Here is a 288,358-nt window from a genome sequence, read left to right on the forward strand (position 1 = left end):
ATAAACAGCTTCTTGAACTAGAATTTCTACTTTGTTGAACTTGCATTCAGTCTCACTACCTCTGTCTCTGATCTTGGCTCAGGATGACGGCTGATTCAGATCTGTGCAAAAAGAGATAGTGCCTTAATTGCTAATACAAAGAAAACCTTATCTGTTTCAAGCAAAAGTCTGGTGGAAGAGGAAACTTACAGTTACAGATGGCAAAATCTATCTTGTCCTTATTTGGGCTGGTTTAAGCTTTGGGGAATGAAACAGAGGGGAACTGTTTGTTTGTCTGTTTGTTTTGCTCTGGGAATACAGCTCTTAAAACAATTAGTCATTTCAGAGAAATTAAACAGAAGCAGCAAATATAACTGTGAAAAAGCTACTATTCATGCCCACATTAAACTACAACAATCTTTTTATTCTTAGAGAAAGAAATTAGATGTTATTTGATTTGAAAACTTATTTGGTCTACTAAATGCAAACAATTCAGAGATTTTCATTGCTTGTGTGCCCTTCCCGAGCAGGGAAGGACAGCGCACATTCCCAGTTATGACAAACTTCCCACTCCATATTGAAGTAATACAGTCAGAAAATTGAATATTCCCAGTAGAAATTGGAAGTATTTCAGTGCCATGGCACTGAAATGGTGCTGTTCTTCAGCATATTTATAATGAATTACAAGCAGCACACTTGCACAGCTGACAATATTAATATTCTGACCTTAACACTCATTAATATTCCAAAGTGACCGAGCTCATACCTTACATTAACCTTCCCAATAAAGCTCCCAGCCCTCCTACAACACAAGAATCACAAAGCTGTCGACACAGGCCAATGTAGGAATCCAGGCAGGGTACAACAACCAGGCAGCGTGGAAGAAGGAAAGCACACTCCTTGCCTTCTTTGGGATGGAGCCACATGGGCACAGGTTGGCTCTGCAGCAGGACCAGGAGAAGCATGAGCACGTGAAATATGGCTGGCTCAGACAGTGCATCCTGAAATGTAACCGTGCCTTGGATGGTTTGGTATGGATTAGTACCAGCTTGGCCTGCTCGGAGCTTGCGTGAGCTACTGGGTCACTGAGGTTACAAAATCCACCTCCAGAATCACACTTGCCCAAGCATAAGGCTGGGGTGATTCTCCATTCACTTCACAAGTCTGTTCTTCAGATGATGAAGCAGAAAAACACAGCTAGAAGTGAGAGAGAGGGAGATGTGTTTGCTTTTTCCAACATGGCAGGAGCATGAGGAAAGCACAGGAGCAGAGGGTGACCCAGTGTCCCCTCCCCTCCCTGTATACATACAAGGCCAGTGACAGACCCAGGGCCTGGTGAAGTCTCCAGGGGAGGACATGTTCTTCTCTGTGTCAAATGCAGGCCCTTCAGTACCTGCACAACATGGCAAGGACAAACTTTGGGGCTGACTGAGTGGCCTCCCTTTGCCTCTTGTGAAGCTATCAGGAGAACTCCCATCAAATTCTACTCACAGAGCATGCCAGGTACTGCTGAAAGTCCCCGCACAGGTGGAAATCACAAGAAAGGTCACTTTTTATCAAGTGTTTCCATTTTCCATTGTTATTTAGGGATAGTATTGAAGAAATATCAGTCATGAAGAAGTGTAACAGATAGTAACAAGATCCCATTGTGTTAGTGGCTGTACAAATCCAAAGACGAGACAGCCACTCTGCTAAGAGCAGGGATTAGAAGATACTAATGGAATTTGGGTTACTTATCAGTGACCTTTTGGTCCATGGTAGCCTCTGAATCATCATTAAATACTTTGTCTGACATGCAGATTTCATATTCAAAACTGAGTTACTAAATCACACACAGGCATTAGCTATTGCTGCAGGAACCACCAGCTGTTTCCCCTTCACATTGTCTGATGCTCCACACATGCTTGGAGAAGCCCTGGACACCCTTTTATAAGTTTGATACTATCCTTTTATAAGTAAGTTTAATAATACAGATCTTCCCCTTGGAATAAATGCCCAGCTAGTTTTGGTAATTCTCAACTTCACCAATTCAGTCCTGTTTTTCTTAAATTCATGTTAAAACCTTTGCAATTCTTCCTTTGGATGGCAAAGAAAAATAATGTCTGTCTTTGAGAAAGGTAACAAGCTCAACCTTTTCCTGCTGCATCTGAAACTTCTGTGTGAAGAAAGAAGAACACTCGTCTCGTGGCAAGGGACTTCTCAAATGGCAGCTTACCTCATCTGATCCTGGCAATTCTCTGGCAATACTGTCTATGTTTGAGCTGCACCAGTACAGAAATATTGAAGATCCTCAGCTGAGGACAGACAATGAATGCAACTCATTTTTATAACAACCCTCTTCCTGTTCCCTGATAATGAATGGAAATAAATATTGTAAGGTGTGATTCAAATAACTGATCCTGTGGCTTCAGAAAAGGGATGATGACTTCAAATAGTCAAAAATTGATACACTGTATGGGACTGGATGCAGATGGGCACGAGAGCCAAGGGAACTGCAGTGACAGGCAACAGCGCAAGAGGATGGAGGAGCTATGGATGTAAAATAGTTAATTTCTCCAGCAACTAAATATTTGGTATGTCCTGTACTACCTGCTGTTGTTAATGAGCACATGTCAAGTGGAAAAGAAGAAGACTAAGAGCCCAGAAAGCATGAGGTGTGTCTAGAATGCTGCTGACTGTCAGGACCCATCAGGACATCTTAGCCCAGGGACAAGCTTGGGAACTTGGTCCTGCAAAAGAAACAAACCTACCTGAACATCTGCTGCATGAAAAGCTCAACCTAGCAGCTCCCAGGCATCATGTCTGTCCCTGATGGCAGTCCAGGCTTCATGAACAGACAGCACAACTGTGGCTGGTCCTAGAGGGAAGAGGTTTTCTTGACCTCCCTGAGGTGATGATTTTATAAGCAAACCCCAGATACTTTAATGCTTTACTTTATCAGATGAGACAAGGACTATGTGATGGCCAGCTCCAAGGGTCCTGTCTGATTTGGTGTCATTTCTGTGGTTTGACATCAATGTGTGCCTCTGTTGCCTTGAGGAGAGCTGACGTTTTCATTACTGAGAGTCACGTCTTAGGCAGTCACTGGAAAACATCAGACCGGAGCGATAATTCTTACCTTTAATCAAGCTCCGTAGTAGCAGGGAAGGGGTTATAAGACAGTCTCATCCAGGGTCTAAAGGCACTTGAATTGCAAATGGTGTTTGTTCTGGCCCTTTTATGCACTAGCACATCTGCACCTGGGAGCAGAAAAAGGAACCACATGCTTTATCAAGGATAAGTGAATTCAGTATTCATTTTAAAACATTAAAACTTCTAATGGCTTCCCAGGAGTGGTCTTTATGTGACACAATTACACCGTTACTGAATCTTCCTTTTTTATTCTTGCATGACTTTCACTGGGGAAAATCACACTGAAAGCCACAGCTAGTTTATAAATATTATAGTCCTGGCTCTAACTCTTTGCCAAGATTTTCCATTAGGTGCAGGCTATGTTGAGTAAAACACTGTGTTGAGGCCAATATACAGCAAGCAAATTTTCATTTAATATCTCAGCTTTTATTGCCCTGTTTGCCCAAAACCAAATAACATTACCGCTTGTTATCAGAAGATTTAACTTGCATGCAAGCCTGCTTTGATTTTATTGATAGTCCTTTTAGGTATCTCAGAGTAAATTTTCAAGCTATTTGTAGGCACAAACACCAGCTGCAGGACCAGTGAGGTGTGCAGGCTGCTCACATGTTGCTAGCCTGACAGGAGAAGCAGGAAAGACAAAGCAGCTCAGGCGCAGTTGAACCCAGGACATCCACATGCACGGACAGATACATTAAGATTTTGGGGCAGATACAGTGGGGTTTTTTTGTTTGGTTTGGGTTTTTTTATTTGTTTGTTTGGGTTTTGTTTTGTTTCCTATCTTTCCCCCTAGTTCTCTTTTTTTAGTTATTATTATAACCACTGGTTTTTGGTGAAACCCTTCAACAGTGATTTCACCTTGTGCACATCATATGCTACAGGAATGGAAGCACCACAACTCTATGTTTTATTGATAACGCATGGGGTTCAATTTCAGGTCTGACAGTAAGGAAAGGGTGTCTTACCAGCATTACCAGGGCATTTTTCATGGTCATATTTGGATATGACAGCCCTGGAGAGCTCTGCCAAACCGTTTTTCCCATTGTCATGCAGCTGAAAAATAGCCACAAGGCAACTGTGACAGTGAGGGAGGAGGAGGGAAGGAAGAATTGGCTTGAGACAGCCTTGTGCCTGGTCTCCTGCAACGGCACCCTGTCCCTTTCAGAAATGTCACAGTTTCCTGGCTGGTGCTCCACCTTACCTTACACAGCGGTTCGCAGGGAACCAATACTGTGTTTTTAGGTTATAAAGTTATGCCAGCTTGAATGGGCAGGTACCACATGTGCAATTTTGAGTGACAGTTGTGGTCTCTTTAGGGTAGCCACAAGAGGGCAATACGACCAAATCTAACTTCCTCTTTATGAGATGTCCCTTTCAACGGAAAGTAGGTATGTGCAAAGCTCATCCCTGCAAGATGTTGGGTGCTCTGTGAGGGACACATGTTTAGGTAGAGCTGCCTGGTGTCAGGGAGATGCCTGGACCAGGAACACCAATTTTGTCCTGCAGCCTCAAGCCAAGTCAGCCTCACTCTGGAGCCATAGGCAGGTCACAGGCAGAGCCCTTGTGCTATTCTGCTCCCATGGTCCTGTACAGAGCCCAGCAAGGGAGGGGACACTGCTAGTTCTGGTGCAGGAAACTTGGTGGGAACTGCTCACCCACCCTGGGAAGCAATCAGAGTTGCACCACTGCTTTCAGGAGACATCTTCCAGCTCTGCAAGCAGTTGTATGAAATGATAAATGCTGTCAACGTATTCAAATAATCATGTCCTTTGCCCATACTAAAAGCTGAAGTGTTGTATACTCACCATAACAAATCCCAGTGGGAACAGGAAGAATGTACCCGTTGTGAAAGTACACATTGTAGCAGGGTTCAGCAATTAGCTGTATCAGAATAATGAAGAAAGCTGCTATTTGCATAGAACATCACTGCATTTTACTTTTGTGTTTTCCGTTTAGCAACCTTCAAACAATCACTAAAGAGACAAGTAGAGACAAGAACAAGAGGGAAAGCTGTATGTTTACTTGCTAAACACAATGTGCCTTGAAAGTAACAAAAAAAATCATATGACTGTTGAATCCAGGTCAGCCCTGTGTGAACAGTCCTGCTAATAGGCCTCATTATCAGAGGGAAAATTAGTTCTTGCTGTTGGGATTGTTATAAATGAGGACTGTTAAAAGCTGAGTTTATTACTGTGAGGCTGGGCTGCATTTAAAAACGTTATTGAAGATTTTCCTGTCCTAACAATTTTATTAGAAAACACTTAAAAGATCATCTGAAAATGTGGTAATTTCTGAATAATAGAAACAAGACATATTCTACAGCATGCAAAGGTATTGTGGGTTTTTATCTAAGATTTATGTAAAGGAGGTTAGAGATGATGGTGACCTCCATGTGAGAACTGGCTTACTAAGAGTTTAGCCCCAACAATGCACCAAGTTTTGCAAAATGGCTCCCAGAAAAAAGGCCTTTGGGTTGAAAACTAACATGCAACAAGTTAGAGAAGACTACCTGACACTGGGGAATGGCAATTTAGCTCCAAGAAACTGGCTCAAATCCAGACGTACTCACCATAAGTAAAAGTAGCCAAGTCCAAATGGTCTACCCACCAGGGTGCAATGGTTTGGATTTCTCATGGATAGAAGTCTCAAGAGAAGATAGATGTCATATGTGTATCTCTGCTGACCTGGGTTGACTTCACTGTGAAGCAGACACTGCTAATGGCCCCAGATGTTTCACTGACAGAGGAGAGTGCCCAATTTCCCAGTTCAGAAGTCAATGCCTGCTGGGCATATTTAATTCAAGTTTTAAAGTCAAATCACAGGGCAAAAGAAATATCATCCCTGCAAGACTAACTGGGCTTGTCCCAGCAAGGAACCACTCAAGCTCAAAGATTTATCTTCTTGCAAAACCCTTTCCTCTGAGGTTGTCTGTGAAGCAGCACAGACCAGAGCTCACACTACCAAAGTATTTGGACTGTGGTGGCCTGGGCGAGGGAATGCATACGATCATCACATCATTGCTGTTCATTTCTCCAGAAAACCCCTTTAGAGCCAGGAGGGAGGGATACAGCACAAGTTCTCCCACTCTTTATGATGCAGGAACTCAGGACAACCTTCTCATTACAAAACCTGGGAGCCACAGAATGTGCCTCTCGCCATCAACAGCCACGTTGGTATGGGCACAGCAGCACCTGGATCCCTGCATAGGGTGGACGCCAGTCCCATGGACACCAGCCCAGCAGGCAGGGAGACATTCAGCAACAGCAGCTCGGGTAACTCTGCAAAGCATCGTGCCCTGCTGTAAGGGATATGGCAGGGACAGCTGAGGAGGATTTTGTTCCATCAGCTAGCTGAAGGAAGGTCAAGACAGGCCGCCAACCTTGTCAGCTGGTCCTATGGGGGAGAGCCCCTGCAGCGCAGTGCAGCAGACACCATACCTCCCCCTTCCATATACCTCCATGGTTTCCTGGAGCTCAGAGTTATGCGAAAGGTTTTGCTCCATTTCCTTCCATGGCTATCATGTCAGCTCATGGGTAAATTGCCATGACAATTAGGGAGAATAATAGGAAGACGTGACATATGTCCCTTTTACTTCAGCACTGTCTGCCGAAAACTGGAACTAAAAAGTACCAGGCAGCTCCTTCCCTGTCTCTGGAATTTCGTAGAGAGTGATTCTAAAGCATTAAAGAGGCATAAACTAAATTAAAAATAATGAAAGAGAGTGCATGATTTTCTTTGTAGCAGCCCTTGCTTGCAGCAGTTCTGTATGTTTCAAATAAATAGAGTAGATGCTGTGAAACCTTTTGGAGGTTAATGAAAACCACTAACACAACAATAAAATCTTCTCACAGCTGGAGCCAGAGTGCAGCATTAATATTTACTAGCCAATGAGCATATTTACATGACAGAGAGGATTCTAAGAGTATCTTCAATACACAATTAAGACACACACATGCTCTGGCAGGAAAACAAAATAAATTATTTTGTCTATGCTACCATCTCTGGTAATGCACTAATAATTACAAATGTATATGCAAGGTTATTGCAATAGAGAAGGTTTTGCTGCAAACTTTATTCACATTTAAGCACATCTTGAAGTCAGTTGTGGCTTCTAAATCATTGGACACAGAGGAATAAAACCCAAAGGTTTAATTTGGGATCAACTACTTCACCACATAGCCTGTCGACTAAGATTTAGTGTGAGAACTATGGATATATTTCAAAATTGTCCAGGTAACAATGGCACTCGGTGTCTGAGCCTAGAGAAAAACAGTTTGGTGAGCAAAATACATCTCTTTTAACTAGATAATATAAGATTACATTCCTTTAGGTCTACTCTTGTCTTTGGTGCCAGAGTCCGGGTGGGATCTGCAGTGATGATGGCCAAGAGATCTGAGTACGCACAAGTCACAGACCATGAGAAAAATGGGACATGTAAGATGCACCTGGGTTTGCAACATCTGCGCCATGGTGTTTTCCCAAGGAATACTACAAATCAACATCACTACATAGGTCGCCTGGCAAATTTGTATTGCAGTTTTATTATCTGGTCTAACATATGTCAATGGGCTTGTTTGTACACACAGACCTGACTTATTTACCTGAAGGTCCAAGGATGCATCAAAGTAGGGATATTTTGCACAAGGACAGTTCTCCATAAATGCGAAAACCTAGCTTACAAATCCTGTTATTTGACCAATCAAGCTGTAAATAAGTTTTCATAACAAAGTGGTTTACTTATCATAGCACATTAGTTCATGTAGCTTAGGTACAGCACCAACAGTGAAATGCTCTGCACATTCATTTCTATTTGTACCAAGAAGCATCTAATTCTAGTGCTGCTGAAAGCTGAGTAAGGTGTGCTGCATTAGAACATCAGTTTAATCACGTCATTCTGGTTTTCTGGTTAAGTATTTGCTATTCATTTGAATTTCTGCTACAGGAATACCAAGAGAATGTGTTGTAAATCCTAGACCAAAACAGCTGAGAGATGGCAAAAGAAAATCTTGTCAGTGTTCAAAGAATGAATGATTGCCTATATCATCTTGCCTTGAAAATCTGAAGTACAGAAAAAATGAGCATCATTCTTAACAAAAAATTATTTGGTTTGGTTTATCAGCTATTAGTGGTTCCTTCTGCATCTTTCAAGACTCTGTTGTCAAAATGTTATCAAAAACATGTTGTTAGTGAAGGTCTTGGAATTATTGTAAAGAAATTATTAAAAGGGAAAAGGAAAACAAATTTGGTCATTCAATTTATTTACCTTTTTTGACTGTTTCTCTCAGCTTAGCTAATAGAAAGTCACAAACACTGGTCTTGTTTCATGTTACCAGAATGAGTTCCACTATCAGGTTGTCAGAGCTGCCATATTACGGCTGCCAACACTGCAGGAGGATATTTATTGCTTGAGAAACAACAGTTCCCACTGGATTTAGAAAACAATAAAATTGCAGTATTTTATAGGGGATAAGTTTCATAATGCCAGAGGTGATTGTCCTCTTCCCCCCTGACCCTCCACACCCCATTTCCTTTCCCTGCTCTGCTCCCCCCAGGCTAGGTCTGGGACCACTCCAAGACAGCAATGCTCTCTGCATGACAAGCATGCTGATGCACTGAAAGGAGAACAACTCTAATTGCCAGCTTAAGCCTAAGACCGCACAAGGGAATTGCTAAGCAAGGCTCGAGGTCACGTACAACCAGCCTCGCCCCACTGAAACAGAGAATGACACCAAATGTCATTAGAGTATCCCCACACAGAGGACCCTGCAGCAGACCCCAGACTGACCTGAACACATCAGGAAGCAGGGGCATGCTGGTTTTAGTCTCTTCTAACCATAGATGCTAATTCTCATTTCAGAGCATGAAACAAAGGTAAGGCCTTGGAATAGATTCACAGGTCTGGCTGAAGGGCAAATAACTAACACTCCTGGAACATAAAGAGTAAAGGAAGCAAGACAGAGTCCGGTTTTTATTTAGTTCTATCTTCCTTTCCAGCATCAGTAAACTTTCACTGCAAGCCATATCTTCTAGAAAGAAATCACAAAGGAAAAAAAAAAAAAGGAAAGAGATGGAAAAGCATAACACTATGGAGATGGTTAGAGACAAGGAAAGTGGCTGTCTGATTTTAGGCAGAGAGACAGACAAAAAAGTTATGAAAATTGATACATTTCTTGTATGAAAAGAAGGGATGCATAAAGAGGGAGTTAAAAAAAGTGTTTAAGAGTGAACAGAAGCCAAGAATGAAATTCTGATAAGCACAACACAGTGCTTGGCAAAATATTTCCCACAGGATTTAGGAAGAAATGTCCTTAATTTTTCCATTAAAAAGATTCCTCATACAAAGAATTTCCAAACCAAAAAAACCAAGAGAAATACAGACAAGTGCTTTAGCTCAGGGCCTGGAGTAGGGAAGCCATGGTTTAAAGTCATGCAGAGAGTCCACAGGAAGTTGCACTCCCACCACAACTTACAAGCGTGGTTGTTCCACCATGGTGCCAGACAAGCATCTCCTTCCCATCCCTGCACACAATTTCTCACTCATGGGAGGCACAAAATGCAGGTGCTGGGGTGGTCCAGCACCAACGTGTGCTGCAGATGGACACCTCAGCAACAGCAGCATGCTAATTAGCAATGCAGCCTGTCCCAAAGTGATATAGAAGATACAAGCAGATACTCAAAACTAGGAAGTATTTTTTAAAACTATCACTTACGACAGACATTTAGAAAAGTTCCTGGGAGAAAGTGTGCAAGCCATTCCATTAAGAGGTCATGGGATCTAATTGTAGACACAAACATTTGCAGAAAATGGGTTCTCAGACACAGAATAAAAATCATCATGACCTTATTGTTTTAAAAAGAGAGAGATCCTTGTCCCTACATGGAAGCTGCACATAGCACTCTTAAATGAATGCTATTAAAGCTACTGATGTACCTATCAATGAAGTAGATGCTGAGTGCCTAAAGAGCTTCTATCCAGAGGTCTCTTCTAGAGAAAGTTCAAGGTGCTGGTTTTGCCCCTGCTTGTGGCCAATCTTTACAGCCAAAGAGAGCATTGCTTAAGCAGATAATCAGCTTTTGCTTCTGACACAGTTTTAAAAGCTGTCTGGGCAGGTAAGAGTGTACAAGAGGTTTGAATGCGCCAAGGGCTGGATTTATACTGACACTGCACTGGGCTGTCAAACATAGAGCAAAGACATGAGCTATGCAGCTGCTGCCAGGGTGTGCTGGGAGCTGTTTACTTTGTCCAGGGGCTGTTTTTAACCTGAGCACCAGCTAAGAGCTTCTCTGGGGAAGCAAGCTTGCCCAAAGCCACACTTCACAAAGGGTTATTAGTAATTTGCACAGGAGACCAAAGCAGGTATTAGTGGAGGGTCAGAGGAGATGTCACACCTGTTCTGACCACTGCTCAGGCAGGTCAATAACCAACCCTTTGTGGTGGTCTGGATGCCTGGCAGTGTGGGACACTCCAATCCTGCTTCTGTCCTCACTTCTCAGTTTGTACCTCTGTGATCTCTGAGACGTTACAGAGAAGCTGTTTACATCCAAGCCCCTGAAGTGATGGATCTTTGAAGTCATAGTTGTTGTCATAATTGCAACAAAAACTGGGATGGAGGTACCACATTCTCCAAACTGACTCATCAACTCCCCAACACCTTAATGTTCCCAAGACAGAAGAAAAAGGATGTTATTACCTGCTGCCTGCATTTGTAGATCAGTTGCCCAAGATGTAGTTGGTCTCAAGATCAGTGGCTTCACAGGAAATATAAAAACTTCCATAGCAATAGAATGACCTGGTGAGATTTTCCAGCTGCGACTCTCGTAGCTTCTCTGAGTCCAAAACTCTAAGATGCCTGTGGACCTGGAAAAACATCTGGCTTGTAGAGTCTCTCACAGCATGTGGTGGGGTACAACTAATTCCTTTCATAGCCACTGCATTTTGATGAATGTAGCACAAGGACAATAAAGCAGTTTCAGTCTAAAACCCTAGCTCACACGTCGGTACAATGGACTAAATTTATTAAATCTGGGCCACATCACCCCAAGGAGCAATTCATAATGTCAACAGGACATTAAATGGAAGGACTTGTCCTCTTAGCAGTCAAATCACACATCACCCACAGCCCAGTGGAGGACCCTTTTGCAAAGGTCCATGGCAGTTCATATGACCTAATAGCATGCCTTTGAGTCATCAGAAGGGCACATCTCACTGAACATTAGGCAACAGCATGCGCCTGCAGCTGGTCAGTTCATAAAGAAAGGTGGGGAGATAACCCACTGTGGACACAGTAACGACAATACTAGTATTTCATAAAATCCCCTTCCATTTGCCTGGGAAGGGCTGATTTTCATCAGGGGCTGATATAGCTTGCCAGACCTTGACAGAACCAGCTTTACTTCACTTGTGCTCTGGGCCGTTTGAGGGTGGTTCCTAGAGAGGTCACTTCCTTCCTGCTGCTGCTATCTGGGCTGGCAAGCCTGGGACTCACAGCACAGTCCCAGTCCCCACCTGGGGCTTGCCTCCTGTTAAACCACTTACACCATACCATACCATATATCTCCATACCTGACCTCACCATCAGAGTGGGGCACGTCCGAGCTGTGGAAGACCAAGGGACAAATGAAAACCCACGGCTCAAGACTCTCTCCCAGATTTTACTTCTCCAACCTGTTTGCAATCACATGTCAAGGGCATTTAAACCACATGGTCTAAGAAGCCCAGCCACTCAGCACTAATCCAGAAAGAGGCAGCTTCCAATATTAATGGGTATAAGCCTGATAGTTTGCAGATCCCCTCCTCTCTAGCTCTGGCACAATTGCACACATGTTGCCTACTGGTATCCCAAGGCCTCCTTTTGACATTCTACTCACACAGCCTGCCAAATGTCAAGACGAACAATTACCTCTGGTGACTGACATGAAGGAAAAGAGCTTCAGCAGTCATTAACAGAGGCCTTCACTACAACAAAACACACTCATTTATTCTCTCTTCTTAAACCACAGCTTGTGAAGAGAAAGAGAAAAAGACAGATAAAAAGAGCAAGCAAGCAAGCTTATTTTCCCTTCTGTAAACTTAGAGCTGTTTTCAATTTTATGGGTTTTAGCCTGAAGAACTGTGCAATTCTTTTTTAAAGGAATATATAAATTTCCATTTGATAAAAAGAAGAAGTTTGCTCTCTAGTGGCTGAATCTAAATAGCTCAAAAAAACCCACAAGCTGGTGAAGAAAGGGAGAGTTTAATCAAAACTGTGCTCAGTTCCTAATCTTTGTGCCATAAAATATTTGATCTTTACCAATACTCACTGTCCAACAATTATGACAGATCTGATTCTAATAAGCAAAACCAAAGTGCAGGGTATTAAGACCTAACCCTGTGGAGTTTATAGTTGCAAAAGGAAAAGGTTCTGTCTCTAGATACTTGCTGATGTGGGAAAGGGCCAGGATAGAATTTGAAGGGTCAACTGACATAGGAGAATACGCTACACAACCCAGATTCACTGGCCATAGAAAGTTTGTGAGAAGACCACTACAACAGTGGCTGACTACTGCTTGTGGCAGGTTGCCTTTGACCATATCAGGTCAACCCTGCACTTTGACACTTCCATTCATCATGGTATTTTTGAGCTGGCTTGTGCCAGCAGCCAGGATGTCATGGGATAGAGCAGTGCAGGTCCAGGGGCAGAGGAGGTCAAGAGGGTGCAGGGGCTTTCCCCAGGCCAGGAGGAGGACCACAAACAGTGACCAAGCTCCTGCACCCTTCCCCAGCCCCAGAGTACCTTGCAAATCTGCACAGTTGAGTCACGATACAGAAAAGAATTCCAGTTTCTTCACATTTGCATTTCTATCCCTGGACTACAGCTCAGGGATTTCAGAGCAAAAAGGCCCAGTCTGCTCCCCACACCCAGCCCTGCTCCCTGGTTTCCCTTTGCACAGACCCCCATGGTGACCCCTCAGACCTCACACAGATTCTGGCATCTAGGTTTGGGATGGTACTTCTGAGAAGGGTTTTTCCTAGGGCAGTCCCACAGCCTTTAGCAGAAGTGGTCAGTAGCAGGCTCCCTGTGTGCCATGGCTACCCCATTTCTCTCCTTTAGAGCACGCTCGGGAGGAGGAGCCAGGTGCCCCGGTGTGATTGGGTCAGCAATCACACCGGGACTGTTCAATGAGTATCAGACGTTTCCTATTCACTAGGGAGGGAGAAAAAACAAAGAAACAAAGATACTGCCGCAGTGAAGGCCAATCCAGTCCACTTCTTAATTAGTGCTCTTATTTCACAGAAAAGTCTGCTTTTCTGAGACCTCATGCTTCTTCAGCAGCCAGATGGAGAAGGGGCAAGGCAGATGAGTGACAGCCAGGTCTCAAAAGCCCACCCACTTGTGAGGCCCATTCCCGGGCAGAGTAATTGCCAATCAGAAGCAAACTACTTTATAATTAAAGCCTTGTATGAGCAAAAGGATGTCTGGGGCTTTTGTTTAATTGATAGACATGGCAGAGAAGCACCGACACATAGACAGAGGGGCTTAGGCAACAATTGCTGAAATCACTGAGGGTTTTGCACAGAGTTAATCATAGGCAGGAGCAGAGCTAAGGCAGGTGTACAGGCACTAGCAATCCTCCAGCCAAACCCCGCTGTATCTTAGCCCAGGCGAGTGTATATACCTCCTCCTTCCACACACCCAGGGCAGGCAGGGGCACAGCCAGGCCCTTAGGGATCTCATTCCCAACAGAGGAGCTCCAGATGTTTTGCCATCATGGATCATGCAAGTTTGGGCCATGCCCCATGGCTTCTGCTGCTCTGGCTCCTGGCCCACTGCCTGGCTTGCATGCTGCATTGAGAAGCCCTTTACAGAGCATGAGCCTTGTAAAGTTCCCCACAGAGGTGTCCTCCTCTTTTCTTCCTGTTGCTCTTTCTCAGAAGATGTGTCTCAGTGTTTAGCCACAATGCTAGACCATGTCTCTTAACTGTCCTGTTTCTCATGCTCAGGAAATCCTCTTTTGCAGCTTAAACCAGAAGGAGAATGCTGTGGTTATCCAGTCTGGTCTCCATAACCTGGTTCATTTGGCCTCCCAGCACTGAGCCCTCTATGAACAAAGATTTTATCTTTGAGAAGTATCTTGTTTAAGAAGTGCAGCGGGACAAGGAAACTCCATCCCTGACCCCAAGCACCACAGATGGTACAATCTCGCCCCACAGAGCACAAATTCTACATTTTGATCTTGAAACTCATTTACGGAACAAAACCACCCACACCTCAGTCATATTTCATCATTACTGTATTGCAGCATTTCAGATTTTTTAAAATTTAAAGTTAGTAATAGTCTACATGGAAAATGCAGAAACAGGTTTAGAAGTAATTTCTGAGTTTAACCCAGACCCTTGGAGATAAGGAAATGACTACATTAGTTTCTAGGGCTGTCTTTGGCTACAGCATCATTTCCTATTATGAGCTAATCCAGAATGGCACAACATCAGTGGGAAACAGACTCAGGTTTTGGGGCTCTTTGCAAAACCCTAACCTCCCCAGTAACCATATTTTACAACCCAGCCCTGGAGGCAAGGGTAACTAAGGTTCTTGTTAATAGATCCCTTGGGGCTGATTAGAGTTAAATGACACTGAATTACCAGTGTTCATATATATGTATATTTGGCAGGTTTGCTTTAGAACATTTTGGTTTAAATGGAAAGAAGGTATGTAGCTATTTTTGTTATTACCTGTAAAAATGCTACAATAGTGAAGTATAAAGATATCACTAGAGAACATTTTTAAGGAAAAGAAAGGACAAGAATAAAAGGACAAGAACTGATAGTAGACAGGAAAGATCAGTGGATCAAGCAACAGGACTCAGTTGTTGCAATTTCGATGTCCATTGGTCCAAGTGATGGTCGCAGTCTTGATCCGTCGGGACATGGGGGAAGCCCACAGAACATAAAGTTCATGGGGTTAATGAAAGCTCAGCTTCGGGTGGGAATCCTCCCCTGGAGGAGGGAGTTTTACACTGTGTTGCAACACTGTGGATCGTGACCACTCCTCTCCCAAGAGCCCCCTAAAAGTGAGTTTGGGGGCGCCTCGGGGGTCTTTGATGGTTCAGGACTCCCCCTAAAGACCTGACAGCCGTTTCTCAAGCCAGCCTAGTTCAGCCAGTTATGCCCCGCCAGAAGGGATGAAAACCTTCAGGCCCATGTGAATGTGAATGTCTCTATACCTCCCGGCAGGGGAGATTTACACCTGAACCAGTTGTGTAAAAGAGGACATTGTCATGATAAAAAGCATTATCCCACCTCTGCAGCATGTGTTTCTTATCGGCCTTCTCCCCTATCTGGCTCAAAACCCAGCTTGTTGCCAAACGAAGGCTGGTTTGTCTTGGTCATCCTCTGGCGGTGGGAGGTGGGAACGCACCCCCTCTGCACCTGGGCTGTTCTTATGCAGATCAGAGGTTTTGCCACCACACACATGAAAACTCTCTTCTTCCCTTCGGCTGGGGTGTGCAAATCTGCCCTCAGCAAAGCACCCTGCTGCTTTTGCAACTGGCCGATTGTTAAGTCATGGTAACATTTCAGGCCTCACACCATCAACCTCTTAAAAGCTCCTCCAACATCGCCTGCCACATGTGCTGTCTGCGCACCATCAGCTAGGACACTGAGCTACTTCAGAGGAAGACTATTAACCCGTCTCAGAAGAGACTATCAAACCCTCCCACTAATACAAGGCAGCAACGGAGATAAATTCATGACAAGACCAAATAAACTGAGACTGGTAAAACAAGACACTTTCCCTCTTGGGGGATGTCCAAAGAGGCCCGAGGAACAGGAAGATGTGTATCAGCAATCTTCTGCAAATATGAGAACCCTTAAAGGATGTGGATGTACCATATATTCCCCTTTCTTCCCATGAGTCCTTCCAAGACTGAGTTTACCAGACTGGCCATGATACTGGACTACCTTCTCCACTGCTCTGCTTTTCATGCAATAGGCTCTAGCACCAGAAAGGCACCACTGTGGTTATCTTTTCTGATCTCCCTCATAACCTGGTTCAGTGGACCTCAACTATCTTTAAGAAAACCACCATGAATGTAAGTTTCTTAAAAGGGAAAAACCACTTCAACCTTGTTTGAAGTCATTGAAGTCCAATTACTATTATACTCACAATAAAAAATGCATCTTATTTTTGTCTGAGTTTCCTTACTTTCAGCTTCCTCCCAGTTTTTCCATTCATCTAGAACAAAAAGCATTCAGCCATCAAGTATCTGTCCTCATCCAGGCAATGGTAAGCAGTGACCGGTCTTGTTCTCAGGGGTGTAATGAGACCAGATTCTTTCCAATGAACCAGACAGGCCCTGGAGACCTTCTCATGTTCTGCCACTTCTGTTCCTAGATCTGTGACTTCATGTTAGACACAGGATGAAGCACATGTGGTTTGTTTATACCCAGCTAAGCCACTGATTCTCCTATGACCACAAACATTCACTGTCATCATCTCCACATGTCATCAGCAATGGGTCCTGCTTCCATAGCATCAATAATATGTTCAGTAAAATTCCAGCTTGTGGAAAATGATGTGTAACCATACTTATGGATTAATCCCCAGCATTATTGAAGAAAAATCTGACACTGCTTAGGCAGATGAGAACCAAGAAAACAATTCTTACATACAGCATGGGTTTGTTATTTGGAGAGCAGTGATCCCAGAAAAGACATGAGACAAGGAAGCATGTTGAACATCAGGTCCTTGGGATGCTGTGACCTTTCCTGGACCATCTGATTTTTCTTTAATGATGAGAAAGGGAAGATCTTGCTTCCTCTGGAGGTAGAAATCTGTCGAGGCTAAGCCTGAAACCTGCTTGCCAAACAGCTTCCCCTCAGGACCCTTCCAACAGACTGTAGACCAACCTGGGTGAGGAGACTGTGCCTAGTGAGTTCTCCCCTGGCTTCTGAGGCTGGACATGCCATTCCAGATGGAAGGTAAAGTCATCTGAGTTGCTGAAATGTCTCTCCTGCACCTTACAGCTTTCAGGGAGGCTAGCAGAAATGGCAAGCAGATCGTGAGGGAGGGGGAAATGTAGTGGTGCAACGTGACAGGAGTAGAAATTACATGGGACCAAGCTTTGATGTCTCCACTAATAAGCTCTCAAAAAGAGTTTTATGGATTTCCTTCCCAGTACTGTCACACAACTAGATTACATTTTGCTTACAGTTAATCTGACCAAGACTTCACCAAAACCTAAGATGGATGTGCTGGAAGTTTGTTAGTGTGAGTTGCACTTCAGCAAAGCTGAATGTTGCATAAAGCAGCTTTTTTTTTGACCAGTGCTGAATCTGAATGAACTCCTCTTTTGACTGAGCTTTCATTCCCTGGAAACTAAGACCTTTCATCCCTGGTTTTTAAAGGAACATATTTCCCATCTCACTGAAAGTGAAATCAGGGCTGATTATTTGTGCTGACTTGGGTGCTGTGCTGTGAACAGGAGATGTCTTTTAATGTAGCTCAAACTTCTTTTAAAAGTGTATCTGAGGAATAAAAGTGAATGATGAGGTTGTTCTTATGTCGTCTTAGTGTCACCATGGAAACCATTTCCTGCCTGTATTTATCCCAATTCATCTCTGTTTTTCAACAAGGGGAGGTAAAACTTCCAAAATAAATAGACAATTCTCTGAAATGAAGGTACTTTTGTATTAATGAGACAGGGTATCCCCAAGACACACAGCATGGGATTTGGTACTTTTCCAGTCAAAGTCCCTAGTTGAAATACATACCAAATCAAGAGTTTTGGAGGGGAAAAAATTATATAATGAAGGGATAGTCTGTATGACTGGTGGTCTGTGTTTAATCCATCTTGGGCAGGGCTGTATCTGAGGGGAAAAAGACACATTAGTCAGTGTCGTGTGCAGCTGGGCCTTGAAGTGTATTCCCACCTCACAACCCTCTGGAATCTGCTGTTCAGCCAGGTCTCAATTCAGCTCACCATCTACTCACCTTATCTTCACTTCCCAAGTTTACTATGAGGACATCATGCCATTGTCTTGGTGATGTTGGTTGCACTTCAGAAAGGGTGCACATCTTCTTCTCTTTTACCAAGGAGGAGTCCAATACTGAAGGGGGATGGTTAGACCCTAGAGCTCAGCTTCTCATTTTTCTCATCCTCTGTGACTTCAGCCTAAGAGAAGTGGGTAATAGTACTCAGAGAATTAAAAGACAGAGCATAAAAGACAGAGACAAGGAAATACTATCTCCTTGAAGACCACTTTTAGTGGCATATTTCCCTATGCTATCAAAAATGACAGCGCTGTAATTATTCTCTTGCCTTCTGTCCCTAACAGACAACACATCACTCCCCTTGCATCTTGTACATCCCTGGCAGCAAGCAACTCTCTCGAATGGGCTCCCCCTTTATGGAGGTCTGGAGATCCACCCTGTCCTGGATTTAAAAAACACCTCAGTGATTTGAATGCAACCTCCATGCACACGTGATGGGCTGATGTCTGACATGCAGCACATCACAACATACAATGAGAAAGAAGCATGAGGACCAGAATGCTGCTGCCCACACTTGTCACGCATGCTCCTTAGGACCACCATGGGACAATTCTGGAAGCCAAAACCCATGGTGATGGGGCCAGCAGGAGAGAAGAGGTTGCCTTCTTTGTTCAGGTATTCCTGTCTCTCTACTGTGTTTTCCATTTTGCTGTTTTAAACATTCCTCATCATGTCAGAGCAAGAGCTTAGTGGAAAAACTCTCATTGATAAGATTATATGCAAATACTTTGAAATTGGAGCATAATGCTAGAGATGTATGCTGAGGATTCTGTGGGTGTGTTTGGCCTGTAGCTGTTCAACTGGAGAGTGCTGGTTAGACTGAAACCCTAACCCTATGAAATCCAGAGGCTTTCATTCTTCCAGTGACTCCAGTGGGGTGGAGATGAAGGTCCTCAAGTTCAGTGCCTGAGCATTTCCACTGACATGAGAAGGAGGTGACTGGCATGGCAGGCACTGTGCTTGCCTGACAGATTTTCCTGGGGTCAGGAAGTGACAAGGGGAGTGTATGTGATGAAAGTTAGGGTAGGAACTGGGCCTCCATATGAGCACCCAAAATATCCTTCTTCCTGGGAAGACAACTGAAGGGGTGTTCTGAAAGACTGGCTCTCTTTGGCAGGAGCCTTCTCTGTTTCTGAGAGGGTTTATTTCCCTTGCCTCAATTACCAGCTAACTTAAGACTATGTCTCCTTATGCGAAAAGACGAGTGGCAATAAGGGAATTAAATGGACATCTATTAAACCAACCTAAATGAAGGAGGTAAAGGAGCCTTCTGGAGACAGGCTATCCATCTGTGGGAGGTCACAGGCTGGGTTAAATTATGCAGCCTCACCACACCCCTGCATCTGAGATAGTTCTGAGAGATAGGTAAGCACATATTTAAACCCAAAACAAAAGCAAACACCTGAAGCTGCTCTAAATTCTGGGCAGAGAAGATGGGCCAAGGGTGGAGTTGCCTATGCATTTTCTGGGAGGATGAGAGTCCCTTCCCTTGCCCTTGGCTGGTGATGGTTGCCCCCGTGGCATTAGCCTGGGGCTTTGCAGGAATGAGCTGCCAGAGGCAAAGGAATTTCTGGTACAGACTTCCTCTGAAAGGAAACATGCAGGATGCCAAACCTTGCACCTCACCTTGACTACAGGCAGAAGAAGGGGAAAGAACAGGGAGGCAACACATGGAAGCAGACCTGTTGGTTTCAGATCAGAAAACGTAACAGCCTGTACAGCTGCAATGGCTCAGGGTGACAAAAAAATCAAGTTTCTCAGTCCATGAAGCCTCCTGGGTCAAAACAGGGTGAGGACTCAGGAACTTATTATTTTTAAGGAAATCATGGTTGGCAGCTACACCACAGCCACCACTTTTGGAGCCCTCAGCTGCACTGCCACCATATCATCTCTGCTTAATGCCCAGTACCTGAGAGCAGACCAGAAGTACTTGTCTTCTGGAATGCGGGTTAGGTTTCAGACTTATATCCTAAAATGTAAGCAGGGAATGGGGCATGGAGGTAAGCCAGCCTGGGCTGCCTCAGCACTACTTGCTGGATCCCAGGGAAGTGCCTCCACAGATGTCTGTGGGCTTAAGGCCAGGCTGGAATCCTGAACCTGGCCTAGCATCAAGCCAGCATCAGGAGATACACAGGCAGAGAGCAGCAGACCTCCTGGGGCTGAGTGAGAGGCAGCAAAACAGAGGCAGCAGGAGGGCTGGGAACTGGAGCTGGACCCAGGCATGTACCAAACATTACCAGACAGAAAAAAAGCTGAGAATCATCATGCAGGCAATCCTTGGAGAGGAAGCCCGACATATTCTGAACCCTCACTGTGTCTTAGGTAAAGCCAAGTATTTTCTCATAAATAAACACAACTGACCAAACTTTATGATACTTTGCACTTCCTCCCTAAAACCACCTGCACAACATTCAAGGCTCTTAGCTATTTGAATCCAAAACACTGTAAAGCTAAATTTGACCCAGCTATAACACTGGTTTTGGTCCCAGCTGTTTATACTAAGAAACTCATTACAGCATAAGCATTTTGAGTATATAATATTGAACTATTAAAAGGGATTTTGTTTTGTAGTATTTAAAGTAGTTCTTAAATCAAGACCTAATCTGTCTCTTGACAGTATTATCACTGCAACTTTCTGATGTTCAGTCAATGGAAGGATGGAACAATCATTACAGCTCCTTGCCAACATGAAGTATGATGCAGGTAATTAAAGAAACATAAAGTTGACGTGCAATGCTAAAAATCACCTCTGTGCCTCTGAATGCACACTGGCAATATATCTGTTTGGTAATGATGGGATAATTTTGTTCACCATTTTAAGTTGGAGGTTTATACAGTCCATCATAGGATGGAAATGTCATCTTATGATGAAGCTGATGGTGGTGTCAGACTATATGGTCTATAATTTAGGTCAGATTTCCAATAATATTTTGATTTGATGACTCTGAAGTATGAACTTGAATGGTCAGACTTCTGAGCCTTCTTAAGCTAAGGGTGTTTAAAAAGCCAGAGATGCCAGAGGAGAGGCTCACAGCCTTGCTGCTCTCCTTTGGTGCTCTGTGCACATCCTCTAGCTGGCAAAACATCTCTCTGGGGGGACATCTGCACAGGTCCTCATGATAGCCTCACCCAGGCAAGAACTGAGGAACATAAGACAAGAAGCCTGAGAATTGGTGTATCTCCTGCTCACTTCCATGCTGCTGAGGGAAAATCCATCAGGAAAACTGTGGCATTTAAATAAGCAAAGATATTGTGTTACTTAGCCCTGATAAACACACATCTACAGAGAGATGGGTGACTATATCCAGAGAATCGGTGGTTAAATATGAAATGTTGTAAGAAACAACAACAACAAAAAAGTTCACTTTTCTTCAGTACAGCAAATTTGAAGTTCTCTTTGAATAGTAAGACAACAAAACCCTTAGATTTCAGGTTGTGTATAATAATAGCAGGAAAGATCAAAATGTGGACAAGCCAGGCCATGACTGGCTGCCGGATGCTGCGTCAAAGCAAGAATCATTGAAAATGGGAGTGTTTCCAAAAGGGGAATGGGCTGCATCATTCATTCCTGACAGAGTTATGCAGCTGTTACTTAAGCCAGTCCTTGTCATGCTACAGTTGCCTGATAGTATCAGGAACTACATGGACATTTATCAAAACAGGATGACATCTAAAGATAGCATTGAACTTAAGGGAAAGGAATTTAAAAGAAAACAAATCACCATGGTTACCATGTAGGGTGAGAAAAGTTCCCTGTGAGTGGAAACATGACTTGAGTGACCTTTGCTGAGACAGACTCCTGAGACAGCACTAAGTTGTGCCTAGCCAGTGAGAGGAAAACAAGGGAGTCTGAGCAACAAGTGAAGATATTTTAATGTGCAGAGTGGTACAGTGCAGCTGCTGCAGGTCACACCCCCCCGCAGAGCCCAAGGGCTTGGCCCAGGGGGCTCAGTGATTTGTCGCTGAAGCAGTTGGAGCCTACATGCTGCTGCAGCAAAGGTGAACATGTAAAAACCTCCACAGCATAGCCAAGCACCCTACCTACCCACCCAAACACCCTGGCTAAGCCACAGGCCAGACCTGTGATCCAGCAACACACTGGAATCAGCACTAGGGTACCTCTTGCAAAGCCAAATGCCACATGTTGCAAAGCTTTGATGGATCAGCTCTGGCTACTCATGCTTGCTTCACATCATTGGTGGGTTAACCTTGTACAAGCTGCTGGGTGCTGGATGAGGCGCTGATTGCTCGTGTTTCACTGCCTCTGCGCTGCATCACATCCTCCCAGGAGCTGTGAAAAGACAGCATAAAGTCACTGGCTAATCTGATAGCAGTTGTGTGACTGCTCTTGCCCAGCACCTGTGGAATTGCAGCATGGGTTTATAAAAGAGCTTAAGGCTTCCTGTGGCTTGATCTGAGAAGCTGGCAAAGGCCAGAGCCTGCTTACCTGTGCACCTGAACAGTGACAAAGAAACCAGGGTAAACTGAAATCCCTCTACAGCCCTCAAAGCAGCAGCTGGGGTAACAACCTCAACTCTTGTCAAATCCCATGCACTGGCCAGTCTCTATGGAAGACTGCTGAGTCTTTAGTTACAGCTGCACAGCAGCTTATCACTCAGCCTCTGACTGGCAGAGCACATTATGGCAGGATCATATCATGCCTTTCACAGTTGCTCTGCTTCCTCCTGCTGCCCCCAGTACTGCAGAGGTGCTCTGGTTTGTGCCTTCTGTGGTGTTTTGGTGACCCCAGGTTTAACCTGGAGGAGAGTTCCTGCTCCACTGCTCAGCCTGAGGTGTAACATCTCACTACAACCCTTTGAGCATCTCAGCTACCACTAGGCAAACAGCCAATGCATAAAGGTTTCTGGCACAGGTGGAAGCTGGCTATGCTATCAGAGTAGAAAAAACATAAAATCCCGATTTGTCTACCCAGGCAAACTGAAATAAGTTCTTGGTCTTCTCTTTCCTGTCTCTTGCATGCCTCTATTTCAAAACTCACAAGCACTCAGGTACCCAGGTATTCACCTTCCACCACCATGTGAAATGCTGAGACCCAAACCAGGATATTGATGTGGAAAATACTGGTAATGCATATTCCTGATATTATTCTGAGCAGCAAGACCAAGCAAGTCCTGCTTCGGTGACTTCAAAGAGAAAGTCTGCACAAATCCCCTAGCTCCTACATTTTTTATTTTATACTTTTGGGTGGAGTGGCCTTCTGTCTCCTAGGCACTTTGTGACAAGCTATGGTAATACAGAATGGAGTTTCTGACAGTGTTTGCAATACTCAGGAAGGGACAAATTTCCCTGAAAGCATCACTTCCCTGCTGAGCTCAAAATAGTGTGACATAAGCAAACCATGATGAACTGATGAAAGTTTGTTCTGATGATGTAATCCCAACAGCATTAGGTAACACTAAAGGTTGGCAATGCCATGAACACACAGATTTTGCAATTCTCCCTTTTCTAGATTACTCATGTGCTTTAAGGTAAATGCAGCTAAACCGGTCCTTTAATTTTAATTAAAATCTCATCCTTGCCCTCTTACTACGAAGCAACAGTATGTCCTGAAAGTTTTAGTTTTACTATACTCAGATAACAGATGCAAAAATAGGATGAATATACAGCAGAGTGGTAAAATTACTATATAGCCTAGCAAAGTTTACAATTGTCCCTCATTCCAGCCAGCAGTGGGTTTTCCTGTGATGTGAAGGAAAATAGTAGAGGTGCTTTACCCCTCTAAAAAGTACCTCTGTTAACACCAGTCAGTGCTGTGTGACTTCTCCCATGTCCCACATAATTTCTCCCAAATACAAAATCAGCATTTCAGCTATGTAGTCATTAACTTTATTTTTCTAAATCAACAGTGCAAAGCATCTGACTCAAATTCCCTTCAGCTTTCACCTCCCATTCTTCTGACATCATCCTTTCAGTATCTCTCCAGCCATCACAGAGTCCAGCCAGAGAAGAAGACTGAACAAATGCAGAAAAAGGCACTTAATTTTCCCAGAGTCTCTTATTCTGTTCCAAATAATTTAGACAGTAAAATGCAATGGGAAAGGACATTTTAAATTCATTACACACCTTCAAGACATGCATTAAAACTGCAAATGCTTGTACTGTGTAGCAGAACCAAATGCATGATTGAGATTACAAACAGATTGTATTGTTTACATTGGCCACTGTGTAACCTAAAGCAGCTGAGTGTTTATTTCCCCAAACCAGTTACATCAATACATCATAAAGCACTGGGTAGTTTGCAGTTGACTTTCCTTTTTTTTTTTTTTTTTTTTTTTTTTTTTTTTTTAAGAACTGTGTTGCAACACAGTTTTTAGCATGGAAATTTATCAAAAGTATTTACAGTTGGTTGAGAGTTCAAAGGGGCAAGATAGGAATTCAGATTAACTGGAAATCTAAACAAATGTAAAGGAAAATGAGGATCAGATTCCAAAAACCTTCTATTCTACACAGCAAGCCTAACAAATGGTCTTGATTTGTGCTGGTTGTTAAAGAAGTGTAAATTCCATGATAAATTGATGTAGCTCCTGGGATGAATAAAATCAATAATGTAATAACACTGAGTTAATACCAAGCTAACGTTGATTGAGAATGAGTACACAGAATTTGAGGTCTCCTTCCATGCACAAGGAGATATTAGTAAATCAGAACCAGATTGCCAATTAAACCTTGTTATTTTAGGGTAGATGAATAAAATAATGTGTGATGAATACAGCAGGCTGAGGGTAAAGTCAGCTCAAAACTGAGTGTTCAGAAGTCTATGATTCCTGAATGGGAGCATGTGAAGAAGTTAATAGTGCCCTCAGAAGGCTTGCAGAAGCTGATGGTTTGTGCTGCATTTTTCCATAGTTGTTTCTATATGGGCAAAGGCAGGGGAGGGAAAAGATCTTTACTCCAAGGAATGGGGCCCCAGTTCACCAATTAGTTTTTGCAATTTGTCTCAAATTTAGACATGTATTATTGTGTTCCCTTAGCATATGGTAAAAATGGTCAATGAGTGGGCCTTCTCAAGCTACTAGCAAACTTGTTCCTTTTGCATGTCCAGTGTCCCTTCTACCTAAATTCCACTCCTGTCATGGGTGGAGAGTCAACACCAGGTGAGCATTAGGCCTTTCCAGATACAATGCAGAGAGCAACTAAGGGCTCATGGGAGGAATATTTGATTGCTAATATACTAATTTACACTTCAAATCACAAGTAAGGTTTAGAAAATGATGAGTCATGAGAAAACAAACAGAAAACCCAAAATAAATGATTGTGGGCAAAAGAATGAGAAAATGAAGCCTTGTTTCTTATGTCTTTTCCTCTCTGACATCTGGTAAGAATTCTCTCTCAGGAGAAGTGACATTTTAATTATTAATTCTTCCAATTTCATGGAAATTTAATGTAACTTTGATACCACTGAGGGCTCTATACTTATCTGGAACTGGGTATTAGGGTAGAAGTCATCTGGATGGATGAAGAGGCATATGCACATATGAAGGGCACAAAATGTCATCTAGGTTAAAAAAAAATCCTTATATTATGATAAATGGAGTGCATTTTTTTTTGAAGATGGGAAGGAGTAATGACTGCAGAAGCTCAGAGTGCTTCTGGGTCTCAGCAATTATCTCTTGAAGTAGATGCGGAGAGACTACAGGAGCAGCATGACAGTGGGAGTGACTTGCCCACAGATATGCAGAAGGACATCACAGAGCCACACCTCAGGTTTTTCATTTCCACCCTCCACCCCAAAAAAATGAAAATAGAAGTGTCTTATCCTCTCATTGTGAGACTTATGTATCAGTGGGGAAAATCCTCTGATAAAGTATTTAGACATCTGTTCAGACAGATCACAATCTCACCTTCTAAAGAAAATCTCTTCTCCACAAAGACTGTGTGGCTGCTGCAATGTGCAGTTCCTTTGTTCCTGGGGTTTGCAGCAGCCTTAGACTCTCCATAATGGCTATGCTGGGATCGGTGCTGAATGCATCACTAGTGGTAAATAATTACTTGACCAGTTAGCAGACTCCTCAGACTGTCTCCTGTGTTTATAGCCTCCCCAGCTGTATTGGACCAGAGGATTTAATGGGATTACCACCTGATCCACTGCAAGTTTCATCACCAGCTTCAGCAGAAACAGGAGATGAATCCTACATGCTCCCCAGGGTTTCTGTCAGGTACCATTGTCTTCTAAACCTCTGTATATAACTGAAGAGGCTGATAAGTAATAAGGGAGGGAAGATAAGTAATAAGACAGGAATGTCCTTGAAATAAGCTATTCTAACAATATTATGTCGGGATGGAGATAAGCACATCATCCTCAACTCTGTGTGAATGAACTGGGGCTACTTAGCAGCTTCATAACTCATTCAGATTTTTTCCTCTGAGTAAAGCACCAAACCCATTCATTGTAGTTGGCTTCAGGGCTCTTGGGAACCAACCTCAAAGCTCTCCATCTTCAGCATGGACAGCTAATCTGGACAAATAATTTCAAACAGTTTAAGAAACAGTTTGACCCCCAATGCAATATAACTAAAGGTTAAAGGGACATCTTGGTGTGTATCTATAGAGAATATAAATTGAGCTGTTTATTCCTTGTCTCTGGAGCCTGTGCAAGGTTCAAATTCAGTTTATAAGCTTATCACCAAAATTTATTTTATAGAGTACCTTAAACTCCCACTCAGTCTGATCAAAGCTTTTCTGACATAAAGTGAATGAGCTACAATGGGTTCCATTGTTTAGTCAGCCAAGTCAATGTTCTTAATCAGTATAAAAACATCAGGAGTCATATGGTGGTTTTTATTAAAATGTGTTTGATCAGCTTCCAAGGAGGTGACAGAGGTCTATTAAAAGAAGCATTCCTGCCTGCTCCTAGAAAATGCATGTGAGCCCTGTAAAAGCACTGGGCTCTGAGAGGACCCTGTGGCTTGATCATGACTGACCTCCTTATCCTGGGAGCAGGGCGCACCCTCTCACCCTTCACTCTAATCCTCCTCCAGCCTGACCTCTTTTGAGTTGCCTACTCCTGAAAACTCATTTATCTCAGCTCCTTCCACTGGATAATAATCAAGCCCCTGGGCTTTGCCAGGGATCAAAGAATGATTGCTCCAGTTGTCTCAAAATCTATTGCTTCTTTAGATGCTGTTGCTGCTTATTCAGACAAAGCAACATTATGCTGAAAGTCCACAGCAGCTGTGGATTAGAGACAGGACAATGTTTAGTGATGTGCGGGGCACAGCATCCATGTGACTTTCTGGGCCCTCACTCAGTTGCTCAAAAGAGAGTGGATGTACCCTCAAGAGCTCCTTGTTGGGAGCACTCCTACAAGTCTTTTCCAAGTGCAGGCCCATTAGTGACAGCCTCTGCTCAGTTGTCATGCCACATACACCCAGACATTCCCCACATATCAGAACATCTGTCTAGAAGCCAAGGTCTTCTTTTGAACTTACTGAATATGAAGTTGATTCTTCTGGCAGTAGGGAAGGAGCTCCCTGAAGTCCATACCCCTGCAAAGCATAGACAGGGAGAAATGCCACATCCTGGGCTGTCTGGTCCAGAGCACTGATCACCATAAGCACACTGGGAAACCAGTTATGTTGCCCAAGGGAACAAGTTATGTTTGCTGTGACTTGGGGTTGTCAAACAGCTGGATCTTCCCACATTACAAAAAGGAAGAATCAGGACAATACTGTCTTGCTACCAGGTCTCTGATGGGCTCACAGCTTTCCTAATGTTTCTCTGCAACAAATGATCTTATTTCGAAAATCTCCATGCACTGATTGCCAGAAACCATTTCCTACCAAGAATAGGTCAGACATGGATCTTTGAATGGCTGAAATAAAGATGATCAAGACACATTCATGACAGCAAGGTTGTTTTGAAATAGAATTATTCTCTGGAATAGTTCTGGACTTCAGAAATTAAGGGCTGGAAAATTAATGCTAACTAAATCTAATGCATGCAATTAAGCAACTGCAACAAGGCAGCAGGACCATTTCAGATCCATGTGCTGGGAAAAAGAACTCGACCTAACTAATGGAGATGCTCTTCTGCATTCATGACATCCTCTTCTCCGTCTAAAAGCCTGTCAACAGAAGTTGGCAATAAGACAAATACAACTGAGATGTTCAAGGAGATAGCTCATCAGCAAGACCTATTCACACATGCAAGTCATCAACAAACATTTCAACTGGGAAAACTAACCAAATTTGGCAGGTGAAGCCTTCTTTGCCCTTGGGACTTTGCTTGAAACAAATCATTTGCAGTCATAAGCCCAGGTGGACACATCAGTACCTCAAGAAGTTTAATCAGTGAAGACATAATCTCTGTTTAGGATTATTTGGACAGGTTTTTCTCTCCCCAAGGAGCCATTGGGAGGCAGGAAGGATGTGTCCACACACTGATTGTTGCAGAGATCTGACTGATAGGAAGGAATCTCCAACCAGGAGGTAGGAGTAGAGAGTGAAAAGGCATTTAACAGAAAATTTTCATTTATTTACATTTTGATAGCTTATGCATATGCAGAGATTTAATCATTTTAAAGAACTTCAAATAAAGGACAAGAAAAGTAGCTGATTCATCTTATGGTCTCTTATGGATATTCTTCTCTGTGGTGACCAGTGACAGGACCCAAGGGAATGGCCTGTGGAAGTTGTGTCAGGGGAGGTTTAGGTTGCATATTAGGGAAAGGTTCTTTACCCAAAGGGTGTTTGGGCACTGGAACAGGCTCCCTGGGGAAGTGATCACACCACCAAGTATAATGGAGTTCGGGAAGCATTTTGACTACACTCTCAGGCACATGGTGTGATTTTGGGGTGATCCTGTGCTGGGCCAGGAATTGGATTTTAATGATCCTTGTAGGTCCCTCCCTAATCAGGATATTCCACTCAATGCTCCTTGTGGGTCTCTTTCCCATTCAGGATAGTCTATGATTCTATCATTACCAATTCAGGCAAATAGAAAAACTTGCGCAAACCCTGAATAACTGAGCTCTATTCCATTCACAGAATAAAAGCATGAAGAAGGAGCAACTGAAGTTGCCCATGATTCCACAGTTTTGGAAATACAAGTAGTCCAAGGGTTCCTAAACACAGACTTGTGACAAAAATTTTAGACCCATTTGTTAAAATTTTTATCTGATGCGCTAGAAACATCCTGTGAGTAATTCCTACCTTCAGGAACTATATGGATCTTATATTTTTGTCCTGATTTAATGATTTTTTTCGTAAATGGAGCACAGTCATAGGATTTTTTTTTTTTCCAAAGGAGTCTGGGTTGGATTTGAGGAGATGAACATGGGAGCACACAAATCTTAAGAAACTCTCCCCAGGCTTTTGGCTACCTATTGATAGTCTGTCCTCTCTCCAATCATGTCACACAATGTCCGTAATAGTACACTAACATAGTGTAAACACACTATATTTCAATGCTACAGGCAGTGCTTTCTCTTACACAAAGGAGTCAGTCTAAAGGCAAAGGTAAGCAAATTACTACTTAAAGAAATAGAAATGAAGCATTGTTTTCTCTCCTTTTTGCCTTGTTAGGTGCCCCCCAAGCTTACCATCCTCCTTTCTTATCACAACACAGTGACAGGTAATTCAGATTTTCCCTCTGCAACCCTTACCCCCTTACCCATATCACAAATCTCACAGCCCTGACCAGGTGTGACCACCCACCTTGGTACTCACAGAGCCCAAAGCCATCTTGGTGCTGCTGCCCAGCTTTTTCCTGTTTACTAACAGAGGTATGTTTGTGCTCAATTATAACTGCCATGTTACTGAATCACTGAAACGTACAGGACAGCAGTTGAGTGTGAAGATTTCTAGGAATAAGACATATTTCTTGTGCTGTTGAACTTTCTTTCTGAAATGCTTGTGGATTAGTGATTTGAAAAAAACCCATTTTTTATTGTATTCCCCAAGCTAGATGCATGCTGATTCTGGGTAATGAGATCTCCTCACTGAACGCCCTAAAAGTGTAAAATAAACTACATGTTCTTTGTAATATAATTAGTTACACATCTGTGTGTGTAAAACATTGTTTGCCTGCATTTTTTGCCTGTAGTATGCAGTGATGGAAGATGGTTATTCAGAGTGGTTGCTGCATTCTCGTTGAAGAAGGCAGCTGACAACCTGGTTTAGTTCACATCAAGCATGCCAATACGACTTACAGATGATCATTGTTGACACACTGTTAACTCTTAGTCATGATATTTACTGTGCTCTGTGTGAGATAATGACAGGTTTGAACCTACACCTTTGATAATAATACAGGGTTTGTCATGTATTTCAGAAGGATGAGGAGGGTATCATTCTTTGTTCATTATTGTTTCAGCTAAGTGAGAGGAATCATGTAGGGCATTGACTAGAACAGTTCAGCGTAAAGCCTTCACCCTTCCCAACTCATGCTGGTGACTAGTTGTTGATGTGATTAACTAGTGACCTAGATATTGTAGGATGATAAGAAATGTCCATGCTGCATGGAAAAAAATCTTTGTTTTACTACAGCATTTCTTGCATCTCCTCTGGCAGCCAGTGTTCATTGTTGTCTGAATCAGGATACCAGACTTAATCAGCTTGGCCTTGCACAGCAACCTCCACATTCCCATAAACATGGAAAGTGCGTTTCGACTTTTCCCTACCAGACTGGATGCAGTGTCTGTGTGAATACTCACCAGACTGCTCCCTCCTTGCAGCCTCCACAAAACTAATTCCACACTTCCCATACTTGCAGCACAGTGCTACAGTCTGTCTCTTCTCCATGATCCCAGGCTTTTAGCAGAGTTGACCAGGCAGTCTTCAACCGGCAAAGTGGGTGGTCTAGAAAAGCAGAGTGGTGGAAATGTGAAAAGAAGTCAAGGAGGTGTAGGGGTTGTCTTATCCCTGAAAATATAGGAACAGCTGCAGGATGGCTGTTTATGCATGCTCCATCATCCACAAGGCTCAATGTGGTGTCCCTCCCATGCTGCATGAAGAATGAGTTCTATAATGTATCCAAAAAAACTTTGTGTGCCTGTATTGAACATGAACAAAGAGTGACAGTGTCACTATGATTGCAGACTGAAACACAGCTGTTTTCACTAAAGCCCAAATAGTTATGTAAAGGAGTGAGAGTCACAGGACCTCTGAGGAAAAAGGAAAATGGCGGCATAGTCTGAGAATATGAGGCTCAGATCCTAAGAACAGGATGGGGTTGTGTTTATGCAAGTAGGTAGGTAGTGAGAAATGTGATTCAGATGTTTTTATGAGGCAGATCCATATAACTACAAACTAGGTAAAGCTGCCAGATTTCTGTGCGGTTCCATTGTGCTTTAGGGAATTGTCACACCCCTGATGCTGTACTGGAGAGGAAGAAGGTGACTTCCCCCCTTGGGGAAGTCCAGCTTGTCATGCAACAGCACCCATATTTTCCCAACCAAAAGCTGCACCAGCCACTTTGTCAGGAATGGGAGAGCCACACCCCATCTGCAGAAAATAGAGGGTATTGCAACAAACATCCCTTAAAAAATGCACAGCTCATAATGGCTGCAGGCCGCAGCAGGTCAGTTTCTATCCTTCAATTAGTGATCTTCCAAATGACTCACCAGTGAGCATTGCATCAAAGACCTTGCAATCTGCAAGGGCCATATCTAAGTATTCATTGACAGGACTGGTAGCACCACTTTTTTGAAGGTTGCCCAACTTCTCTTTATAAGGTCCCATTTTCTGTTTCCTTACATCTCTGCCAAACCTTTATCAGTTCCAGCTCACATGTTTCAAGCTTAGTGCCTGCCAACAGCTCATTGTCTGCTAGTTGGGTTTGATGATTTGGTTTGGTTGAGTTTGGGGCAGATAATCTTATTTTCTGTTTAATCAGTTTAGCTGTTTCCAAGACAATTTGTTGGAAACAAAGAAAGACAGAAAGAAACAAAAACAACAGAAAAAAAATGTTGTGGATTTCTTCCTATAATTGCTCCTTGTGGCAGAGAACTGAAATTTGCCAGGCAGACAGTCCTCAGGTCATGAATCTGCCAGGAAAGCCCATGCTAATGATGTTTCAGCTAATCAGATTGCAAGCGTGGTGTTGCAGACCACGCAGTAGGTGAAGCTTAGTCTTTCCAGACAGCGACTGACTGTTTGTGCCACACTGTGATAACATCATCAGGAACAGCATTTGACCATCTCAGGAAGGGAGAACTAAACTGAACAGGGCACAAGTATAAGGCATGGGGAAGCAGGCTTGCAGGCAAGCACCTACCACCAGAGTGCAATTGCCGTCATTGTATGATCCACTCATTCTCTGAAAAAGTAAAAGCTACTTGGACCAAATCAAGAGAAGGACCTGTGAGTGAGCCTGTTGCTGCTATCTGCTTCTGCCATCAGTTTTCTTTAAGTACAGCAAAATGAACCCTGCCAATTTGTACAAACTAATTTAGAAAAGGCTCTAAGTAATTTCTAGAGGTTCATACATTATAGATGCTCCAGGTAAATCTGTGGGAATGATAGGCATATGGCTGTTGCTTTGGCTTGGGAGACTGTCAAACCAGAGAGCCACCATCAATCAACCAATCAGTTAGCATTGATTAATTAAAGGGAAGAAGAATGATAGCAAAGATACTGTAATCCTGTTTTCTGAACAATAAAACTGAGCATGTGCAAGCTCCAATCATTACTGAGCCATGGGCACTGCAGTGTGTCTGGGGTGGGATCAGTGCGTGGTAGAAATAGCCAGGGGGAAGAGAAGCTGTGCCTTGGAAGAGGAAGATACATGGAATTATGGATGATAGAAGTTAGAGGCCAAAGCAAGGGAAAAGGAGTAAAGCAAGGGAGATGTGCTTGGAGGAGGACCAGTCCAAGTGTACAGGGGAATCCTGTACGCTTCCCACTCTCCTTCTTCAAGGACAGACACAGGGCTAGAGAAGCTTTTTCCTGCTTCCCAGGCCTATCCCACTTGCTCCAAGGCATAATAGAGTGCTCTTGCCACTTCTCGACTGCAGTGGGGTACAGGCTGACTCCAATAGCTGCCCAAGGGTGCAAAGGGATGTAGCCTGGACAGGTATTCGCAGCACCAGAGGGCACCAGACAGCAAGGAGCAGGTCTTAACTGGGTCCTTGGGGCTACAGAGTTAAAGGAGTAGGGTTACAGGGGGCTGAGTTGGAAAAGTAGTTCGAAAAGAGGGGCCATACATCATGAGTGTATAATGTCAGAGTGACGATCCTAAAAAGCTTATTTACTTCTTTTTATTCGCTCTCTGTAACTGACTTGGAGTAAATCTCAAAATATGTGACTTCTGGGATTTCTCTCTTTGCTCTGTCAAATCAAGAAAATAAGACTACAGTATAAATTCAACCTACTCTCTCTGCTAACTCTACCTCACTGAACTGGACATGTCCATACCATTCATACCCCAAACATAGCTTTGCAAAACACTTTAGAGAAGAGGGAACCACTAGAGTTTTTTAACTTCGCAAGTGTGGTGAAACTTATGCTGTTGGTCTGTATGATCAGCACTCATTTACACCCCTAGAAGCAACGAGACAGAGGGTAAACCTTTCAGCCATTGCACCACCGATTGCAGCCCCCTCAGCCAAAGATACCATCTCCACTCCCCTGGTATCTGTCACTGAAGTCATCGGTCTCAGTTGATTTCCTGCCCTCTGTTAACAACCCTGGTGGCAAGAAGGCCCAGAGGCACTCCCTGTGACACAAATCTCTGCACTAATATGATCATTTGAACCCTGGAAAAATCAGGCTTCCTTTTTTCCTCTGTGTCCTTGTACTCTGAAATTAGATTTCCATAGATGTAGGGTAATTAAAATGAGTCCTCTCCTCAAAAAAAGCACATCAGGCTACACACTCTACTCTTCAGCTGCAAACAGAGAGGCATTACAGCCTTCCTACACAGCTTGCTCAAAACCCAGTCTTCAGGGCTCTAATGGACTGTTGAAGAGAAGCAGCTGTGGCCAAGGCAGACTCCCAGCCTGGGAAATACTTGAAGGAAAATACCCTACCTGGCATGATGATTTATGGATGTGTTCAGAGTAAGACTTTCAATTGTTCCCCAGCTACACAGATATCTTCCTCTTTCTACCCTACAAATTAGATCCTTTAGATCCTCCATTTAAGTTCTTTCCCACTAAACATTTTAGGCTAAATGGGGTTTTTCCTTGGGTTTTGTCACAGTAACTGCTCAGAGCAGTAGTGGCCTCCTTTGCAAAGGTCATTGCAGGGCCTTTCAGCTAAATTAGCTGCTTTAGGTCTGACAGCCCCATATGTAAACTCACTTTCCTACTGCTCAGCTTGAGTTTCACAGCAAGCTGGGCCACCAAGAGTCAAACGATGTGATCTACCAATCACACCAGAGATTAGAAACACCTTGTTCTGGATAGAAAACTAAGAAAAATATGAGGATGTGTATGAATAGAAAAAAGTATTCAGAAAACCTTGATGTGTCATCTTAATCGTCTTCCTATTCATGAATGTACTTGAAACCTCTTTCAAGGTTATGATAAGGAGTTGTTCACCAGTGTTACAAGAAGACAAAGCATTCTGTTTTTTTCCAAGCAGCAAGTTACAACATGAAAGCGAACATGGTGTGCAGAACACTTTTCACCTCCATGTTCCTATCCAGAACTGCATTTTTCCTTGATAAATGATGAACTACGTCCTACAGCTGTGCCACATATTTCAGACTAACAAGGGCAGAAGTAAGGTCACATCAATTCTAGAGCACTGCCTATTGAGTCAAAGGAACTCAGGCTTTTGTCATGTGCTCTGGGTTTCATGCAGCATAGATTTAGACTGTTTCCCAAATCCCTTGTTTTCCTGGGGACATGGCAACAGTTTATGTATGAAGTTAGAGACATGGCCAGCTTATGCATTTTTCTCTTCCTCTACCAAACATTATCTTGTTCCTTTAAACCCAGCTTAACCTTACTTTGGTTCCTGTTTCTTCAAGGCACATACAACAACAAGAGAAGTGAAAGCAGCAATTTCTGTTTCTTTCAACTGTTCTGAGCAGTTCCTGAATGCTTGAAAGTGAATAAGAGCCAGAGACACCTCGAAAAGGATGAGTGAATCTCTAGATCCAGTTCAAAAAGGGACCCTTGGACTAAACCTCGGGGGTAAAATTTCTTGTCCTCATCTGGTAACAGGAGTTTGATCTGCTGCCATGTATGAGCAACGTATGATCAGACTTGCAGGAGCTGAACAGTAAACTTGGGATTCATGCCACTGAACACCTGCTGTCTAAAAAAGTCAGATGGTCATCTAGGCCTCTTCAGCACACAGTGCAGACAGACAGACAAAAAGGGTTCATCACAACCCTTTTATACCTATTTTGGGCTGGTACAGATTGTTCCTGGAAGGCATCTCTTGTCTCCATAGGGTGTGAAGACTGGTATGAGCTAGATGCTGAGCTATCAGGCTGGGGTTAGGTGAGAGGCACTGAAATCATCTTAATAGCCATGTTTATCCGAGTCTTTTGTCCATCTGGGCATTTATATCTAGGATCTCCTGATGCTGTCAATTTCAAGGCATTCAGAGGACTGATAGTGATGTCTCTAGCGATTTCATGTCTCTGTTGCTTTCTGGTTGTTTTTGTTTTCAGGAAGTTATTTCCCTTCAACCATGAACATGATTCTAGAATTACAAAGATGATGGAGGAAAAAAAGGGGAGGTTACCTCTCCCCCACTCTTAATGACATCTGAAAAATGTCCAAAAGCTGTTCTTAAATGAGTAGCTCTGTGAGCAATGTAACTGGTGACTCCTGATTTCTTATGGATTCCTGTTTACAGTTAAATTCTCTGGTGCTTAATAATGTACAAATGCCAATTACAGCTTCTCTGGCACTTGGAGAGGCCATAATGATCCACTCCCACGTAAAGTGCCTGGTGTCAGATCAGAGTTCTGCCTGGGCCTTCCCTCCAGTGAAGGTATATACATGATACGTCTCTTTTAGAGACACATCTATTTTCCTGACTGGAACTGAGTATGAGTTCAAAGACCTGAGTGGAATGACAGCAAAACATAGCCAGTTTTCCAGCAAGCCTCTTGAAAACTCAAAGAGAATCCATTTATACTATAAGGAAATAAATTGAGAATGGAAATACTTATCCCTCTGTACAGCTTTCAATGAAAACTTTTCTTCACCTCTGCCTCTTTTTCCTGTTACATCACACCTCTGAAGGCACAGACCTGGCAGATGGCAAAAAAGAGTAGTTGCTTTTGCTATTATTTAGATATAGGGCACCTTAATGTATGCTAGTAACTGCTGAGCTGGGTGGAGAAGCTTCCTGATGGAAAATTGTACCTCCCTTAGAAAAAAACAAACAAACAAACAAAACAAAACAAAACAAAACAAAAAAAAAAAAAAAAAAAAAGAAAGAAAAAAAGAAAGAAAGAAAAGAGGAGGTACTTGGAAAGATAAAGGGCAATTCAGTCCTTTGAATGCTCATATCATAAAACTGAATATGCAATAATTACCATAAATGAGGCAACTAGTTCCTACACCCTCTGCAACCTGGATGACATCCTTCTGCGTCATCAGAATAAAACTTACTTGCAGAAAACACATCACTTACGACCTTATCTCAGCTACTCAAGCTCAGACACACAAAAGAAGAAGACCAAAATTTTCTAAATAGTTTTCTCTACAAAGAAACTTAGCTCTGCAAGGATTTTAAGTCTATTTCTTTCTCCAAAACTACTTGCACTAGGATAGGCGTGACTTTATCCCTAAACAGGGTGTTCCTTAGGCTCTTTGCCAACTTAATTGGTTTATTCATATCCTTCCCTTCCAGATTACCTCAGGGTGATTTACATGTTGGAGGCCTATAAACACTGATGAATCAGTACATGAAAACCAAAAACATTGTTCAGCATCTGACAGGGTCCTTGCTGGTTTTTGCCCCCAAATTAATTTTTCTCACTGGAACAACCTAATATATCATCAACCTCTGACATCATTCTAATGCTATACAGAAAAAAGAGTTGCTAAAATACAATGGGACTACCGTAATTTCTTTTTTACTAGTGTTTCCAGGTCCTCTGTAGGAGCAAGCAACAGGTGAGGTTTTCAAATGGGAAGATACAAATGTTCCCAATCTGGCTTCTTCAGTTGACTGGCCATTTTGAAGACTGTCTCCTTCTGATTTTCCATCAATAAATCACTGTGACTGAACTCTAAAGAAATGCAAATACAAAGACAATTTAATTCCCTCTCTCTGAGAAACATAACTTTTGTAGCAGTTCAACATCTACACTAATATGGTTTTATTTAGAAATAGCTGGTGGACTTCCAGTGAATTCAAAACAATTTCCTTCACATATTAAACCTGAACAACACCTCTAAGAAATATTTTACAGGCCAATTAAGGACAATTTTACCTCCATCACATACAGAAACAAGCAAAGATTTGTAATCATGAATAAAGAAAGAGCTGAAAGAGGTTAATTTTGCCTTTTTGTTGATTAAAGCCTTAGACTTGCATGTATCTCCTCTTTGTGACATGAACACTTTCACAGAATCATAAAATGGTTTGGGTCAGAAATCACCTTAAAGGTCATCTTGTTCCAACTCCACTAGACCCCATCCAACTTGGCCTTGATAAAATGGGTTTGATAAAATGCACTAGAAAGCTTGACAGAACACACTTCTCTACAACATTGGTAACAATTCAGTGTATTTTGCCTCAGTATTCTCACAAAAAGCAGTCACTCCATCATCCTCTAGGGAATTATTTTACCCCATATTCAAACACATTACATTTCCCCCTTACATTATATGTCCCTGCAGTGCCTTTCCTAAGCAAGCTCCCTGCTTCTAGACCAGAACTATTACTGGCTATATAGCCACTCATGGAAATACAGCTCCCTTGCAATAAGTTCCTATTTTGCTTTCCAAAAAAATCTCCACGTTTAACACCATTCTCCCTAAGATCATCAACCAGCACTTTTTAATCCATTTCACAGTAAGATTTCCATAATGTCTTTAAAAGCTTCAGATTGCTTCATAAGGCAGCCTTCACCACTGAGGTACTTGTTTTCACAAGGGCTTTGGCATATCAGCTGCTAAAAAACTCAGAACTCTTAATAAGAGTCCATACACTTAAAAACCTACCAGAGAATGAACATTTCTCTGCCATTACAGCTGAAATATTTCCCAAGTCCAGCACTTTTAGAACAGTGCAAATGCCTTAAAACCAGTTTCCCTGTTTGCACTGGCAGTTGCAGTTACAGGTGGCATGCACTTACTAGCTCTGCTTAGATATTAAAACTTGCACACAAATTCTCTCATATTTGCATTCACTGACTCTGTTTATCTACAAAAAAATCTGCAATACATTTGTCATGCCCACATTGACTCTATACAACATGTTCATACAGAAGTTCCAAGCAACATCACAGAATTATTGCAGTCCATATATGTAAATGCAAGTGAGCCACTGCATGAAGTTTTTAATATATAATACAGGAAAGCAAATGTGTAATGAAGTGGTCGGAAGAATGAGGGGTGAACTCCCTAGAATTAAAGCATAGATGTATACATAATTTTTATGAACAGCTGGAAAGTTTAATTCCTACTGAATACTTTAAAAACACAAAGCAGTAATTAGAATTCAGATCTCACAAGAAGTCCATTTGAGGACTTGATCATTTAGAGTAATAGAGAAGCATTGCCTAACCGAGGGAAATAAACGGAGCTCACACTCCAGACTCACTGCAGGAAAGTGGAGAGCTGGCAGCCCTTTGAATTCCTCCTCTTTGATCCAAAATGAAAAAGGATAATAAGGGTGCGTACTTGCCCTTGTCTAGTTTTCACTTTCTTCAAGAAAGGGAGCTATGCTGATTCAGGGCTCTAGCTGTGGCCCGAGAGAATTTTCTCCTTATACTCCCCACACATTAAAACGACTTTTAAAAAGTTCTCAAGATTTTCTCTCCCTTTCCTTAATTCAATCAATTCTAGTAACAGACACTTCTTCGTTGCTTGCCACCAAAGTCTTTTAAGCACTTTAAATCCTGTCTCGTTTTAGACTTGTTTCTAAAGAAGTCAGAGCTGGCCTTCAGCTCTTTGTTTTTCTTTCAAAACCTTATTGAACGAGTTGTGCTCCTCTGCGTTCACTTCAAGGACGCCACGTTTTCTTTTGTCATGATAACTCTCACACTGGAATGCCTAAAACAATCAAATGCAAAAATAAAGCTATCTTTTCCATTTATTATCTTTAATAGCATCCCTATGGCTGTGAGTTTCGGATAACCGCTCAAAAGGACATGCTGGGGGTCACAATGCAGAAAATGGGGCTACACCCTTGCAAATTGTAGCTCAGGCAAGAAAAGCAGTGCCTTTTATTCAGTTTATGACTCCCTATTTACACCTTATGTTGCAACAGGGATTGACAGCTGCAGTAGGTCTAGCCCGCGCATCCAGAGCGGGCTCTCTTTCCTAGAGCATTAAATGTAAGCATGTGTTTTGTGAGCTTGGGTTTTGTACAGAAAACCTGCTCCTGCTTCCGCGCAAGTCAACAGGGAAACAAAACAGACTAGGAGTCAGAGCTTTCCTTTCCTTACTTTTATTTAAATGTCAGTGTTTTATGTGGTTGTTTATTAAATAATAATAATACAATAATGCCCAGAGGCTCCAATTAAGACTGGGAAGTCGCTGCAGTGGGATTGTGCAAAGGCGGAGGAAGGGAATTGGACGGCTCCCCAGCGGCGGGGAGCAGGGGCTGGGAGCTGGCTCCTCTGGGCAGGCGGGAAGGGGCTGCTCCCAGCGCTCCCCGCCACCGGCAGCAGCAAAGCCTTTTGTTTGCGTGGGAGCTGGATGTTATTTTGGTTTTGGGGTTTTATTCCTTTGGTTGTTTTTTTTTTTTTTTTTTTTTTTTTATGTCAAGACATAGAGCAACCAGGAAGACATACAAAGAGATTTTCTTCAAAGTAGCTGAGGGAAAAAGAAGAGTGTATGTAGCTGTATATGCTAATTCGTATTAATTAAAACCAGAGTGCTGTGCTGGAGCCGTGCACAGGCTTTATTAGCTAATATTAAAACAAAGGGTTGATCGCCTTCCACAGAAATTTCGCCTTGGCAGAGCTCTGTTTGCTGCAGTGGAGCTACTCCTCGCTTCACACCAGTGTGAGCATAGGATCAGGCCAGGAGCCCTAAGGAAGGAATCAAAAGCCGATAACGGAACAAAAGGACAAACAGGAGGCACACGGGGAGGAGAATCCCGAGGAGGGGGATAAGAACAAGCATATTGCTCTTGGCAGAAAGCAACTGGCAAAAATTAATTGTATAGTCAGTCTCACTCAGTTCTTTTTGTTTTGTTATGAAACAGGATTTGTTTTTATTATAGAGGAAGAGGATATATTTCAGGAGAAGAATTTGAGCTGGATAGGTGTTATGGCAAAAGCACATTTTATGGGGAGATTTGAATGAAGGCAGTGTGGATTTGGTTCACAAGATGGGTGCAGTTGTTCCAGGCTTAAAGAAAAAAAGGGCAGAATGAGTGAAAGTCCTCTGAGGAAAGCCAGAGGAGGGAATGAAGAAAGATGGAAGTCATTAGAGGAAAGCTAGACTGAACCAGAACATGTGGGACTGGCACAAACCCCAAATTAATGCATCAACAGAAGAATGCAAGGCCCCAAAGGTGAGGCCTGAAACCAAAGGGATGAACAATCTAAGAAGGGGCACAAAGGTGATGAGATGCTCCTGGTTAGCAAGCAAAAAGGGTGAGGAGGGCAATGAAAACTTTGTCTCCTGAAATGGTGAACACAGAGACCCTGAACTGTGGGTGGAGAGGAGAAACTAAAGATTCCCTGGGAGAGAGTTCTAGAAAGCTGGCAATTTATGAGCATCGTCAGGCTAGAGGTGACCTAAGCCTGGGGAAGAACTTTGGAAACAAGGACTGAGGTGGGGAAACAGGTTGTTGGAAATACTTCACAGAAGAACAACCATGACCTAAAACCAGCTTTTATATGAGAGAGAGAGAAAGGAGCAGATCAGCTTGAAGGATGACAGAATTAGCAGTGGTGGTGGAGAAAGGACAAGGAGTGGGTTTGCTAGCAGGAGATGGGCGCTGTCTTTTGTTTTATGAATGGAAAAGGTATGCTAAATGAGAAGTACTCAGGATTGGCAGAGGGGAACAGAGGGGGAGAAGTAGGTTAAGCCATAGGTGTGTGTATAGATGGTAGAGTACACATACATAGCACCTTGCCTGGGAGACCACAGAGCATCCCGGAGGTCAGCTCAGTGGAAGATGTTTTTGAGAATAAAATGTAGCCAGGTACTATCTGAAAAGAACAGATGGATGGATAAGACAGGTGAGATAGTGACAGAGGAGTTGAACGCTTAGTAAACGATCTGGAAAAATAGGAGTTTTAACTCAAGTCCCCCAGTTCTTCATTGTTCTAGGCAGAAAATTGAGCCTAATAAAAACAAAATTTCCAAAGAGGCAACAGGGGAAAGTACCTGCTCATTTCCTATGTCTTGTGAGCAAACAGAATGAACAGCATCTCAAACCTCCTCTTAGTCCTGAGGAAGTCAATAGGAGATAGTTAATAGATAGCTCAGTTGTCACTCTGTCCTATGCTGCCTTGTTCACTAACATTCTGGCACAGAAGAAAAACTGACCTTTACCATATCTCAGCCCCACAGAGCTGTGTAAGCTCACAGAAGACCCAGACTCCAGTCCACTGAAAAAGTGGAGAGATGTTCACAGCTCAGTGTATTTGACTTCAATGGCTCTTAATTTACATGTTCAGTACTACTCACATTATTAATACTAGGCCTGTAATTTTTTTCACCATTCCAGCTCAATATATTTTTAGTTGACTTAATTCTATTCTCCAAATAGTATGCAATACCATGCTGCTCCTTTACTCTTAGAATCAATTATGAAAAGTTCTTTTACAAAGATGTAAGAGAACATTTGGGGAAAAAAAGTCTTTTCATAAGAAGTTCCATTTTCCTTTCTGCTAAAGCACCGTGCCAGGTTTTTTTTTTTTTTTTTTTTTTTTTTTTTTTTTTTTTTTTTTTTTTTAAGATCAATAGCAAAGCAGAATTTAACATGGTGCAGTGTTTGTCCAAAATCCAGGCAGGGAAAATTATATGTGAAGTTTAAAAATGTGAATTCTTAACAATAGTAAAAGGGAGGAAGAAAACTGATAGGCACAATGCAAACGTTTGCATATAAAAATGTTTGACATTGGGGGGTAAGGGTATTCAGGACACGGTAACAGAAGACAATCTTTCTTTAGGCTGCAGTAGGATTTTCAGTACCTCATGACATTGCCCTCCTTATACACCATTACTTTTTTTGGTGATCCTATACAAGGTTGTGACTAACAACAGATAGAAAAGAGTACTGATCTATGCTTTGCTAGTTGATACTTTCCTGGAATCATTGAGGTAATTGCAGTAGTCAGAGCTGCAAAATTTTACTCAGTGCGTCCTAATTATTCTATATCCAGGTCTGTTAGCACAATTCATGCATATACACCAGTGATTTTAGTAATTTTCCTTTTATAGCTTCAATATATTATTCTGAATATAGGTGAACTGACTCAAATGGGTTATTCCTGCTTCACATCCTTTCAAGTTGTCACATTTTAACTCCAGCCAGCAACTAAGCACCACACAGCCCCTCCCCTTGTGGGAGAAAATTGGAAAGGTAAAACTGAGAAAACTCATAAGTGTTTTCTGATATAAAGACGCTTTAATAGGGAAAGCAAAAGCTGCGCACGCAAGCAATGCAAAACAAGGAAGTCATTCACCGCTTTCCGTGGGCAGGCAGGTGTTCAGACGTCCCCAGGAAAGCAGGGCCCCATCACACCCAACAGTGACTTGGGAAGGCAAATAGCACAACTATGAATTTCTGCCCCCGTCCACTTCTTCTTCCCCGGCTTTATATGCTGAGCATGATGCCATATGATGTGGAATTCCCCTTTCATCAGCTGGGTCAGCTGTTCTGGCTGTGTCCTCTCCCAGCTCCCTAAACACCTCCAGTCTCCTCACTGGTGGGATAAGAAGCAGAAAAGACCTTGATGCTATGCAAGCACTGCCCAGCAAAAATGAAAGTATCCCTGTATTATCAACACTGTTTTGGTCACAAATCCAAAACCTATCCCACATCAGCTACTGAAAAGAAAATCAACTCCATCCCAGCCAAAAACAGCACGCCAGTAAAATACTTAATTCCACTGTGACTTCATTGTTGTCATTTTGTATTACAAAACTTCCTGGGTTATTCTTAATAGTCTCATGTCACTGAAAACATCAATACCATAGGATCCCTTTTTGTAATACTAAGCCTTACCTAAAGCCCACCTAACCCGCAACTAAAGATTGGGGTTTCTTTTCACCCATACTGATGCTACTTGAAGAGTGTTCTGGAAACTCATTCCTGTTGCACTTATAAATCTTCCTCTTATTTCCAGTTTGGGTGAGGTAACTGACAGTTCCCATATCAACAGTGTCTTCATCACTAAAATAGATCTCCTGAACTTATTTTTTCCTTGTGCTTTTAGGGAAAAATCATAGAATTCAACAATTAGTAGGGGTAATAACATTTAAATAACAACAGTTTAATTTCCTGGGGCTAATTTTTCCCTTTTAGATTATTCCAATCAGCTCAGTTACCTTTTCTTATACAGATTCTGTTTTTAATTAATCTTTTCTGAATACACATATACAGTATTTTAGAGGAAATGCATGTTTTGAATGACTTTTATATTGCAAAATATACTTCTGTACTTCTGCTGGCAATACCTTAGTAGCTCGGACCTAAGAAACAGACTTGTCTTACTGAAAGTCAGTGCATTTTTCAGGTCCAGGTGATAATTTTTGGTACAGTTTATCAGCATTAGTCAGCATCTAAAGAAGCAGAGCTGACCTTCACTGACCTCGGCCATTCATTTCTGTTCCAGCGTATCCTTTCCCTTTGGCCAGCACCGTCAACATTCCTATATAGCAAACCAGACTGAGAAATTTATTCCAGCTTTCTTTCAGCTGGTTTTTCCACCTTACAATTCCTGTACTAACCTCCATTTCTTTAGACTTAACTAATCCCTTCTCACTTGGCACCATACAAACTCTTCACTGACATCATGGCAGATCACCACCACTGCATTTTGTCCACAAAATCTGCAACCACAGTGTGTACCTAACACATAAGTAAAACCTTTGGTACCCATGTCCAAATTCAAGTGGCACGACATCACTTAAAGTGAATTTTATTCACTTGTGATGAAATGAACAAGCCCTAGAAACTGTTCAGCTAATCCGTGGTCTCTGTTGGCAAGCACTGCTGGTTAATGAGAAATGAGCCACAGGTGAAGTGGGAAGAATACAGTTAGATGGCATAGAAGCAAAGATAGCGACTGTGATGTGAATCCTGCACCAAATGAATAGAATGTCTCAAGGAAAAGGAAGAGGAAGCAAAATCAAGAGAGTATATGAAGAGAATGAGAGGCAGACACCAAAAAAAACCCCAAAGCCAAAACAAAAAACCCCACCAACAACCAACCAAAAAACCAACAACAACAAAAAAAACCAACAAAACAAAAACCCAAAAAAAACAACTCCAAAACAAACAAAAAACAAACCCAATGGGGAAATGGAGCAATGGCAGAAGGAAAGGGAAGAAAAGAGAATGCACAAAGTCTAACATTTGGTCCCCTATGATATTTCCATCACCATCCCAAAACAATACACTGAAAGGGTTATTTTTGTAACCCACTTAGGTGGGTTACTTTCCCACTGCAATCAGGGCTGTACAGAGGTCAAAATATTGTCTTGAATCAAGACTTGCCCTTTTTAACAGGTATCATGCTTGAAGTACATATTCAATAAAATCTAGCACAATGTTAGTTATGAATAAGCTCTCCCACTCCCAGTATTAATAAAATTTGTGGGTACTATTTATTTTAAGAAGATGCTTACAATATATAATTTTAAAGGCACCCCTTGTAGCACATAATGGAGCACTGCAAATTGGTTGTATAATAAGTAAGTAGAAGAAAGAACAATATAAACAGTGGTTTGCAGCCTTGACCCTATGGTGTTTCCTGCCACAACGAAAGTAAAAACACATGTTCCCTGACAACCATCAAGCACTTTGTCACTGCTGTTGGACATTTCGCTGCCTTAGGGCTTGTCTACATGCAAAGCTACATGGGTTTGGCTGGGTTTAATTTGCTGCAAAGGCCTGTGTGAATTCTTATTTTGACCTAAATCAGACTTGCTTCAGTTTAGTTCAACAAATTAAAGGTCAGATAAAAGCCAAGTAACTCTGTTGATTAGGACAATCACAGTTCTAATCAATTGCTTACAATTATAGTGCTGCCTGTGATGGCAAAAGCTGACTTTCTAGTAGCTTATCTTGATGAAGTTTCACCTGATTCCTCAGACTGTCTTAATTGACTTAAATTGTGCCTGAACGGTCTTAGGATCTCGTGCTTCAGCTGCTGAATGCAGAATATATATCTAAAATAATAATAATCATTTCAGTGGGGAAGTGCTGGTTACTCTGAAATTTATCTTTTTTTCCCCACTACCGCACCCAAACACAGGCACTTGGCAGCACACAAATGATGGCAGAAGCAGGGCACAGAGCACTCCAAACTAAACAGATGCATCATACACACACTGAGAGACACTTAGGGTTTCCTTAATTCGAAGCCTACAAGAGCAATTTTGCCTTTGTCTTGCTGGTTCAAGTGCTTGGTAAGAATCTATAACACCAGTGCCCAAACACAGGGAAAGCTATATGCTTAGGGAAATGTAATGGAAATGAAAAATTAAACAAATGGAAAACCAGCCAGCATTATTCCAACGAAGAGAGTCCACAGAAGCAGTTATACCAGTACAGTAATAGTAGGATAATTCTAACACTATTATAACATCAATACATTTCCTGAGTCTTGCTGCAGAGAAGCAGAACTTGTCTTAGTTTCAGAAAGGCTTGTCAGCATCCTTATTTCCAAGGAAATGCTCCAAGTGTTCCTCTTCAGAGGAATAGCTCACAGCAGAGGATTCATTTTGCAATTTTCCAGTATTAATTTTAGGCCAAGGCAACTCATGCAAGCATAAGGTAAACTTTGCCTAATTGCTCCAACATTGTAACAAGCTGTGTCAGAAAACAAATTGTTTGTTGAGAAGGAAGGCTCTGCTAGGTCATCCCACCACCAGAAACCTCAGCTACCCCAAGAGGCACACAACCACAGTGCCAGCACAATCAGACTGGTGCTTACACGGACATAGGTGCCGCTATGGCTTAATTAACAATATATGCCACACACCAAACATGTACAGCAAATCCTGCTTCCAAAGAATGGTAAGGTTTGTGGGGCTTTTCTTATGCCATTAGAGAAAGCCTAGCTTACACTTCAGAACACAATCAAAAAACACTTAAGTGTTAAAACTTTATGAGGGCATATCCATCATTTTGTCCTTCAAAGACAACCTGTCTTTGTGCTTATGGTTAAATTAACAGTATTCGATGCCAGAAACCTAAAAGTTACATATATTTTGGGGGTTATCAACCTCTGTTAGCTTTCCCGCTGTGGTGACCTGTAACCCAGTTTGTTTCAATCAGGAAGCTGCACAGGAAAGAGCTGTGCTCTTCCCAGCAGCAGCTTCACAGTTCCTTGAACCTCTCCCCTCACCACACTCCTTAAGCAAGAATGTGCTTTATCCAACTTCAAGGAAACCATTCGGTGAGCCCTGACACAGATCCCGACATCGTGAGGGTTTTCCATGCGTGTCCTTAGCTGTCACCTCGGACTCCCGCACGCTCCTTGCTCTGCCCTCACCTCATAGAGGCCACTAAACTAAACGCACTTTGCCCCCGATTTCACATGCAGACAAGCGCCACGCGGACGTACATCCGCCGTCCGGCCCGCTCGACACCAGCGCTAACAGGAGGCGGCACAGGACCATCGCCGCCTTTGTGTCCTCGCGTCCCAACGGGACCGACCGGCCGGCCCTTCCCTAGGGACCCACCGCATCCTCTATCCACACCCCAGCCCGCACCCTCCCAGGGGGGATTTAAACCAGAACCCGGAAGCCTACCCTGCCGACGCGGTGCACACCGGGAGCTGTAGTCCCAGCTCCCCAGAGGTCTTCCTGCCTTTGAGCGCCGGGGGCCGGGGCGGGGAAACCACAAGTCCCGTGAGCCTCTGCGGCGGGGGGGGCTGGCGTTTGAACCGGCGGCGTTGTTGTTGACGCCATATTGCTGGTGCGGGGGTTACGGCCGGGAGCGCCATCGCCGCCGCCATCGCCGCCGCCCGGGCCCTGCTATCGGCATCGCTCCGCATCGGCCGTCCCTCACCGCGCACCCCGGACGGGCACCGCGCCCTTCGGCACTGCTCGTGCCCCGCTACCGGCCGTGGGCGGAATTTGTCCCGGCCGGGCAGGGCGGAGCGGGCGGGGAGAGCGGAGATCCAGCCGAACTGAACCGGGGCTGCTGCTGCCGCTGCCGAGGCCGCTCCCTAGAGAGAGGCCGGCGGGGAGGCGGTGGAGGCGGCCCTGACGCAGCCGCCCCCTCCTTTCCCTTCCCTCCCCCCCAGCCCACTCCAGACAGCGGGGAAGACGCCTCTGGGCAGGGCCGGCTGCTGCTGCCTTCACCGCTGCCCCTCATTCCGAGCCCCCTCGGCCGCTCCGCGCCATGGCTTGCGGCGCCACTTTGAAAAGGACTCTGGATTTCGACCCGCTGCTGAGCCCGGCGTCCCCGAAGCGAAGGCGATGTGCGCCATTGTCAGCCCCGGCCTCAGCCGCCTCCTCCTCCTTCGCCGCCGCTGCCTCCTCCCCGCAGAAATACCTGCGCATGGAGCCCTCGCCCTTCGGAGAGGTGTCGTCCCGGCTCACCACAGGTGAGGGACGCGGCGCTCCGTGCGCCCGGCAGCCCCCCCGGCCCCCGGGGGCAGTTCGGTGGGGAGGGGGCCGGGTAGGCGGCCGGGAAGCGGGGAAGGGGAAGGACGGGGGGCGGTTGGGTGGGTCTGGCGTCCCCCTCCAGCCATTTTCTGCCGGGCTGTGCGGCTGGCAGCGGCCGGGGCGATCCCTGCTCGGCTTGGCACCGAGAGACACAATAGAAATGGCCGTTTGCAGCAGGAGAGGAGGGGGAGGAGGAGGAGGAGGAGGAGGGACGGGGAGGAAGAAGGGGGGGCGGGTTGAGCCGGCGCGGGCGGGTGGCCATAGGAAAGGGGTCGGTGAAGGCGGGGGGGTGAGACTAGAGAAAGGGACCCGAGCGGCGGGCGGGATGGGGGTGCTCTTGGGGGAAAGCTTGATCCACGGAAAGGAGGAGGCCGGCTTTTTTTTATTTTTTTATTTTTTTTCCCCTCCTGTTTCACGGGTGCATGGATGTGGCAAGGAGAGCCGCAGGGGCGAGTCGAGCTGCGGAAACGCTGGGGGCGGCAGGGGACGGGGGTGTGACAGAGGTGGGGCGGGGGTCGGGAGGCGGCGGGGCCCCAGGCGGTCCCTTCCTCGCAGCCATTATCGGTGGGTCGAGGCGGCGGCACCTCCTCCCGGGGCTCAGACATCGGGGGAGGGCCAGGGGGGCAGGGCGGGGAGGCCGGCCTGTCATCCATCACCCGCAAAACGCCAGTGGGAAAAGGCAAAAGCGGATAAAACAAAGGGGTAGTCGCACTTCTCAGCCCTTTAATACGGGCCGTCGTCCCGGATAACCCATTCTGTGGTATCCTTAAAAGTTCCTAGGAAAACCGAGCGTTAAAAGCAGTTGTATGCAAGGGTGAGAGTTGCCTTTAGGGCAGATACAATGGAATCGGGCGGTCTTCTCTCGTCTGGGAGGCGCGGGGCAAGAACGAAACCCTTTTACATTCTTAAGGTGCGAGAGATGAGTCAACCGGCAGCCCTAAAAGCCCTGAAGTCTGCTCGTATAATGGTTGTCAATTAAAAATCAACCGAGTTCTTTTTAGCGGCGAGTAGGGAGGGAAGGAAGGAGCGAATCTTGGCCGGGCACGCAGGATTGATTGCTCCGTGCCGTGCTTAGCCCGGTGGGCAGCTCCCAGCCGCGCACTCAGGGACGGTGCAGCTCGCGGCCATGAGCGGCTGTAGCGCCGAGGTATGGATGTATCCGTGTCCTTTGTGTGCAGGGGAAAAAAAAGCCCTCTGCAGTTGTTGCAGCAGAATTCCTTCGGCTGTTGTGTTTGGTACTCCCATTTATAACAAAAGTTGGCTCCAGGTTACCGAGCACTAAGTTTGAATGTTCAAATTGCCATCTACACGTAGGACAGTGCCTTGTTTCGATATTCTTCGGAAAACGGCACCGTACAATACCTTTTTTTTTTTTTTTTTTGAGATTTTAATCAAATAATAATAAAAAAATGCTATGGAGGAAATACAGAGGACATACAGTGTAAAACTTGGCATCAGTGCCTTGATATTTTTTTGAACCTCTAGGAAAGGATCTTGAATGAGTCAGCGGTCTGTGATGAGAGTTGTGATGGATGGCACTCCCTGGTACAGCGAAGCATTACATGTACTTTGAAATAGATATTTAAAATCAGACCTAATTTGATCCTTTTAGAGGATAAGTGTTGCTTCTTTGCAATGATTTCTTTTGATTTCTTTGGGGTTTGGAGAGCTTTGATTATGAATATTTAATATAAATATTGTCTGGCCAATAAGTATGTATTGCTGAAAGGAGGCAAATCAATAACATCTTCGGAAGAGACAACCTACAGCAGTATTTGAGGTAATACCTAAGCTTCTACCCTAACAATTCTGAAGGGCTTAAAAACTGATATGCTACTGAAATTGAGCAAATACAGGCCTCTTTCTCTCCTGAGAAAATCAGAGGTGCAGGTGGTAATCCGTGTGAGAAGGTGATTTCTGTACAGACAAGGATGCATTTTATGTATAGAAGATGTGTTTAATATAATGAAGAGTGAATTACAGTAAATCAAAATGTCTCGTCCAGCACTTGAATACTCCTAAGCAAAACTTAAAGCATTTATAAGTTGTGTGCCTTTACATGGATTTTGCTTAAAAGCTCCCTCTGTTTTCTGTGACAGAAAAAAATCCTTTTAGTGTGCTGGTGTAAATGTATCTGTTGATCAGCTTGCTTACCTTTAATTTCAGTTGAATTTGGGGGGCATTATCCCATTGTGTATATTTCATTTCGACCCTCACTGAGCAAAATAGAGCTCGTAATTTTAAAGGGGCCTGTTCTAAGACTGGGTGTGAGTCATCTAATTTAGTAAGTGTACCTGTGAACTGATAGTTTGCATTTTTCCTGGTAGTCACTTGGAAGTATCAGATGGTTTGTTCTAGAGCTCTGATTTAGGTTGAGGCCTAGTGTGCTGCAGAAATATGTATTGCTTTCCATTGACTCTAAAATGAGTTGACATGACCATTTCTGATGTAGATGTCTGCATTAGGATCAGATAAATTTGTGAAAAGAATTCCAGTCCGATTTAAAGTGTTCCTGAGTCACCATTTTGTGTTAGTTTTTGTGTTGGGAAATTTATTGGCAGTGGCCAGAATTCAGTTGACTTGGGCTTTTCTCAGCCTGTTACTGTGATCCTTAGATTTCCAGCGCTTAAAAAGCGTCTGTCTGAGTTTTGTGTAATGAAAATAAATGTTCATATGAAATCAGAGCTCTAGATATAAAGGACGTGATGCTTAGACTTTACATTAAGTTCATGCTTGAACGTTTTTTTTCTGTCTGATACTCTGACCTGGTAGTGTTTAGCTTCACACGGTGGAGACCATATCAGCACCAGGACTTCTTAACCACAGCGTTCATCATTTCAAAAATGAATTATCTGGGAGCAGAATACAGATTGTTGGAGGGGTGTGCTGAGAGCTGAGAATACAGTGTGGTAGTCAGATGAGAAAACAGCTGTCTGTACAGAGTGGTCATAGACAAATAACCAATGTCTGTTGGAGAGAGGGTAGGCTTATTCAAGATGAAATTTATCTCTCACAAGAGTGTTTTAATATTTTGTGGTTATTTGAACAGCTGTTAGGTCACTTCCAGTTTCTCGGTGAATTTGGCAGCCAAACTGTAATTGTGGCCTTACTGTCTGTACTTTCTGTGGAATTGTGCTTACTGGCTTGGGCATTCTTATGAGTACATTTGCTAATTTTTAGCATTACCATTATTTGCATGTAGAATGATGTTTTTTAAACTCTGTTCACTAAAAGCAGTGCAGAACATGCCTGCCTAGCGTAAAACTGGTTTAGTTTTGAAAGAGTGGCTCCTCTTTAAATATTTTTCTACTGCTTGAATACTACAGATGAGTTTTAGTTTCAAGTAAGTTCCAGCTATAAATGAGACTGTTTTGTGTAATTAGAATAACTGCACCTGGGTCTGGATGCTGCCTGTGTGTTCTGCATACACTTGCTGGGTTTCCTCTGAGGTCCAAAGGGTGCTTTTCTGTTTCAAAGCTATTAAATGAATTCAAGGGTGAAAGGAGAAAATATTGGCTATATTATTTCTCGGTTCTCTGCTGCATGTTTTGGAACTATTGTTTGCAGTTTTACCCAGATGACAAATTGTTTGAGAGTGGAGAGAAAAAAAAACAAACCTGCACTTAATTTTTTTAAATTCAGAGGCAGGTTAAGAAGGCCTGCATGTGTGGACATTTCTGAGATCAAAGCTACAGTGGGAAATACAGTTGAAAGAAACTGGGGGGACAGAAGGGAGAACTAATGTTGATGTTAGGGATTTAAATCTCCTCATTCCTGGTACATAGAAACTCTGAAGACGAACTGAAATCACAAGTTTTTTTCTTCCACACTTCATCCAAAACCAGAGGTTAACTTGAAAGACTTCTATGCAGTCAAAAAGGATGAAATAATTTAAAAATCCACCGATTTTAGCACATGCAGTTTTTTCTCTATCTGAAACGTTAATCTGCCTCAGTACTTCCCCAGCAACTAACTAATGTTGCAAACTAAAAACTGCAGAGGGTGTTGAGAACAGGCCTCTCATGAGGGACTCTTTACAAAACAGAAGGTAGATAAATTTGCCTTTAGTATACCTTTTTTCTTTTACAGAATAGTCTGGAAAAATATTGATGCAACTGACACAGTTTTTCAAAGTTAATGCAAGAAAATGTCTTTGACCTTTTTGAATAGGAAGAACTGTTCGTCTTCCCTGTGGGCTGTCCTCCTGTGACCTTTGAGTTGCCCTCTTGAGCGAACTGAGCTACTTCTGTCTAAAACTTGGTCAGGCAATGGCCAAGCATTTTAAGTGAACAGATCCAGTGGCTTTGGAATGTGACATATTAGTAGTGCTGCATCTCTTTCTGCCTAATTTCTGTTTTGTTAACTTATCCACATGTGTATTTATTGCTAAATTATCTTGGTGAGATGCCAGATTTCTCATTGTGCTCCAGGATTGCAGAAATCATTAGGATTTTAAAAGACAAAACATTCCCACCCCTTAAAAAAAGTCGCGTAATGGCTGCATCTGGACTTCATAATTTAATTTATATGAGAGATTTTTGTATAGATGCCTGTGGTGGCTATAAATGTTAAATACCCTTGGTTGCAGATGTCATAAAATGTTGAAGCTGGCTTTTTTGTTTCAGTGGCAAGTCTGATAAATTCAATGTGACATTTTTTTATGTGAAGGAAAGATGTAGTTGCTGTGTCTAATACATTTTGCATAGCTGGATTTATTTTTCATTCCTCGATCCCTTGATCAGGAGGACTGAGACTTCCTGAAATAATACATTTGCAGAATGAGCTAATGCATATGTGAGCATCCAGCCTGTGGGAGAACCAGAACTTTTGTCAGCCTGAGACCTGAAGTAACTGGATCTGATGAGGTGGCCTGCTCTGTATCCCAGTCCACTGCAAGCTGCTTCTGTCCCTTCTGTGGCTGTAGCCAGGGAGGTGTCAGCATGTACCCATTATCCAGTTTCCTCTGAGGGGGAGCATGGTTTCCAGAAGTCTACATTCTGTTACTCGCCTCTTAACATGCCTCATTGAGAAATGCAAGTGGAGTGGTTGATACCTGAGGCCAAAGCAAGAGAATAAGAGGAATATTTGGGTTGTTGTAATTTCTGTCTCTGCCAGGGTTCCCTGGTTAAGTAGAAAAAAACCTCTGAGGAATAATACCTTTTTCCATTGCTCTGCTGCAGTGCAGCCTTTAGAGGAAACTGGCATCTTAAAACTTATGTTGTGTGTCAGTAATCTTGTGGGGAGACCAAAAGTAGGAATGTGGTAACATCACCTAGGTGTTGGATAAGGTTGAAGGCCTAATGGAAATGTTCTATGTTAACTTGGACTAGGACAGTGGAGCAGTTTTGCTTTAACAGAAGCTGAAATTCCTGAAGGTGTATGCCGCTGACATCAGGATAGCATTTGATTGATTACTTAGAAGAAATCTCAGACATGCTTCAAGTTTGAATGCATACGTTGAATGGTGACTTTGCAAACTGAAACCTGAGCTAAACGTTCCATTTCAGGCCAGGAAGACTGCTGCTCTGATTTCAGTGCATTGAGTCACCTTCCTGTGTGTTTTGCTGAATTTTCCTTTAGCTAAATGCGAGAAGGCAGGAGCTGTGATGAGAGATTGATAATTTAAAAATCAAGCCCAAAGCAGAAAGTCCTTCAGGTGAAACAATCAGCACCTTCATAGTTGATAAGCAGTTATTAAAATGAAGAAAATAATTGTTTGCCTCGTTAACTTTTTAAGTTGAACTGCTGTTTCCTTTGTTCATAATTTCTAGGTAATTACAGGTCAGGATGAAGTAATTAGATGGCAGAATTTTGAAAAATATTAAGTTGACTTCTTATCATGAATTAAAAGTCTACATCACTCCTTGGAAATTAATATTTGGCTTTGTAATCCATTAGTGTGACAAACATATTTCACATGTCAAACTTGAACTCCAATTTGCCCTGTTGATATTTCATCCTCTCTTCGTTCAGATATCTTCATTCTCCAGAGGGGATCTCAAGTTCTGAAAGATCTTAATGCAAAATTTAAAGAACCTATGTACTCAACTTTATGCTGTCACTATGCAGCTCTGGATAAAAAAAAAAAAAGAGTATCCATGCATTTCATTATATTCAGTTGTATTTGACTGAATCCCCCATGCCCTCGGTAGTTATGGTGAGACAATAGCAGTTTTCATTTGTCATTCTTAATCTTAGCCTTGAACCTGAAGGAGAAGGGGGCATACAACAGATTCTTGTGTAACTGGTAGAGATTCACAGTCATGTTGAGTTTGAAATGCTATTTATGAAGTACTAAATCATTTCGGTGTGTTGGCAGTGTGGCTTCTTCTTGCTGCTTCACCAGATTCAGCAAGTCTGATTTTCCCTTTGAGCACCTCAGCCTGATGTTTCCTGTTGAATAGCTGTGCACCTTCAGAGGCATGTCTGACCAGGAGGAAACACTGAGCACAGGAGGTAGAGTGAAATTACAAAGAAACTGAGGATAGGCCACAGTGATGTGTTTCATTGTATTAAATATATTCCTTTTGTCATCTCAGATCAAATCATTGTCTGATGTACAATATCTGATTTGAACTTCAGTGTATGTTCAAGGCGGATGAAAGCTTTTATTTAAAATATCTAATAAGTTGTAATATATGTGATGCAAGTTCTCCCTTAAATTTTATAGTCTTAGAGAAGGTTATAGAGTAGATTTTCTTTAATGAGTGTACTTTCAGATTCTAAGTTTTTATATATAAAATAATTTGTTAATTAAAATGCATGTCATTGTTTTAAAGGACAGTTTGGCTCTCCACACTGAGGCACATAAAAGAACTGTGCTGTGTTTGACACCAGTTCAGTGCACATTTTAATTCACTTGTGCACTGCAGAGAGAGTAGTCAGAACTAATTGGAACCTGAAGAAGTTAAAAAACTGAACTTGAAAAAGCAGGAAGGTTTTCTGGAAGCAAAAGTAGGTTGGATCTGCTAATTCTAAGCTTTGTTTAACTGGGTCAGAGTTTTAAAAGTCTTTACAGTTAGATGTCTGCTGTATAGATGGTGTTCAGAAGTTTTCTGGTTTGTACTTCCTTAATGTTTCATGGCTTCCTGCAAATGCTGAGATGCTGCAGAAATGTTAATATATTTGTGTGGAATTACAAAACAGAACTGTAAATGAGAGAAGTAACTTGGTGCATTTAAACAATTTTTCTTACTATATTGGATTATTTTAATTTTGGCATCCAGATTTTCATTTAAAACGAGTCATAAATATTTTCAGGCTTACATTGCACTTCACAATGAAGCAGCTTTGTTTTAAGTCTAAGATTTTGTGATACTGTAAGTTAATAAGAATGTCTGCTTGGTCTTTGCTGAAATAAAATGTGCCTGCTTTATTTGAAGCATTCCTGGTCTCATCGTTCATGTGAGAAGTCATTGAAAGTTTGGTGCAGTGTTAGACTTGGTTTCTTGTCTGTTAATCTCCATTTTAGAAGTGGTGGAAATCGGGAAGTAGGAGATGAGTCAGTCTCCTTGCCTGCTCTCTGCAGGGCACTGAGGGCACCTTACAGTCCAGTTCTCTCTGCTGAGCAGCTGTGCCTTAAATCTTCTCAGTTAGTCTGAGTGGAGGAATACGATTTACCAAACCAGGTTATGGACGTGCTTAACAAGTGTTCAGTCAGTGCTCAACATTTCAGGCTTTTTTTTCTCTGGGTTGCTGTTTGCAGTGTAGGCAGTGTCATGTTTAAATAGTCCTTTCTCTTAAACTTTGCTCAGTTTTTTTACCTTTAGTGAATTCATAGTAATGCTAACTATTAAAATGGTTTTGTCAGGATGGGGGTCTCCTAGTATCTGTCAGTAGTGTTTCTTGAGATTTTTGATTTTCACAGCAAGATTTGAAGGTGACAGTTTAAAAAGTGTTGCCAAATTATAAGTAGATGAAATTGTTGTAATATCATTGAGACTTCTTGTCCATAATTCAGTATAATTTGGAATAGGATCATGTATCTTTAGTGCACAAGTATTTTCTATCCTAGTTGTTACTGTTTTCCTGAAGTCTACACCTGATTTCTCTGTCCCCTCTTCCTGTTTCCCCCACACACCCCCTCTTGCTTTTGCTCCTTCTATTCCAGCTGATATTTTAACATTTCCTCTAAATTATTCCTTGTTTAATTTCCAGGGCTTGTTAGGACTGAAGGAGACGTGGCATATGATTGTTGATCTAACTCTTGCAGTTTTATCAGTTGACCAGAGTCTGTTAACATTTTTGTCCTTAATGATTTTGGTGGTTAATGTGGTTTGAGAATGTTTCTGCAAAGAAACGTTCTGAAAGATAAAAAGAAAGGAGAACTGTAGAAAAGATTTTAATCCAAGTTTTTACACCTGGAATTTGGATGATTTTTTTTTGAAGTTCACATGGAGTTTGGGAAGTATGGCAAAGACAAAGTACTCCTAGTGAAGGATGGTCACAGTCTGTTATGTTCTTCAGTAAATACAAATGCAGTGTGAATATGTGCAGTCATGTTTCTCATAATGCAAAAGTGCTCTAGGACAGATGATCCTATCAGCTAATTCAGTTCCCATTCAGAATTATGCAGTATCACTGCAGCCAGAACAGCACTTGATTTTGAGAAATATTGTTGTACCACCATAATGCCATTGAGTATAAATATTGTTATTCCATCCTCTGAGTGATGTGTGTATGCGCGTGACCAGCTCGCAGGGGATTGTGTTTCATTTTGGAAGCTTGACTACATCTTGATTTAACATGATTTATGTATTGTAGTACCCTACAGGAGTGTGTGTATCTTGTCCTATAGAAAATATGAATCCTCCATCCCCCTGCACCACTTTCTCATGGCTCCTTCTCTTAATTTACCCGCTGTGCTGTTTTATTACTGTTTTATTATTGTCTTCTGCATTTGCTGCTTCTTTGAACCATATTACTGACCTTCCATTAGAGAGCTGAAAATTGTACAGCTGCAGGCATGGGACTGAAAAGGTATGAAGTCCTTAAGCAATGGGCAAAATCCAGGGAGCTCCTTTGCTGACACTCCTGGTGACTCAAAACAGTTTTCTCTCTTTCTATAAATTGGGAATCTCTAGACTGACTCATGGAATTGAACCATGACAGTATTTAAACATCTGAACTGAGAATTGGTTAAGTGTTTGCTTCCGCTTGGTCTAGCGGAGGCTTCAGCCACTGACTGAAGAATGTGGTAGCTGAAGTTGCCTGCATCACATGGTTCCTTATTTGAAATGTTCAGGTATGGAACCTCAGTAGCATATGGATTACAAACAGGAAATTTGGTTTAAGTTTCTGTGGTATTTTATTGGCAAAACACGACAGAAATAGGAAGGTTCTGAGTGGAGTCCTTTGTGACTCTGGCGTGATCACATGGATTTATAAATACCTGAGCTTTGGAAAGTTGTCTTTGCTAAAATGTCTAGAAATGTCAGTGGAAGCCAGTCATGCAGGTAATCTTTTTCTAAATGCATTTGAGCATCTAAAGTAAGAGTTCTCACAAAGGATGAGAGTCTTTTGAAATTTCTTTATGGGAAGGTTTTATATAAAAAAAATAGAAAATTCCTTTTTATTCTTGAGCATTTTAGAATGCCAGAGGATGTGCAGTTAGGCCACTGATGCAGCTGAGAGCCATTTGTTGTGTGGAATTTCAGAGAGAAGACACACAGGATTGGTAGTTCCTGTTGCAAGGATTAGTTTTCCCCTTATGATTCTAGAGTGGAGATGAGATTATTAAAATTATTTGCTGTACTTATTCACTGCAATCAAAAGCTGCACTGCATGTTGCCATACTCCTTTAAAAGAATATGTTGATCCATCCACTGTATTTCATTTGGATAAATTTGAGGCTGTCAGAAATGTTGTGGAAAGCTTTTGTATTTTTCCTGTCTGCTTAATGCATATTGTCTAAATTGTGTTTTCCTCCTCACAGTGCTGCCTGTAGGCCACTCAGCCTACAGACAGAAATAGCAATTCATGTGGATGTTTTATTCTAGAGTCTCTTATTACTGTTAACTCTGTGAGTGATAAATGCTGTGTGGGGGTGAAAGATTAAAGATTAAATATATGAAGCAAAAATAATTAATACCAGTATAAGTTTTTATTGCCAAATTTTTATCCATGCACATTGTATTGATCCTGAAGTTTAGGTTGCTGCGTTTTTTGTTAGCAGTACTCTGGTACCAATATTTGACCTTAACTAAAAATATTTTTGCTAGTGTTCTCCTGGTTGAAACAGTCTGGGTTACCTTTCTTTTGATTAGTTAAATGATTTTATGTCTTAGGTAGAACATTGTGGGTTTTGCAGGTCATGTTTTAAGAGTTGTCTATCTTTTCATCTCTTATTTATCTACAGCATTTGATGTTTGGGTGGTAATCAAGCAAAATGGTGAAATGTAAAGGTTTGGTTTTTGGTTTTGTTTTTTTTTTCTTTTTAGAACAAATTCTGTACAACATAAAACAGGAGTACAAACGCATGCAGAAGAGAAGACATTTAGAAAATAGCTTCCAGCAGACAGATCCTTGTTGTTCTACTGATGCACAGCCACATGCATTTCTCCTTACTGGACCAGCTTTGCCAGGTACCCAGATAATTCTGTGTAATTTTCCTGTGTTTTGTTAGACTCTGCTTTTGTAAACATTTTTTTCTAGTTACTTGGTGGTTTATGGCACCTTCTCCCCAGTTACTGTTGTTTTTTTGGCCATTAATTGTGTGTAATTCTGCTATATTCTGTTATCCTGTCAGACTACGTTTCAGTAAATCGTTTTCCCCGTTACCTGTTGTGTTACGACACATTCCCACTAGTTACTGATGCTTTTTTTTGGCAGTGACAGCATTGGTCTGGAACATGGTAGATTTTCATTTTAAGAAATGGTTGGACAAAAACCTCGCATTGTTTTCAGGAGACCATCCTGCCTCCTCTGTCACTGATATCGTAAAAGGCTTTTGCAATGCAGTTGTCTTGGCACCAATATACTGTACTATAATTTTAAAATAAAATAGTAGCTTAAATTTGTATGTGCCAACTGCCATGTAAATGGTGTTCACAGTGTTTGTGTGACACTCTGGGATAGTTGTGCCTGTTGTCCATTGCAGATGTCTTCCTTTTGTGCATCCAGTTCTGCTTCAGTAGTAATTAGGAGGATCAAGTAGCAGAGAAAATCTTCTTCAAATGTTTTATAAAGTTCCTTTAATGTAAAAAAACCTGATTATAAAAAACTGGTTCTGATCTACTTGTAATTGTAAATTGGTATGCCCAAATATTTGCTCTTAGGTACTTCATCTGCAGCATCATCACCATTGAAAAAAGAACAGCCCTTGTTTACTCTCAGACAAGTTGGAATGATCTGTGAACGTTTGCTGAAAGAACGTGAAGAGAAAATCCGTGAAGAGTATGAAGAAATTTTGACCACAAAACTTGCAGGTATCTTACAGTTCAGAATAATCTATGTCAGAGTGAGTTTGAAAGCTTAAAACTTCTCTTAATTTTGTTACAGTGTATGCTTTTTTTCTGACCTAGTCTAATGAAGGAATGGGGTTGCATACAGAAAAAATGATGTTTACTCCCTTTGATAGGTTTTTTCCTTCTGTGCTGCTTTGGATAGAAATTATGACTCTTAGTTATTACTACTCAGTGCAGACAGTGGTTTTAGTTAGAACTTTCTCTTGCCATTGTGTCTGAATTGACAGTTTCTCCTTCTTTTTCTTTTTTATTTTTTTCCTCCAGAAAGACTGCCTTTAGGGCTCTTTTTGAAGGACTGTTTTTTTGTTTTGTTTTTTTCCTGCTTGGGAACTGACTTCCTTTTTCTGGAATTTGGCAAGATGACAGTACTTAAGATTTCCCTTTCTCTTTGCAGTACTTACCATTACACTGCTGCCAGCAGTGTTTGGTATCTGCTTGAGAGTCAGTTCAGCTGTTTTTTCTGATGCTCCATGTTGAATTCTTGTATTTCACAATTCAGCTGAAATTCTTGGCACCTGATTCCAGCTTATCTTTCCATAAAGATCGTGCTAATGTCAGCATTATAAATGCAACCTTTCTTCAGTTTTTGAGGTCCTTTACTTCTAAGCCTCTTGCTAGCATTTGAGCACCTAAATTATTGTGCATTCAGAGGTAGGTGCTTTCACAGTATGATTTGGAGTCTAATTTAACATTTAGTGTGATGATAATGAAAATCTGAGCACTGTTCTGCAGACTTGCTTTTGAATACCTGCAGCTGTTCTGCTTCCCACCTGAAAAAACATCAGAATTAAAGTTGGCAGGTCTCTTCAGGTGGGAATAAACCTTTTGCAGGCATGCACATGCAGAAAGTCACCAGGCTTGTGGGTTGCTTGTGACAGTGTTGTCTCTGCACCCGAGGTTCTGTTCATGTTCTGCACTTGCTGATCTGCCATTTCAGTGTAAGAAATTGCAATAGTTCCATGCCCCTCTTAAATCTACATCTGTTTAAAACCATAAGTAGAGCCATGAATACTGCTGCTGCTTTGGGCTTGGTGTTCAGTGTTTTTCTTTTTACCCTGCTTCAGCCTGATGAATTAGGACTCTATCGAACTTTTTCTCCTAATTTATGTATGTGTAGGAATTGGGTCATTTCTTGTATTTTCTCAAATGCATTTCATCTAGCTGGGATCATAACCATTTGAAGACCAGATAGATTTACATTTGTTCAGACACTTTTGGAGCACAAGCTTGTAGTTCTTTACAAGCCGGAAGCCCTTCTATCCAGTTCCTTACATGTGCTCTGTCTCTCAGTCCCAAAGGGAGCATTGTTGGGTTTGTTTTTTGGGAAAGGAAGGGGATTGAATTCTATCTGGGAGTTGTGGTTTAGTGAGGTGATTTAGGTTTACTTGTTCTTACCATGGTGGTCACCAAAAGAGCAATTTAGGAAGATCATGTTACTGAATCACATAAATTAAGGTGGTAATACATTTTCAACATTATACAGGAATTTAAAGACTGACAGAAGAATTCAGAAATTCCTTACATAGCAGGCCAGTTATGGTTGTCTGCTGACAGAATGGTTATATCCTTTTCTAAACTTTGTGCAGTAAAGTGATACTCTTTGTTACGAAAGTGAAGTCAAAGCAAATGTAACTGGAAATTCCATAATAAATCTCAGTTGAATAGCTTATTTCAAGTGACTTAACTGAATGTTTGCATCTTGCATCTGATTCATTTTCTGAATCAGATTTGTCATGTAGGTAGTTAGTCAGATACTGCCTGTTCTTTCCTTCTTTCATGTTCTTTGCGAGCAGATCATTGCCTTGATTTTGCTTCCTTCCTCTGTTACCTGAAACTGCTGTGTTAGTGCAGACTTGGTTTTGCAAGAGCCTTAGGGAAACCCTGGCTTGAAAGGTTTTAAAGAATCTGCTAAAGACGGCCTTTTATGGTATTGTGATTGTATTTGTGTCATTTAGCCACCTGATTTAAAATAGTTAGGATGTATATGATACAGTGATGTAAGTATTTGTGCGGTGTCCACTTAAATTTTCAAGTAGCTCACTGTAGGCTGCTCCTGCCTTTGGATTGCTTAACTTCTGAATCTGAATGTCACAAGAAAGGGGCTTTTTAGTAACTGGATTTTTAAAAAAATTTGCAAAGCCGTAGTTCTAACAAAGATGATGTTACAAAGCAGCTGTATATGTTGACTTCCACCTTTAAAGAGGAGCATTTGCAAATTCGATTTTGGCCTTTAATAAATTCTTTCAAGAAAAGTTGTAGTTGCTGTTATTTCTTGAAATGGTTTCAGGCCACTGGATCCTTCAGTCTGCTCTTTTTGTTGTTTGGCTGCTGAAAAGCTGCTGGTCAGAGCTGCAGTGAAGCAGGCCCTGCCTGTGGGCACAGGGGAGCTGACCCCAGGCCCCCTTGGTCTGGGGTGAATGTCATTAGAGCTTTGGGTCCCTCCGTACTTGGGGCTGCTGCTGCACTACTTGCTGATTACTGATACCCTGTTTACTTCAAAGGTCAAGCTCATCCCTGCAAGAGGATGGGGACTTTATTGGGGCAAACCTGTGGGACTAGGAACCACTACAAATCTAACTGCATTTTTGGTTGAAGATTGCCTTCTTTGACCTTGCCCTTTTCTCAGAACACCCCACATTGCTGCACATGTATTTTTCCACAAGGGAGGAAGGGGAATGGAGAGGAGCGGCATCTGGTAGATATTACTCTCCTTGTTCAATTTCCTAATTCTGAAAGGTGATATCCTGCTTATGAGTGCAGTATTAAAACTGATAAAATATTGCAAATGTATTTGTATGTATGTGTGTATAGAAAGAGTAACCTTTCTGGGAAATAATGGTGCTTAGTTCAAAGCCAAGTATGTTCCATAACAAAATTTCATTTCAGATGACACAGTAACCATTTTCATGCAGTCCACAGTCAACTATATGTCTCTCATAGTAGCTACTTTTGTGATTGGAATTCCTCAAAAGCTAGTCACTTAACATTTCATCCTTTCAGTTTCTTGTTTGCTTTTGATTTTCTGGCAGTCAGCAAATAGAATTTGTAACTCTGTAGCAAATCCCCTTCCCGGTACTTTTGTGTTTCCATTTCATCAAATTAATTTTCTTACATCTGGTAGTGGCAGGAGCAAATTATGTTTCCAACCCTAGCACTGACCTTTTAACTACTCTGTGCCATTAAGGATCTATAAAATGGGGACACTTGATTTCTTCAAAATACAGTGTGTGATACTTAGCAGGTGTGAGGTATATTGAGGTCTCTGTTGTGTGCAGCATAATTCTCTTTGAGTTTACTGCCATCTTTCTCATTTACAGAAGTTTGTATGGGAGAGTCTTTAATTAAGGGGACATTGGCTGAATTGTTCTGGAAGATAAAAAAAAGAAATGGCAGCTATGAACTGTATTAAGTTATTTAAAACTACTAGTAGTTTTGGGGGTGTGTTTAACTTGTATGATTTCTGTGTATAAAAATTAGCCCTGAGTATTTTTCTGCTTGATTTAAACTGAATACTCACATTTGTAATGCTCCATCCTTGCAGAACAATACGACGCATTTGTGAAGTTCACGCATGATCAGATCATGCGACGATATGGAGAACAGCCTGCCAGTTGTGAGTATCTTTCTTCTGCTCCCTGTAGCAGCATTGAATTACCAGAGGTTCAATAATGTAAATGGCCATTGTTTTTGCTGTTCAGCTGCTAGGCCCCAAGGTAAAATACTTGAAATTGAGGATATGGAATATTGAGGTGTGAGAGAAAATGCAGCTTGTGTTTAAAACATCTAGAACTGGTTTCCCATAGCACACTGGGGTTTTAGTTTTGAAACCAGTTTTGATACTACCATAGAATGTTTGCACAGAGCTGATACTTGTTACTGCTGTCATTAACTATTTTTTTTTCCTCTTTTCAGATGTTTCATGAATCACACTTTCTGCATATGTGGGCTGCCCTATACACCCTATTTTATTGTTGCAAGCTATCCCAGTAAAGACTTGCAGCAATGCCATATTTTTTCCCCCCTGTGAACACAGGTTATTTCAAGCTTTTGTCAGTGGCAACCACTCTTATGCAGCAACTGGTTTTGGAGTGCTCCCTGATGTCAGTACCACCTGGATGTGGACCTTTGCTACCTGTAATAATACCAGTGGCCTCATTTGCTGTATCATTACGATTTGGCTTCTTATGTTAATAAGTTTGAAAAAGTTAAGGATTAAAGCTGGTGTTCTAGAAGTTGCCCTTCACTGTTTGTGTAAATAAAAATGTAGAATGACACTTCTGACTGAAGTTAGTGTGGTTTTCATAACTGTGCACTACAACAGAGCTGTAATCACAGTTAAGTTAGAATGTAATCCCAGGACAATTTTAAGCAAATAGCCCACAGTATTGCCTGTGAAATAGTGAAGGAGGGCATTTCTGTATTCCATGACTTTTTTGGGGGTTAAGAATGGGTTTATATGATTTCTCATTTTTGTAGTTTTTATTTATTCTATCAGTCTTTAACAAATGTTTATTGCTGCAATTTTTCAGTGTATCATTGTTTTACTGCCCTTGTAGTACTGGAATTTAGTTGGAAGAATAAAACATTTACTTCTAATCTGTTTGTTTTTAATATGCAGGTGGAACTTTTGCTGTGTATGAATAAACTTAAATCTGAGTGTTTAAATGAAAACTTTATTTACTAGCAGTAGTGGGTGGGTCAGTTTTAGATGAGAAGCAGGTGGATAAAAATCTCAGGTCATTTTTCAGCGGCAGAGAAATTTTCCGTAGATCAGCTGGGTTGTTTGGTGTTGAGGAAGTGTGTTTGGTGCAGAATGAACATAAAACTGGTGATGTAGCTGCTGTAGCTGACTCAAACAGCAGCTGCACTTGCCTTCCTTCAGGTTTCAGTGACACACTAAAGAAAGTCTGTTCATGAGATAGAGCAGGTACACGTACTGCAAGCTGGAACAGTGTAGGTATTGCAAGAGCTGAAGGTGTGTAATGCCTGTTAAAGGTTGAGAGCCTTGTTGACAGACTGCTGTGTCGGTGCTGGCTGCTGCTGTCTGGGCGGTGCTGGGGCTCTGAATCACTGTGAAGTTCCTACATGGCAAGTCCAGAGCTGTGTGTTGTGGGGTGGAAGTATTGCTGCCAAAGGCCTTCAGTTACCTGCTTTGGGGACAAGAAAGCAGCTTCAGAGTAATCATTTGATTGTAAACTGCTGTCTTCTCTAACGTACTGTGAGTTTCTGGTTAAACGGAAGTCTGCTCTGTGGTAGATCTCTGTCCCATCTCAGATTGACAGAGGACAGAGTTGAAGATGGTAGACGAACTTGGTAATTGGCTCATGCTTGCTTAGGGTATCAGAGAAGCCTTGTCCTGAGCTCTGCTTCTCGGTGAACTCTTTCACTTAGGAATGAGATGGAAGGTTCAGAATTAGATACGTTGTCACAGTATCAGACTTTCTGCTCACTTTCCTGAAACTTATCTTGCCTAATTAAATATTTGGATTATTTCTACTTTGTTTTCAGAATCCCAGAAATGAGAAATCTCTGCTAGACTCCCCTCTCAGGTCTTCTGTCACTGAAAATAAAACTGTTAAGGGCTCTGTAGTTTCTCCTGTCTGCCTTGAAGTCCTCAGTCTCTCTCCTTACTGCTCCTCACTTTTTACCTTATTAAGTTGCTCAGGCTAGGAAAAGCAGTGCTTCTAGGTGGACCACCATGCAAAATCTGACATCCTCATACATCTCTTGTATTTCCTGTGTTCTTATCTTTTTCTTTGGGATATTAAGATTTATAAATAAAAAGTGATGTCATGCTAACACCCAGCCACTCCTGCACTGCTCCAAATTGATGCATAATAAGCAGTCTTGTGGCAGATGAAAAGCATGGCACCATGGGTGCTGATGTATCACAGCTGTGGTATGCTTAATTTGTGCCCGTTTTGGAAACGAGGTTGCATTCTTTGAAGTTTTTCATTTTTTAACCTGCTGCTTGTTCTGTCTTGGACTTCAAACTGGCTCCTTTTCCTAATCTCAGTGCCAGTATCTGGTGTTATGAATCACACATGAAAGGCTTGTTCCAACAGGAGACGTAACTCTCCAGTATGGAGAAAATGGCTGGCAGCTTGATGGCTGTTGAAAATATTAGGGAAATTGGGGTAGTGAGGAGCCAGCTGGTGCTTGAAAACAAACCTGCTTTGCAGAGCCTTTTCAAAGGCTTTTGAGTCAAGGAGAAACAGGTACAGTTCAATAACTACACAGTTCTTGGCACTACACTTTGTGGTGGCCACGTGTAGAATATTTTTGCTATTTCTACGTAACTGCAGTCCTACCCAAAAGCCAAGCAAGCTGAGAACAGTTAATTGGAACTTAACAGAGTGAAACCAAAGATCTTGGTTAACCTGTTTTTTAAGTAGTGATGTGTTAATTTCTTTCCTAGCAGATCTCAGTTACTGTTTACTTGAAAAGCAGCGCGTACATTCTGTGTGTTGATTTTTGTGTCTAGTCGTGAGAGCCTATAACCATAAGATGATTCAGCATTTTTCAAGGTTGCAAAGGAAGGAGATTCAAGCAGTCTTGTGTGCTGATGTTTGAGATTTGCCTGTGTATTCTTGAACAGCATGACCAGTCACAGATTCTGCGTAAGAACTGTGTGTGAAAGCTTTCTGCATTCCCGAGTTGGGAACTGGGAAGGATTTAAGCTCCTTGATTCCACAGTGGGGAGAAAAAATGGAGGCTGATAAAGTATTAAGAGTTTATGGTCTTGTTAACCAGTGCTTGTGACTTTAGTATTAGAAGTCATTCTCTGATGAAATGACTTTTACAGGCACCCGGGCTGTTCTTATAGATTATTCCTGTTGTAGGCTTCAAGATAAAAGAAAAATTACAAAGTATGTGTTTGAAACCAGTAGTGCAGTAGTATAAAGAGGTGTCAAAGAACCGCATCTGTAACAGTAGAGAAAAAGGGTTGGAAAATTATTTTAATGAGCATTTACTTGCATTCAGGTCTGATTTTTGGCAGTAGTTCTGTTGAAAGATGTGGCTACCTAAGAATATGATAGTTCAGAGGTGAGGCTTTACACTGGAGTTTCATGACTACTACAGACATTAGGACTTTGGGTTTTTTTCCTGTTTTAAGTGAACATTGCAGACAATGAAGATTTTCTGGAATATCTGCAAAACATGTTACTACTATGCAGACAGTTGTAGAAACTAATTTTTTGTTTTTCAGTTGAAATCTGTTTGAGCTAAGGCATGTGAGGGTGTCTCAGCTGTTACTGATGTTGGTTCCAGGTTCAGTGATGTTAAGCTGTTTCCAGGAAGGTAGGACTGATTGCTAAGTCCAGCTTCTGAAGAAAGAGAGGTGAACTAAATTAAATTTATGACCAGTTTAGTTTGTATTTTTAACTGTTCAACCTTCTTACCCTCCTTGCTGAAGAAAAGGAAGCGCCAAGGACAGAACCAAAATTTGATCTGAGAACCCATATGTAGCACAGCAAATGTGACTTTAACCATACAAATTTGTTAGTTAAAGGGAAGAAACAGCCATTAATGATTAATTTTACTGTTTTAATGTCATGTTGCCTGCACATTTGGGGATTAAAGGCCACACACTGTTGAGGCTGGTTTCTCTTTATTTCTGAATGTTTTACTCTCCGGAGGTGTGGAAGTCACCTGGGGTGAGGTTAGTGGAGGGGGGTGGCAGGGAACAGCTACAGAGCAAAGCACTTGACTCCCTGTCCTCCTGCACATCACAGAGACATTTGGTGCTGCTCCCTTCCATTTGTCAAGTGTGCTTACGAGATAAATGGGGCGAGGTTCAGGATGGGGGGGGGGGGGGGATGTTCAGCTTTCCCCTCTGCCAAAATGCCTTGCTTTCCTCTCTGCTGCTGGAAAGCTGTCTGTATACGCTACTGAACAGGTCCCTGAGCCTGCTCGCCAGGGAAGAACGGGAGTCTTTATCTTGGAACTTTGCAAGTGTTTCTGCGATCCTAAAAATTCATGCTCTTGAGGTTTTTGTCAGTTTCCCAAGTTTTATGTTCTGGCAGTAGAGTCTGATAAGCTCCTCCTCCTCCCCCTCCTGAACTGGCTGGCAGCCTTTGGAACAAGAGCCTCACTTAGAGCAGGATGCATTGCTGTGACTCTGCAATTCTCACAACTGGAAAGTACACAACTCCTACCCTCTCTGAGGGTACTTAAAACGAGCCTGACATCTCTTACATCCATTCCTGGGGAAAGACCTGGGTAAGGTACTGGTTCTTGTAATAGGACTTCCCCTCCCCAGTTTGGTTTATGGAAGGGATTCTGTCCTCAGAGCTCCAGGCAAAAGTGCCAGTGCAGTCAAGTAGGAGCATCTAAACAAGGGAGCACTTCAGTGCCTCAGAAGGAAAATGAAGCCTCTAATCTCTTGTCAGTTAACTGAAGATGTCTGGAAGTTCATTGGAGGTAGTCTTTTACAATAAAGTAATTGCTGCTCATTGCCGTTGTCTGGGAGAGACAAAGTCTGAACACCTCTGTTAATGCAGCCCTTTCTGGGTGGTCAGGCTGCCCTGAAGTCCCTGCCCTTACAAAGCTGCAACACACCTGCCAGAGCCCCCTGAAGGGCTTATTAAAGCACGGCAGCTGCGCTCCTCTGGAGGGCAATGCAGCTTTCCCCCTTTGTTCCTAAGGCTTTTCCCATGGTTGAAGAACAGGGCACAGACACCGGCATAAACACATTTGCTCCTTAAACAGAGTCAAGGGACAAGGTTGGTCTGAGAAGGCTTTTTGAAGACTGATCATCACTGCTGGTACACGCTCAGCCTACACTGCCCTTCATACAGCTCTTGCCTTTGCCTGCATGCAGCACAAACCCTCGGCAAAGAGTGGGTGGGGAGTTTCCTGCCTTCCACCTGAGTGCAGAAGTGCCATGGTCTCAGTCTGTGCTGACACAAGTTGCTCGAACAGCAGGTGTCAGCTAGCACCCATCAACTTCACTAGAAAAAGGAAATTATTAACAGTTCACTTTTGCTCTTACCAAAAAGCAAAACTTTGTATTTTCACAATTATTCTCATCCCTTCTTTCTCAAGGAGTTTTTATGGCATTAGGACCAGTTTGGAAGAACACACAGCAGAGGGTGAACGTAGAAGTTCATCATCTCCTTTAGCATACTTATTTATTTATTTTGAAATCTAGTTCAAGGATCTAGGAGGCATTTTATAATAATAACTCAAATCCTATCAGCTTATAAGGACGTTAATAATACTGCTTCATCACTTCTGTGGCTTACACAGCCAGAGTTGTCCTTTTGGCTTGCTAGCTTGAGTTGTATCAGTGGGCTGTTTAAATATCACACATCAAAGAAGATTGAAACTAGCACAACAATGAAGTATTTGGAACATGCGCATTAACAGAGCAGAACATTATACAGGGAAAGATGAGCATTAAAAAATCTCCATTCAAGCCTGCCCAGGCACTCAGAATGTATCTCACAACATTCAGGCACCACTGACTTTAACTCAGGATGCAAAGTTAGTGAGGAGTGGTGTAGTGGGAACACATCCCTTGCTCTGTTGGGAAGGTTTATTGGCACCTTGGGGGCAGGTTAACAGCCTCCCCAGGTCAGCCTGGCCACGTGGTCAGTCTTCTGCCTGCTGGGCTTTATGAAGCCCAGGAGCTCCAGTTCAGAAACGGCGCGAATAAAACGAGCGCTGGACACGTCAGTGAAGGAGAGAAACCGAGTACACTTCTGATGACACAGTGACAAAGACACTGTTCTCTTCTAGGAGGACAAGATTTCTAAGCCATGGTGAGCACAGATTATACAATGTGTTGCACAACAAAATTGCTGGAAATAAGGGCAGAGCACGAGCTGCCTACAGAAGCACGAATAGCACAAATCTTCAATCTGATCAGTACTTCTGCCACATGCCTATGATGTGACAGCAAAAAAAGAGTTCCTTTTCCCACTGCTAAGAGAAGCTTAAAGCCTACAAACACACCAATTTTGTAGTGTCTCGGAAGAATTTATACTTTCACGTTCCTTGGCAAAAAAATGGATAATTATAGAAATTTTTCTGAGGTTTCATGGCACCACCTTCTCCATACTTTTTATTCACTCTGCCTTTGTTGCTGCCTGCCTGATAATACAGGTTTATACTCCTGAGCAAACAAATTTAGTTTATTGTGAGTGACAATTAACAGTGGAGTTTGTACAAAAGGAAAGGCCAGGAAAGCCAGGTATAGTATTAGAGCATATAATTATCCTTCCTTTAGTTCTGCCTATTTTTGTACAACTATTCATTTCTTCTCTGTGGCAGCACTGCTGCTGTAGCCATGAGTTTTGGTTCTAATGCTCATCTATTAAATTAGACCTCAGTTCAGGATCAGGACAAAGTAAGAAGCAGAATGGGTGTCCTGTGCAAAGTAAGTTCTCAACTCTAAGGCAATGAACTACTGCTTCTATTTCTCCATCTACTCTCTAGGTCACATCTGTTCCCCAGTAATGCTCTGCCCCTATCCAGCAGCTATACCAACTGATGATTTAACCAAACAGTTTCAACTTGTTTTATGGACTTCTGGTTCTGTTTCAGACCCAAACAACTCCTACAGACAAAAGCTGCTGTCTTACCTCACCACTCCCAGCCCAACTATTTCAACTGATCTATTTCTCGGACATATTCAGTATATTAAGGCTGTTTAAATTAATTTTTCTGAAATTAAGTTAATCAGTGAACATGAAACTGTATTTTAAAACCCCTGGTTCATAAATCCTGCAAGCTTTTCCATGTCAAGCTTGAGAAAAATGAGAAAGGATACTGGATAATATCATCCACCTGGTCTGAGGAAGCTGCATCTGCATTTTGTTCCTCACCTGCCATCACCACAGTTGAGAAAGCCTAGAAAGGGAAAAGCAGCACAGATTTATTCCAGTTCATAGACAGACAGATCTGCATATAAAATAGTGAGCTCTGGGCTGAAGGCTATCACTCAGGGGGAATAAGATCTTGGAAGGAGAACTCTAGGAGTGTGTCAGTTCAGCAGCAATCAAAGAGCAAGCAACGTTACATATTACCATGGCAGCAATACAGAATGCAAGACATCACTCTGTGAACTCCTGTGCCTGCATTTTAAATGTCAAATGGTTCTGGGTCCTGACCCATTCTCAGCAAAACGACCGAACTGAAAAAATATTCTCCAAGTGAGACTGCTTAAATATTCAGGGGATGTGATAGGGGTACGTTAGCTGCGAAGAAATCTATAAAACTGAGGGACAGCAAGAGTCTGGGTAGGAATATATACAAGCAAGGCAGCACCAAACAAAACCCTTGGAAAAAGTAAAAGGATTATCCTCTAAACTGCAGGCAGTTAAGCTACAGAGTTTCTTGCAGAGGATGCTGTGGTTGCTAAAATGTATTGGTAATGACATCCAGGTAGGTTTATGAAATACGGAAGAACCACTCAAGTTTAGGAAACCTTAGAACTAAAATGTGATTGTTCGGAAGACTTTATCATGTTCTCTTCATATACTCTCTCTGCTTTTGGCTACAATATGAGACAAGTCATCAAGCTAAAAGGACCTGGGCTTTTCCCTGGCACAAGCATTCTCTCCAAGAGCCCCACTCGACTGTTTCCATGAAAGTGTCACAGAACACTTAAAGACAAAAAAAGAAAGGCAATTTTGTTAAGCACAAAGTCTGATCTGTGCTGAGCACAAAACAGAAGCAGAAGCAAAGGAGTTTCATCACAGAGTAAGAGAGCTGAAAATAAATGATTCACAATAGAGAGTTATTTGAGTTACTGTGGGTTCTTGTGGACCAAGGTATGTAATGATTTAAGCTGTCAAAAGGGGCACAAAAGAAAAGCAGACATGCAGCAAGAATAAAAATTAGAATACTGAAAGCAAGTAAAGGTACTGTTTGCATCATCACATACCTCTAACCAATCAACGAGATTAATCAATCTGCCACATTCCAAATGAAGTTTATACACTATGCATATGTCAGGGGCTTTATTAGAAATGCCTCCTCCATCACATTTCAAAGCTTGATTCTGATGAAAAAAAATTGAAGGCAGTAACTTTCATCAGTGTCTAATCTTGAGCAATTCTAAGGGCTAGATAAAGCATTATTTCAGGTAATTCAGATATTCAGTAGCTATTTTAAGCAAAAGTTTATTGTTTGCGTGTTTAATGGCAAGTTGATAGTACAAAGAAAAAAAAGCCAAAAACAAGTAGGAAAATAAGAAACATACTATTAAAAAAACCCAACAACCCCCCCCCCCCAGCTACTTCACTCCTGGTGTTCCTTCTCTAACACTTATGCAGTATCTACTGTAATGAGTTATTATCTGGTTATGCTTTTATGCAATTTTTTTGCTAGTTCCATTTACATATTAGAGAGAAACAGTTTTATGGAGTCAGGAGAAGAAACTAGTCATGATTTGCCATGTAGAAAATAGGAAAGTATCCTTTTCCCCCAGCCCTCCTGAAAGCAAGAGGAAGACTTAGTATGGCATATGTACTAAAAATAATTGCTTCTCTCATCTCAGAATTTTATCTTTAAAATGTAATAGTCATTTATCTCTGACTTGAAACTCAGCATCTGTAAAGGCAAAAGCCTAATTTCTCACAAAGTATTCTATATTTCAGGAAATCCATAGACTCATTAAGGTTGGAAAAGCCCTTAAAGATCACGGGAGTCCAATGATTACCCAGCACTGCCAAGGCCACCATTAAAATGTGTTCTTTACTGCCACATCTATAGGTCTTTTAAATCTCTCCAGGGATGGTGAGTCCACAGCTTCCCTGGGCAGCCTGTTCCAGTGCTGCTTCTTTCCAGGAAGAAATTTTTCCAAATATCCAACCTAAACCTCCTTTGCTGCAACCTGAGGCCATTTTCTCTTGTCCTGTTGTGGATTCCCTGGGAGGAGAAGCCAACCCTCACCTGGCTACAACCTCCTTTCAGGCACCTGCAGAGAGTGATAAGGTCCCTCCTGAGCCTCCTTTTCTCCAGGCTGAACAAATTCTGCTCTCTCAGTTGCTCCTCTTAGGACCCTTCACCAGCTTTGTTGTCCTTTTCTGGACACGCTCCAGCCCCTCAATGTCCTTTTTAAAGTGAGGGGCCCAGAACTGGACACAGAACTCAAGACGCAGCCTCACCAGTGCCCAGTACAGGGGGACAATCCCTGCCCTGCTCCTGCTGGCCACACGATTGCTGATCCAAGCCAGGATGCCACTGGCCCTCCTGGCCACCTGGGCACAGCTGGCTCATGTTCAGTCCTCCTGACCAGCACCCCCAGGCCCTTTTCTGCTGGGCAGCCTTCCAGCCTCTTGGATTAAGGTCATCAGCACTGAACCATTTACTTGGGAAGTTGAAAAGCCACTTGAGCCAGAGGCAAAAGTCTCTGTACAGCTGCAGAAATTTACAGCACTTCATTTCAGTTTCATGCTCTCTAAGTAGTCAGCTGTCTTAACATGAAAACAACCACTGATCATTCCTTTCAGCTTATAGAAGTTTGTTCTAAAATGCTTTCATGTGCTGGTAAAATATACAAGCAACTTTTGGGAAGTTATAAAGCTGTAGCAATGAGAGACGCTATCAAAAGACAAATTTCAAGACAGGAAAGAAGGCTAGGCAAAGAATAGAACTTTGCTCAAGAATCTGTAGTTTACCCACAGATCTCAATTCCTGCAATTTTTGAGACTCAGCTCCAGTTTGGACTCTGGCACTTAGGAGACATTTCACAATTTCCTAGCAATTTTCAAGTTTATTTACTCTCCTCTACAAGGAACATAAAAGCTGTAGACCTGAGGTCATTACCTCTCAGTTCATTACAAGTCGGTTTCCAGAAAAATTCAGAGAAATGTGGCTAAACCCTCACAAATTTCAATGCTGACATTAGTTTATCAAGAACTCAGGAGTATTACGGTACACTCCTGTAACTCAGGAGTGTACCGTAATAGTTTCAAATACCCCTGTGCTAGTGCCTGGCACATATGAGGTTACACTTCTGGCTGATCTAGATCTAGTGGATCAGAAGGACAACACTATTCTCTTTTCCCCTCTCCTACAGCACCCAGCTCTGTGGTTTTCTACTACTCACCCATGTGCCAACCTGGCAATGCTGGACCCTTTGTATTGATTTTCTAATTTTAAGGTCAGGACAGTTATCACAACCGAGAGAGGATGCAACTTCCAGAGCAACTGCACACTCCTGGAACAGATTGATCTGCAGCAGCACCTGAGAGATGCCAGCCTCCCTGGCGATAACTAGGCCAAGCCTCTGCAGTGCAGCTGGAGGGAGCTGCAGCTGCCAGCAGGGAAATCTCGGCTTTGAGGCTGCAGCACACGTGTGGTCCCTAGCGGAAATCACAAGGCTGACAAGCAGGAAGCTGCACTACAACGAGCAGCCACTTGTGAAACCATCTGTACAGCACAGAGGTGCTGCTCCCAAAAGAAGAGAACAGGAATGGGAGCAACCCAGAACACAGCTGATGAGGAATTGCTCTTGCCTGACCCTGCCCCAAGGCCAGACAGAGGACACACCATACCTTGCTCTGGAATCAATGCTGTTATCCCAAGGACCAAATCCTCTTTCCCTGATATGGGAGCTGGTACCCCAAGTTTCAGCTTGTTAAATTTTTGAGGGATCAGTGAAACCAGAATTATGCTGGGTTTGGGGTAGTTTTTTTGGGTTCTCTTCACCCACCCCACCCAATAAATATGACCCTTGGTTCACGTTTTGCTAAATAAATAACTGAACTGGACTCCTGTAAGCAGTGCACCACATATTAATCCTTCACTGGGATTCTACTGAAGCACTTTGCTGTCCTGGCCTTCTGGAAGGAACAGTTCTGGAGAACTTTGCTCTGGTCATGGTGCAGAAAAACACAAACCATGCAGAAGTCATAGAAAATATTTGACTCACACGGATTAAAATGCTAAGCAGGGTACTCAGCCAACAATGCTACTGTTAGAAGCTATGCCAAAACTTCATAATCTTCTCAGAAAACATTGGAAATATGTTAAAGCATGTCCAAGTACAAAGTACAGGATGACAGAGGGCTTTAAATCTTGTCAACTCATCAAAGAGAACAGAATACTTATTAAAGACATCAGTAGCTAGATTTTCTTGGCTGTCCTAGTCTATATATTTACAGGTTTTCTAAAAATATAAATTACTGAGGTTTGTACTAGGTTTCTTTAATGTTAACTTGCTAACTACTGTTCTCAAAAATAAGTTCTGTAAATGATTTTTATACTAACTCCAGCAAAACTGATAACCCTCATTCAGATTGAGGACAGTGCCAACAAACCCAATACAAATCAGGTTGTAGATTTCAAAGGCTGATCTTTATCAGCCTTAACGATTCCTGGTAAGTCTTGGCTTTGACTCAAGTAGTGCATTACTCAGATACAGCTACAACCAATACTTTTCTCAAAATTATGATCAGTTTTTTAAGAAAAATGTTAGGGCATAAGAACTACTTCAAGTACCTTCTATAATCAAGGACAACAAGAAATGTATGTTCACTCCTTTTCCAAATCCCAGTCTATTTCTTTCTTTTGGTGATCCTTTCAGTTTGACTTATGAAAGAAGTGGAGAAGAGTCTGCTTTTCTCTTCTAGAAAAGGGCAGGGTTAGGCTGATAGCATCAAGGACTATTCCTTTCCTTGGACTCAGAAAACATCAGATATCAATGCACAACATGTATTAAAATAGAATCGCAGAGGAAAACAAAGGACTTGTTTAAATACGCTGTTAAATTGATGCCATTTTAATGTTATGACTCCACCTGAACAGCCTTTACCTTACAGCTAATCTACAAAGTGAGGACTGAGCACCAGCCCTATTAAGAAAGTCTCTGGAAAGAGTAACAGACACTTTATTTTTCCCTGTGGACAGTCATCCTACTAGTAGTGGAGGACAAAATTACTTCTCTGCTACATCTACAGAAGAAAGAAAATACCATGGTTAGAACACGCTCTGAAAAATGGATTCCTCCTACAGAACTCCTTTCCAGAATTACCTGTGCCAGACAGATTTCCCAGCTCTTTGAACAAAGTCCCCAGTTGCTTATCAGCACTTGCTAGCTGTCTGCAAAACAGCTGAATATGTGCCAAGCTTCATGAAACAGCACAATTCAGCCTGGCACACCATCCTCACACAGCCTTCCAGAGCTACTGCAGCACCCAAAGAGCCACTCGTTTCTTACCTTCAGGTACCAGTGTGGGTTATTTAAGGCCGTGTGCAGGGCAGTCCTGGGGGCAGCATTCAAGTGCCCTCGGAGAACAGTGGCTGCATTGAAGTACACAATCTCATGCAGGGTCCTGTTGTCTGCAGGAACAAGGTATTTTCTGGAAAAGCATGAAGTATGGGGGGAGTGGGGGAGACACAAGCTTCAGCTTAAGGGTAACAGCCCAAGTCTGCTGCAGTCAGACTACAAAAATGCATGTTTCCCATCCAGTACTGAAAAAAATCTCTGAAAAACACGATGAACAGCACTGAAATGAACTTCTAAGCAGAGAAGTCTGTTATTATCAACGCTACATCTAATGGATTTAGCAGAGAACTCCAGCTGGGACACTGACAAATTCAAAAATAAGGGCAGCAGCTACAGTGCTAACCCAGTAAAGTACCCCACAGGTCTTGCTTATCCATCTCAAGGCCTCATCATGAGTCTCCCCTCATCTTTGTGAAGCTTTTTGCTTGGCAGTCATACCTCTATTAGCTTCTCTGCCTCCCCCCACCCTCTGCAATTAACAAATGCCTTCATCTCTTCCCCCACCACAACAAGCCCTTCACATTTTCCACTGCAGAGCTGCCTTCAAAACTGCGTCTGCTACGCCGTGCTCACCAAAACAGTTCCCAAAATGGACAGGACATCACACTTGACATCTGTACAGTTTCATAAGTAGAACAGATCAGCAAAGATTAGGGTGAAGACTGGACTTTATTTTGCCACTTATACCCACTCGTCCCTCAACACTGTCTCAGTAGCCAGAGTAGGTTGGTCATTTTGTATCTTAATTATTTCAACGGACCTACTGGAAAAGAGGTGTGGTTTGTTTGGTTTTGGTTTTTTTAGTTATTATTTTTAGAGCCCTCAAAGAAAGAATAGGAAGGGGGGAAAAAAAAAAAGTGTGCCACAGGGACCAAGACACAATTTTGACATGTTAGTAAAATTTCATTTTGCAACTTATGGTGCAAACTAATGCAGGAATATAAAACAGGAAGGCTCACCTTACAAGTCTGTCTATATAGTCAACAACTTCAAAACGAAGCATTTCAAACTTTGTCAGTTTCTTAGACTTCCTTGATTCCTTCAACTCCAACAAAGTCTTTAAAACAAAAGTGGTGCATAAGACTACATGGGAGGCAGTTACTCTCTGGAGAACACAATCTATATGTTAACATGTATAATTAATTTTTCCTGGCATGTTCTTACTGATGATGTTTGAAATGTTTTCATGCAGTTATTTTTATTTAGGCCAATGTATTCAGTTCTCAAACCCGTAGGAGTTCGAGAAATTCAAAGAAATATGTGTTAGGCAGAATGTCTAAATTACAAGTCAAATAAAAAGGAAGTATCTAATTTGCATTTTTAAATCCTGGTTTATGATAGATATTTTCTATAATTTTCCATGTGTCAGGAAGGCCTGAAATACATGGTTGGTACTTATTCATTCATTTTTAAGATGAGACACTCACACACAACCCTTTACTCAGCGCTCCAGCAAGCTGGGAAGAACTAACCATGAGCATTTAAAAACATTAATTTAAGGAACCAGTCAGGCCTAACCTTCTGAAGGTGATAAAGGTCTGTCTTCTTCTGGAGCTCCTTTTGTGACGATACGCCATCTTGTTCTTGGGAAGCTTCTGCTACTAGAACAAAACTAGTGTTTGGTATGTGGGGTAGACTTTTCCTACATAAACCTCCTAACGCAAGCAAGCTTCCAAGTACTCAGGAATTCCTTGTTCACACAGACCCAATCACAGGCAGCTTTGGGGTCTTGCATCTTGTAAAAGATTGTTATAAAAGGAGTCTGCAGTACAGCTTAGCCAGCAGTGATTAAGTAACAATTCAGCCCTGAGCAAAGGCCCAGCACAAGCCTTGCACATCACTTTAATTCTGTTTAGGCCATCCTAGGTCATACTCTCAACATTTGTTAATTGGACAGATTAGGACTAGGTACTACTGATGCTTTTAGAATATTCAAAAAGCCACATGCTGCATTTTTTTTCCTTCTCATGTGCAGAAAAATAATGAGTAAGAAATGAGTTGTCCCTACCTAACCCAGAAAGTGCAACCAGAGCAGCAAACAGAAGCGTGCTAAGGTACTTCATTGTCCAGTTTTATTCTCACCTTAATTTATCAGAAAATTTCACCTTCATGGAAATTCGGTGATTGGAAATTTCACCTCCATGTAGTTTGGTGATCAATTGCACCAATTATTAGTAATTTTTAGGTAAAAACAATGAAGCAAAACCTCCCAAAGCACAATCAGTGCTAGGATGAGTGATAATCAGAACAAAAGAAACCTAGATTTCTTGCCTAAGAAGATGGCAGATGGAGATTCCACCTACACATCACAGGTAAAGCTCTATCAGCAGTAACAATCATGATATTTAAAAGCTTTTTGGTGACCTGCAGAGAATTATTTGGTATCTTCCAGGTTCCTGTGGACATTTGTCTGAGTATTGAAGACTTCAAATCAGACAACTTCCTCTCCACTAGCACACCACTTTATTTTTTATTTTCCAAATCCTTCAGCTCAAAATAGACTGAACGTGAAGATAAAATTTGTTTGCTGAAGCTTCATGATTTTATGTTTTTCAGTTAATCAGGCAGTCAGGACAACGGACTTTGCTGTTGTTATAAAAAAATAGTATTTTGGACTATCACTTTAAGAGCTCTGTGGGCAATTTGGGTACATCACATTTTTGGCAGACGTCTGAGAACCCTCACTAAAGATCAATACCATCACATAAATATAAAGTAAGAAGTTATCTAACTCAGCAATCTATTCATGCACAGTATATCTTAACTTGCCCTTTTCACTTTTCCTGTGGAGCTGAAATCCACTTTGAAAACAAACTAAGATCATTCATGGATTCAGGAGACCTTCTCTATTTTAAAACCATCTTCAAATCCTAAGAGAAAATAAATACTACCTTTTTTGCTTTATAGTTCTGTAAGTTCTGAATCCCCAGAGTTGTTGTTCTTTATTTATTTCCTTAAGGTAAGAATCCAACTACTTAAAAGCCTTTTGCTTTAATTCTTTCTTTCCAGACTAGACAAACCTTTAGCTTTCCATTATAGTTCAGATCCCTCAGTGCTGGTACCAGCAATGACATACACAGCTTTTTCAAAGTGATGACCTATTTTCTCTACCACAGCTCTGCTTTTACTGCAACTATTAAAAAAATATATGGTACAGACAAGAGCTGATTCTTTTGGACAACCCTCAGTTAACCCTACAGTGTAATGTGACTACTTTAATTAATATTGACCGCATTTGAGGATTGTTGCCTACTTGTCCAAAAGCTGTATAGCAACCACACTGATGATGAGCTTAATTAATACGCACAAACCAGACCAGATGATAACCAATTAATCTTCAAAAGCCAGCCTTTGGGGAGTACTTCTCCATAATTCAGAGCAAGCAATGACATTCCTATTCCAGAAGAACGCTGGAATACATCATACTCCTATTTCAGAGAGAATGCAGCAGATTCAGTTAATCTGCCTCCAAAAGACAGAATGCTGCTACTCATTTGCCTTGCTAAACTTTGAAGTATGTCCTCTCCCATGAACAATCAAATCTAGGGGCTTGACCAGTCACAGCCTGTCAGCAGAACTGACAGCTGGCACTTGGGGTCTTGGCTCTGGAACGTGCAGTGGGAAGGAACCTGACATACATTTAGGTTAAATACCACCTCACAAGGAAGTCTGCTGCTATTATATCTTTAAAAACAGTTCGTTTTTAACAACTCCAACATCTGCTAAAATGCTCAAAATACATGTATGAGAGATCTAAGGGATAATGTTTGCTGATCTGTCCAATTTCTTATCCTAAATCACTCTTCTGTATTATAAAAACCACGAACCACATACCAGTAGAGAATATAAACATTTCCTAAATTTGTGCATGTATTAAAAAAAATTCCTGCAAATATGATGGTTTAGTACGATGTCAGGCCATCTCAGGAAAATGTCAGATTACTCATTGGTCAGATTACAAAACAGCATTAATATAATTTGTAATGGAATACATGATGGTACGCACCCACCTTCTAGATTCTGAAACTGGGTCAAAAACTCCTTCAACTTTTCTACTGTCTTTTCAAACTCCTTTCCAGAGGATGACATCAAAATTTCCACACATTGCTGGAGCATGCTTACCAAATCAGTCTTATTCAACATCCTACAAGACACAATTGTTGGCTGAAGTTGAAATGCAGAATGATGAAACAGTTTTCAATGTTCTTAGGTGAAAAAGTTAAAAAAAAAAGACTTGAAAAACTCCTTTTCAAAGAAAAGATCTCCGGGATTTCAAGCATTCAAGCTTGTAGCAAAGACAAATATTTTCCCTGTTGTCATTAACAGAAAGAAACAAACCAGTTAGGTTTGGTGATGATGTCCTTCACGTTTTCCTACAGAACAGCAGTTTTCCTGATTATCTAAAAACACTTGGTGAACACAGGAGTTGCAATTTTTGAAACTGTGAGTCAGACACCAAAACAAAATTAAAAAAACCCCAACACCCAAACCCCAATCAAGGTAGGGGTTCAGAATTCATTCCCAAAAACAGTAAATGAAATGGTAAAAAAAAAAAACCCTATGTAAACACATCCACAAAATAATCTTTGTGACTCAGAATGACTATCAAATAAAATGTCTATGCTTTTTCCTGTATTTAATTGCTGTAAATCTAACCATCACTAGAATCCCAGAACTATTCAAGTTGGAAGGGATCTCTTTAGATCATCTCCTCCATCAACCTCCAGCTCAGCATTTACTTACTATTTAGTTATTAGGGCCTTTCCCAAATGTCACCGAGTTCTGCCCAATCTCAAAATCTTAATTTAAAAGACATCAAAGCAGTGATGGTGGTCAGTGTGTCAAGCAGCGGGTTTCCATATCAGCTACCTAAGAACTGACTAAGAAATTTAAGGAAGAATTCTGAAGAGGCTGGGGAAGCTCTGTGGGTATCCAGGTGATAATTGCAATTTGAGCTCTAGTTTCTAAATGGCAATTGATACCAAATGCTTATAAAGGATAAAATTTAAAACTTCAGTTTATCTGCTTCAGGGTTACAGATTTTTGCAAGTCAGGTATTGCCTTCAGATGCACTTGTTTTGTACAGAAAAGCATCAGGAGTTAACAACAGAAAGGGTGACCTCGACCACACAAAACATTTTGAAACTGTCTTGTATAATACAATGGGTAAACAAGATAGCCTTGTTCCAGGCCAGACAAAACACTGCAGTTAAACACCCAATATGGAGAGAAGATAAGCAGATCTGGAGATCTGTGAAAGGGAAAGAACAGATTTATTTCCATAGTATTATTCAAAAGGAAACTTCAAGTTCTAGAAAAACTTATTTACAACAAAAATGGGATTACAGGTCCCAAAGAAAAGGCAAGAAGACAGTTATCACATATGAGAAAACAGTAAAGGAGCCTTTGCAACCTTTTAGGTTTGAGACTACTGCAAGGTATGCCAGGTATCAGTGGGGTTTAAGATTTTAATTTGGTGAGTAGTCAGGATTAAAGCAGGAAGGAAGATCGCAGATTACCAAAAGGCAGTAAATAAATCTCTGATTATTCAGACAAATTATGAAAGAGAAGAAAGGAAGCTACAAAGAAGTCCACAGAAACTCCTTCTGAGTGCTGAAGTGGAGAACCACCTGAAGAGTGATACCAGCTTGGTCAGCACCAAAATGACTGGTCACAGAAGGGCAGGACTGTGATAAGCAGCATGTGATGAAAAGCCATCCATAAGTAGCAGACAAAAACCAGAGTACAATATCTAGACAGAAGACAATAGGGCAGACAGTCCTTGAAGTTTTGCCACCCAAAAGTTTTTGATGAGATGTTCCAGCCAATTACCTCCACATAACCAATCAAGTGAGACATTCCCCAATCTTCCTGATGTCTCTCTTCTGATGAATCAATGCAAAATGAACTAAAGCTCCCACATTCTCTCTGTTGCCCCATGGTATATTTTAGACTCTGGAAAACTCAAGTAGAGCAACTCCTGTCTAGACTGCTCAAGTTTGATTACCTGAAACACCATCTTTGAGAAGAGCACTTCTAGCAGAAGGGATAAAAGCCTGTCCAGGGAAAGGCTGAAGTAGAGAAGCCAATCACAAAAGAAACACACTTCAGCAACTTAAAACTTTACATTCAGACATAATTCATGAAAGGCAAGAGAGATACTTTGTTAGAAAAATGAGAGATAAGCTGATCTAAAGCTTCTCTATTTTTAACTTTCTAAAAGAAAAAAAAAGAAAGATGGATTCCAGAAAAACACTGAAAAGGGATAAGGCATGGGGAAGGGTGAACATAAGGATATCAACAGGTGATGTGACTCCTAGGAAGGCAGAGATATTCAGGAACAGTGAGTAACTTTTAAAACTGAGCAAAAGGAGGAAAAAAAAGATTGTGAGTAGAAGGGGAAAGACCACATTTTATCATTTTTGTCTAAAAGATAACAGCAAGATTCTATACAGAAAAAGCAGAGACAGGGAATTATTTGTAAAAAGGCAAACAGAAGTTAAAAGCTTAAGAAATGATAATCACAGCTAGAATTCCAAGTACTTGAAGAAATTGTGTCAGACAAGTTTTGTTAGGAAAATGACAAAATTTCTGGATTAAAAAAAACCTCATAGAATCATTGTCTATGAAAGCAGCGACCATGATCACTGTATTTCTTTCAGAGGCTCCCACAGTGGGAGCCAGGACCAGAAGAACAACAGGAGGGAGATGAACAGATAAGAATAAAAGGGGAGCAAGCCAGAATCTGATGGCAGCATCAACTTTGAGACAGGAGAAGAGACAGATGAATTCAGAGAGGATGAAAGCAAATTAAACACAGGAGAAGAAAAAGGAGAGGGGAAAATGGCCAACAGTTATTAAGAGATTATAGACAGACAGTAGAGGAAAGCAGAATGATACATTTGTGGGCAAGAGCGGAGAGGTGATTGAGTGCTGTCGAGATTCAGGAGAGTCAGAGAAGGAACACAAAGGAAAGACTGCAGAAATGACAACTCAAGCATGTAATCCTTTCAAAGGGATTTTAAAAGGGATTTTGAGAGGGTAAAAAAGACAGAAAAGTGGCTATGTGCAAGAACCACTCAGTATGGCACAGGTACAGTTTGAAGAGTGTGTTTTCTTATGTGTGTATCAGTCCAGAAAGCCACCCTCCTTCCACCACTGATAGGGTTTTTCTGCGCAGTTTTACTGCCAGACACATCAAACCTGAGCAGCTCAGGGGGTCTGGAAGAGGCAGTTATGGTTATGGGGTCGCACTGGCTCCTTGTGCAACAAAGCCGAGGGATGGTTTCAATGAGTGCAACTATCAGGAGACAGACACTGCCATATGTCTGTTTAAAACACATTTAGAAGTCTGTAGCTGCAACGCTGCAATTGAAAGGTTTTCTATCAAGAAAAATGGCTTTGATGACTTTAGCATTTTAAACACTGACAGACAACACAAGTACAGGTTCTCCTGAAAGTCCTACGCTCACAGTATCACAAAAAAAAAAAAAAACTCAGTCCCTGTAAAAACTGTGAAGGCAAATTAGGAAGAGAAGGAAAGAAGTAAAATAAAAAAGAAAAGCCTCAGCTACTATTAATTTGGAATAGACTCTAATTTTCACAAGAGATTGAAATCTAAGACAACTAAGACTAATAATTTGATTGATAATATCTACCACAATCATATTTAAAGTTCAAAACCCAACTCATTCTCATTCACACAAAGTAATCTCAGTGGTTTCAGCAAAATTACTCAGGGCATTTGAGATATTAGAACCTGGCTGAATCTCACAGAATCAATAGAAAACCAAAGTAGAAAACAGCAACCAATTACCCTTGCAAACAACCCTAAAACTAGCTGTGAACAGGTAATATCCTCAGCTTTAAGCTCCAGAATAACCGATGACGGATATTTTCCATGTGTACAGCGGTATTAAAACAAAATGGGGAAAAAAAAAAAATCACCTTGCTAGTTGAAGAGATGACTCATACTCCTCTGTCTCCCACACTTGGTTTTCCAAACAAGCACAGTGCAACTCCCTGATCTGTTATGCAGAAGGTGAAGAAAGGATAAAGTGTTTTACAAAGTAATGTGGAAATCTTACAACAAGCTGTTCAAAGCAATATGCAAGTCCTTTAGAGCCTGTTTTCCAAAGACGCAGAATTGATTGCAAAAGGAATGAGAGAACTTAACATCTTCCAGAACTAAGCTTCTGCTGGAGACTGTTGCTCTGCACCAGGTTCCAAACAACTAACACTCAGGTGAAGATAACTGCAGTGAACAGAAAGAACTCCAAATAAATGCCCCAGCATCCTTTTATTCTCAAACAGTGGGACAGTTCATGCTGCTTTTGTTGTCAGTGACAGATTCTAGTAACAGTATGGAGTACATTGAGAACTGAGAGACAAGCGCACATGCACAGAATATAAAATTTGCTCTTCTACTGCAAGAAATTGCTTAGCATGAGAAGATGGATTAAATTACATCAGAGCAATAGGACTATTAAGAGCAAAATTATCACTGTTCCTCCTACTATTGCTTTTTTCTGTACAGAAGTTTGCTAAAAACTCAGTCTCTTCATCTGAATTTGACTAGTGAACTAATAGGTGGTAGAAGAGTGTACATTGTCTGCAATGCATACAGATAATCTCAGATGCAGTAAACTCAATGTGTGGATTCTTTTGCTTATCTGTGCACCTGTCTCCTCCTGGAAACTCTTTCCTGTTGGCTGACAAGGATGACTTTACATCCATCCTAGTAAAGAAACCACATACTCTCACCCTCTGCCCACAGCAAGAAAGCATCTCTCTCCATTTTAAGAAGCAGGGGGCAAACCAGCAGCACATCAGTTAATAAAGAGTAAATGTTTATTTAGATGCCGTATTTTGAGGCAAAAAAACCCCAAAACCAAAACCACCACCATCACAACAAAAACCCAACAAGACTCACATAAAACAGTACATCACCTGCTTGCCCAGAGGATACTTTGGAAGAGAAGATGTGAAAACATGAAGACATCTCAGAATTGAAACGTAATTTTCATGGTAAACGTGCAAGTCCTCCAGCAACTTCCCTGTTTCTTCCTACAATGACAGAATAATTTAAAAAGTAATTCTGACATCCATTTAAAACTTCCATAAAGCACTTAAAATGATTCTGAAGTTTTAATATTGTAGTGTGCTATGGTTTTAAATCACCAATCTTAAATTGAGACCACTAAGCAAATGAGCTGTATTTCAACAGTTCACTGTATTCCCACTGCATATTGTTACCTTTACTTTCTTCCTCCAGCTCAGCAGAGATTTGCTATTGACTAGCATTATTATTCAACCATTTTCAGCTATATTTAGGCCTTTAGACTTGAAATGTCTTCTCACAGCAATAAGAGTATACACTGTTTCTTTAGCAGGCAGTGAGAAGTTACGTAGCTACTTTTACTCAAAAACTTGCATTTTTACACTACAAATGCATTTAAAATTTTATCTCTTATATTGCGGGTGGCTGTTGTTTTTATTAGTTATAGGTACATAAAAAGACCAGTTCACAGAAAAAAAAAAAGAAAGATTCAGTTGCTGCTCCTATGTGTTTTTAATTTGACTTTTGCTTATTGATCTGTTGACAACTGCAGAAATAAAAAAAAAAAAAAAATCACATTTAAGAAAAAGAAATTATTGACTAGTGTTACTGAATTTTCTGGATGGCTCCACATTATCACTGGCCTGCCACAGAAGCATATATTAACACTTCTGGAAAGCCATACTCAAAAACTTTGTTAACTGTACTGAAGTCATTTAGTCTTTGTGGTCATTACATTTAAGTCTGTGAATCAAAAGATCTTCTCTGTCTTCAGTCAAAAATAAAGAGGAAAAACCACAGGATGCTCTACATATTTTATTACCCTTTTGCCTAACTCTGAGCAAACTATTCCAAATGGAAAGAGAAAAAAAAATAAGTCACTGAAGTTTTCTAGAGTTAAACTGAAACAAAGGGTATCAAAGAGAAAAGCAAAACCTTGTCTACAGGCAATATAAGGAAGTATAGATGTATGGAAAGAAAAGGTATGAAGACTGCAAAGACTGAAAGTAACAAAGTGCTACAGAAAGCTTTCTGATGTTAAAAGAAGTTTTAAATTATTAAAAACATTAACAATCTTTCACCCCATAGACTTTTTATATGTGGAAATTTAGGAGCCACTGCCATAACTGTTAAGGCAACTTCTAAAACCTTAGGGTAGACATTCACAAGTCAGTATTTTAATTTTAAGTAGGATCATTCAGAAAAAAATTATCTCTTCCACAAAATAAGCTAAGAAAAGAAAACAAGTTCTCTCTAATGCTGCTTCATTAACCTTATTTCCCCAAATCCCAAGCATTAGCATATCTATATTTCCCTCATCTTGGTCCTAGCTCAAGCCACACATAGTTAATGCAAGTAAATAGCAATGTATTTTGCCAAATAACGAAGTGCAAAGGCATAATCCACTTTGGAAGAGTTTAAAAATATCATTAGAAGACTATGCAATATTATTTCCAGAACAGAGAATGCCACATTTACATAGTTTCAAATTAAATTTGCCATGAAACCTTTTTGACAGATTTGTTAATAATTACGATGTAAAATTGCTTTTAGACCTGATTACTTTAAATAGGTGAAACTCTTCCCACAGTCATTAAAAAAGTGGTAACAACACAGAATATAAATGAAGCTGATAAAGTGCATTGCAGGCTTAGGGGCTAATCTGGAAGACTAAAGTGACCTGGTGCTGAAACACCAAGCTCATGTGAAAGATTACTATAGTGACTTTGAAAGTGTTTCCAAAGCTGGGCATGACACTGTAGATTAGCAGGACATCAGAATAAACAGCACCTCATTAATGCAGCAGTAGGACCTTTCTTTCCCAGGCAGAATACTCTGCCAGCTTGGCAGGGCAGTAATGGTCCCACTTCTACTGTGGAGATTAGAACAAGTGTCTTCCATTAATATCTGTGAGATGCATCACATGCACCTAAGCATGAGAATTCCAGCTTCATTCCCAAAGCTAAAAGGTGAGGCTTGTGAAATAAGGGATGTATTATTAAACATGTAAGCATATAAATACATTTCATGTATTAAACATTAAAAACATAGAAAGTTTAAGCTGACGAGTATTCAACTTTCAAAGCAGGTGTGAATAAAGAGCAAGGGAACAGTAGCAGCTTAAGTTATTTTTGCCAGTGAAGATAATGGATCATAAAATGATGTAAAATCATATCTCATCTTGAATGCTGTAACTGTACTTGCAATGTTGCCTGCTCCTAACCTCCCCTCCAGGCATTACCATTGTTCTTCACACCTGAAAAAGCCTTAACACACCAGGCAAGTACCATCTGGTGAGCAGGTTAGAAATACTTGAAATGAAAAGTCAGGAGAAACCCTTTACCTTCAGCAATGCTTCTACTGGGAATGGTTCAGATGGTGAAAATAACCAACAGATTTTTGCTGAATTCCTAAAGGGCTCACAACAATAGTAGTCTGACTTCAATCAGTTGGCAAAGCTTCAGATAAACATGTAACAAATTAGTTTTAATCCTGTATGAGGTCCAGTGTGAATGTGTGCCTTGGGACACAGACTCTGCCCTACTGAGTTCAATCAGAAGGATTAAGAGCTTATGAAACAACCCCCAAGATTACTTACACGTTCTTCAAACACCTAACTGACCTTCTAAGAAAGTCAGTCTGAGTAAGCATGAAAAGACCTAGCCATAAACAAACCTTGTGTCCTTCTTTTTAAGCAATTATATTTCTAGACATAGCTAAAAAATGATGTAAGACAGTTGTGCAGCTTCATATAAAGGCTGACCTGGAAACCCTAGAGATTTGGAATTTTGACCTGCCAATCCTAATTCCTCATTACTGGTCACGAAGCACAGTATATTCTGTATGAAAGATGTCACACAGAACTATACATCTTGGTTTTGTATTTTATTATGTTCCACAAAGTGATATATTGAGCAAGTTATTTCTGTTCTCCAAAGACATGCTTTAAATTTTACCTTTAAGAAGCTGTCATTTGTCAGTAGTTCAATCTGTTTCCCCGACTCTTGCTTTTCCACATACCTTATGGCAAGAAAAAAACACCAACATAAAATTATAATGCAAAGGAAGATTCTAGGGTTAAAAACATTTAAAATGCTTATGCTGCTATAAGAAATATGTATCTTTCTTTGGAAAGATTCAAAAAACACAGTCAAATCCAACAAGTTGAAAGGCCACTCCAAAAACCTAGAGATTATGCTTCGAATCAGCTTAACAAGTTCAAAAGTGATTTATGGTTATTTGTCAGAATAACTTGTTTCTATATTAAGACTGAGAAGAAAAAAAGTGAATTCAAGTGATTACACATCACAGAAGCTGTACTATCTAGACTAGAACATTAAGGCTTCCTGAAGTTATTTAGAAATGTCCTCTGTTTGATCAATTTACCTTTGCTATAGAAACGTGCACAGATGAGTCACCGTGTTCACAAACTACATTTACAAATACTTTTAATCTTTTTTAAAGCCGACTCAATCCACAATTTTCCAAAAAATGTATTTCCACCTTTACCTTCTAAAAGAGGGCAGTCTCCGAATGTTTTCACACTGAGCATGTGATAAAGAATGAGCTCTATCCTTAAGATCTACCAGGTGGCAACACAGTACACTGAGAGGCTGGGAATAGAAGTGCTCCACAATACAGAGCTGAAAAACAAACCAAGAACTAGGGATGTTAATAAAATTCAATCTTCCTGTTATATCTACCTTTTAATCCTTTCTTACTACTACACTGCATATACTCCAATGGTAGTAATGGTACTCCTTTTAAAAAAATTAATTACAGTTCATAAATATTTTGTAAGTCACCACAGGACATTGATTATACAGTTGTACACAGTCACAGAATTACCTTCTTTGCTATATGTGCTATTCATTTCCAGTACCTCAGCTTTTCCCCCTACTTATGTAACATCACACCTAGATATAATGACATCATCATATGATATATATGATGTAATGACATCATCACCAATGATGGTGATCTCTTGTATTTATCACTTTGAAAATCTGATCTGAAATTGCCTCATCCTTGAATACTTTTAACACACAAGGACACAGTCATACACTGTCAGGTCTAAGACTTGTATTTGCATGTCAGGCCAATGGAGAAGTACTAAATTTTGATCACTCTTTCAAATAAGAGGAGCTGAAACCTATGAAAGCCCACAAAGATCTGTCTTCAGGAAGAGGTACTATGGCCAGGATTCTTCTCCTGGCTATGGACAATCACTGAGTCTTATATATTAAAAAATTAGAGAAGCTTTAAATGTATATGACACTAAAAGGGCATATTTTACTAGCAGGTTCACACGTGGAACTAGGCACAAAAGAAACCATTTCACAACCTGGCATTAAAACAGATGACGGGCGCTACAAATTCTTCAGAGAACCCGTCTGCAATCCACAAAAGCTACAAGGAGACCCAGACAAAAATACATCTAGATATGAAGAACTATAAAAGACAATAAAAACGTAACTATCATCCTCTGTAGAGACTCTTTTTTTGGAAAACCCCTGAGCTCTTCCAGTTTGTCTCCTGAGAGAGGGTAAATTTACCTCCCACACTGCTACACAACTGCTTGGAGCACAAGTATTACCTCCTCTGAGGCACCAAGTAAATGACCCTGCAGCTCCTACTTCCCTGAAAAGGCAAGAAGTGTGCATCCAGAAATTGTGCCAGAGGAGTTCAAGTGGGGAAGAGACACTGCTGTAGCCTACTCACACCAAGACAAACCAGAGCCCAAGGAGCCAGTACAGATGATCAGAACTGGGGAGTTCTGCCAGGGGTGTTAGGAAGCTACAAATACATCTATAGTAAAATGCAGCTCTTTCTGCCCACTAAGCTAGGTCACCTTTTTAAATGTAACCTTAAAATATCGTGGGGTTTGTGGCAGAGTAAGCTTTTATTTGCTTCTTCATACAGGTCCTACAAGTTTGCTTTTAAACCCTTACCAGTAAACATTTTAAAATACCCATCTGTCCACAGACCAAATTGTTTCCAAAGGATATTTTTTCATGCAATTTATTAATACTAGGACCTAAGAAATCTTTCAGTGCCTAGTAACTATCCTTTGTTTTCACAACCATAATTTGAATTCTTGTTACCACTGCCTACCTGAAATCCTTTGATAAAATTCTGGACAGAAAAATCATGGTACAGGAATATGTTGATAAGAACCTGCAGAACTTTTTCTCCCAGTTTAAAGGGAAACCGGGATGTCAGAAGCAGCTAAAAGGGAGACAAAAAGAAAAGGTAGCCACAGCAGAAATTTTCTGCTGAATTCAAATCAGTAAAACTTACATATACAACTTGATACAACTCTTAGTATGTGTTAGCATTCAACTAAACGAGATACTAAATACACTCTGCCAGCTTCTGAAAACAGTATTTCTACTAAAACATCCATGCAAAGACTGATTTTCAGTTTATTATTTTACCACATTTTCATAAGTATCCTTCACTAATACATTTTAAGTTAATTTTGCTTAATGCTATTTTTGTAAAATTGCAAATAGAACAGAAACTGCTGCAATAAACAATGATACCAACTACTTTCAGCATGTGTAACAGGGATTTTTGGAAATCCTGTGGTCTACCAAGAATCCACAGGCACAACATTTATATGGCTTGAACATATGGATAACTCAGGTGGCAAAACTCAGGCTGAACATTATTTTTCAGAATTTTAGCTAAGTTTCAAAGCTTATCTTTTTCTGGAACAAAGTAAAACTGAAATCACAGCTCAACTTTAACGAAGAAGAGTGAATGTCAAAGTGTGAATTGCACAAGGCAATGCAAATGAAAGATGGAAGCAGGTGTGTGTGTGTGTCAGTATGAGAAGGACACTCTCAGTACTGCACTACTCTGCAGCTGCAAGCAGAAACACCTAAAATCCACTGCTCTCAGGAACAGAGTTCCATCCAAAACCTTCAAACAAACCTCCCTTTAAAGGCCACACATGTAAACTGTGCTTCAACACACATACACACATTCATTTCTATTGAGAAAGGGAATTACCTTGTCGATTATAGTAGACAGGTGCTCCTTACAGGAAAGGGACTGGAAAAGCTCTATGCAGAGCAGAGAGGAAACTGAGTGAGGAAGTAGTCTGTGGATAATCATTGGTGATGTAGCAATTCCAAAAATCAGCACGAGAGGTAATTCATGTATATGGTGACTGGATAATGGGGGAAGGGGAAAAAAAGTAATAGTTACATTATAGAAGCTTGTGTAACAAATGCATTACATTCCTACTACTGCACTGAGTTTAAATGCAGAAAGGGGTAAATTAAAAGATTTGCTGCCAGTAAACCAAAGGAGGAATTGGTGTGGAATAAAATTAAAAAGTAAGGATGCTATTTAAAGCCCTGAAATAGATGAGAAAACGAAATTCCATCCTGGGATTCAGATTTCAGAAAGTCGCACAAAAAGCATGTCAGTTAGTCTTGTGCTGATCCTACCTTCCCAAAAAGTTATATTCAGAGAACTGAGTCTTATAATAGGATATTTTAAAGACACAGAGAAAAAATAAGAATATATATTAAATAGGTAACAGCCAAGAAAATTTAGAAGATTTACACCGTTTAATAAATTCAAAATAAATATGAAACATCTTTAAGTGTGTTCCAATCACAATTAAAAAATTCCAACTTCTCCAGAATAATCTTCTTCTTCAGATAATTTTTTAGTATTTGTTTTAGAACTGAAAATCAGGACTGAATGTGTATTCCTTGAGGACAGCATAAAATTTATACAAAATACAGTGCTTTCAGTATCATGTCACCATTATTTTCCATTTTTACTAGTTTCATGGAGGTACAAAATATGCTATCTTAAATACCTTGTAGGCTAAAATTTATTCCTTTCCTTTGTTTTTGCCACAGCAACTTTCTGACTTTGGATTTTAATCATTACCCCACAAGTACCTAATTTCTCTAACTCCTCAAAAGAAATCGCTGAAGACAAACATCAGAACTTGTGATTAACAAATCAGAGAAACCTCTCACATTTACCCACTTCACCTTTATTATTAAACATGTGTAAGACTGAGATGAAGACAACACCACAAGCTGTACAATTTCTTGCTGGTGGCACAGCAAGTGAATTGCCATGGCCTCGTTCAGAGGTAACATCAGGGGCATACACTGCAGCCCCAATTCTATCAGCTCCAAATAGAGTCCCCAATGTTAGTTGAGGACTTAAGTGCAAGATGCTCTTTTGGGAGAGCAGCAGGAGTTTTAGGTTAACATGCCTGAGATTACATTAAGGAAGAGAGGCTAAAGAAGAACAGAAGTACAGGAGCACCTGAAGAAGTCAGCTGCTGATTACAGATTCTGCCCAGCTGGGGAAGTTTTATATACACCCCTGTTAGTAAGCTAGTGGCCTTAAGCAGCAGCATTACATCAATAGTCACACAAAAATACACTCTGCAAACAATTAAAAAAGATCTAGACATTCTTAAAAATTTAGTTCCACATTCACAAATTCTGTAACAACTAGTACCAGTAAATCCTACTATGTGAAGTATTAAATCAGCCACCCCATATCTCAACCTGGCCCTTAGGCACTCTGGTTCACAGTCTCAAGTTTAGCTTTAGCATAATTTACCCCTAAAACCTAGCAAGCAGTTTTTTGTTCAATCACTGCTGCAAAGAAGCAGCACCAACATTTGATTCCAGTGCTTCACTGGCCTCACTGTTACATTTGAAAACAGCTGCAAATGGAAAACGGGTAAAGGAGTGGAAGAACTGAAGTTCAAGTCACATTACCTGCTGATAACTATGAAGTCTTGAAGAACTTTTGTGGTGAAACTTTCCATGTCTTTGAATATGACAACAACTGGAGGAGACTGCCAGTGTCTAGAGGAGGAATTTCTTTTTTTGCTTGGAGTTTCAGAATCTGTCTTCTTTAAAGCCATTAATTAAACATTAATACACAGAAGCCAGCAAAATAAAAAAGACTGAATCATGTCTATGATATTATAATACTCCAAAGTGAAATGACTGACTTTCTGTCAGCTGTATTTATTCTGAGCACCTAGAACTGCCATTTTTCTTCCTTCTGTTTGGCACAGCATGAAGTACAAAGAATAAATAGATTTTAAACACACAGTCCAACAATGACAAGAATAGCTCTGAGGACAGAACTGGTGGAGTTCTGTTGGGAATGAAGGAGAAGATTTGAATTGTGTACACAGACATTGCTTATTTTCTATATCTTTACCAGTAATAAAAAGAGCATGCACACAGTACACTTTGGTTTATCACACTGCTCCGATGAAGTCATTAGAAAATCATTTGTAATTTGTATTCATGACAGAAACAAAACTTAAAACTTCAATAGCTTTACCAAACACAAAGCAACAAAAACATTTTGAAAGTTATTTCCTTACTGCTTGCCAATGCAGTGTGGGCTGCAGATGATATCATGGCTCATTAGCACTAGTACAGTACCTTTGCCCTGGATGGCTGTTCTTCTGTAAAGTTTTGTTTTAATAAACAAAATATCTCAGCACTCCAGGGAGAAAAGCATTTGGCATGAAGCTGATACTGCATTTTAGGCTTCCAGTTCCTAATTAAACCTATGATAAAATAGTACTTCTTGCTTGAGTTTCAGAATTTTGACATTCATACATCATCAGTAACTAATTCCACATCTGTTTTATGTGTCACATATTATACTCAAATCACCTCAATATCACGTTACGTTTAGTATTGCATTAAAAATTAACTTTTGGCATCTTCTCACAGAAAGCTGAGTTATTAAATTTCTGTTTTAAATACATCTAAAGGTCAGAAGTTTTCATAAACTGGAGATAAAGTAATGCCAACAACGTACCTTTGTTACACTCTCATACCAGCTGATAAGAGAAGGCATTGAACAGCGTATTCTATTCTGTGGGACCTGCACACAGTCCTCATCTTCCAGCGAGTCCACCTCTATATCACAGTTCATCAGCTGCCCCATCAGCTTCTGCATCAGATTTTTTATGCCTTCACAAAACATTTTTAGAAACATGGTAAAGACATTTGGTTATCTGGCAACACTTCTCTCGTCTCATACTACAAAAAAGTACCCCAAAGTTACTAGTTATTATTTTCCACATTTCTAATTATTCTCCTCCTCTCTCCAGAATGCTCCTGAAAGCATTAATGACATGCACGCTGTTCATGCAATTTGCCTAGATGGCAACAACTGACGTTAAGATGTTGGTCTTCCACCTTTACCTGAGCTCCAGCCATATGTTGCTAAGAGTGACCAAGAAATAAGGCAGCCGCTCCACAGAACTGAGGATGCTGCCATAGGTGATTTTACCCCTTTTACTTAAAAAATAAAAAAGGAGCAAGGAGGGTGGGACAACTTTATTCCACCCATTCTCTCACTAAATAATGTAACTAAGCATTTAAAAAGTGGAATGCAAGAAAACCATCCTACAACATCAACATGCAATACACTAAGCAGCATGTTCTTAACTGTTATGCTACAGCTAAGTAGCATTTCATTCTTTACTGTTTTAAACTGAACTGGATACCTCTCAAAATACAGTAGGCATTACTGCTCTGGTGACATAGGATTGAGCAAATCTTTGGAAAGTCTTCAAGATGCCTCTGTTCATTACTTTTAGGGGTAAAAGCTAGAATTCCTAGTTAATTGGTATCTAATTCAAAAGAAGCAGCTATACTGTTGCAGTATTTACCTGGGCAATCTTTGGCTTCCAGCAAGGCTACATAAGGAGTAATGTTATCCTGAAGGACATCTGAGAGACCTCTGAAAGTCAAGTCATGATCTGTAACATTTACACCTAGAAGAAAAAGAAAGGTCAAAATTTTAAGGGCATTTTCCCCATGACTCGTGAACACTCGTGACTGGACGATAAACTGAATAGTAGACAAAAAAACAGAAGATACCTCCAATATTTAAGGAAAGAATGAAAAGTACCACATCAGCTGTGAGGAAAGATGAAAAACTAACACAAGATTAGAGTCCCTGATTAGTCACTGGTTAAGAGAAAATGGGAGTCACTCTGAATACCCTTCCTCATATAGCTTGGTGGGGTTTTTTAAAGTTTTCTCAAGGGTGCAAACCTACAGGAAGCAGGACTGGTTTTCTAACACCCCTCAGAAGCCATCCACAGCTGTGTAAGGCCTGCAGACAGAAGTTAAATTCACCTTATCTAGAAGAATACAGTATCCATACCTGGATCCTCTCATGGCTCATGGAAAGAGGAAAATTTCCTGTACATTGCTGTGAAACTCAGTCTGAATTCACTATGAACTACTTAGTACTCACAGCCTTTGCTAATATCCTTAATCAATGGGAAAAAAGAACAAGCCCCTCCAGGAGGCAATTCAGAACCTTATCCACAGCAATATTTGAAGCAGTAGCTTTTCACTTTCTATTACCCACAAAAGTAGAGTACCTTCCACCCTTTGTTCGTGCCTACGTGGTAAATTTGAAGCACAGGCCTGATTTTAATTTCCCTAAAATAATCCACTGAAAATGTAATCAACTTGCCTTGAATCAGGGTTAGGATTTATAGGCACAAACCTCTGAAAGAAAGGAGAAGAAAAAAAACCACAAAACTTTGGAACTTAACTAACTTCACCTCCAGCTATTTTCTTCACTCTCTGCTCTTTTCCCAAGATAAAGACACTACTTTCCTACATGTAAAGATGCACTGCAAGAACATATATCAGAAATACAGACGCTATATAATTCCAGAGGTAACTTGCAGAAACCACCAAGCATGCTGGTGGCAGAAACAGGCACGTAATCAAAGTTATCTCCAGTGCCTTGGAACAAAAAAAACCTCAAATCACTACTAGGTGCTTATCAGAGACCCGTAAGGGAGTTGTTGACTTACTGGACTATTAAGGAACATAGACAAAAGGGGAAGGAGGTTTTATCTAACTTCCTCCTCTCTGCCCCATCTCTTCTGTTGACATGTCTGAAGCTGATATTGCTCACAGTAATTGCTGGGACTCGGTAAGTTTCTTTGAGTTTTAATCAGATGTACATTACAAAAAATATCTTTAAAAAATTACCTAAGACAAGAGCTGCAGTAGGGATTTCTCTGAACTTCATCCTGCAAGTCCATTTTGTTGTCTTCTCTTGAAAATCAGAATGAGACCGGCTCAAAAAACTCACCAGATTATCAAGCAACTGCTTATTCAAGTCTTCCTGTATTTGCTGCAAACATACACAGAGAGAATTGATCTACAAAACTGTGGAACCACCACTGCATCCTCCTTTTTCTTCTCCTATACTGCATAACCTTTAACCCTTAAAACTCCAGGGTTTTAAAATTTCCTGTGATTTATAAACCACACTAACTTACTCCTTGTGTGTCAAACAGAGACATTTCCCATCTTGGAACTTTTAGTCAAGTGACTCAAGAATAATTTGAAAAACCAGTGATCTTACCTGTGTTGTCACACAACAGGCTTTAAAGACGGAGAAAAAACCAACATACTGACAAAGCTTCAGTGACGTAGGCAGAAAAAAACAGTAAAATTAATTTCTGAAATGATGTTCATGGAAATTCCTAATCTTCCTTCTCACCTTACAAAACACCTGTAAACATTTTTCTGAGAGATCTAAATGATAGCAAATATTCTGCTCCTCCAAATCTAATTTGGGATGAAAGAAGTAAAAATAGTAATAAAGAAAATCATTAAATATATTTTATAGGAAAAAATACTAAACCACATGACTCCCATGTTTGCTACACTGTCTTTTGACTTTCAGGATGATTTTCACACAACAATTTGTATAAGCAGGAACATATGAAAAGGTGAGAGAAAGCATGGGGAGATAAAACTTTAAAAGGAAAATTTATGTCAGCAGCATTTTGTATTTCTTTTCTTCTTATTGGTGTGCCTTTGAAAATCTGCCCCTAAACCAAGATATATGCCTTCTGCCAGAACAGACAAAAAACCTCCTGCACTCTGAAGTTCAGGATATCAATATACACTCTAGAACACACATGCTAGAAACAAGATTAAACCCTTGTTCCAAACAAAATCATCACCAAGATTTATTAGCAACAAAAAGTGACACACACAGCTGTGAACTTGATTTTAAGCAAAGTGGCAAAGGCCATCTCTAGCAGCACTGAAGAGGCCACTGTCAAAGAGTGAAGGTCACTCTAATCTCCAGTGGATTGCACACGATGCCTGCTCAATAGCCTGAACTCCAGTTCCATAATACAGAAGAGCTTCTGTTGTCTCCTAAACAACTGATAAAATTGTACACAAAGTAATTTTAGTCTTTTCATCCTCCACTTACTGAAGAATATTCTTCTGGCCTTTCTGATGTTGATTGTGCAGCTCTGAATCCCACCTGATAAATTCTGTGCAACTCAGAACAAATTGTAACATGACATTTTTGAAAGAATTTACACCATCAGCGTTAAAACACCATTGTAACAGCTCCTATATTACCTCAGATCCTTTAACAATCCCCTGAGCATCTGTTTCAGATTCCATCAAACCCCAAGTTCCTGTGATCACTATTGTTTTTGCTAAGCTGACCAAACAAGAACCCCAATTCTTACTCTGCATGATTATACTATATATTGTTTCTTCCATTGTGCACTTGTGACAGTGGAATTCAGTCTGCCACAGCATTACACATTTACCTAGCTTTCTTAAAATACATCAGTCTTTTCTTGCCAAAACAACTCTGTTACTAGCATTGTTTGGATAATGTTCCAGAAAGTTCACCAGGCTGCTCTGCATCTCAAGTAACCAAGTCACTTACTTACATGGCATTCTCACTCTGGAAAAATCACAGGAACTGGAAGTTCAGTTACTGCCACGACAACAGGTTGTCATGACTATTTGTTATGTGGTCTGAAAACCCTTATTTTCATATTAGAGCAAAAATGACTGTATTTTAGCCCTGCACTTTGCCTGTTTGTTTCTAGCCCAGAAGCTGGTAGAACCAATTCTCTCCTCACAGGAGAAGAATGTTTCTGTAAGCCCCTGATGGGATTCATCAGAAAAACATTTACAAGACCACTCCTGACAGCAGGGGTCAAAACTGGGATACGCTGCAATACTGAAACAGAAAAAGTCCAAAATTCACCTTCCAAAAACAATGGGCAGTTCCTGCCAGACTTTTGTCAGCTTTTTAGTTGTTGAACGGATGTCATCACCAGATGACAGATGGTGCTGCCACAACCACAGTGCAGTTTACAATGGACATACAAAGGCCAAAGAGTGCTCTACAACAAAGTCCCTTGGATGGCAAATCCTGTTCTGAACACTTCAGGCAGACATGAGAGAACCAGGAAAACACCAGCACAAGGCCTGCCAACAAATCACCAGGCAGCAGTGCCCTGGCAAAACCTTTGGGGAATGTCCTGCTAGGCCCCCACAGCACACTACCAGAATCCCTAGAACAAAAGCCCAAACCAGCAAGCTACACGCTTCCCACACACTCTGCCACGGATCAGGTTGGCTACACTAGGGTTTGAAAACATGTAAGGAATGAAATCCTGACTAGCTAAAGCCCTCACCTGCCTGGTCTGACCTCACAGATGCTGCTGCTTTGAGGATTTCAGACTAGAGACTTTCTAAGGCTCCTTCCAACCTAAATTACCACACTATTTTACATGTAAGAACAACCATCAGCTCCACGTTTGCCAACAGTGGGATAAAAGGATGATGATTCAAAACTCACTAGGAAAGATATCACAGATACACCAGAAGCAGTATGAAGAAAATTCTCTGTGTAGCAACAGAAATAACTGCAGGTAATCTGCCCTTGGGCAATTCCAACTCTAAGGAAATGCTCCTATCAAAATGTCAGCATAGGAGGAACTGTCTTTCATCAGGAGGAGTAAGATCAGAATAAAGTATCTGGAAAACTTATAACAGCCTCAAAGAAAACAAGGGTAGGAATGGAATTAAGAGGAATTTATGAGCTTAGCCCAAGGGTCCAGACTTTAGGCTACCTCCATTTGGCTTCTACTGCACATCCCAAAACAAACTTCAGGAAAAAAAATTCTCCTAATGTCTATAGAGCCCAAAAGCAAGCAGAAGAATATGGAATACTTGCCCAGAATCCATGACACTCAACAGAGGAGGGGAGGAAATTTCTGCTGTATGGAAGCAATTATTCATACTTTAATGCAAGCCAGCTGGCCATAGGGACACAACAGCAGCATGCCATGTAACACACAACCATCAGGAGGCCACAGTTCAGTATGAAATTAACTCTGACCCCATTCACACCATCCATACTAATTCAATAGGCCATATTTCCAGTGGTGTCATTCCATATTTGACATCCATGCAGCTCTGTTCACATAAATCCACTGTGACTCCTGGGCTGCTGTGTATGAGTTCTGGAACACTGAGGTCAAGACCAGACTAAAATCCTCAAAGGGCTGGCAAACATTAACTGAATTAAAACAGCAGTAGGCCAAGAGTTAATAAAGAAGATGATTAGTAGGAAGAGAAGCTTAGAAGCAGCAGCTTGAAGCAGCAAAAGTGTACATTTCTGTGGTTACAAGTAATATGTACTGGATGAATTTATTATTATTACTTTATATTCTGGACAGTCAATATTTCTGACCCTCCTATTGCTTTAACTAGCTGCCATGCACTTTTAAGCATGCCAAAAAGATCCCCAGAAACAAAGGAGCAAGCAGCATTGTTACAAATGCAAAACACCACTTTAGTGTGAGACACAAGACTCACCTCTGTTTCAGATTTGATCTGGCTCCATAAAGACTGACAGGTGGCAAACCGTAGCTCACTATCCTCTGAATCATGGCTTGTGCTTCTGAAATTACGAGCTGGAAACACAGAAAGCAAAGGAAAGCACAAATAAACTCACGAAGACAAAACTTTTTTTTTTTGTTTGTTTTTCCCTGAGAATAAAACAAAGCATCCAACTGTACCTATATATTTCAGGGAGACGACTTTTCTCTTAAGCAAATAAAGGGAACAAGCAGAATCTTTTACCCAATAATGCGGCAAAAGGTAAAGAAGAGGCTTCTATCTCCAGTCCCAGATAAGCTAAAAACTAAATCAGAGTGAACAGCCTTTATTATTAAAGTAAAACAAACATCACCATCATCATCTTTCTCTTGTTTCAGAAAGCTTTGTGGGTCCACTTGGTTGCCATTCAGTGGAGCACCAGCAGTGGCCTAATCTCTAGAAAAGAGCCAGTTGATCAACATAATCTCCTAAAGCACTAAACTCACCCAAAACAGGTCTGCAAATGACAAAGGAGAGACATCCCTCCACCTCCATTTTCACTGTCTCCCCATCAATTCATCTGTATCCCTAAGACAAATCACTGAGAATACACAACCAATTCTGATTACACAAATCTTAGACTTTTAGTTGAAGAAAATCCAGCTACCACATTCTCTGGTAACTTACCAAGGCATAAAATCCTTTTTTCACTACCAAAACTCAAACTATAGGTGCAAATGTCCTCAAAAGGACTTTCGTGGGGTGTGACAATATTATCAACTATTGATGCAGAGGAGTTTCACAACTAAAACTTCACTTTTCAGCCCACAGGACTGGGCTTCCAGACCGGATAGATGCACATTCAAGCATATGTTTTAGAACACCACTCTAACCAACTGCTGTGAAAAGCCAAACCAGCTCACCTCTGCCTCTCTCTTTTAGGGCTGGTCCAGTCAAATTTATTTTTCCACCTCAAAGCATTTGCTAACTAGAACAATATGCTCTGTAGTTTATCCAAGCATTTCTAATCTTGCAGAAACGAAAACATAATGTCCAGTAAGGGGTAAAATTTCAATGTGGTCTAAGTGCACAGGCCTTGGTTGCTGCAATAACTTGCAATGACAAAAATCTGGCCTCATTACTACCCTCTCCATCTTTTTCATATAAATTGTCACACCTTTTGACAGCTCTAATAATCATAAAAGTAGTTTAATCTGGGAACAAAAACAGTAAGTTTCCCAACTGAGTCTCAAATAACAATTATTTAAGATGCATTATTTTTGTTCCAAGAAGACTCAGTCCTCAAATGAAAACAGATCTGTATACACATCCAGAGAAAAATGTATACAGCAAATACTAGTGGATAAAAGCCACAAATGGCTTTTCTTCCTTCTTTTCCACAAGAAACTTCGGCAAAATACCCAGAATGTGAGATTTAGGGATGGGATATAATTTCTGACTCCCACAGCTGAAAAATGGCTCATTCAGACTTTCAAGTGAATTGCTAGTCTGTTAGTAAAAAACTTATGGTAGCATGGTGAGAAGTTCTCTTGTAAAAAAAAAGTGCAAAGACAAAGATGGCTATACAATCTTGATTGCTGGAGATGAAAAAAGCCCAGCATTTATTCTAGCCAATAATTTGCTTGCATTCCTCCAAAGAAATGAGTTTTCAGCAGTCAAGGAGTAAGCTCACACAGCTATGACAGAACTCATGATATTAGCTCAGATGTGATGAACCTTTCAGGATTAATCCCTCTCAAAAACAGAAACACAAATGAAAATGCACTAACCTGTTTTCTCAGACAATCTTCTCTTCTTGGCACTTGGTTTAAAAACAAAGCAGCCCTAGAGAACAGCAAAAAAAAAACCCAAACAGACTTCAATACAAGCATCAATCTGACTGGTTCCAGAGGCCACTTTATTGTCCTTTTATTTCAGTGCTCCATTAAATCAGTAATTTGCACTGAATTACCAGCCACTTAAGAACATCAAGTTACATACTGCCCTTTTATATTTCTGTTTCAAACTGAAACACTTGCAGAAGCAGTAACCTAGCACACTTGTTAGGAATTTTTTCATCTTTCCACTATGTTTTACAATTCAACCATCAACTGGGCCAGCAGCAGATTCTTTAGAAGTCTCAAAACCTCCAACAGGTTTAGAATTAAAAGGAAATTATTCCCTGGGGACACATCAGTATGGTTTTCTCAGTACAGATTCAGTTAAAAACAAAACAAAAGGCAAGAAGCTGACATGAATGGAAAACATAATTCAGAATAATGTAATGAGTATTATTAACTCACTTATAAAAGGAAATGACATGCCCAAGCCACAGTGAACTGCATCCCAACTCAAAAAAAGTAGATTGTTATAAGCAGAATGACAAATGGTTGAGAAAAGGTTCATATAAAACCCTCTGTTCCAAGGAACTCCTGTAGAGAGAAGTCATCTCCCAGTTAGACCTATTTCATCAGGCAAGTATTAAGCTTTAAGTTCTTGAAGGTTGTTTTCATTTTCTTCTAGAAAGTCTGTAATTTCTTCCCCCATCCTCTCTACAGAAGCTCATCTCTTTCAACGAGTTATAAAGATTTCCTATATATCAGGAATCACATGCACTGCTCGACTCTCACTGTGAGGTTCTTGTGCTGCAGCAAGGGGGAAGGAAATACCTAAGTGATGGAAATAAACAGACTTATTCAATCCCTTGTTTCTCAATGGAGATGCTTACACCTGGATTACTGAACTCAACCTGGGATAGGTTCAGCCACTAGAGTAAGAATGATGTAGTGAAAATCAAGCACTAGGGGTATGTTCAATTTTGATCACAGTCACCAGTCTGTTGAGTTACCTCAGACATGTTGTTTCCTTTCTTACACAAATAAGAAATTGCAGAAAAATACCAACATTTATATTGATCCTCTCTGAAAAACAGCCTCACAAACTGGAGATGCCTTCAGACATTCCATTTTACCACATATATTAAAGACCATTTATAAACAGCCGGACAAAAGTAGTGGTTACTCTGCAAATGCTAAACACTCTGGAACTTTTCCAAATTCCACTCCAAAAAGGTGTCCTATGGATTTATTTGTGCTGCTGCACGCACAAATGGAATTGGCCACAGTAAGTATAAATCACATACACAAAAGAAGAAGGGGTGCTTAATCAAACCAAACACAAATACTGCTGAATTCTCTGCAAGCATTGGCTTTTCCACACCACTGAATGTGGCTGAGACCAGAATATAAAACTGTAAAGAAGTATTGCATGTAAGATGTGGGAGGCAAGGTGTGGGGACATGATTCACTGCCAAACTATCAGCCAACAGCTGTTGTCAAAAGTGAAATCCAGCTGTTTCAGATTAAGTTTTAAGTTTTTTAAGATTTAAGTTTGTTTGGAAGCACTTCACTTCTGGAAATAACCTGCACAGTGCCTTCCACACCAAAGGACGCAGCTGCAGACCACAACTCAGTGAAAAACAATGGGAAGGGCAGGAGTCTTCTTGTGATGATAAAACACACGCTGATCATGCTGCTGTTCACTGCATCATCAAGCAAGGGATGAAGTAAGTTAAATGTTTCACCCCAACATTTCAAGTCCCGCTATTCATTGACGCCCTGATGAACGCACTATCCCTACAGCCCGCTCTCAACACCGCCCACCTAAAAGCTTTCAATTCGGAAATATCAAGGCAATAACAGACATTTAACATCACGTGCGAGGGACAGGGCTTTTAGTTCTATTCCTTTACTGAATTATTTTTGGGGCGGGAGGGGGTGGGGTGGCTGGGTGAAGCGATGAGTGCGGCAGCAGGCAATGCCACCAGACTTCACCTGGAAGTGACCAAGCCCAGAGCCACAACACCCCTAGCTCTGCTCTGGGTGCCATTTACTCCAGCCAGGAACGGGTTTTGTTGGGCGGGCAGGTGACACTGCGGGGTCACTCATCACTCCTGGTGTGACTTTAGGACTGCCCCGTGCCGGCATAAGAGCTGGATTCGATGGTCCTTGTGGGACGCTTCCAACCCAGGATACTCCGTCATTGTGAGGATAGAGAGCACCTTGGGCTAAGCGAAACCGGGCCTGGATGCAAAGCCAGCAAGGCTTTGGGAAGCGGCGGGCACGGAAGAGGGTAACCGGGAGCCTGGGCACCCGGGAGGCGGGAAAGGCGGCGGCTGGACGAGGCGGGAAGAGGAGCAGGCGCAGGACGCAGCGGACGATGCCGCGGGTCCCGCTCCCGCACAGGCCGCGCTGTTCCCTGGGGAGACCCCCCGCTCTCTCCCGCTCCTCACCTTGGATACGGAACACGTGCTCATGTCGCCCCGCGCCCGCCGGTACCGGAGAGGAGGAGGAGGAGGAGGAGGAGGAGGAGTTCCCGCGTACGCGCGCTCCCGACGCACCGCCCACCTCCCTGCGCGTCCCGCGCCGCTGTCCCCCCTGTCCCTGAGCAGTGGTACAAGCCCGCCCTGCGCTGCGCCGCGCGATTCCTCCACCCCCGGCACAGGCAATGGCCTCCTCCTCCCCCGACACCTGAGAATGGTAGGGCCCAGCCCGCCCCTGGGCGGGCGGAAAGGAGCGGGGCGGGGGGGATAAGGGTCGGTCGTGGAGCTTCCGCCGGGCGGTACGGCCATGGCAGCAGGTTCCTTCCGGAGGAGCATTGCTTCCCAGGTAGGCACCGCTCCTTCCAAAGGCTGGCGCGGAGCGGGAGTGCCCCCCGAGCCAGCTGTCCCCTCCGTTCGCTCACGAGGGGCCCCCCTGCCCGGGCTGCTCACAGTGGGCGCGACCCGCGCGGTTGGCGCGCGCTGCCCCGCCCCTGGCCGGAGCGCGCCGTGGGGCTGCCCGCTGGGTGTGGGATGGAGCGGGGGGGGGGCAGAAGGAGCATCCCTGGAAGCGTTCCGGCCCAGAGTGTCCGGGGCTCAGAGCGGCCCGGCCTGCTGGGGGAGGTGTCCTTGCGCATGGCGGGGGTTGGGACGAGGTGGTCTTTAAGGTCCCTGCCAATCCAAACCGTTCTGTCATTCCGTCACTACTCCGGTCCGTGTTCGATGGGATCCTTCGGGGGGGAAAAAAAAAATAATCAACTCTCTGTGGTGTTTTGCCTTGCCTTTTCTTGTAAGGCTCCTTTAATATCTCTTACGTTTGTATTTATTGGATCGTTCATAATAGTTAGTAAATCTTTGCTTTTTTTTTACCTGGGCTGAAATCAGATTTCACGTATAAAAGGTGCTTTCCCCGTGGGTATTTAAAGAGGGAGCAGTATTTTTCCTTGGACCTTTGTCTTTTTGCTTAAGTCAGTTTTTTTCTTTATTTTCAATTTAGCTTTCAAAAGTCTTGGATCTGCCACCAGAGAATTTATTAAAGTCCATATCTGCAGTTCCTGTCTCCAAAAAGCGGTAGTTGTTTACATCTTATAATGTTTGTCATGTTTCATTATTTTATGTCATGCCTATTATTGCAAAAGCTTAACAGGACTTTAGGGAAAAGGTGCAGATAAAAACCCCAAACCTTTTCTACCAATGTATTTACAAGACAGTTCAATCAAATTAAATCCTTGTATTTTTTCAAGAAAGCTCAAAGTAAATATAATTGCCTACAAGCCTGTACAAATTATTGGCAGTGCATGGATGGCAAATGCTTCAACGCTGATGATCTGAGTGTGGAGCTGCTTAGAGCCAATGTGAAATCATACGGGATTTCTTTTCAGTGTCCCGCTCAAGAGTTGCAATAATGTTAGCAAGTAAATTTTACTCATTCATGAGCATAGTTTTTGTTTATTCTGAGATGGTGTTCTCTCCATATCTACTTTCTGATTGTATTAGAGCAACAGTGATATTTGGTCTTCCAGTCCAGCTTTCTAGATTTAGTGACTTTCAGATATTTGTGACTGGGTTATGATTGGCAATTACACTTGTCATATGCAGAGTCAGCTTGGCTCTGCCAAATCTCCCCAGCTTTTCAGCAGGTGTTTTTCCTGATTTTCATAGGTTGGTTGTTTTGTTTTTTTTCCAGGCATGTTGCTGATTTCCAGCTCTCTATTGCTTCTGTAATAGAAAACAGTTCTAGTGATTGCTTAGCACAAGACCTGCATCTTCAAGCTCAGCAGCTTGCTGAAAGGGTATGCTAATGAAGTCTTCATGTTTTTATGTAATAATGAGTTTACAGACTAGGGGTGTAAGGGGCATAATAAGATTAAAAAGAATTCTTTCTCCAAGTATCTCTTTGGGTCAAAAATAGTTTGATGACTGTACTTCCTGGAATTGTACACAGCATCTTCACAGGGAGCTGGAGAAGCAGCTTTGGTTAAAGTTCCTGTGAAGTTGTTTTCAAACAGTTTGAAGTAAATAGTGCTGGTGTAGTTGGGTGGGTGTCTAAAGGGTGTGCCATGGTCTGTGCTGCTGCCCAGCACTTGAGGAAGAAATTGAATGTGTGGTAGCTTGGAAAACCAAAGACTGCAAAACCCCGCTCTGGAAAGGCAATGGATAAAGTTTGCCTGTGGGACAAATAGGCCTAACTTTCAAATCCTTATCTGTTAGAAATTGAGTTTTCTTGGAACAAGAATTTCTTCAGGTGTGCTAGTTTGGGAAATGGCAGTAGCTGGGGTGTTAATACTGAAAAAAGGACAAATAAAACCAGTTATAATACTACTGAGGAGCTAAACTCTTTCTCACGTCATTCTTCACTGCTGAGGTGTTGAAATTATCCATGTGTTGGACCTGTTCTAGCAAGATAAATATTCTGACTTGGGTGGATGAGGAACTGATGATGCACAGTTATACAACCGAAAATTCTGAAACAACTGAAAGATGATCTAGAAACGTGAAATAATTCAGTTTGGAAAGGACCTCAGTAAGTTGTCTGTTCCCATATCCTCCCCAGTGCAGGTGTTTTGGATGAAGTTGCTAAGGACTTCTGAAATCCAATGAGGTGTTAAAAGCCTCCAAGGATTTAGCAGCCTCCCTCTCAATCTGTTTCAATGACTGCATCATCACAGTAAGAAGTTTTAGTTTTTTCCTTGTGTGTAATTTTAAAAACAGCTGCTATTCTCAGTGTTTAGGAAGCTGAAAATTTCCTCCCTTCTTTATTGTTTGTGGCTCAGTAAATAATCCTGAAACATTTAGCCCTACAACTTTACAGGGAGGAGCAATTTTAACAGTAGAGAAAAATAGACCATCAATACAAGCCCCCAAACGAGATAGACCATGCCAACTAGACAAAGGAAAGTAAAAATCCATATTCTCTAAGGAATGGTATTTTGTTGGGTGGTGAATAAATGAGATGCATTTAGTTCAATTTGTTTAGACTGGTCATGTCATTTCCAAAGATGGTAAGCAATGTATAAACTAGCAAAAGATAACCATGTATCAAAAATTAGCAGAGAGATAGAAAAATGCAGGTAATTACTGTTTTTTGTCATGATAAATAGTTGATGGAGTGCCTGTAGGTTCAAAAGAATGCTCTTAGTCACTTCTGAAGAAAAGGGCCACAATGTTTGAAATACAAGGTATTTAGGTTAGGCAAAAAGAGGTGGAAGTTTTTCCAGTTGGCTCAAATAGCCTAAATAGTAGGGCAGTGAGACAATAAATGAAACAATGTGCCCTGAAGTACTGAAAATGGTCTTGTTTCCATGGGCTTTTGTTTTCATTTAGCTGGCTGATTCTTGCTTCACTTTTGTACTGTTAGTTCTTTGTGGAGGGGATGTTGTATTGGGTTTTTTAGTGCTTCAGTACTGCAGAGTGGCATCCTAATCCAAGCCTTCGGTACAGGGACATCTGGTTACTAAAGGAGAAGAGAGCACTTGGAGAAGAGGTTGTTAAAGCAGAGGAGAGGACAAATGAGCACCCTTATTAAAGAGAGATGAAAACAACTGATGTGACAAATGACAGAATATATAGAAAGCATATCAGAGCATTTATCAGAGCAAATGTTGTGGAGTAAGTCCAGTGGGCATTTCTGTTTTCTCTCTGCCCCATAAGTAGAAAGGACCATTTGTAAAACAGTAAGGTGGAAAACTCAGTGTCAACACAATATTTTTTTTTTCACGTAGCCTGTGAGTTAGCATTGGAATTTGTTGCTAGCAGAGCTTGTGAAAATAAAAGAATTTCAAAGCTAACTATGATTTCCCCTGGTTAGATCACTGTCTTAAGCTGGAGACCTAGCATGGGGGTACAGTTTCCTCTCCGTGGTGAAGAGTTTCAGTGGGAATGTATAGCTTGCCTCTCTCATAGATACTGACTGAATGAGAAGGTGATTGTGACAGATTTTTATATGCTTTCCATCCCTCTTTTTCCAGGCAACTTCTTGACTGTGAAAGACAGCTAGTTTAATAAGAAACTCTCAAACCTGACAGTTTGAGATCCAAAGCTCTTGCCGTGTGAAGAGAGCCAAATTTGTGTTGACATTAGGTGTTGGTTGGCCAAATATGCCTTATGAGTTCAGAATTTTCAAGACATGTCCCTTATGGAAATTGTAAACAAGATTTTTAATAAATTGGCCTTTAATATGTTTTTTTTTTTTTTTTGGTCATACTGGGTACTGCAGAATGTTGTCACTAAACTTTTTTTTTTTAAGTGCTGGCAGCTACTGTGTAAGTTGTCAAATGTATCTCAGCTTTTGACTGTACAAAGAGTTCAACTACTGCTCCCAATCAAAAGAAAACAGACTGTGCACAGGCAGGGTCTGAAGTAGAACATATGTGTGGCATTTCAAGCTGAGTTATATTCAGAGCTTATTAAGCATGACTGGGAAATAATAGCATTGTTCCTTCTCCAACAGAATTGATGAAATGATCCACTTATGATTGCTTCAAACAAATAAATAACATTTAATGTTTACAGTGGGTTAAATTAATATTCACAGTGGATTGAATTACAGTTTTCCAGTTCACCTGTTTTCATTTAGAGTTTCTGTTTTGTTTTATTCTCTTAGCTAAAATGTGATTCAGTAGTGAGTGAAATCAGCGCTGGTCCAGGAACAGTGAATTTTACAATAAACAGGGAATTATTAGCAAAGGTGAGTAGTGTCTTTCAAGTGCTTTAAGGTAAAAATAAGTTTTCTCAGTATAAAACTGTAGAATACCTACTGTTGTTTTAGGAAGGTATTTTCTATGTAAAACTGTCTTTCACAAGTTTTCCGCGAGGACCCCTGTTGCTGATTTATGTAGGCCTAGAATTTGAAATGAAGCTCAAGAAAGTTTCCTCTTGTGAGGAAACAATACATCTACTGTTCACTAACAATCATAAGCATAAGCATTCTTTTTTCCTCTCTTTCTGCTTTAAAATGCAGGCTTATTTATATCTACTTTGAGTTTTTACAGTGTACAACTCAAAAGTTTTGATCTTGTAAATACTCTTGCTTTTACCTGACATGAAGTATTTGATAGCAGATCTTTCATTACACACTTTGCTAAAAAAAAAAAATAAAATCAAGGGGAAAAAAATCCCAAAGGGAAAGTGTATTCCTTAATATCCTGGCTGAAGTACACATATACCTTGTAACCAAGCCAAAGGCTATTAGAGAATAGGTCTATAAGCAAATTTTGTGTATGTGTCTAGCTTGCCTTCTTAGGTGTCATAATAAGAAGAGAATTAAAGGCTTTTTTACAGATGCTGTTCCTTAAAAAAAAAAAAAAAATTATAGCTGTTGCAGAAAATTTTTGAAGTGATTTTTTGAGTGGGAAAAAAATGAGAAAAATTTCCACTGAATGAAGTGAGATTTCCACTTGATTTCACCTTTTTAAAGACTTCTTATCTTCAGGAAGCTTGTCCAGTTCATTCAGCTTCATAGATTAGGTCTGAAGTGCATTGGCCTGAGTGACCTTACACATTTCAGTTTATGGAGGGACTGACTTGGTGCTATGAGCACATTACTTATAATATTCACACAAACTGTCTTGAGGAATATTTTAAGGCATTTTACAGAGTCTCCAGACCTTCAAAGCAGACATATTTTAGTACAGATCATTCATACTGGCCTCACAGACTTGTAGATGGGAGAGAGAAAGAAGAGTTGTTTGGACACATTAGAATTGAAGAGTTGGCTTTCTTTGGCACTAAAAGAGTAGAAGGTTTTCAAAAAAATTCAGCCTTAATTTTCACCAAAACTCTGCCTACAATTCCTCTTAATTTTTTTTTTTTGATCAGCTGTTTTATTTGATACAGCTTTCAAAAGTTAGTGGTATTTTTATGTGCGTATGAGAACTTGTTTGACAAACCAACCATCTAATTGCTAATATGAAAAAGAGTGTGGGATCGGTCTTCTATGTGGCTGGTAAACAGTTTTCCTGGTGGTGCTGTCTGTTGATGAAACTTTTGTTTTGTTTTAAATTGTGCTTTAGACTGTGCTGCAGCAGGTGTGGAAAGATGGCTCAGCGTATGGAGTAAAAAGTGAACTTTTCTCTACAATTCCTAGACAAAAGGCAGTGATTGAGTTCAGGTAAGCACATCTGGGGGGTCCTTTGAGACAATTGCCTTGTCTGCTGATTGATATTTTCTTGTTGATATTCATTGCTGTAAAGTGTGATGCATGTGATGTTAAACCATATTAACCAGTATTAAATTTAGCTGTATCTGGCACTCTGATATATTCACCAAGTAGAATATAAATTATGTTCAGGGATTGAGGCTTTTTCCCAGAATGTGTTTTTGGTGTTTAAGGAGTTTATGCCTTACACAGCCCTCCATTAAGAATATTCTCATTTAATGCATAATAGCATTCAGTTTTTAAGAAAGCTTCTTTTTATTTTGTTATGAAGAAACAATCTTGGCACTAGTTCATTTCTTTTTGCATCTTAACACCTTCTTCTCTGACTCCTTAAAGCAGGCAGGCATTTGTCTGGCTAAATCTTGTGAATTGCTGCCCCCCAAAATTTTTCCAGTGCAATTTTGTTGACTAAATTCCATGAGCTACTCATGGAATGAAAAGTGGCTGACTCAGATTTTTTTATGTGTAAATATTTTTGTTGGGTAATATTCCCTCTGCAGGCTTCTACAGTCATGGAAAGTAAGAACTTGGCGTTAATTTGGAGGTTGAATTTTCATAGCTGTACTTTATTGTTTTTCTTTTTATCTGGGCAAACAATTGTGTAGGGAATTGGTTATTGTTGTTTTTCTTTGTGGAGGTGGGCATTGCTGGAAAGATGTAATTTTGATTATTGATCCTTGTACACAAGATCTCTTGTCCTGGTTTATCTCTGAAAAAGACATGAGGAGAATGATCTATGTGTCCAAAACTTGTAAAAAGTGAGAAGATATTTTTGGTTCTTTGTCACTAGCACAGCTGGGCTTTGGTTAGATTTTTTTTGTTGTTGGGTTTGTTTGTGGGATGGTTTAACCACAACTCTGTCTGTTTACTGATACTGGAGGGAAGGCTGGTTGGATAGGAAAACTCGCTGTCTAGGGCAGAAGCTAGTCAGGGAATCTTATGGGAAAATTGAAAATGGGGCTTTGATTTCAGCTCTCCTGCGTGCATGACTTGAATTCTTTTAACTTTATAATCTGGCAGTTGTGCCACTGAGCAAACACCATTTGTAAAAATCTGTTCCAGCTCCCCTAATATTGCCAAGAAGTTTCACATCGGACACCTGCGCTCCACCATCGTAGGTGAGTGTGCCCTTCACTGCTTCCTGCAGGGGCCGCTTTGCCTGCCTGCCTCACTTGTCTGGGGGGCACTGCTGGCATCTCACTCCTCGGGTGTGAGGAGCCTGTCAGGCTCAACTTGCTAATTAAAACCTTTCTGCTCCTTATGCAGTGAAGAAAAGAACGAGCTGTGTTGCTGGAAGATTTATTAAGTCGCACCTAATACAGTTTTATGACTGTGAATAATAAATGGAGTAGCTTAAAATTGGTCTTTAAAGACACCCAAGGCAGTTTCCATTGAGGTGTTACGAGAGTCCTTTGAATTTTAATTCTCAATTTGCCCTGGACTGCAGAGCAGTTCAGATCGTTATGTCTTGGTGGCTGTCCTGCAAAAAGCTTGGTTTTATGTGCTAATTACTTTATGCCAGTATTACTGAGATGGTTGCTGCAATTTCTAATAGAATCGTTAATAAATTTCTTGTGCAGTGCTCTCATGGTATATGGAAAACTATATTTCTCCCTCATTTCCTAATCTCACAATAAAAACTAGTAGGTTGCAGCAGAGAATCCTGCAAAATCTGTGCATCTAGTAATGTGTTAGTTTTTAATCATACTTAATTCATCGTGTATAGTTATTAATTACATAAAGTAATTGCCTCTTCCATGGACAGATAGTTAAGTGAAAGTGAGGTTTTTATGTTCCATTTCTGGATCCTTTGTTACAGGAAAAAACCACTTTCACAAATAGTTCTGTAGATCAATGTTTGGCCCAGAGTAAAACAATTAATTAACTACAGATAATGGAATTGAAAGTAATTGCAAGCTATGATATTATAACAATACAAGGAGAGAGCTCTCTGCATCCTTTACAGCAGTATTGTAATTAAAAGTTACCTTGAAACACAGGAAAACAGAGGAAGGGATGTAGGGTTTTCTTCTTTATAATTCCAAGATTGTAACTAATGAAGAATTTTTGCTGTAAGAGCAGCTGGAACATATATATATGTATGTCCTTATATGATATAACAAGTTTGGAACATAGTCTGTTAAGTGCAGAGCTCAGAACTGCTCCAACAGTCTTTAGAGATTCAGGACTTGATGATGTAGCATCACAGTTAACAGCAGTTTGTGAATTTTGAGTGCTTGCCTAGCCTGGTATGAGGTTGCCTGACTGATGGAATTATGTATAATGCCATGTATTTGTGAGATTACAAGATGACTTTAAAAGGTTGTTCATGATCTTATGCTTTGCAATATGTGCTTGTACATCCACCTGTGTACGTTTTTATCCCTGTTTTGTGAGACACTTTGTGGCACTGTTCAGATGCACAGCCTTTCTTTTCCTGCTCAGAAAGGAGCTTGCTTTTCACTCTGACTGCTACTGCTGCTTTCAGTTGTCAGGTGTTTAGCAAATCCTGTGGAGTATTCCATCTGATTGCTTTTCCTCTTCATTTTGAATACAGATGATACAAAACCAGAAAACTGTTCCATAGGGATGACAGACTACCTACAACTGAATAATAACATCATTTTTGTTTCATTACCAGGGAATTTTATAGCGAATCTCAAACTTGCCCTGGGACATGAAGTAGTAAGAATAAATTACCTTGGCGACTGGGGCATGCAGTTTGGTATGTTTCAATATTTTTTTATGCTGTGCCCTTTCATACTGTGTACTGTGGTCTAGGTTTCCAGCTTCAGTTTTTGTAGGCCCATTGGATTCACTCTGTGCTCATAAGGAAAGATACCTTGTTTCCATGTGGGTAATGTATAGTTCATTTCCTTTAAAAATCTGAACAAAACTATCTGGACAGATCGATCAGCAGTATGACCTGTACTGATGTCCAGGAAATAGCAGGACCAAATTTATCAAACTGTCCCTCTGTCCCTCAGTAGCTCCTCTCTCAGACTAAGTGTGTAGTTTGGGGGTTATATGTTTTGGTTTGGGGTTTGGGTTTGGATTTTGTTTCTTTGGTTGCTTGGTTTGGGGTGTTTTTTGTTGTTGTTGTTTCTTTTCTCATTACTCACTGAGCATAATTACACAACAACCACATTTTGGCACACTGGGGCCCAGGGAGTTTCTTCTTTTACGTATCCTTACACTTTCCTCAAAATACTCAATTTTCCCTTAAAATGTTGCAGAAGAGAGGTGTGTAGATGGACAAAGTCTTCCAGTCTCTACTCACTTGCACCATCAGTCCAGTATGCACACACATGGGCACCCCCATCTCTTCTGAAATCACCAGATCAGTGGGGACTGAAAAGTCCTCTCAAGTGCAGCCTGAGGATGCATGGCTTGATATTTATTCCCACACCAGAGATCATTTATGTCCCATTTCTGGATCTATAGTTATCCCTCTGTTATGGCAGCTGACCCATCCATAGCATTCACAACTTTGTTGACTTCTATTGTTAATCCTGCATTTTAAATTGATCTATATTCTCCTCTCCTTTTCTAATTTCCCCCAAAAAGCTGGTTTTGGCATATTTTTAGGCACTTTAAAAAAAGGCAATCATGCCCACTTCCTCATTCTTGAAACCTGGTACACCCCTGAAAACTATAAAAATCCTCATTTCTTTTGCAATACGCTCTGGAAACTGTCCATTGATTGATGTTTAAATGGTAAACACAAAGTGCAATGTCTATTAAGTGGTCACTTTTGGTTATTCTAGCCCTTATGCTGCCTGCTCCAGTTTCAGTGGTTTTTGGGGGCATCAAGAAATCAATTTTATGAACAGAACTGGGTTAAAAATTTAAAGTCAATACCCTACTTTGACTCTATTTTTATATTCAGATTTGTGGATAACTAAAAATGTAGATAACTAAAATACATTCAGTTCTACCTGTTCTCCTTCTAGACTAAATTCCTGGATTTCAGGCAGTGCAGTGTAACAAATTCTCAGGACTGTGAGAGCGGTGTTAAAACATTCTTTCCTTTATTAAATTACTTCCCCTGCAGCTTGTCTTTCCTGATCCTGTGTCTAATGAAATGGGAGCTTGTAGCAGAGCTTTTCTTTGCTTATGATATGTTTCATAGGAATTGAATACAGAATGAGTTCATCAAAAATTGAGTAAATTTCATCCTTGCATGTTTCATTCATGTTTGCCCCTTAGATATAATTTTATCATTAGGCTATTCTGTAACGAATGTGGCAATGACAGTTAAGCAGTGAAATGCCATGTGGATAAAAGGCTTCTCAGCTGACCTCATTCAGTCTGCCTTTGAAGATACTGAATAGCACTCTGAAGTCTGAATATCAGGAATTTTATGTATTTTAATATAAACCTTCCTGAAGGTATAAAGATCACAATGTCTGTTATTTACATGTGTGCCATTTGTGCAGCACACAGCTCTTAGAATCGTGCTTTTGACCTAGTAGTACCAGTTATTGCTTTCAAAGTAGATACTCCCCTCTTTTTTTGGGCTGGCTCAGCTCAAACATATGGCAGGTATTATAACAAATAATAGTCATGCTTCACAGAGTTACAGCATCACAATATTACTGTAGTGGTCCTTTCTCAGAAGCAGTGCTGTAATTAACGATCTGTCAGCTGCTTTTACAACTGCTATTGTCAGAGGCTTTAAAATATTAGAACTGCAAACATATTTTCCTGAAGCACAGCAGAGAGACCCTCAGCCTTTAGGCAGTTTTGAGGCAGGTTTCTTAAGGTAAGAAATGCGGTCACACTGTCCATCTGTCTTCCTGTCATTCTACTCCTAATAAATTTTGAACCCATTGGGCAACTTTAGCCAGGTCTGACAAAAATATCTCCAAGGGAATGAATTTCTTTTGGAATTACGACAGTTGGCAGCTGAGTAAGGGTAGAAATACAATGAATGTATTGACCTCTGGGAGAGAAAGACCTGCTGGCTAACCAGTCAGCACCTTGAAGTCAGAGTCAGTTCAAGCATGTGCTGCACCTTGCCATTTGCTGGTGAGTGTAACAAGGTCTGGGGACATTATGGAAAAGACAGAAAATGTGTGGAAGGATGTGTTTGGGTTGAATAAAGACTGACAGTTGTGCTGGAGATTGGAGTGTGAAGTCAGCATTGAATGGTGGAATGTTTAGGTACACTAATATCTAAGAGAGATCATTAGGAAACCCAGCTCTGATTGCTCACAGAACAAGCTGTCCTTAACTAAACTCCCTTTCAGTAGGATTGGACTAATTTTATTTCCTAAAACCTAACCTGTTCTTAAAGTCTGCCATGCCTACTTCTGTACTCAATGTTTCTAAGAGGGAGGTTTTTGAGACAGTGCTATTTGTTTAGTTGCAGAGAGTTTTCCCAAGGGATACCTGCATACCTGTTCCTACATCAGTCCTGGTCCTTGTCAGCTCAGAGGAATAAGCTGGCCTTAAAGTCAGCCTCGGATAATCTAAGAGACAGGTTAATACTGCTCTGTTTCTGAAGGAGTTAATGGGGTCTTTTCATTTAGACAAAAAGATTGGGATTTGGATTTCTTTACCTTTTAGATGGCTCTTTGAAAAGTCCTGAAGCCAAATTGGATGCTCATAAAAAGCTGCATATTCTAAGCAGGCAGCAGAAATTTCCCTTGAAAACATTGCATGAGTGGTATGAGGAATTCTGTGTTGTATCCCAGTTCTTATTGTACTTAAAATGATAATACTAATAGGGGAGGAAGCAAAACAAGGCCTTCTGAGCATTTTCTGTTGCTGGACAGTTTCCACTGTGTGGCTTCTCATTTACATCTTGTTGCTGTGTAGAAGATCATTTTCTATGCAAGTCTAGAAACACAAATTCCTTTCAGGAGGAATTGAGAAATCAACATAGTATATCTTACTATTTTCTAGCTATTTCTGGGGGAGTGTGGAGGGTTGGTGTTTATGCAGTGCAATATTAGGTTATTCTTTTGATTCTCTTCTTGTAGCATACAGCATTATATTGTTTTAAAATGTTACAGTGTTAAGACTAGACTTACAAAAGTAACCTATCAATATACTCTGGTCTGTCTTCTAACTCTGTATGTAATTGTTATTCAAGGCTTATTGGGTGTTGGTTTCCAATCCTTTGGCAACCAAGAGAAACTAAAATCCAGTCCTTTGCAACACCTTTTTGAGGTAAGTTCAGAGAAGCCCAACTAGATTTGTCTTTCCCGGATTAAACAGGTTATGGTTTGTTGGCTTGCTCCATTCAAATATGGTGCTCATAAATGATCTTTGTGGCAGCCGTGCTGGGTGTGATACAGGTACAATACACATGAGGGGTTTATGTACTTATCTGCACAGATCCAGTGACCATGGGGATAGGTGGGCAATAATATTCCTGGATGGTTAAAGTTCAAGCCCTCATCCTCTAAAGGAAAGATCTCAGATGTTAATGTGGCTTTGTCAGTCAGGGTTCTTGTTTTTTTTATACTTGAATTTTGCACTAAAGCTTCAAAATACCAGCTATTGCAGTAGCATGTAGGCTTTATGACCTTAAAAAAGATTGCCTTTAAGTGCAGAGAACAGTATTCAGTCAAGATGCAAAAGATTCTAAAACAGTAGTTGTTTGAGACCAAATTAATTTCTCAGTTATTCCCAGTTCTTAAGTGTTCAGCTGTATGTCTGGCTGTATCAAAAACTGAGGCGTGTTGCAAAGTGGTGCTTTTTCTGCTGGTGTGTGAAATCAATCTTTCCTATGAATATAAGCTTGTAAAATACTGAGTCTATCAAGGATTTTTCTGCTTCACCTGCTGCCTCAATTTTAGGCAGTGCAGTTGCCATAAATGTCAATTTTGTGGTCCTCTGAAGACATGTCTGCTGTTTAAAAGTCCGTGATAGGTTCCCTTCCATGCATAAATTAGTTCTTCCATATTTTGCTGCTGCGGTTGTTTCAAGGTTATGAAGAGGAGGATAGTGACAGTAGTAAGGAATTAGGGCATAAGTCTTCTTTCAAGATAAGCTGTATGTTTTCCTATTGGGCTTTGGGCTGGCTATTCATTCTTTCTTTAAATGGGGAATGTGTTGCTTTAACGAGTCTCTTAAAATTTTGATGTTAAAAATGTCATCTTTAAATGTATTTGTATTGTTCTTGTAGAGCTGTTTTTATTGGAGGAGAGAATTACACTGTCTCAACATTTTCAGTGTCATATTTTAGGTGTATGTGCAGATTAACAAAGCAGCAAAAGATGAAAACACAAAAAAGCTGGCTAAGGATTTCTTTAGAAAGCTGGAGGAACATGATGAGCAGACATTGTCAATTTGGAAGCAATTTAGAGACCTCAGTATTGAGGAATACATCCGGATTTATAAGGTACAAATCATCCAAATATTTTTTTTTCTGTGTTGCTGGTCAAATGGTCTCTTTCTCTATTGCTTCATCAACATAATTGACAGTGCACAGCACCTTTGCCACCTAGGAGACTGCCAAGCAGTGGACTCACTTGGGATCAGAGATTGCTCTGGTGTTATCAATTCATTGCCTTTCTCGTAAACTTTAGAATGTTGTGGGGAAGCTTTTTCTCAGTATGCCAGGCTAAGCCTCGTTCTGCTTGGAAAAAGCACAGTAGTTGGTTTCTCATCCAAGCAGGCTGTCACTTCAGTTGCTGACGTGCTAGATACATTTTATTTAGTGATGTCCAGGTAATTCGCCTTCAGACTAACTCTCCCTTCTCAGAAGTCCTGAAGCTCAAAGTGTGGTGCTAAGCAGCAAGGCAGATCAGTGTTGGATAAATATTGCTCAGTTTTGCTTTATCTTTGAAGTCAGCAACAACCCAGCAAATTTAACAATTTCCATGTAATAAATTTTATTAGACAATAACTCTGTTTTCACGTTTCTGATCTACTGTTATAATGTTGCATATTGAACTGGGTGTAAGAAATTGTAGCAGCAGGAAGTCACTGCAGGCGCAGTTGAGCTAACACACAGCCATCTGTTGCACACTGTGATCTCACAAGTGGACTCAGTGTCTGCTGTTTGTGCCGCTGACTGAAAAATTGTTCTTAAAAAAATTGGGAAACAGTTTGTAATCCAGATAACCTGGCTGTGTTTTTAACTTCTTCCCTGAAACATACCACTGTAGCCAAGAAAGTACTTCTAAGTTAAGATCTCCTTTGTGAGATACTTGATAATTCTTGTGGAAAGCTGACCTCTGAAGGTAATTAGGTACTGGGCTGTGTGTGCAGCTGCATCTTGAAGGTCAGCCATCATTGATCACATGATGAGTGGTACGGCTAGATCTTTCTCTCCCAATTTCATTTAAAGTAAAAAGCATTGAACTGATGAACTGACCATGTTTGACAGTGAAGGTCATCTTGTCTGTGCTGAATGTACCCTCAGCCTTCATGGTGATGATGATTTCTGTACGCTCAGCAATGTTTGTGAGCAGCTTTTACTTTTCAAAATTCCTTTTAGCATCCTCTTAAAATAGGGTTGGTTTCATGTCCAGGCTCCTCTGCAGCCCACTGGTTTCACCTCCAGCACAGCAAGTGAGAGACTTGCCTCAGAATTTGTGTATGAATTGCCCTAACCAGTTTATGCCTGATTTCTCATGAATGTTACATCCAACACCATATTCACCTCAGGGAGAGATTCATTCTAATGCAGAAATTGATTAAATCAAAATCCAAGCATCCTTTCCTTTAACAGTGAAGTGACATTTCCTGAAATAACATTAACCTTTGCACTGTGTCTGATCTGTGACCTATCATCTGACTAAATTTGAAGAAAAATGGTTAGCCTTGATCTTAACGATATTACCCTTCTTTGATATTCTTGTAACTTTTCAGCGTCTAGGAGTGCACTTTGATGAATATTCTGGAGAATCATTTTACCAAGAGAAAGCCCAGGAAGTTCTGAAGGTGTTGGAAGATAAAGGACTTCTTCAGAAAACAGTGTATGAACATATTCAGTCTATTGGTGTAGCTTATTTAACATCTCAGTTGCACTTCAAACTAGATGAGTGAGGTCTGTACAGAATGTGAGCAGAAGAGTTTTCTTTATGTGGTTTTGGTATCAGGTCTAGCAGAAGACCATCAGGATTTGCGCAGTCACAGCTAAAATTTACATTTTCCTTTTCTATGACTAAAGCCTGGCCTTAACAAATCGGGTGCAATGGCAGTGTTCAATTCCTAGAGGTGTTTTAGGCTGTTGATTAGTTTGGTACCTGTGTGTGCCATTTAATGAGCAGAATTAGTTGAGATCATTGCCTTGATGGAAGAGGTGCCTGGCTGAACTGGGATGGAAGCTGTAATCATGGAATGCCCCAGAATGTGGGCAGGCTGCTCCCTGGCATCAGCAGTGGTGACAGCAAACTTACAGGAACAAGTCTTCAAGAAGACTTAAAGGAGACGGTCATTCAAAGAAAAAGAATGGGACTGTCTAGAGGGAGGGGGTTTGTGGCAAGAGGCCTTGGTTTTGGCTCTGACCTCAGCCTTACCTGCACTTACCTGTGTAATAGCTTGCAGTGACATCAGCATTTCCCCTCAACTTACAGAAAGGGGACAGGAGTTGTGGATCTCTCGGAGAAGAAAGACCTCTCAGCAGTTTCCACCGTCATGCGCAGTGATGGGACATCTCTTTACATAACAAGGCAGGTATAAGCCCATCTGTGTTCACTGCCAGTCATTTTGCCAGGGAACTTTTGAACATGAATGAGCACACTTGATGGCATGGATTTTGAAACTTTTTATTTCTAGGATAGCTGTAAGTGAAACTAGCAATGTAACTATAACGGGATGAAAATAGCTTTTGAATATTTTCTTCCCCCCAGTAATGTTAGTAAATCTGCTCTTTGCATAAATCATATTACTTTATCCAGCTACTAACTTTGAAAACAAAGCTGAAAGTCTGGATCTAATAAATAGCAGCCAGATAATAAAGGTTTTAAAAGGGCCTTTGCTTAAAATGTTTATTGATGGTGTGATACAGGAAAAAATTGCTTGTTCAGCCATGTCTTCATTGACTCAGTGGACCACCAGCACTGTAACATCAATTTTATTGCTGTTTTCCAGCCATCTCATCAGTATCCTAGAATTCCTCTTGGGTATTTTAATATGGAAACCTTAACAGTTTCTTTGTGCCAGGAATGTAAATAAATCTAGTGTCTAGCCCTCAGGGTAAATAAACACTGTACAGCTTTTCAAGGCAAGGGTATTAGAGAGATGCTACAATTAATCCTGTACATTGGGGAGCTGCTGAATCCTGTAGCCAAATAGAGACAAAGATGCTCCAGCTCCATGCCTACAGGTCAGCAAGGAATAAGCATGAGCACCTGATCTCAATAGGGCCAAAACCACTCAGCACAGCTGGCATTTTGTTCCCCTCTGGGTGATTAGGATGATGAGTATCTATTCCTGTGAAGAAATAGACACGTGTATGTACCTGTATAGATACATGTGTGTGTGATATATATTGTGACATAGATACTTGTATTATGTATGTGATATGTGTATTATTTAACAATGTAAGTAATATACATGTGTATTGTGCATGCACTGTGTATCCCTCCAGTACCTGGAGGTCCCTGTGGTCTCTCCAGCATTTGGTCTGGATCCTCTGATGCAAACAGTACAGACTCCTCTGGGTGCCTCATCTCTGCAGGCACTTCTGGAGACTTCCCAGGATACTTTGCCTACCTACTTGGCTATTCAGCTTGATATTTGCGGTCAGTCATATGAGGATGTGTGCCCTCACACCAGCTGTTGGCAGCAGACACCTTGTGACCCATGGTCAGCCTCCAGCTGTTACCACTTCATTTCACTTCTGCCCGGTCCTGTCAGTCTGTGACACCACAGATGCATGGCCCTACATGAGCTGCAGTCCCCAGCTCCAGCTGCTGACACTCCAAATACATGTGCACAGAGAGGAGAGAGCCCCCTCACCCAGGAGAGTTTGAAATGGAGTTTCATGGGAACACAGGAGAAGACTGTGCTGATGAGGTGCAGGACAGAACTAGGCAAACTTAGAACCAGAAATCAACTTACAAGCCACCCATCCCTGTTACCTTTTCCTTCTCTTTTCTTACCTTTGATTCCTTCCCTAAGCATCCCATAACAAGTCTTGTGCAATTGCAAATGCTTTTTTCAGATTGCAATATAAGGCTGATGGTTCTCCTGTGGCAGTCCTGTGTGTGTGTAGATGAGCTTTGTACCATTAAGTTAAGGCTGAACACGGGGTTTGTTTTCCAGGAAAGGGTTGTTTTTCTCAGGTCCCAGCAGGCAGACAGACACAGGGCTTACTCTGCACCAAAGAACTGTTTCCCCAGTAATTTTCCTAGGTAGTGGTTTAAAAAAACATTTTAGATGTGTCATCAGCAAAGTATACACATCCTTTTTTTATATGTAAGGCATACATGGATCCTTCTATTCAGGAAGTCCTCTCCCCTCTATAAAAAGCAGGTTGTTTTTCTAAGGGGCAAGTAGTGAGGTATGTTTGAGTGAAAGTCCAAATGGTTTCTCATTATCTCTTTCAGAGATCTTGCGGCTGCTATTGACAGAATGAATAAGCACAGCTGGGATACCATGATTTATGTGGTAGGTAATTCTAGATTCAGCACACACTTTTGTGTGTGCTGACTCTCTCCAGTAACCCAGGGGCCTCTGGCTTGCAATTTGACTTTGACACACAGTATTTTTGGCAGTAAAATGAACACCCTTACTGCCCAGCAGCTGTGCCTCTGTGTGGCAGTATTTCTTTGTTGTATTTCAGTGGATGGCCCCCAGAATGGTTGAAAAATACCTTTACACTGAAAGAGAGTAGGTTTAGATTAGATGGTGGGAAAAAAAATTGTCAATGTGAGGGTGCTGAGGCACAGGAACAGGTTGCCCAGAGAAGCTGTGGATGCCTCATCCCTGGAAGTGTTCAAGGCCAGGTTGGATGCTGCTCTGAGCAACCTGGTACAGTAGATGTCCTTTCCCACAGCAGGGGGTTGGAACAAGATGATCTAAGGTCCTTTCCAACCCAAGCCTATTCTATGATTTCATGAAAATTAGCTCTGAAGTTATTCTCTACTATGAAAATTTATTGCAATTAGTTTCAAAGGAACTCTTGCTTGATTTGACATTTTATTTTCTGTATAAATGTTGTAATTAATAATTAAACAAACCAGAAAAAGCTGTTAGTATTAGAAAGGGTTTTTAAATGTTAATTTAGAAATTAATGGTCTAAAATGAATCTAAGTCTACTCTGAAGTCTTGATGTCTTATCTGAAATGTACATTTTTATGGCTTTGAACAATGCCTTAGTTTCATTATGTAGAAATTGCACATAAAGTGCTATTTAATCAATCTGAACGAAGCAGTTGTAGACAGGGAATCTTTTTTTATTGGTTTCATTATTATGTGTTTTCACAATTTTAACAGTGTCAATAATGGATATGAATAGCAGGACTGTCTCCTTACTTATCTGAAACTGTTTCTTGATTTCATATTAGCAAGGAGATTTCATGTGATGCTTTTACATCTTCTTTTTCTTAGATTTAGGAAAAAGAGAATTATGAAAGCCATGTTCTTTCATATGAAGTCCAGAATTAGTAACATGAGGAAAAAATCTGTATCCAATCATGGTCATGTTTGGTAATGTCCTTGTACCTTCTCTGTACAGCTTTTTCAAGTCAATATAATGTGATACATTACAAGATGCAGAGAGAGAGATCAGTAAGCAAAACATTAAATATACAGTTTGAAGTGCAACTTCTGGTTAAACCACATTCCGCCTTTTAGCTTCAGTCTTCAGGAAGTTTCCTATAGCTTGCCATTCTTACATGTTGTCATAGAACAGGGACCTCTTGGTTATTCTGAGGGGAAATTGCTTGGCTTTGGTGGGAGTTTTTCTGTCCCTGCTGCCTGGAACAGTGAGTTCATTGGCATCAAAAGGCAATGTGCTGTGAAAGTGCAATGCATCAGATGTTAAGGATGTTTCCTGTCTCGTTCATGTGGGTGGGCAATTTTTTGTCTTTGGTATACCAGGAGGTGTAGCAAGGACCAATGGAGAAGGAACAATTAGAAAAAAGAATAATTGGGTGTCTACTTTGCACAAATCAGGTTGTCAGCTGAACTTTCAGCTAATGGAGTGAGCAAGCATAGGAGCAAGAGTCTTGAGCAGACTGCTGCTGTAGCTGAACTCCAGGCACTGTTTAATTCCTTGCCTGGGCCTCCCTGGTCTCCTTCAAGTCCAAAGAGATACACAGCAGAGCCAGATTGTGATGTGATTGATGTGCCCATCATAGCCAATGTCTCATTCAGGTGGGAAATGACAGATTAGCCTGTCCTGTCCTCCCAGCCTTGCTCAGGTTGTATGGTTTTCAGAGGACATGGTTAGTATTTTTATAGTTTCTGACTTTCTGAGGGCTGAGAAAGTGGGTCATAAAATAAAAGAGTGAAACAAGCTCTTAGGAGACTCTTGTGGGACAGACAGCCTGGTGAGGGAACTGTCAGCCTTGCTGAGTTTTGCTGCTGTTTTGTGGCACTGCTTTCTAGTGAGTTAGGACTTCACTCTGTGTTACTGGAGGCAGGAAGACTTCATGGGATTAAATGAGAATGCTAATGATTTTAGTCTTTAATAATTAAATATAAATATATTTCAGAATCCTAATCTTGTTGCAAGAAAATTATTTAGAGACTCTAGAGTCTCATTTCATAAGATTTGTCTTTTTTTCATCAGATCAACTTCTTTTGAAGAACATTAAATTTGTTAACTACTTGTAATGCTGTAAATCAGTGCATCAACCAATTTAGGTTTTCATAAAATCCTACTTATTTCATAAAAAGGCAGTGGTATGAGCAAAATATTCAAAATATTTTAAAGCGTGCAGCAAGTTATTAAAGTACTAAGATTCCACTGAATGTTGCACTCAGGAAGGAGATGAAAATGCTTTTATAGAAGGAGAATTAATATAATCCATGCTGTCAGACTGCAGACTTCTACCTTAAAGAGAGCCAGCCACTTAATGAGAGAGGTCTGGTTTTGTGCCAAGGTGCACCTTGTCTGTGAGGTGCATGGGAAAGCACTTGGAAGGCCTTGTTTGAAGCACCAGCCACTGCTGTCCATTCATCAGCCTTGCCTGTGAGTCAGTAGGGAGAGGTGATTCCCAGAGCAGAGCAGGTTCTGAGGAGCTAGGAGAGAGGAGGCAGGTGCTTGATACAGTGGTAGAGTTGAGAAGGAGCACAAAAGAAGCATTTCGCCCCTTGTCCCAGAACACCAAACAAATGAGGAAATAGTGATTATTTGCTTATCTCTGCACTGTTTTTTTTAACGAGGATAAAAAGGAGTCTGAGTGAGGCAGGCAAAACAACTAGGTAGGAAAATGAACTTCATAGCAGCAGCTGTAGCTAGAAACACATGAAGACTGTTAGACGTAACATATAGTCAGAAACAACTTCAGTTTGTAGGAGAGTGTAACTGAAAGTGGAAGAAAGCACAAGATGCATCATGGTTATGAAATTGTGATAATTTGTACTTTTTTTTATATTATGGACCTGCCTCATGATATAAAACTACAAATCATGCTGGAGACAATAGAAACTAGTGGGTTCTGGAAGCAGACAGCCAAAGAGGTGTTCTGTTTCTAAGCCAAAGGACCCTTGGAGCTGGGTGATGTAACCCAGGGGTATTAACAAGAGCAGCAGGGTTCTGAAAGGAAGATGGAGATTGTTTTGTTTGATGGGCAGCTCTCAGATCATGAGAAAATAAAAGAACATTAAGGTTTCCTTTCACTTCATGTCTTTGCCTTCATGACCTGGGAATAATAATTTCTGAAAAGATGGGTTTATTTTTCTAACATAACTCAGAATCCCATTGCCATAGATTCCAGCTGTCACAATTTTCACGTCTTGCTTGTCTTTGTAGGTCTTAATTTTGCTTGCAATGACTTACTGGCACTGTGGTATTGTGTATTTGTGTGTTGAAACCTTATCAGACTTGTAGTGTTTTCTGATATGCATCAATTCTATTCCTTAGACAGATAAAAGCCAAAGTAATCACTTTCAGCATTTATTCCAAATACTGAAGCTCATGGGTTATGACTGGGCAGAAAGGTATGTACTTAAAAATCATAGTTATGTACTGGTTTTGGTGGTAAATTTCTTTTTCCTCAAGAATGTATATAATATGTGCTGTGGGATTTCAGTGGAGTGCTCTTTTGAGGAGAATCTCCTGCTGGTGGTATCCATGGTGGTATCCACCATGCCATAGCACACATCACGTAGGCATTTTGGATGAAACTAAACTACAAGATGTGATGCTGGTGTGCAAGTAATGGAGTCCAGAGTCCAAGCAGACATTTGGCCTGTAGGACCCAACTAGTACTAGTCCAACAGGGAAACAAACCCTCAGAATTATGTGCAGTGTGGGCCTCAGGTCCTTACCAGCAGCCTTTTCATTCTATGTGTCCACTCCTGCTGGTCTGATTTATTAGTGAGTGGAGTCATTGCCGTGTGTTTAGGATGTGAGAAACAGCCCTGTCTCTCGTTTAACAGGTTTTTCATAGCTGCCTGATGTGAAAAAGGGAAACAGTTTTTAAGAGACTTCGTGGCATAGCTTCTGGGATATTGTGTGGTCACATATTAAATTACTACCTCCTGAAGTATTTTATTTTAGCAGAGATCAGAATCTGAGTTTGGATCATGCTTCAGGCTTGAAGTATCTATTGCAGGGAAGTGTAACCCTGCTATTATTCACTGTAATTACCAATCTTGTTAGCAATCTGAGCAAAGGTCAGTAATGGATCTCTAGACTAAATCATATTCCTCTCTGCCTGACTGCATGTCTTTTGTGGTTAAATATAGAGTTTTAGCCTTCAGGAATACCAGCCTGCCTACTTTCACAGTGCCTAAAGTTGTGCTAAAATTACCTTAGATTCTGGATCAAGAATAAGTCTTGGGATTATTACGAGCAGAAACAATGAATACTTTATTATTAGCAATGATTAATTATACTTTTAGTTTAATGTGGCCACAATAGAATTATTATGACTCCTTTTCTAATTATATTAAGAGATATCTGTTGCCACAGTAATTTGATCTGTCTACATCCTGCCTCTCCTCAATTTATTGCAAATTATTGCATTGAGGCCTCTGCACTAAAGCTAGTAGCAAGAGATTCCTGAAAGCACACAAATGACCAGGCTAGCATAACTCTGATCATAATTTTCCCATTATATAATAAGTATGGAGCTTAGTTGCTGAAATGAGAGTCACTGATTATATCACTGAGCTTCCCACGTTGGAGTGTTATTTATTCAGCTGTTATTGCTGTTTCCTGATGGAGAATCCAGCTCTGAAAAAACACTGCAAATGTTTCTCTCGATTGAATTATAATTTTGGTCCTGCTGCTTCTCAACACAGGTGCCAGCATGTGTCTTTTGGTCTAATTCAAGGCATGAAGACTCGGAGAGGAGAAGTAATTTTTCTGGAAGATGTTTTAAATGAAGTTCGCTCAAGGATGTTGCAAAACATGACTTCCACAAAAAGTTAGCTATTTCAGATCTTACTAGTTTCTTTTGATGTTCTGTGTTGATCACATTGTGTCATCTTTTCCACATTTCACTTCTCCCTGTATTGCACTAACCACAGCAATATGCCCTTTTTCTTTCTTTTTTTACTTCCCATAATATAAACAACATTAAAATAATTCTTTGCAACTCTGTGAACTCCTCTAAATTTTAGATTTGCAAATTCTGACGTTCAGTGAAATTATTTCATCATGCACTGGGGAAGGAAGGTACCTCCCTTTTGGGGGCAACAATTGTTTTTTTTCTGGAGGGACAAACGAGTCAGTAGTAGATCTGGGGCTGGAGTTCAGGGATCAGGCAGATTTCATCCAAAGGATTTATAGCTCTGACAATTTTCTCTGGCAGGAGCGACCCTCACTTGCCTGCCACTGCTGCCCTGTCACCCTGTCAGCCCCGTTGCTGTTCCCCGGTGCCCGGGAGGTCACTGCTCTGCCCCAGACCGTGCTGAAGGCGGGGTTTGCCTGCGCCTCACTCGGGCTGTGGCTCCAGGATCGTTTTCTCCTGGTGCAGTTCCCAGTGAAATGCTGCCCCCTCTTGTGCTCTCTGGAGTTAGGCGCTTGATTGCGCCAGTGATCTGATCAGCTTAAGTAGTGTGCATCTTCCTGGCTCTGCCTCCTCAGCTTTTTTAAAACAGCTGATTTTCTTTGTAAAAGGGACATGGAGGTGGTGTCCCTGCACGTGGCAGGGGTTTTGGTCTGGATGATCTTTAAAAGTCTCTTCCAATCCAAAGCATTCTGTGATTCTCCCAGTTCAGATATTTACAGTGGGTGGTGGGAATGCTCCCTAAATGTACATCCAAATGGTCCATTAGCCTTTGGAACAACTTCTCTTTTTTTGTTTATGCATCTTGTACCACTTAGAGCTTTTTATCAGTTTTTCAACAAAATCTGCATTTCCCTGACCTTGGAGATTGGCTGTCAGAATTGTGAAGAGGAATTCAGGGTAGCCTGCATAGTCTGTCGTAATGAACCCTTCTTACCTCAAAATCTGCGCTACACATACGAGGGGAAGTGGGAAAAAGCCCATGTGAAACAGCTGTTTTCAGCTTTTAATAGAGATTTATACCCTGGACTCCTGGCTGCATGCATCCTGGCAATTTCCATATTGCTGGTTTACAGTTATGGAAGATCTGCACTTCTATTGGCATCTCCAAGTCTGAGCAGGAGAGTCATGGTGGTACTGCAGACTTAACGATGTTTTTCTGTTTCCCTTCAGCAACCAAAGAGCTCCAAGATCCTGTGGAGACAGCAGAGAAGGTTGGTCTTGCAGCACTCATAATTCAGGTGAGTCTGAGCTGCCTCACGAAGGGTTTGCATTGTCTGTGAGAAGTTACAGATTGAGATGAAGAGCCATGTCTGGGTGACATCAATTATTGTTCCAGGACTTCCGGGGCCTCCTGTCATCTGATTACCAGTTTAGCTGGGATCGAGCTCTCCAAAGTCGGGGAGATACAGGTGTGTTCTTGCAGTACACCCATGCCAGACTCCATAGGTAAGAGGAGCATTTCTACACAGCACAGTCTGACATGAATTTTAATCTTATTTACTTGCTGCTTTGCAAAGTAGTAGTGCTAATTCCTTAAATATGATACATGTTCACTTTTTCAGCAGAAGTGTGAGTTTAAGATAGAAATCATTAAGACTTCCCAGAAGAGTAGGCCAATTAAAATTAATTTTCTACCTCATTTCCGTGGAACTGAACAAACTGTTCGTGTAGTTTCTCAGTTTGAGGAACAGCTTCTCTGTGGTTGGTGTCACTGATGAGGAAAGGTTGCCTAGAACTAAGGAAACTGATGTAGGAGCCAAAATGCCCATATTTGTAAAATGCACCACATGACAGAACTTGGATGCTTTGGCTACCACAGTAACTAGGGGATTGTTTTTAACATTATTTCCCACTGTTGATAGCCAAGATTAAAAGGAGATCCCTTCCTGCTGACTCAGGTGAAACACCTGACATGTTTAATTATTTTTTTAGAAGAGTACACTTTGAACAGTTTTATCAATTACACTAAACTGCCAGAGCAGACCTCAATATGTCTTTTCATGCCAGATCCCTTCCTTTGGGTGAGGCCAAAGGTGTGAAGCAGCCTGATGTTCTGTGGCAGTGGCAGCAAGGACGTGGTATTCAGGGAGAACGTGCCAGCCTCTTGTACTCCCTTCCCATGTAGATATTGGTGGCTCCAGAGTACCATTAGTGGGGGAAAAACTACCTCCCTAGTCCTTTTAGCTTCTGGACCTGTTGTTCATGCATATCTCTAATCCTGTTGATAATTGAATGGCCAGCACAATGGGTTTTTTTTTTTAATCTTAGGTTGAAGTCAGCTAGTCTGTCTCAGTGTTCCATTCAGCTTGAGCAGAGCCTACCCGGTTTTCTTAAAAACACAGAATACTGTTTTTTTTGTTCAGCATTGCTGAGAGGTGGTTTTCTTCCAACATTTGTTTTCCATTCTTATGTTTTAGTTTAGAACAGATGCATGGGAATCCAGAGCTAACTGATGTAAATGTGGCGTGCTTGCTAGAGCCAGATGCCATCTGTGTTCTTCAGCATCTTCTCAGGTTTGTCTAGTTTTCTTTACAAATACCATTTCTTGTGAAATAAATATCTGGATATGCCACTGATCTATTGAGAGGGCACAGACTGCGTGATAATAAGAAAAAATGGCTGTTTGAGGCAATGACTTGCCTTTTGTGCCACGTGGATTGCAATATTTGAAATGTTCGTGGCTTTAGAAGCCATATGATGGAAAAAGCAGTATTTGGAACATACTCTTTGTACATGAGCCTCCTAATTATTTCTTGTCTTCACAAAAGTGAGCTCAGCTCTGTATAACTTAGCTGCAGATTTGCTTGGTCCCTCATGTTCTGTTTTTGTCCTGTGAGAAAAGAGAGAGGCAGTGAGGTAAATGGAGTATGTGCATGCACATTCAGAAGCTCAGCATCCTTCAGAGCTACTGAACATGCACAACTCGTACCTGTTAATAGCTGTAGTGTTCTTCATTAATTCAGTCTTAAAGTTCAGCAGTTTCTGTTTTCATCATTTCATAGATGTGTAATTAAACTATGGAGACAAGGGAGTTGTCCTTGTTGCGCAGCCTGTGATGGAGTCAGAAGTGACCAAAGCTTCCCTAATTCCTGTATACTGCATTGCACACCGCAGTGCCAGCAAGTTAACTTTTTTGACCATACTAAGACCTTCCTGAGGTCATCTGTTTAAAATTAGGACTTCCAAAAGTCATGCCAGTGCACCAGGTGGCTCCTTTGACCTGCCCATGTGGGCTGCAGAGCCCTACCATTAACTGTAACGGCCTCCAGAGGTCTGCCTGCAGTCCATTGTTTGCTCTCTTGAGCAACAGCAGGGCCAGCCAGCTCTCAGCAAGACCAGTAGTTCCACTGTATTTCACAGAAAACGTGTGAGTTGTTTCTTGGGATTTTTTTATACTCTTATGTGACTGCTGAGCTGTCGTTATCACAGTGCACTCCCCAGTTCTGCTGCTTGTCTTTAAGAGAGGAAGATTCGATGGCAGTTCAGCTTGGACATGCTGGCAGGGATGGGCCTGGGAGCTGAGCAGAAATCAGGAAGTCCAGTCCCCACTTGGAATCTGAAATCTCTTCAGCCCCAGAGGTGTTGGTACCTTCTTGCAGTCTGTGAAAAAGGACAGCAAAACACATGAAGAAAAAACACAGCTCTCATGACTGCCTGTACTGCCCTCTTTAATACTGTCTTACAAAGTTGAGTGTATTGTGTAAGTTATGTAGGATGACCCTGCTTGACCAGGGAGGTTGGACTGGATCACCCACTGTGGTCCCTTCCAACTTGACCCATTCTGTGTAATTCTGTATTCCAGGATTTGTCTTTTTCTAATGTTGCAAGATTCCTTTTATCTACTTAAAATTCTAAGCTGTATTTACTAAAGGCAATGTCCTCTAAGGGACTATTTTGACTTCCTTGGTTATTTAACACATGTTTTTTGCTCCTAGAAACGTACAATTAGAGTTGAGGTGTAAAACCAGACATAATGTTCCTGGAGCAAGTACTGCTCTTGTGTTCTCTTTGCTATAGCCTGCCCCTCTGAGCTGTTTGCATGATGAGGAGCAGAAGCAATCTCCTTCAATAATGAGTGAACAAGGAAGGAATAATCAGTTGTGTGCTAATGATACGGGTTAGGTCTGCTTCAGAAGGTTAGTTTTGCTAATTCTGCAGCTGTGGTTGTGTGCTTGTCCTGACTTAAGCAAGTCTGATGAGACTTCCATCTGAGTACACCTTGTACCACTTCAGCACCAAACAATCCTTTCCTTCCTTCACAGGTATGACGAGGTCCTGTATAGATCTTCCCAGGATCTGCAACCCAAGCACATTGTCAGCTACCTTCTCATACTGAGGTAAGGTAAGGTGTTTGCTGATACTGGTGCTGTCTCCAGTCAGGACAGGTCTTCCTGAGCTGGCTCTGCAGCCCTCATATCTGCTTTGGAGAGTAAAAATAGTGGGAAGATGCAAATTTGTGGGACAGTTTTCCTAAAGCAGGAAATACATCAAGTAGTCTAGCAAATAATGCAATAAACAGTACAGATTAAAGCTGGACCCAGGAGCCTCCTGAGAAACTTGACAGCTTTTAAGAAAAAATAATCATTTTGCTGAAACCCATTATCTGAACCCAACATCGTGTTGGACTAATGATGTCTTAAGGAGCAGATTTTAGCTGATAACATCCTCTCAATATCAACATTTCAGCTAGGAAATTTCATCCAATCCGCTTTTAACCACTATCCCAGCCCATGAACAAAGCTTGTTATTAGTGTGATATTGTGTATCCGATTCCCATAGGGATCGGACAGCCCCATGAAATGCTGCTGTAGGCTTGGTGGAGGAAGCTGTAGAGCCTGTGTATGGGGAAGGCTTTAACAGGTTAAGGAAAACTGTGTAAAGAATCATACATCTTGGGAATGATACGGTAGGCTCTCAAGGATCTTCCCAGAGCAGTCTTGAGAACGTTTTGTGGGTTTTTGGGGGGGATGGAGGGCAGGGTGTGGGACTGTATGTCTGAAGTGGGGGAGATTATTTGGGGGTTATTTTAGGAGAATTAAGTTGTCAGGGCGTGCCATCAACACCACGCAGGCTACAGAAAACCATGCCCTCCTTCGGCTACGTGAAGAGACTGCTTGGAAATCAGCCTGTGGCATCCTGCATTTGTGGGTGGCTCTTCCAGTTCTGCTGTTGTCTGTAGCCCACAGTGCTGTGTTTGTCAAGTGACTTGTTCCTTCTCACCGTTCTGCCGTGTTTTCCCTTCCAGCCACCTGGCAGCCGTGGCACACAAAACCCTTCCCGTGAAAGGCAGCGCCCCGGATGTGGCACAGGTACGGCCGCGCGGGGTTGGGGGCTGAAGCCTGGAGTGCGGCCCGAGGGAGGATCCATCCCGGCTTTGCCGGCCCAGCCGTGTCACCACTGGGGGGAATTGGAGCCCGCAGGCGGAGCAGCCGCCAGCCAGGCTCTCCCGTGGGCGGCACCGCTTTAGGAAGGCAGGGATTGCTGTTCACAGCTGTGCCTTCCGGAAAGGGCTGCTCTGCTTGATCCTCCAAAAACACAACACTCGCTAAGGACAACTGCTCCAGACCCAGTCAAACACCTCGTCACCTTTCCTTCTAAATGTTTTAGGAGTAAATATTTGAACTTTTAACTTGCTCGTTGACTTTTGATGGTTTCCTTTAGTGGTTATGTGGGAAGATAAAGAATTAGGAGAGAACTGAATTTTGTCTCCTTCCCTCTTGCTGCCTACATAGCCCAAGTTGCCGGTTTTACCTTTCTAGCTAAAGCACAGAGGCTGACAACTGTTACGTGCCATTCCAAATAGATGCAAATTCTTTTTACTGATCTCCCAGGCAGTGTTTGCCCCCCCCCCAATGACTCAGTAAATTATATATTAATTACACTGCCTCTCTTATTTTCTTTCATCTATTTCAAAAGGAATTACCTATTTGATTTTGGTAGAAAGTCACATTTAAGTGTTGAGTTGTGCTGTGGGGGAAAAACCTTCAGTGGAATTGGTGGAGCTGTACTCTGTATTTGAGCTTAGGTACTGTAGGCATTTGTGCCTTTGGAGATGGACTGTGTCAAACTTCAAGGAAAACTTCAGTTCCTTATCCTGTAAATAAAAATATTTGTAAATATCTTGCCACGTGACAGCTTTTAAGAACTATAATTTTTGGAGCAAGCTTGATAGAGCCTTTCCCAAACAGCCAGCTGTGTTACAGCCAAGACATTGACAAGGGAGAGTGAAATTTTCAAAGCAGCCCATAGTTGCTTGACAGCGTGTCACCCAGGCACAGGGAGGGGAGGGATTCCAGCGGTATCCTCCGGCTGTACTAGCCCGTGGTGCATGAAAGATTTTCAGCTTTTAGTCGTTGCACTCTTGTTCAGACATCTTTGCTTGCCTCTACCTCGAGGGCTGGGCTGGACGTTCCTCTCCACCTTCGTTTGATAAAGTGTCCCTCTGTTGACAGTGGCTTTGGTGTGTTTTTTAGTACTCAGGTTTTGTGTAGATCACAGGGACAAGCTGCACATGGTGTTCTCACATTTAACTGCTGTCCCACGAACCACACCCTATTCTGTAGCACCACCCTAAAATGACTTTTTCCCGTTGTTTTCCAGGCACGGCTCTGTCTCTTCCATGCTGCACGCTCAGTTCTAGCCAACGGAATGAAACTTCTTGGCATTACACCCGTAACTCAAATGTAACGAGGCTGTACCCGATGTCAAGTCCCATCTCTTAATAAAATGATTTTTTCCACAATAACATGAATCCTCTCCTGTGTGTCACTGCTGCTGCAGGCTGGAAACGCCATCTGCGCTGGGAGATTTGTGTTCTCCATTCTACCAGCTGCCGAAGAGCAGGTGTGGCACAGCCATTTGCAGGGGGCAAGGCTGTCACTTTCTCAGGAATCACTTTCTTCAGGCATTTGGTGGCAGCAGTGTACTTAAGACACTACTGCTCTACCTGGAATTTCCCATAAACAAGAACTGCTGTGTATTTGCCAAGTAAATATCACATCCTTTTGGTAGAGGAAGCGGTGTTAAGTGTGCTGCCCTAGGCAAAGTTCTCAACTTCTGCGGTTGCCACTGTGTACCAAGGCCTAATGGCCCAATGGCTCCAGGTGCTCTTTCTGTTGTAACAAACCGAGTTACTCAGACCCTGCAGAGACCTTTGCCTGGGTGGTGTTGTGCTGCATTCCCCCTTCAGAAACCTCAGCCAAGCCCAACTGCCAGCTGCCACACCCTGCTCCTCAGCCCTTCCTCTGTCCCACTGACGTGATGGCTGGCGAGAAGAGCCTGCTTCCCAGCTGGTGGAACAGGGAGTGCAGTGTTCCCTCAGCACTGTGCACACAGACAGACGTGGCAGGTGCTGTTGGCACCCCTGAGCCTCACGCTGCTGTAGAGAGGTGGAGCAGCACCTGTGAGGTCCTGCAGGTGCCTGGCAATACCTTCCACCATGGAAGCCTCGACTCCTGAGAGAAGCAACGCTGTGGTGGAACAGTTGGCGAAAGGAAGAGGGGCCCATCCTCTCCCGCTGGATGAGAACTTAGCCATGTTGGTTACTGCTGTGTTTAACATGCCTCACTTTCAAGTAAAACCCAGCTGCTTAATTCATGTCTGAAGAAACATAGTCAAGAGTACGAAATTGGTCACATTTCAACTCCACTGTGAATATCAACAAGTTGCCCAAATGCGCCAGGGTCAGTAGAGCTGAAATGTCTGGAAGGCCAGAGAAGAGGAAGGAGGTTGAAATTGCACAGTTAGCACTAATAAATTAAAGGTGAACATGCATTACAGGAACCCTTTTCAAGCATCTGTATGCATACAGAGGTTGAGAGAACAGGGAGATCTTCTGGCCAGAAACTTTGTGTTGACTCATTCACGCTTAAAGCAGAGGTACAGGAATAAATACAAACCTTACCCTGTACTATGCATAGAAGCTCCCTTTACCACCTACAGGCAATATAAAAAAACATTTAAAGAGTAAAAGGAAATCCATAGCTTCAGTCTTTCACCTGACTTTTTAAGCCAAACACCACAGGCTACCTCTAATCACTCTGAGTAGGTGATGCTGAAAGCAGAGGTATTTCCTGTAGAGTTATGTTATCTCATACTTACTGCCTAGAAGAGAAACTCTTCTGTCATTAATCAAACTGCAATTGCCACGTGTTTTAAGAGAAACTGCTGGCAGAAGTTGCTTTTTTTAATAGTTTTTTTTATGAAGCTTTCAGGCATTTCTGCCCTCAAAGAGCAAGACAGTTTATCAAATACACAAAGAACCGATTTCCCTCCATTATATACATTATATACAATTGAGTGATCAGTTCCTTCATTGGGTTTTCCTTGTAAATCAGACTCTTCATTGTTGATGTGAATGAAGAATACCTTCCATAAAACACCCAGCCAGCTCATCAGCTGCAGTGTAGCCTCAGTGTCACCCACTGGAAACTCCATGTGTAAAACAGAACTAACTTCTGCTTTTAATCTATCCCACTTAAACAGTTTCATGACTAGCTTAAGGCTAATTTTGAAAAAAAAATGCAGTTTTTTTAGAAGTCTGGTTTTTCTCTTGTCCATATGTCCATTTTTATGGACATTATCACACAGTAGCAAGTCTCTCTTTTGAGCTCTTAGTCTCTGAGGGCTGGATTTTTGTGGTGTCTTGTCGAGGTAATCCATAGAGGTAAATAGAAATACACACCAGGAGAGCACCCAGGGAGAACGTAACAGCTGAAAGGAGACAAAATAGTTTAAGTAAATACATTTATATAAGACACCTTCAGCAAGTCATGTAAGTTATGATATCTGACTGGCAGTATTGAAGTTACCCAAACCTAAACAAGACTAAACAGCAAGCTGTTGATAAGTCACAGCATTTAGCTTCATCCTCTGTCACTGGGATCTCCTGAGTATTCACAATCCCCACACAGTTCCAATTAGTCTCATCAGCAAGAATGTGGCAGTGGTGGTCCTAAAAGCAAGAGTGAAGCACCTCCTGCAGTCCCAGGCTTACATTACAGTGAACTTAAATTGTAAAAAGTCAGTGCCTGTGATAAAGTAGCCCGTGATAGCACCTTTTTTGCCTTTCCATGTCTAACACGGGGTTATTAAGAAACTCTATTAATGAGGCTTTCACAGAAAGCTCATTAGTCCAGGTTTGATTTGTGTCAACTGTCAAGAAAATACTGCCCAAGTTAGTTTTTAAATTTTTTTCATCCCTTGCTCTATGTTGCTCTTTTGCAACCAAACACTGATTATTTTCTCTTTATGCAAACTTTCCTTAAGTTTTTTCTCACTAAGACTACATCAAAAAGCTAGTTTTTCCACCATTTTCCCACACCATCTTTGGATTAAGGTAGGAAACTACCCACAACTCAAGAGTGGAATACTGAGAGGGAGTGCTGGGCACGGTATCAGACACAGACTTGACTGGGGAGAAAATCCTTTGTAGTTGCAGAACAGCCCAGAGCCACCTGCTGTTTCCTTCCAAAGACATTTACCACATCAGTCAGTCACAACCTCAGCTGCTCTTTGACTTTCTCACATGGTGGTGTCCACAGCAGATGGGGAAAGTAAAAGTTAATGCAGTAGAGTGGGTGTAACTCATCAGGGCTGTGTAAAGCCCTTGAAGAAACAGCTGAGGCATTAATTTGGCACTGGCTGTACTAAACCCAACAAGAAATAATAACCCATCAACAGCAGTCCCAGGTAAACAGCTGTATCACACGCTAAACTGCACTAGAAATTGATGCATGAAAATAAAGCTGTTTAAACCAGAAAGGTTCTTTCTGTTTGAAGTCGTAGATGCCTCTGAAAGAACAAAGCACCGATGCCTTTGAAAGCACAGAGTCATCAGGCACGTTTGTGCACCACAACATGGACCGATGATGCATTAGTGCACAGAAGCCCTGGAGAAGACTTGAAGCTAAAACCAGACAAAGTGAGAGGGGGCATAAACGATGGCCTTGGTATGAGCTGTGCACAGCAGGCTGGACGGGCAGGAAACATGCACAGCCATCAAATCAAAGGCAAAAAGGCACTTACTTATCTGGAGGCCAAAGAGGATGACTGATGCCACGGTAGAGAGAACAATGGCTGCCGCTGCAGAAAAGCCTTTCATGATGTTATCTGTGTACTTAACAACCACCGAGGTGTAGATGCCACCCACGCTGGCCAGAACTGGAAAGAAGATAAGGTGTTACCATAAGTACAGGTGCAGTAAATCACTCTTGAAATGATGCATTTTACTCCTTTAGTGTGCTCCTACTTTGGGTTACATTGTCCTAATTAGTGATTTAACAGATCATTCAGTTGAATGGGATGTCTAGTGGCATTCAGTAAATAAGATATAACTCATTTAAAGATTATTTACTTGCCAGTCAATTATTTAGGCTGCTGTTTCAGCACAATTTTAAATTGAATAAGTGAATAACTTCCAAGAAAATTATACTTTAAAATAAAATCCTTCAAAACACAGCTGAGAGTGTGTCAGACTGAATTTGTAGCTTCCTGCAATCAGTTATATCATTGTTAAAGAAGAAAAACAATGTCAAAAGACTATAAGCACAAGATACTTACAGACTACAAACCAGACGTAGTATGTGTAGCCATAGAAAAACCCTTTCTCAAGAACTTTGGCTCCATCTGACATGTACACAACAAATAAATTCACCACAATCCCAGATAAGTAGAGCTGAATGTTCCTCACCCATAAGGAAGTATCTGAACTCTTTAATACCTTTTCAAAATAAACTCCTGAAAAAAACAAAACAGAGCACCAAAAATATTTCAGTGAGAAGAATGATTCATGGTTTATTGCATTTCAAAACCAGACAACCTCTTAGAGCCAGCAAACTCTCAAGTTCACTATCCTTGGAAGACCACTGCTGAACACCAGTGTTGGATCCAAGGTTGGTGCCCCCACTCCTCAAGTCTTAACCCTTGGCCCGCTGAGAAGATGAAAAGGCATCCCAGGGGAGCACGCCACTGAACTCGAGGGGCATTTTCCACCCTGTACAAACTCCTTTACATCTGTGGGAGCATGAATATGCTACAGCAAAGGGACTATGAATGTTCCTCTCTTACATTCTCATGTACTTCAGATTTGTAATTAATTTTGCCCTATAAGGAGTTACTGTTATCTCACAGACTCTTTTGTAAATTTGTTTCAATTAGGCTGTTCAGTTAAAATGTAGTTAAAACCTTTAGGCCTGAACCATTGGTCAAGTCCGGGGCTAAGTTTAGCAAGGGGATCTGCTTTGACTCAAGGGGAAGGTCTCCCTCAATCCTGTTTCTCCTTACCCTTTCCTATCTCTACCCTTTTTCAATTCACAGCCTCCATGAAAATAATTTCATGTTGATTTTAGTTTTCAACTGATTTTAGTCCGATTTTTCTCGGGGGGTAGGGGAGGAAGGGAGGATCTCTATTACCTCAGTACTGAAACTGAAAACTCCTCAGGAGCTTTGTGCTGGCAGAGCACTTGGCAGAGCAGCTCTTTCTGAAACCACAGCTTTGGGGGATTACAAGAGCAAATCAAAACTGAGGCCTTCTGCTAATTGAAACTACAGGCTGGTTTTGAGGAAGTGGAATTCATTTTAATCTAAAGCTCTAGTTCTCAATACCATACAGAAGAGCATTATTTTTATGCTCTGCATTACTGAAACTCCCCAAATACTTCTTCATTATTCTACCTGGGAGGCATTTGTCAGACTAAGAGGCAGACATTTGGCAAGGCCCTCACCACCTGCCTTTTTAACCATTGCTCACCCATCAGGACTCTGCCAAGCTCTGGAATTTCCTCCACATTTCAAAACAAAGAGCAGTTGCAGGACTCTTACCAGCGACTTCTATGAGCTTCTGGTGAGAGCCCTATTGACTAGAAGTTTATTGGTGATTAATATCACACACTATCCTTCATACAATATGAGAAAATAATATGGAACCAACAAAGGTGGCACAAAGACCCGTGTGTTAGAAGCCCTAGGCAAACACCAACCACCCCCCCACCCCCCCCAAAAATCCCCAAGTTAGCTTTAAGGAAGGTCTTGCTGCTCTTTTATTAATGAAAAATGCAACTTATAATTTAACAGCGTACAGTGAGTGTTTATGGTGAATAAATGAGAAGGCAGATTTCTATTTCAGGGGTTCAAATAATTATAAACCCGAGGAAATACAATATTATCTCATAAGAATATAAATTTTTGGAGTGTAAACAACAACAAACTAGTATTGTTAATGACTGCAGCCTTTAAAATAACCCAGAATAATTACCTTGAGATTTCTGTTCCCTGAGAATACTCACAGAGCACAACGAGGTGTAATCAACATAACAGAAATTTGGCTTGAGTATGAACCATACTTGTAAATGTTATAAACAGAGAAAACGGGCAAATCAATAAAACTATGCTTCTAGATTTGTGAATATGTAATTCACAAATCCACTAGGCAAGATGAAGGAAAGCATGGGGGCTGATTAGGAGAACTTACTCCTCAGAACTGTTTTAAGTCACAAAGGATCTGCCATTAAATTATCCCTCCAATGCTTTTAAAAGCATTGTTGGGGCCCCAAATACTTGGAAATTATCACAGGATCAGCAATTTCAAGAAAAAACTTATTTTCCATCTCTAAGTGACAAAAACACACAACCTTTTTTTCATTTTGCTGGACTAATAAAAGACACTGTAAGACATGGTCAGTCCACAAACTGGAGGTCTAATGGCAAAATAACTGCTTCATGTGAGCGTGGGAAGGAAGAACAGGAAGGGAATTTGAATAGAATTTATGTTTTCAACATGTAAAGCCCCAAGGGCACAAGGAGCTCTGTGGATGAAACAGTCCCTCCCAGCTGCCCCAGAGCTTCAGCTGTCAGCAAGGAAACCCAAGCTGCAATCCTTTTGCAGGAGAAGAAAGCCCTAAGTGTCTCAAGCTGCCTGCATCAGCCTGTCAGTGCTCTGAATTTGCAGATCTTTGGAAGCACAGTTGTTGACCCACATTATCAGGGAAAGCAGGAGTTTTAGGAAACTCTGAAGGCTGTATTTTGTCTTGCAGCTTGGGAGCACCTATTTAAATGAGGAAATTCATAACCTTTCAGGAAAAGCTGACTGAGCTCTACAGAGTTTTATTTAGTATTTCTGCTTCAAAGTGCACATTTCACTGAAATGACACCAAATAAGAAAGACACTCTCCTCCTTTCCTCCTCTACCCACCATGGAATGTTTTTTTATGAGTAATGAGCATCTATGCACAGCACAAGATTATTCTGGCAAGATTTTACAGTACCTGAGGTGGGTAATAGTACCTTGTTTTTTACAGAGGAGGGGGGAAGAATCCAGTTTACAGTCGGGGAATATGCCGCTGTGAGCCAAATTTCAAAATAACAAGTAATTTGCATTTCTTTATTTCTGAGCACCAGTTCACTTATCCTAAAGTTCTGGTGTCCTTCTCCAGAAGCCAGAGAAAAAACTATGCTGAGGGGAGACACTGGTTGTAGAATAAAGTAAAAATAAACAAAACAAAAAATCCTTCACTGAGTTCATCCAGGCTTCCTGCTACTATTCGACTGCTCTGCCTTCCCTCATGCTCCCTCTACATCCCAGTTAGATTTTCTACCCACAGAACTATGGCAATGTATACTTCAGGGCTGAGCTGGCACAAGAACTGAGCCAGGAGCTCAGTTCCCCTTGTAAAAACAATGTAAGTATTTCATGTGATCACCAAAGGGGAGCTATTCACTGCAAAGTAAACTTTATAAAATTGATGTACGTTAATTAAATGTACGGAGTGAGTCATTATGCTGCTCCCTACAGTCTTATTCGCAGCATTTGAAAGACACTTCCACTTGCAAACCAGCCCTCTATGTTACATCATGTAAAACCAATGGTACATGCTCCTACCATTTGCTTGACAATGGGAGTAATCGTGTTATGAATCTGCCATAATTACCAAAAGCAGAAGATAATTATGGGCAGAGGGAATAAACTATTAGAGGAAGACAGTTAACAAATGTAGAATGTTCAATTTTAAACACTGTGAGTTTTCCAGTCCTTTAAATACAGCCCATGTACAGAAATAATACTGTACCTGCAAATCCTGAACACAACACTGCCACAGCAATTGCTCCAAACCCTAGCCATGGGTTCTGCTCCACCTGCAACATCAACCATTATCTTAAAAAGGATACAATACTTCAGTCATTCACAATAGTCCATTCCAGAGTGCTGTGGTTTAACTTCAGCCAGCAACGAAGCACCACCCAGCTCCTCACTTGTTCCCCCCAAGCCCCAGAGTGGGGAATAGAATTGAAAACAAAAGGTAAACTTCACGGGTTGATGTAAGCATAGTTTAATAACTAAATCAAAATAAAAATTACTAATAACTCTAATATTAACAAATGGAGAGAGAGATATAAAACCCAAGAAAACTAAGCGATGCACAAGATAATTGATCACCACCTGCTGACAGATGCCCAGCCCATCCTGCAGTAGCAATCAGCCCTTCCTGGCCAAATTCCCTGATTTTCTGTAGTGAGTTTAACTTTCTGTGGTACAGAATATCCCTTTAGCCAGTTGAGGTCAGCTGTCCTGGCCATGCCCTCTCCTGGTTTCTTGTGCCCCTCCTCACTGGCAGAGCAGGAGACACAGAAAAGACCTGGACTCATGGTTAAGCACTACTAAGCCACAACTAAAACACCAGCCAGTGTTACCAACATTGTTCTCATACTAAATCCAAAACACAGCACTGAACCAGCTGCTAGGAAGAAATGTAATTCTATCCCAGCCAAAACCAGGGCACAGAGCTACTTCTTTAAGTAGAGCAAAATTATTAGCATTTCACTGCAGTACCACGTGCACTTGCTGATCTAGGGCTGTCCCTCAGATCAGCTCAGTGTAGCTGTGTGGTGTTCCACTTTCTGTGGGTACTCTCTCAGTGCTCAGAGGCACTGTCTGCTTGGCTGTGGCCAGTACTCCCAGAGGCATGACCTACCTTTCCCACTAATGCAGCTGAGCAGCAGCTGTGACCTAAGAAACAGAAGACACTTGTTTCTCCCTACAACGGTATTAGGTCAGTGCCTCTGAAGGGTGTGTTTAAATGACATACCCACAACTGCGCTAGAGTTTAGCTTCTAGTTCTCCCAGAGCTTTAATTCCAAGTTCTCTGTTCCAACAATTACAATGTTACCAAGGCCAACTACTGGAAACAATCTGTTACTCGGACACTCCAAAGAGGGTGCATTACACTGATTATGATGGCCGTGGTAATTTATACTAATTGTAGCCATCAGCTGCATTTACAACAGGTAAGACCAGGGCAATACCACAAGCCTATGAGAACTGGTACACAACAAAGGTGAAAGCCAATGAGCAAGGGTCGTTCGTTCTTTATCTGAAGAGGCAAAATATTAACTCCTACCTGTACTTTGGTAGCCTGAGCGGGCTCCCACTGAACAAGGGTAACGCCACCACACAGCATGAAGACAGAGAACCACTGCAACTTGCTAAGGGTACGGTTCAGCATCAGGACTGTACATAAAGCTGTACAAGGGATCTTCAGCTGGTATGTCACCTAAAAAAGAAAGGAATGTAGTGTAGAGGACAAGGTTTTATAAACTCTTCCAAAACAAGAAAATAAAATAGAAAATTCAACTAAAGAATGACAGATCTTTAAATTCATTGATTTCCTACAGATCCATCGCCAACTACAACAAAGTGAATTTGAAGTGACTCTTGCAGTGAGTGGGTTAGCTCAGAAGGCCAGAGCTCTGAAGCAGAGTGTATGCTCTGAATAGAACAAAGCACAGTTTTGCTGAGGCTGAAGAGAGGGCTGTGTGCCAGGCAAATACCTGACATGTGTGCCTCATGAACCAGGAAAGAGAAATGTATTTCCAGATCTGTGCCTCATGAACCAGGAAAGAAAAATGTATTTCCAGATCTGTTACTGACAGAAACCTGTATTACCTGGTAGACTGCAGCATCCAAGTTGCTAAGAGCCACGAATGCCATGTTGTTTTGGAGAGCGTACACCACAGATGGAACACTTAATTTTAGCAATTCTTTAGGACTTCCGAATACATTTTCTTTTAAAGATGTTATTAACCTTGTCAGACTTCCAGTTTCTCTGCAAAATAAAATATTAGCATAACAGAGGGCATTCCTAAACTGGTATTTTAAAACAGAAATCAAATCAAGGAAACCCTTGGGAGGGCTGAAAATCTGTCCTCCACAATCAGTTGTACTTTCTGCTCAAAAAAGAAAAAAAAGGTTAACTGGCAAAAAAAAACAAGTGAGGTTTTCAACAAGTAGAAAGCCCTGAAGGCGAGAGAGACATTCTGGAATCAGGAAGTTAGATGCATTAATGTGTAGCAGTGCGTCAATATAAGCAGTGGAACAGAAGTCTGTTGTTCACGTCTCCCCTTTTTTACTGGGTATTAACGTTTGTGCATGATGTCAAATGACCATGATTGTCCAGATTCCCTTTAAACTGGGCCTCATAGTACAGTCAAAAAAGGATTGTACCCTTGCACACTACTTACCTAGAAAAACCTCTCATTCCTCAGTCAGGAATGGTCTCCCAGTGTCACCTGTGCAGTGGGAGATGCTGGACCAGCACCAGCACACACACGAAGAGATCTGGCATCTGGCGGGTGTGTGGGAGCTCCCTGTAGCCTGTCCCTGTCTCTGCATTTCACACTTCTCCTTCAAGTAATTGCAGTGTGTGACAGAGCAGGCAATGGAGAAGAACATGTTACTGCTGGCTGCTTTTGCAGTTTGCTACTCATCTTTTCACAGCTGCCCTCTGCATTACTGGTTCCGCCTTACCACTTGTACACCAATCTGACATTTGCTGCTGCTCCAGTCCTCTTCCCAGTTCTCCCACAGCTCCCCTTTCCAATCTTCTCTCAATTAGCACTGACAAATACCAACATCCAAAATCATTCCTGCCCCCTCCCACAGACCTTGCAACTTGCAAACTGTACTGCTCTTAAATTTAACTCTCCTTGTGATTCTATTGCACACTTGTATGAATAAATAGCTTTAAACAGATTGGCTCAGCATATTTTCCTTTCCTGATCAACCCCTGACTCTGTACTCCAGTTATTCTCCTCTCCAAATATTCAGACTTTACCCTCTTATGATCCTTCCATCCAAATTTCTCTCCTTCCCTGCCTTCCTCCCTACTCGCACCAAGCATATACTTCCTTTTCTTTTTCTTTTTTGTTTTTTTCCCCCTGAAGGGAGAGCAGTCTTTATAAAGGCAGCTGAAAGGGATTCTTTTTGTATTTTTCTGTAACAGAAAGCACACACAGAAACCCAGACATGTCTGGCCACAGGGACCAGCCATGACAAGAAAATCCAAGAACAAGAAGCACTTAAAGTGAAGTTTGCAATACAAGAAAGGGGAAGAGTTCATGTTACACTTCACCATGGTTAATTGCACTAGACACAGAACTGTATAAAATGTTAGGAGTCATGGATATTGTGGGCAATTGTTTTTTTGGTTTGTTCCATTTCTGAATGTATTTATTACATTGTCTAGGACTGGGAGATAGGATGTACAAGAAAATTGAGTAATACTCAACTACAGCTGGACTTAGGTGCTTCTATTTAAATTGTCTAACTGAAAATAAAATATGTTTAGCACAGACACAGTTCTACTCTATGAAAATAAGGAGTTAAAAAAATACCACACAGCAATAACTTCTTCTATTCACTGATACTAAGGTGGGCTGTCAAACCCACCTCAAATATTGAAAATAATATTTAAACTATACCTGCTCCTGTTCAAGACCATGCTCAGCGGATTTGCTGATCACATTTTTAAAGTCACAGCAGCAATAGTAACTGCTGTCTACTTTGACTTCTAGAACCAAATTTCAGCATTAAAGAACAACACATGTCTAATAATCACCATCTTCCCTTTAGTTTTTGAGAACAAGAAGATGAACTAATAGTTCATTTGTGCAGTGGATGTGCTTTCTGAAGCATGTACTTACCAAGAATCTCTAACTGTAAGCTGAATTCAGTACTTGGCCAAAAAATAATTGAAAACAAACCTCCATATACAGCCGATAATGCAAAATTAGGTGCCCAAATAAGTACGCTGCAAGATCAAATTAGAAAATAAAATATTATCTAGCTTGAATTCAGCTTTCTTGATGTTGATCTAGGTTTGAATTTTAAAACATTATCAATTTTCTTTGTAGAATGGTTCAAGTTGGAAGAGAGCCTAAGACCATCTTGTTCCAACCTCCCCGCCACGGGCAGGGACACCTTCCACTAGACCAGTTTGCTCCAAGCCCCATCCAGCCTGGTCTTGAACACTTCCAGGGTTGGGGCATCCACCACATCTCTGGGCAGCCCGTTCCAGAGATCCACCACCTTCACACTAAAGAACTTATTCCTAATATCTAACCTAAACCTATTCTCTTTCACTTTAAAGCCATTTTCCCTTTCATAAATTCATTGCCCCATTGACAAAGGGGTATATACCCCTAGGTATGAAGAGGTGAGAGATTCTAATAACTATCAGTTATGCAACAGAAAAATGCATTTGTTAGAAAAGCTGAAGTTAAAACTAGAGTTTGCAAAACAGCTCTGCTTTTCTTCATCCATTGCTAAGCAGTTATGTACCAGCTAAGAACACAGCAAATGCCATTACCAGATGGTGAACAGGACTTTAAATAAGCATGAGAAAGGGAGAGTACACTTGAGTTAACAATTAGCACAGCTTAAACTATCATAAGCTTCTCTTTTGAAAGACAATTCTTTGGCATTCATCCATTCAATGTGCCCTCCAGGAGATGCCTTAAGAGTAAACAGTGAAGACATCATGTAATAATGTGTAAGAAAACAAATTCGGCAGCTGGAACAGTGAGAGAATTGTACTCTGGTATCCTGTATACTGCAGTTACCAACACTGTCTCTTTCGAAAAGAAAAGGTACCTACACAAATGTATCCTGCTGTACAGTAAAAACAGATGGTACTCTTATCTTCTGACTGGTTACTGAACTACAAAGGCACCTTGCCTTGGGTGAGACAAATTGGTTAGGACTGAAAACTCAAGGAAGCCATAAAGGAGAAACAGAAAGAAGCTATGCTGGAATTGATGCTGCTCAGCATATTCATAACCGATCTGAAAGGGGAGGTTACTAGAAAGCTGGCAATTTTTGGACCCTCCAGCATGCCAGACATGCCCACAAGGAGAGGTCAGCATGGCCTGATGAATGGTGTCTGCTGGTGCCCATCTCTCCCCCAGCTATGGAGAGGAAAAAAACCACCAGCTGACCAGCTCAGAATAGACAATATAACCTCCAAAGAGCTCAGTGAATCTGATTCACATTTTAATTGGTAAATTAGACACAGGTGTCAATAAATGACAAAGAACCATAGGAAAGTAGGGCCCCTATATACAGCAACCCTCTCTCATCTAGTTATGGGCACCTGCCAAAAAGATGCAAGTAGGTCTTGGATGGCACCAGCTCAAGGATGGCATCAGCTTCAGAGAAATGAGTAGAATCCTTAGGAGAGGAACCGAGGCCAAGAGAGAAAGCACCTTCACCCCTCTGCCTAATGCCATGGCATGTTCACATCCTGAATACAGCATGCAGCTTCTGTTCCTCTTTCAAAAGGGATGTAACAATACTGCAAATGCTCTAAGGATGGGTACTATGATGATCCCAGAAAAATTAAACTAGGACTCCTGTCTTAGAAAATAAATTAGTGATGAAAACAAATCTATAGAGATATGAAAAGCAAAATTAAGGAGGAATGATTATTCCTCATATTTGTCAACACAGGACAGAAGGATCTATAAGTTTCTGCCACCAGCTAAGGAAAGCTCAGCCCACGCTTGTCCCCTTGGCTACACTTCCATTCTACACATCCTTTGCTGACAAAGGGAAGAAATGAGCTACAGAGATGTTTTGCTGTGCAGGGCTGTTCTAAAAACAACAACATGCTAAGACTTCTTTCTGAGTTAAAAGTAATTTTGTTTTTCATTATTTCAAATAAAAAAGACCATTCATACATTTAATGAATACAACATTACAGACCCTTAACAAAAGGGATTGCTTACCCTGCTGGACTAGATGTACTATAAACAGCCTGGGTCCCAGGTGCACAAGATTTGACAAATTACACACACAGGTGAGGCTACCCAGAGGTCTCCAGTATTGGGAAGCGTGGGCTGCTACAGTCTCCAGAGAGCCAGTGGGATCCTCATTGGTCACACCAGTGAGAGCCACGTGTCAGCAGAGTTATTTCTGTCAGCATTTTGTGCTGACACAGTGAGAACCCCAGGGTGCATGAAAAGAAAAACAGAAATTCCCCACTGGTCACACCTGCCTTCTCTAACACATTCCATTTAATGAAAGGTTAAAAAAAGAAAAAAGGCAGTTTGTCACAGTTGCCTTACCAAATACTGTATCACATCTAAAGCAAGTAAAATGCCATTTGTATGTTAAGAGGAAAAGAGCTGATGAAAATCTGAAGTACATAATGTGTCTCATGATCCTCTAGCACACAACAGCCAGCCTTCTGATGTACCACAAGCCACAAAGAGAGACAAGACCCAAAGGAACAAATTCTACCACAGCAGCAAGAACCAGGCTTTGGAAAAGTCCAGAATATAAAGGTTCTTCCTAGGAAGGATGTAGTACAGGGAAGCTGAGAGAAAAGGCAGCAGACTGATAGCCTCCCTGCTTGAGATGCTCATGCATGGACTAAAGTTCTAGCTCTTACCAGCAGTCTGGGATAACAGAAAGTAATATTTTTTGATCACAGTTTTTCAGCACTGGTTTGCAGATGATTAGAGACAGCAAAATGTCTGTCCGTAACATTGTTGGGGAAAATTTATTAGTAGGAACATAAGAATCTTATGTAATTCAGCAGATGATGATTCACAGCAGATGATGGAAGTCCAACTTTCATCTACACCAACATTTTAAAGACCCAAAACACCGTGGATAATCCATGCTGACATTCTGAACTGATTCCAAAGCATACAAAAATAGAAAATATGTAGAAAGGACACACCTGAATGTCATGCTGTATACAAAACAGTTTCAGTTGACGAAGACTCACAAGCTCTAACCCACTCTAAAATTACCCTTCCACAGCATGATTATCCAGCCACATTCTCAAACATACCTGCACGTCAGTACCCGAGAATCTGAGGTTAGAAGCAAGGACTGGTTTTCAAAGCACTGATCAGCACTCCCACACTTACTTAGCCAGGATGCCCATGCTCAGGAAGAGCTTGATGACCTCAGCGACACACACGGCCGTTGTGGAAAAGTAGAGCTCTGTCTCCGCTGTCCGGGTGTACCGCAGTGCCACCGTGTACGTGGCAGCAACCAGGGTCATCACCGTGAGGCAGTACAGCTTGAACAGCAAGCTGACATTTTCTGAAACAAAGCAGAGGAGACGACTCAGCGTGACCCCCATTTTAATTTAAGAACTGAAACAGTGTGTTCTCCAGCTGGAGGGATGTATCCAACACCACTGTGTCAGCAGACAATAATGACAGCGTTAGGATAACACTTCCCATAAAAAAGTTTCGGGTAAATTTTACAGCCATCTCAAAGAAGCTTGTACAGGAACTCCAGGTGTTTGAAAATAAGAATGCTCTCTTGTCCTCGCAATGATCCTCCATTCTAGAAAAAACTAATCATATATTAATATTTATCTAGTAACAATCAAAAAATCTTTCTGTGCTTTCCTGCTCTTTAGCTGACAGTAGGTGCTCCCTCTGAAATGGCAGCTGATCCTCTTCATGTAATATACTGAACTCTGACACAAAGAGCATTGGCAGACTAGCAAAAGGAGAGGAAAATTTCAGTATCAGCAAAGAAATCCAGCAAATCTTAATAAACAAGGCAGCATTTTCATCAGCCCTATTTTCCACCTAAGTTAGTAAAAGAAGATTTTGCTCTGAATGGTGATGGGACTTAACACAAGGGGCTTTCTTGAAAAATTCCCTATAGAAAGACTGAAGGTTAAGGCTCTTCCAGTAAATTAAAACCACCACACAAGGATTGCGTATCATTTGTGTTATCCCTTCTGTCTTCCCCACTGCTATACTCCTACAACGGTAGCAATACTTGTAACAGTTTTGACCAGGACCAACTGCTATCCTGCAAAATTTAAGAGTTAGCCTGTCCAAGCACAAGGCAGTTTTTCATCCATCCACACTCCTCTGAGGCCTGAGAGTTCCATCAGGCCACTCCAGTGCATTCCCAGGTCAGGGAATGTCTAAGCCTGCATCTGAGCCAGCAAAGAGAACAGCACACAACTCCAAAAGGCATTTCTCTGCACAAAGGTAAGGCCCAACATAAGACATCAGCAAATGTGCAGCTTCTACAAAATCCTTTTTCAAACTGGTAGATTGTTATGTTTGGCACCTCTCTGGTGGGTATTGGTCATTCAGCAGCACCTTTGGGGCCACTGTCATGTTCTAAAAACCCTAAAGAAATGTGTTTCAATTGGTGTAAGTTTGTGTTCCTCTGCCGATAAGGTAACAAGATACAGGATAAGTAGTTTTGTAATAACTTTGCTCATTTAATAAAGGAATGAGTTGCTGAATCCAGTGTGACCAATGCTTTGGTTCGTGTTTCTTTCAAGCCAGATATGTCTTCAATTGCATAACATTTCTGCAAGGTACAGTTAATACCTCCTGCCACTTCAATCATTTAAATTAGCTCCTTCCTTATAGATAAAAATCTTACCCACGTCAGTAACCACTTTTAAAAGGTAGAGCCAATTAGTTTTTGGACTAACAATGCTTAGAAGAGACTTACAAGCAGTAATCCATTTTTAAATTAAATTTGGATTGTGGGGAGGGAATCCAAGGGCATAACAACCAGCAAATATAATTAACCCCATATGGTTTTACAAAAACATGTCTTCTAATGATGTTTCAGTGCTGACAGAAATTATATTAATGCCGTGATTTGACATACAAAGATTTTAAGTCTATGCACCATCAAACTAAAGCTAAACTTAATCCTTGCCTCTATTAACTACTCTTAAAAAAAAAAAAAAGAAAAAAAAGAAAAGTCCCAATTTGGCAATGGTTTGGAAACTTGGGTAAACCAAATGCAGCAAGACATAACAAATTTAGTATCTAGACTAGATAGTTTGAGCATCATGTAAAAAGGTATCTGTAATTATTTTCAGCCTGGACATTTCTTCAGCCTGGCTCACATGTCTGCATCAGTACCAGTGCAGCAAGGGGAGCAGAAGGAAGCACAGTTGGGGCACCCGTAACTTCTGCTGATAAATCTGAACTTACACCCGCCTAAAGAAAAGAAGAGCTGGAAGAAGTTTTTGGTTTTTTCCCAGTAAATCTCACCTGGATGAAAAGGGACCAGACAGGCCAAAAGCCTCAGGATACAAGTGCGGGCCTCTCACACATCTCCACGGCTCATCTAAGGGCTCCGCCAGGGCTCCTGGAAGGCAGCCCGGGGCCAAGCCTGGCATGGGAGCACAGCCCTGCCTGCCGTCTTATCCGGGGTGCCGGGCGCCTGGCACACACCGCTGGGAGCCTCCTGCCCCTCACCCTTCCAGGCCCCGCCAAGCCACTGCCGGGCGCTGGGGAGTCCTGGGCATGGCCCTCCATGGGGGAGCTGGAAGAGGGGCAGGGAGCGCCTTCCTGGCGGATTTAAGCCCTCCTGGCTTGCCCGAGGTTGTGGCTTCGGGACCGTGTGGGCTCTGGCCTCGTTGTACACAGAATCACTGAGGATCAGGGAATCAATTAGGTTGCAAAAGATCGCCGGTGTCATCGAGCCCGACCTATGGCCGAACACCACCAAGTCAACAAGACCAGTAATTGCCACTGGCCACTACGTGCCACATCCAGTCTTTCCTTAAGCACCTCCAGGGATGGTGACTCCACCACCTTCCTGGGCACTCCATTCCAGCAACTAACCATCCCTTCCGTGAAGAAATTCCTCCTAATGTCCAACCTAAGCACACTCCAATAGGCACCTGGATGCGGCAGCGTTTCCAGGGACACCTGCGGCACCCACAGGGTGGGTGCAGGGGATGTCCCTGTGCACTGACCGCCTGTGTCCCGGGATAAGCCCCAAAGATGCTGCGCCACCCTCAGACGCTCCCAGAGGGGAACTGCTGGCGCGGGGGACGCGACTGTGACTGATCCTAAAGGCGGAGGCGTCCCGGGGACCCGGCAAGCCCCGTACCGGGAGCACCCGCCGCCCACACGCCGGGGACACAGCGGTGCCACACCGCGCGGAGAAGCTCCCGGGCGGCAGGAGGAGAGCGGGAGGGCGGGAAGGCAGGCGGGGAGAGCCCCTCCCCAGCGCGACCCCGCGGCCCCGCGTAGCCCCTTCCCCCCCTTCGCTCCCGCGGTGGTGGCGCCCGGTGCCACAGCTCCCAGCGGGGAGGACAGTTCCACTCCCTCTGGCAGGGGGGAGGCAGGGGGAGTCTGCGCGCGGGTCGCGTTTCCTCTTGGGGAGGCGGGTGGGAATTGTCTCCGTTCTCCGGCCGTGCCGCCCACCGGGAGCCCCGGAACCCGCCGGCAGCTCCGCGCCGCCGCCCTCACCTTTCGGAGGCGACATGGTGCTCGGCGAACGCTCCAGGACCGCCGGGCCGGAGCCGCCCGCCGTGCCCCGCCGCTCCTCCCATCGCACCATAGAGTGCGGCGCGGCCGCCCAGAGCGCCCCGCCGCCCGCGCCGAACCATCGAGTCGAGCTCCGTCCCGCCGGGATATCCTGGAGAGCATCCTGCTCCACCCGGCCGCATTTCGAAACTGTTTCATTGGCAGCAAACATCCAGGAATCTCACGCAATTTCTGATTGCCAGGAGCAAGCTCGTAGCCACTGACACGTTTCTGCCGCGACAACACCGAGATGGAGGTTACAATTCTATTCCCCAGTATTTTACAGCACTGCAGTGCCTTCTCCAGTGGAAAAGAGCAAAATAGAATAAAATGAAATTTCAGTCATTAGTTTGCTTTTAAAAAAAAATGTATTTCTGTGTTCTTGAGATACCCGTTTGTTGCTAAGAACTGTAAAATAAAAGCCTCAAAGCAAATGAGGATAATATAGAGAGATCACAGCAAGAAAAAGTGTTTAATCAAGAGCGACAGGGTATTTTTCTTTGGTAAAAAAAATAAAGCTTGCAACTAGTAATTGCATTGATATTTTAATTAATAAGCCTAATCATTGCTGCCTGCTCATAATTTAAAAACATGGAGAAGCAGCACATCTAGCCGCTACTGATTAGTTTATTTTCCCCACAGAGAAAATCACATAGTCAAAAACCATTTAGCAAAGTTCTTTCTTAGTGCTTCCCTCATGCTCCTTTGTTTCTTAAATAATGCTTTGGGGATTTGTCCCTGTTGTGTAACTTTTAAAAGTGAGGCCAGATGCCTTGGAAAACAAGAGAATGCTATCCTGCACAATGCCACAGAAAAATCACTCAGCAGCTCGAGTCTTTGAGTTTCATTGTCACAAACTTGTCTAGCTACAAGCCAGGAAACCACCCTGCATCATAATGCACACACACACACAAAAAAAGAGATTTAGAAACCTTAGCACGCCCTGTGCAGTCACAGCTGTGCAGCTGGACATTGTGCAGATAGCAGCTTGAGGAAGTCTTTATTGTCATGAAAAGAATCTCTGTTTAAAGTACCCCATTTCCATTTGAGAAAATGTTTTATCCTGAAGCTCAAATAATTTGGGTTTTCACAAACAGAAATACTATCTGCATTTGCATTGATCTGACCTGGCACATTTTGCTTTGCCACAATGTCATAAAGCTAAAAACTTTTTCTCTGTTGTGCTTCAGTTTTTCAAACACAAGCAAAACAGAGCTTTTGAAAAGGTCCCCTGAAGTTAAGTTCCTATGCTTTGCAGTGTGCTCACCAGTACACTGCTTAGCCAAGAAATTGCTAGAGACCCAAAAGGGTGCCAGAACCACCCAAGACAGATGCCCTCTTCTCAACCTCCCAGCCTTGGAGAGGCTACACTCACTGTGTTGGGTTAACACCAGCACAAATGGACAGGCCCAAGGACGCAGACTGGTTTAATTTTGTTGGGTTTGCCTTCTTGACAATTCTGCTCTAAGGCTGGAGCTGTGACATTTGAGTGACTCTCCTGGGGCAAGATTTTTCACTTAAAGACAAAATTTCAACAAGCAATTGTTGCATTAAAACTTCACAAAAATCCCAGAATGCTACACATTTAAATGTTAGAAGTGAAAGTCCTTGAGAACATCTTGATTCTAAATTGCTATTTAAAATCTGTGCTTCAGGCTTATCACTTCTGTCACTTAATGCCAGTCAGCAGCCCCAACAGATAGGATAAATGAAACAGACCAACTGTTCCTGGAATCAACAGACACAGCAAAATCTTTAGTGTCTAAATTCAGACATATTCAGGGATTTTTATATATACATTCAAGATGTGTCTTCAGGTTTCTCATTTTCACTTAGGTTTCATCCAGTGGTCTTGTTAAGTCTACTGTGACCATATGAGTAGGGGCAGATGATCCTCCTCGGAGACCTTTCAGGAAAATCTGGGGTTTGGGTACATTGCTTGAGTTGTCACGCTTAGTCTGGGTGCCAGCATCTTTTGGCAAGTACACTTGGGTGCAGTTCTCTCTTCTCATGTGGCTGAGATGAGTCTGCATGCCATGAGTTAACTTGCGGCGCAAGTTGGCCTAAGAACACAAAAAGACTCAGATTAAGCAAAACTTTGTTTGAACATTTTAGCACCAGTATCTACGCAGGAGTATTTGTCTGTTTTACACCCTTGTGCTTCACAAACCTGGAACATGGCCCACCTTACCCTTCTGTCACTACATGGTTGTGACTGTGATTTGGTAAGTCCTTAACTAACAGGATGTGTGAACAGCACTTTAGGTAGCCCACACAATTTTATATGAGTCCCTTAATAATTTCATACCATTGGTTGTTGTCTTTCAAATTTTGTTAAATGCTTCACCTTTGTTTTGTTAGAATAAAATGTTTTTATGGCAAGTGCTTCCAGTCTTTGTCTGGTTTCTGCCAAATGTGATGAGGTTTAAGAGTTGGTGTCACAAAGTGTCAGATAAAAGTGAAAAAATGCCTTCTTACACCACCTTGCTCACTAACCCCTTGACAAGGGGTAAAAGTTAGGGTAATTTATGATTAGAGCTGGTTATTCACAGAAATTGCTGTAGATACAACAAACCCACTTCTCACAAAGTGTTAATATTCCAAAGTCAGCACTTGAAACAAAAAAAAGTTCCTTATTCCACTGAGCCTTCTGTGTCAGCCAGCAATGATGTAAAACACTGTAAATTATGATATAATGTTCTCTTCAAAAAATACAAAATACACTCTCATGTGCTGGAATTCAGACCCCTCCATGTAAGTGAGAAAGTCCCTGGAGTCCAGTCCAGTCAGTGAAGACCGGGGTCAGTGGAAGCTGGAGAGTGATACAGCTGGCCTAAATGTTGTATCAGGGACAGTTAAAATATTCTCCAGACTCCACCACTGAGGTCTCACTCTGCTGGAACAGAAGGTGAAGTACCTAAATGTAGGCACATTTTGGTACCTTAATCTACAACTGAGTCTTATATGCAGAGTCATCAAGCAGAATCCAGAAAAGAACAATAAGGAACTTACAGAGGAGATGGCCTGGGAAGATAGAAAGACAGTATTTTTTTTTTCTGAGGGTTTTAGTGACAGAATGTGTGCTATTACAAGGAACTATGCTTGCACAGAGAAACAAATGTGAGCTAAAAATTTTACTTCTAACAGCATATAGATTTTCTAACAAAGTAATAGCTTTATATTTCATACCACTGAAAGTTTTTTGGCTAAGTATGAACAACACAAAAAACCCCAAAGGTTATGTAAGCTCATCCTCTAACAAAACCCATAAATATGTCTGATGCTTCCCTGAAGTATCAAATTCATTGATGCACTGGTAAACTATTTCTGTTATTTTATCACTTTGATATTAAATGTTTTATCCACCTCTGTATTACAAATCAGCATAGTCAAGCACTTCTGCATGCATCTAGGATTTTTTCTTTCAGCTCCACATCACTAATCTCACATTTGGACAGCTGAGGCTAAAACACCCTTAGTACTTTAAAGTACTTTCTCTAAATATTTCAAACTAACGAGCTACAAATTTGTTTGTGAATGATCTTCATGACCAGATATTGGAAAATATCCACTTTTGCTTAGAGCTGAAGAGCCAGTGACCACATTTTATGTTTATTCATGCACTTTTGTCCTTAAAAGAAGCAAAAGACGCTTTTGGCTAGGCTTCTCGTAAACCTAACTGGCTTCTTTATACACCTCAGTAACAACTATTTCATAGAATACTTTATAAGCTATCAACACTCGCAAGACTCCTCAGTCCAAAATTTTGGTTTCCTCTTAAAATGTTAGAGATTTCATGGCGAAAAGAAAAACGGAAAGGAAGTAGGCTGCCCAGCAGACCACAGGCCTCCACAGTGCATCTGTTCACAGAAGAAACCCTTTTTAGTATTATATGTTCACTTGATATTGTTAACTGCAATATTCCCAGTACTCAAAAGTTGTTCATTTTGATTGAATTGTGAAAATCAGGTGCTATACCTTGACAACTACATGTGCTGGCAAGCCCTAGGAAGAAGCTTCTGAAATATTTACTGTTAATTTAAAAGTCTTTATGTACGTATGTGGTCAACCTTCTACGGACAGACTGTGATTTCCAACCCATCAGAAAATCTTGACAGTATGATTTTGCTCTGGCTTTTTTTCATAAAGAAATAACATAGTAGTATCTTCAACCCATTAAACTGTATGTGAATGTAGAACAACCTTAATATTCAATGCAATTTAATTCAACACAACAAACTCTTATTACATAAAGAGGGCAACTGAAAATTTTGAAATTAAGAGATACAGCAGTGGAAGCACTGCTCAAAAACAGGGAAAAATATGGAAGAAGTGAGAGAAGAAGTCTAGAAATAAGGAGAGAAAATATCTAGGAAAAAAAAAACCCAGTTGTAATGAAGTTAGATTTATGTTTCAAGGAACAGAAGTTAAGAATAATTTATTCTCAGATTTGTTATCCAACAATGAAAATCTGGTAATAACAGTACAAACCAATTTTATAGCTTTTCTTCTCAGTTCCCATTCATTCCATTCATAGGATCTCACAATAGTTGGAGGCAAGATATGAGTATCAGTCTGAGTACCACTGTCACATTTTGGGGGTGGTTTCATCAAACCTTTCTTTGCATTTCTGGCCTGGATGAAAAGAAACAACGAAAGCTGAGAAGAATACAGAGAAATAGCATATGGGTATGCTAATTTTTAAAAGCAAATAGAGACCTGCAAACCACAAGTGGATAATGATTTTTACATTCAACAATATTTTTGTTTCCCATGCTCCCACTAAAAGGAAAACATTAAGTATCTAATGGATTTCATTTCTGACAGAAAACCCTTGAGGCAGAGGCCACAGCTGAGTTTCAGGCTCCTGCCTACGTAGTAAGTGCTTTGGTTGGATTTTGGGAAAAAAAGGTCCCACGACCACCAGTATTTTATGATGCAGGTACCTCAGTTTGTCTTCATGAATGGACTAAAAATCACAAATCACAAGTGGGAGAAGTCCACACATCTCTGCTACAGCTGGGATATAAACCATGTTTCAAACCAAGGGCCAGTTCAAGACTATATTTTTTCCACTGCTAGGGATCTAAAATTCACAAGTGGATCACAGAGAATGTTGTTTATAAATCCAAATCAGGTCTTTGAATTTCACACAGTAACACCATCACATTCATTACTGATGACTCTCCTTTTATTTTGTAATATGTTCCATAACTCCTGTCCTCAGATACCACTACACCCTCATCCAGCACACATGGATGAACTGGCAAGCTAAAACTCCAGGTTACATCATATCTGAACATAACTTCTCTTGCATTTATTTACTGATCCTTTAAGCTACTTTTGCAAAAATGAGGAAAAGAAACATTGGACACAAGATCTGCCTAGGCTATGGACAAACAGCTTTTATCACTGCCAGAATGCTTTGGATCTACAGATTCTCCTATGAATAAATAAGGTGAGAATGACATTAAGCAGTTTCTTCAACACTCTGAAGACCTGGAAAAGATGGACCTTCAGATAGGCAGAGGATTTTACTTCTTTCCTAAAGATACATATAGTCTGTTCTCTTTTAGAAAGGACAGACCAACCTGTGCCCCAGCAGCTGTTCAGCAAGAGGCATAGCCAGTGTGTACCTGTGTATGGGGAACAAGGTATTCAAACTGATGATGGAGCTCAAGCAGTTGAATTAGCTCTGCATATTTTTTTGCTTTTTCTATATTCAACTGAATGAACTTATCTGGATCTTGAGCAAAGACGTGTGCAGCTTCTTTTGAACTGAAAATATAATATTTCTCCTTGTGCTTCAAAATTCCAATAGCAGGATTTCCTAAAAATGAGAAGAAAAGCCAACCCAAAATAAGCTCCACAATTTAAAATAGTGAACAGTATGATATCCAATACAAAATACATCCTTAATCAAGATTCTGTGTTTCCCTCAAGTTAGTTTCACTTCCTTCTTTTTCTGAACTCAGTATAAACTTCTTTTTTTTTTTTTTTAATATAGAAAAGTCTATTTTGTTAAGTCAGTAAAACTGCTTTTGATCAGTTCACATCCAGCATGCCTTATGTGTATGTCTCAGGAGCATGTCTCAGAAAAACAACAGATAAAACACATATAGCAAAGGCATAAGAAACCAATCTCAACCCTCAAATGTTTCCCCTAAAATCTCCAGCAATTATCTGATTGCAGATCAGTAGTGCATTTATACCAAAGGTCATAACACTGAGATTAACTGAAGAAGCAGATAAAGCTGCTGGGAAACTGAACAATAAATTAACAGAGAAAATGAATTGTCAATAAAGGTCAAATAACTTATACAGGAAAACACAAACTGATTTCAAGGACAGTGGCAGGTTGTGCTTCAGATGTCATTACCCAGGAAGACCAGAATCATCATATACAGTTCTTTGAAAATACTCAGTCAAAAAAGCATTTATTGGTATGCAAACAGAGGAAGAGAAGAAAACCAACATTATAACAACCTGTCAGCTACATTTGCAATAATACATTTTGTTCCAACACAACAGAACAAGTAAAAGGGAGCTAGGAGTGATCAAAGGCTTGTGATACCTTTCACAAAAGGAGAGGTTAAAGAAGCCTCCTCAGCATTAAAAAGAAAAAAAAAATAATATGATAGGGGGTTATAAAACCATGAATTGTATGCAATATAAAATTACTATTTTGTAATTTTCCTAACAGAAGGACTATCAAGTCTTTGTTGAAATTATCAAGCCAGAGCTTAATACCATCTCAAAAAGAGGTCCCTTTTCATAGCATATATAATTATAATTGTGGGGCTCTTGAGAATAAGAATATCCCATGACAAACCCAAGATGGATTCCAAAATCAATTAGATAAATGAAAAACCTCTTTGAAGGATTATTCAGCAGAGGGTTATAGACTCAACATTAATCAGAGGAAATCCCATAACCACTAACTGCTAGAACAAGGAAGGATATAATTAAGGAAGGATCACTTTGACTTGAATTCTCATAATTTTAAAGTTCATGACTGTCCATGTGCAGTAATCAGATACAGGGCTAGAGAGACCTTCAGTCCAACTCAGGACAGCTGTTCTCATGTGCAATACTAAGTAAGTGTAAGTAAATTACATTGCCATTAAAATATCTATTCTTTAGTACTGACAAGCAAATGGCCCTATTTTCCTCCCAAACTCCCATAGGTTTAAACAATTTTGTATGGATAACTTCTAGAAAGGACAGGGATACAGAAAACATGAATTAGGATAGTTGAAAAAAGGCTAACTTTCAGGACAAATGAACCTAGAGAAACCAAAAATTCCTAGGATTAGTTGACTTAATCAAGTACACTTGTGCATTCTTTTCAGGAAAGATTTTTAGTACATTGTCACGACCATTTAAAAATACATATGAGGCAGGCCTGAATAGCTCTGTTTGCAACACATGGATACACAAAATAGAAGGAATGGTCATTTCTCTGTGCCTGCATTATAGCACATTAGCAACAGTAATCAAACCTGTATTCAGCTGCAGGGTAGGTTATACAGATGTGCATACAGCAGGAAGAAACCTTTATCCATCCTATCCCATTTCTGCCCCTGCTTGTTTGCTCTTCAAGCCCTCCTGCCTTCTGATAAGGGCAATTTATTTGTGTATTTCAGAAAAGATACTTTAACAAGGGAAATAAATTATCTGGGGTGAAAATTGCAAATGTGGAAAAACAGTATTCCAGCATAGACATTAAGAGGATGCATTCAGAATGTCTTTACATTTTTCCTAATCCTTGTGTAAATATACAGTATGGAAAATGTCTAACTACAAAGCATACCTGGTAGGGTGATACCTTTCACACCAATTGAATGTGCACAGAACCCATGGTACTGGATTAGCAACTGATCAAAATTATCAGAAGTCTCTGGAAAAAGCCATTCTTGGTTCTTGAAATCAGAAATATTCACTCTGGTTCCTAAGAAAAGATAAAACAAAGGAAGGACTTCAGTATTAAAATATAAGATGTCTAAAAGCTAATAATATTACAGGATGACCAGATTACTGTGGTTTTCACAGGATGACCTGCAATGCCCAGATCCCAAAAGCCAAACTTTAGTCCTGCCTTGAAAGAGAACCTCCTGAAAATCAGTCCTGCGAGAACCATCTTTAGTAGCATTAGTTTTCTTTGAAAACATGCGACAACAGGAAGATAATACTTTATTCTTTGATTTTGTTTTCACCCACCCATGCATTACAAACTTCCTGGCATAAAACTTGGTTCCTAGGGATACCATTTTACAAACAAACTCTTCAGCTAACTGAAGCCCTGTTAAATTATTCTGTTTATACCCTACCCCTCAATTTCCAAAATTCTGAAAGGTTCTGAAGAATACACTTCAAAATTTTTACAAAAAATTAATAGTATTCTGCCATTTTTGTAAGGTTTACTTGTATCTAGAAGCTCTATTTTAATTTTATATGTTAAAAAATCCCAAGCTACACTACATGAAAATGTAAATCTACACTCCACAAGCCTTATTTTAATTTACTGTGCAAATTCTGAGTATTAAAAAATCAATATAGCACCTTCTTTAAAACACCTATTGTAAAGAAAATTTAACCTACAAAATCTTGGAAAATTAAGGAAAACCAGAAAGTTTCAACTTTCCATACCCATGGTTTCTTTTATCCTTTCCTCATCACTTTTCACAGTCACTCCTTCCAGAAGAGATGTTAGCATTTCCTCTGGAAAAAGCTGTGACTGGATTTCCAAGAATTGTTGCAGGTTGTCAGCCATATTTGTGAGGAAGCTTAGCAGTAGTATTTCATTCTGATAGCCAGTCCAAAGCTTAGAAAGTTCCATAAACAGAGGCTAGAACATAAAGAGAATTATCTGAAATGCAGATTTGTTTTATGTCTACAGGGTAACCTAAGTGCTGTGCACAACAATCTCAGCTATAAACAAAGCAGGGCTGATCTCCAAGGCCTTCAGCAACCAGAAATTCCAGGGGAACTCAGGGACACTGTAAGAGGAGCTTCCACCACATATGCCTAAAGCAAATATATCCAGCATGCCAAATGCAAGAGTGGTACATTTCTGTATTTTACTCCAGAGCCTTTCTTAAATAAATGTATTCTGTGACTATGCTTTGAATTTAGCACTTCACTGACAATACAGTTTTATAACTGAAAATATGGTGTATAGGAGTAAGGACCAGAAGGAACACACCTGATTAATTACCAAAGTAGATATACAAACTAACAGGTTTTGTTATTTTGTCTGCCCTGCTTCCAGAGTGAGTTGGTACCACAGCCCCCAGGCCATCATGTGTGTCAAATGCAAGGGGTGCAGGCCCCTTCAGAGTGGTCCAAGGTTCAGGGCAAAACTGGAGGCTGCCCCTCCCAGCACTGACATGCTGTTGGCACACAGGTGTAGGCACATAAAGAAGCAGCCTATAAGCTTTAAGTTTAAATGCTGTTTTCAATGATAGTCACCTGTAACAGTGCCCTGTTACATCTAAACATACAGAGAGCATTTACAGGAAGAGATTCAGCCAATCTGAAATGTGCACCTAACCACACATTTTATGTATGTTAACAACATTATCCTAAGAGCAGCCAACAGAGCCAGCTCTGGAATTCATCAGCATTGCTAATGCTGTGGAAATGTTATGGTTACAAAAATGGAAGAAATTAGAGGAAGATCAAAAACATTCTTAATAGAATAAACAAAGAATATTAATGAAATGTACTATTTTTCCCAAAATGAATGTTTACAAAAAATAAGGCCTTATTCTATGCTTTTTAAAAGACAGACTGTCCTGCTTTTCTACCTTCGTAGAGGATCCAGCTTGGCAGCAACAAGCCAAAGACAAGAAAAGTTATTTAAATGGTGTGTTAGTAGAAAAATCTCTATCTGAAAAGATCTGAAATCAAAAGGCATTACATATTCTCTCTTCAGCAGAGAAGACAAAACAACTAAAAAACTAGAAGAGAAAAAAATCCTAGGAAGGCAGCAAACAATAGACAGGTTTTAGGGAAAAGGGTAAGGTATATCAGTCACTTAAGCCCCACAAAGATATATAAGAGGAAAAACTGCTTTGAGTAGCTGGACAAGAGGGGAAAATGTTCTCCAAATGAGAACGTCTTATTGATTTAAATCTATTGATTTATTGAATCAAAGCGCACATAATTTGGAGCTTGGATCACTCAGGTAAAGTACTGTTCCCATGAGTTTCCAGCTTGGGTGCTCTTATGGGAAGTGTAAAAAATACTCTGAGTAGGTGGAGGTCATGATCTTCCTCTTCCTCACAGTAAGCTTTATTTTGCTTTCCAATAATTATCTTAGAATGTTGAAAAATAACCTAAAATATGTATGAAACTGCATGCTGGTGCAGCAGCTAACCACAAGGAACTGGAGTGATAATCAAATCACACAAAGTAACAAGCTCTTACATGAAAAGCAAATTAAATGAAGCTGGTTTCTAGCGTGTTTCTCTCCCGTTTCCTTTATAACATGCCAGCAAAAAAATCCCAGGTTTTCAGAGGCTTATCAAGCAGCCTCCCTCATAATACCTTCAGTTCACAGCACTTATTTCCTTTCCCCCTAATACCTCCTTCCCACGTCCTTTAGCTCCCAACCAAGGGTTCAACGGTACAGAACATCAATCCTTCAGTGGCTGGTCACTGGCCAGAGAGCACACAAACCATTTCAGACCTGATCTTGGTAAGGCTCTAACTGTGTGTCTCTAGTTGTTGCTCTTTTTTTTGGTTTTTTTTCCTTCCCCCCCCCCCCCCCCCCCAACTTGCAGAATATGACATATTTTGAGATCTTTGGTCTCTGACAAATGTGACTGAAACTTGACAACAGGTTCAAAAGCTATTGGGAGGAGAAAAGAGGCTGACACCCCCATCATAGAAACCCAGTTTCTTCAGAAAAATTGTATCAGTGACTCATACTGTAATTACAGGGATTGCTATCTGAGGGAACTTTAAAAGAATCACACCCTGATGTGCTGTCTTCTGCAATCATTATGTTCTTACAGTTTCTGCAAGGAACGGGAAAGAATATATACACACACAAAAAAGGAAGATATCAGCATAAATCTACAAATAATGACAACCCAAGATGCTTACAGTAAAATACCATTTAATTCCTTTGCTCCCTTTTTGTACCTTGCCTTTTTCTTACCTTAGGAGCAAGTCTTCTAGTTGCCCCTTCAAAAATCACAGGTGATATTGTAATAGAGAGAAAAATATGTAGCCTCTTTATAAACATAAACAATTCAAAAACACACCAGCAAAATATCTTACTTCTATAATTTTTTCTACTGAAGAAATAATGGCTTTTCCATTCATAATACTTACAAAAACTTCTTTGGACTCTATGGAAATCTTATCCTGCACTGTGTTTTTCAATACCATCATTGCTGCTTCAAATTTAACATCCAACGATTCAACTTCCTGAGCACTTGTAATTGCATTGGACTGGAAAGAGAACATTAGGTAAGATGTTATCATAATCCAAAAATCAAGTATTTAGTAATAAGTATTTACCTGGGCCTCTTCATTCAACTATTTCCAGAACAATTGTTTTAGGGAATGAAATGTATTCTATCTTTCCACAAAATACATTTTTCCTTAAATGTTCAGCTGTTCAGGCACTTCACTCACACATAAACTACCAATTTTTATAGAAAATCCTCTACATTTTCCCAATGAAGAGAACAACAACAACAAAAACCAAAAACAAAACCAACAAAACCAAACCCACAAACTTTTATTCAATGCCTTATACAGGAAACACTAAGAAAAACCAGCAGTTTCTCAAAAGACAAATGAAAAGCTCTTCATTAACAAAACAAGAATTTAAATTGCATTCTTCAAAGACTTTTGATGACTCTGTACATTTTGGAGCTGTCTGCAGACTAAAACTGAGATGATTTACGGATTGATCAAGGAGATTTTTTTCTCTCATGTCTTCTGGGGCAGAGAATCAGTATGCAGACAACTGTTTAATGGTGGATTTGGCAGCACCAGGCTGATAGGTTAATGGTCGGACTTGATTTTAAAAATATTTTCAAACCTAAACAATCTACAGTTCTTTATCTAGAGATACATTTTATTTCATTTCATTTCATTTATTTGTGAATATTTTTTCTTATATTTCTGTCCTGTGCAAGTAGGTAACTTGAAGACATCTTGCAATAAAAGTCCACAGGATATAACACGATTCTATCTCACCTGAAGGATGCAAAGGAAGGCTTCGTACTGTCTCACATTGAATAGTGCTTCTTTTAATTTAAAAGTACTAAGCTGGGAGTGTCTGTGGGGGTCTTCCTGCATAGATTCCAACAGGGCCGTGTAGCAGTGGGCTAGCAGCTGGCAGGAATTCAGACGCTCATCGAGAGTCCGTGTAGCTGATGGAATGGCTTCATGCAGGGTGTTTGGCATTATTCACATAGAATAAATATGAAATGTGTATAAAAAGAATTAATGAAATAGTTATCAAATTATTAACGTGCAATATTTGACCATAACGGTCTTCTGATGAAATTTTGATTTCTACATTTTGTCCTTATATTCATGCATTTCCAAATACTTGTGAACCAGATTCAACTACCCTATCTCACTAGTCAGGTTGTTTCAAATATTTAGAATTACAGGTGTGGAAATACCACAGTCAAGTCAAGGAATGTGAGAAAACTTGCTTTATAGTAGATGCGACTCTGTTGCTACAACTGACATGGATTACCTGAGAGAATCTGCACAATTTTCAATTCTCAGTTTACTAATTTGTAAAATAACAATAACAGGCCTCCCTGAGTTGGGAAATTACTGGAGCAGCTCCAGTGAAGAAGGCCAGGAAGAATGAATTGGGAATACCCAGTTCAAATGCAGTTGTTTACTTACAGTCATCAATGCCACTTCCTCCTTTCTGGCACTGCTTGTTGTACAAACGAATTCCTGTGACTACCATGGCAAGATCTTTCAGCTGTTGTTCTTTGTCCTTCTTACTGAGTAAGATGAAAGTAATCATCTCTGTCTGGGGGAATACACTCTGCAAGGCAGCTATAAGCATTACAAAGTGGGAGAAAACCCTCAATATGAGGTAACACAAAAGAAAATCATTAAATAGGCAAAAAATAGCCTCTCCTGAAAAAAGGCGAAAAGTAGGTAACTTATGGGAAACTTACACTTCAAGGCTGAGCAGTAACAGTTTGGATAGTAAGCATTCATCACAATTTACCACATTTGTATCTAAATATCAGCAAAGAGAAGGTGAAATTTTATTTTTCAAGAAGAAAAGCCCAATTTCACAGCTGGGAGTTTACTGACCTGTTACCTCCCTGATAGCCTCAACATCTGTAGGGGATCCCAGGCCAGATCTCAGCAGCACATAGGTAACGATCTTTTGATACATATTGTCGATTTCTTCTTGCGCGTGTGGAACACTCTCTGTGATACCTCTAACCACAGGAGCCACTTTTCCTTCCACAACATGCTCCTGTTCACTCAGTAATTCATCTAGGAAAGAAAGACACTTAGAAAGTGCTATCTAAATTCTTTGATATTTGGCTTATACAGAGGGTGCAATTCATTTCCACAGTCAGAGCACCAACTTAAGGTTTCTGAAGCACAGGTATGTGGAAGAGATGTTCATAGTACCTCACCATTAAAATTAAAAACAACAGAGTTAAACATTAATATAATTAGCATGATTAACATCAGTCAGTAGAGTCCTGAGAACTGTTCAGGCCAAATTAAACAGCAAGTCTCTGGTTCTCTGGACTCCTCTGACTGTAGGAGGACCTAACTTACACACACACGTATTTCAAACACACCTGAAGTTACATGCTCAAGTCTGAATTCTACTCAGGATCTCAAAAACTTGCTGCAGTTACTGAGCTTATAGAGTTCAGAGGATTTAGGAGCAGCTCCCAGTGTTGCTAATTTTTGGTTTTAATACATGCTAACGGGAAAACATTTTCATTATCTCCCCACAGAGAAATGCTTTTCTCACATCTATTCTTGTTCTGTGTCTTCTATTTCCCAGCCAGCCTCCACTGTCCCTTTGAGATCTGAAATTACATTTACAACAGAGGCATTTTCCCCATCTTGTTTTATTTTCACATTCTCATTCTAAGACCATATGAAATTACTACTGAAACAAAAATGTATTCAGCTAAAACTGCAACCGTAATCTCCCTATTAGGGATATTGATAAAATGCTCTGTTCTGAGTGCCTTCAGACACACAGGTGCAGGTGCAAGCTTTTCTTGCTGAAGGCAGCTAACCACTGAACCTGAAAGTGTAACTATCTTCAAGCAACCTAATACATTATATTCTGTAAATCTCTCAGACAGCATGAGAAGAGTGTTCTCTCAAATCTAATGTACACTTTTCCCTACTATTTCCATACTTAAACATCAGACTCCTGTACAGTAAATTTCTCCTGAGATTTTTATTTTGCTTTACTGACAGGATTCATTTAATAGTAATTACTATTATTAAATTATAAACTGAAGCGTCAACTTCTATGAAAACATACTTGAAATTACCTCGGTTTGCATAGTTCATATCAAAGTAAACTTGCATCTTAATTGTGCTTAGGGATGGGTTTGTTGTGTCAAGCAGTCTGGTAACACAGAGCTAAAAAGAGAGTCAGAGAAGTGAGTTCTTTCTCATCTCTGGGGAAACATCTGAACTGATAGTGATCTACTACAGGTTTCACAGCAGTTGTAGAGCCCTCTCATTACCATTCTCTCCTTACAAAGCTTTTCTAAGGCATTTATTTATGGAAACATAGTCCAGTTTTTAGCTAGAGAACCATAAGAATAAAGTAGCACTAAAATTTTGATAGTATTCATGTCATTTTAGTTATAGGAACAGGGAGCAAATAACACTATAGTCTTAGATAAGTACTGACTTTCAATATCATGTCAGATTACCTGGATAAGATCCTGCATATCGTTTTCTGTAAGGATTTGATCCATATTAAAGTCATTTCTTGGATCTAAAACAACAGCTTTCACCTAGAGATTGCCAAAAGAAAAATATTAACTTATGTCTCAAAATATCATCTTTGCAATTCACCATATATTTTTGGAAAAATCTCAGATGCATTCAATATTTCTTTACTATTCATTTTTACCCATTTCAGTCTTTGATAATGCAACAAAATTACTTCATTTCACATCTCGCCAGTTTCAATCTCAGTTCTCAGGCAAAATATAGAAAAAAATCTTTTTGTGATACAAATATTTAAATATACCTCCTTTAAAAATTACTTGGAAAAATATTTTCCTAAGTAACATTTTTTGAAAATCTATCTTTGTTTATAAACTTTAGGATGGTGTTACAAGCATCAGTGTAAACATTTACCATTTGAATAAAAAACCCATAGAGTTCTGCATGCAGGAAAATATGTGCATGTTTGAAATTGGTGTTCATGCTGTGTGTCTTTCCAGCCACTTGTATGAATTTTTTGCTCATTAAAATTTTCCTGCCTAATCTGCTTTTGAGCCAAATCTATTTTCTAAACCTGCAGTGTCACCTTTAGGAGAAAAAATAGCACATCTACAGTACTGCTGTGAACCATTTACATTTATATGCACGTTTATCAAGAGCTGATTATCAATAAAAAAGGAACCTAGCCCATCTTTCTTTAGACATAGCTTTGCAGGTGCATTCAGATGTATTCTGAAGCAGTGCTGTGTCTTCTAAGAGATGCCAAAATGTCAAATGTTCTTAGGATACTTATAGTCGTCTACCAAGGACAATGCTGAGACTGATTCCATTAATTTTTCACTTTAAGTGGGATCAGAGCCCATTCCTTCAAATATTCAGCTCATTTATACCACCTGGCCCTGTCTGAGCAGAGAAACAAACAAAATTATCCATCATAATAGAAGGAGGAGGTAAACATCGAAGAATAAATATAGCCGCTGCATTAAACTTTCACCTATGCATCACACGGTCATTTATGACAGTGTGAAGAAACATTATTAAAACTTGGTAACACTTCTCTTTTTCACTTCTGAAAGAAAACAATGGTTTGTTTGCATGCAGAAGAAAACAGAGAAAGAGCTCTGAGTTGGAGTTCAGAGAGTTTCCAGGATTCAGGACCTGCAGCCTTCTTGGAGCGTTATATTCACATAAGATTTCAGGGAAATGAAATACTTTTCCAGGTTTTTAGGACCCTCTACTGGATGTCGCTGAATGCCCCTTTAAAATTTCTTACTGCGGGCGTTTGGAAACCCAGGTATTTCCAAGCTCAGATCACCCCTGAAAGCCTCAGCTGCCGCCAGCCCCTGAACGCTTCCTTTCGCGCTTACCACGAAGGCCACCAAGGTTTCCGAGAGGCTTTGTCCCTGGGCAGCGCACTTCAGGCCGACTTGGCGGATTATCCTCTTGATGACACTTGCGGTCAGCTCGCCGGACATGCCGGCCAAACACACACGCCTTAACCGGGCTACATACACTTCAGCGAGAGTCCCTTCTCAAAATTTCACCTTCTCGACCCGGCGCCGCCGTTTGCTGAGCACCCTGTCCCGACGCCAAACCTCCCCGGTGCCGCGGTCCCCGCGGGAGCGGCCGCGGCCGAGCGCCGGCTCCGGGCGTTGCCATGGGGACCCGGCCCGGCCCGGCCCGGCCTGCCGGGAGCGCGGCGAGTGTGCAAACGTGAGTTTACACGCAGTGCATGCACAGTGTTCGTACTGGATAGATGGGGCAGTGTGTGTGCAAAACATGCACGCCTGCATATATTCCAAAGACGTGGCTGTGGAGGCACAGGAATGAGTGTCTCAGTGTACATACAAACCGTGTGTGTGGACATCTGCAGCTATGACTGTACGTACGTGTTTGTAAATATAGGTACATATGTATGTATAAAGACACATACATACCGTACATAGGTATATGTATCTTAATATCACAGAATCAGAGAATCTTCAGGGTTGGAAGGAACCTATAGAAATTATCCAGTCCAACCCCCCTGCCGAGGCAGGGTCACCTAGAACAGGTTACTCAAGAACGTGTCCAGGTGGGTTTGGAACATCTCCAGAGGGAGATCCAAGACCTCCCCGGGCAGCCTGTTCCAGGGCTCTGCCACGCTCAGTGTAAAGAAGTTCTTCCTCATGTTGAGATAGAACTTCTTGTGTTTCAGATTATGGCCACTGCTCCTCACCCTCTCACTGGACACCACTGAAAAGTGTCTGGCACCATCCTCTTGGCACCCATCTTTGAGATATTATTGTGCATTAATGAGATCCGCTCTCAGTCTTTTCAAGACTAAACAGGCCCACCTCCTGCAGTCTCTCCTTATGAGAGATGTTCCAGACCTCAAATTGTTTTTATGGTCCTCCTCTGGATCCATATATACTCATACATACAATATATATACCCCCCATGGCAGCGGGGGTCAGAACTAGGTGATCTTTAAGGCCCCTTCCAACCCAAACTGTTGAATTAGTCTGCTGGAGGGGGGCAGAGTGGGAAAAAGAAAACCTTCATGCTAGGCAAGCACACAGCCAAAACACCTGTGTGTTAACACACCACAAAGCCAAAGCACAGCACCACAGGGAATGCTGATAAGCAAGCTAACTCCATCCCAGCCAGACCGGGTACAGATAAATGTATTTACACACACATAAATGCATACAATACATATATAAATTCACACATACACGTATAAACAAAATGTGTGTGTGGCACACAGCGAGTGCTGTAGGCAGAGGCAGCACAGACAACTTTAGGGCAACTTTGCTCTGCAACACAAGCAAGAGAGCCATCTTTGCTTTCAGGTCTCAGGATTGCTGCTGGAGGTGGCAGCTCCTCTGGGCGTAGTGCCTGCAAGTGCTACAGGTCACAGCCCGCAAGCAGCAGCCCAGTGAGCCCCAAGTTCTTGCACACACCAGTGGGCACACCACTGGATGAATGCAATGCCTTGCTGTAAGTTGTTCAGTTAGTCAATATGCAATTAATTCCAGCTTTTCCATGTCAAATAAAGAGTAATAGCATGCTAATTAAATTTAAAAGCCATGTCCCTGAAAGGCAATCAAATAAGTTCAAAAGGCACAGGGAATGCAGGGATAACAGATGAAAAACTACACCAGTTTTCCACTGATTTAACTTTTTCCCTTTGATTTACACTGTCAGACAAAGGGAACTCCACTGAGAATCATGATGAGATCAAGATGATAATTTTTTTCCACTGTGACCTCAGACAAGTCATTCTTATCAGCAAAATTAAGATGATACTATGCTACCTTGCAAGTAGCTGCAGGGTTACATCTATGTTTTCAGTGTGTGTACAAAGGTACAGTGCACTAGTGCCAGCATCACCCATGGGAAATGCTTTGGAAAGATCTGTGGAACAGGCATCAAAACAATCCTGAAATGGACATTATGAAATCTTAGGTTTCGTTCTAGTAGCACAGCTAATGAAGCTTCTTAATATGTTCTCTGCATCAATATTTTAAAAATTCAATGTCCTTAAGCTCAGTAATTATAGCAAGACTTTCATCAAGAGAGTAAAAATCTACAGGACCTCTTTTTCTACAAATTGCTGGATGAGGGGATTTAGGGACCCTTCCTGGAGCAGAAGTATGTTGCTGTTAGTGAGCTTAGGGTCACAGAGATTTTCCTCTGTGCTTCCTGGTAAATTACACAAGAACCAGCTCTTCTGCAGTTGCAGGTGGGGAGGAGCAAGAGGAGAAGAATGTAGTTTTGGGAATTAGAAGGAAAAAGAGAAGGTGCCAATGCCAGCTCTCTCTCTAGAAAAGCGAATTGCAAGTCAGTCATAAACCTGGATGCTCAAAGCAGTGCTGATAACACTTCCTCCTGAAAAGATTATCAGCTAAAAGTGGACAGTTTTACAGAATTCAACCAGACACTGTCTGCAGTAGAGATGGAGGTGGAGTTTGCAGCTTTGCCGATGCAGAAAGTCAGTTCCCATCCCATAACAGTCTGCGAGACTTTTGCTGACATAATCACAGGCTTAGTACACAAATACTTGTAGAGAAAGCAGGAAGCTGCAGGTAGGATTTGTCCAGGTTTTCAGTATGTATGCAGAGCTGGTATAATTGTGCAATTTTGGTGTAGCAATTTAAGGACCTTTTAAAGATGGTTTACAGACTATATCAATATGTGTCTGTGTCTACATCTGCAATTAGCACAATCTCAGCAGAACATTTGGTGCTGAGGACCTGACAGTCACAACATACATCCTTCAGCAGTTGTTACTTCAGACTATCTTTCGTCTGGTCGTAGTGACTGGTCCTTTGTTTGTGGCTGAAGTGCTTTAGGGGCACTGCCAGAGCTCTCCTTCAAGCTTAATTTCACACAAAATATTCACAAGCTCAAAGCCTGCTGTACTGTGCAAGCCAATGCACAGCAAGTGAGGACTATGTAGAGATTATCTCTGTGATCCTAAAGTAAAAGGCCACACACCTTGACATCCCACTTCCCCCTGCCCTGATATTCACAGTCATTTTAGTCTGATGGAGCATTTCCTGGGGAAAAAATAAGCTTTCCGAAAAGCTACCAGTGCTAGCTCACATCCATAAATCCCAGTAAGAGATGTCCAACTGCCTGTACACTTTTAGGCTGCAGGCTGGAAGGAAAGAACAATATATTTTCAGCTTAGCATATTGAGAATTTAAATTCTTTTATTGTTTTAAGCAATTCAGTAGTATTAACCTCTATTTCAGATAGCACTAGAATCCAAAAGTTACAAACGGAAAGGAAGGGAAAGGAATTATTTATTTTCCAAAGAAAAACATACTTTCAGGGAAGGTTCGTAATCTGTACTACACCACAAAAATTACTTTAACTTATTTGTAACCTACTGAAGACTTTAGGTTGCACAACACTGTTTTATAACCAAAGCAGTTGGATTTCTCTTCTAGAATTAGTATCAAGTTTTAAACAGTTCCAGGAATGGAGGCCTGGTACCTGAAAGACAGATAAACTGTTCCCCCTGGCGGCATATCTGAGCCATTGACACAGTCAGTGAAAAGATTCCTGGTTTATGATAGGAGGAATTCCCGGATTAGTCTGAAGAGTTATTTAAAACAACACACACGGTTGTTTTTAAATCTCTGTAAAGTTTGACACCCTAGTGCTTTATTCATGGGAAAACATATGAGCTATTTGATGAATTCGCTATCACATTAGACTGGCCATCACATCTAGGAAGTCATCCCTTTATCCAGCTATATACAGAAGATGGGATTTACTTAACAGGTTGCTCAAGTCTGAGCACATACCCTCATTTTGCTCGTGTGAGGACAAAGTTGTAGCTGAGTGCTCTTAAACCACTGATCTGCAGAAGAAACAACCCAGAAGCAGCTACATGATTCAGCAGTCCAGTTCAGCCCAGCTTAGCTTGAGTCACATCAGGTGAACGGAGAGCTTTCACCCCAGAAGATAACAACTGCCAGGATGGCAAAAAGCACTGCATTGCTCTGTGCCCAGTGGAGCTGAGCTCGGCTGAGCAAGAGTCTGTCTGAATTCCATTAACACAACTACTTTCACCAAGGGACTCTGCAATCACTAACCCTCCAGTCATTCCCATTCATGGCTCATGTGAAAGAGACCTCCCAGCCCAGTTAGCCTCCCTCTGCACTTAGGCCTCTTCTGACTGGATGCCCTGCTGGTGAATGAGCACCAGCCCCTTGGCCTGAAGGTCTTCTGCTGCCATAAATATTCCAAGGTGCCAGTTAAAACTCTTTGAAAATGATACCCCTAAGTGCCAGGATTTACAGCTGACAGTGCAGGGTACATGCAGGAACTGAGTCCCTTTCTTCATCTCTGAAGTTAAAACATAAACTGTGTGATGCAGGTTTTTTGCTTTCTACTCTTCAGAGTCCTGAAACTACCTTGCAGCTTGATGCAAAAAGTAAAGCCCATTTGATTACACTTGGTTGTATCAAAGGAGCAGTGCAAGGAAAGACTGTCTTCACACAGGAATGAAAGGCCTGTCCCTTTCAAGAGGAAAATACATTCCAACTATCTGACTTTATTTCCAAAGTGTCACAGAGAAGTGTCACAGTCAGAAATCCATTTTGTGAGGACAGACAAGTCATGCCACCTTTTTTTAGCTTGTCTATTAATTCACAATAAAGCTGACTTTCAAAGCTGAGAATGTTTTGGTGCAAGGATTTTTGTTCTTTCTTCCTCCTCAAATCCTGTATATCAGCGAATGGAAACCTCTGTGCTTGTGCTGCCTTGCTTGAAGCACAAAGTTGTACTGGCCAACAGTGCTGACCAGCTCAGCTTTAATGACATAGTCACACAAGAGCATGCAGTGCTATTCTAAGCTTCCATGACTCTCCTGAAAAGCTTTATAAGGGGTAGGTATGTAACCACTGCAGACTCATTGAGGCACAGTGCAGACAAATGGTTCACATTCAAAGGAATCCTATTCAACATTTATAGCAATCATTTAACATATAGTTTAGGGTCTGACCCTCCATTTTGGAATATGATAAAGGAATGTTAGACTGTTCCTCTATTTACATCTCCCAGCTCAAACATTTTTCTGCATTAAAGAAGGGATGTCTGAGTATGCCAATGCTGTGTCTCCCCCTAATTCCCACTGTATCAGACTTCCATTGTAATATGAGGCTACCTGGAAGGGACCTTAGACTTAATTATTGGACAGGGAACTCAGATCAGGGAAGACAACAGTTATGCCCAGGTTGAAACCATCACCAAGGCAACAAGATTTTTCTGGACAAAGAAGTCCAATTTGGCTTTTAACTCAGAAAAAGAAAAAAAAAAATCACTTACAGATAACATGGCACTAAAAGTTTACCTTTCATTTGAGTATTTCTGGAAAAAAAAACCAAACCCAGAAACATAGAAACCCAGTTAATAAATGCACTACTGTTAGACTGGATCCCTTAGCAGACACAATAGATGCACTGTATTTGCCAGGTTACAGAAAAGGGAGCAGAGCACAATTATTTGTCTTTCAAACCTTGAGAGCTCTGGCAGTCACTGTGCAGAGGGTGTGGAGAGATTCCAGACATACCATCAGTGTCTCAACTGGAAACTCCTGCAAAAGATGCATTATTCAGCTGTATTCAGATGAATCACTACTTAAGGCTCCCAAACAATATTAACATTACATTACCATTTCAGTTAAAGGCATTTGTAAAAAATTGAGAATTTTGCATTAATCATCCCTCTAAAAAAATCTGCTCAAAGCCAAACCCAGGACTTATGATAGATTCAGAATCACAGAATCACTAGGTTGGGAGAGACCTTCAAGATCACTGAATCCAACCCAGCCCTAACACCTCAAGTAAACCATGGCACTGAGTGCCACATCCAGTCTTTTCTTAACACATCCAGGGATGGTGACTCCACCACCTCCCCAGGCAGACCATTCCAGCACTTTATCACTCTTTCTGTAAAAAACCTTTTCCTAATATCCAACCTATATTTCCCTTGGTGCAGCTTGAGATTGTGTCCTCTTGTTCTCTGTCAGTTGCTGCCTGGAGAAAGAGACCAACCCCCACCTGACTAGAACCACCTTTCAGGAAGCTGCAGAGAGTGATAAGGTCACCTCTGAGTCTCCCCTTCTCCAGGCTAAACAACCCCAGCTCCCTCAGTAGTTCCTCACAGGGTTTGTGTTCCAAGCCCCTTACCATCCTTGTTGCCTCCTCTAGACATGCTTCAGCATCTCAACATCCTCCCTAAACTGAGGGGCCCAGAACTGGACACAGCACTCAAGGTGTGGCCTCACCAGTGCCGAGTACAGGGTAAGAATGACCTCCCTGCTCCTGCTGGCTACACTACTCCTGATACAGGTCAGGATGCCATTGGCCTTCTTGGCCACCTGGGCACATCCTGGCTCATGTTCAGCTGCCGTCACCAGTACCCCCAGGTCCCTTTCTGCCTGAGCACTGTCCAGCCACACCGTCCCCAGCCTATAACATTGCAGGGGGTTATTGTGGCCAAAATGCAGGACTCAGCACTTGGATTTAATAAACATCATCCTATTGGACTCTGCCCATCCATCCAACCATTCCAGGTCTCTCTGCAGTCCTCCTGCCTTCCAGCAGATCAACACACATTCCCACCTTAGTGTCGTCCACAAATATACTGATGAAAAACTCAAAACCCTCACCCATGCCATCAATAATCCTGAACAGAACTGGCCTCAGCACAGAACCCCAGGGAACACAACTGGTGACTGGCCACCTGCGGGATACAGGTGCATTCACCGCCACTCTCTGGGCCCAGCCATCCAGCCAGTTCTTAACCCAGCAAAGAGTGCTCATGTCCAAGCTCGATCTATATCATGTAGTTGCCACATATTCCTGCTCAGTTATGTTTCAAAAGAGCAGTAGTTTGGCCAGAGTTTGGCTATTTCATGAGTTACCTAGATAGTACTGGGCTGGATAACAATTCAGAAATATTAATTTTTTTTTACAGGTAACCACCTCCTTGTGCAATGTTCAGATGAGTCATTTCAACATATAGACAATTCCACCAGTATGCAAAAGCAAACAAATAAAACACAACAGGAAAAAAATCCCTGATGCAGTAATTTTCTCTTGAGCTCAGCAATTTTAAGAATCAACTGCTGCACAGCACCCTGCACAGATGGGATTCATCGGGAGATGCAGGACTGAGGACTTCCTTATCAATTCAGGCTACAGGAATTTATTCCAAAGTTATAGAACTACAAGTATCCAATAAATAGATGAAGGAGAGAATCTTATAGCAAATGTCCTGCTGTGTCTGGCTCCATTAGTGCAAGAAGAAAAAGTGCACTAATAATGGGAATGTGGTTATTCCACAGTTTGTAAGTTAACTTCTCATTCTGCTTACTTTTATCCAGCTACAGGCTTCTCCCTGATGTACAAGGATGCTCTTAATTCATCTGTCAGAAGGGAAGGGAATGATCAGTGAATCAGACAGGGAGGGCAAGAGGATTATTATCCTCAGAATGTCAGAGCCCTCCCTGCAGTGTTTTCCCCATGTCAGGAAATGAGCCGAGAACCAAATACATCCCCTTGTAGTTACGTGCAGATTTCAACGATTCTCCAAATTTCTGAATTCTTTTGCCCAAAAGCAGTTCTGTTCCCAATACAGCCTCTCTCCCTTAAAGCAGCTATTAAGGCTTAAGGCCCTGTCAATTTGAGCTGAATACTTGGCAGGAAAACTCTTTAGAGAGCTGTGCCTGTTTGTAGCAATCTTCAAAAGCAGAACTAAGGACTGGGAAAAAAAGTGGTATTTTAACATCATGGGATATCTAATAACCTTTAGAAAAGCAGAAGTATTGCTGAAATAGCACTTTTTTCTTACCTTTCAGTTTAGAAATGAATTCTAAGACTTTTCTTCAAATATTCAACATTGACCAGCTGTGATTTTTTTTTCAACCTGGCATGTCAGCTAATCTTGATAATAGAAATGTTAAACAATATTTGGATAGAGGATAACTTGAGGAGGTAGGAAACTAATTTGTGAAATTAGAGGTACACAAAATGTGATACAGAAGGAACTGCTCAACTATAGCAATTAAATCTGAATGAAAGTATTTAGTGATGGTCATAAAATCCATTGTGCTGACAGAAGTCCTATTCCTTGGCAAGCACAAACACTTGAGAAGCACAAGCTGGGTTTGCTTGAATTGAATCAAAGGCATGTCTTGGAAAAAAATTTTGAAAGCCCTTTGCTAGGACAGTTTACCATGCTGATTTTCTCTCCAGCTCCTTCCCATGACTGAAGTGAGACTAGAGTTTTCTCCAAACCTCTATCAAAGTGGAGGCCATACAGACCTACAGACTGATTCCAGTGTATAACCACAGCATCAAGCTCAGGAGCACTTTGGCGAGAGAATACCTGTCCTTTACAGTTTTAAGGTACTTAGAAATGCATCTGCTGGCAGATCATTTTGAGCACAGTAAATCTTAATGGCAGATTAAAAGTGTTTTCAATATTAATAAATGTAGAACACAAGTGCTCTCACATGCTGCAGCAAGACAATGCTTTACTGAGAAATATAATGAGAAGCAACAGCTTCCAAAAGCCCTAGTTCTGGGCAACTCTTTTGAGTTGGTCTCTTGCAACATCTAGCACTATTTGGAAAAAACAGAAAGAAATTCCTATATTCACATTGAATCCCTGCTGCCAAAGCTTTGCCAGTTGTTTCCTCTGGCATTTCCTCAGCAACAGCTCTGTGTGGAGATACAAGGATGTAAACCACATGATCATCAGTCATGAGCATGCCCTGCTCCCTTGAAGTGCCAGAGGTAGTCATCATTTCAAGAGAGTGACCAGCCAATGCTACAACTCCCTCATCCTGAAGGAGGCCACATTTTTACACAACCCTGTTTTTTTGTAAACATTAAGTCTCATTTTAATCAGAATTTCTTCTAGAGATATTTGTAATGATACCTGGTAGGAAGACTTTTAATAAGTTACACACATCTTCACATGCACATACGGATGGATACCTGCATGAGGGAAGCAGCATGCTAATGGCTTTCTTGGTCTGAAGCATCAACCAAGAGCAGAAAGCTGTAAGAAATATCTTCTTTTAGCCCAGAGCAGACTAACTGACATCTCCCAGAATTCCTAGTCAGTATTTGCATGTCTTTTAACCAGATAGCTGCTTATAGTTGGCTGTATTAGAAACAGAAACTTCATATAGCTGACTTGGGCCTCTACTGATGGCAGCCTTTCTTATATCTTTGTAGAATTCACTCACTGGTGATCAAATCACCTGCCTGATTGCTCCTCCTGTTTTTGCCTTTCAGACTCTGTGTCTTACCTTGTAGCTCAAACCTTCAGACCCAGCCAAAGCAACAAGGGACTCCTCGCCCAGACATGGACCAAGAGAAGGTGTGGCCAGTATCTGGCCTATCATGAGAAGTGTCCTTGCTGCCTTCTAGGGGGAAATCAGGAGGAAAGTGAATCTGTCATTTTCATTCCTGCTGGAACAAAGCAGTCCTTTCATGGCTTTTATTCACTTTTCAGAATTTTTGGCTTTTGCAAGCCTTGTGACTCCTGAAATTCCTTAAATACCGCTTGGTGTGGATTCCGCAGTGTTGCAAATTGTGGGCATTCTGCAAGTGAGACAAGAGGTATTATAGATAATCTATCACAATCTGAAAATTTGGGTTTGATTTTTATCTCTACTGTAGAATATTTGGCTTTGCTTTAAAAGAAAGTTTAATTTGTTGTCAGGTGATCTTTTAGGCTAGAACAAACACATTTAAACACAATATTTATGTACAAAAAAAAGGCATCATAATGGTTTCTATTAAAATCTGATTTTCTTTGGCTAAATGAACCCCTGTGTTGCTCCATTTGAAAATGAACAGAATTATTTTACTGGAACAAATTTTGAAACAGCTAACTATAACGCATAATGGTCTTTCAACCAAGTTTCTTTATACTATTCTTCATGGTTAGTTCTATCTTAATACATCTGCAACATCATGTTATTTCAATCTTATGCTCTCCAATAATGAACAAAGGATATTTGTTCTCAGAAACAGCTAAGGTAGGTCATCTCGGTAGTCATCTGCGTACGTTCACTTTTATAGGACAGACAAGGAAGTTCTTGTTTTACTTTTAATCTGTGACTTTACCCAATTTTCTATGGGCTTTGTCTTGAGTCTGGTTTTCTTAATCCGTTTGAACTTCATATAATTCTCTCTGTTAGTGTCACCATATTGCTGATGTTTAAGCAGTAGTGACCATGAAGTGCTGCTCCTAGCTCAATTTCATGTCATTGCTCTATTCTTAGGTGAGTATAGGTTCTTCCAAAAGGTCTCCCAATTATCAACTGAATCTGATTGTAAAATTCTTGCTCCATAGAGTTTGAAGGACTGAATCATTTGTGTTGACACAAGACACAACATATTAGCCATCTTTAAGCTTGCACACACCAGGCTGAGAACTTGCAACTGACAACTTTCACAGCCTCTTTTCACAGTTCAGTTGGGATAGAATTAACTTTAAATGTAAGCACCCTATAGGATGAGATTTAAAAGACAGCACATTAAGTATTGATACAAGTGTCTTTCATAAACACTGAATTCAGGATTGAGCTTTGACCTACACTATCAAAGCAGTAATTTACAGATTTACCTTTGGAGCAAAGCAAGGATTTCCATGCCAGTTCCAAGCCTGGTGGCCCCACTTGTTGCAATTCCTTATTTCAGAAGACCTTCAAGCTTTTCAGCCAGCTCTGAAAATGACATCTCCTTTTACATAATCCTGAAGAACATCCTCTTCTTCCTAAAGTTAGAGTTTTTGAAGGAAGCCCACACTGACATTAAAAGCTGATTTCTCAGCTTTGTGGATTACCCTTAATGCACGAACTGCTCTCAAAAGTACCTGTGAAATTCTGGAAGGATGTTTTGATGAAAGGCAACTGATCATTTCTTTGTCCACTTGCTTACACTGGAGGTTTCACAGCATTCTAAATAATGGACATCTAGACGGGCAAATAAATATAGAATATCAAAAGGAAGAATATAAGTTTACAGCCTGCTAAGATCTGTATCCTCTCTATATAAGACTTCTTCTAGAACTGTCTGGAAAATACCCACAATGTAATCCTTCCCCCAAAAGCTTGAGTTAGTAACTCTACATCAGTGGGTATATCTGGCAGTAAATCTGTTTATGTCCCAATCAAGTAGAACCTGCCCAAGTCACACCTTAAAATATGAGCAACAGATCAAACATTTACACAATACCTGACTGGAATGCTATTGTGCTTAGGGTTTGCATGGAACAGCCTCTTGCTTTTTTCTTGCATTGCACCCCCTACTTTTAATTAAGACAGATCTTCCTAGCACATGCATCTGTGGGTGAGGCAGTCATTAGACTACTTTGCTGGTCAAAAAATTTCTACCCCAGTGACTCAGAGCAGCCTTTCAATGAGCTGCAGAAGGGACTTCTGATCAGCATGTGAAGAAAAAAGCTATTTCCATGTCCCATTGAAGACTTGGATCTAACTGGAGGCCTGCAGCTGAAGGAAATATGTTTGCCTCTTGTTTGTATTGACAGGCAACGTTTCTACCATTTCAAGTTAAGAAGAGAAGAAGAAAATACAACAGGTAAGAAAACTCGGCTATGCATACAGTATGAGGTGTATCTGTGAGGGGGAAATAAAGCTGAGGGATGACTGTGCATGTGTATATAACACGGAGCTCCTGGACCAGGTCCAGTGGAGGGCAACAAAGATGTTAAGGGAAATGGAGCATCCCTCTTACGAGGAAAGCCTGAGGGAGCTGTTCAGCCTTTAGACTGAGAGGTGATCTCATAATGTCTATCAGTCTCTGAAAGGAGGGTGCCAGGAGGATTGAACTAAGCTCTTCTCAGTGGTGCTAAGCAATAGGACAAACAGCAATGGGCAGAAACTGATGGACAGGAAGTTCCACCTGAATATGAGGAAAAACTTCTTTACTGTGCAGGTGACCACACACTGGAAGAGATTGCCCAGAGAAGTTGTAGAACCTCCCTCACTGGAGATATTCAAGAACCATCTGGATGCAGTCCTGTGCAGTGTGCTCTAGGATGACCCTGATGGAGAAGGGAGGTCCTCTGCGGTCCCTTCCAATCTTACCCATTCTGTGATTCTGTGATTCTGTGTGACTCTGTAATTTGCTGAAGAAGCTAGTCTGCCATTTTTCACACCTTTCTGTTCTAGTTCTGGTTTCTTTGACTCTGACTCCAGTAGATTAGTCAAAATTTAAATACTTTGAAAAAAAAAGTTGTGGTTGCTCCCCTCTGTGTGCACATACAGCGACACTGCAGGATGGTCACTTTCAGGGGGAGGAGAAAGAAACTGTTGCAAAATATTCAAGAAATTCCTGCCTCCAGCTTAGATTCAAGAGGGTAGCTTTCAAGCGTTGTAAATCCTTTGGGCAGACTCACCACTCACCACTTCTTTGGTCCACACACATCAGATTCATTATGATAGCCTGCAAGGAAAGGGCAAAGGGGAAAAGATTTGCTCTCCTCAGTAAAAAGTCATACTGATACCATTGACATCCAGCTTTTCCAGCACATTATGTATCAAGCTGACATGACTCTTTTACTGAAAGGACAATTTCCATTTTTAAAAGAGTTCAGTAGAAGGTGCTGTAAGAACATTATTGCCAGGAGCTCTGGAAGGAGACCTGGTGCAGTGCACAGTGACAAATCCACACAGCATGTTTGAACTCAGAAACTCCTTAATGCCATAAGTCGGATTTAACAAAACACTTCGTGTACAAGAGGAAAGAGGCCTGACAGGAACCTTCTGAGAACCAAGAAAAAGCCACCACCTAACACCAGCTGCCATCATCCTGTGGGGTTATACTGGTTCTTACTGTTCCCCTGGGCTTTAGACAGTATTGCACCCCTCAGGCTTTCCAGCCTGTTTCCCGTACCAGCATTTGTATGAGAAGAGATAAGTGAATTGCAGGAGCACGGATCTTCTTGTCCTAAGTAAGGCTGCAAGGCAATTAAAATATGATGATTTTAGGTAAAGGATTACAGTATCAAAAAAGTAGGTTTTTTCACTAGAGGAACAGAAAGACATGCAGTTTTAGTATTCTTAGAGAAAGAATAATTTTAGTAAAGGAAAAAAAATTTTAGTAAACAAGAAAAAAAGATGCAAGCAGCACGGCCTTTAGAAACTTACAGGGCTTATAGATTTCAACCCTTATTCACTTCCAAATGAGCTCAGTTCTTTCAAGAAGTCTTTCAATAACACGTATGTCCTTTTACACTGCCAGACTTTCAAGACTCACTCCAAGTCACTCAACATATTGCTACTTAGATAAAACCAAGCACAGGAACAGATGAATCTAAGGCTTTCAGGCTTTTACAGTTTTAGAAGCTTTTTGTTCAAGAGGATCTTTCAACCACGTACATTCTGACATCTTAACCTTGGATTTAAAGCTAAAGAGATTTGGGGCACATACTGAAAGAACTCTGCTAGTGTGGTGTGTGTAGAGAATCCCAGGTTATTTTCCTTCTGAATGGAATAAAAGAAAGTTTTGCTGTCTTTTTGGCAGCTTCCCAGGAATCCTCTGGCAAGATCATAGTGGTCCCACATCATAGTATGAAAGGAATCCAACTCCCTATTGTCCTTAGTGAAAGCCCTGCAGAGGATGGTCTCTGCAGAGCTCAGTGCAGAATTGGCAAGCCTGCAAGAGCATGTGTCAGCTTGCACAGCAGAGACACAGATCAAGGCCTCAGCCACAAGGGTGCACCTCTAATTGACCAGCAATAATGTCAGTGAATTACAGTTCATGTCCCATATGTAGCAGACTGGGTGGCTGGTGGTTTCTGTAACATTGAAAGGTTTCCACCAAAGTCCTCCAGGAACTCTCCAGTACCTGCCAGTAGAGCCCTTTTTGGCAACAGAATTAAAAGAATAAGAACTTTTCCTTGGTAGCATAGTTAATAATTCCAAGCTTTCACTTACAGAGCTCAGCTTACTGAACTGAATCCAGTATTACAACCTTATCCGAGTCATGCTTTGAAACAGTTTCTTTCACATGGTTGGTGAGATGGAATGGGAATTTGCTGCTCTTGACTACAGCAGTTTTGTCTAATGTAGTTTGTAACAGATGAAAGGATCAGTCCAGCTTGTGATGGAGATCAGATTTCTCTCATTAACAAATACAGCATTCCAAACCATTTAAGAGTCTTTACCCAGGAGAGGTCAGCAAGCCTTCTATGGAAGAGCACCATCTGTTTAATAACCAAGAGATGGATATTATTGAATATATATATTCTTGAATGTTACCCTATTTCCATTCTCAACTATCCACAGCCAAATTACCATTTATATTTAATCAGTACCTAGATAGAAATGGGAAACTAACACAAGCTGGTTACAAAAATAATCCTTTCACACCTATCTTCTGATATTGATTAAACACATTAAGAAATTGGGAGATTTTTCATTTCCTTGAGCTGCCTCCCCTTCCTCATCACAGTGATGGCATCTGTTGTCATTGCTTTCTGTTTTTTCATTGGCACAAGGATGCAATGTATAAATATAGATTAAAGTCAGAAGACAAACACATTTACACATTTGGGGCTTTTTTTCTGTTGTGGAATTCAAGAGTTGCCCTGTAAAAAGAAACACACCTTAGGGAGTTAACTTTAACCTAAACTCATCCAAGTTATTATTCAAAAGTGACCACTAATGTGACTTTTAATTTCTAGTGGGGAAAAAAGTTTAACACACACCCACACACAAAACAGTCAATCTCACAGATAAGAGTGTTTAGGAGAAGTTTAACACAGACATTACAGCAGCAGCCAGTTCCTCTGTATTCCCCACATGACTAACGATAATGCATTAAACATGCCAGCAAGCATTTACCTTGTTCTCTATTGAATCGAGAGGAAATTTCCTTTTTTATAACAAAAGATCTACAAATACATGTGTTGACTGGACTCATCACTCTCCCCTCTTAAAGTGGAATTCATTATGTGAAAATGTGGCCGTACTTGGAAGTAATGCTAATGTCTTTTTAGCAAGGTGAGGGTACTTCTAATATCTGATTCAGAAACTGAAGGGGCATAATCTGTTTTCAACATGTAGCTCCAAATCCAGAATAACTTTCCAGTTTTAATAAGAAAACCCCTTTTGTACCAAGGGGGAGAGGCTGTAACTAAAAGTTACCCCCAAAGGATCCTCTTTAGTGCTGCCTTGCAGCCCTATAGTATCTTGAGGGAAACTGACACTTGAGCTCCAGTGCTGACCCAGCTGGCATTTTGATACCAGCCTTGGCAGTGCTGGAAATGTTTCAGGTCTTAGTTTATGCTTTGACATATCTGAGACACATGCATCCTGGCTCTTCAAGATTAGCAAGTTTGCAGGCCTTGTATATTTTATGACACCTTATGTAGTGTTTGACAGCAACTCTTCATAAAAGTCTTCCTTCATAAGAGCCATAGGCTACACCTTTTTTCCCAGGACTGCCCATCTTTAGATGACTTGCATGCATGTTCAACCATGGCAGCTCCTACTACAACTTGGCCTGCTATGGATTTTTCATGCTTCTTCTGCTGAAGTATCAGGTAAGCTGTATAAATATTTAATTTGTAACTCATTATCTAGGTGTGTTACTGTAAAGACTGTAACACAACCTTAGTTATAAAGTGCCTGAAATATTGTAAGCCAGTGCCCAAAATGTGCTCTACTTTTATGTAGCTGAACGAGAATTGTGAGAACATTGGCTTTGAGAGTGCAGTTGCCCTAAACATTCTCTGCTGGTTCTACTTAACAAACTAATGCAAAGGCTCAAAGAAGCATTATAATCTCCCTTTGCAGTATCTTTTAAGTGTTACACCTTCCTCAAACACAAAGGGCTCTTGTGTATTACATTTATGGGCAATTTTGATTTTAATCTAAATGGGATTCACTCACATTTTCATAGCCATGCACTCATAAGCAAGAACATGCTTGCTTGCATCCAGGCAGTCTGACCAGGATTCACTGTGGTGACAGGTGGAAAAAGGAACATACCTGTCATGTTGTCACCACATCCGGGTTAGAAGTCAGGTTAAAGGCAATGGGACACAAACAAAGCAGTGATGCATTTACTCACATAACCACTACTTACAACATCAAGAACACTTCTGTTTAAATTCATGGTTTATTGAAAAGCTCTGGAACACCTCAGAATTATGTTTTGAATGTAGAAATTGTGGTTAGGGAGACCTTCTTGCTAGCTTACTTAACAGGTGTTGGCATCTGGATTCCTCCAACCTGTGGCCAGTGAAAGTCACAAGCCAAAAAGTGCAAGCATTTGGTGTTCAGAGGAGGATTTCAGGCCTTAGAGGCAGAAATTGGGAGCTCCAAGACACACTTTCCAAGGTTACTTAAAGCTATGTCTGTAAACAACAGCTTATGTAGATAGTTATCAAGTCAGACTGGAAATATAAGAGAATGTGTATCCCATTGAACAGTATTTTTAGAGCCGACCCCTCAAGTCATTTTCTCATGACACTCAGCTCTAAAGGAATGCATTTAAACATTCTAGTTCAGGTAACCTAAGCATTAATCTCCTCTTATTACAATGACCTTTATTTCAAAAGTCCCTAAATTTCATTCCTGTGTACGAAGAATGTGTATATAATACAACAGTATGCAGAAAACCACTTTCCTCAAAATATAGGAAAGATATACTCAAGTTGAGACCATTATTGATACTAGAAATGTCCTTTGTAACTGAGAAATTAGATGCAACACCTGAAAGGTCACTAAACATGAATGGTGATGCTGTCCAGTTAGAAGCAGGAGAGCAGAAGACAGGATAAGATGGAATCATCCAGTCAGGTGATCCAGAAATAAGCATATCTGGCAGACAGACATACTTAGTATTTTAAAGGGAATGTGACAGAAGGTCTTAAGGTGCTCACTAGAATGGCTAAGTGTCTCAGCATCAGACTCCTATCAATATAATGAAGTTATAAGATCATTCAAGGTGAAGTTTAAGGCTGAAGGTCCAGATCACTGACTTTTAAATCCACATTGAAAATCAGAACTGGGTATGAATCAGGACTATTAACCTCATACTAAAGAGGGACTATCAGAAACATATCAAAGATGGCTAACATCTTAGGTATAGAGTCAAAGTAGGTCAGATTCCAGCCTCAGAGTTAAACTACTCTTTTACAAAACCTATTACTTGCAGTACTGGGCTAGACTCAAAGTTAAATTACCCTTTTTCTGAAATCTAACTCCTGTAATGTGTGCCACATCAGGGAAAAAATCCCCAAATCCCCAAACTCAGGAATCATTGTGGGATACCATAGGCAACATAGGGAAGGGACTGCAGCTATTGTGGCTAGCAGATACAGCACCCACAGCTGTGCAATTAATCTGACATCAGCAGTTTAAGTTGCCAAGAAGTCATGAAGGAAAACAGAGTGAAGTGGAATAGCCAGCAATATTTCATTTATAGTGTGGATTAAGTTTTTGAATAAACAAATTGGAAGTGCCTGTGCCTTTTGGAAAGTTGAGTTGAAAAAGGAAGAATGTAATCTTATGAGAAAAATAATGGAAAAATATGGTGCTCAGACACCTTGATGAGTAAGATTTTTCTCCAGTCACTCAAGTTTTAGGAAAAGCAACAGCAGACTGCAGCGGTACAGTGGAAAAGTCCAAGTATACAAAAGAAAGGCAAGACCCAGCAATAAGAATGAGGCTTGGAGTTAAATTACCAGCTGTTGTTAGTCAAGCTGTTTACCTTACTCTTGGTTTGCTCATAGACCCAAAGACAGCTAGTTGATTGCTAGTCCCAGTAAGTTGCAATGAAGAGAGCACAGGTTTTCTTACTCCTGAGGATGTTGCCACCATTGCTATAGGCTCAGTCTTCCTTCTAGGATTTGTCTTTCTCTCTGGTCACTGTTGACATATCTTGGCAGATACGTCAGCGCAGAACTCTGCCTAGATATCCCCAAAACACCCAAGTACTGTACCTACTAGCCAATATTAATGCCAGTTGTTCCAGCATCTGCATCTCCCACCAGACGCTTGCTGCATTCTGCGACTGGTCACTCACGTTGCTTTCTTCTGTCTGTATTTTAAGTAGCAGCAAATGTAACGCTGCACTTCTGTTAATTAAGCCCTGCAAAGGAAATCACACCAGCAACTCCAATCCCAATTGGCTGGGTTTCTCTCAGTGTGGGCACCCCTCCACCCACGCACAGGCACGGTGCATTCATTCTGTGCTCTGGTGCCCATCAGGCGCTGTGGCTCCTTAATTGCCTCACACGCACAGACAGTGTGTGCTCACACTCCAAATGCTACCAGCCTCATTAGTTCCTTTCACACTTCATTTCTCCATGCGAGGCATTCAGAGGCTTCACAATCTGCATATCTTCCTTTTAAGATGCCACAGAGCTCTTCTGCAGACCTTTGAGGGATTAACGAGCAAGATGTCTCTATTTTATTAATAAGCTGCTTCTCAGCCATACTCCGCAGCTCTCTACTAGTTCAGCTGCTCAGCTACAGTAATTAGACAATCCACGTTTCAGTCTTCCATAGCATTGCCTTAGAGAGAAAGTTTGACTGTTCCTGAGACTGTGGTACTTTCTGGCAATTATTAGACAGCTCCTGAATGACTAATAGAGAAATCCTGCTTTCTGTATTATTCACTGCAGCATTACAGCTCCCCATTCTAGGCTTTGTCTCATGCACTCAGCTGTCAATATGTGCCATCACTGGCACTTGAGTGTCCAGATGTTATCTGAAAGATTCTTTATTTGCATCATTCAGACACAACAGTCATAAGGAATGTATTCACACTCCCTCAGAATCAGAGTTGCAAGTAAAATGGGTAGTGTTACTTCTTATGCTGCAATACTTCTCAAACAGGAACAAAATCGAGCTAACAAACATATGCTGTCTTTGCTTCATGCAATGGAAAGCTTGCTTGTATATCTAAGTCCACAATTTTTCTTAGCTACCAGTAGCTCATGTACTCACAGTACCTGATGTACAGAAATTTATAGGATATGAAAAAGCCTTTTTTTTAAACTTGCTAGTCAATCATAATTAATATTGTGCGGTGAATACAACTACAAGGGAAAAAAAAATCTCTTAAATTGCGCTTAGTTACTTTACTTGCTGAAATATTTCCTTGAAATACCAAATAGTGTCCATGGTGAACAGCTCTCCAGATCCCATAATGATCCTACTGCTTGCTATCTTGTCTATTTATCTACATTACCAAACCATTCATTTCGGCCAAGCTGTGGCTCCTTTCATCTCTCCAAAACCAAGTATGCAGACTTTGGAGGACATGCTGTTTCTAAGCGGAACAAACACACCTTCAACTTAACATCTGAAAGCAGTAAAACAAAACGTTTTTCCCTTCCCAAGAGACAAAGAGAAGCAATGCCAGGGTCTCACAGACTGTTATGAGCTGTATGTGCTGTGCATACATCGCTGAGTAAGTCCATCCCAGACTGTGCTGGCAGCATAGATATGTACAGCTGGCCAGATCTGAAGCCCTTGCTGCCTGTCTCCAAATATGCCTCTAAAGGCTGTAGATCAAGAAGGGCCAGGGATGCGCATTCACCAGGGCCCTTGGTCTTGTCTGGATGAATGAGGTACCCAGGACTCAGGTCCACCACAGACAACACCTGTAGCCAGCCATGGTTTGTATCAGTCCCTGCCACTGTATTCCAGATAAAAAGTGGGCTAACCCTGTAAGACAGGGTGGCTTCTTCCTTCCATGTGATCAGAAAGGCATTGCAGAATGATGATTACATTATGTTGTCCCAAGTAGAGAAGAATTAACATAACTCCTTCTTTATCAGTGTAAGAGGATTTGAACAGTTTGTTCAAAGGGAGTTGAAACACTTCAACATTATCTTGGTTTTCTAACACGCAGCTTGCAGAATTGCCCCTCATGTTGCCTCAGGCACAGACACATGCATGCAAACAGTGTTTTGTGCAGTTTATGTATTTGACAACTGTGAACATGAAGTTTGGATTTTTTCAGTGTGGATGCAAGAGGGAAATGAACATGGAACGTCAGTTATCCACAGAGTTTCCATAATTCGGTGAGGTAAGGCTTTACAGACATGTCAGTCAGAAATAGTGCCAGAGCATGTCAAATATCTGTTCAGAGTATTTTATATGAATTAAACTGTTCCACGAGAAAGCAGTGACTTCACTTGTCCTCACTTCCTAGTCTTAGAGTGATGGACTTTGAACTATCCTACTCTTAAAACCCCACTTTAATCACTCATGCACTGATGTGTTTGCTTAGACAGATGATGAGTAAATTTTCCACTACCAGCTGTCCAAGCTCACTGTTAGTTAGCATTTAGCTCATTAAGAGCTAAGCTAACTAAGGTTAAATGAACTGCAAGAATGAACTGCCAGAAACAAACCCCAACAAATATAAAATCTCTTGCAATTACTTCAGTTATATCTGTCTCTTATTCTGTTTCACATGTAGAATTCTGCACCTGGGAACTCTTCCCAGGCCCTTAGTGCTTGGAGCCAATATTATCAGGGCAAATGGTACATGTTCAAATCCTGAGCACACAGGTCTATGAAGGGATGTAACAGTCTTTTGGCAAGTAATTGAAGGGTTAAACATGAGGAACTAAGATTCTGCCAGCTATTGTTAGCAATACTCTGACAGCAAGAGACAGAGCTCCCTTGGAAAACAGCTCCATAAAATGGAATGAACTCTGTTGAAAACTTAAGACCACTGTAAACCTCCCTACTTTTCCTCTTGAGATGCCAAGCACGTTGCTCTGACTGCCTGCAGTATAAACATATAGCTATTTAGAAACTTGTATAAAATAAAATTCTGAAGTAAAACACTCCAGCAATTCTCTGTGAGCCCTTCATCATGTGGTGGGAGGCTGCAAGACTAAGGATGACAGGTGTCAGACGCACTGAGTAACGCCCAGCTGAGGAGTGCTCGGGTGCTTCAGCAGTGAAAAGCCCGTGAAGTGGTGCAGAAAGCAGGAAGGCTCAGATCCAGAAGGATCTCTTTGTGTATTTCAGTCTTTTCTCAGATATCTACAAAGCCATATGAAGCATGAGTCAAGCATATAGAGAAACATAAAGCTACAGTTGGCATGCTTCATTTAGGAATATATGTATGTTGGCAGTTTTCCTTCTCAACCCTGCTGAGGGTCCAGGCTCAGCCAATCTGTTGAACACTTTCCTAGCTTCAATGGACATGAACTTTCAGAACAGATTTAAAGTTAAACCTGTACTTTACTGCCCTTAAGAAATGCACCTAATCAGGTTCTGTGCTGGCTGAAGCAAGGCCTGACAATGAACTTACAATGACGTGCATAAACTTCATGCAATTAAAAAAAGTAGTGAAACGTTCTGAAAATGAATTAAAAATCCAGCCAGCTCAAGCTCACGTCTCATCAAGCACAAAGCCAGTCATTTTTCAGGCTAAGTACTTCTTCTGGCACTAGGATTCAAATCTCCAATTAATAAAGGTCCTGGTTATGGCAAGCATTAAAAAAAAATAAAACAACAAACCCAAACTAAACTTTTTTTTATTATTATTCAGAATTACAGTCTTGGGTGTCAAGCACTCAGTTCTGTCATGCTGGCTATTTCCACAGTAATGAAACGTGTTGTGCTTTGATGACACAGCTCTTCCCCTGTCCATTTCATCAAGCAGTGAAGACAAAATAATTGAAAAAGAGAAGGCCTCTGGCCTTCTGGGTGTTTCACACTGTGCCTGTCAATGCAAGGCCGAACCCTCATGCTCCCAGGCATGCACAGCACTCACCCTGCTGCCAGGGCTCTCAGGACATTGATAAACTCTTGCTATTGTTTAAAATAGAAACCAAACGTTCCTCTTCACAACACACATTAAAAAACCATGCACAGTGTGATTTCTACAGAACTTTACACTGCTGATCAGAAACTTCTATGACAATCAGGCATAGTGTATACTTCAGATTCTTCCTAGATCCTCAAACTTATGAATGCTACTATGAGCCCTTCATCACTGAGGTTATCATTGTGGCATGCCATGAAAAAAATCAAACCTCAAGAGACTGTACAGAGCTTCAGTCTAAGGTCAGGAGCCAGAATCAGGAGTAAGAAGGTGAGATTCAGGATAAAACATCCCAGCTGTGTCCTGTTAAAGGATGATGGGATGATCTGCACAAATGTCAAATCAAGCATAGTTCTTACCAAAGAAGCAGCTTGATCTTCAGAAAACACTTGCCCAGGGTCCTGCAGCTCCTTTGCTAAAAGCTTTTCACACTTTATTATGTCCAACGCTGAATGCTTCATGCACCTCAGAACAGCTGACCGTGTTCCCCCTCTGAATATACCGGAGTTACCAGTATGCAGCAGTTCTTTCTCACCAAGTTGTGAATTCATTCATGACTGGCCAGAACACATAGAATCAAGAGAACTTAGGGTTATCCTAAATCTCAGACTGCACCAAAAGAAAGGAATTTCAGAAATGAATTTTCCCAGTATCTTAGGTTAAGTTTAATACTGTGTTCTGAAAGGCTTATACTCCTGAATCTGATCAAAAGTAGCACTGGGAGGTGGTGATAGTACCCTTTTTGAACACACAGCACAACAAAGGAATCCAGATCAGAACTTCTAATCATTGTGGTGTTCCCATGTCATTCTGTAATAGTTACTAGAGTGTCAGAACTCTATTCCTGACAGATCTCATTTGCAGGCAAAACTCTTACTGTTGGTACAGAAAACACACAAGCTGGTGAAAGGAGAAAAATCATTGGCAATTACTTCTTACCAAGTAGCTGAAACATTTGCTTTTCAATTAGGATTCAAACACGCTGACAATTCAGTAACATCCAGAAGACAGATGATAAGGGAGAGTTACATGAAGTGACCCTTCCCAGCCTGAATGCAGCTTCCCATGTAGCAACTGTTACTGGGGAAGGGCTGGTTTCACCCACAAAGAACTAACTTTCCCTGTTAATAGTTAAGCAGCATCACAATAGGCTTTGGCCTTTTAATTGTTTAACTGCTTTTTGCTGTTGAATGCCAACAACTCCCGTGCACACCATGTAGTCTAAGGAGATCTTAGGAACAGTACAACAGCTATGGTTTGGGGTATTTTAATCATAGCATTTTGTTGCTGTTCTTGGTAAAAGACATGAAAGTCAGCACAGACAGGAAGGAACTGGCAAAAAGCTCAAAGAGCCTCTGCCCAGGAAATAATTTTGACTCACAGTTTTTGTCAAGCCAGTTATCATTCATTATAGATAATTATCACTATACTGAAGACTGAAATTGAGAAGCACAGAACAAAAGAAACTAAACTGGTGCTGTGTGTTTATCCTCTAGATGCAAAAGGGGTGCCATGCTTTCAGAGCAAACAAATTTTGGTATCAAAGCAGTTTTATTTGGGTGGAGTTTTTTTCCCCTTTAATCCCTATGCACACATTGTTCTTATGATAAAAATCAGGTACTTAAAACAGCAAATGGCTGTGTTGATACTGTAACATTCATTAACCTACCACATACCTCTCTGTATTTGCACTGCTTTACCTCTTTATATATAAATTGTGTATCGAGTTATCTGTACAGCAGCTGCCAAAGAGATAATAGGGCAAATTTAAATACTCATTCTTCCTTTGACCTCGCAGTTCCAAAGTAACCTGGTTAACAGGACTTGAGTCCAGCCAACATTCAAGAGGCCCCATCTCAGACAGCTTTTGTAAGAAATATCACTGGCATGCACATGCCTACACCATGTTCAGGTCAGTCTATTATCTTTTGTGCCTCCCAGATCCGCTTTCTTTTCCCCAGTAACTGCCAGATCCATACTCACTTCACAAAACAAAACTGAAAATCTTGAGAGCACAAATCCTGCATTATTCTCAAATATGTGAAAACGAGAGTGGGCTTTCAGTTCATCTGCAGAGGATCAATGCATGTACTCTAAAAGCCTACAGAAAAACAGGTAAAAATACTTACTTGTAGCACTGATTTAGGAATAATTTAATTAAATTCATGCAAACATATGAGACCTCTGCATTTTAGTGAACTGAAAAGAGCTAAAATGCTGTGCAACCATTTTTAAAAGAACAGATTTATTCTAAAGATCTTTCATAAACACCAAACAAAATATATTCTGCAGGATATGCACAGCATGTGAGAGTTCTGAATATTTGATAATTTCACCTGGAAATTCCTTCACCATTTAAAAGGCAAGTAGTTTCCCCTAGATTTGCCCAGGAATCTTGCTGTTGTAGGGCAGGAGGCTCACAGAGGGGAATCTGCTTTTAAAAGCTGCAAGAATGCCCTTTTTAAAAAAATAAGCTTTATTTTATAGGTAGAGCTCACTTTCCTTCTTGGGAAGGAGGCAGCTTAACCAAAGCCCCACTGAACTTAAGATACAGTTAACTATAAAACAAGATCAGGAATAAACTCACAGATTCAAAGTGAAGGACTTAGAGGGAGATACAGAGAAATCCCATGGTGCAACTGCTGTCCCTCAAGGCAGTCAGTCAACTTTTTTATCTTCAGCACCAAAATCTTTTGATAAAACCCAAAGCAACTCCCAGAGTGGCAAAGCAGAAGTTCCTGCATGCTCTTTCTGTGGCCTGACAGAAGCCACCTTGGTCAGAAGAGGGTCGACAAAGAGGTCCCTCAGCTTCCTGGGAGCCCTCGTTGGGTCTGTAAATACAAGAAACTGAGAGGAAAACTGCAACATAACATCAGTAAGGGTCCGTGGCAGAAACAGGTCACAGCCTGGTATGTGCCCTCCCACCACATGCTCTGGAGCTCAGTTAATGGGACACTGTCTAGGAAACATGAGGCACCCAGAAGCAGCTGGGAAGCTCATGGGAGAAGGACTTAGTGCTGGAGCCGGAAGACACCTGCCTGTACAGTTTGCTCAAAGGCTCACATGGGACCACCACAAGTACTGGCGAAATGCCACAATGCCCCACAATGCCCACCCACCCTCCAGCCACACTCACAGCAGTACCTGGGCATTTCAGCCATTCCAGTCCTTATTCTGAGTTCAGTAACCTGCAACAAATTCATGTCATATAATGTACTTTGCAATACTGAGAAAATTACTTTTTGAATGCAGTTGAAATAAAACTAGTCCTGCTGACTAGTCAAGAACATGACACAAACACTGGCCAACCTGGAGCTAAAGCTATCAACTGGCAGGCTGATGCCAGAATGCTCACTGACCTGTTATATGATGCCAAACAGGAAAGATAATGGCTGAGTTCTTCCTGCCTTTCTCTTAACAGAAGCACTTGTTTCACTTTTTCTCCACTATTGGGCTACTGATTTACCTTTTTTTTTATCCGTAAGGAAGAGTATATTAAGCATCCAAGGATTATTTTGGCCAGTATTTTAGTTTCCTTTATGAAACAAAACCCTTCACCAATTGCTTTATCAGATCTCCCTTGCCTTAAAATTAATTTACTTGCACCACTGTTATCAACAGATCAAGATATCTACTTCTCTTTTCACAGATAATACATTATTCTTTCTGTTAAAAAAGAAAAAAAAAATAAACCCCTGACTTCATTTAATCAAAGCAAAGAGAAAGCTGAACTATCATGTCAGTTTCTAAGCCATTTACCAGTATTGCTGCAGGTTTGAAGTGATTTCATGTTTTCTGACAATGATCTCTTTGGAGGTCACAGAGAGCAATTCTTAAAATCACTTTTATTTTCACATGTATCTTTACTGCAGTTTATTTGTACAGGCACAGCATTTTATTAAGGAACCTGAATTGGATTAAATAGCAAGAGAGGCATTTATCCATTATTTCCAGGGAAAGAGAAACAGTAGTTGCCTCGAAAAGATCTGTGAGTGATTTACTGATTTCTTTTCTTACATTCTCAGTCCCACTTGGAACTTTTCCTCCTCATGTACCTGGACCCCTCACTGTCGATCGCTTCATAGAGGTCCTTTTTATTCTCTGCTGTTGCATGCAAATAACCAAGGTAGGCCACACAGAGGCTAATTGCTATCAGTCCAAACGCCATCACAGGTTTGTTCTGACAAGAAAAAAATGTGGTAAATGTTTTCAGTCAAAACATTTTTCATTAAACACAAACATCATGTTCTTCTATCTCAGCTTAGAAACTGAACAGTAAACTATTGTGACATCTGCAAAAAATTATCACTGCCTTCTTGCAGACTGAATTTTCTGACAGCAAAAGGATTTCCCTTTGAAAAAGAAGATTCTTGCTGGAGACAGAACAGCACATTTCTCAGTATTCTCTGTATTTTACTGGTTGGAAATGTTGATTCAGCATGAATGAACCAGACAAAACCAATTACTAAAGGTCTCTACCACAAACTTTCAACAGAATTCATCTGGATATACTACTGGGACACTGCACACTGGTCCTACTTCATTATAATCCTCTAAACCACATTTTGTATTCTTACCACAAAATCTACTTTTATTATATTAAATATATACTTATTATATGCACAAAATTTCAGTCACTGCTGGGTTCTGCAAGTGCAAATAAAACCTGAGTATCATCAACTTAATTAGAAAAGCAAGAAAAATGAAAATCCAAAATACTGAAAAGTTACCAAAAATTATCTTATTTCATACCAAGAAAGTTTGCATTCTATGATTTGTTCCCTTTTAAATATTAAAAACAACTCCTGTTGTTTTTATTACTTAATAATAAGTAATAATATTATTTAACCTGCCAAATTACATGGGTAATATACCTCTAAACAGTCTTTCTGAAAGCAAATTGGCTAGGTACAAAAGAATCAGACAATATAACAGTGAAATAAAAGCTGCAATAAACAATGCAATGTTCTGCGCTCTCAAAAATCAAAAGTGGAAAAAAGTAAAAATATTTTCAGTTACATTTCTGAGTGGATTGCCTAACAAGAGATGATTATATAACACACAGAAAATTGTAATGATTATTTTAAAGCAACTGTATCTCTTCAAGCATATTTAGATTCTCTCAGAAGGACTGTCTTACAGGTTTAATGAAAAGCTCTGGGTTCACAGCTCGGAAAAGCATAGTTGTCTGAACACTCCTCAGTCCTGGTTTTCTCTCTTTGGGTGTTTCATTTTCATTTGGAGTTTTGGTGGAAGACATGTTCCTAATGTTGAATACTTCCTAGAAGTAGAAAGAAAAACAGGTGTAATTTCTGTAAAAAACCTAGAAACACTGCATTCATTGAATGCAAATTCACACTCAGTTTGTCTTACAGCATCAATTTTAGCTGGTGTAAATATAACTTATCACCTCTGGTGCCACCTAACATTCCCAGCTTAAGCAGACTGATTTTCAATCTTGTTAATTTTGTGCAATCTAAAATTAACTTTTGGAGATTCACATCTTCATACAGCAATTCTAAATCTCCTGATAATGGGCTTAGGGTTTTTCACTTGCCTTTGGCTACCACAGGCTTTACCTGCCTGTGGACCGAATGGCATCAGTCTTCAGACCACTGGCTAAAAAGAAAACCCTAGGGAAAAAAAAAAAAAATTAAAAAAAAAAATTAAACTTCTACGTGAAGGACAGCCCAAACACCACTGTAGTGCAGTCACTTTAGCCACCCACCCCAGCAGGTCTCACTTTTGCACACACACTGGGCACATCGCAAATGCCTTGGGTTCAAGCTGAAAGAAGAGAAATTTAAGCTACTTAAAATACCCAAGAAATTCTTTATTCTGGAGGTGGTGAGGCACTGGCACAGGTTGCCCAGAGAAGCTGTGGGTGCCCCATCACTGTATGTGTTCAAGGCCAGGCTGGATGGGACTTACGAGCAACCTGGTCTTGTGGAAAGGTGTCTTGTAGAATGGGCGTTGGAGCGAGATGATTTTTAAGGTCCTTTCCAACCCAAACCATTCTATGGGCAGTTGAGCAAAGGTGGAAAAACACAGCCTTGGCTACCCCTGATTACTGAGGGGCAGAGACGACACGGTGCTGAGGGTCCCCTGAGAAGGGAAGGGCAGCGCAAGGGCAGCAGCACAACGCTAACCCGGGCGGCGAAGGGTTCCTGGCGCTGCCACCGGGACGAAAGGGGCAGTTTGGCCCCAGTATGGAAAAGCCCAGCGGGAACTCCCGGGACACGGGGAACTCCCGGGACATCGCCTCACGGAACGGGGCGGCGGTGGCGGGGAAAACACCAAAGCCGCGCACGCCACCCCGCCCCCGCCGCTACTCACCGCTCGCAGCCAGCGGCGCCTCCCCGCGGGGCGGGACTGCGCCTGCGCGCTAGCGCCCCCTGGCGGGCGGAGGTCGGCGGCGCGGGCCGGGGGGGATCGGGCCCAGCCTCTCCCCTGCCCTGAGCCGTGTGGCGGCGGCCGGGCAGCGGCGGCGCGGAGTGGCTTGTGTCGGCCCAAGTCATCGAGCCGTCAAGGCTGGAAGAGATCTTTAAGGTAATCCAGTACAACCGTCCGTCCGAGACCACCACTCTAACCCATAACCACTAAATCACCCAGCGCTAGATCCAGACGCCTCTTGAACACCTGCAGAGATGGTGGCTGCACCGCTTCCCTGGGAAGTATTTCAACGCCTGACCGCCCTAACAGTGAAAAGTATTTTTCTAATGTCTAATCTGAACGTCCCCTCTCTCAGTTCAAGGCCGCTCCCTCTAGTCCAGTCACTGCAGGCACGGCAGAAGAGACCGGCCCCCACAGCCTTCTTCCAGGGAGTTGTGGAGAGGGATACAGGCTCCCTCAGCCTCCTCTTGAGAATGAACAACCCCAAGTCCCTCGGCTGTTCCTCATAAGACATGTTTTTTAGACCTTTCAAGAGCCTTCTTGCTGCTTGCTAGCCACACTCCAGCATCTCAATGTGCTTACTAAAGTGAAGGGCACAGAAGAGAATGCAGCATTCAAAAATAATAAACGGGAGACGGGGGGAGGAGCTGGCTCGATCAGACGGGCCCTTCACCGCTGAGCCCGCTCCTAGCACCGGGGCATGGTCACAGCCATATTATAAAGTGGGGGAGAAGTTTGAAATTTTGTAAAAAACAATACCTGGAGGGAGGGACACAGATCAGTGCTCCCTTAGGGAACTGGCAGGCAGAACTGGGATGTGATGGATAGTTTTAGCAGCAGGGAGCTGCTGGATTAGCGCAAGGAGCTCTGTACTCACCAGCCCCGGCTCACACTTTTCTGTACTTGGAGGGTGAGTGAGAGGACTTCGGTGGAGTATCTGGTTAGTTCAGCCAGGGAGGCAGAGGGGAACAAACCTAAGTCTTGGCCAACAGTGGCTGAACACAAGCTGGCAGTGTGCCCAAGAAGGCCACTGGCATCCTGGCTTGGATCAGCAGTGGTGTGGCCAGCAGGACCAGGGCAGGGATTGTTCCTCTGTGCTTGGCACAGGTGAGCCACACCTCAAGTGCGGTGTCCAGTTCTGGGCCCCTCACTACGAGAAAGACACTGAGGTGTTGGAGCGAGTCCAGAGAAGGACAACAAAGCTGCTGAAGGGTCTGGAACACAAGTCCCATGAGGAGACACTGAGGAAGCTGGGGTTTTTCAGCCTGGAGAAGAGGTGGCTCAGGGAGGACCTTATTGTCCTGTACAACTACCTGAAAGGAGGTTGTAGTGAGGTGAGGGTTAATCTCTTCTCCTAAGTAACAACTGACAACACAAGAGGAAGTGGTCTCATGTTGCACCAGGGAGGTTTAGTTTGGACATTAGGAAAAATTTCTTCACTGAAAAGGTAGTCTGGCATTGGAACAAGCTGCCCAGGAATGGCTCAAAAGACGTATGGATGTGGCAGTTGTGGATATGGTTTATTGGTGAAAACAGTGACGGTAGGTGTACAGTGGAACTTGATAATCTTAGAAGTCATTTCCAACCTTAATGATTCTATGATTCTGTGAAATATAGAGGTATCCAGGCCCACAGAGCTTCCTGTTCCATGTTCTTCTTCTGCAGTAATCAAACTGCCCTTTTCTTTTTTCTTTTTTTTATTTTTTTAAGGCAGCAGAGTAATAATAAATTGCAGGTTAACTTTTCATAACTAAATCCAGATGGAGGGCCTAATTTTATATTTTTTCTTGTTGTGAGGAAATATAATGAGGTGAGAAAAAGAATAGGGAAATAAGTTTAGGTGTCAAGAGAGGATTGAGTGGTATGTCTGGGGTTTGTGTCAACAATTAATTCACAACAGACCATCTGCTAATCTGGTAGCTATTGTTTTGGTGGCATATGCCACCCAGCTAATTTTGTTTGGAAACTATTGAGTAGAAAATCTAGTGAAGCTGCTTTTGTTTGTTTTCATGTTTGTCTAATTGAAAGAAGCCAATGCCAGGTTTTTTGCTAGAGCTGGTTTTTGGGAAGGTAGCTTGGTTTTCTTGAGGGGAAAGGGGATTTTTTACTGTAATATAGGAGATGTTCTGCATACAGCTCCCAAGCAATTGTTTCCCCCACATTTTGGAAGCCAAAAGAATTACATGAACAGAGAGAAAATGTACTCACTTTTTGGCCCATGCACCCCTTTGCAGCAGTTACACTGCCCATGCAGATAAAACTTCTGATCCAAAGTCAGCCAGGGTCATGATAGTTTTTTCCAGATTGTGGTAGGATGGGTTCATGCCAGAACACATTTGCAATATGTTGGTGGCAAGGATTGTTAGGTTGCTGCTAGTTTTCTAGCACTTCCCATCTTTCTTATAAAGGACAGGTAAGTCCCAGGAATCATTGACAAGGGAAGATCCTACACTGTACAAAGAACACCACTGGCTGAAGAGAAAATATTCTCCATAGGAAAAGCTGCAGGATAAGGCTTTGTGTGTAAAAAGAGAAGCAGAGAGGGATGAAGAAATGGGCTTAGGCTTTGATGTGAATGCTGGTTCTTGGCATGTGTTAAGCATGTGCCAACTAACCAGATTAACTGTGCTGTGATGAAAAGCTTGGACTGCTTACTGTTTCTAGTTTTGCTTTATGACTGTGGGAAAGTGGTGTATTTTATCTTTAATGTGAATATTATGTTGCTATCATCTGACCCAACAGGATGTTGAAACATTCAATCCATTAAGGCTTATGAAGTTTTTTGGAGTATTTTATAGGAGAGACTCTATAAACTGTAGAATAGTAAACATCTGTGGTATTTCTAAGTCACCCATCCTCTTAATATCCGAATATCTCTCCTGAAAAGAAATCACATAAAAACCCCCTTCCTTTTCTAAACCTGAGGCTGTTACTGAGATTTATTTTCCTTTCAACTAAATTCCTTTGGGATTCTGCATTCAGCATTGTGCTTTGTGCCACAGCCATTCACAACCCAGCAGCAGTTTCTGTTTTTCTTGAGCAGCACATGCCCTTATCATTTGAGCTGCAGAGGAGGCTCTGTGGAGAGCAGAGCAGAGCCGTGCCCCGCAGACATGGTGAGCATGCGGCAGCCGGGCGGGAGCGCTCCGGGAGCAGCACCGTGCTCCTGCCTTGGCTGGTTGACCTCACAGCTCCTGCTTATTTCAACTACTGCACAAGAACAGAGCTTCACATTGTCTTCAGAATAAAGATAGGGTGCCTCAAGCTACTGATAAGCTTATCCTTGCTTTAGAGACACAGTTACAGAGATGTGGGCAAAAAGAATTCTTTTTGCATCTACACTGGGATTTCAGCACTGGCATGACTTGTAGTGAGAGGGGCAACTGCCATCACGTATTAGTTAGACTTTTGATAATATGAATGTGAAATTCACATCTTAAAATTATTTTTAAATGTTTTAGACGCCATGAGTTTCACAATTTTTAAATTAGTGTTGACAACTGGGGCTGTTTTTTTTTTTCCTTTGTGCTGAACAAATCTGGGGGAGAAGGTAAAGCAAAAATTAGTAATTAGAAGTACTTTTTTCCTCCTTGCTCAAAGCTAATGATGAGAGTAACCATTGTTGCACTGAGGCATGTAAAACAGTATGGCCATATTAAGGACATAAATGCATAGGAAACAAACAGACCAGCTAAACAGGGGTGGCATTGAGGGTATTGAAGGTTTTCTGTGTGGGTGTTGCTCTGTTCGTGTCAGTCTCAAGAGTCCTTATGCTGATTTTCAGCAGCTTTTGCTCCTTTGTGTTGTTCAGATTGAAAGAAAGCTGTTTTCAGACAGCAGCATGCACTGTTTGGGATCCTACCACTGACAATCCGAAACAGTTTTAAGGCAATATGCATTTAAAAACCAAAAATCTCTTAGTGGGACTCTTCTGTGTTTCATAACATTATGTGTATGCCTTCTATAATACTTGTTAGCCAGCTGAGTCTCTGTGAGACAAAACAAATCACCCAGCCGTGCTTTCCAGCAAAGATTAAAGCAATTGTTATTCCTCAAACACTGATCAAGCTTGTAAATCTTTTTCAACTGAATTCAGTATGGAAGGAAAAAGGCACTTAGTTTGGTTCTACTTTCATTTTTGAGTGGGTAAATTGGTTCTGACTGGGAACAGAATATCAAAACTCAAAGCATCCCCTCTAGAAAGAAAAAGGTGGTTTCTACTACAACGAAAGAGCAGAGAAACATGTGCAGCCCTGAATTTTCTTGCTACAGCAATATACAGCCAGATACCTTACAGTGGGGTTTAAAGACAAATTTGAGCTAAGACTGTATTTCAAAAAAACGAAGGGCAAGGGGAGACCTCTTTTCACTTGTGATTGCTCTGGACTTCTTTGCATGCAATGTCATAATTGCTCAGCCTTGGAATCTGCCAATTTTGTTCCCTGGTCCATTGCCAGAAAAGAAAAAAGAATCAAGTTTATTTTTCAGTTGGATGGGCAAGACAGTCTAATGTAAGAGGGGAATGCAGCTGGGAAGGCAGTTGAAAGTGGAGGCACAGACCAGGACTAACCCCTGCCTCTGACACCAGGACAGCCAATCAGTTTAAGGTGTGAGAACTTAAAATCCTTTCTAATGTAGGCACCCTTTCTAATCTCAGGCAGGGAACACAGCTCCTAAGAAGACTACAGAAGGTATAAATTTCCCAGCTTCAATAGAACAAACACTGCTGTGTAGGGGACTGACACACAGCATTCTGGAACTCTTCAGATTTTCTGCACCTTACAGTTATCTTTTAATATATAAATACCACCACAAAGAATAATAGAACCATTAAGGTTAGAAAAGGCCTCCAGGTCATTGACCCTGAGATGATCTCAGCTGGTTAGAGCATGGTGCTGATAACACTGAAGTTGTGTCTTCAATCTCTGTATGTGCCATTCACTTAGGAGTTGACTTGATGATCCTTGTGGTCCCTTCTGGTTTCTGTGGTCTGTGAATCCAGTGTTCGACTGAACACTGCCATTCCAATTAAACCATAGCACTAAGTGCCACATACAGTCATTTCTTTAACACTTCCAGGGATGGAAGTGTTGATTGCTGAACCTTATAGAATTGGCCTCAGCCCACTGATCCAGCTTGTCCAGATCCCTCTGCCAATCCTTCCTGCCCTCAAGTAGAGGGCCTCAACACTCCCACTCAACTTAGTGTCATCTGCAACCTTACTGAGGGTGCATTCTATCCCCTTGTTCAAATCATTAATGAAGATGTTAAACAGGGCTGGCCCCAATACTGATCCCTGTGGGATACTGTTAGTGACTGGATGCCGAATGGGTGCAGCACTGTTCACCACCATTCTCTGGACCTGGCCACTCAGCCAGTTTTAAACCTGGAGAGGAGTGTGCCCGCCCAAGCCATGGGCTGCCAGCTTTTCCAGGAGAATGCCCTGGGAAATGGTGTCAAAGGCTTTGCTGAAGGTAGATAACATCCAGAGCCTTTCCCTCATCCCCTGGGTGGGTCACCTGGTCATAAAAGGAGATGATGTTGGTCAGGTAGGACCTGTCTTCCTACCCCCAGGCTGGCTGGGTCTGATCCCCTGGTTGTTCTGTATGTGCTCCATGATGGCACTCAAGATGTTCTGTGCCATAACCTTCTCCAGCACTGAGATCAAGCAGACTGGCCTGTAGTTTCCTGGATCCCCCTTCCAACCCTTCTTGTAGATGAGTGTCATGTTGCCTCCAGCCTGCTGGGACCTCCCTAGTTAGCCAGGGCTCATGATAAATGATGGAAAGAGGCTTGGTGAGCTCTTCTGCTCCCTCACTACCCTATGATGAATTCCATCTGGTTCCACAGACTTGTGAGGGTCCAAATGGCTCAGCAGTCCACCAACTACTTCCTCTTGAGTGCAGGGGGTCTACTCTGCTCCCTGTCCCTGACTACTAGCTCAGGGGGCTGGTTGCCCTGAGGATCACTGGTCTTTCTATTGAAGACTTAGCCAAAGAGGGCATCAAGTACTACGGCCTTCTCCTCATCTTTGTTTACAATGTTCGCCTCTGCAACAAGTAAGAGATGGATATTTTTTCTTGGCCCTTTTAATGTTGTTAATGTATTTATAAAACCACTTTTTATTATCTTTCACAGCAGTGCCAGATTAAGTTCTAGCTGAGCTTTTGCCTTTCTTATTTTCTCTCTTCATGACCTAATGACATTCTTGTGCACTTCCTGAGTTGCCTGCCCCTTCTTCCGAAGGTCATAAACTCTTTTTCCCCCTGAGTTTTAGTAAAAGCTCCCTATTCAGTCAGGCTGGTTTTCTTCCACACCATCTCATCTTCCAGCACATGGCAATGGCCTCCTCCTGTACCTTTAAGATTTTCTTCTTAAAAGTATGTCCAGCCTTCATGGATCCCTTTGTTTTTAAGGGCTGTTTCCCAAGAGACTCTGTGAACCAGTGTCCTGAACAGACTTAAGTCCATGCTCTGGAAGTCCAAGGTAGAGGCTCTGCTGATCCCCCTTCCTTACTTCCCTAAGGATCAGAAATCATTTTGTGGTTGCTGTGCCCAAGACGGCCACCGGCCACCACACTTCCCAGGAGCCCTTCTCTGTCTGCAAACAGCAGTTCCAGCAGAGCACTGCCCCTGGCAGGCTCCCTTACCAGCTGTGTCAGGGAGTTACCTTCCACACACTCCAGGAACTTCCTAGACTGCCTGCTCTCCACTGTGATGAGCTGCCAGTAGATATCTGGGAAGCTTTGCATTACCTGCAGTCCAGTTCCAAGCTCTGGCACCTTTAGTCACCTTCTGAAGGCATCAGCTTCTCTGGGGACAGTACCAAGGTGCAGTTTCAGGCACATATGTAAGGCTATGTGATAGTTTCCTCTCTGTAAAACTACCAAACATTCACATGTAATTCCCAGATAAAAGCCACAGTAACTTTGAGCTAATTAAATTATACTATGAATAAATTATAGTGTGAAGAATTCATTTAAGAGGATAGCAGTTCAGTCTTTCTGCTTATTCTGTAATGTTACTCAGCAGAATGGCCACACCCCAGGTAAAAATGGCCACCAAAGACCTGATATGAGATGCATAAGGCAGGGCATAAACACTGCATTGCTTAGTTATTGAAAGTAAAGTTATAGGCTTCCTGGTGGGGAGTGGCTCAGCTGCCTAGGCCCATGTGGGAACTGATTAGCACGTACAGTAAACAAAATACATTTCAATAACAAAACCCAGGTTTCGCTTGCTTGGGAAAACCACTGTGTTTTAAAATTCTAAGAGAAAGGCTTTTCTGAGCATTTGTGTAATGTATTGTTAGAAGTCATATGTGCCTAAAAGAATTATTAGTGTTTTGTGGACAGCTGCCTTGCCCAGGAGAACACAAAATGCAAATCTGATGTAAAATGTCAAAGAGCAAACAGGGTGTGAGTTGAGGCTCACAACACATGTGTCTTCAGGCTGTGCTACTGTGAGAACACAGAGTGCAGCATCTGAGCTGATGCCAGTGAGCGCTCAGATGCAGATAAATCCTACAGCTTCAAATAAATGCCACAGTTTCCTCATATCTTTCTGATGATACAAGATGCTTTATGGTTCTGGTTTGAACTGTGTGCCAGCAGAGATGATCAGGTTGCACTCATTTAGTTTGTATTACCTAGGAGATGAGTAGTTCCCATTTTCCAGGTATAAAGCAGTAACTTCCTTTTTCAGAAATGAACTGTTGGTTGTTAATTCCACTAGAGAGCTGGGATCCAGCTGTAATCATTCACGGAGACACAGGTAAGTTAGATTTTCTTGTTATAAAATACAGCTTCACTGAATGAGAAGTTGATTTTCTAATATTAAATAGGCTTGATAGTAGCCTCATGCAAGTGCCCCATCAGTCAACATAAACCAGGGACATAATCCTCTTTTTGTTGCACTACTGCAGTACTTCATAATATTACAGAGGTAAAATCTTTGTGATGTGGCCAATGGCAATTGCTCGTCCAAATGGAAATCTTTTGACTTTGTCAGTTCTGTTTTTATTTTATAAATTGACTAAATGTGACAATAGTTACAGTAGCCTGAATGGAGCAATAATATTTATTAATGTTGAAGATAATTTGCTGCATAGGGAGATTTTTGTTTACATCAGGAGAGCATGGTAGAGATGGGTTACCTGTTTGGCACGAAGGTGATGAGAAATGCAGTTGTACTCGTGTAGGTGAGATATGGATAGGATTTTAAAGGAATTAGGTAATTTTGGCTACTTCTGAGCCTTACCTTTTAAAAACACATCATTTACCAAGTAACATAGAAAACACTGAACTGTTTTCTGCCATCTCAAGATGTGGGAAAAACCTGAGTAAAATCGAATTCTGATCATGAATCAGTCTTCCCATCTCTCCATCAATCGCCGATATCAAGACCCATTCATTGCTGCAGAGAAGAGACCACAGCAATTAGCGCCTAGCAAAGCATCACACTCAGCACTGCTGGTTTTTTAAGTGGTGTTTGTGGTTTCCCTAAATACAAAACAAATGGGATTTTGCCATAGTTTAGGAGTTGTATTTTCAGAGAAGTGAATGTCTGGCAACTACGATCCTGAAGCACAGAAAGAAAGGAGATTTGTCCCAAGCCACTGCAGAAGTCCATGTGAAAGTCAGATGTAAAGCCAAATCAACCAGCTCCAGTATTGTGCTAAGTGACCAGCTGAGCCCTCTTCCATCTAGTGTTTCCTTTTCCTTTCTGTAGTTGGTTGACAAAAAAGTATCTAGGCTAATGTCTTTACACACCACATGTCTATTTTAAGCCCTATTTATTTCTGCTTTTAATATCACAGTAGTTAGAGGTTTATCTCCCAATGGACCAAAGGGCTTATTTCTTGCTCCGTGGAGTTAAAGTTAATAGTAGGCATAGAACAGTGAGAGGTTAGAATCAGCAAGCTAAGGCAAGTGAAGGCAAGGGACTGAGCTATGAGGGGCCATGGTTCTTTTCTTAGCTCTGCCTTTGATGTGCTGAGTGATGCTGGATAAACCACATCTGCCCCTTGACAGCACATTTTCTCTGTCCAGCTTGACAGAGATATTTGTAGGAGAGGATGCCCTTTCCCATTACATGTTAATGAAGGGTTCATATCAGTGAATTTCATTATAAAGCATCTAAAGTGTCTACTTTTTGTCTGCATATGAGATAAGAGCAAGCTATTGCAAATATGTTTACCTCTGCCATTTGGGGGCCTCCCCTTCCCCTGGGAGCATCTGAAGGCTGAGATAGGTGGGAAAATCTTGGCTCACATCAACCTTGGGACCATGGACTTTGCTGCACTACCAAGAACTCACTGTGGTCATGGCAGAAGTGAACAACTTGGCCAGGACACAGACCCAGGAGGGCTGTGTTTGCTCATGCGTTGTCAGGCTCTACCTGGCTTGTTTTTTGAAGAGCCTTAAAAAATGAGTGTCAATACTACATTAATATTATAGTTTTACTTATTTTATAAAAAGAGGAGAGTTGTCTGAAGAAGGCAAAGCTAATTTTTATGTCCTCTGTTTTCTCTTGCAGAGTCTCTCATAAGAACCTGGAGATCACCGTGGCACTCTCACCACTGAACAAGAGGCAAAGTCATTGAAAGGTTAGTGACTTGTAGCAAGAGTTTTTCAGCTTCTATTACAGATGTGCAACAGTTTGAACAGCAGGTGCATGTGCAGCTTGGTAATGTGACTTTGAATCAAGTGATACTGTTCCTTGGTGTTCCCAGGAGGTTTCCTGATCCCTCCTCTTCTCTAGCAGAGCACTGGAATAGATGCAACACGCTGAGGGGACTAGTGGAGCTTACATCAACTTAAGAATAGACTGAATTGCCAGGAACAGTTTCTGCACAACTAAGCCTTTTTAGGGCCAGAGAACAAAGCAAATCAGTGTTTCTCAGCCTGGGGACCTCACACCTCTGTTAGTCAGTAAGGAAGCAGTAGGCAGTCCATGAAACAGACTCAGCAACCATAAAACGGATGCACACCTCCTTATATCAACAAACAGAAAAGGGCAAAATGCAGTTACTAAACGAACACCTGAAGTTATGCTTCATTATTTGTTTAGTTGTTTATGGAAACCATTGTGCCAGTACTTGTTTTTTCTTCTCCTTGTAACACTGGGAGGATCCTTGCTGTTTGGGAAAAAATAAACAAGCGCTGTCATGTTTTGATCAAAGTGTAAAAAAAAAAAAAAGAGAATGGACTTTCAAGATTGTTACCAGCTCTGCTTTTTTATGGTCCTGTATCCTCTGTGATTTCTACTTCTGCTCTCTTCTTTATAATTTTTTTTGCCACTCTTTATGGTTCTCTTTCCTCCTGTTATTAAAAAAAAAAAAAAAAAAGCAGCTCAGTTTTAGGTGCAGTAAATACTCCCCAGCAATGTTTAGATCAGAGAAAGGAGCTCTTCCTCTCAAACCGTGAGGCTAATTTAGCTTGCTTGTACAGAATTGATAGAGCCACTGTTCAGAGGCTTGTGTTCTCTTATTTTTCACTGTTCCATCTCCATTTCCCAAAATACTGTGGCTCCTTCCTGCAATTTGCTGGCTCTCTGAGCTCCAAGTTGCCTGTCCTTTGTGCCTCTAACACTTAGAATGCTTCCCCACTTCCTCTCCAGTTATTCAGTTTGTTCTTGCATTTTCTTACTTCCTCATCACTGTCTTCTGCCTGCTATTTTCCTCCACACAAAAATACCTTTTCTGCTTTTAAAGTAATTAAATTAGCAGAGCTGATTGAAATCTAGGTGAAGTAATTAGCTGAGCACTTTGCTTCTCAATGGATGCATTACTCAATGCACATTAGCCAACCTCCTGTAGGCCCCAGTGAATGGCAGAAATGAATATTTGATGAATATATTCAACAACAATAGCATTATTCAAACACTTTACTCAATAAGGTACATTCAGCACACTCAGAAGTTAATGGTGCATCCAGGTTACTCTATTTGCTCAGCAGAACACGTGTCCAACCCCAAGAGGGAAAATCAAGTCACTGATACATGTGAGGGAAATGGGGTGGGAAGTCTCTTCTGGTCATTTGTGCCTCTCATGAGCAGGTCAAAGTGTATGTGTATGTTGGTGGGGGTGTTTAAATCCCATGTAGGGAATAAAGGATGTATGTGATGAGGAAGAGAGATTACTTGCTCCATTTCCTGACTGGCTGATCTTGTTTTCATGTTTCTCACTCATACTTCAGCTAGAAATGAGAAAAACAAATCAAGATATTTCTGATCTTCAGCTTTTGTTCAAACTGGGGTGTGCATGTGTGTATTGAGCAGAGGGTTGAAGTAAATCTAGCCACAAATCCCTGCTTTTCACTTCTTGCTCCATTTAATGTTTTCTTGAGTATTAGTGCAAATAATCCATCTTCTACTGTTTAAGACTCTCTAATGCCTCCTTGGTAATTTCCAGTAGAGGCCAAGTCTCTTTTGTGATCTTTATGTCACAGTGCCAAAGAGATTCCCTTTAATGCTTTTGTAACTTTTTCAAAACTTTGAGTCATTTCATTTTTTAGCTTCAGCATTGGACATTACCCCAACACAAACTGGTATCATCCACATTTCTCACAATCTACTCAATTTCTTAAGCTAGCTTCCCTTCTTGACTCCCTTTGTTTCTTTGTGCACAAAATGAACCTTCTCCAGATTCTAAGGCTGAAATCTCTCCTTGGCTACAAGGATTTGGATCACAATTTTCCTCTCTTGTCCTTAGGTTAGCCAGAATATAATTCTGCTAAAGCATCATACCCTGATACTAATCAGCATCTGCTGTCATGTGTACTGCCACTTCTTGAACTGTTACACAACCTCATACCACTGCCATATTTTTCCTACTGCCCAGCTATGTTCTCACTAGATGATTTCTCTTTTTGTCGCCTGAATCCTCACCTTGCTCTGAATTTCATACAGTCCACTTAATGTATTTGTCTTCTCTAGCCTGAGCTAACTTGACTCATCAGTCTTGTGCCTGTGCTGTCCCATAAATTCAATTTTCTCTTGTTTACCTGTTGAGTAACTCCTTACCTTTGAAGTCCATTTTTCTTTTTCCATTCTGTATGTTCTTTGCAATGGTTCAGTGAATTGATTGTATTTTTAAAGGATGCAAAAGCATCAGTTAACATCCACATCTATAGCTACAGCGGTCATAAAGCAAACATAACCTTTCCAAAGCACATTTGCAGGGGAGCTGTGCTAGTTAAAACCCAAACAATACTGTAATACAGGCTCTGTGGCCCTTAAGGTTTGAAGCTGAAGGTTGTTCTCTGCAGCCATTCCATTTCTCATTATCAAGTAGAGGCTGCAGCTGGAAAAAATATAACCAAAGTTCTGCAGACCTCTGGCTGCAGAAGCATTGCGGGCCACAAGACCTGCCCTGCAGTCCTTCAATAAATTTCAGTTTCTCTTCAACAGAGCACACAGAACAGGAACCCCCTTCAGTTCTGTGGAATCCCTGATGCCTCATTACTAAACATCCAGGTCGCAGAATGTGTTGCTCTCTTTCAAATTAGCTTTGCAGGAATTTCATCCATCCAATCTGTCTGGTTAGAATTTGCCCTTTGCTCAGGATCTGCTGATTTTAGTCAAATTCTTGATCCCTGTTTTCTTTGGTCAGGACTTCTTATTCTCCTTTGTATTGTTCTTCTCAATGTGGGACTGGCAAAGAACGTGTAAAGTTGTTCTTTTCTAATCCCTCTTGGTGCTCAGTTAAGAAAGTAGCAGCTCAGTTTTGGGAAAAAGAGACCTCGAGGTAAATATCTCAATCTATATTTAGGTATGACCACGGCCTGATTTCCACCAGTGTTGGTTCCCACTGATTTTTGTGCCTTGCTGGTGACCCAGCATGTCTTTCATTTCTGTTCACCTGGAGGCTCAGAACTGGTGTAACTCCAACCATGGATTGACTGATAGGTGACATCAGGCTTGTTACATTAGAAAGGGATGGTGCACCTGTAGTGGCTATCAGCAAAAGCCCCCTCGCAGCCATGCTTGTTTTCCATGGAATAACAAAATTCAGAATTCCCTCCAACAGTCCTTGTGCACATCTTAAAACCTTAGGAGAAGCCTCTTGAGGTTTTCCTTCAAATCTCCAGGGGACAACTCATCCACGAGATGCACACGCACGTGCTAACATTCACTCTTGCTCAGTGAATGCTTTGTTTCCTTGCCTGTGATTTATTACATAGTGGTGTGTTCACGTTTGCTGTTCAGCTCCTTTGAGACTGTTCTGACTGTGTGTTATTTATTTAGAAAGCATTAAAGCCCTGAAGCTCATGTCTTCAAAAGTTTGATTTAAACTTCTGCTTGAACTCTGTTTGCAGACGTGGAAGACAGGAATAGCTCTTTAATGAAAAAGTAACCACACTGCCAAACATGTTTAAAAGCATAGGAGCATATGTCTGAAAGGATATAAGCTGGTATTTCCCTGTTATCTTTTTCATCTGCAGCATAAAGGAGTAGCTTGGTAACCATTCTTGGCAGTATAAATCAGGAATATATTAATTGATGCAGCTGTCCCTCAGCTCCTCAAGCTAGTGATCAGATCTAATGGTAGCAAAGTGGGAATATCCAAATAATGTTGCTTCCCAGCAGAAGCCTGACCATAGGCAGAGCTCGTGAAGGGCTGCAGAACTGAGGGACACCAAAAGAAGCACTGAGCTTTCCATTTATATTGAGCCTTACAGAATCATAGAATCATTTAGGTCAATAAAGACCTCCAAGATCAAGTCCAGCCTTTGGCCAATGTCCACCTCATCAGCTAGACCATGGCACTAAGTGCCCTGTCCAGTCATTTCCAGAATGCATTGAAGGATGGTGACTCCACCACCTCATTGGGCAGCCCATTCCAATGCCAGAAAACCTTTTCCATGAAGCTTTGTCATGCTGTGGCTTGATTACTACTCAAACTTGCCAGTGGATGAATTTGTTCATTACATCAGCAGTACCTGCAGCTACAGAACTGTCAGTGGGATTTGTGTGTGCCACTGCAGCCACAGGAGATGGGATAAGGACATTAAATGACATAACACAAAGATCTGGAACTTCTGATTCCCCTGATCACCTCTTGTCTCCCAGCCATTCTGTGTTCTGGGAATATATCCAGTTTTCACTCCTAAAGACCAAAGGAGCTTGATATCCCCGAAGATCCAATCAGACCTGGAGATGGGGCCAGGTGCAAAGATGGACTGTATATTCTTGGTGGATACCTCAGGTCTTCTTTTGACTGATGAGTCTCACTGCCAGTGGCTCCTTAAGCAGCTCTTCCAAAAGAAGTGTTCTAGAGTTAGGACAGGGAAAGACTTGTGCAGACAAGAAACTGTAACACACACACACGGACATAAACTTTGGAGTAATGATAAGAAATACAACAAATAAAATCCAATGAAGCATGAAAAAAATTTAAAATATTGCACAAGTTTACCCAAAAGTTGGACCACAGACAAAAAGAAATTAATTTGCATTTTTGTAGTCAACTTAGTATAGGACGCTTGGCTCCTACGCATAAATTTGAAAGTGAAATCTGACTTGATTTTGAGTAGTATCTGCGTAACTGACAGGACTAAGTTGAGTGTAATTCAGTGGTAGTGTCGGCCTGAACTTGCCAGAGAAAGCCCTACCTGACAGTCAGGAGACCCCCAGGGAGAACAGGCACATTTCTCACAGAGGACAACTTAACAGAATGATTAGACTTCAGCCTAATTGACAAAATGTATTTAAACAGCAAATAAATTTTGTTCAATAGCCTCAGAATATATCAGAATTATTAAATTATCAGAAATAAGAACAGCTTGTTTTTCTTTTTTCAATGCTTAATATTAAATTACTTCTAAATGCTTAATAATTTTAAATTGTTTCAGCTACTGGTTATATTTTATGTTGAATGAATGTCTCATTTGTCTACACCCAAGAGGACACATCTCTCTGATCTTGTGTTTCTTTGATTTAGCATTTCCTTGTTTCCTTGAAGAGAAAAATGAGCTGGGTGTTCCTACGTGATCTGCTGAGTGGAGTGAATAAATACTCAACAGGAACTGGAAGAATTTGGGTAGCTGTTGTGTTCATGTTCCGCTTACTGGTTTATGTTGCTGCTGCAGAAAACACCTGGAAGCATGAACATGATGAATTTGAGTGCAATATCAAGCAGCCTGGTTGTGAAAATGTCTGCTTTGACCATTTTTTCCCTGTCTCTCACATCAGACTTTGGGCTTTGCAATTAATCATGGTCTCCACCCCTTCACTCTTGGTTGTCTTTCATGTTGCTTACAGAGAGAACAGAGAGAAACACCACAACCAGAAACTTTACAAAAATCCAGGAAAAATAGATGGTGGGTTGCTGTGCACTTACCTAATCAGCCTCATTTTAAAAACAGGACTTGAAATAGTTTTTCTTGTCCTGTTTTACAAATTGTACAATGGATTCAAAATACCACATCTGGTGAAATGTGACATAAAACCATGTCCCAATACCGTAGACTGTTATATTTCCAAACCTACGGAGAAGATGGTTTTCCTCTATTTTCTGGTGGCAACTTCATGCCTGTGCATCGTATTAAATCTAGCTGAACTGAGTTATCTGGTTTTCAAATACTCCATTAAATATTATCTGAAAAGACACATGAAGAAACAGCAAGGCTCAAAAAGTGATTGCTGTGAATCAGAACTCACCAGGTACAACAGAGCAGCAGCTGCAGGACAACTCCACAACAGCTCATCTTTGCCTCTGAATATGCAAGATGAACATGGAAAACATTCCCCGCTGAGTTGAAAGCAGGCTGGAGACCACCCTTCCATTACACAAGCTGTTTTTGACAAATTGCTTTTCCAATCAGTGCTTTGCAGAACTATCCTTTGAAAGGATAGTTACATAGGAAATGCTGTTTCTGTTAGCTCCCCATTACTTGAGCTGATAAATTCAGTTACATTATGTATGTCGTGTACAGAACCATTGAGACCTTTTCATGTTGAAACAAGAAATGTAGAAGTTCTGAGAATTCCATGAAGCTTTAATATAAACATGCTTTAATATAAACAGATGCTTATGATAAATCATGCAGAAACAATTGCTCAGTTGTGTACTGAATATTACACAGAATTGCTTTGGTACAAGCAAAAATAGGCTTTTTATATGCAGAGATAGGAAGAACCTGGGATTGATTAAGACGAACAGCAAGGGGGTGTACAGGATTTGTTAGGTGGGTGGATCAGACCTGGTAGCTGCTGAAATGGCAATGGGAAAACGCTGGCATAGGGGGACTGCTGTGTCTTGAAGTGAGCTGGATAGTCACGAGTCCATTCCATTGGACTACCATAGAACATCTCAAAAAAAGAAAAAACCAAGAAGAGGTAGACACATTTAGTTTAACCCATGTGATAAAAGACAGATTTGGTTATTTAGTTGTTTGTGCAGCACCTCCTTCTGGAATTATTAGAGCCCTTACAGCTGTTAGGGTGTTAATCATCAAAAAGCATCCTTTAAGAAAGGCACTTAAACTTGTGCAAGCAGTTATAGACCAGGGTATAGAGTTAACTCCTGGTCACCTGCACCAAGCAGCTCCCATGTCATTAGACTTGTCTTCTGCTCTGTGACAGTGGCATTTAAGTGAACAGATCATTCCCACTTCCCTAGGATCTGAATAGAGAAATGCAGACCACATAATATGGCAGAACAGGAGCCACAAGTCACCAGTATTAAGTAGCCCAGAATCTGGTCCCTTTAGTAAGGCTGAAATACGCTACTCCTTCAGTAGATTTCTCTGCTGCAGAAGAGCATGTGAAATCTAAAAATATGAAAAGCCTCCAGTAGAAACAAAGTAAGAAAGAATCACCTTTCACTATCTCAAATTTCGAAGTATCTCTCAAACACCACACACCTCTGCTTTTGTTATGTGTGTTGTTTGGGCTAACAGGAAAGGGACAGAAATTAGCTAAGACATGTCTTCTGTTGAACCGAGGTTTCTAGGACAATGGAAAGTAGTGTCTTAAAAAACTTCCTTTTCCCATACTGTTGCTGGAATGAAAGACCTTTGGACATACATCTGGTCCTGAGCCTGATCAAAATGCACTGTTAGGAGAAAAACACTAACTGAAGTGGAGCTGCCTGAATGCAGAACTAATTTTATTGTTCATGCCAGGATAAGGAGGAAGAAACAGTAGCAAAAGCAGGTTAACTATATTGTTTTTTTCACAGAGGCCCCCTCCGGCCCCTCAGCTTTGGTTACAAAGCTTTACATTTAACGAGTAGCAGTTACAGAGTGAACCTTAGCAACTAATGAACAAGCTATGAACTTCTGATGGTGACTTTCAAGGTAGGGTTGGTTTTTTGGGTTTTTTTGTTTGTTTGTTTGTTTTTTTTTCCTGAAATAAACCCACTTTTATAAAATATGGAAAGACATTTGCTGCTGCTGAATTTAGCAGCAACAGCAGTTCCTCAGATACCAGCTTGCCAGCTTGTGGCCAGTTAGTTTAAAATCTTGACTGATGCTGAATCAGTGCTTATATAGAGACAGGGCGCTTTATACAATTCAGTACATTTTCTGTTAAACCTCCACATACGCAGAAATGCAGCTAGAAAGTCTTTTGCAGCCCCTGGACAAAACCCACCAGAGAGTACCTGAAGCAAAACCATTGCCCATGAACCCTGTGAAACTGCAAGTGCCACAGTTTAAGTAACTGAGAACAAACCCCAGAATTATCTCGGCCCATCTGATCCCTCACACATAATTTAATTATGACAAGGGCAACACTGTCAAGGAAAATGTTTCTGAAATAACTGGGTTTTAATAACTGAGGACAGATTTTTAGAAGCACATTAATGAAAAAAAATTGTTTTTAAAGTAAGGTTTATTTGAGAGAAAATTAAGACAAGCAAACAGTTTAGCCAACACAGGTTTGTGATAAAATTAGTGCATTAGCTGCTCTCTAATAAAAAAAGTATATTAAGTCAGAGCTTGAAGGGTTTTAGAGCACCCCCTAAAGCTCTGTGGCTGGTCACAGATTACCACTTTGACCAAAAATTTTCCCATCAAACAAGAACTCTAATTCTTTGGAATGTGTATTCAAAGTTTTATTTTTAATTCTATCTTCCAACAGCCAAGAAATAATAAATAAATTCCAAAATCAACATTTCGAATCTTGGAGGATACTTCAGTTTTGACAAAGCCAGTACCTTACATGAGAAATATTCTGCAAAATTATTATGGACCAACTCCACACAACCCGACTCACTCGCAGCACATCACCAAGTAGCCTTCACATCATGTGCTGCAAAATTTGAGTGTTTGACAGGGTTACTAATGAAAAGGAAATGAGCATCACTTAACCTGAGAGAACAAATTCATCTGCTTTCTCAACTCTTGTTCTTGGCAACCATTTGGTCTTTTACTGGCTCCTTCCCTTTCTCCGCTTTTAAGTGCCTTTGTTCTCCAGTTCAATTTTCACTCATCCATGTACCCCTGAAGGCATTTGCTGTAACGTTTTTGGTTCAAATGAGTCTACTGGTTTGGTCCCTAAACTTCTGAGTCACTCAGACTAGCATTTTAAAAAACGGAACTCAAGTGCTATGTTCTGCAAGGATATAAGCAATTGAAAGAAGCTGATCTGAGCCCCTACTGTAATGGAGAAAAAACGTAATCACTGCATGCACATTCATACAAAAATATTTACCTCATTCGTATTTCAAAACATCCCTGCAAACATCAAAAGATCCGTGTCTTACACAGACTGTGATTTTCTTTAAAATCCAAGTAAGCTTGTCTTGGGACAGAAGAGGTTTGAAAAAGACACAAAGTATTTCCCTATTTGCTGATAGTTTCTTCCCTCTACTCCCTTCTCCAGTACCAGTGGCCCCATTTCCCGCCCCTTTAATCATATCATCTCCACAGCAAGGCTCCAGGCAGGGCTGAGCACGAGATTCTCCAACTCGGGGACCTAAACCCCAGTGTAGCCTGTCCCTGCCCCTCTCTCTTCTGCACACAGGTGGGAGCCCCAACCATCTAATTCTTTGGCACAGAAACTAACTGCAACAATTAGCCAACTACTTGCCCTTCACCTGACCCAACAACTGACTCCAGTTACTTGTACAAGCATTGCTCACTTACTATCCAACATCCATAGACCAAATGTCCCAGCATAATGCTCTAAAACTCACAGTCCCCCCACCTGCTGAGAAGGACCACCCTGAAACACGTGGGGACAAATCCACTACCCTTATTTACACTCAATTAGGGCTCAGGTAACAGCAGATTTCTTTATAAACATAGTTGAGCACCAGAGAGGCTGACTGTCAGTTTAAAGGTGTCTTTGGATCACAAAACAGTCCATGCTCTCCATTCAGACAAGACTCCTCAGTTTGGTTGCTGCTCCATCAGCAGCACCTGCTGCTTTAGTCAGCACATTCCTGATGGCAACAAGGGGGTTCAAAGAATGCAGCTTTGCTTGAATGCTCCACAGTTAATGGGTGTCAATTCTGGAAGGCATAGACACAGAGGAAGGAAAAAGAAAAGGGAGAAGACAGAGAAGGACTGGGCAGTGGGGCCAACAGCATCTTTGGGGCACCTCACAGGCTGAAGTGCTGCCAGTACAGCTGGCTTGGCCCCAACCCACCCAGCAGGCCCAAGGGCAGGGATGCAGCTTCAGACCCCAGAGAAGTTGCCTATACAGGCATGCTCTGTTTGCTGGGGGGGAGGTTTTCTGTATCACCTAAGGTAAAATATCTAAATGCAAACACCAAATTTATTTCCTTGGGAGTTTCTGTAAGTGGCTTTACAAACCAGAGTGCCCTCAGCAGTCTGTGACATTTTAAATCAGACCCTGCCTTTGATACCACATTTCAAGTTCAAAATACTCCTGTTTGATTTTTAAAAAGGAAATACCAGACTCCATACTAGCTTACCTGTTGGACAGGCTGTCACTAACCACCTAAAAAGGAGTGTGCCACGGAATGTATTAACTATATGGGTACAGCATCTGCTTTAATTGGATTGGTTGGGATGAGACAGTATTAGATATTTTATTCTCAGAAATTCAGATCCAAATCAGAAATTACTTCCTGGATATTTATGACATTGGATTTTTTTACCCTTTTCTTAAGTAACATTCTAGTATAGCACTGTGTAGCTAAATAGTTGTATGCTATTCTCAGTCCAAGAACTGCAAATGATACAATATCAATCATCAGGAATGTTGAAACTATTCAACTTACACAACACAAGCATTCTTCCAAAGACTAACAGTTGCGAGGTCTGTTGACAGTGACTGAAGTGGCTAGGTAGGGCTGAAAACATGGCAATCCAGGTGAGCTTTGAGGATCCTCTCCAGAGAATCTCTGCCCTCTTCTCCCCTGCAGAAGTTCCCTCTACAATCACCGTGGCTGGTATCCAACAGCAGCTCCACCCAGGGGGACCAGCAGCCTCTGGCAGGTAGAAAATGGCACCATGTACTTGTAATGATTATAATGATCACTCTTAAGAGTCAAAATGCAAGGGGTTGTTTTGGTTTTATCATTCTCAGACCGCACCTTTGATTTACTAATGTGGCATAAATAAGAGTTTGGTCACTTGGGAGGGATGGAAAGTGAGACGAGCCGACAGGCTCTGTTCAAATGGAAGCACTGACTTTCTTCGAAGGCAAGCAATTTAGCACCATGTAGCAAACCAAGGGCTGTGCCCGAGGCAAAATGCTGTGGCTGTTCACACATAATCCTCACTCTCGAAACAAGTCACTTCATTTGGTTGTAGGAAGGTGCCCTCTGCACTGATATTCAGGAAAACTGTCAGAGATTCCAGGTGAATAGCTTACAAACAATCAAATCTAGCATTTAATGCAAAAGCTTTACACAGCAAGACAAGTTTATAGGAAAAAAAAATCAAGCCAATTTCACCCAAGATAAAGACTGTTTTATATTACTGAAGGTAGGTCACATCCAGTAACGAGAATAATCCAAGAAAAGTTTTTGGTACCACACAATCCAGTTGGCCGAGTCAAACATAACCACGCATGAAAACCAACACTGAAGATTCCTGGGTACTGACAGCTCCCACCAATGCATTCACACTTTTGGTTACTCAACGAACGGGATACCTGTCATTTCAGTTAGCAGCATACAGAGGAATTGCTCCAATCCCGGGCACTACAAGCAGCACCGCTTCTGAGGCTCATTCCAGTGCGGAAAGGAGAGGTTGTGAGTGGTGCCACATACAGTCAGCGAGAGGCAGAGGAGCGCAAAAGGAGCCTATGCCACCAACAGAGCACAACCACCGAATTTATCTGTAACATCACCATCTCACTTCCCTTTCAGAAAGTGCCTTGTTTATTTAGTTTTTAATGGTATGGCATAAGGACTTGTGTATTTTATAGATAGATACCAAACTGGTATTATCAAAATAAACCCATCTGTTTTATAAACCCACTATTTACAAAACGGTTTCTGAAGTTTTTTTGTTTTGTTTTGTTTTTTTAACAAAAATTAAACTATACACCAATCTAAGTTACAGAAACAAAAATAACCTTTATAAGATCATCACATGTATAAAACAAGAAATGAAATGTGTTTTTATTTAAGGCAATACTGGGCTACTTCACAAATCACCACCTCAAATATATACACTGCTCCACACTACTAAATTTCTATCACATTCACAACGGATTCTTTAATACCAAATATTGTTTTAAATCTTCAATGTAGCAAACTATTTTTATTCACATTTCCATTTTTATTATGGAATCATAAATGCTTTGTAACCAATTAAAAGCAATGAAAAATGTAGCTATAAGAAAACTATTATATTTATGTGTTAACTACATATGAATATCATCCGTAGATACTGGATGTTAAAATTTACAAAAATGAGAGTGTGTCAGTAACGTTTAACCTATGAAATGTGATCTTATCCAGCTTTTCTTCTGTAAATAAATGTTTTATGCAAAATAAACTGGATATGGCAGACTTAGCTAGCTTTAGTCCAAAAGTTCTTAATTTAAAATGATTAAAGGACAGTTTTAAAAACTTGCTCACTTAGTTACAAATTAAAATCCCGAATATAAATGTGTCATTTAATAGTTTAGACTTACAGACTGCTGGTGGCAGCAAATGATTTACAATAATAAATATATACAAAAAAATGTATCTACAAATAAAGAAAACTGTTATACATGAGAAGTAACCTGGTGAAAGATACCAATCACAGACAACTCACAAAGATTTAGTTCATGGAAAGGACAATCTGATAGAAAGTTGAGGTCTTGATCAAGTATTTACAAAACTGAAGCAATTACTTTCTTCAAGTCCCATAGGGATAAAAACAAATAAGACATTTACATGACTCATGTCATGTTTTTTGCTAGATTAAATCACTTCAAAATAAAAGAGCTCCACAGTTACTAGCATGCTTGATGGCTTCCTATTCAAAATAAATTCTATTACAGGTCATGGTTAAACACATTAGGTTTTCAGTATTTTGATTCCCCTTCCTCAGTACCCAAAACAATTACTTTTGCAGCTATAACCTCTGGATTATCCTCCCAACGTCCTTCAAGCTTTCTCAAACTGACAACAGGTTTCATTTCCTGAAGCTGCTTCAACACACGCTCAGTGCAGTCTTTAAGAGTCTTGTCTAACACTATCTTTACATTATCACCACATGGAAGCCGTGATGGGTTGGCAAACGGTACAAGAGTTTCAGTTTCAGAGCACGACCAAGTGACGTTATCACTTGCTACGGGGGCCTTCTCACTGGCCCTGCGCGAGTTTGAATGGGATCCTTTTTTGGTTCCGCTGCTATGGTATTCTCTTTCAGAGTTTTTCTTCTGCTTCACAGCAGATTCTTCAAGGAACTTGAGGAACGACACTTCAAAACCCATTGGCTTGAATGAGCTCCAATCAAAAGCTGCAGGTTGCTCTTCGGCTGTTTGAATGGCGACAGCGGTCTCTTCCTCCTTGTGCAGGCTACTCACGCCACTGGGCAGTGCTTCCTCTGTTTTCTCAGCTCTCTTTCTCTTACTCTGAGATACATTTTTTTCTTTATTTGCTCTTTTCAGGTTGTTTGATTTTTGCTTCTCTGAGGGGCAGGAGCTGGTCTCCTGCAAGTCACTATTTACGCTGGAAGAGATTTTTGCTTGATTTTCAGCAGTTGAACAATCCTCATTAATTAGTTTAGTAATGAATAGTTCTGTCAGTTCATCCACTTCATCCTTCTCATCTTTTTCAGTTTCCTTTTGTGGTAAGGTAGTTGTGCTTGAATCATTATTGCTCGCTATCAAACTCGGTTCAGGCTCTTTCACATCAACTTTTTTATCAGTTTCCTCTTGCTCACAAGAGGCTTCCTTTACTTGGGAGACAGAGTGTTTTTTAGATACAATAAGAAGATTCCTGTGTTGGGAAGTAAAAGCTTTCGACAGTTTGTGACATTTATAATGCCTTATTATGTTACTTTCGCTTGTGACTACGGATGAACATCCCTTTATCATACATGGATACTGAGTTATGAACCTGCTTGTACATTCCGATAAGGCTTCATTTCTGGCCTTTATTAAATACACATACTTGCCACGTTTCAGTGAATAAGCCTTATTTTCCTGGACCTGTATTCCTTTTGAGTTTTTGTTTTCCAAGTTCATGTTTTTCTTCCGTTTTGTTTTCACTGACAGCCTGTTACCTTCTTTTCCTGATCTGTTTTTGAGTCCTCTCTGTTTAGATTTCAATGGTTTCTCCTGATTTGCTTTGCTTGAAATGTTTTCCTGGCCTGGTGTCAGTCTCCTGGGTCTTATTAGATGATCTTTATGCCTGTCATTATGTTTGTTAAAAATATGCCTCAAGAGGTTAGACCTAGTAGCATAAATACGGTCACAGCCTTCACAGTCACACTTGAACATGCCATCATCTTCTACTTTGTTTGGCTTTATCTCAACACTGTGATCCGTCTCAAGATGCACAACATAGTTAAGATATGCTGTAAATGAAGACTTACACTGAGACTGGTCACAAAAAAACCTTCCCACCTCTGGGGCTGATTTCATGTTTCCAATTTGCTCTGGGGTCATGTCATGAAGCCTCATATAATGCTGTATCAAGCTGGTAACTTCCTGGAAGATGCGAGAGCAGTCACTCACCTCACACCTGAACTCTCTGACAGCAGGTTTGGTTTCCACCTCCTCCTGTTCCTCTTTGCCTTGCTCATTCTCCTCCTCCACCTCAGCAGAGAAAGCAGGGAGGTCTGATTTGTGCACAGCTTGATAATGAAGAATCAGGTTTTGTTGTATTGTGAAAGCTGCAAAGCAGCCCTGATGGACACATCGGTATGGTCTGTAAGGGCTGTATCTAGTGGGAAACTCCAGAGATTTTGTTACGGGCTTCCTACCATTCCTCTCCTCTTTCTCCTTCCTGTGCTTCCTAACCTTGCGTACTTTGGCTTGTTCCTGCATGCTATCAAAAGATGCTGGATTGTGCTGCTCCAGTGGAACAGGAACCACCAGGGGAGGTTTTTCCAGTCTTTCAGGAATATTATTTTCTGGTAGAAGTTTTTCCAATACTTTTACAGGCTCTACAACTTCCTTTATCTGAGTTTCTTTGACCAATGGAGCTACAGATTTGTTTTCTATTACTAGTGTCTGCACAGTTTTTATTTCAACAGGTTGTGGGGCTGTGTTTACAGTTTCATTTTGAGATCTTCTGCCATAAGGCCTCTTAATTTTTAATTTTACCATCTCCTCTGTTGTAAAATGGTGTACAAGCTGACAGTGTGCTCGGAGATTAGAGTTTCTTGTGAATGTTTTTGGACAGGTAGCTACAACACATTTGAATGGGGCATACTTCAGTTGATGTTTCTTTATTTCTAGTATCATTTCTGCAGTGTACTGATGGATCTTGCCATAGTGTTTAAATAATGCATCTTTTGTCATAGCACTGTAATTGCAGCCAGGGTTCTGACATATAAAAGGTTTATTAACTCTATCACTAAATTGAATGTTACTTGCCTCTGGAGATAGCTGGATGAGGGGTTTATTTTCAATTGATACAACAGGGACTGCTGGTGCTAGCTTATCTGCTGGAGGACACTGAGAAACAGTCTCAGAGATGGGAATGGGAGAATCATCTTCCAGCTTCAGTTTTTGTAAGCCTTCCAAAATTTCTGACATTTGAGTATCATCCTTTTGAGGTATCTCAGACTGAGCAGAGCTACCCTTTGCAGCAATAACATTCCCTGTGCGCACAGCAAACTGTGTAGAAGTGGGTAGTTTTACATTGTGTGCAGAACTTTCTGAAGCAGCCTGGGTGTTATTTACTAGCAAGTTCTGTCCTGAAGCAGCAACAGTATCCTGAATTTCAGTTTTTACCTCAAGCATCTGTGAATTCATAGCAGTTTTAATTATTTCTAGGGTTTTTTCAAAGTTCTGCATAACAGTGTCCTGTGAAATCTGTTGTTCCGAATTTGTCTGCACACAAGAATTTGCAGACATCATTTGGGAATCCCCATTTTCAGTTTTTACTGTTACAGGGGGCAGAACTGTATGACCTTCAAGATTTGTTTTGAAATTCTCTTTGATACTGGCCATGAATAACTGATTGTCAACATTACTGAGTTTCTGTGCAAGGTTTTCCACCACAGCTTGAGAGCCACAATTTGCCAGCAAGTTGGACTGAAAACTTTCTCCCTGTATTTGCATGTTTCCTTCAGTGCTTTTGTTTAGAAGTCCCATTACTGTTGCATTGTTTACTGCTAATTTCTGTGATGTATTGGGCACAAGCAAGGGTGTAGATGTTTTTCTCTTCCTCTTTGAAGAGCTGGTTCCCTTCTTATTCAAGTTGCTTGATCCTGAATTCTTGGGACTACTTATAACTGAAACTCGTGAACTGTTCCCTGCAAAGTTTTGTGCTGCTGCAACAGCGTTAGAATATGAGCTAGGACACAAGCCATTTTCAATGGTCTTTAGCATTAAGTCCTCTGTCGCAAAAACAGGCAAACTTTTGCATTCGTTTAGTGGAGGAATTTTGGCATTGAGGGTCCTGTTTTGGTCTGTCAGCAGGGTACTGGGGTTACAGACTGTCTGCAGCAGAGAGGGTGCGGCTGCGTTGGGGAGAACAGCTGCATTTATCTGAGTTGTACCAGAGACACAACTTGTTGTAACCACGCGTGGAAGTACTTCTGTGTTATCAAAGCTACTCGGGATGCCTGCAGTTTCCAAGGCTTGTTTTATGATCTGATTACCTTCCTCATTCCCACTGGTATTAAAGTTAGTCACACTCGCCCGTGGAAACATAGTCTGCAGTGTGGAACGATTTTCAGCTGCAAGTAACTGGAGGAATGATGGATCTTTAAAACATGTCTCTGGATTGAAGGCAGACTCCTGGGGTTGCTGTAAGTTTAATGAATTTGAAGAAAGAATCATACTGGCAAGCAAAGATTGTCCATTAGCCTGCAGAGCTTCTGGAGAAATTTCTGATCCTTCAAGAGGCTTACAATAAGACCTCTTAGATAAATGACCACCAAGTGATCTAGGATTAGTAAAAACTCTGAAACACCTGCTACAGATGAATTTGCCATCTCTAATTATTGCTGGCCACTTGGCCCGCTTGTTATGTTTTGGCTTCCTTTCTTTCCCATTTGAGCCCCTGCCACGATCTTTTTTCACCTTTTCTGAAGCTGGATTCTGAGAGCTAGTTTCACTGAAGTTATTTTCATTACTCAGTTGTGAGGGAAATATTTGATCAACACTTTCCTCTTTTGGGAAGGTAGAACTAGCGTTTCCTTCTAGTTGCAAAGAAAAGCTGTTTGTGTTATTTTCCAACTGTGAGAAGACTGAATTTGGAGGATTCTCTGCTGATGAAGGAAAGAGAGACATGGGACCATTTTCTGCCGGCAAAGGAAGAAAAGGATCAGAACCACCATCAATATTCAGAGGCATAACTGTTTTTGCCAGATCATCCAACTGGGAAGGTAAGGTCGCAGCAGACAAATTTTCCATTTGCGAACACAAAACACTCTCAGGCTCACTTTTAATACGAGTAGACAAATTTGGATTTACGACACTTTCCACTATAGGCAACATAGGATTCGCCAGATTTTCCAGGTGGGGTGGGAAAAGAGTACTTGAGACATGCTGCACTTGACTGGAACAGCTGGGATTCAAATTTGATTTGTTCTGTGCCGTAAAAGCAGCACCACTGGGATTGCCCACTTGTGATGGCGTAAGATACACAATCTTCCCATCGTTCGGCACATTTTGCAGACTGCTGGATTTTCGCGGTTTCTTGTTTCTGCGCTCCATTTTAAAAGCAGCATATTCATCAGGGTGCGCTGCCTTCATGTGCTTGCCAATGCTCTGGGATGAATTGTACGTTCGAGTACACCCCTCAACCTGACAATTAAATTTCTGAACTGGGGCTGCAGGTGACACAGCTGGAACTAAAGAACTAGTTATGTTAGGCTGTGATGGAATCAATGTAATACTTTCTAAAGTTTTTAAAGGCAGGTTATATAGATTAGCTGCAGCTTTAATACTGTCTTCAATTTCAAGTTTGGAAATGGGTACACCGTTTCGGTACCCTGTCTGATTCTGCATGCTGAATGGATTTACAATGCTCACTTGTCTTTCTAAGCTTTTTGATTCAAGGGCTTCTGGTTTTAATGTGTCTGAGGTCACAGAAACAGTTTGAATATTCTGAGTCTGACTGAGACAGCCTTCCTCCTTTCTCTCTTGGAAAACTGGAAGACAAGAGTCAACTGATGGGCACAACTGCTGGACTCCAGGTTTAGTAGTATCTACTTTACTGGGAGGAGCAGCCAATTTACCTCTTTTTACAAAGTTTTCTCGGATCTTCTGGTTAACAATAGACAGCTTAATGCTGCCTGCTGGAACTGTTTCTTCTGTTTTTATTGAACCCATAGGAGACTGCTCTGAACCAGCATTAGGCAAGGAATTGCCTTGCTGCAGTACACTCACCGACGCATTTACACTTTCATTCCCTACTGGTTCTGCTTTGATTTGGTCCCAGACGTTTTCTCCTTCAATGAAACTGCTTCGGTTTTCAGCTGGAGGAGTTGTCATTTCCTCTTTAACTGCAACTCCATCAGTACTTTCATTAGCTTTAGAAGGCTGGCTAAGATCAGGCTGATTAGTTTGGTTTTCAGGCTGCTCTTCTTTTTCAGGCTGCTTGTTGTGATCCTCAACATGCTTTTCCAATTCGTTCTGTGAGCGGTACACCTTCCCACAGCCTGTGACTCTGCAGGTATAGGTATTATAGTGTTGTGCTTCGTGATCATAGAGTAAATAGGCTTCAGAAAACACTCTGCCACACTTGGGAAACATACACTTAGCTCTGAAGACTTGATGCTCTCTCCTATGGGTCAGCAGCTCTGCATAACTGTTAAAGCCAGCCTTACATTTCATCTGTATGCAGATATAAGGCTTGCTGCCACAGTGCATTTGTAAATGATCATTCAGGTGAGTAACACTTACAAAATGTCGTCTACAGTACTGGCAAATCACTTTTTTGCTCTGCATTTCAAGAAAACGTTTAGCCTCTTCATTATCTTTATGGCCCTTTGCATGTGCTATCAGATTTTTAAAATATTTAAAGCCTTTTTTACAAAGTGTTACAGGGCAGGTGAATTCATTAACAGGAGGTGGCTTTTGAACTGGCACTATCTCTGGTATGTAAGGTTTATCTTTGTCATCATTTTCATCATCTGAGCCATCGTTATCATTAAACACAATGAAGTCTGTTGAATAGAGACTGTTCTTCTTAATGGGTCGCTGCTCCTGTTTGGATACAGAATTAGTTTTCTGATTCTCACTGGCAGTTGTTATTTTAGGAGGTCTTCCCAGTCGCCTCAGTGGTTTCATAGCGGCCAATCTCTCTTTGCTAGATTTTTTCACATGCAAAGTTACATGGGGAACAAAGTTTTCTTTAGAATTAAAATTTTGGGCACAAATAGGGCAACTGTAAATTCCATCTTTATAATGTTTCTGTGCATGTCTAACTATTCTATGACCTAGGAATTCCTTGTCACATAACACACAATACTGCATGTAAGCTTGCCAGTTCCTAAATCTAGCTGATATGAACCCCCTCTCTCTGAGTTTTTTGATTTCTCTCTTTTTCTGTTTTTCATCTCTGATACCCCTAAGAAGGCTGGTAGCCTCATCAATGCCAGCAAGCCCATTCAGAGAAGTTTCTTTACTATCTTCTTGGCCATCCTCAACCTTCTCATATACTTCACTATCGTTTAGTTCATCTATGGATGACACGATGGATGCCTCCTCTCCCATAAGTGCCAGACACTGTCGCTTCAGAGTTTTCCAGTCCCAGAACTCTGGATCAAAAGGCCACTGAGTTTTCAGTACAAGTAGGAGCTCACAGCGCAAAGAATTTGGTATTGGAAGATTCTCTTCATCATACTTCTGGTCAGGCTGATTATATAGCATTTCAACAGCATAATATGCATCCACAGTGGGTTCCAGAAGAAATTCACTCAGCTGACAAGCACGTTTCACCTCCAAATCATCTGGAAGTAGGCAGGAGATAGTCTTGCAAATAGATATCTTGACATCTGCATTTTCACTGGATTCCAAGCGCAATGCTTTCACACACAGTTCAATGCAGGTTGCAAGTCCAGCACCATCAATCTGGAAAGCAAGACTAATTTTAGTAAGTCACTTTAACTCTTCCTATACTTTTAAGTAAAAGATGTCATTATTCAATCATAAGTGTCAGAAAAAAATATACCTGGGGTTCACAGTCACACTTTTTACCTCAAGAAACAGAATGGATTGTCTTCGGATGCTATTCCTTAAGTTACATAATTTGTCTTAATTCTACCAAAAAAAATATTGAAGTTTACATACAACTAAAAGACCAATTAATTGTATGTTCTGTCTAGTTTGAGGACTTTTGGACTGTATGTTAGAGGTGTTCAGTTTATATTAGAGCAATACTAAGCCTTTTCCTTGGAATAAAGCCTGTCAATTGTGCCACAGGTACTTGAGATGAGCTTCTATAAAACATCAACTTAACATTGGGTAGGATTCAAACGGTAAAAATTGCTGCAGTTAAAGAAAAATACGTGATCGTCAGAAAGATCTATAATTTGGAGATCACTTAAGGTAAAAGGTTCACTTCTATTTTTAAAAATCATGTCACTTCAAAGTCAACTGACCTCAACTGAACACACAGCTTCAGTCCAACTGAAAGCAGTAAGTATAGTTAAATTTTGTTAAGTGTTCCATGATTTGAATGTTCTAAAGGTCATGTGGTCTTTACTCATTCATACCCTAAGGCAACACTATTTACATTTACATTGATTTTACAAGCTCTTTATGTTGCCAGGAATGCACAAGAGAGGTTGTGGCATACATGAGAAAAAAGTTCAGCAAAATTACGAATGTGCAAGTCTACTACCTATACAGTCTCCAATTTCTGCCAACAAGTAAATGATCAAATGCTCACTGGAGAAAAATCAATACAGCATGGAGCAGGCAGAGATCTTAATATCACAAGACTCTGTGAAAGTTATTTTCCTCCCCCTCTCTAATTCCAATTTATTTCACATCTTTTGGCGGGGGGGGGGGGGGGGGGGGAATTTACATTTGGAAGCCCACAATTAGCCATACCAGAACACTGAAAAACAAAACCAAGAATTTTTATGCTTAGAATTAATATCCCAACTTACAGAAATCTTCATAAGAGCTCAATTTAGCTATCAATATTAAATGTTGCAACTACTAAAGGAACTAAGAAAATTAGATGACAAGGTTAGCTGAGAAAGATGAGCAGGGTTTTAATACAACACCGGGTCTAAGCCCAGAAATGACAAGTACTTCATTTATCAAAAGAAACTGCATCCATAAGTGGCAATTCAAAAGGTTTTGAGTTGTAGTTTTGGTGATTTTTGTGTAGTCTCTTCTTTTCTTTCTAAATTTGCTGTAATTTTCCTTTTCTTATACATTAATATACACCCTTAATTTCCTTTCCTCACAAGCTGGTCCTCTCCATTTTCTGTAATTTTTGAAATATGGAAAATAATGGCAAAGAATGTTAGGGCTTGCTTACAGAAAATACCACATTTAGAGGACACAGGCAAACCTAGAGACTACAACCTCACCTTTAGTGTTTTTTGCCTCTCAGTTGTGGCATCCAGCTTTTCTGTTTAACCCCTCTCTTTTCTTCCAAAGGAACCAAAGTTTTAATGATTCAAAATGAATCAATTTATAATTTACCTTTAGAAGGAAGGTGCTATGGCCTTTCCTAAAACCAAAGACGATTGCCCTGAAACTGATCCTGTACAGAATGACAGGATGCCAAAGAAGTTTTCATAAATTTTCCTGATTACAATTCCATTGGAAGTACCAAAAATATTCTTTCAGGAGTATCCTTACCTCTGAATTAATTACTTTAATCAGGAAGAATATGTGATAAACAGTCTTAGTTAACACAGAAAGTTGACGACATCTCTCTAGATACACTTGAATAGAAGGCTCTACCCTTTGCTGCAGTTTACTCCAGAAAAGAGTCAGTTCCCTAGAACAAGAGAACAATATTTCAGGGCCATCAATGCAACCACTGTTCTGATAACAACAAATGCAAGGCTAAGAACAGTTTCCGTTTTGTCTTTAGGGAAGGAGAAAGTCTGAAATTTATTCACACTTTATCTTTTAAAATATTAAAATATACCCACTATTAAGCACCTAAACTTCAAAGTTATGACAATGATTCAGTTCCAGAAGGACAGTTCAGAATAAAACCAGGATCACCACAATTTATGCTACATAATTTACTCATTATGTGGTCTGGAAAAAAAGAAAAGTCTTGCACGGTAGTTTACTATTCAGAGACAGGAACTGTATACTTCTGGACTTTTAGTGATTACTAATGTCTACAGAAGACTGCCTTTTCTCTGTGGTAGATACGTTTTTTCTAAAGCTGCTCTGCTTTAAGAATGTGATTGTGATTTAGCAAGAAATTAGCCCCCAAAGCCAAACAGTATCATGGTATCTACATTATCTCACTTGTTCATTCCTCATCAAGTACAAATAGCCAAGAGCACCCAGTACCTTGTGGAATGCTGTAACTGCCAAAACTTTAGCAGAATCTCTTAAAGCAAAAGCCTGCATTAGCAGTTTTCTCCTGCTGCTGCACATTAAACATAGATGCACAAACAAAGCAAATTCTTCAGGAATTATACAGGTTTGCTAGTTAGCAGAAGGAAATTCAAACTCCAACAGCTCAAATATCCGCCAACAAAGACCAGTTATTTGTTCCCACATTAATGAAAGCAAGCCCTAAACAGTAAGTATCTTCGTCTAGCTTATTATTGTGGTTATAGTAGTAAAGAGCTTCTTCCTAAGTTTGTTAGAAAAAGAAACACTGTGTTATTACAGGACAGAAAGAACAGTACTTACTCATTAAATGCTGACATAATGCTGACCCAGTTGCCTGCAGATATTAAATTTCTTATTTCTACGGAAAAATTATGAACCGCCTATTGGTATTTGCCTCATCATACGGACAGCCTTCAAATTCCTGTAATGGGTGCTTATCTTGCAAAATCCAGTTCTTCTCTTTTTTAGCTTTCCTAGAGTCTTATCTCCTTCCTGTTTAGCTCACAGATTTTATCAGCTAAAGAAAGTTAACTTATGGCTTACGTATCTTCCCCAGACTCAGTTTTTGTTCTTACATAGAAAACAAGATTCAAACTCACCAGGCACAGTACATCTCCCCTTGCTGCAGCTGGCGAGATAGAAATGCTGCACAAAGAATTAGAGCACTTTTTTCATCTCCATCAGATTCGAGGTTACAGATCATTTCTAGAGCATCTTTGCAATCTACTTCTGCAATCTAGAAGGGAAGAAAGAGAAGAACAAGACTAGGAAAGTGGTTGCATTTTCAGACACACAATCACATTAGCCTTTGCAAGACAGTAATTCAGAACTTTAACAGTTGGATAGAAATGAGCTGAAAGCAAATCAGTACATTTCTAGACAGTGTCAAAACTTATTATGCCACCAGAAAAATTGTTCTATTAAAGTGAACATAAATGCATTTTTCAGACATATGACTTATTTGTAGCTAGTGTCCCCGGCACCTAAGAATTTTAAACTCCATTAGTTATTAATATATTTCATATCCATATGATAATAGTGATATGAAGACTTATAACTTTAAATTGCAGCTTAAACAAAAAAGAAAATTACCTGTAATTCTAGTCCAGTTAACTTGTCACTGATGTCACTACCGCTTTAATACAATGAGCTGGGTGGTTAATGAATATCAGGTTTAACATGAATGTTCTGGTACTTTTTTAAAAAAATCAAAGATAAGAAGGAAAGGAAAGCTGTACCGTAAGAAGCAGGTCATCTGAATGCTGTTCTAGAAGAACATTACAATCTGTACAATATAAATTATTTGTCAAGTACCAATTGAAGTACTTAGTTTTGTGGCAAATCAAAGGAAAAATCACCGTCTCCCAGTACTAGACAGCTGTATCAGTACTGAATCAGTGCACTTGCTGTAACAACTACTGTCTAATTTGATTCTCAGTAGACTGGTTTGATTACATCAATTAGTGCATCCATGCAGGATGCTGGTATTTATTCTTTGACACGAGCAGTTGAAGGATAGCTTGACTATGACAACAGCACTGTTGGAAGTCTCTCTTGAGAAATCACAAGACCACCCAAAGCAAGAAACGGAAGTGCTCACCCAAACACCCAGCTGGTCCAGCGCTCTGGGTAAAGCAGGAGCACAGCTGGGCTGGGCACCCCGGTATCCAGCAATCAAACTACAATTTTGAATAGTACAACTACTTATTTTCACACCTCTAAATTGACACTTTGTAAATATACTAACAGCCCTCCACTGAAAGTCATTTGAGGTTTAATAACCTCAAAGTCATCTTCTAAAGAAAACTTCATTTCTTAACATGGAACAGCATAGATGTAATAGCAATTTACACTGAAGGTCTGCTTTGCTCAGTGCCCCATCTGAGACAGGGACTATCAACTAAAAGCTGAGAGAAGAATATGGTGAACTGAACTTACTATAAGGCAACTTTTTTTTTTTTTTTTTTTTTTTTATTAAAAGCTTTTCCAGCCTCTCACATTTTCTAAGGGACCCCATTTCTAACAAAGGTTTGTATAGGTCCAGCTGATGCCTTAAGTTTTAGCTTTCATATATTTCAGATTCTGTGCTGCCTACATGTGTGGTTCTGAACCTCATATTAAGTAGGTAGACAGGGTAGGTAGACAAAACAATCCTTGTCCAGCTTGAGGCCAAAGACAACCATTATAAGTTTCAGGCCCAAAAAACCATGAACAATGGAGGGCTGAGGGGAGAGAACAAGGAGGATGTAACTCCATAACCTAAAGCTATAACTGGACAATCAACTCCAATATGCAAATGGACCAAAACGTATGAAAGTGTGAAACCTTGTGACTAGACTGTTTTGAGTCCATCTTGGGTGCAGCCCTGGCCAGGCTCTTGTACTGCCCAACGTGTATCCTTTAAGGTCTTTTAATAAATACCTACTTTGTTCTCTTAGCTCTGTCTAGTCTCTGTTTCAGCCTTCTCAAGGCATCAAAGCCATCAAGTTTGTAAGTCTACCATTTCACATACTGCAGGTCTGGATTCCTCACATTATTGAAGGCAACTATTAGACTAATCCAAGCTGAAAATTTGCTTAAATGTTACTTTCCTGCCTAGTCTGAATGGATATAAAAACTTCCCCACTGACAATACACTTTTTTACACTTTTTTTTTTTTTTTTTTACTATTTTCTTACTGTTCTCACACTACAAAATGACCATCCTCAGTTCTTAAGTCCACCTTGACATGTTACAGCTTGTCTGCCTTCTCTTGGTAATCCATGATCATTCCAAAATGGTTAGCAATACTGCAAAATGTGCTGCAGCTGAAGCTCCTAGTCTAAGCAATCCAAAGCTCAGAAATATCTGAATTAGCTTCTCTCTGATAACCCAGTCTGAACTATCTGTACATTATGGTACCCAAAGAAACAAGGCTAACACATTCCTTTTGTCCAGGGGATTCATGGTTCATTCAGTGAGCCAGCCCATTCTGTGCTGGGGCTGAGTACTGAAGGAAGCCTGTTTGCAGGATCATAAATTCCAAGTTCCATTGTGTGTCCCCAGCAGACAAAGGTAAGATTGCACAGCCCTGTCACAGCCCCTCCTGAGTCTGTTCTGACAGGGTCTGCTGCAGCCAGAGCTGGGAGGAGAGCAAGACTGATCCAATTCTACTCAGTATCTGAAGAACACGTTCAGTGAGAAGCTGTCATCTTAGAATTTCATCTGTATCTAGGGTAGGAAATTTTCCAGCTCTAATCAATGCACAACTTTTATTCCTTTAGGTTCAATTGCAATGTGCTTAATATTTAACATAAAAAGATGACAGCAACAAAAAGACAGCAGAGACATTGGCAGACAAGAAAAATGACATTTGCAGTTAGTTTCCCTTCAAGAAGGAAAAAGGCTCAGCTAAAACTTTGGAGTGAGATGAGAAATGAAGATACCACCTGAAAGAATGCAAAGAGCAAAGCTGTCATTTCTTCTCTGACTTCTGTATTTAAATTAGAAGGATTTTATACTACAAACCAGATCAAAGATCTGATTTCACCTTCAACTGCACCCAGACATTTGGGTGAAGTTACATTTATTCTCTGAACTGCAAGCAGCATTTAAAGGGCCCCATTCTATGTACTAGGTATTCGCAAAAAGCAATATAGTTAAAATAATAAGAGTGGGGAAATTATTAACTTCACTTTACGAATGAGATCTGAGGCAGAGTTTTAAAATACTTCAAGCAAAATCAAACACAAAGTTGAGGCACAGCCAGAAAATGCCTATTAATACCTAATAATACACTTCCATGAGTGTTTTGAGTCATTACTACTCAGCTTAAAAGTGACTTGAATGAAAAGAAAAAAAAAGACCAAAAATATTTTAGATCATGTTTTTAAAGAAAAACCTCTTCTACAGAACACCAGCTCATAATTAGTGACTTTACTATCATTAAGGAAATAAGTCTAAGAAAAAAATGCTTCATTATTTACTTACTTCTTCCATTAGCCTTTCATTTGGTGATCCTGAACAAAGACAGACCAAGTACGTTTGTTTGAAATTGCCTTTTGCACTGATTTCTGGATGGTCAGAGCAGAGTTTTGCCAAGGCAGTAGCTTGCGTTAATTGCTTTGTTTTCATTAGGTGCTTAATACGCATATCCAGCAGGACAGGGCCTTCTGACAGTAAAAATTCATTCACTTAAAAAAAAAACAAACAAAAACACAACAACAAAAAAGCCAAAACATTATATGCATGTTACAGAGTTAACACACTGCATTTACTCAATCATGCTTGACCCCTAAAATTTACACAAATCAAAACAGATACAAAAGATATGAAGCAAACTGAAGAAAAAGCTTCTTAGTGAACTGCACTTCTTTATCATAAAGATTCCCTGTCACAGACCTTTTATATACTTGCAGGTTTTAATTCATTCTAATTTCTTGGCTAAACAGCTGCACACAAAACAGACTGAGAGACCATATAAATATTAAAATATTTAGATGCCATTTAATTATAGTTCTACAGAAAGACAACACAAAGCCACTACTCCCACATCCTTTGTACGCTTTTGCTATGCCTTTGCCAACGGTTGCCTTTGAAAGATCTTGCTATTGAAGGATATATGTGACAAGTACTGAAGTTTCTGAACCTGTTTTTATTGGTGTGAAATGTCTCATGTTTTACACCCACAGAATACACTTTAGAGTTCTTCAACCAAAAGAGTTTCCTTACTTGAAAAAATGAGGCTTATCTACATTTGACTGTGCATAGTCTAAAACTCAAATGAGATGGGTATTGAACTGAATTTCTCAGATACGCTCCCACCAGAGCTAAACTCTGTAGTCTACACTAACAACCCAACTCCAGGTGCCTCAATGGAAGGCAAAAGAATCCTACAAAAAGGGGGAACACAGGTTAATGTTCCAATTCTTAAATACACATCTCCAGCCTCATCCAGATCTTCAAAATCAAAATTGTTTCAGCTTTGAAGCATGAGGTTTAGTACTACCTCTACAGCATTTAAAGTCAATTATTAAAACTAGACACATAGACAGTCTGTTTTCTTTAATCCTTTTAACATCAACCCCTCCCTGTTTCCACAAGGTAGATATATACTGCCAAAAACAGAACTACTTGGTTTTCAATTGCCCTTACTTTAATTTCTTAACACATTCTCACATCTTTTAAGAACAGCAAACTTCTTCTACTGTTTTTAGTTTATTTTGTAAAAACCAGCATGTTCATTTTATGCTTTCAGTATCAGGAATAAAATCTTGATCTTTTCTAAATGAGATTTTTTTCCAGCCTTTGAGTATTCCCAAAACCTTCTCGTCATCTGCAGTGATCACTTTCTGACACATCTTGATAGGAACTTTTCTCATATTCCTTTAAATTTCCTCATCCTGAACTTCACCTGAATCACGCTGCCCATTCACTTAATTTATATTTTCTTGACTTTTCAAGTCCTGTTTTGACTTTATGAAAAAAATATTTTCACCATGTAAAAAATTAATTCTCTCTGTAATACCTGAACTATTAGAATACAGAACATGGTTTGCTAAAAAAACCCCAACAAAACCTAATCCCATTTTATTCTTTGCTTTTTCCCATACTATTTAATTTGATTCACTACTGTTTTTATTTCATCATTTCTCCTTCTTCTAGATGGTTATATGGAACATTACTAAAAGTCCATCTTGAAATTGAAACCAGGTCAACCGTTTTCTTTACCACTTCGGTGCACAAGACTTTAAGGCAGAAAACACTGCCTTTTGCAGAAATTGGGCCTGTTAGACCCTATCATTATCTATCACACATTTTCAGATTTATGGTTGAATTATCATTTCAACCAACTTCTCAGTTATTTGTTCATGTCCATGTTACAAATAATCAGCAATAGCTAACTGATGTGTAAGAATATTCAAATCAAATGAGCTCCTTCCTCCTCTCCCCATGGCAATGAAGCTATGACCAGATTTCTATTTATGCAGGAACAAAGGAAAACCAGAGCACACTAACAGACAATGGGTAGACTGTAAACATTTTTTCTATTTATTAGGGGACATTCTCAGCAGCAGATAAATGTTCCTTTAATGTTATTACCACTGCATCATAAAAGACGTTCATACTCCTGCCAACCCACAAATGACCCCGTGACTAACCACATTCAACCGTCTAGCCTTGCTCTTCCTCTACCAGGTACCAATAATCCCTTCACCCACAACATTTAGTCCTGGATAGTCTGCTTGGAATAACATTGGAACATTTTACCTTATTTCTGTAACAAGATACAGGAAGACCTTAGACTTTAAGATATATTGGTAACCCAAGATGTTTCATTCTGATTTATTACTATAATTGCTGCATTTAATATTGTAAACATTATGTTCTATATGCTAGTTCTCAGTAATCCCCTTCCTTTAGTATTTACTGCTTCAGCCAGCCTACCTTGCATAAGGATCAGCACATTTTCTGTTATCTTCTCAACAAGATACAGGAAGACATCAGGGTTAGAGTTACATATTAACTCTTAAGCCTTTATTCTAATCCCAGTGATTACAACCATTACGTTTAACATCTGAAAGCTCATTCAAAACATGAATTTTAATTACATTTGTTTTGTAACTGAACTAAAGTTGACATTTTAAGACAAAAACCAGTGCTGGGGTTGCAGGACTAAGTTTATGGTGAGGAACAGTTTTAAGGATAAGATTTTGAGGTTATTGAGGAAGATTTTGTTCATTTTTAAAATATTTGATAAGTACATTTTATTGTGCAATGTCAATTTCAAAAGTTATTGTGGACAAATTGCTAGTCTACCATAATAATTCTAATTCACAAAAATGCTTTGAGACACAAGTGCTTTTGTAGAACAAATCACTTAACATCTATGAGTGTAAACTGTGACATATTTGATGGGAACAATTATTGGAAAAATTACTGAATGTCCTTTTTGTGCGATGTACCCTCATCCACTAAAATTCATAAAGGTGTTTGTGCAAGGCATGTGCAAAATTCATAAAACAGAACATGAGGGAAAATGAAGATGTGCAGATAACATCTGACAGGTGGTACTACAACCTACGAAGTCTAGCAAATTAACTTGGACAGACTGGGATCTAACCTTTTAGACACTTTCCCTGTTATTCCCTTGAATCCCATAGCTGGCATGTCAGGTTCTACTACCAAGTGATTCCATGCAAAGTTCACAAGAAGGACTATGAACTTTTATTACAGGTACTGCTCATACCATACATGGATTAAACCAGAGAAAACATAATCCACAGATTAGCTGCATACAACAGGAGTAAGCTCCAGGCACTAACAGGTTCTCTACGGAAGACAGTCCAAATTAATGCCACATTTCAGCTGACTATAAGACTTAAAGAGCACAAAGGATATTCGCCTTACAAAGCACACATAATCCTACTATGAGACCCCTCATCAGATGTAGGGTAGGCACAGATTAATCTACCACCTTTACATCTTACCAACACTGTTTTGGCCAAGAAGGATGAAGCCAGGAGGTGAATACACACATGGACAATCCACCTCAAGAACTTCAGTTGCTAATTAGGAAACTAATGTACTGGGTTTGGCTGGGGTAAGGTTAATTTTCTTCACTGTGGTTGGTACAGGGCTGTGTTTAGGATTTGTGCTGAACACAGTGATGATGGAGATGTTTTTGTTATTGCTGGGCAGGGCTTACACAGGGCCAAGGTGTTTTCTGATTTTTGTACTGCCAGGCTCGTGGGGAGGCTGGGGGTGCTTGGGAGGAGACACAGCTGGGACAGGTGACCGAAACTGACCAAAGGGACATTCCAGACCATAGATCATGCCCTATGATGAAGGTGGGGAAGAAGGAGGAAAGGATGTTTGCAGTGATGCCATCTGTCTTCCCAAATCACCATTAGGTGGGGCCCTGTTCCCCTGGGGATGGCGGAACACCCACCTGCCATGGGAAGCAGGGAATTCATTCCTTGCTTTGCCTCTTGTGAACAGCTTTTGCTTTCCCTATGGAACTGTCTTTATCTCAACTTGTGAATTTTCTACCTTTACCCTTCTCCTTGATGCTGCTGGTGGGATAATGAGAGAGGGGCTGAATGGGGCTTGGCTGCTGGCTGGGGTTGAGCCACCACACCTCTTTAGTCATCTTCAAGTGTTAGTTCACATGTGAATTCACACTGTGGGTGACTCTGAACTGACTCGATGCTTTCCATATCTACCAGGAGCTGGGACTCAGAATCCTTCATGCAAACAACATCTCTGCACAATTCTGCTGAATGCAGCATCAATCCTGGATGCTTCTGTGGTGGCAGTGTCTGGGGAAAGGGTAAAAGAAGTTCCAGATGGCTGCTTTGAATATACCCAGGATGAAAACACAATTTTTTTCTCCTCTCAAGGCCGAGGCTGCTGGTATCATTCAGCTTCTGGTCACAGAAGAAATAATTCCATGTTGGCTGTTACATTCTGCCTGTTATCCACCTTGACAATCTCTGCATAGTGATGGTTGTATCCAGATCTACTTTTCAGTGAGATATTCTTTAGATGCCTCCCTACTACATTTAAACTAATGAAAAAGTCAAGAACCTAACTCTTGGCATCCAGGTTTAAATCTCTAAGGATAATTAGAATTACACACCAAAAAAGCAGCCTGCCTTTTCATAGGGTTATCAAAGATCCTTTTCCTTTAGACAGTTCTTCCACTCACTCTCAGTATCAGCTGAGGAGATATTGATGACAGCTTTGAAGGGTTATACCATCACTACAAGAAAATTATAACCTCATGGAAAATCAGATGGAAAAGCAGGTTCACTGAAGAGCACAAGCCACACTGACAAAAACTGAGGAGAGAAGTGCAGTGTTTTAACACTGCATAGGCTCTGGCATAACCCCAAACATTTTGGTGTACTTCAACTTTCAGTCTTTGGCACACTGAGCAATAAGGCTGCACAGACAGCTGCATAAAATCAGGAAATTTAATTTTCAGTAGTCATTAATTTAGATCAGCTTCAATTCTAGATTAGTATCAGTCCTGATCTCACATTAAGCTATCTGGTAGTTCAGGAGGAGGCCAGTACGACAAAAGACCCACTATGATGTGAGAAAATTAAGACAACATTACTAAGGTTTCCTTCCGTAACCAATTAATGAAGTGAAGAAACGTGGAAAATTCCTCTCTCCAAATACAAAGTGCTTCTTGTCTATCATATGGACTCTTGAGGAAAAAAGAAGTGATGCAGGTGAAACCTGAAGTAATAGCAGGTTCAGTCACCATGCAAATGCAACGCAATGCCTGATAGCAGTGCAGGACCTGTTCCCATGGGATTTTTACAAGAAATTCCTTAAAGCTGTTAAAGTTAGCTCTCCTGAAGTCCATGGTCGCAATCTTACTTATTGCCCTGTGTCCTCCTCATCCAATACTGAACTCATGAGCAAGTTCTTTAAAAGACTCAAATATAAGGCAATTAAATATTAATTGAACCTCTCTCTTAACAAGTACCTTACTGTTACAATGGCTGCAAGGTGGTTGAGAGGCAGCTAGTAAAGGAATACTCTGTGGGACTCTGAGGATTACATATAAATCCAAAGTCTGCATTAGGTGTATAATAAGTAATTAAAAGAAGCAATAAAATGCAAATCTTGTGGAGGAGTAAGCCCAAGTTTTTTAAAAGAAAAAAAATGAAAGTCACATCATACATTGACTGGACTTATCCAAGGGACCTGTGGTAATTTGAGTGAAAGGAGATCCATTTTCTAAAGGCATTCAAAGAAGTCCATCAAATCCCTAAAGATACCAAGCTTTCTTGCCAGTAAAAAGAAGATCGTTGTACAGATAAATTATCAGTTAAGAGAAGAAGGAAAAAAAAAACCCAAACAAACTCTTAGTGGGCTTCTGTAGGATCTGTATCAGGGACAGCCCATGTCCAGCACTTTCATAAACATTTGGAAAAGGGCAGAGAACCATGACAAAGCACACTGACAAAAGCAGGGTAGTAAAAACATGCCAACAGTCCATAACATTGCATAATAGAAAAAATTAAAATGCTGATAAAACCCCCAAAATTATTTTCATGAGGGAAAAAAATACAAGCCTAACTGTACCTACAGGCATGATAGGGGAAAATGCTAACACAGAAATAGGTACTAGTCCTCAAAAAAAAGTCTTGTTTAGCTCTGATTAAGGAAAACATTGGTTCAGTGCTCAGTCAAGAAGCAAGGCTAACGTTACGAAAGGATTATTATTATTATATATTAAATATTATGAAAAGAATGCTGAAGGAAGCAGAAAATCATACTGACTGCTGAGTAAACCTTTGATTCCCCATACAGGGAATGGGACAGCAAAGCTTGAAGACATATGTAAGACACTACAGAAGAGAGAAGATATGAGAGCAGTCTATCAAATCAGGCCGTATGATGCATTCATTAAAAGACACAAGAATGGTTAACTTTTTAACAAATAGAAAATAACATAGGGAATAAGCAGGCACCAGGGAGGCAGACAGTAAGAGGAACCACCTCACTTGATAAAAGAACTGTGCAACTCTGCCACAGATGCTTATGTGTGATGCTTTATACAGATTCTAAAACCATTTAGGCAAAGAATAAAAAAAACCAACCAAGATTTATTCACACAAGGACACCACTTCTGAATTGCAATCACCAAAACAAAAATAAAACGTCAGGGCATTATCCTTGTAAGCCTCTGCTGAACATATATTCTTCCCTATGCAACTACTGTTAGCCATTCTCAGAATTCAGGTCTAAATGAATCTTCAGTAAAGGTCCTCTTGGCATTTCATAACCGAGTAAATGACATTCTCATTAAAAAAAATACACACAGTTTTTATTTTTTGGGTTCAAATAAATTTTGCTTATTACTATTGAACCTACACCATTGTAGATTAGCCTGTATGGAAACTCCCTTCACATGGCTTATAAAGAAAATGGCAAGAGAAATTAAGGCACGATTATGTTTTATGCAAAATTCCAACATTAAATTATTTGTATGTTACCAAGAACATACTGTCTTAATAATTCAGAAAATGCTACATGCATATTTATTTATATAGCTTATAAATTATCACAAACTGCATTGAACAAAAAACTTCCACAGATCATAAAAATATTTTAATGTATCATAAAAATGAAGTATATTTTATCCCAACCATAACTTTAAATTTTACCTTTATCTGGGTCCAACTGTTCCTGCGACAGAATACCACACAATACTGGGTTCTTCCACACTCCCTTCTCCTGTGTAAGCGTTGTTAAAATGTGCAGTTCCTGGCTGCCATTTTCCATCAAGTTTTTATGAGCCACCTGAATAATATATTTTAAAAAACAAGGCATTGTTTAAAAAAGACATAAATAATGTGTCTTTCACACTCCTTTATACCTTATGTTATCAAATTAACACCTTACCAGATAGAAAGCTAAATGTACAGCAAAACAATCTTAACATTCAACCTATACAGGTTTTACTTCTGCCTCTGTTGCCTAAGATATAAGCTGAGAAACTGAAACAACTGAGTGCTTCAAACTCACCTTGAGATTAACAGGACTACTTCTGAAATTTCTGAAACTAAATTTTGAAATGGGCCTCTCTTTTAAAATGGATGAGCAATTTCTCTAGTCCACATACTGTTCTGGTACCAGATGCCTAAACTTTATCTTCTCAAACTCTTCAGCAGCTCAATTTCTATGTACTGGAGACACCGAAAAAAGTATTTTTATAATGTCGAAAGATTTTAGCTGTTAAGATCTAACTGCATGGTTCTATGCCAATATGATGAAGCAGGCTGGAGTCTTAAGATCAATTAAAGTATCTTCCACTGCACTTATATACTAGAATAAATTCTGTGAGCAGATGTACACTTGGGAGTAAACTAAATACTTCCAAAAAGCTGTGGCTTAGAGTAGCAACACACAACTTACACTGGCCCTCTAAAAAAAGCAACAAAACCCCAAACAAACAAAAACCAAGAACAACAAAACAAACAAACCCCAAAACCCCAACCAACCAAATAAAAAAACCCAACTAAAACAAAAAACCCAACCCCCCCCCGCCACCCCCGCCCCCAAAAAAAAAAAAAAAAAAAAAAAAAAAAAACAAACAAACAAAAAAAAAAACACCAAAAAAACCAACCAAGAAATTGCTCTTTTCTTTCTGGACTTTTCTTCTGGAATTTTTTCTTTTACTTTTTCACCTGCTCTCAAGGCTATGGAACCCCTCAGCACCAAACACATCTCTTCAGAATTGATTTATGTAAGGCAATTGCTAGTCAAAATTCACTCTAAAATGATCAGCCTTTCATCTTCTTATGTTATTTAGGCTGAGAACCCTGAGGTAACTGTAACTGGTCTTTTCCTTATTATTCTTTTCTCCTCTCCCCTCCTTTCCTTTTTTTAAAATTGTAGACTGGACCTCCCACTACATATTTCTGACAAATACTGAGAAGCAGAACTTGTTTCAACACCTGTCTTTAATGCAGTGCTCTAACCTTAACCAGTCAGTGCTCTGTGAGAGATCTAACAACCCTTCAGTATCAACTTGATACCCTTCAGTATCAACTGGCCTTTCATTACTAAGTTTCAAACATACAACTATATACAGTAAAGAATGACTTAGACGATATTTCATTTCTGAGAGTGTTAACAGTCAAAATGTTATATGCCAAAATGTATCATAGTCAATGTTAAAATATTAATTTTCTTTCAATAATCTGTAAATATTTTTTCTCCACAGCTGCTGCATGCAGACAAGTGATATTACCTTCAGCAATTACTGAAGAGTAAGTAGGATTTCCAGCTGAAGGCCTTGCTCCTTACAGACATGCTACATACTCAATATCCCTAGGTTTCCAAACCATTCTGAAAAGCTATTAAGTCTTTATTTCATTAACTAAACTCACCTGTACAAAAGCCTGAAATTCTTCCCATTTATTTTCAGGTAAGTCCAGAGGCAGACACAGTAGAAGTTCAATACAGCTTCTGAAAGTTAAAAAGGTGTATTATTTGAGGCAATTTTTGACATTGAAATTGTATAATCAACAATTCTTTATTCTAATATCAAAATAGTTGTTTGAAACACCAGCCACGAAACAGTTTGCTTCCTTGAACACTAAGAAAAAGAGGTAATGAACACTCTCGCAGAAACTGTAAAAGCAAGTTCTCTAAAAGACACCATAAAAAACCCCATCATTGAATCCAACCCTGTAAAAGACTATGCAAATTGATACACTTTCAGATAGTATGCAGATCAATAACAGTAAAGTGTTTCAAGCTAGGAATGTTGGCTTGTCCTAGGTCAGAAATCCTTCTTGCCTCAATTCCAACAACCAGATATTCTCCCTTACATACAGCATCCACCATGAGGAAGGTAGGTGCTGAGAACTGGATTGGGAAAACATTTAGGCAATGAAAAGTTAGTATCATACAGACCGGTTTTAGTAACCAAAAACCATACTCACAGTGCTAAACGTTCAAGCACAAAGGCGACGTTCTCACACTCAGAGGTAAGGTAAGGTCGTGCTTTAACATAACTTCGGATGGCCACCGTGTACACCTCCAACAGGGGCAGAGGATCTTCTGAGGTCTTCCACTTCTCTGCATATTCCAACAAAGTCTGTTTAGGGAAAGGGAAAAAAAATTCAAAAATCAGGAACAAATATAAGTTTAAAATTTTGTATTTCTCACCAGTAGATCTTCTTAATATGAATTACATATTCTCAAAGCACACTTTTTTCCTTAAAATTTAGTGTTTCATTAAAAACTGACATTTAAGATTCCACACACAATCATTCTCTGATCATATAAAAATGTAATGACTGACACTTCCTCCCTGTGGTAACATTATATGATTCATTTTACATTCCAACTTTCCAAATACAGGAGCCTGAAGAGCATATCATAGTTAAGGGAGTGAAAACTCATTTTTAGACATTCATCTCTACAGTTCAGCTTCTAAGCAAGTAAACTTGAAACTATTAGTCTTTAGTCTTTATTTAGCCTCTACTTCAGGAAAAGTTTTAATTTTCCCCTGCCTTGCCACTTTGAAAATTCAGGTATCTTCAGGACATTGCTTTTTACATGGCTCTGAAAGGAATATGTTCTATGCATTTTAAAGACACCATCTGTACGTCAAAAACTTGTTAGTAAAAAAAATTGTTTTCCTACTTGCCACACGAATACCTACGAACAGTGATTTCAAACTAAAGCTCATGAGAGTGATGAAATAAACACCACCAACCAAAGAAGAAGACTTCTATTCATTTCAGTCAAGGCCAGGGGACTCAGACACACATTCAGGCAGAGTCAATAGTAAGGTTTTCCAGTCAACATCCCAACCACATCCCCAATGGATCTCTCCTTTCACGCTTAGGGTAACTTGATGGATTGCAAACTAACTCCTACACCACAGCAGCTTGCATGGAGTCCGTCATATTACAATGACCAATTTTGCTGTTTGCTTCTTGAGGGGCACAACACGCAGAAAGCTGAGAGTAAGAGAGAGCAGTTTTGGTTGTCTGATGTCCTGCTGAAAACAGGGCCAATATAATATATTGTTTGGAGGAACATGTTGATGGAGCTGTGTGTATCCTGAAGAACAGAGACTATTGCCTTTTTGGGCAATCTGTTTCTGGGTGTTTCGAATCCCATTTATTAGGATTTTCCTCCATCAGTACCTAGAGAAGCAGTCCCACAGGTTCTCAACTGAGAGATTAATCCCTCTCTAACTGGTGCGAGCACAGCTGAGGGTGTAGCAGGTGCTCAGCCAGGGCACACTGGAGCTGCTCAGGAGAACAGCTGGGTTAGTGCCCCAGAGCTGGTCCCAAGCCTCTCCTGGTGCATGGGGCTACTCCCTCTCATCCCCCAGCTCCATGCTCACCTTAGCTGAACTCTGTGTCAGTGCATTCCCCCTGGATGCTGAGCTGCCTCCCAGCAGTCTCCCTGACCTGCCTTACACCTTGCTTGCTCCCACCAAATCACTATCATCCACAAAAGAGCTGAAGATGTGCTCTGTTGTAATTCTTTAGGGGAATGGTTTCTCCCTTTGACCCCCTGGAATTTCCTTACCACATGGAATGACCCTCCCTACCTTTCTTGACCTAACTGGCTGAGTGCCAGCCATCCTCCCAGACTGGGAGACTAGATAAGACCCCTGTATTTCTTTGTTCTCTCTCTTGGCCCCTGGAACCCTTCGAGAACAAACGCCTTGGAATAACCCTCTTTTGGAATCTTTTGTCCTGTCCCTCTGAGATACCTCTCCAAAGCCTCTCAAGAGATAGTCGGGGGGGGGGGGGGAAAGGCTGCGGGGGAATATTTCACTCTGTCTCCTCATTCACTTACTAATAAAGAAGCTAAAAAAATATTTGCTCCACTATTGAGCTTTGACAGGAAGCCACAAGTAGCAGGCTGCCATCTGGACTACTAAGTCTCTGGGACCCACCTTCAGCCAGTGGACTATTTTGTACATTTTCCAGAATACTATGGGAGATGAAATACTATGACCTGCAGATGTCTGGCAGAAAAACATCTGCTGCTATCCCCTTTTCTGCAGAACCACCTACTTCACAGAAGGAAATGAGGTTTGTTGATGTGAAAGCATGTTACAGAGCTCATACTGTCAAGGACATTTAGCGAAAGTCACAGTTCTCCTTTTTATTAAGGTCAGCTGTAGTTAAACTGATTTTCACAACATTGTTTCAATTCTAACAAAGTTTGTTCTGGTAGGGAAATCAGAGCCCTCTGAGCAACAAAGCTCCTTTGCTACCGAGTCCCCCATATACCTGAACAAGAAACAGAACGAAGAGGTTCTCAACTCATTTAACATCAAATGTTGAAATTTTGTTACATTTTTAACATGTTAGTACAACTATCTAAAAGAACTTGCTATATTTGGTATACAATACAACTCAAATGACAAAATGGAACTTGGTGCAAGTTTACGTATCAGAAAGTATGAAAGTCAAATGTTAAATATTTCGGAAAGGTAAGCCATCATATTAAAAAAAAAAAACTAGGTTTATTTCTGTCTTCAGATCTGCTAAGTTTAAGTTAAATTCAGCATTATCTGTCTCTGTTAGCTATCTGTACTGAGTTAGCCAGTAGTAATATTAAGAACATACTTAAAATTATTGTATTTGGCAATATCCGAATAAATCCTCGTAATAAAAATGTCAACTAAACTGAATCAGAAATCTGTTTCATGTGGTCATTTGCAATTTCAATACCATCACCAGATCACATATTGTTCAACAGACACCCAAAGGTATCTCATTCAAAGACATAACAAGTAACAAATATGCAAGTTTTGGCAAAGTGCTGCATTAAAGCCTGGTTCAGTTTTAAAGGAGATCTTACTACAAAAACAATCTATAAAAAAGTTACATACTCTGTCTCTCTCCTGCAGCAGAAGATGCTTCTGAGCATCTAGTGCTTCCTACTGGAACCTTGAACCTGACTGGAATATTGTCTGTTTTACTGTAACACTCAATTTGATGCTCTCCTAAGAGCAGCAAAAAAAGCACCACAGATCATGGCAGAGAAATCAAGCAAGAGCAAAACAGAGCTGAAGCATGAAAGAAAAAACAGAGGAGGACTGGATAAACAAGCTAACAATATTAGCAAACACTATTTCAGTACCACTTGGCAATTTTGCTCAATGCACTAGAATAATCAGATCAGAACAAAGCAGTTGCCTTCAAAGAACCTTGAAAGAAACTCCAGTGAAAAGCTTCCCTTTGTCCTAATACCCTCATCACCAGAAGTACTATGATTCCCTTTACCGACTTGTCACATGTGACAAGGATGCTAGTCGCAGAACAGCAAAGCTGAACAAAAAACAGCCCAGGAAAGTATACTTTATATTCTTCACTTTTCGGGTCTTGGAGCAATGTTTCAGATGGAAAAGGCAATAACTTCTTCCCTTTGTCCAGCTGATATAAGTAGTCACATTTAAAGAGTGAATAGCATAACTTTCAGTTTACATGAATATCACAGACCTGTAGAAGTAACCCTCTCTCCTGAAACTGATGTTGCTTCTTGTTAAGAATTCACAGCAGCAACCAATACTGCACCTTTCACGGTATAGTACTTGCAGAAAATTTAAAATAAAAAAGCACAGTGATATAATCCTTTTTCCTTATGGAGTAAACTTTTTCTTCTTTTAAGTGTTTTGGAATGACTTGCATTTTTGTACTGGAGAAAACACCATACAACTGCTATTTGTTAACAGAGTACTACAGCTTAATCAATTTCACACTTGCTTAAAAGACAATTCTCCCTGTAAAGAGAAAATGTGAAAACAAGCTGCTGGTGAGACTGAATAAAAGAGGGACAAACATGGTAATTTGAAATTCAGCATAGCTTACTGTTCATATTGATTCATAGATACGCTGGGAAAATTCTTTGCATTAGTTTGGAATGCTACTTAGCTCAGACAATTAGCTTGGTAATTGGAGATAAATAGTTAAAACTAACACTGTCACTCAAAATTCCTTTCTGATTAAATTGAAAAAAAACATACTTCTCTTTTTAGACTAAATATACATTTAAAAAGCCCCAAACCAAACACAACAATAACCAACCTCCCAAGTGGTAGCTAACATGTAAGACCAAGTAACAGCATAAACTACCATTCAGTTTTACCCAGCTTTTATCCAGACTGTCCAAACTTGCTACAACTGGCCTGGAAGCCAAATAGCCAAATCTGGCCAAGTAACTTCTGTCAGTAAGGTAAGTTGATATTTAGGAAGTTTATCTATGAAGTCATGAATCCTGTTTAATACCTGAAACACCATGCTATTAGTTGATGTAAATTTCATTTTTAATGTGGCCCACATACTTTTACTCATCTCCTCTTCAAAAGACCACAGCAAACAAGACTAATCTGAGCTTTGGCAAATGAAGGACATTTCCAACTTAGCTACCAAGCCAGGACAACATATCCTGGAAGTGTCTTGAAGTGTTGAGGACAAGAAGGAAGAAGAAGGGGTAAGAAAAAAGGAGGAGGCAGGAAGATATAAATAAACAATTGGTCACCTAAGCGTGACTGAAGAGTATCCAGAATATTCTCACCTGGCACTGCAAAGATGAGAACCAAAGGAAGAAACCAACAGTCTCAGCTGAGAGAGACACTGATTCATAACATGACAAGTGACCACCGAGACCTGTAACAAGATCAGGAGATCTCAAGTTTCATGATCGGTTGTCAGCACACTAAAGAACCTCCAGATAGGCAGCATCACCATCCAGTCTGCACATGGGGAATACTGAAGACTGCTGACCCATTAGGACAGAGCCCAGTTGGAGTTCTCCCAGACAACCAGGAACTTTGCAGAAATACCATGTAGTCGTTAATACCAGAAAATTGGATGAGAGAAGAATTATAAAAGCACTTACAGAAAAAATGACAGTCCAATGAAGACCACTACAATCCACATCCAGATTATTAAGAATAAATGGAAGCAAATAAAATCTCATCTTTAAGATATGAAATTCAGTAGCAGTTATTCAAAATAGATATAATCAACAGATTGGAAAATTCTCAGAATACATACACCATCTAAAAAAAAACATTCAGAGTGTTGGTGACCTGTTACTATCATCTTTTAAAAGCAGCAAACACACTGTAAAAAGCAAGAGAAGTTTGCACGATAACATACTGGCACTAATTTCAGCATTAAATAGTGCTATTTTTATCTCATATATATAGATCAGGCACTTCCAAGCCATTACGTGAACTATAATGAGTATTTACACCCACCACACCCTTCAAAAATATTTGTTAGTATGACAGATTTCCTTGTCTGGATGTCTCTAGACTATACAGCACTGCCATTATACAAAGAAAATCAAATTCTGCTTTGCTTAATGAATCAGTGTTGTGCTCTGCTTACAACCATAAAAAGAAAGAATTTTACCCCCAGCCCTGGGCCCCATTAAGTTATTTATCTCCCTAGTCGGACATGCTTGTTAATCAAGCCAAGTACTGTATTCCGAGCACAGCAGCAGAAGTTTTGTTCCTCTGAGACTGAAATAGGCATTTTATTTTAGCAGCAGCTTACAGTCAAGAATCCTCCAAAAGTGGAATAATCTTGACTTGTACAATAAAAATAAATATGTACTATACCTGTGATTTAAACTGCGAAAAATATATAGCCACAGGTAACATTCGGACAACTTTCAGTCTTTATCAGAACCCTTACAAGAATGTTGCTGTAGCAACCCACCCACCCAAGGATGCTTTACTGAAAAATCTTCTTTGCGAAAACCAGCCCTACACCACCAAAAGCAGTGTTAAAATATGTTTCATATTAAAAGGCAGACACTGTTCACACTAGAGACACTGTTCGCAGGAGGTACACGTGTAAGGTCCACACCTATGTTTCTTCAGCTCTGAAGAACAGATTCTCACCCTGAACACACCTGAGTAAGGGTAAGCTTACTTAAATTTATGTAAGGACATGCCTGGGACTATCATTTTCATTCCCTTCTACACCCAAAGGACTTAAAAGCTGGGAAAGTGACAGACAGTGGTCACACAGGTAAGCTGCACCTCCCAAACAACTCCAAAACCTTTACTTCAGTGGCTTTCTTCAAGCACATCCACACAGGAGAAAAGTCCAAACAACAAGCTTGACACAACTGTATTATGTGGAGATGAGTCTTTGGGAGCTGCACACAAAGAGTGGCTGAAGGAACTCCCTCCATGAAATAAACTCCACAGCGGCAGAGGTAGCCAAGCAATGACCGAGTTCCACACACACAGGCAGGTGCAGGAGCTACAACACTTCTCCGTGAGATCACTCTGTCACTTGCTGTTCACATGGAGCATTCCCACAGAGCCAGGGCTCCCCCCCGACCCAACACCTCACTCCTACAGCACCTGCCAACAACCAACTGACACAATAGAGCAGCTGCTTTCAGAGGAACCACTAATGGCCTGATACAAGAAAACAGGTCAAACTTTATTCAAAGGTGGTGAAGAATGGCTCCAGTTCTGCGATCATCAACAGAAATTTCAAAGGAAAGTGAGGGTTCCAGTCAAGTAAGGGTAACTGAAGAAAACCAGTGAAGCAAGTCTCCCATAAGAACCGCGCACATGATTTAAGAATACTTTTCTTGGCTTAAGATTCATCCCTGTAAAGGTGACAGGGATGTTCTAATAACTAGAGCCACTCACAGCTTGTATCACTAGATGATGGATCATGAAGAAATGAAAATGAATTGGAGATCCTGAGTTTGCTATCATCATACAGAGGAAGATGCAGAGGAATGCCATACACTGTAATGAGCCTGATAACATAACCACTTGAGTCAAATCAAGTTCCACTGACTGCTCTGGACTGGTTTAGAATTGGATGCTTAGGATTAAAGAGACTGAAAGGAAAAAGACTTATAGCATGATTTGATCCAAAGTAAGTGTCCCTCAGGACTTTATCATGGGACCAGTGCTTTCCAATATCTTCATTTATGAACCAGACACTGAGATCAAGTGCACCCTCAGCAAGTTTGCACATGATACAAAGCTGAATGGTGTAGTTGACACAACAGAAGAAAGGGATACTATCCAGAGGGACTTGGACAAGCTTGAGAACTGGGTCTACAAGAACATCATTAAGTTCAACTGACGGAGGACACAGGACACCATGAATGGTTTCAAGCATCAGCACTTTATTATTCCCCAATACAACCTTTTACATTTTATACCCTTCTCACATGCGTAACACCTGTGTGCCCTTTTACCCTTTTGTGATTGGTCAATACACATCGACATTCCATGGCTCTTTTTCCTTCAATGCTGTTCACCTGTCTTATCCAGCTGTAACTGATCAGGGGTGAGATTGCCTGCAGCACTATCTCTATTCTTTTACAATCCATTCTCCCACATTCACCAAATCCAACTGGGAGAACTCATAGAGAGGAGCCCTTAGGAAAAGGACTTGGTTGTTTTCATGGATAAAAAGCTGAACATACCCAAAAGGTGTGCTCACAGCCCAGAGAGCCAACTGCATCCTGAGCTGCACCAGAAGGGGGGCAGCAAGCTCGTCAAGGGAGGGGGTTCTTCCCATCTGCTCTGTCCTTCTGAGACCCAACCTGGAGTGCTGCATCCAGCTCTGCAGTCCTCAGCACAAGACAGACATGGACTGGGTGAGCAGGTCCAGAGGAGGCCACACAGATGATCAGAGGAATGGAGCAGCATTCATAAGAATAAAGGCTGAGAGAGCTGAGGTTCATCAGCATAAAGAAAAGACTTTGGAGAGACCTCACTGTGGCCTTCCAGTATCTTAAGGGGCTCATAAAAAGGAGGGGGAGAGAAATTTTGCATGGGCAGATAGTAACAGGACAAAAGACAATGATTTCAACTGAAAGCAGGCAAGTTTAGATTCCACGTTAGAAAGAAATTCCTCACTCAGAAGGTGGTGAATCTGGATGTCTCATCCCAGGCACTGCTCAAGGCCAGAGTGGATGGATCCTGTGCAATCTGATCTAGTGAATGGCATTCCTGCCCATGGCCTGGAACTAGATGATCTTTAAGATCCCCTCCAATCCAAACCATTCTATGATTTGATGAATTTTATACAATCAGGCTCCCCAGGTGGTCATGAACCTGACCTTCACTTAAGAGTGATTTCAATCTCCCAGTCCCTGGCTTATGGTGAGACAACAAAATGATTTGTGGTATCTTCTTTCTTTCTACAAGATTATAACCTAGGGAAATTAAAAAGCAGGGGATGAGATATAACCATGATTTCTTTCAGTATTCGAATATCTGAAGTTTGTCTGTTTAAGCCTGCCTGTTTACTAGACCAATAAGGAAAAATCTCACACAATTTTTCTTGCCAAAGGTAGTTCAAAAACATCAATTGCCAAAATCTTTAGTTTTACTTTTCCAAAAAGTACACAAAAAAAGTAATTCTTGTCAAAATCATGTTTCATTTTTCAGACACCCTGCAAACTAGACAATTCTCTTAATTTAGCTTGCAATGAGAGAGATTCACACATCACAATGAATTAAGTCAATGGTCAGTCCATAACCTGAAAGACAAGGACTTACTTGTTTTGAACAACTAAATCACCTTACCATGGCAATACTATTATCTGACAATAAGACAAGGGGAGTGAGATATGATTTAAATGGATGTTCTTTGTGAACGGTTGTCTTTTACATTTAGATCGTGTTACAAAATCAGATCTAGTGCCAGACATTGCCTTTTCAATGCATACAACAAAAGTGAAAGAAGTATTTTATAGTACCACATACTGTTTCTATCACATATGTATCTCTCAAGTACTACTCATCATCTAGAAGATGTTTTGTTTTTCCATGCAAACTGAGGAAAAATAAGGCTGTATCTATTTCCCTCAGGTCATGAAATATATTGCTTGTGGTCAGCTAAAGGACAGCACGAAAAGAGAATGGTAATTCTAATACTGGCCTTTAAAAGCTCCACACTACTATCTGCTTGCAATTATTTCAACTCTTGCTTCCTCAAATTTCTTGTGTAATACTACAGATGAGCAAGAACTACCTTTTAAATATAGACAGCTGTATTTTGAGAATGCAATGCACAGTAATAGTCTCACTCCTGCTTGTCAATGTGTAAGTTACTAAAACATGCAATGCTGAGCCATGAGAAGTAGGCAAAGCAAGACAGTGGAGCAGTAAAGGTATGAAAACACTGATCGTGTCTATTGAAAGTCTTCCTATGCTGACTGCTGCTGAATGTGAAGAACACTGACAATGCAGCCACGCTGACCAGTGAAGAAAACAGAGCAGACGATGCCTCCGGGTTTTGTATTACCAGCACAATTCTCTCTTTGTATTACAAAACTGAACTGTAGCCCTGAAGGTAAGCTATAAGACTCCTATCATTTAAACCTAAACTGAAATTAAAATGGAAATGTATCCAAATATTCTGTACCCTACACAAATACTCATTCCTGAACTGCCATCTTTCTGCTTTTGACACTTTAGAAGTAATTTTATTGAAGCTTAGAAACCTGAGATTTACTACATCTCTAGTAAAAAATGTTTTCCTCTTCATGATTCTGTACTTCATTTTTGTCGCCTTTTGCACTGATCTCCACACCATGCAAATAACCACTAATTGAAAACATGGATTTAAAAGTCTGACTAGTAGGCCCAGATAATTTCTCTCTGCTGTATTCCTTCTCCAACAAAGGAGCTGTCTACTATTCCATTACCAGAATAACCCAATTTGTAAGATTAAAGACACCCCCCCCCCGCCCCAAATACTAAGTCCAAGGGTATATAAACTTAAGTCAGTTTTCAATTCCAAAACTGCAACCTATCTGCTTCTCCCTGAAAAACAATTTCCCATGCATGTGGTTCACACTGTTGACCTTTCAGGTATAGTAGTCATGAGCTACAGCTAACGGCTTACATTTAACTATTACTCAAAAGAAAACAGAATGAGATTTGAAACTGCTGGTTAAACTTTCCCAGGGGAGTTAAGAGCTCTATGAAATATTCAGTGAAGTTCTTGCAGTATCCATGGTTCCACAAGGACTGTTCATCGTGCTGGAATGTGCACACAGACAACAACTCTCTGCTCTAACTTGAGAAGTCTCCAGCAGTCACATCTTGCCAGGAGATAAGCTCACTGACAACTCCTGCATCCAGGACCGGTATCTTAGAGGAAATATTGAGGAATCTCAAATGTGCAGCACTCCATCACTGAAGCACGCAAGGCAACTGTGCACAAGCACATTTCCCAGATGGTGTCACATTAAGGGTGTGCACACACACCCTGATACTAGGGTAATCAAGTATTTTGAGGTCTCACTACAAGTTGGGCAGCTAGACCATCAGATACAGATATTTCTAAAAACATTTCATAAATATATAGGTTTATGCAGTTGCTTTAAGATATCCGAGATGAACACATTTCCTTAAAAAGATGAATATACTGGTGCTTTTTAATACCAAAAAATTCACTGCTGAAATACCTACATAAAATATAGATGAAGAAAAAGGGTTTTTTTAAAAAAATCTGTGAATTATATTCTAACTGCAATGTAAAAATAAAGCTGCTATAAATAAATTTATTGTACATGCATAAATTCCTCAGACCAAGAACAGAACAATATAGTGAGAAATAAAACACCTTTAAAAAAGGAGTACAAAAAATGCTGAATGGCCACTAAAACACTGCTTTCCAGGAAAAAAGACAACAGAATTAAATGCTCTGTAGTCATTTTAGGATAGCCAGGAAAAAATTTCTCAAATTGCCTGCAGAGGTGACAAGCCCTTGAATGGCAACAGAGCAGGGGTACTGCAAAAAGTCCTAGAAATTGCAAGACAGCCTAGTCCCTGACAAAGGCCCTGAATCCTGAGATGACCCACAAGGAACTTGCTGACTTGATGTGGATTCTTGATCAAGTAGCTAGGTATAGTCATGATGTTGATGCTATCTTCAGACTTAACAACAGCAGAACAAAAAGTTTGTTTGGGTTGTTTTCTGGGAAGCAAACATGATTTTTGGGCTGAGGCTAAACATTCATCTCATTCAAGACAAGTTCATTTTTGAAAGTTGTATTTTTCAGAGTAAAACTGTGAGCCTGAAGCATAATCTCACTGACTACTACAACCATTAAAGAACTGAGCATGTGATGAAGACAGCATTGTTTAAATTCCTGGAAAGTTGATAAGAGTCTGCTTTTAAGGTCAATTTATGATAGTTTATGAACTAAGCTGGGCTTCTGGCCTTGAGTCTTTTGTGCAATTCCAGCCCTCTGCTAGCATCATTACGGAATTACATGAAAAGTCACAAAACTGAACTGGTAAAATAGAAATAAACCTGTAAAGAAGTGAACTGATCTCTCCCTTCCATGTGGAGCATCAGTCCTGGTTTGCAACAGTAAAATCATCCCCACCCCAAGAATTCAATGTAAAAGAACTCAATTAGAAGATGACTAGGATGATAGCAGGTATGATCAATGAGCACCAGACCATGCACTGGGCAATCATCCTTACAGCTTCTAAAAATGAGTTGCTTCAAGAAGCATTTCCAGACCATCAGAACTTAAGTGAACACAGCAACACTGCCTGTGATGCCTCTCTCCTGTAAGGAAAATGAACAGATTGGCTCAGAATAGCTTTATAACATGAGTTCTTTTTAACTAAGTATTTGAGATTCTAAAAATAAATTAGAAATCCAAATTTAGACATATCCGGAGTCAAGAAGATTTCATACCAATACATTAGTACCAGGTGATGCCTTTGTGAAGTCCCACAGCAAAGTTACATCCTAAAGGGACACCAAAAATATTCTTTACAATGTTAAACTACAATTATTCTCAGCTTTGATGATCTAAAGCTTCTAGAGATGAAAACTATCTTTTACTTTTGTGATTTCTCTCCTTGCCTGTCTCTCCCCCTTGTTGTTCAGTGTTTTACCAGAAGATGGAGAACAAGCCCTGCATCACATAAAAAGCCAACTGCTGCAACTCTTTTTAAAACTGCGAGGTTAAGGTTCCCACTTTATTTGAGGAGAGTGGAGGCAAAGAATCACTGGGATATAACCAGCACTTACATTCACTTCGTACAAGGACAAACTACTCAACTGAGATATCAAATGAACAGCGTACTCAAGCAAAATCTTGAACAGTTCTTGAACTAGTTCTGCATGTCAAAAACCCCCTTACTTCTATGTTTAATTTAAATTAAGTCTCTCAGGAACAGCATTTGTTTCTAATGACTAATGGTAAAGTCTCATGGCTATCAGATTGCCCATGAGACTCTACCATTAGTCATTAGAAACAAATACTGTAACACATGATTTTTAAAGCATTTAAGAATAAACTAAATGGTTACATAGTATAAACCCCACCTCTTGCCCATTTAAAAAAGTACAGGGGAAAGAGAGGGAAGAAAAGAATATGAATATCTATTGCTTTTGCTGTGGTATGACAGCCTTCTAGTCAAGACATTCTCCACATCACCATGATTCATAATCAATCTTTATCTTCCTTTATCCTTTGTCTCCAACAGAAAAGATCAAACACAAATGAGCTGTTTCCATTTTGTATTCCAGTTGGGATACCCTACAGGCAATTTTAGAGATTTTTAGGTTAGAATAAAACAAACAGAAAAACACAGATACTTCAAACCTGTCCACAAGCAAGCACCCATGTGAAATACTGCTGCTATCACATATTTGCCATAATAAAATCAACAAAACCTGTTTTTAATTAATTTAGAACTGCACAGAGAGATCATTTTACATCAACACAACACAGCACTGTCCTTCTAAATAATTTCCAGAACAGTTTAATGATACAAATTAAAACTGGCACAACTTAACTAATGCAGTATTTGTTTACCAAGGCTTAACACTGCTACCTTGATTTTGTAACTACACAAGTGCTGCAAGAATATTAGCTCTTATGTGTTTGCTGTTATAATACAAAACAATCCAGAATCAAACAGCAAAACTCCAGCAGGTACACAGCCTCAGACTGCACATATAAAACTATGGATGAGATAATCTAATGCAACTGTATTTTCTACAGGAGAAGTACTGTTTAAATTATGGTTATGATCAAAGAACATCAATCCTAATTTGTACACAATTTTCATGTTTAAAACCTATCAAGATTTTAAGTTGTTGATATGCTATTTTTAATTTGAATGTGTCTTTGAATTGTTTCACAATAAAGTTGTTAAGCAAAGTATAGCTCTGGAAAGCCAGGACTCCCTTGGCTGAAGAATCAGATGACAACGCTTTAATTCTAATGGAGATATTGACTTGTGCCCAGAAGAGAGGACTGAAGCCAGACTCTTAATTCCATCACTTACTACAAGATTGTATTTAAGCAATTGTTTTCACTCTCAATTTCTGCAGGCATGGTGCAAAGCTATTCGATTTTTTTCCCATTACAACTCTTCCACTGACAGGCTCCAGATCCAATCTCTGCTGTTTTTTTCCTTTCCCTTCAAACAGAAAACTCCAGCTGCTTTCACACTTTGCAAAGCCATCCTAACATCACTGGCTTCTCTACCCTGCAGCTGAAAGCAAGGGAAAGTCATGTCAAGATTAGCAAGTACTGAATCAGCAAGTTAAGACAGACTCATTTAGAGATGAAGTTCAGAATCAGAATCTGAGTTTGCCAATTAGGTTCTGGTCCACAGAAAGCTCACAATGACTACACCATTCCAGTGCATTGCACAGGGAGTGGATAATACAGCAGAAAAGAGAGTTCTGAAAACCCAAGTGTCCAGTGAACCCATCACAAGTGGTCGTATCTCAGACTGGCATTCAGCTGGGTCCATTAACAGGATACCCATTATAAGCTGAAGTAGACTGTCTGCAACTGCTTCGGGAGCAGAGCTTCTGGTTTAGTTCCATCCAAAAGATATTAAAATTTCTACACTATAAAGCTGTCCCACAATGTAAAAAGAAGTGTGGTAACAGAGATTATCAGATCACATTCAAAGTAAACCCCGTGTCTGATCCAGAGTATTAACATATAGGAACTCACTCTTGGTTCACATCTTCTAAAACTGTTCTTTCAACCACTGTCTTGTTCACCTACTGAACAGAGAATTTCAGAACACTAAAAGCAAGTTTTGTTAGACTGTAGGAGCAGGTATGTTTTCATACTCTCGTCTGTTAGATCAGTGTTTCTCCTTTCATGGGCAAAAAAAAAGCCCATACAAACTCTGCTCACCCATGTATTTGAAGTACCACCTACAAGTTAGCTCTGGTTTTTATTACTAGTACCTTCAGAACCCAGACGCACAGGGATGCACTCTGTGATATAAGTACCCATCACTTAACAAGAATCGATTTTTTTGGTGTTATCTAAACAAAGAAAACATGAGCTCAAATACCTTCAAGCACTGGTTTCCTGAACAGTTTTAAAGGCAACCCATAAAAATGTTCCAAAACCCTATCCACCTACAAGCCCCTTTAAACAAACATCCTCTTAATTTTTTTTATTCTCAGACTAACCAAGTAAATTTAAATCTTGCCTATCAAACCAGAATACAAAGAAGTAACTGATTTATATATAACTGCACCTATTTTTTTTTTTTTTTTTTTTTGCAAAACTGCAAAAATTAACCATATGCATCTAGGTTTTATGCTCAAGCTCCACCAGAAAAGGCGTTTCACAGAAACAGCAAAAAATCAAGATATGCAGTAACTCATTCCTCTGTTCATACTTAAGGAAAGCTATCCTCCCTGGAGACTTTTTTAGAGACAAGAGTTAAGTTCAGAACACACAGAAAGAACAGGTAACTGTTAAAGAACTGATACTACCTGCTGACTAATTTTGGCTTGTTAGAAAGAATTCAAACACTGGTGAAATCCAGTAAACGTCACCAACTACCCTGTAATGAATGATTCATCTTCTCAGTCTGTACAACCACTACACAGTCATACATATATTCAGTAGCTTATAACATACCTACAAATCATGTGGTTTATACGCAAAGCAAGTTGAGTATCAATGCACAAAAATCAGAAAATATTTAAGTCAAACAAAGATAGAAAGTCAGTAAGAACTACCATTAGCTACTTCTAAACTCTTGCCTAAAGAGATTCTCCTCAAATAACCACATCTACTTAGGTCTCTTTCGTGGATTTTTTTTTACATTAAACTCATTGCAGCTCTGGTTACCATTAACGTGCAATTACTAAACAGATTTCAACGATTCTGAAAATGCAAGAGTGCACTGAGTATTTGAACTCTCCTCTCCCTACACATATTTATACCACCTAAGGCATTTATGACTTTGATGACTTCCTACAACTACTTGCTGTAACTCTCAGATTGTACATCTCTAGCTGAGTTAAGACTAATTGTGGCAACAATCCAACAAACCTTAGGGGCACGTTTCTTTATCAACTTTTTGAGGATTTTTAAAACTACTATTGTAATTCAATTTTTAGGAACATTAGCACCCCAACTCTTTAGCACACAAACAGAAAATTAACCATGCCACTAATCCAACTACTTATTATTCACTGGACAGATAATGTAACAACCACCCAAAAAAAAAAAAAAAAAAAAAATCACAGGTTTGTTCTCTAATGCATATAACTGAGTAGCAGGGAAGTACCACTACCCTCAATTTACAGATACAAAACCAAAAGCTGTAACTATGCATGGAAAATATATTTATATTTTTACGGCAAAGTCTATGTTGAAGGAAGGTTTGAAAAAATGCACCTCAGCAGATACAGAAGCAGAAATAGAAGAATAGCTTGTGGGGCTCTACTACAACTCTCATAGTAATTATGTCATCTACCATCACCAGAAAGTTAAAAAAACCCACAAAGGAAGGAGAGACAACTGAAAATTAATTACTAAACACAGAACCTTCTCTTAATTGACAGAGAGATGTTTCTCCCCCCAAATGTAAGTTAAAAGGCACAAGCAATTTTCACGGTTTTTATCTGGGCATGCTGAACGCAAACTGAATGAGCTCAGTTTGCTAATTATTAAACTGAAAGAGGCAAAACAAAAGCAAAATTACCTTTGTGCTATTTTTCCCATTATCTTTTAGGCACTATTTTGCTTTGAATTCAAACCCTAGCTAGTTTTAGAAAAATACCTAGAAAAATGTAGAAAATGAATGGAGAGCCTCTGATTACATCCATAAACTCTTTTAGAACAAATATGTTATTTAAAACACCAGTAAATAATTTCATTAAGCCTCATGCTTTGTCACATACAGTAATAGAAATTACCATTCTTTAGGCTTGCCTTCAACCTTTCAACATATTGCATTTAACAGGCTCTTTCTGGTCTGGTCATTGGTATCCAATTTCTCTCTTGCATCCTAACATAAGTGAACTTGCTATAGTTCTAGGCTACACTTCCCTCTATTCAGATATTCCATCACATCTCAATTCAATGCTGCCATCCCAACATTCATATTTTAGTCTGTTTAGTTAAAAAGAGCATTCAGCAGTTGGCTATTAAACAAGCATTTCATGAATGTGGCAGGATTTCATTACAGCAAACTTTCATCCACTGCCAGGAAATCTAATTTACCTATTCTTTTAATTATCAGACTGGCATATGGGCAGATTAAAAATAGGAAGACAGCCAGAAATAACTGTGTCTAATCTGGAAATATGTACATTTCCTGCAGCATAGGTGACTTAGACCTGCTCTCTCATCAAGTGAAATGAGACATTACGATATTTCTATAGTTCAACTGCATTACATTTTTGTATTAGTCATCTTTATCAGATGAATGCAACTTCTCCCACTGCTACTTCACACCTTTTTAATTCTGATAACTTAATTGATTATCTTCATCCTCAGTACAAAGAGTACTCAACTGCCATTTTAAACTTGTCTATTCAACACAGTCAAATTGGCATCCCAAAGGATGCCTTCCATCCGATTGATATTTCCAGTGAAAGAGCAAGGCAACATCGACCACATTGTGTCTCATAACCACCAGTGTCCTTTTACAAGTGTCAAAGTACTGCCACTGTGTCCACACGTGGGAAAGGAGAAGAGTCAAGGCCATACTTTCTCCTGAACACATTGGCAAACCTGGGCAGAACTCCTGAGTTCCTGTCATCACACTGACATGGTGACCAAGTCTGGCTGGGTATCCAAAAGCAGGGTTCAGTTGCTACACAAGATCACTTTGCAATGAAAACATTATGCAAGTTCCCAGTCTGTAGAATGCGGATAATGAAGTTTCATCGTCCTCACTATTACAGATTCATAAACAGAAATTACTTTTTATTCCTGCAATTCTCTTCATAAGAGAAACCCGCCAATGATTTAAAAAAAAAAAAAGAAATTCAGATTGTGTCTTTTGTGACTCTGAACATTTAATCTCTTCTTGTATCCATCCATGTGTTCACTGTGTTACAAAATAGTGTATTACCACAGGTTCCTGAAACAAGCACTCTGTGACAGGACCAGCATTGGTGGATAGGGGCAGAGCAACCAGGACTTAAGTAGTGTTTGATGCTCTGCTGCATTGACATGCTTGTCTCCAAACTGGAGAAGCATGGATTTGATGGATGGAGCACACTGCGGATAAAAACCTGGCCGGGTGGCCACATGCAAAGAGTTGTGGTCAACGGCTCATTGTCCACACGGAGACCAGTGGTGTCCCTCAGGGGTCAGTACTGGGGCTGATTCAACAACTGGTGACATGGAGAGTGGGACCAGGTGCACCCTCAGCACATTTGCTGACCACACCAAGCTGTGTGGTGCAGCCAATGTGCTGGAGGGACGGGATGCCACCCAGAGGAACCCTGACAGGATGTAAATGTGGACTGTGCAAACCTCATGGAGGTCAGTTAAGGTTCTACACCTAGGTCAGGGCAATCCCAGACACACCAACAGGCTGGGCAGAGAAGTGACTGGGAGCAGCTGTGCAGAGGAAGACTTGGGGGTGACAGTTGAAGAAAGACATCATGAGCCAGCAGTGCGTGCTCACAGCCCAGAAAGCCAGATAGAATCCTAGGCTGCATCAAAAGGAGCATGGCCAACATATCAAAGGAGGTGATTCTTCCCCTTTATTCTGCTCTTCTGGGACCCCATTCACAGTACTGCACCCAAATCTGGGTTCCCAACATAAGAAGGACATGGAATTGTTAGAGGAAGTTCAGAGCAGGGCCATGAGGTTGACAAGAGGACCAGAGCACCTTCCCTATGAACGCAGGCTGAGAAAGTTGGGGCTGTTCAGCCTGGAGAAAAGGTTGTGTGGAAACCTCACAGCAACCTTCCAGTAACTGAAAGGGCCTACAGGAAAGACACAGAGAGACTCATCACTAGGAACTGGAGTGACAGCACAAGGAATAATGGGTACAAATTGAAAGAGGGGAAGTTTAGGTTAAATATTAGGCAGAAATTCTTTAATGTGAGGGTAATGAGACACTGGAACAGGCTGCTGCTGTGGACACCCCAAACCTGGCAGCATTCAAAGCCAGGCTGAGTAAGGCCTTGAGCAACCTGGTCTCGTAGCAGGTGTCCCTGTCCATGGCAAGGGGGATGTCCTGGGTTGTAGTATAGGATGTGCAGAAAGTATTCTATCACCATCTTCAGGAACTGTTGAATGCAGGTGGGGCAGTGTTTTCCCAGATCCCCTCCCTCTGGGCCACTATCTTCTGTTAATGGCCCACCAGATGCCTTGCCCATGACTCATAGAAAACTCCCTCCGGGAGCTGTCTCTGTTTAATGGGCCATCAAGGACCCCCTGCAGGACCCATCATCCCATTGTGAGATGCTCCGCCCACGGGGAGGAACCAAGCATTCTCACCTGGATATAATCTGTGGTTTGGGACAGTGCAGGGGGCCTTTACCCACTGGATTCCCAGAGGAACAGAGCTACCAGACCTTTCTACAGGATCACTGCTTCAGGAAGACCACCTCATCTGGACTGCTTCCATCACCCTGCTCAGGTAGTATTCTGACTCTGTCAGTGGTCTTTTGTATTATTGCAGCTATTTTATTTTACTTTCTTTCCTTTCTTCCTATTAAATTGTATCTCTGACTTGGAGCCTCTCATTTGTTTTGCTTTCAAAACACTACAGGGGATTAGGACCAGATGATCTTTAAGTTTTACTTCAACCCCTTAACATTCTATGATTCTACGAATCACAAGACTGAGGAACGCCTTATTCATGATTTGATTTAATGCCTGATCACTGAATGTACTTAACCAATTCACCAAAACGATATTTGGTCTGTTAGATACACAAATACCAAACAGGATTTGTGTATCTAGACATGTGTCTATTCAACAGAACCCATTCTCTCCATCATTCAGAAAAACAGAAGAGGAATCCTTCCAAATTCTGGGTTTGTGGAGGTTTTTTGTTGTGTTTGTTTGTTTTTTTATATACAGGACACTGAGAATGCTACACCAGCTCAAACAAAAACTGCTCTATTCATCCCAAAAGACAATAGAGAGTTACAAAAAAAGACTGGTCTTTATCCTAAAGAATTTTACTTCAGGGAGTTTAGGCTCTCAAAGCAACAAATGCACCTGTCCAGCAGTCAGGAGAGAATAAACACCAGGAGTCAGGGTTTGAAGATGGATAGAGCTTTGGTAGTTGTCCATCTTATGCGTGTTCCTATAAGAACAAAGAACTGTATAACTAGTTCAGAATGATTAACAATCAAGTGAGAGTAACATCAGTCAGCACAGGACTTTCCTATGTCTCTGATGAATGTTTAATTTACTTTACCTTCACACAGGAGATCATAAAACTAGAAATATTGTACACCAGAAGACTGTACAACACGTACAGAAGAGAAGATGGAAAAGACATTTGATCAAACTATTTTTACCAAAAACAGGCACACATTTTTGTAAGTTTAGTCCAATTTCCTACTGGATCAGGTCTACTTTCAGAGAATAATTTTATTAAGCTCCACTGTCTTTTTCACATTCCATATATGTTCTTTCTGAAAGTCTTTGTTCTGTCAAGTACAAGGTATTATTAGATAAACTCTTCACAAATGAAAGCAATGTACTTCATCCTTAAGAGATGAAAGACCTGAGAAATACTACCATGGAAGTGTCTTTAATGCATATATGGAAAGATAGAAAAAAATTTCATACCTCAAAAAAAAAAAAAGACTTACATACTTTCTAAAACATGACACATTAAGCTGTTAACCAATGCAAAAGTGCAGCCCTAATAAAATGGGAAATGCTATATCAAAAGACAGTTTCAAGCTATACTGTTTACCTGTTATTTAAACTAAAATTTGCAAATTGTTATACATCATCACAGTAAAGAGGCCTGTAGCCTAAGAACATCATGCTAGTTTCCCTCATGGAAACTATACAAATAAACCCGCTACTGTAATTGTACAAGGATATGCATGGAGGCCTTCAAAAATTAAAGGCCAATTAAAAATTTTTGACAGGTATAAATCAATGCCTTGAGTACTATTTCTTGAAGATATTCTCCCTAAATATGTGAATATTAAATAGTTCCTTTGCCTTGTGTGTCAGTTTAGGTAATGTAAGGTAATGCACCACACAGAATAAACAGTATGCTGATGTCTCATAACTGTTGTCGTTTGATCCATAACTCAAAGAAATCTTAAGTAGAAACAATGTACAACGTATAGAACATCTGCAATAAGCCTAGAGTACAACAAAATGATGACATTTAAATGGCAGAGTAAATGGAAAAGGCCATATGAAACTCCCTAATTCTTACTCATGATGGAAGCAAAGATCCCCCAGAAGAGCACTTTGTTGTTTTACTTCCTTCCCTCAAGACCTGTGGCTTATGAGGCATTCATTCTTATGAAAATAATAATTTTAAAAAATCTAAAATATGAACTGAACATTTAAATAGATATCTAATATCCTTACTATGAAAGCGAGACATACAACATAGATATTTTGACAGAAAGAGATGTCCTACTGGATGTTAATATTAACATACATATACTCCTTGTACAGCCCTGCACAATGCTTTCTATAGTCAATATTCCATGTTTTTTAGACAGTGAATCTTCAATAATTAAAGTTTTAGAAAGTGACCTGGACTTTATTGATAGACACTGTTCAAAAATGGGGAATAAAGTCTGGATTTCCGGGAAAAGGTAATGTAGGAATGTATGTGTCAGTACAGAAAGTTATGCCAGCACAGATGTGCAGCTGCTGCTTACAGCCAACTACTACAAGTAAACTGGAATCTACAGGGAGGTCTTCAGAGGTTTTTTTCAAAGGATGAAGGACTATAAAGGACTAAAGCAGAAAACCTCTCAGCCTTTGAATGGGCAACAAGAATCAAGGATATTAAGCAGAACCATATCCACATGTCATAAGCTGTGAGTATTAACCTTCCACTAGAAGCATTTCTTAGAGAAATGGTGGTTTGCTGACAGAAGGGGTTTTCTCCATAACTTCAGTAAAAGCATCAAGTAACTTAACTCAGCAAAGCATTTGCAGCAGGGTAACTATGAAACTATTTATGTGCTGAACTTATATGGAAAGATGAGCTTTTGTCATCATGCTGAAGTTTTAATAATTTTTATCCCTCCATCTGCGTTTTGTCATCTTCTTAAGAACCTTCAGAGAACTATCACTCTTCCCTTGATTATTTGTACTCAGAAGAAATGTTTTAACTTAAATCCTAAGTCTTACATAGACTGTCACCTCCTTACCAAATTCTTATTAGATTGTTACACCCCCTGCAAGTAAGAACTTCAAAAATCCCATACGTTCTAATAATATAGCAACAAAGCAAAAAGGAAAGGGGAAAATAAGAAAAACTTAACATCGAGGACTACAAAAACTGTTCTCAAAAGCAAGAAGTAGAGAACTGAAAATAGCATTGAAAATATAAAAGGTGCTTCCAACAGAAAGAGAATATGCTACTTTTAATTATCTACATGGGATACAATAAATCACAACAGTCTTAAATTGTATCAAGATATTAAGTTATACTGCAAGGGCGAGCGGAAAAAGTTACTGAAGTCAAAGAACACTGAACTGAAATGTATTACACAGGAAGTTTTTTCAACGGATAGTTTTGAGAACAGATTAAATAAGCATTTGTAGCTATGGCTTACCAATAAACAGTGCTGCTTTGGAATCATGGTCTACCTGGCTTACTTCAATACAGGAAAGTTTATTAATAAAAGCTTATAGCACAGATCTCAGAAGTTTTAACAAAGACCAGCCCCAATCTAGTATGATGCTGGGTCTTGATGCCATTTACTGGGGACAAGGATTAGGACATTTATGCTGATTGATTAGATAAGAGTGAGGGTGCTTTCTTCTAAATATTATTATGCACATGTAGTCTAGCTTAAATATATATATATATATATATCAGGGGGTTTTTCTTCTATCCACCTCCCCAGTCAAAGACATAATGTGACTGTTTGACATGGCAGGTCTCACAGTGATGAAGTGGCACAAGAATGCCTGAGGCAGCTGAAAGTCTGCATGACTTGACACAGTGGTGACAGGTGTTTCTCTTCATGCACTTGGGAATCAGTGTGGTGTACTGTATTTTAGCAGATTCCTTGCAATTTTTGGCAGCTGTAATCCCTCCCTGAATAGCAGAACATCTGGAAGTCACAGGTATGATAGTAAAATTAAAAGTATTAGAAGTTATGATGGGAATCTTGCACTCATGGTAATGTATTTAAAAAAATAGGAACTGTGACACCAGAAGCAACACAGAATGGTAGAGGCAAATGTGAAAAAGGTAGAAACATCATAGCAGAAAGTTTTAAGTGTTAGTTCAGTGTAAAAATGGCTCACTGGACTCAACAGAAAACGCTACTTAAAGAAGTGGAAGCTATGAAATTCATGCATACCCAAAAGAAGACACAGACTTGATTAGACAGGGCATAATTGAACTGAAAGCTCAGAAAATATCCACTTATCAATAATTTTGTTCCACCAGTTTGCACCTGTATCACATAAACATCACAGTTAGCTGCTGAGCCAAACAAAATCTAATGTGGACATCTGCCTATCCACTCAGTGAAGAGTTTGATGAAAGCTAGCTGGAGTAAGAAATCATTGATATTAAGAAAAAGAGGAAACGTCTTTATATTAAAAAAAACACCTGATGTTTAGCTGGTGATGTTTCTCACCATCAGTGAAAGCTAATCTTATGGTCACATCACAACTGCAGGTGTTCAAAGAAATAGCAAAAAAACATCCTTCAAAGGCTGTTGAGGTCTTTATACCCAGAATTACTCTTGGCAAGGGATCATACTCTAACTCCTGCAGGAAAAAATAAAGCAGCCTACTGAAACACTTTGTTGTCATTAGATTAAGACTGACTCTGGGTTTGGATACATCCAAAATATGTAAGTAAAAGGTTTAGGAAAGGCTTTATTTCAAATTTTATGGATAGAACTGATGATTATTTCTGTCATCTCAGATCTGAAGAGGAAGTTGAGAATAGAGACTAAAAGTGAGGAAGACAATGACAATTGAAGAAGGTGACAGCACAAGAAAGTTGTCAAGTCTGTGAGGTACAAAAACTGAACACCAATTATAGTAAGACCAATAGAAGAATTTATAAAAGAAAATGTAAGACTAACCTCCAATAGAAACAAATAATTAGCAAAAACCTTGTACTGTACAGTGGTTACAAATATGTAATAATAAAAATAGAAAAAAGGTTTTTATGGAGAGACATGCTTTTAGGAGGGACATCTTAGATTAAATATCCCTGAATATTACTAATATCTACTCTAGCACGACAGCACACCGAAAAAAAATAGGGCAGGACCTTAAGGTCCTAAAACGTCACTAGAACCTCAATACACAGTAAAAACCAGCTCAACACAGTAGGAACAAACTACGCAGCCAGAGCATAGTTAAAAACAATTTTTCTTTAAAAGAAGTTTCGGGGTGTCTTTTGAAATGCCCGAAAAGTTTCATTATCCAACCCCCACACACACACTTTTCTGACACCATTACACCTTTTCTGCTACTAGTGCTAAGAAGATTCTAAGTTACTACTGGGTCAACTGCCAACACTAGAAGGATGTTAATGTGTCTACTAACAACTAAGCACACTTTTAACACATTTTAACACATGATCTTTCTCATAACAGGCAGACATGACAAGAAAACCAAAAAATGAACCGAAAGTGCAGACAAAGTTACTGAGGAAAGGCTGCACAACCATCCAAATAGTATCTCATGTTTATAACATAGGCCCCTTTATGATGGCAACTTGTACATTAGTACAACAAACCTAACCACCTTACAGTTTTGGAGAACTTGTACCACAAAGTACAGCAGAAGAGAAAAAAACAACCCTTAGAAGCAGATTCAGGAAAGAGATGAAGTGTCAAAATAACAAAGAAGGGAAGACTCAAACCACGCGAGCTATAGAAAAAGTCAGAAAAGGTAGAAGCACCACAAAGATTTCACAACCTAGTGACAACAGAAGATTTGTTACCAGCCTGCCTCTTTATATTTATGGAAAAAAAAAAAAAAAAAAAAAAAAAAAAAAAAAAAAAAAAAAAAAAAAAAAGGTATTCTGTGTAATGACAACTGGAAGGGAACACAGCCCATAGTGAGGAGCTCTGATAAACCCACCAGCACCACATTCACTTAGCTCTCTAGCACAAAACCCCAAACACACATCTTGGTCTTCTCCAACCGAATATAAACAACTGGTCACCATTAAGAGCCAAGTCTGAAAATAATCTAATCAGGCACTACATGGTAACAAGAACAGCAATCTTCTTTGGACCACTATGAATTCTTGCAAAATTTACACTTGCAGTTTTTAGTCACTACAGCTGAAGATACTTGTTCTGTCTGCCACGGTATGCACTTATATAGTTTGCAAAAACATAATCGTTTGTCAAGGATTTGCTCATTATCAAATTGCAACAGAAGAGCACAAATGACAATTAAAAAATCATTTTACACACACCCATATAGATGTGAATTCCACTTGATAACAATAAAAAAAATGCTCTCTACTGCATGCTGACAATGGAGAACAGAACCACAGTTACACGGATCTGGTACAGGATTAAGGTCCAGTCTATAATCCCCTTAAAATTTAAGAGTAATTGCACCATTTCACAGAGCAATCAGCAGCAACACACAAACATATTTATAGCTAATGAAATACTGCATATAAAATACATCAAAGTAAACGTTATTCTTACAAGAGAAGAAAACAGTTTTACAACATTTTCTGTCAAGGCACAAGGGTCTTGTTTTTCTGCATTTTTAACAGTTGTTCTACATTGTTGGGTTACAAACAATAAAATATTTCTAACTGAGGTATTTCAAAACCAGAAAAAGGACTTGGCTGTAACTCCCACTTAATTTAATAAGCACTGAATACTTAAATCCTTTATTTGCCTTTGAACCTAAGGATCTTTCCATGCTTTACTGCACATTCTTTAGCTTACATCCATTTGAAAATAAGCTTATTTCTTGAACACTGTTACCCACTTCATTAAAAAAAAAAAAAAGTTAATTCATGGCAACAAGCTAGGTGGTTGCTGGGCTCCAGAGTGACTACATGGCAAAACAAAACAAGGACACCAGACTGTTCAAGATGTGTGAAGTTATTACATGCCTTGAAACTAAGCATAAAGAAGAAGAAATTAAAAAAAAAAAAAACAGGTGAAATTATACTGAGAGAAATACTAAATTATTTCTTCATTACTGAGCTTCTAGACCTAAGATATAAATAAGTGATATATATTCAATTTATATATATAATAAATAACAACTCTTAGTTTCATATATTTGACCAAATCCTTCTTTCATGCATATATTTTCAAAGACTTTATTCTAGAAAGCATGGCAGACACCTTTAAACTGCTATTTGAAAGAGATGGTTTTTATGTGACATGATTTTTCTACAACCTGTGTCATGCAATGCAAACTAAGTAGCTAAACCTACTTTCTGAATCATGAATACTATTTTGTGTTAGCCCAAATAAAGGATTAAAACTGCAGAAGAGGCTGGATAAGTATCTGGCACCACAAGCACAGGTGAACAGATTTAAAAAAAGCCTGCTGAATCAGTACAAAAACACTTGCCTAACAAGACTTCTTAATACATTAAGATTTAGACGTCTGTTCAAAATTTGAAAAGCAGGATCTTTCAACATTGAATGGCATATCTCAACCCTCAGTGTCACACATCAGCCTTCAGCCTGCAAAAACTGCTATGGACATACTATAAATCTTGGCATGCAAGGAACAGTAACTCATTTCAAAACAGCATGATTTCTAAGTCCCTTTCTACACAACTGTTTTGTTCAGTGAGACTTGTTTTTAAAAGGTTCATGGTTAAGAAACCTGGTAAACTTGGGCCTTACAACAGACTTTTGTAACAGTCATAACAGTAACAAGAATAATATTCATACTTGTTAAACTTTAAATCAATCAATCAACTCTTGAAGCCACTCGCTAAGAACACGTAACCACAATTTCAGTGATAAATCTGCTTTAGACATCAGTAATCTACTCTGTACATGTCAAGGATGGTGTCTTCATTCCCACCTACCCAACACTACTTCATTCACAAGTTGAGCCGGAGCCAGGAAAGGCAGATTTCCACCTCTCAGTGTATAAAGTTAAGAAAGTAGGCACAAAGATAAAACACACCAAGAACACACTGATCTGAACCAACATAAACCAATCTCTCTGCGCTTAAACCAACACTTCTGTGCATCGACACAGACATTCCAACCAGGCACAGTATGATAAATTTTGACCAGAGAAAAACCAACTTGACATATGAATGCTGTATATACTAAACGAAATAGAACTATGCTTAAAATACTTAGTAGCAAATCTTCCTGGTTAGAAGAAAGTAGAGCCCAGTTTAATCCAGAAGCGACAGATATGAAAGCAGCATGTTACAATGGCCACCAAGAATCAACTCTTTAAGAAACCGGATACAAAATCATGAATAAAACACGTTTCAAACTAACCACGTGAATTCACTCTTATCCATTCCACCTTTAACAATTTGCCTGACCGTCCATGAATGGGTGACAAGTAATGTGTAAACAAACACTATCACTTGTATCAACCAGACTATTAAACAAAGTAAAGCTACAGTAGTAGCGGTTTCCGTGGCCTAAAAATTTGAGAACTTGTTTTATACATTGGGATGCACCTAATGCTGTCCAAGAAAGGATCTATAAGAGAAATCGAGGCCATGAATAGACACAGACATGAATAAAATGGTCTGCTTTTTTAGCAGTCTCTGGAGCTAGTACCACAAAGTTTGTTTAGGAGCGAATACTCAGCAGGGTCACCAGCTCAGAAGAAACACCTGCAAACAAACCCTGCCTTAGGACCAGCCCAAGCTCCGGAAAGCGGGCCTTTTCCCGACGGCAGAATAATTACACACAATGGTGCTTCAAACAGTGCCGGCTCGGAGCCCTCTCCCGAGGTGGGATTGCGCTCCCTTGGCAGAGCGAGGAAACGGGGAGCAGCACCACAGACCTGCCAGCACCACCGGCGACTTTGTATAGTCCACCACCACCTTCACCTTCCCAGGCTGGCAGAAACTCCACTATCCCTCCAGGGTACGATAGGAAAGGGAGCGGGGGGAGGAAGGGGACATAGAGCAGGAGCCCAGCGCCGAGGGATCCGGGACGGACTTCCAGCTTCTGCCCGGCCCCTCGGAGGAGCGGCAGAGCCCCCACCTCCCGGACCGCCGCCTCCCTCCCTTCGCCCCCAGGGGAGGAGGGGTATCGGAGGGACGGGGGGGCCCCCGGTCCGCCACCGCCAGGAACAAAGGGCCCTTCGATAAGCCGAGCCGCAGAGCACAACAAAGGGGCCTGGAGACCGCGAGAACCGGGCGGGGGGAGGCGACGCGGGGGATGGGGATTACGGGCCGGGCCGGAGCGGCAGCGGGCGCGGGGGCCACTCCGCCTCAGCCCACAACGAGCGGCGGCGGCGGCGTCCATGGCCCGGCCCGGCCCGGTCCCGCGCACCGCGTCCCCGCTTCCCCGTGTCGGGCCGGCCGCCGCACCGGGCCGCCGGCTGCGGGTTCCCCGCGGCGGGGGCGGCGCTGGTCCCGCCCGGCCCCCGCGCTCCGGCCCGGCCAGGCTCACACACACACACACACACACACACACACACCCCGCGGGGGAGGGGAGGGAGCGGGCGGAGGCAGGGCACGGAGGAAGGGAAGGGAAAAGGGAAGAGGCGGCCTGACCTGGCAGAGCTGCTTGCAGTACTCGGTGGCCGCCTGCACGGCCGGCTCGCGGCTCTCCCGCAGCCCCGTCTCCAGCTCCAGCAGCCGCTCCCGCAGGCACCGCAGCTCCAGGAGGTCGCCGCCCGGGCCGCCGCTCTCCCGCTCGCCCTCCTCGTCCGCCATCTTCGCACCCCGCTCCGTCGCGTACGCAGCCCCCCCGCCCCCCTTTCCTCCCTCCCTGCCTGCCTCCCTCGGCTCCCCCCGCTCCGCTCCCGGGTCACGTGATTACACAATGCCACGTTCCAGGGACGGGGGGTCACGTGCGGAGGAGATGGAGACGCGCGGGAGCGCGCGGCGCGCGCGCGCGCGCACCGCCCGCCGTCCCCCCGCGGCGCCAACGACTGGGGCCGGGGAGGGGGCGTGGCCTCCGCGGCTCACGTGACCCGACGCCACGCGCGCCAGGGCGCGCCCCCGCGCGGCCACGTGACGGGGCCCTCCCCCGCCCGCGCGGCGACGCGTTTTGGCGGCAAAACGGCCGCAAATGGCGGCGGCCTCGGAGGCGCTGAGGGCGGCCCGGACTGGTCGGTTTTTGCCGTTGTCCCTCGAGTTCAGAATGAGGGAATCAATTAGGTGGGAAAAGACCTCTCAGATCATCGAATCCGACCTATGACTGGACACCACGACGTCAAGTAGACCCTGACACTAAGGGTCACAAACCATCCTTCCTCCCACCTGAGAGCACCATGTGGCACAAACCACTGCTGGACGGGCCATGAAGCCGCTGAGGTTTTGTGGCTTGTTGATTACCTCACCTTTCTTCCACTTAAGGAAGTGTGTTAGCCTCATGGATGCCACTAAGTTGTCTTCACACTTAGATTGTCCTGCTTTTATAATTGGAAATGAGAAGAGTATCTTGGCTCGTCAAATGAAGCAGTTGAGATCTGGAGATTCTGGAGGGCTTGGTTGCCCTTGCACACTGGGCCAAACACCCTCTATCACACACAACAGTGCAAAGCTCCAGTGATGGACATTGTCCTTCCCTGCATCTACTAAATTAGCTGAGGAGACTCCGTCTGTCACAGGTGTTGGAAGCGCTGAAGATAGGCATGAGGTGTTGATTCTGGTGAGAAGGAAAGCATGGATCTGATGGACACTGAATTGGCGTGGATACATGTTTTGCAGTCTTCTAGGCTGTGCAGGTTGACGTGTGTTGATGGTTTCACACTCTTCACGTTGCCAGCCCTCAATAAGGAATTGGGGAGGAAATGTGTTACAGCAATGAGAGCCCTGCCTGAACTGAACTGAATAATTTCTCATAACCAGCCAGAACTGTCTTAAACTGGGCATTTCACATAATCTGAAAAATGAGGAACACTGGTGCTTTACACAAACTTAAATTGGGTGTAACAGTCTTTAGACTGGACGAGACTACCAGCAGACCCCTATATATGCCTTTCAGTCTTGCACTGACCCAGGTGAAACTCAATATCCCATACCCACTACCTTATCTTGTATGTCTGGGATTGATTTGATGTTCTCCCTTTTTTCTGGTCACAAAAGACAAATGATGCTACCTACTTCTTGCATATAGCTGAAAGAAGCTGAGGTGTATGGTGAAATGAACACTAAATCAGAACTGGAAAGAAGAGAGGGGAGGTTCCTCCAGGACTGCAGAAATGTTAGTCAGCAAATGTAGACATTCACAGTGATAACACTGAATATGCAACATTTTGGAGACAGGCCTGGGAATCTGGTCCAAAAATGACCGCATTTTGGGTCATAGCAGTGAACCCAAAGTGATATATTTCAAGTTTTCCATACAAGTATCCTAGTAGATATCTTAATTGCGACTTGCAAGCCTGAAACATTTCAAGTTTCTTGATTTTTACTGCACAGAAAATCCATTCTGTTACAAGCAGAAGAAGAGAAAACTTTCAGCTTTTCCATGTAAGGCTTAATGTAGTACCAGGAAACTCTGGTTTGCATGTATCCCTCTCTACCAAACCCTCTATAACACCAGTACTAGTCAGTCATGCAAATGCGAGAAACAGTGGCATGAAGACCTATTTATTCTTTCTCAATCACTTAATATATCTGCAGAATCTAAAATGCCCTTTCCTTTGGATAACTGTCATACTGTGATCTTTGCAATTATTTTCACTTAAGTGTGAACCACAATAGCCCAGTTGATAGTCTCTCCTTGCTTTATCTGGCTGTGTTGTTTCTGCCTTGACCAGGGGGTGTTCTGTATTGAGCCCAGGCCAGGAAGGAAGCAGAAGGGGAGTATGGATTTCTCGCTCCTGCAGAAGGTTAGCACTCGGAGAGGGTAGAGTAAGTGTTGATTGTTTTGTTCTCCTCAGGATCAAGCAGAAAGTAGCCTGTCCTTCAGTTGTGCTACCCTGAAGAGTACTTGCACTTAAGCCTCCAGGGGCCTTGTGCAAGGGAGGACTCCTGTCTTTAATCATGACTCACAGGCAGTTAATTGCTAAGCTTATATCTAAGAGAACCAGAAAAATTTTATTAAGTAGAAGGAATGACCACAAACAGTGGTGAATAACAAAGGAGTTATTTTTTCTTGACAACAGTGAGGATGTGATGACAACAACTGAGTCAAGCGTGACAATGGCCTGAGAAAGAGGAAAGGAATAAAAAGCAACTATGAAGCCGTGTTATTCATCCTGTATTTGACTCCTGACAGAAGTTACATTGTGGCGGATAGAGCTCATGGAAGAGAAGAGCTGGTGCTTGATGGAGACAGGAGGAAGAGATTGTGCAGAAAAGAGATTCTTTTCAGACACCTGTTTTCTTCATGGATGTGTGGGGCAGACTGTGTGACAGTGGAAGAATGTGGAGAATATAAGACAGTGGAAGACAGTGGAAGACAGTGGAAGACAGTGGAAGACTATAAGAGAGAGGAGGTTACATTGCAGAAGAAGAAGCATTGACTCTAATTGTAAATATAGTCAAGTAACCCACTTGCTGTTAAAATGGAAAATAGAGAAGAGAGAAGCAGATGAGGAAGATGCATGTATTAGGAAGGACAATTAAAAGGAAGGGTGAAAAAAATGAACTCAGCCAAAACAGTCCAAGGAACAAAGACGGTGACGATGGTGAGAAAGAACAGAAAAAGGATGGAAGACTGAAAGGGAAAGGACCTGACTTTTACACCAGTTCAAAGACAGAATTTTTTGTTAAGAGGACCTGAAAAGCTTATTACTTGGGTGTTCTAGAAATAAAGATTCATGATAAGGGCTTGTAGCAGTAAGTATTCCTCACCATCAGGAATTTCTTTCGGCTTCAATTACACTCTTCCCTGTTCTCTTATTCTTGCCACTTTCTTGACTGATTCATTGTTTCCACAGTGTAGTGTTTTCCTGGTTCCATACTTCGATTCTCATGTCTCAAAGCTGTCATTTAGAGGAGGCACATCAGATGCTCTTTATGTTTTGGGTTGTAGGGCCTGCTTAGAAATGCATAAGAGATAAAGGAGTCTTCATGGCCTAAACTCCCTGTATGTGGGTTATTTACCAATAAGTTGTTTGAAACAGCTTTAAATACAGAAGAAAAAAAAATAGTCTCCCACTATTTGATTTTCGGTAGTGGAAGAGGGAAATTGAGCAAATAGCACAAAAGGTATCAGAGGTTAGGATGATGGCAACAAAGAGAGAGGGTTGGAATAGTGATGACAGTGTAGCTTAGACTACATGTAGCCAGTAGTTGTATGTAGCCAGTAGTTGAGAGGAGGACTAAATTTTCCAGGCAGGATGTCATGTTATCAAGAAACAATTGTGATATTTGTATATCAGTGGAGCCCTGGCAACAAAACTAGATCTTTTAGGGATAACACAAGATATGACAGAATAAAGATTAGGATGGGATCACAAAAATATTAAAACACTCATGGTGTTCGGGAAGCCAAAGGGATTAACGGAGGATGAGAATTTGTAGTTTGATAGATATTAAAGAAACAAACAGCAACAGGACAAATAAAGTAGAACTTGTTATTGGGAAGATGTGTCAAAGAGCTGTTAGCATGAAGATGTGCTGGAGATGTTTGGCTTCATGTCTGGAGAGAAAGAGTTTTTGGAAGATTAATTAGGAAAAATACTACTTGGAACAAAACTAGGTTGATAACTAAGGTTCTTAATTTCAAAGGTCAAACTCTGAGAAATTAAGGGAATGAGCTGGTGATGATAAATGCATCTAGGTGTTTGAGGACCTGCATGTGGAAAAAGTATGGCAGCTGCCAAATCTCTCTGAAAAAACATATCTGTAATTCAAATCTCAAACAAGAATGACAGTCAGTCCCTGCTTGATAAATAGCCACTTCAGAAGGGTTACTGGGAACAATCAAAAGCTTGAAAGGAATGGAACAAAATGATTACTTGAAAAATATTAAGAAGGATAAGAATAAAGTGAGAATTTCGAGAAGCTCAGCTTCCTTTACAAAGGAAATTAAAGCAGGGGCTAATGAGAAAGAAGTTATGAAAACTAATGTTTCCACATTTGAGATGAAAGCAAACACATACCCATCTGAAACATCAGAAGATCTTTGTTCATTCAGAAACTTCCATTAGTGATGTAGGGGAAAAAATGAGCTATAATAATGAAATGTGCTGATGATACAAAATAGTGAGACAATTTCAATATGAGAAGGATCAAGACTAGATGACCTTCAGAACCTTAATAACAGAATGGATTAATTTTAATAACACCACATGCAAGGAGACTTATAGCAATACTTTCTGCTGGGGAAGAACCTCATTAGTTGGAGGTAGGAGTTGGTAGGAAGTGCTCATTGTGTTCGTTGAGGATGACCAACTCATAGATATAATCCAGCTGCAAAAAAAAGTTACTAAAATCACATGATATGCCAGGTCAGCTATTTCCATTAGATACTGCAGATAAAAACATTGATCTCATCTCATCTAAAACGATTTATGCAATTCTGGTCACTATTATTCGGAAAAGATGAGATCGCACCGCAGGAGGTACAGAGAAGGACTCAAAGAAAGATCAGTAAAATGGAGAATCTGCTTCATGAGAGGAGAATAAAAATGGCTCATTTAGCTTAGTGAAATAAAAGGTGAAAAGTGTAATTTCAGTCTGGAAACAGTAAAAGTAAGCATTAGTTAGAAAAAAAGCTTTTCAAGCTGAAGGATGGTAGTGCGTGAAGAAAAATGGGTTAACTGATTATTGAATATGTTGAAACAGACATAGCTATCATTTTGACAATAAATAGTGCTATTCCTGAGGCATGTAAGTGTTCCTTCACAAGGTTACAAAAGAAACTCCATGAAAATGGTAGAATGGTAGATTTGCGCAAAGGGAGCTGATAATGAAAATTAATTGCAAATAAAACATAAGCTGAAAAAGAGACAAGAAAGTGAATCTTGTGTAGTCACATCTACCTTAATGATACTGCTGCCTTTTGTCAAGGCTGGACCCACATTCACCTATATTCAAAATCACTGATATTGCTCTATACATTACTCAGTTATCAATATGACCTATATGTCTGACAGCAAGAAATAAAACAGCTGAGCAGAGAGCCTGGTCTTAAGTTGTCCTTGCTTAAGCTGGGGGAAGAAATGGAAAAAGTTTTTGCAATATCCATTTTCAGGTTGCAGAAAGGAGCAAATTAATGATGAGGGAGGGCAGTGCATTTGAAAACACAGCCTGGGTTACAGCTTGAGCTGGTTTTTCAGAAGGAAATCTTACAAAATATTTTCAGAGCTATCTTAAAAACAAGGGAGTGGATATGTTCTTATTTTACATAATTTAATACAAACCACTGTGCTAATACTGGTAATTAATGGTGCCTTTCTACCTTTCCAATTGTGTTTTCTGTTTATCATTTTCCTTTGTTCACTTCCCAGTGCACACTGCCTGAATTCTCAGTAGTTTAATTCTCATTAAGAGAATCTAGCAGAGTTCTAGCTGTACTTTAAAAAATTACTAAGAGAAAGAAAGGGTGTCCTGGAGATGGGTGTATTTTCCCATCACTGTATTCTTTTCTTCATTCTCTTCCCCATTTGGCAAGATTTGGCTTTTCAATTAGGATTCCACATAAACACTTTTTTTTTTTTTTTTTTTTTTTTTTTTTTTTTTTTTTTTTTGGGGTTGGGGGTTTTCTTTTGGTTTTGGTTTGGTTTGGTTTGGTTTGGTTTTTTGGGGGGGTTTTTTTGGTGGTTAATTTTGTGTCTAAGAATTGAATCTTTTTCATGAGTATGGAAGAAAGGGATTAGGTAGCAGGATAGGGCAGGTCTTGTGAACAAGCTGGGGAGGGAGAGGAGAGGGACTATTTGATATAAAAAGTGATTATCCTGCTAATAGGTAAAGAAGATACTTGTAGGTCAGTGAAAAAAACATTTTGTTTTTCATGTTGTTCTGCATTCCTGATTCTCCATGATTTAGCTGTTTTATAACCAGTTAATTACTTAGCATTGACACCCAACTCTTTGCTATAAAGCGTAAAACTGCTTCTCAAGAACACGTTTTACAGCAACACGTTTATTTAAAAAAATATTTCATTGAATTTTTCAGCAAATTAATATTGAAAACCTTTGATAAAATATAGATCCCTGTGTCAATAGGAGGAAAAACTGGTACAACCTGCAAATGGCAGGAGGAGGAGGTAGAGGGATGGACTTTGAGAAGGGGTAGTGTAAATGTTCTGTAATCCCTTATCATACTCTGACTGATGATGAACTACATATACTGCCTGTTACAGCAATATTGATTGCAATCAGATGATAAAATTGTTGCACAGAAAAGGAAACATCTGCAGTGAAAATGAAAAGATGGAAATTTAATGAATTCTTGATTAAAAATTATTTCTTGGAATTAAATCAAAACCTCATTCTTATAGCTGAGAGTTAGTCATGAGAATAACAAAATGCTGAAAAAATATCACCAGTTAAAAATTTGTTTCAAACTATGTGTTTATCTTCAGCAGCCATCCCACACTTTTCATCCACATTCCTTATGCTACAAATTTTCCTCACTCAGAGCCTTAGATTTACTTACAATTAATCCACTGGTATAGTGATGGAGATTCTTGCTGGAATGCATTAACTTCCTCTGTTAAATCCTCCCTCAGGCAAACCTCTTGAAAAATATTTCCTTTGTCTAGTACACACAGTTTAGTAGCTCCTTTCTTATAGTGAGATAGCAATTCTTTTGCAGTGATTTATGCATACTATTCAAATACAAAACCTGCATTAAATTATGTTACATTAAAAGATCTGAGACGTGCATGCCATTACTTAGGCACCATTGTGCAAGGAAAAATGTGGGTCTGATCCTGTTGCTGTTCAAGCCCATGCTTACAGAAACAGGAATTCATTGTGGTGTGGACTTGCAATCATGTAGCGATACTGGATATCTTTTGGCTTACAGGGACCAAACAGGCTTTCAAACTCACTGATGACCATGTACACTTTTAGTGTTTTTATTAATCATACCAACAAAGTTGTATGGCATTTCAAAAGGAGCTGGCTCAGGACTTCTGGAGGGGAGATTTCACAGTCTCTAAAATAGCGTGTTTAAATGCTTCACAATCTGAACTGTTTGATTGAATTCACAGTGTTCGACTTAAATCCCTGCTGGAAATTCATCTGATCTTTGTTCGTCCTCTAGTTGTCACGGTGGAACAATAGCCACCAAATCTTTTATGGCAGCTTACTACATTTTTGAGTGCCACTATAATACCTCTCCTTGAGCTCTTTATTTTGCAATTTACTGCCCTATTTCTAAGCCACATAAACCTCGTTCCTTCAGCTTTCCTCACTGCTGGTATTTCCTACTTTCCTTGCTGTCATATGTGTCCCTCACCCTCAGCGATGCACTGCAATTTTTATTTTTTTGAGCGCAGTGTCCAGTGCCCAAATCAGTTCTGCATTTGCTGGGACTTTGCCAGAGCTGAGTTATGTGGAATGATTACTCTTTGTGTCATCTATTACATTGTTGGCTCTAGTTTGTGATCTCCCCCATTGTTTTCTGCCTACACAGTCATTTCCTATTCTATATTTAACTTTCTGCCCTCATTAGATTTCCCTTTCCAAAGTGTTGTCTGGTTTGTATTTTGTCTGATTGATTTTAGGCTGATTCTTCAAGACCCATTTTTAGTGCTATTTCCATCCTTCAAAGCACTTTGCCACTTTACCCGAACTGATGTCACTGCCAAACTGTGTCAGTGCACTCACATGCCATCACCGAAGCTGTTAATGGATGTGGGGTATAAAACTGTTCCCAGGATGACGCACTGTGGGACTCCTCCTGAGAAAGCTTCCCAGGATGACAACAAACCATCAATTACTGCACTTCGAGAACAATTTTACAAATGTTGTGCACCTACAGGGTTGCTACTTACCTCTGGAATGCTCTGATGTGGCTTACTTAGTAAAATGCTGTGTGGAACAATGTCAAAAGCTTGTCATTGTCATGATGCATCATATCTGCTATTTGCACTTATTTGTTGAAGCAATTATCCTGTCAGAGAATGAGATTAGCATCAATTGATACAATTTTTCTCATGACTAACCCATTTCAACTGGTTTTTAATAATTAGCATAATCTTCCAGGTATTTACAATTTTTTTATTTAATAATTTGTTCCATTTCAGGGGATAGAAGGTTGACAGTATTAAATGCTCGGTGTTCTCTATTCTTTCTTTTAAAAGTAAGTATTGCCTTTATACTTTTCTACGGTTTGAACCTTCATTGCTTGCTGTTATTTCTTGAAAGTCGTCATTAACGATTCAAACATCACTTCAGTTAGTTCTCTGAACATTCATGGTTAATTTTGTCACAGCCCTCTAACTTAGCCACCCCTAACTTTTCCCCACCCCAAGTATCGTGGGATCAAGGGTTGGACCCTCTAAGCTTGTACTTGACAATCCCAATACCATTCTCCAACATGTGTGTTTAGTGTCAAAAAACTGTTGTAATCAGCGAAGTGTGTGTGCTTATGTACACCCCGCTCGGCCAACGTGTTCGCACGTGATTAAATGACTCTGAAATCGCTGGGACTTGCGACATTACCGAAGTTAATGAGACTTCACACCAGCGCCTGCTCTGCAAACAACTGCAGACTGCTCTCTCGGGGACCTGGTGTGATGCCCTGCCCTGAACTGTGCTTGAATGCCGTTGGAAGTTATCTCTGTGCACACCGGGATGGTTGGAAGGGCGTGTTGGTGGGGCGGGAGCGCGGAGGTGAGCGGAGTCACGGCCGGGTGTGGCGAGGTGCTGAACCCCGGCCGTGTGCCAGCCTTGCCTCAAGCACCGAGTCTTGCCTTTGGCCGCGGGCACATCGATCGTGTGAGCTCCACCCCGAGCCGGGAAACGTGTGCAGAGGCGCCTAAAACGTGCTGATCCTGAGTACAGCAGCAATACAGCGGCACCGGGTGCTGCTGTGACTCCGGTGTCAAGCCCTGCTTCTAAGCTGAACGCTGTGATTCAGATGGGGCAGCACGCTGCCGTGTCTCTACTTCTTTTGTGACTGAACTGGTGTGGAGCCATATCACAGCAGTGGATATCCTGGGGCCACTTGGTGCCTGCAGAATGCCTCTGGATCCCCTGTTGATACCTGTCTTGGCGTTTTTAAACCTGTTTTCAGAACCTTGGTGTCTGCAGTGATGCTCTGACAAAAACTATAGTGGTTGAAATAGGGAGTAGATAGAGTAAATTTTAGGTGGGCTGCTAAAAGGTGAGGTTTTAGTATTTTGGGGTTTGTTGTGAGCCTTATCTGACCAAATGTAAGAATCTGAAGTGCAGCTGTACATGCTTACATCTGAGATAGATGTGTAGGTTCCTCTTATAACCAAGGAGAGTGGCCAATTTATCTTGGCCTGAGATAGTTGTCAAAAATTGGTCTAAAAGTGCCTTTTCCCCTGCTTTTGATTCTGAGGGAATCAGTTCAGTTGTCTGTCTGGCATTGCAGTTGCCTCTGTCTAATGAGACAAATCTCAGGCTCATTCAAGTAAACTTCGCAGATTATGTGTAGCCATACCTTCAAAGATATTTTCCAAATGTGGTAAATAACGTAAGTATAAGTTCATATCCATGCACACTTTTTTCCCCCACTAATTTCCTTCCCCACTCTTTCCTCTGCATTCAATTTTATTTTGTTAAACTTTAATTTGCTAGACTGATGAATCACTTACTCCATGGTTAGCGCTTTCTCATTCCTCATTTGTAGCTGGCACTGATCACAACTTTGTAAGTAGGATTTGGTTAAGTGGGAGGGAAAGCATGTGCACAGGATTCATATTTCTTCTTGGAAACAATTGCTAGACCACCACCCAGAAACTTGTGACCCAGTACTGGCTCAAAGACAGCAAGATGAGTAAGTCCAGTGTAAACTGATGGTAATCACAGAGGACCCTTTTGTACACCCCAGGAAACTGAAGCCATCACTCACTGCATTCCCTGTCCTGCCTGTTTGCACTGAGCAATTCTGCAAGCTGCATTCTGAGGAGTAGTAAACATAGGGTTGTGAGTACTACTATTTCATGATTTGCTTAATACAGGTTTTTAAAGCATACTGCTATGGATGTCAGTCTGAAAAAGTTCCCAAGAGTGTTTCTTCCACTGTTTTCACTGCACATTAAAGCAGCATTGGTGGAAGACTTGAAGCAAACAGCCAGGAAACTGTTAAAACACAAAGATATTGGCACTGAGCTTTACTTTTCCCTGGCAGAGTGAGCTGATTTCACACACACGACCCTTTAAACCAATAAATCAATGGTAAACTTGTGACCTTACTTGCTGTAATGAATCACTTGTATTGCCATGTTCTGCAGCATATCAGCAGCAAATCTGGTTTCACTGGCCAGTGCACCCTTCCTGGTTCAGTGCTGCAGTGAAGCTCTGTTCAAATTAAAAATGTGTGTTTCAGCTTGACAAGGCATATCAAATGTTAACATTTGTTCCCTAGTCATACATCACTGGGTAGTATTTGGTTCTAGCCAGTAGAGGTAGCAAAGCTGTACTATCTCTGAATTTCCCACCTTATATGTAGACACGGTTTTTAAATGTTTTAAAACAAACTATCAAAACAACTGTAAAGGATATCAGTAGGGAAAAAAAAAACCCAGTCAATTAACAAGTGGTAGCATTGAAATGTTTTTATTAGCTAGCCAGAAGGTCTAACTGCCTTCTTAGAGGAGCATGTAGTGCACTCTCAGATACCAACATCGTGAAGCTGGAGCTGAAGGTTTACTTTAAGGATTTTGTGTGGCACTTGCCAGCATGATTTTTTGCCAGTCTGTAAGTATCTGCCTCTACCAAAGACTCTACAGGCTGACAGTCCTCAATATGTATTTCTATGAATTCAAACCTAATATTGTTAAATGCATTTTGTGTTAGTCTGTGGTCTTCTCTATGCCTGTCAGACATCAGTCCTAGTGAAGTTACTCCTACCTGTGAATAACTCTCTTGGAAGGTGATAATGTTCCTGAAAGTCTGCTGCACTTGCAGTGCCATCCTTTCAAAGGATACAGAGCATTCCCTTCTCAGTATCAAGCAAGCAGAGTGTTGGTCTGTAGTTGTTATACTGTCTAGGACCATACATGATGGATAAAAATGATTTTAATAAAAGGACAGCCTTTGCTTCAGAGAATTTTCAAGCTAAATACCCACTAAAACAAGAGATTACAAAGAGAGAGAATCTAGGAGGCAATTAGCAAATAAGATCAGTCCTTTCTTTCCTACCTTTTCTAACCTCCTGGATATGTTGTGGGAAGTTACAGAGAACAACTACTTACAACATGTCTCTTAGACTGTCTATCTGCAAAAGAAAAAGCGTGATTATATTAATTCCAGCATATTAGACAAAAGGTTAAAGATGCTTTGCACTGGATTAATCTAGCCCATTGTGAATATCTTAAAAAATGGATTTGACTATCTAAGCCAGCTTTCTTGACCCATCTATAACCAGTGGAGAGAAACAAGCAATTTAGGGCATCACTCATTTTATTCTAAGGTGAGAGCTGAGACGGAGTAGTTGAATGGCACCCTGAAAATGCCTGTGTCTTTCAACTGACTGCCAGAGCAACCAGCATGGACATTGGCCATATGTACTGCAGATGTCTCAAGTTGAGGGGGTTTGAATTTCACCGTGGTAGCTTTTTTCCTTCTGTGCACTTGTGGAAGGGTAAAATATCAATAATCTGTACTTCTTGACAGCTTACTGCTGAAGTGCACACAGAATGTTGCATGAACAAAGTAATTCCTGAGTGTTGAAGCAAAGAGTGATCCCCTGAAGCATTTCCTACTGTATTTCTCATGTCTGAAAAGAAGACACACACAACATCTAGACCATCTGAACAGGAGATTTTCTTCAGTCATTTCTCAGCTCTTTCATTTCATGTTCTAAACTTACCTTAAGAAATAGTGTGGATCACAAAATAATATAAAATTGCTGGCTTTCAGACTGCCTTCCCTGCTTTCTCCCTCCCCCAAAATTTACAGCTTAGACCTTCATAGTCTACTTAGATAGACATTTAGCCTAAATTTGACATGTAAATTTAATGGACTGCTGGCCCCTGAGGACAGCCATGCAATATTCTTGGCAGCAAATGGTTACTGTTCTGCTGTGTGAGAATGGCTAAATTTCAACAACGTGGGAAATAAACTCTAAATATCCAGCTTCCAAAGCACTGTAAGTTCTATTTTGAAGTGTTATTATGTAAATGTAAGCCCTTTTTATTTCTGATAGACAACTGTATGGAGGTGGGCAGCACTGGCCCACTTTGCCTTCCAACATGGCATTAATTATAACACTCTAGCCCATTTTCCATGTGGTGACTCACACCAATAGCCAAATACCATGTGAAATTTCCTTTATTAGTTGCTCTGATAGCCTCTGACAGATGTGAAACAAATGCTGTGCCCAGTTCCTCCAAAGGGCAGATGGCTGTATGAAGGGATTGCTTAGACATGATCAGAAGAGACCACTGTGAGTGAGGGAAATGACCCGCTGCACTGTGTGGACCTAAGGCCTCACCTGAAAAATTTGGTGAAGCCCAGAACATCAGTTTGACATCTATGTCTTAATTTTTCTTAAGAAAAATGCCTGAGTAGGTTATTCAGAAGGAGTTTAGGGGAATGATTTTAGTCCCCCAAAGCCAGTATGAGATGGTGAACTCTCCAGGGCAGGGGACCATTATCTGCTTGTTCTCTGTGTGGGTTTCTTAGGTGCTGCTGCAATGTGGAACTTAAGTATGGTGAATTTTTTACTCAGCCAGATTACCTGGCAGCCAATTTTCTCTGTGCAGTGACAGTAAGAGAGGGTAACAGCAACCTGGTAACAATCCTCTTGATAATGTGATAGAAATAACCTGTTTTCTTCAGAAACCTTTTTCCAGCTAAGGTTCTATGTCAGTGCATTTTTTATTATCAGCAATGTAGGCTACTTCTTGCTTGCTGCAATTTGATTGGAATTTGAGGAACTTGAGCATTTTTTCTGCTTTCGTTTGTAAAAATCAAGAAATACAGTCTTATGAAATGTGAAAGCAATTAATAATATAAACCTCTACTAATAGAAGAGGTGATAAAGTGATCATATGAAAGCATTCAGATTTGGGGATAGAAAAGGATAAAAGCTAATTGTCGGAGCAATTATTACTGTATAAGATAATGAGAGTTGCTGAAATAGCTAGTTGTATAAATGAGACATCCTGCATTATTGATCAGGCTTCTTTGTTTTAGTTTCACTAAAGGTATACATTTCACTTTTACATGGCTATTCATCAAGTCTAAACCTCACATTAATGATGGACTCACATGGTTTGGGGGGGCGGGGCAGTGTGTGTTTTCTGGGTTTTTTTTTTCAAAAAAAAGGTTGAAATATGTTTAAAGTAAGGCAGCATTATCCTTCTCTCATGGGCCACCCTTATGGTGCAGGAACATATTCAGTGACATAATTGGTTTGATCAGTAGTCTATGTAGTCCAGTGGTTTACCTCTGTCTGATAATAAATAAATTAATTGTAATTACTGTTTCAGGAGTCTAAAAAACCTGGCATTATAGATCAAAGGGATGGACCTTCCTGACCTTGTAGTCTTGTTTAGTTATCATATGAGGTGTAGTTACTTTTATTAATTAAAAGTAGAGAATAAGAATATTGAAATGCGATCTCTAAAGCCCTTGAAGTTAAACCTACACGTTAATGACATTTTGTTTGCTGTCTCATAATGCTGTGAGAATGGTAATATTATCTATTCTAAATTTGCTCAAAGGAATTGGATTTCAAATAAACCTATTCATATAAGAAGCATGAAAACAGAGTAGAACAGGAGTCATCATCCTATTAGTTGCCTAATAACAAGCAATGATTAAACATTTTGACCTTGAAAATCACAGTAAGAAAGGGGGGAAAATGTATCTATTCCTTATAATCTTTCTGATTTTCTTCAGCGGCACAGTTTTTACTTAGCTTGCATGAAGTAATGTTTATTGCACATTTCTGAAGTGCCATAGCCTGTAATATTAATTCCATTAAAAACAACAAAAATGTGTATTAGTGAACCTGCTTTACACTATGGTTTTGGAATAGGAAGGGCTTTTCAATCAATTATTTATGTGCAGTAAGTACTGAAAGACTTATTATCTCAGAATAATCAATGTTTGGCTGAAGCTTGAGAACACTAATAGCTAATTTTAAAAATCTTGATCCAGTGTCATTTGAAATAATGGCAGAACTCCTGTCAATTTTAAACAAAGGAGGCTGAAGCCAAGAAGTATTGCTTTGAGAGATAATTTTAGATAATCAGTGGAAAGCACCTGTAAAAGAACAGAAAATTTGACTTTCACTCTCTGCATTATATGGTATGAAGTATTTCAGCAGGAGGGAGCTCCTAATGGTGTGCATCTATATTTTCTGTTGCCTCGGGGGGGGGCTTTTTTACATATATAAATGTATATATTCATGTACATACACATATACATGCACTGAGCTGATGTTACTGTCTCTGGGAAGAAACAAATGGCAGCTGAAAAAAATAGGATCAAACTGAGAAGGAGTAGGGAGACTCAGTGAAATACTGAAATACCTACATGTCTTTTTGTTTAACACTCAAGTTACTTATTTTGTTCCTTGAATCCCCAGCAATTTTTTTCTCTCCAGTATATGCTTTCATTCATTCTGGTTGTTCTCTCTTTTCAGCCACCCTGATAATTTGCTTAGGTCAGTGCGGAGCGATTTGGGATATGTGGGATCCTCTCTCCTCCTGGGAACATCTGGAAGGTCGCATAAGAAATGAAGGAAGTGACACCCAAAATGCAAAAGATAGTACCAATGCTTTGGGATGCCTTCTGGTGCAGGCTCTCACTTGTGGCTGCTGCGTCAGCCTGTAGGGCAGGGCTGGACTAAGATATCAAGGAGGCATTTAAAGATTGCAAGGGAGAAGGAAAGAGGAGTTTCTGGCATTGGTGAGCATTCCATTCTCTCAGGACTCATTCTTCATTCTTATGGAGGACTGCTCTTCTGATTTTGCACAAATGATGAAAGGTGGATTTTGGCTGCATTTGGAGGAATTTCTGAAATGTAATTCAATTATTCCTGAAAAAAAAAAAATCCTCCAAAGCTCAACCCGCTCGTCCATCCAAGCCAAAAATGCTATCAAAACTTCATTTAAAAGGTTTTTCCTTCTCATTTACTTGTCTGCAGGCATTAGGAAGACCATTAAAGAAGGCAGGGATGAATGCAGCAGTAATTAAAAAACCAAAAGTTAGGTGTGCTCTCTACAGTCTTTTCTGCTGGGCTGTGGTGTATAGACCTTGTATTACCCTTATTAAAATAGGCAAATTCTCTTTAATAATGCTAATACGTAACCACACTTGGCAGATGTGTTTCTGTTTATTGATAGAGTGGACTTCTTTTTGAATAGAAGCATTTGTTTTCTGAAGCAAGAGAGCCCTTCCCCAGTCTTTTGCAGACAGTGCTGGGTGTCAGTGCTGAGTGGCAATGCAGAAAAGCTTTTCTCTCGCAAGGAAGAGGCAGCATCAGGAAGCAGCCTGCAGATAAGCAGATATGGCTAAGTAGGGAAGTAGGACAGATACCCTGAGACAGCATCTGGCAGAGCAAGGGAAGAGACGTGAGCTCTCCTTTCCAGAGAAAGCCAGAGAAGGAGCTGTAGGGACCCAGCTCCTAGAAAAGAGCCAAAAGTTCTGAAACTCCATAATATTTAGGTTCTGAGCTCACACTGATTTCAGCTTTAACAAGTGCTATATTTAGTGTCACATATGTTCCTTAATAGACTCCCAGTCCAATTTAGGAACTGGCCTCAAAGAAACTTGAAAATTTTAGCAATTTGTTGCATTTTTCCAGCATAGAATGGCAAAATACTGATCTTGGCAAAGCATATTCGATGGTCTAGTTTGGGGTACGTATTTGCCTTTATTTTCATCCATATGCTTGTACAGACCATAAAATCATGATATCAGTGTGACAAAAATGTGGTGTGAGAGCATCGCTACGTGATTTAATAAACGAGAGGGTGCCCTCTCCCCCACCAAAACAGTGAGACATGTTCTCTCATTTCTCATTCAGTCACACATTAAGACAGATTTGACCAAGTATTTTTAGTTGGAGATTTGGAGCGGCTAAAGTAAGAAATCCTCTTAATAAATATAGAAGCTTTTTTTAAACTATCTTTTATACCAGTGTAATTCCACTTACTTTACAAGATCTTTTCCTAATACATTCTGATAGGGAAAGTGTAGCAGGTTGTGGGCACTTTTATTTTTCTTTTTTTGCTGTGGGGATTACATTGTCACTGTGCTTGAATCCTTCTAATGAAATAAACGTTTTGAATATCTTTTGCTTTTTACTAGTAGATGATTTGCTACAATAGATAGGTAAGTAAGTATCAAATATATAATACAAAGTTTACTTATTTTCATTCTTATGAAGACAGTTTTCTAGCTTTTGTGAAGCATTACAAGCCATCCTGGCTTTCCCAAAGGATTGCAAGCTGAGGTGAGTATGAAATGGGCAGGACAGAGGCACTCTATAAGCTTCAGTAATTTTCATCAATTTGCTTTGAATGACAAGAAATACTAAGCTTCTGTCTTGCAGGGAAGCACTTCTCAATAAACTATGTTTACCAATAGCTCTCAAATTTGAACTGTATGCTTTTGTTATTAAATGAAACAAAAATTGCAGGGAGAGAGACTTTTTTTTTTTTAATGGATCTTTTATTAGACCAGCAAACTTTAAAAAAAAAAAAAAAAAAAGCCTGACAAGCTTACAGGTGCAGAAATCCGTCTTCAGTTGTGAAACAGGAGCCAATTTCAAGCCAAGTGTGGGCAGGGGACAATTGTTTTGAGTTTAACTTCGTTACAGTGATGAGCTGAACAAATAGAAGAGAAAAAAGTGTCTGACACCTTGAAGCAGATGAAGCTGTTAGTGAAGGCAGAGGTGATGAAGGTTGCGATAAATGTGTCTGAAATAGCAAATGGAGTCTGGGGGTGTTGCTGTTATTAAAAAAGAGAGTCAGGGCAAGGGAGAAGAAAACTGAAGAGCAGGAATCTACAGAGGTGCTATTCATCAAATCCAACTATACAATAAACATTTTGTAAGAGACTGATTGTTTTGAGAATAAAAGCCTCATTTTCATAGGAACACGAGAAGCTGCAGGGGGTCTCTTTCAGTGTCCCATCTCCATCAGTGTGTGACACAAAAAAGGTGCTTAAAAGGTAATTTTTAGCCTTTGGATATTTAAGAATTTTTTGAAGGTATAAAACATTTGTAAATCTCTCTGGGTAGGACAGTGAGCAGTCCAAGGTAGCTACCCTGGGCTCTCAATGATGAAAAATAGGCACACGGTAAAAGTTGCTTAATCTTGTACTGAAATAGATGTTTAAGGCTATTTCTCTCCGTTGTCTGTAAGGGCAATCCCGAGTCAGTAACTAGGGTTTAGGCACTTAACTTCTGCAGTGAACTTTTGACATCCGAAGTGGACCTCCCTCAATTCTCCAGGACGTGGAAACACAGCAGGGTCTTGAGCACCGATCCAAGGCTGTCTGCATTGCCAAGGGCTGTTCCCAAAAGGTGTTTGAATGTTGGCCTCCCCTTTGAGAAGACGAACGGAAACATCCAATGGATGCGAACCCTGCTGTACCGCTTGGCATCGGTGCCAAAAGGCAGGGTAGGACCCGTCTTATTCAGTCAGCATTCACACAGACTCTGTCACTTGAAATTGAGGACTTAAAGTCTCTCAGCTGCACCCTGATGCAGTTTTAAGAAGTGCCTCCATCCCATTAGCTTTATTCTAAAACCAAGATAAGATCCTGCCAGAAATCTTACCTATAAAGGTGATCCTTCTACATTTCTAAGTTTATCTATGCATTCACTTTCTGGGCATTAAATTCAAATGGAGAATTTACAAACTAACATTTCTTCTAAATATTTGTATCTATCACTGTTGCTCTATTTTTTTATTCTCTGCTAAAGTGATGCAATTTCTATAGTAGTGTTTTATGATTTTTTTAAAAAATAATATTCCCCAGTTTAAAAAGAAGTGTTAGAAAACATTAGTAATTTGTTCTTTTGTGAAAATGAGCTTCTGTTCACTGAAAACTGCAGCAAAAAATGTATGTTCAGTGTTTGAGTTCCCCAGGAAACTCATGCAGCACTGACTTTGTGCTCTCAATATGACCTTTTTTTCATTATATAAGAAAAAAAAATAATCCTTATGAAAGTCAGGCTGAAGATAAGATCAGCATGGTGGGTTGGTAATTACATAAAGTGATG

The 288,358-nt window shown here is 40.8% G+C and overlaps 9 protein-coding genes and 2 long non-coding RNA genes across 17 annotated transcripts in view; 4 read left to right on the top strand and 7 right to left on the bottom strand.

Moving 5' to 3' along the window:
- Positions 1-451: 451 nt before the first annotated feature.
- LOC136287140 (uncharacterized) lies at positions 452-4,999 on the bottom strand. Of its 2 annotated transcripts, XR_010720076.1 has the most exons (4): positions 4,917-4,999; positions 3,098-3,218; positions 2,730-2,836; positions 452-1,176 (listed from the first exon to the last, which is right to left on the bottom strand). It is a non-coding gene; the product is annotated as an uncharacterized lncRNA (long non-coding RNA). The 2 variants fall into 2 exon arrangements; XR_010720077.1 differs by lacking the exon at positions 2,730-2,836.
- A 12,793-nt stretch (positions 5,000-17,792) lies between these two features.
- Positions 17,793-47,286, bottom strand: LOC136287139 (uncharacterized). Its single transcript, XR_010720075.1, has 5 exons — positions 47,185-47,286; positions 30,814-30,958; positions 22,260-22,431; positions 18,081-18,261; positions 17,793-17,956 (listed from the first exon to the last, which is right to left on the bottom strand). It is a non-coding gene; the product is annotated as an uncharacterized lncRNA (long non-coding RNA).
- A 45-nt stretch (positions 47,287-47,331) lies between these two features.
- On the top strand, positions 47,332-64,121 carry AKIRIN2 (akirin 2). Its single transcript, XM_066179583.1, has 5 exons — positions 47,332-47,984; positions 58,485-58,628; positions 59,322-59,471; positions 63,052-63,123; positions 63,423-64,121. The coding sequence occupies exons 1-5, from the start codon at positions 47,780-47,782 to the stop codon at positions 63,431-63,433; spliced, it is 582 nt and encodes a 193-aa protein (XP_066035680.1). The 5' UTR covers positions 47,332-47,779; the 3' UTR covers positions 63,434-64,121.
- Positions 64,122-66,104: 1,983 nt separating this feature from the next.
- ORC3 (origin recognition complex subunit 3) lies at positions 66,105-104,005 on the bottom strand. Of its 3 annotated transcripts, none has more exons than XM_066179576.1 (20): positions 103,814-104,005; positions 101,313-101,367; positions 99,520-99,617; positions 95,857-96,001; positions 94,509-94,613; positions 93,650-93,804; positions 92,581-92,717; positions 90,830-90,989; positions 89,927-90,040; positions 88,322-88,455; positions 87,769-87,832; positions 84,703-84,819; positions 83,701-83,780; positions 79,764-79,897; positions 77,272-77,354; positions 76,713-76,810; positions 75,685-75,826; positions 71,404-71,520; positions 70,288-70,367; positions 66,106-69,179 (listed from the first exon to the last, which is right to left on the bottom strand). In XM_066179576.1, exons 1-20 carry the CDS (start codon positions 103,835-103,837, stop codon positions 69,074-69,076), a joined length of 2,148 nt encoding a protein of 715 aa, XP_066035673.1. In that variant the 5' UTR covers positions 103,838-104,005; the 3' UTR covers positions 66,106-69,073. The 3 variants fall into 3 exon arrangements, with proteins under 3 accessions (XP_066035675.1, XP_066035673.1, XP_066035674.1); XM_066179577.1 differs by having other exon boundaries at positions 77,272-77,351; positions 103,814-104,004; XM_066179578.1 differs by lacking the exon at positions 71,404-71,520 and having other exon boundaries at positions 66,105-69,179.
- A 79-nt stretch (positions 104,006-104,084) lies between these two features.
- On the top strand, positions 104,085-133,343 carry RARS2 (arginyl-tRNA synthetase 2, mitochondrial). 3 transcript variants are annotated; one of them, XM_066179579.1, is made up of 20 exons: positions 104,085-104,189; positions 104,838-104,911; positions 105,528-105,633; positions 108,444-108,527; positions 109,852-109,949; positions 111,060-111,115; positions 112,639-112,722; positions 116,098-116,174; positions 117,196-117,351; positions 118,827-118,933; positions 119,534-119,629; positions 121,511-121,571; positions 124,996-125,072; positions 126,381-126,505; positions 127,763-127,830; positions 127,929-128,038; positions 129,010-129,105; positions 130,855-130,929; positions 131,838-131,901; positions 133,193-133,343. In XM_066179579.1, the coding sequence occupies exons 1-20, from the start codon at positions 104,151-104,153 to the stop codon at positions 133,277-133,279; spliced, it is 1,740 nt and encodes a 579-aa protein (XP_066035676.1). In that variant the 5' UTR covers positions 104,085-104,150; the 3' UTR covers positions 133,280-133,343. The 3 variants fall into 3 exon arrangements, with proteins under 3 accessions (XP_066035676.1, XP_066035678.1, XP_066035677.1); XM_066179580.1 differs by lacking the exon at positions 104,085-104,189 and adding an exon at positions 104,436-104,508; XM_066179581.1 differs by lacking the exon at positions 104,838-104,911 and having other exon boundaries at positions 104,125-104,189.
- Positions 133,344-134,766: 1,423 nt separating this feature from the next.
- SLC35A1 (solute carrier family 35 member A1) lies at positions 134,767-151,361 on the bottom strand. The gene is made up of 8 exons (XM_066179585.1): positions 151,133-151,361; positions 147,800-147,977; positions 142,530-142,689; positions 141,985-142,137; positions 140,656-140,722; positions 137,153-137,329; positions 136,619-136,753; positions 134,767-135,304 (listed from the first exon to the last, which is right to left on the bottom strand). Exons 1-8 carry the CDS (start codon positions 151,359-151,361, stop codon positions 135,174-135,176), a joined length of 1,230 nt encoding a protein of 409 aa, XP_066035682.1. The 3' UTR covers positions 134,767-135,173.
- Positions 151,362-151,585: 224 nt separating this feature from the next.
- CFAP206 (cilia and flagella associated protein 206) lies at positions 151,586-167,720 on the bottom strand. Its single transcript, XM_066179584.1, has 12 exons — positions 167,503-167,720; positions 166,117-166,200; positions 165,727-165,817; positions 164,504-164,692; positions 164,078-164,236; positions 163,409-163,596; positions 162,533-162,652; positions 159,839-160,037; positions 159,003-159,140; positions 156,826-157,019; positions 155,681-155,824; positions 151,586-153,252 (listed from the first exon to the last, which is right to left on the bottom strand). Exons 1-12 carry the CDS (start codon positions 167,608-167,610, stop codon positions 153,022-153,024), a joined length of 1,845 nt encoding a protein of 614 aa, XP_066035681.1. The 5' UTR covers positions 167,611-167,720; the 3' UTR covers positions 151,586-153,021.
- A 25,593-nt stretch (positions 167,721-193,313) lies between these two features.
- SMIM8 (small integral membrane protein 8) lies at positions 193,314-195,862 on the bottom strand. 2 transcript variants are annotated; one of them, XM_066180528.1, is made up of 4 exons: positions 195,823-195,862; positions 195,044-195,119; positions 194,627-194,767; positions 193,314-193,666 (listed from the first exon to the last, which is right to left on the bottom strand). In XM_066180528.1, exons 3-4 carry the CDS (start codon positions 194,744-194,746, stop codon positions 193,508-193,510), a joined length of 279 nt encoding a protein of 92 aa, XP_066036625.1. In that variant the 5' UTR covers positions 194,747-194,767; positions 195,044-195,119; positions 195,823-195,862; the 3' UTR covers positions 193,314-193,507. The 2 variants fall into 2 exon arrangements, with proteins under 2 accessions (XP_066036625.1, XP_066036624.1); XM_066180527.1 differs by lacking the exon at positions 195,823-195,862 and adding an exon at positions 195,418-195,598.
- Positions 195,863-205,422: 9,560 nt separating this feature from the next.
- GJB7 (gap junction protein beta 7) lies at positions 205,423-211,676 on the top strand. The gene is made up of 2 exons (XM_066179587.1): positions 205,423-205,485; positions 210,823-211,676. The coding sequence occupies exon 2, from the start codon at positions 210,850-210,852 to the stop codon at positions 211,639-211,641; it is 792 nt and encodes a 263-aa protein (XP_066035684.1). The 5' UTR covers positions 205,423-205,485; positions 210,823-210,849; the 3' UTR covers positions 211,642-211,676.
- A 2,022-nt stretch (positions 211,677-213,698) lies between these two features.
- Positions 213,699-269,782, bottom strand: ZNF292 (zinc finger protein 292). Its single transcript, XM_066179586.1, has 8 exons — positions 269,621-269,782; positions 241,424-241,578; positions 240,866-240,944; positions 239,138-239,273; positions 231,939-232,141; positions 228,569-228,705; positions 227,247-227,388; positions 213,699-225,497 (listed from the first exon to the last, which is right to left on the bottom strand). The coding sequence occupies exons 1-8, from the start codon at positions 269,780-269,782 to the stop codon at positions 218,322-218,324; spliced, it is 8,190 nt and encodes a 2,729-aa protein (XP_066035683.1). The 3' UTR covers positions 213,699-218,321.
- A 17,446-nt stretch (positions 269,783-287,228) lies between these two features.
- Positions 287,229-288,358, top strand: part of CGA (glycoprotein hormones, alpha polypeptide) — a 6,443-nt gene continuing 5,313 nt past the window's right edge. Inside the window, exon 1 of the mRNA XM_066180530.1 lies at positions 287,229-287,301. The gene's annotated coding sequence lies outside the window, so the exon portion shown is untranslated. The remainder of the gene's footprint in view (positions 287,302-288,358) is intronic.

Source organism: Chamaea fasciata, unplaced genomic scaffold, assembly GCF_029207755.1.
Source record: "Chamaea fasciata isolate MVZ Bird 193981 ecotype frontalis unplaced genomic scaffold, bChaFas1.0.hap1 SCAF_3, whole genome shotgun sequence".
Lineage (NCBI taxonomy): Eukaryota > Metazoa > Chordata > Aves > Passeriformes > Sylviidae > Chamaea > Chamaea fasciata.

Excerpts from the sequence above, each read along its gene's own strand:
- ZNF292 (XM_066179586.1), bottom strand. The coding sequence starts at position 269,782 with ATGGCGGACGAGGAGGGCGAGCGGGAGAGCGGCGGCCCGGGCGGCGAC. Across the intron at positions 228,706-231,938 it reads ATGAAAGGCTAATGGAAGAA|ATTGCAGAAGTAGATTGCAA; the intron begins GTAAGTAAATAA and ends CTTCCCTTCTAG. Across the intron at positions 225,498-227,246 it reads TTAAAGTAATTAATTCAGAG|ATTGATGGTGCTGGACTTGC; the intron begins GTAAGGATACTC and ends CTTGCTTTCCAG.
- SMIM8 (XM_066180528.1), bottom strand. The coding sequence starts at position 194,746 with ATGTCTTCCACCAAAACTCCAAATGAAAATGAAACACCCAAAGAGAGA. Across the intron at positions 193,667-194,626 it reads CAGAGCTTTTCATTAAACCT|AACAAACCTGTGATGGCGTT; the intron begins GTAAGACAGTCC and ends TTTTCTTGTCAG.
- CFAP206 (XM_066179584.1), bottom strand. The coding sequence starts at position 167,610 with ATGTCCGGCGAGCTGACCGCAAGTGTCATCAAGAGGATAATCCGCCAA. Across the intron at positions 166,201-167,502 it reads AAACCTTGGTGGCCTTCGTG|GTGAAAGCTGTTGTTTTAGA; the intron begins GTAAGCGCGAAA and ends GGCAATCTCTAG. Across the intron at positions 160,038-162,532 it reads TAGAGTCCAAAGAAGTTTTT|CCTCTGTTTATGGAACTTTC; the intron begins GTAAGTATTATG and ends TTTATGTTCTAG.
- GJB7 (XM_066179587.1), top strand. The coding sequence starts at position 210,850 with ATGAGCTGGGTGTTCCTACGTGATCTGCTGAGTGGAGTGAATAAATAC.
- ORC3 (XM_066179576.1), bottom strand. The coding sequence starts at position 103,837 with ATGAGCACGTGTTCCGTATCCAAG. Across the intron at positions 87,833-88,321 it reads AGACTGCCCTCTTTTAGAAG|GTATGTGGAAAAGCAAGAGT; the intron begins GTAAAGGTGGAA and ends TCTTGCCATAAG. Across the intron at positions 79,898-83,700 it reads TCATCTCTTCAACTAGCAAG|GATGTTGAATAAGACTGATT; the intron begins GTGATTTTTTTT and ends TGTGTCTTGTAG.
- SLC35A1 (XM_066179585.1), bottom strand. The coding sequence starts at position 151,361 with ATGTTTGCTGCCAATGAAACAGTTTCGAAATGCGGCCGGGTGGAGCAG. Across the intron at positions 140,723-141,984 it reads CTCAGGCTACCAAAGTACAG|GTGGAGCAGAACCCATGGCT; the intron begins GTAGGAGTTAAT and ends TTGATGTTGCAG. Across the intron at positions 137,330-140,655 it reads GTTGTGTTCAGGATTTGCAG|GAGTTTATTTTGAAAAGGTA; the intron begins GTACAGTATTAT and ends TGTTTTTTTCAG.
- RARS2 (XM_066179579.1), top strand. The coding sequence starts at position 104,151 with ATGGCAGCAGGTTCCTTCCGGAGGAGCATTGCTTCCCAG. Across the intron at positions 104,190-104,837 it reads GGAGGAGCATTGCTTCCCAG|CTTTCAAAAGTCTTGGATCT; the intron begins GTAGGCACCGCT and ends TTTTCAATTTAG. Across the intron at positions 108,528-109,851 it reads ACAGGGAATTATTAGCAAAG|ACTGTGCTGCAGCAGGTGTG; the intron begins GTGAGTAGTGTC and ends ATTGTGCTTTAG.
- AKIRIN2 (XM_066179583.1), top strand. The coding sequence starts at position 47,780 with ATGGCTTGCGGCGCCACTTTGAAAAGGACTCTGGATTTCGACCCGCTG. Across the intron at positions 47,985-58,484 it reads GTCGTCCCGGCTCACCACAG|AACAAATTCTGTACAACATA; the intron begins GTGAGGGACGCG and ends TTTTCTTTTTAG. Across the intron at positions 59,472-63,051 it reads TTTGACCACAAAACTTGCAG|AACAATACGACGCATTTGTG; the intron begins GTATCTTACAGT and ends CCATCCTTGCAG.